The sequence below is a fragment of the Mustela nigripes genome, chromosome 2, assembly GCF_022355385.1.
Source record: "Mustela nigripes isolate SB6536 chromosome 2, MUSNIG.SB6536, whole genome shotgun sequence".
Lineage (NCBI taxonomy): Eukaryota > Metazoa > Chordata > Mammalia > Carnivora > Mustelidae > Mustela > Mustela nigripes.
Window position 1 is genome coordinate 152,816,101 of NC_081558.1, and position 246,060 is coordinate 153,062,160.

General features: G+C 39.6%; 4 protein-coding genes, 1 long non-coding RNA gene and 1 pseudogene across 7 annotated transcripts; 3 read left to right on the top strand and 3 right to left on the bottom strand.

Moving 5' to 3' along the window:
- Positions 1–10,041: 10,041 nt before the first annotated feature.
- Positions 10,042–47,077, bottom strand: GTF2E1 (general transcription factor IIE subunit 1). 2 transcript variants are annotated; one of them, XM_059391864.1, is made up of 5 exons: positions 46,942–47,077; positions 41,839–42,305; positions 24,078–24,279; positions 16,522–16,760; positions 10,042–11,829 (listed from the first exon to the last, which is right to left on the bottom strand). In XM_059391864.1, exons 2-5 carry the CDS (start codon positions 42,284–42,286, stop codon positions 11,402–11,404), a joined length of 1,317 nt encoding a protein of 438 aa, XP_059247847.1. In that variant the 5' UTR covers positions 42,287–42,305; positions 46,942–47,077; the 3' UTR covers positions 10,042–11,401. The 2 variants fall into 2 exon arrangements, with proteins under 2 accessions (XP_059247847.1, XP_059247848.1); XM_059391865.1 differs by lacking the exon at positions 46,942–47,077 and adding an exon at positions 46,771–46,924.
- Positions 47,078–47,188: 111 nt separating this feature from the next.
- On the top strand, positions 47,189–77,566 carry RABL3 (RAB, member of RAS oncogene family like 3). The gene is made up of 8 exons (XM_059391866.1): positions 47,189–47,272; positions 51,621–51,712; positions 59,812–59,941; positions 63,436–63,550; positions 66,899–67,049; positions 71,232–71,303; positions 74,726–74,764; positions 75,318–77,566. Exons 1-8 carry the CDS (start codon positions 47,227–47,229, stop codon positions 75,381–75,383), a joined length of 711 nt encoding a protein of 236 aa, XP_059247849.1. The 5' UTR covers positions 47,189–47,226; the 3' UTR covers positions 75,384–77,566.
- Positions 77,567–83,602: 6,036 nt separating this feature from the next.
- Positions 83,603–126,685, top strand: HGD (homogentisate 1,2-dioxygenase). Its single transcript, XM_059388101.1, has 14 exons — positions 83,603–83,785; positions 88,992–89,063; positions 89,874–89,962; positions 93,844–93,949; positions 106,779–106,838; positions 108,757–108,848; positions 109,966–110,000; positions 110,805–110,884; positions 111,466–111,565; positions 113,843–113,967; positions 116,610–116,714; positions 119,166–119,292; positions 123,566–123,747; positions 126,336–126,685. The coding sequence occupies exons 1-14, from the start codon at positions 83,771–83,773 to the stop codon at positions 126,498–126,500; spliced, it is 1,353 nt and encodes a 450-aa protein (XP_059244084.1). The 5' UTR covers positions 83,603–83,770; the 3' UTR covers positions 126,501–126,685.
- On the bottom strand, positions 92,196–115,626 carry LOC132010174 (uncharacterized). The gene is made up of 3 exons (XR_009402188.1): positions 115,460–115,626; positions 94,345–94,409; positions 92,196–92,618 (listed from the first exon to the last, which is right to left on the bottom strand). It is a non-coding gene; the product is annotated as an uncharacterized LOC132010174 (long non-coding RNA).
- A 13,058-nt stretch (positions 126,686–139,743) lies between the features above and the next one.
- Positions 139,744–146,561, bottom strand: NDUFB4 (NADH:ubiquinone oxidoreductase subunit B4). 2 transcript variants are annotated; one of them, XM_059388104.1, is made up of 4 exons: positions 146,264–146,561; positions 141,998–142,144; positions 140,126–140,206; positions 139,744–139,934 (listed from the first exon to the last, which is right to left on the bottom strand). In XM_059388104.1, the coding sequence occupies exons 1-3, from the start codon at positions 146,441–146,443 to the stop codon at positions 140,144–140,146; spliced, it is 390 nt and encodes a 129-aa protein (XP_059244087.1). In that variant the 5' UTR covers positions 146,444–146,561; the 3' UTR covers positions 139,744–139,934; positions 140,126–140,143. The 2 variants fall into 2 exon arrangements, with proteins under 2 accessions (XP_059244087.1, XP_059244086.1); XM_059388103.1 differs by lacking the exon at positions 140,126–140,206 and having other exon boundaries at positions 146,264–146,558.
- Positions 146,562–174,407: 27,846 nt separating this feature from the next.
- Positions 174,408–177,243, top strand: LOC132010560 (small ribosomal subunit protein uS2-like; annotated as a pseudogene).
- The last annotated feature ends 68,817 nt before the right edge of the window (positions 177,244–246,060 follow it).

A 246,060-nucleotide genomic window follows, 5' to 3' on the forward strand; every position in this document is an offset into this window, starting at 1 on the left:
CAATCACTATGACTGGAGTCAATCCCAGCTGAATCACACGGAAGGAGCATGGGGGAGTAAATGAAAACCACCCACTCCTATCATAGGAAATAGGCTAAAAGGCTTGTTCCGGAAGGGATGATTATGGAGACACAGGACAGAGGAAGGAAGAAAAACAAGGGAGAATTCAAGGCAGAGGGAAAAAAGCAAGTTTGATAACGGACTCACCAAGGGCACTTGGGGATGGGTACATAGTTTAATAAGAGCTGAGGAAAAAGAGATCTGTCCACCAAAAGGACATATTTAAGAATTCCCAAAGTGGCCCATTGCACTCTTTGAGAAAAAGTACTTGAGGAGGCGAAAGTAGGCACTGTTATAGACTTACGGTCAGCTCTTTGCTTAGTAGGTGCTTTTGTCCCTGTTAGGGGTGAGAGAGGGAGGGAGGGAGGGAAAAGATAGTGTCTGTCTTATGGGAGGTAACCTAATGCATGAGGCATGGCCATAGATGCCCATAACACTGCCATAACTTTGTAGCTCAGTAGGAGAAACAGCAAAGAAATTATCACTAAATTTACTAGAAGTTACAGCCTGTCAAAGAGATGTGAAATATGACTGACACACAAAGCACAGTAGGTCCTCTCCACCCACCCACAAAACATAAAGGCCCACCCTGTTGTGCCTTTTTTCCACCCTCCTACATACACATTACACCTGCACACAGGCACGTAACAGCAGGGAAGGATTCTCCTGAAACACTATCAGAATCACTCTTTAGATCTCCCAGGTAGATCACTACCCTGAAATGAAAAGCTGCCAGCCTCCCATTTTTGAAGCCAGTGGAAGAGGGCTGATTAAAGCTGACTTCATACTGAGCAAATATTTGTGAAAGGCAATTTAGTTCTGGATCCCTCATCGGGATCTTAACAATTGTCTCACCACCACCCCTGACTAGTACACTTCCAAGCATGTTCAACAGAAGGACCTCACTTCATGTTTAACCAAATGAAGACATTAGCCCACTTCTGACCCTGGACTTAAGGCTTAACTATGTGACAGAGAATAGGAGCAAAGAGATCACAGTTCTAAGTGATAGTACTGGGAGGCCAGGATAAGTGTCTCTTATGACTTAGAGTCTGAATACCAGAAATGGATGTAAAGAGGAACTCAGAAGCTAATTTCTCCAGGAAAGAAAATCCATGACTCCTGAATTCTTACCTCATATGTAGCCCTTCTATTACTCTGTCCTCTGTAGCTGCTGCCAGGAAAGGCTGTCTGGTTAGAAACCCTAGAATTCTGGTATTCTCTGCTAGCCCTCACATCCAAAACAGACATCTGGGTTATAAGCTTTTCTATATTCCCCAATGAGTGACATTAATTATCACACACAGTTCTGACAAATGTATCATTTTAGAAACAAATGGCACAGAAACACAGAACTATTATATGACCCAGCAATTTCACCCTAGGTATATAACCCCCAAATTGAAAACAGGTACTCAAATGCTTATACACAAATATTCACAGCAGTATTATTCACAACAGACAAAATGAGGAAACAATCTAAATGTCCATCAACAGCTGAATGGATAAACAAATTGTGATATATATATATATATATACAATGGAATATATTCAGCCATAGAAGAGCGAAGTACTGAAAACATGCATGCCACATGGATAAACCCTGAAAACACAATGCTAGAGAAGGGAAAGACTTTTGCCAGACATAAAGATCACAAACTATACAATTCCATTTATACAAAGTATCCAGAATAGGTAAATCCACAGACAGAAGATTGGCAGTTGCCAAGGACTGCGAGGAGGGGAGAATGTTGACCAACTGCTTGATGGGTATTGAGTTTTCTTCTGGGATGATGAGAATGTTTGGAAACTAGGCTGATATACTGAGAAGGAACTAAATGCCAATGAATTGTACACTTTAAAATGGTTAATTTTATGTCATGTGCATTTTACCACAATAAATACATCCCATAATAAGGAGTGAGGGATACTGATCAGTTGGTATATACCTTTATCCCCTTACTCCTTCCGTCTTTCTACCTGAAGGTGTAGGTGGATCAGCCATTAGGTGCCCATGAAGCAACAAACATTTGCCAAGAATGGGTCTTCGATATCACGAAGAAAACCACAGTAACATCAATTTTATTATGAGACAAATAATACCCCCAATTGAAGAAATAGCACGTTCTTTGTTCTTACAAACTTCCTCTTCAAAAAATGACCTTAACACAGACTAAGTGAACAAATTCACATGTAAGCCTTAGGTTAGATTTAATTGTCATATGTATTTTTGGTTGGATGGTTTCACCAGTTGCCGGGAAAATGCCCTTTGCTATGCAGATCAGCACTCACCACCTGTAAGCATTGCAAAAGGGAGACAATAAATACAAAACAGCATCACAAACATTAGGTATACAAGTAACAACAGAAACTGAAAATAACTATCTTTTATATAAAGGCCACAGTTTACCCCTGGCCTGAACAAACATAATTGTGTAGTCCTTCAATATGTATTGATGACTACTTACTATGTGCCAGGCACCGAGTCAGAGATGGGAGCCAAAACACTACCATGAGCAAGAAAGATAAATTCTCTGCCCTCACGGAGCTTACATTCTAGCAAGAAGGTGATGCAAACGATAAACACATAAGCAATTTCGCATACACTATATATTAATACAATGCATAGGAAGAAGCATAGTGGGCTTCCAAACCTGACTTAGGACCAGCTCTTAGCTCCTCCATCTCTGGCACAGCTCTGCAGGGTCCTCAGTTCCCTCAGTCCCCTAGGAGTCAGCAGCACTTTCAACACCGCAGCTTTCGTCTCAAGTAGTCAAAAACATCTCAGTTCCCCATTGCTGACATTATCCCCACATTTTATCTAACTTCAGGAAAACAAAACAAAACAAAAAACAAATAAAAAACCATGCCTCACCCCAACCAATCCCAAACCTAAAAGGTGAAAAATTAAACCCAAAGCAAAATCCATTCTTGTTCCCAAGGACAAAGATCCTACAAACAAAACAAAGCTTATCTTTCTGGTAGAGAGCCAGGGAGGAAAGGAGGGTGGACATAGCATTCAGGTAAAAAACTTGTAGATGGGGGTGCCTGGTGGCTCAGTGGGTTAAAGCCTCTGCCTTCGGCTCAGGTCATGATCCCAGGGTCCTGGGATCAAGCCCCGCATTGGACTCTCTGCTTGGCGGAGAGCCTGCTTCCTCCTCTCTCTCTCTCTGCCTGCCTCTCTGCCTACTTGTGATCTCTGTCTGTCAAATAAATAAAATAAAATCTTTAAAAAAAAAAAAAACTTGTATATGAGGAAAAATGCAACTAATAACTAAGTACGAAAGATGTAACTCTAGCACCTGAAGAAAATGCCCTTGACCAGTGCTGTCCAATAGAAATATAATGCAAGGTACAAATGAGAGTCATTTTTGCAATTTTAAATCTTCTAAAAGTAAAGAGAGGTAAATTAATTTCAATAGTATATTTCCTCTAACCCAAATATCTACAGTATTATATTTTCAACATATAATCAATATAAACATTATTAATACGGTATTTTACATTCTGTATTCATTCCCATACTGAGCCTTCAAAATTTGGTAAGTATTTTAAATTTATATAAAATTTATATATAGTACATCTCAATCTGGACTAGATACATTTCAAGTACTCAGTAGCCACATGTGGCTAGGGGCCACCTTACTGAACAGTGTAGCCCTAGAAAAAAAAAATTACCTTTTCATGAACATTAAAGCTAATGGTTCCCCAGAATTGAAGCTTTTAGCTGTCTTTTTGGCTGTTCCTAAGAAGCTACATACTGGCACCCTCCATTCTTAGTCCTGGGGACATAGTTTTGGTACTATGAATCACAAGTTAACATAATTAACTGATTAAGAGACTATACATATATTTGCAATTCAAGTGAGGAACAAAATGATCAGCCTTGGCGGGGGGGGGGGGGGGGGAAGGATGTGTTCACCTTGCCCATTCATCTGTCTATCCATCCATTCAACATTTATTGGGCCTACAATATGCCAGAATTAATTCTATATGCTAGTATCCTGCCTGCAGGGAGTTTAGCCTTTTAGAGGAAAAGTTGAGAGACATAAATAATTAAATAATAAACAAGTTCATTTCAAATAGTAATTTTTCTAGGAAGAAAATAAAACTGGAAAAATACCATCATGAATGGAAGAGGAGATTACTTTAACTAATAGGGCAGAGGCTTCTCTGAGAAGGTAGCATTTAACCAGAAAATAAATTAACAGGGACATGAGGGGAGAAGAGTGTTTTACACAAAGAAAATCAGGCAAAGACCTAAGGCAGAAAGAAGCTTGGTATATTTGCAAAACAGAGAGAACGTCAATGTGGTTATAGAGTAGTTAACAAGAAGAAATAGCAGGATGTCATAAAAGTAGCCAAAAGCCAGATCACTTAAGGCCTAAAGAAAAGGGTATGGGCTTTAGACATTATTCTAAGAAAAAATCAATGAGGGGTTCTGAGTGGGGGGAGAATCATCTGACTTACATTTAAAACAAGACTGTGTGGGGGGAATAACCAAATCCTTGCATGTTTGGGGGATGGTTTAAGAGTGAAAGTGGGGAGACCAGTTGGCAGGCTGCTGCAGGAGCCAAGGAGCGGTGACGTGGCATGGAGTAGGCTGGTAGTGGTGGTAGAAGTTGTGAGAAGTCAGATTTAGAATATCCTTTCAATTTACCAGCAGTTCCTGTCAGCTCTACCTTCAAAATTAGATTATATAGATTGTATTTTGAATCTACAGAACATGCTGATAAATTACATGGTGAGATGAAAAAAGGAAAGGCTGGCTAACTATTAGAATTTTGCCTGGAGTATATAGTTGGAATGATGATGTCACTTACGGAGATGGGGAGCTGAAACAGGAGCAAAACATGCCCCTCCTTCTGAATTTCCAATCTCAGTAAATGGAACCACCATCCAGACACCTGAGCTTCATCCAAGGTACTGCCCTATCCAGTCACCATTATCCACTAATTCTGTCTTCCCAGTTTCTCAAATCTGTCCCCTCCTTCCCATCCCTGACTTGGTTCATTAGACCAAATTACCTACCAACACTACTGAAACTGCCTTAACTTAACTGCCACAGTTTTAAATTCCCAACTTAATTTCAGGGCTACAAATTATTCCCCTGCTAACAATTCTCCAACAATCTTTATGAAGAGTAATTTGGCATTACCTATCAAAGTTTAAAATGGACAAGCCCTCTGATTGGCTCTCCTTTATGATTCCATCTTATAGAAATACTCAAAGAACAAAAATATGAGGGCACTTTAATAGTGGAAAACTAGATACTACCTTAATGCCATTCAATAAGGAAACTGTTACATAAACATCACACAACTATATTATAAAATTCTATTTAGTCCTTTATTTATGTATTTATTTAAGTAGACTCCACACTGGGTGGAGCTTGAACTCACCACCAACCCTGAGATCAAGACCTGAGCTGAGATCAAGAGTCTCAAGCCCAACTGACTGCACCATCCAGATGCCCCCTAGTCCTTATTCTTTTAATTGAAGCAGATCTAAATATATTGATATGATAAGATATCCAAGATACTTGAAAAGCAAATGGCAATGTATACATGATTGCATTTATTGGAAAAGCACCACAGTGTATCTAAAAGTTCGGTGTGTATGTTGTTTCTAAAGGCCTAGAGAAGGTCTAGGATGACACACATCAAATTATCAATAATGGTTTACCTCGGGGTAGTGAGATGGGGATGCGTTGAGGTGGGGGTTCTTTTTTTAAAACTATATATATTTATCATTGGATGGATTTTTAAATATTTATATAACAGCAACAAAACTGTACAACCATCCTGTATGCCCTAACGTGATTCAAGGTACTTTAGGACCTTGCACTAGCCTTCTCTTCAGACTAGTTTCTCAAACTTATGTACATTAGGTAGGTGAGAGTATGTTTTTGTGTGATGGGAAATGTGGGTTGATTGTTGAAACTGGTCGTGTACTAAGTCTATCTGCTTTGCACTGGAAGAAGAAAGGCATCCTCTAGCACTCAGTATGGAAAGCTCTTTCTAAAGAGAAGTTAAGGGGTGCCTGGGTGGCTCAGTGGGTTAAAGCCTCTGCCTTCAGCTCAGGTCATGATCCCAGAGGTCTTGGGAGGAAGCCCCACATCGGGGCTCTCTGCTCAGCAGGGAGCCTACTCTCCCCCTCCACCACCACCACCCCCCGCCTGCCTCTCTGCATACTTGTGATCTCTGTCAAACAAATGAATAAAATCTTTTAAAAAAATAAAATAAAGAGAAGTTAAGGTACTCATATCTCTCCTTGAGGGCACAGCAGAATCAGTTTATTCCTTTAGTTCTTCAAAGGAAGAAATAAAACTTCATGACTCTTTTCTCAACCCATTTGCCTTTACGTGGTTTAAGAGTACCTGTACTTATCTTGTTCAGTTTGCTTCTTTCATAATATAAAAGGCCAACAGAATAGACAGTAAATTGACCGTAACACCAGTTCCTTTCTAAAAATATTCATTTCCCCAAGAGAGTTTTAGGTAATTAAAGAAAAACTGATAGCATTCCAGCTAGTGATCCGCTAGAGATAACACATGTGAAATAGCTTTGGTGGAAACAAAAAAATGCTAAACAAATAGAAGGTGGAATTAGACCTATTTCTAAATTCTAAAGAGTTTCATATTTATTTTTGATTTCCACTTCTTACTTTTTTAGACTTAGGAATAAAGAGAACAAGAAAATATATATTTAAGTCTTTCTATTGTTGTCCTGGCTGGGAATCTAGCCATAGAACCAACTGGTAGAAAGAAAAGGAACTGCTCTTCCCAATCTTGTTACCATTCAGTATCCAATTCTCTCAAAACAGTACCAAAAAGAGTTATGAAATGTTCAATTATTTCTTCCTCAGTCATTCAGATAGAAATGAAGCACCTTGGCAAGATAGGAAAAGAGAAACCTAATTAGCAATTGTTTAGGTGAAGTTTGCTGCCTTACAATCCTAAACCTAAACCTATAAATAATCCTAAACCTAAACCTATAAACCTAAACCACCTACAGCAGTCCTCAAATGAAATATCCTTCACCTGGTTTAAATTGCTATTGCACATCAGAAAACTTGTCAGCTGTGTTGTTATTATTAGGCCGCATTTACCTCCATAAGACATCAGAGCAGAAAGGAATCAGTGTGATTCTAGCATAATCCTCTCCTTATTGACAGCTGAGAAACTGGCCCAGAAAGACTGCATCAGGTGTCATCCTGCAAGTGTCTACTTAACTTGGAACTGGGACCAGAACCTAGTCTTCTGAGCTGGAGGCACGCCAAACTGGATAATTTATTTTTTTAACCATCTAAACTTAACACTCCTTAAGTAGTGGAAATACTCTCTAAGTATTATTTTGGAGAAAGGGGGCAACTAAATGAGAAAAAGTCTTCCACTTCAAGGGCAGATAGAATGAAAGCAGTTTTCCACCAAATATAAGGTTATGTGGATCACCTAAAGGCCTAGACTGTTTATTCATCACCTTACTTTTGGCAAAGGATAATGAATAATATTATTTAGTGGCATGGGAAGAGAAAAAAATTCCTTTTAAAATCCGTTAACCTCTCATGCTGATCCTGTAGAGTGGGAAAATGGCTCTTTGGTTAGGGAAACATCTTGGATAGGTCACTTTGGACATAAGAGCTTTCAAGGTACTACTTGAAATAGAAATAAAATAAAGAAATGTTCTTTCCTCTAGTACATTTATAACTTTCCAAGGTCTTTGGGGAAAAAGGGTGATGAAGAGAAGGAAAAAGGAAGCTGAGGCTGAAGTTTTAGCAAGATTTGAAAGCAGGACTCTACTTGGGATGAAACGTGAGGATGATAGAATAGAAACTCTTTAAGAACAAGGATCTATATGATCTACTTTTGTATTTCTTGACTCTGCAATGCCTAGACAAGATGGCCCATCGCTGCCCACCTCCTCCCCAGTACTATAAACACTTCAGTGAATATCTGCTACATGGGTCATGGGAGTTGGAATAGGTGGTGTGGAAGAGGTAGAGAAGCCAGGGAAGCAAGTAGGCAGAGTAGGAGGAGCCCTTTCCACAACTCTCCCCACTAAAGAAAAGAGAAATGAAACTGGAAGAAGTATCCCATGATGTGAAAAGTGTTCTATTTAAATCTTACAGGGGAGTGAAAGATTGAGACACCTGGGCGGCTGATACTTGAATAATAATAACATAGCCAACTTCGGAGATGAGTTCCTGGCCATCCCTTATTACAGGCTGAAAGTAGTAACAATTCCAGCCACCCTGAGATCCACAGACACTGTGATTACATCTACTGACCAACCTCCTGTGTGAGCTTGCCCTTACTAGAGCTTCAGAGGCAGACAATTGGCAGGGTTCCCATTTTTAATCATTTTTGTCACTGACTGGCTTTTCTCAACAGATTATAGTGCCATTCAGTAGACATAAATCTGTCTGATGAAGTAATTTCAAACTCTATTGAGTTCTCAGGTATGTTGTTGAAGTCCAAAATTTTACATACTGAATTATATTTTCCTATTAATTTTGAAAATCAGAGACCTTTCTTTAAGGAAATGATGAACCCAGGGTTTTTAAAAAGTACCTAAGTCACACCTACAAGCCCTAGTATTAATATAAAAAGTTTGCTTTTGTTACCCTATTTCTTTAATGCTACTGCACATCTTCTACATGCACTTCTTCAAATATCTATTGGATCCTTTTTCTAAAATAGGAGTATCTTTTCCATTATAACACATTAAGACTGTAATTGTCATCTCTAATTATATATATCTTTAAATACAAATATCTACCTCACAGTTTTGCTTATACAGGAGTAAATGAGTCAATATATGTAAAGACACATAGTAAGTACTATCAGAAACTTTCTTCTTTACACACACACACGTGGAAAAACAATCCTTCTATACTTAACACATAATGGATATCTTTTCCCATCAATATATTCTTTTTAATAGCTACAGGACTACATGGAAACATAGTTTAATTTCCGATCAATACATATTTAATACATCCATGTATCTATATAGCATTTCAAACACTGTTGCAATAAATACTTATTCATACTTGTATCTTCACTCACGACATTCTTCTGTAGCACAAATTCCATACACATACACACACACACAAAAAGAGAACAAACCATGCCTTGAGGTATGCTCATATGTACAGCAGAGGAAGAAATAAAGCCTGAAGACTGAGAAGGAATAGCCAATGAAGTAAGGAGAACCAAGACAGCATAATGGCTAGGATACCAAATGAAAACGTTTCAAAGAGAAAGCATGGATTGATAGCATCAAAAACTGAAAAACAGCCAAAAAGACTGAGGAGTAAAGGTTTGTTACATAGGACACTTATGACTGGAGAAAGCTATTTCACTGTAGTAATCGGGAAAGACACAAACTGCAAACAGAGAGGAAAGAAATATGCAACTAGTTTATATGATTCTCTGAGAAGCTGGTAGATAACAGAAAAAGAAAAACTAGAACAGTAGCTCTAGGAAGTAGAAGATGCAAGTGTCAGACTCCAGAAAAAATATCCAGAAACATTTATTGACTAAAATAAAGAGCTTAGAGTTCTTACAACTACTTTTTTTTTCTTTTTTAGGATTACTTATTTGAGAGAGTGAGCAAGCAAGTAGGGGGAAGGGCAGAGGGAGAGAGGGAATCCTGAGCAGACTCCCCACTGAGTGCAGAGCCCAACGTAGAGCCCAACCCTGAGATCATGACCCAAGGTGAAATCAAGAGTCAGAAGCTTAACTGAACTAGCCATCCAGGTGCCCCTGAAACTATGTTTTTAAACACCTGATTCATGTTATTTAAATGAAGTTCTTTCTAGAACTATGAAAGTTTAAAAACAATGTTTAAAAGTTGAATAGGTCCATCCAAACAAGACACATACATAAAAGTCTTAAGGCAGCTTATTGCCAGAAAAAAATTACACCATGTAACAACTGCATCTGTTATTTGAAACATGACTATTAGGAGAAAGAAGTCTGAAACATTGCTTTAATGGGAAGAGTATTCATTTTAATTATGCTCCAAGATGTTACAGACCTAGAAATTAACAAATTTCAGTCAGTATAAAATAGATTTATTGTCAATATTCAGTCATGAATACAGCCTAGGTAAATGAAACAATCACTTCATACAAGGATCAGATACTCTAAAATCTATCTTCACACATGTACTATAAAATGATAAATACTTAAAAATGACAATGCAAGGAAAAAATATTATAAAAAATACAATTGCTATAGCCCCTTGCATGAAAGTTCTTTATTTTTAAAGTTCTGCTTTAGGGGATAATACCATGCTACAGATCAGAACCAAAAATAAACTGTTCCTTGAGGTTACAATGTTCAACAATGTACTGGATGCACTCTAAAACATCATGTCTGTCAAGAATCAAAAAGAGAGACAAAGAAGGACTTCAATGATGTTGAGAGAAAAGAGAGAAGTTTATCAATTGTTATATGCTGATTTCTGCTGGAATGGCCTCATTAGACAATTTATAGCATTGTAGAAGACAGGAGAAGGAAAGGGACCAGTCTTAGCTTTCAATAAAGGATTTACAAATCAGCACAAACTCAGACGATTCTAAAAGGCACTGTTCCCAATGCTCTCCACTCTTCAACCCTGTAGGAACTCCTTGTTCCTATATCCATGTTTTTTTCCTAATTTCTTCATAAGCATTTACCAAGTATACTTTCTGTTTTCTACCATCCAACATCCAAACCAAAAGGCATTAAGCAAAACAACAGACTCTGTCAAGTCAGTTCGAAAGACATAAATTTTGGTTTAGATATTAATCAAGAGATTTAGGCATACCTATCCCTCTTCCTCCCTCACATATTGACTCTGATCCTCAACCATGTGGCAATATGCAGTTTTAAGATTTTTTTTGTCTCTCATCAATAATTTGTCTGTTGCCAAGCTGCTTGGCAGCAATACTGGGACTTGTTTAGAATGCTTGGTCAGAACAGATTTTTAAAAGGATGTGATCAGTGAATTAGTGATCATAGTGGGCTTCTACAGGGAGACGGGAAGAATTTACTGCACAGATCTCACTCATTTCAGAAGGGAGAAAAATGGGTCTCAAAAAGGAAAAAGATTAGGGTAAATTTGAAATACAGTAAGATATTAATACTGTAGTAACAGCAGGGAAGGAAATGCTTATATAGCCAACCTACCTGTGGGGAAGCTTCTGGCATAAAAATCAAACCTTCTCTCCCATTACTGTTTAGCTGCTTTACTTTGAGAAGGGCAGAATGCCACTTAAACACTTTCCTTCAACAGTAAGGAATTTCTTTTTGAAATGAACATTAGAGAAAGGAAGAAAAGGTAGGGAAAGCTCACTCAAAAAGGTCCTCAAACATGCGTTGTCCCATTGCTATGTATGCTTCCTTCTCCTCTGGTGTCATCTGGGCCACCAGCTCTGGCCGCTGGCTCACTTCACTGTAGGAGAACGGACGGCCAGCCACCATAACAATGGGATCATCTGCTACTTCCTCAAACTCATCGTCCTCCTCCTCATCCTCGTCCCGATGATGCGCTGCCACAGCTGCTGGTCGAGGTGGGGAGTCATCGTCTGACTCACTGGTCTCACTTTCTGAGTCACTGCCATTGGCAGTGGTCACGGGAGCAGCTGCCCCCACTGAGCCTGCTGTGGCTGAGGGGGTCTTCTTCTCATGAATGAGTAGTGCTCGCATGACCTCTTCATTATCATCTGGCCCTGCACGGCCCTCCTCACGCTCTTGAAATGCGTCTATATCTATACCACCTGGAAAGAAAAAAACAGAATGTCAAATTCCTTAAGTAGAAAAGGCATTTCTTTATAACTTATAAGACTTCACTAGTTCCAGTTTTTGAGGAACTGTCCATAAGATATTAAAAATACTTCTCACAAACTGGAACTTAAGTAGCATGGTTTAAACACATGTGTTTTAAGAATAAAAAAGCCTGAATTTGAATCTGGGTCCTTTCAGATATAAGCTGTACTACTTTGGGCAAGTTTTTAGTCTGTGAATTTCAGTACCTTTTCCTATAAAAAGGAGTGGTAAGAACATCTACCTTACAGAGCTCTGGATAAGAACATATGTAATTATGTCTAAGAAGGACCAAGTACTGTAGCTGGTAAAACATGAACTCAAAAAATGGCTCCTCATCTTGCTTCAAGTAAAAGCCAAAAGCTTTACAATGGCTTAGAGAGTCCTATAATATTTGGGACCCCTCTTGCTCACATGCTCACCTTACTTACCTCTGCTCTTTCCCTTTGCTTATTCTTCTCTAGTGACAGTAGCCCCATGGTATTCCCTATGTATATAACATTTACTCCAACCTTAAGGCCTTTGTACTCCCTGTTTCCTCACCTGGGATATTTTTTCTCTATGTTACATAGCTAACTCCCTCACATCCTTTATGTTTTTATTCAAATGTCACCTTCTTATAATTCACCCCACCCTATATTCCCAATGCTCTATTTTTTTCCCCCATAGCACTTACTTTCTAACATAATAATTCTTGTCTACAGTCTCTGTTACCTCCTTTCCCAAGAGGTACATTCTCCACAAGCAGATATTTCTCTTTTTTTATTCAATGATATATCCCATGTACCAAAATAGTGCCTCCCACTTATTAGGCACCAAATGAATACATGAGTAAACAAATGCAATTTTATTTTCCTGAAACAAATTACACATACTTTGAACTCTTTATAAAAAGGAATCTAGTATCAGGAATGAAGGTTCTCTCACCGCACACCTCCTATCATTTTGCGTATATATCACGCCTGAAAAATTACAGATGAAATTTTAAGAAAAACACTTATATTCTGTATTCTGAGTACCAAGTATACTGCTATTTAAAACATATAAAAGGATTAAAAATGTTGTTTGGAACCTAACTCTTTGATTCAAATCCTGATTCTAACACCTATTAACTATGGTTTTGGCTACGTTACTTCATTTTTCTGCTTCAATTTTCTCAAGTACAAAAAGGTGGGAAAATGAGTACATATGTCACTGGATAATTGTGGGGATTAAGTGAATATCTGTGAAGTGTTTAGAATGAGTCTGGCACTTAGCTTAGTGTTATCTATCATCAACATCGTCACCAAGAAAAGGCTCAGAAATGACCAATTCCAGCCATGAATAAAGTGAGAGCATCTTCTCATTCACATATTAGAATGGATTAGTGTAACACTGCACAATTTAGAAAGTGCAGAACTCCTGAGATATGAGATTGGGCAGCTTAAGAGACAGAAAGGAAACAGGAATTAAGAAGTTAAATGTTCAAGTCAGAGAATATAGGCTTTTGATAACATGGATGTAAAATCAAAGTTTACTACTTTAAAACATTGCTAAAGGCTGAGGCTCCTTCCAAGAGTCCTTACTGCCAATGCAGTATTGCAACAGGGGGTAAAAAAAAAGGAATTGTCTCTAAGGCAATCATCACTCCTCTAAGAATTTTCCAATAAGCTTAATATTATCAACATAGTACTTTGATTAATGTTTAAAGTAAACAGGGGAAAAGCAATTTAGTTTTGTAAACTAAATCATATCTCAAAGATTTATGACAAAGGTCTTGAGAGGTTTGGGTAAAAAAGGAGCTGCTCTGCTACAGATGAAAACACACAACAAAAAATGAGGATAAATGAGCAAATAAAGTAAAGTAGAAACACTAGTTCTAGGAACAGTCTTATTTAAGTTATAAGTTACAAAAAAGACATACATAATGGGAAACTGTCAAGTTCACTGATTATGCTAAGCAATTCTGGATGCTTAAATAAGGCCAAGCTGATGGGGGAAAAAAAAAAACAAAAAACCACAGGAAGAGCTGAGAGTGGGCAGAAAACTGGCGGATTTATTTCTATACTGGCAAGGGTAAGAAAATCTGCCTATAGAAAAACAATCTAAAACATATTGAAAGACCTGGTCCAAGTTATCTGATACAGAGCAAGGGAGGATCTTTAAAAATCCCTGTACATGGTTCCAAAGTTGTTGGTCTTAAAATATTGCTTCTTGACCCAAAGTAACAAAGTATTAGATAAAAACCAGAAGGATATTTTAAGTAAAACTCAAATCATTTATGATGGATCCATGCATAAACATATATTGTTCTGGTTACTAGATCTAAATAAAGTAAAGTATATTATGCTTGGAGAAGGTCCAGAAAAAGACAATTTAAATAAAACCAAAAAATGTAGATGTAGGTGACTTCAAGAAAGAGGACTATTTGTAAGGAAAGTAGAATGAAAGAGAATTAGAATAGATCACTATGCTTTCAGTATAGTAATGAACACATGATTAAGATCTGTAAAATTCTGGGCGCCTGGGTGGCTCAGTGGGTTAAGCCGCTGCCTTCGGCTCAGGTCATGATCTCAGGGTCCTGGGATCGAGTCCCGCATCGGGCTCTCTGCTCAGCAGGAGCCTGCTTCCTCCTCTCTCTCTCTCTGCCTGCCTCTCTGCCTACTTGTGATCTCTCTCTGTAAAATAAATAAATAAAATCTTTAAAAAAAGAAAAAATAAAAGAAAAGATCTGTAAAATTCTAAAAATATTAAAATAACTTGAAGTCTGAGGAAAATTAAGTGTAGGACAAACAAGACTCTCTTCACACATTCACTAGAGCCTATCCTATCATAAAACTTAATACAAATTTAGACATGAGAGTATACTATCCTATTTTATACAGAAAGAAAATATTCACAAATCAGAATTAGGTAGACTTGATAACTTTTTAAGGGCCCTTATGATTCAAATTCTATCATTCTAGGAATTGTAAACATTGAATGTTAAGCTTATAAACCTAACTGCATATAACATGGGCTAACAATGGTTTCATTTAATTCAATTTTGTTTCTAAGTTCAAAGAAAAGGTTTGGTAGCTTTAAGAAAAGGCAAGAAGCCAAGTTGGGGAAAACAAGCCTACTAAATAGTTAACACTATCACTCCTATATAAAGTGAAACAATTTGAATCAAATATAACTAAACATCATAGCCAAGCTTTTCAGTGCTAAGGAGGGTGGGTAAAGTAAGATTGCCAAAGAAAATTTTTTTTCTGATTGAAATCAAAACACCAAGAAGAATCCTACTAGAAGTATTACCTGATTTTATCATCACTACCCAACTCCATACTACTACTTAATTCTTAGGATACATAGTTAAAGAAATGCTAATATAAAGGGGGAAGAGGTTAGGAGAAATACCAAAAAACAGGTAGCTTTCAGTTTCAGGGATTAAAGAACCATACTCAGGTGATGTCTTAGAAATGATACCTACCTAACTGGGTGTAGGGCCATGCAGACTCTACTGCCAACAAAACCTAACCAGAAGTACTAACTCCCTTTCATCTCTGCTTCCCAGTTTCCGAGCAATCTCTGTCCAGTCTGAGCCTCACATTTTCTACTTTTTTACTCCCATACATCACCACCCAAAAGTCTTTGAATCCAGTAACTTTACAGGTTTAAAAAGTAAATTGCTGCAGTGCTCAAACTGCTGGTTACTATGTAATTCTTAAGTCTTTGGGGATCACTGAGAGTTCTAAAATCTTCTAATATGGAGTTCTGTCAATCTTCTTGGATGATAAGAATCCTTAATCCTAGGGCGCCTCGGTGGCTCAGTGGGTTAAAGCCTCTGCTTTCGGCTCAGGTCATGATCCTAGGGTCCTGGGATCGAGCCCTGCATCGGGCTCTCTGCTCAGCGGGGAGCCTGCTTCCTCCTCCCTCTCTCTCTGCCTACTTGTGATCTCTATCTGTCAAATAAAAATAAATTAAAAAAAAAAAAAAAGAATCCTTAATCCTTTAACCAGGTGGCTCCTTTTTATATATTTCAGGTAGCACAAACACACTGGTATTTATGAGGAGACAATATAAACAAGTTTGGACTGTATATAGTTTTGGTTCCCAATTCAGAGAAATAAAAAGGAATATAAGGGTAACAGAAGAATAAAGAAGAGGTGAATTTGGCCACTTTGAACATAATAGGACTTTTCCATGAAATTAAGACAAAGAAATGGTAATTTCTTAATTCTAAAAATGGAGATTTAAAATTTACTTATTATTTCAATGAAGTTGAAGGCTAATATAAGTATATATTGGTTAGTTTTTGTTGTTTTTTAAAGATTTTATTTATTTATTTGACAGACAGAGATCACAAGTAGGCAGAGAGGCAGGCAGAGAGAGAGAGAGAGAGAGGAGGAAGCAGGCTTCCCAGTGAGCAGAGAGCCTGATGCCGGGCTCAATCCCAGGACCCTGAGACCATGACCCGAGCTGAAGGCAGAGGCTTTAACCCACTGAGCCACCCAGGCGCTCCTATATTGGTTAGTTTTAATGCTTATTAATTTCTTACTACCTGGCATAACACAACTGTTTTGTAAAACAGGTATAATGAATTACCAATAAAACTAAGAATTTCCCACTAAGTCCATTTTCCACTGAACCCAAAATAAATTCATTTTAATGACTTCTACTCTTACCTTCCTTCATCTCTTCAGAACTATATGCTCCTTGGACAGTGCTCTCTCTCAACCAAATGGGTCTCTCTTTGGCAGATTTCCCCTCCAGTGAGGCTCGATGATCTTCTTGGTCATCCATGTTAATGACAACATTCTGAGTGTATAGGTCCTCATAGGAGGGACCTTTGGTGGCCCATGCTTCCCGGTGGTGCCCACCTGGCAGGCCAGCAGCTCCTGCAGTAGTTGCTGCCCGGTCCTTGCTATAAGAAAGATGAGAAGAGGGCAAGAAGAAGAAAAAGTAAAGTCTTGGTGTTGGAAAAGAAGCACAACTGGGGAGGTGGTTACTGAAGAAATAAATGCTATCTAGCAATCATATACACACGCTTTAGCAATTCTGAGAAATCGCTTATAACACAGGGTATCATATTTGTATTTAAGTTTCTCAAACACTGGGTCCACTGGCACGTATATAAATGAATGAGGTTTCATAATTTAAGATGTCTCAATAAATCTACTTAAGAGGGGAGAATAATAAAGGTGACATAATCCACTTAAAGACACTAGCTTACAAAAATCTCTCAGTCACACCTTTCATGAGTATTCCATTTAAAAACAAAAAAACCCCAAACAAACAAAACATGTTACCTTTTTAAAAACCTCTCTCATCTCAACCAAGGATTCAGAGTGGTTCTGTGAGCTTTTTTCTCTTTGTGTGCTGAGAAGCTAAAAAAGTATTCTATAAAACCAGGCCTCAACTTAGAATTAATGTTTCTCTCCTGCTATTCACCATACAAGGTATATTGTTATGCACAATTAATCTCCTTTTTACTGAGTTGTATTGTCCCATTTCTGTACTTACACTGACCCTGGTATCTATCCCCAACCATTATTTCCACCCTGCAGTAACCATGATCTATTTTTCAGTCTATTTTGCTTTGCTTTTTATCTCTACCACCCATGATCTACTTGCCTGTTCTAGGCCTGATCATTCCTTATCTTTCCCTAGTTACTTATGTTTCCTCATCTCTGTTAGTTAAGTCAGGTTTTCAGTCTTTGGCAGTTCTGTGTCTTATCTACTTGTTTCACTTTCAATCTGTTCTTCATTCTTTTTTTTTTTTTTTTTTAAGATTTTATTATTTATTTAAGAGAGAAGACAGTGCACTAGAAAGAGAGAGAGCAAGCACAAGTGGGGGGAAGGGGCAGGCGGGAAGCAGTCTCTTGACTGAGCAGGAATCCCACCATACAGCTCCATCCCTGGACCCTGGAATCATGACCTGAGCTGAAGGCCTTGTCTTTCTCTGCCTGCTACTGATGTGTTCTCTACATGAACTTCTATGCATAGCTCTTCCTTAATCTCTATGTTTTATCCCATAAACTATCTCCATGTTTCATGAACTATCTGCTTACTTAGTGCCCGCTCTGTGTCTTTCTTGATACCTTTTGTTATATTCCTTTAAGTGTCTACTAACTCTCTTGGCCCACTTCTCCTTTACTTCCTTCCATTTTTCTCTGAATCTCTTCCATGGATCCTACACTACCTTCTGCGTGGAGACCTGTCTCATTGTGCCTAATGAATAAACACTCATTTGGCTTTATGCCCTGTCCAACTCCACTCTCTCAGAAACCATTCACTATTTTCCCTTTTCTTTGGTCCTACTTCATCTCTGCTTACTCCATTGCTCTTCACTTCTTCCTGGGACCACTGTATCTACTTGAGTTTTTGGTCTCATGCTTGGTTGAGGTTTCTCTGAGGTACATCTCTGTCCATGTATCTGACGGGCCAATTACATCTCTCCCTGAGAATACTATGTCTGGTCATCCTCTGGCGGTAATCATGGCTTATCCTATCTCTCCTGTTCTTCCTCTGGATATTTACAAGCCCCCTCCCACTTCTGCTATTTAAAAAAAAAAAAAAAAAAAAAAAAAAAGTGCTCTTTCCAGTCATCCAAACCACAATGATTTATGCCTCTAGTGGTACCTAGAGCTGCTCTATAAACCATTCTTTCCCATAGCCTTTGTATCATGTCAACTCCTGCCTCTAGCGGTACCCAGGGCTGATTTGTAAACCATTCTGTCACATAGCTTTTGTACCAGTTTATTCTCCCATTCTGAGTCTAGGCCTACTAGGCATCTCTCCATATCCCATCTATCTATTTGCACATCATATTTTAAAAGTCTTATGTTACAGATGCAAATAACTGGTTTCTCTCTACCTGTTCTTTCTTTCTACAAGTATCTAATGTTACTTTTTGCCCTATTACTGTGTCTGTCTCAATTTAATCCCTATCTGTTCCTAGTCACTTTCTATCTCTATCCTGTTCCATGTTGTCTTCTAAAAGGCTGTGTCACTGCCTTCACTAGAGTCTTGCTGTTTGCACTTTGGTATAAATTAGCTTTTTGAATTCAGATCTCCCCTGAGCATTCACTTTTCTTTCTCTTCCTTTCTCTTTCAATCTGATCTGTGTTTGTTTCTGTGCTCACTCAACATTCTAACCCTCTCCTATCTTACCCAGTTTCTCTGACTCCTTTTCATGTCTCTTCCATCCTCAGTCAGCATCCTTATCTTGCTGCATTGAGCCTGTCTGCCCCAAATATGTCTCCCTGAGCTAGCCTTATGCCTTTTCTGTCTCTCTACACCCACTCACTGTTTCTGTAGCTCTGACCTGGCCAACTACATCTGTCCTTATCTTTCTCTCCTTCATCCAGACTCTTAAATGATTTCCTCACTCTTTCTGAAGCTACTGTTTTTCTCTCTATATAACCTAGAACACACTGTTTTCACCTATGCTCCATCTTTAGCATTAAATCTGAAAACTATATTCTGAAGGTCAACAAGTATTCAGTACTTGAGTAGAGAACAAGAAGAGTAAAGAAAAAGAACAGGACATTTAAAATAAATGTTAACATGGGATTACTTTTAAAAGTTTTAGTTTTCAGTACTCCATTATGGAAACTCAAGATCAGTTTTATTCCAGTTTGAAGCAGGAGGGATTTCACCCCAAGTCAAACAAAAAAAAAAAGTTTTTTTTAAGATTTGTTTACTTATTTTAGATGGGGGAGGGCAGAAGGAGAAGGAAACAGAGAATCCCAAGCAGACTCCCCGCTGAGCAGAGAGGCAGACACAGGGCTCGATCCCATTACCCCAAGATCACCACCTGAGCTGAAATCAAGAGTTAGATGCTCAACTGACTGACCCACCCAAGTGCCCCCCTAAAAATCTTTAAATGTGGAAGAACTTTTTAAAAAGATAATCCAGATATCAACCCTCAACTCTACGGTCAAATAATCTTTGACAAAGCAGGAAAAAATATCCGGTGGGGGAAAAAAAAGTCTCTTCAATAAATGGTATTGGGAAAATTGGACAACTATGTATAGAAGAATGAAATTCAACCATTCCCTTATACCATACACAAAGATAAACTCGAAATGGATGAAAAACCTCAACGTGAGTCAGGAATCTATCAAAACCCTAGAAGAGAACATAGGCAGTAACTTCTTCGATATCGGCCCCAGCAACTTCTTTCAAGACATGTCTCCAAAGGAAAAGGAAACAAAAGCAAAAATGAACTTGTGGGACTTCATCAAGATCAAAAGCTTCTGCACAGCAAAGGAGTCAACAAAACAAAGAGGCAACCCACAGGAAGGGAGTAGATACTCACAAATGACACTACAGACAAACGGCTAATATCCAAGATCCATAAAGAACTCCTCAAACTCAACACCCAAAAAACATATAATCATGTCAAAAAATGAGCAGAAGACACAGACACTTCACCAAAGTGTATATCTTCACCAAAGAAGATATACAAATGGCTAACAACACATGAAAAAATGTTCATCATCATTAGCCACCAAGGAAAGTCAAATCAAAACCACACTGAGATACCACCTTATACAAATGGCAAAAATTAACAGGAAAGGAAACAAAGTGTTGGAGAGGTTGTGGAGAAAGGGGAACCTTCTTACACTGTTGGTGGGAATACAAGTTGGTGTAGCCCCTTTGGAAAACACTGTGGAGATTCTTCAAAAAAATAAAAATAGAGCTACCCTATGTCCCTGCAATTGCACTACTGGGTATTTACCCCAACAATACAGATGTAGTGAAAAGAAGGGCCATCTGTACCCCAATGTTCATAGCAGCAATGGCCACAATCGCCGAACTGTGGAAAGCGCCAAGGTGCTCTTCAACAGACAAATAGATAAAGAAGATATGGTCCACATATACAATGGACTATTACACAGCGATCAGAAAGGATGAATACCCAAGTTTGTATTAACATGGACAGGACTGGAGGAGATTACGCTGAGTGAAATAAGTCAAGCAGAGAAAGTCAATTATCATATGGTTTCACTTACTTGTGGAGCATAAGGAATAACATGGAGGACATTAGGAAAAGGAAAGGAAAAGTAAACCAGGGAATATTAGAGGGAGAGACAAAGCATGAGAGACTGTGGACTCTCAGAAATAAACTGAGGGATTGGGAGGGAAGTGGGGTGGGAGATGGGTGAGCCTGGTGGTGACTATGAAGGAGGACATGTTTTGCATGGAGCACTGAGTGTGGTGCATAAACAATGAATCTTGGAACTGAAAAAATAAAAAAATAAAATTAAAAATAAATAAAAGGTACTTTTAACTATGGACAGTTGAGTGTACAGATTTCATTTCTACCTTTACAACAGTTACAGACAAATCTAATAGCAAATGTGACACTAAAGATAATCAAGATGAGAGACAGGTAGGTTCACTCCTTCTGCATATTTAAATTTCTTCTATGGAAAGAATGTACACATTCTACTTAAAGATGACAAAAGTGACAATTCAGTTTTGAATTTTTTTACATCATTTAAGAAATTTTAGAACTTTTAAGACCTATAACTCACTCAGGGGTGAGGGAGGAATATTTCAAAATTAAAATTTTAAAGATCTTTAAGGTGAGTTTTAGGTAAGAGATGACAAAAAAGGAAGAGATTGCTGACAAAAAAAAAAAAAATTCCATTTAAGAGAGAGACTTTTTAAATATCACCAATGGGTTGACTTGCTGAAAGGCTGGAACTGTCCATCAGCTCTTGAGTTAAGACTACAAAGAGTTCTGCAGAGGCAGCCTCTGGTTTCTAATCTAGGGATTAGCTAGAATTTAATTGGTTACAGATCAGTAACCCAAGTAACAATGAAACCACTTGTTTCTTTTTTAATCAATTAATTACTATCATCTCTGAACTCTCATGCTATCCTATTTGATGTTTTTCTTCTTATACCAGGAGCAAGACAGCTATTATACAACTGTTATGCTCTGAAGCAGATCCTACAGTGCAGAAAGGCTAAATCAATACCATTTCCAGGATGTCATATCCAAGCAGTGGAGCTTGTCAAATGCTTGGTGAGACCATCTCAGCCAAGGTAACACCTTCTAACCCAGTTCCAATAGTCCTTCTCCTGACCACGTGAAAGCAACTGGACTTACTTCTGGCTGGCAGCTCCAGCTACTCCATTCTAGCTCTCTTGCCTGCCTCCATTTCTGCCTTTCTTCCCTAGTGACCAACCTGTCACCCTTTCCTGATCAGTCTGTTTCCTCTGTTTCCTGATTCTTCTTCATCCCTGGAGTAACCATCATTCCTAATGAGAATCCAGGTGACTAGATACAGAGCTACTGTCATGCCTCTAGCATTGCTATACCACCAAGACTTGTCTCTGGCATGGAGTGAGGGATATTTTTATAAATACAAATCCTTGAATGGGAGATGAACTGTGTAAGGAGGAGAATATTAGAGATGGGATGTTGGTGGTATGCTGAATGAATGCTATTGTAATGGGAAAGCATCTTTATAAACAGAAAAATAACTATATTTAGAGAAGGAAACACAAGAATAATTCACAGATACTATTACATTGTGTAGAAAACAATCAGAGAATGTTGAAGCATATTTCAACATGAAATAACCCAGAGGCTTGGAAAATTATGTTTTTGTAAAATCAATTTCCTCATAGGCTTCTATGTCAGGGTTATGGTATTACTTAAGCCAACAGAGATCTAAAAAACACTTCTTGATAAGAAACCAAATGACCAGTACAAAAATTAGAAGGTATCTGTGATGTGGATGATATTAGTTGCCTACCAATTGTGGTTTCTTTCTTTCTTTGCTTATTGATCTTCAAATACCAATGGCTATTTGCTCCAAAAGACTCAGGGGTCTTCTCCAGCCCTAAGAGGTAAACCCTCACTAGAGGGTTTACTGGAGGTAAACCCTCACTAGTCTAAGCAGCAATCATGTGATCTCACTTCCTTTGCCAGATGCTGGTTTAGAAATAAACATATGCAGCAATTCTGATAGACAATGGGGGATAGAATAGGATGAAGGTTGTCCTCTGGGAAAGCCTTCTTCAAACTTCAAAGAGGACAACAGGAAGAAGCAGTTCCCTTTTCTACATTTGGACTTGCAGAAAGAAAGACACAGCCATCATAGGCTAGCCCCTCTTGTGGTCCCAAGAGGAAAACCAATAGGCTGAGTTCATCAGAGCATAAACATGGAACAAATCTAGATCCTTGAGTATGTAACTGAGCTGTGAAATTACTTCTGAACTATACTAACTCAGCATTTCTGGTGATAGCAGGCAGGTTTTTCTTACTGTTTAAGCCACCTCTAGTTTGGTTTTCTGTTATCACAGATAAAGGCATCTAACTAATCCATGACATTAGGCTAGAAAATTCATAACAACTTATATAGACATAAAACTTTCCATACAATTGGATGGTTTTTAACCATCCAAAAGAAACTCAAGTTGCTCAGGACTGCCCAGAATTGGATTTTCTATAACATCAGTACCACAGCATATACAATACTGAGAGTGCTCCTGAAAACCATACAGTTACAACACTAGGTTCTATGGAAAGGTATAAACTGTAAGCCTCAATGTGGCAACTCTAAGCCTCTGCCCAGAAAATGGGCAGAGTAGAACATTCCCTAACCCAATTCACATTTATGTTTTCCAAAAAGGAATATAAACAACTTTCTATGGCACACCAAAAGCAAGGTTACTTTTGTAATTTAAACTTTAAGGCACACTAATAAAAACAGGGAACCACAGTAAAAAGTATTAACTCATATGTAATAACTACTATACTTTACTTTCAAAGAAGTTGCACTGAAAACTAAGACAAGAAATGTACAGTTAAAGCTTCAAAGTAAAGAAAAAAAAAAGAGAGAGAGAGCACACAAATGCTTTATTCCTCAAAGAACTTCGTCCTTCAGGACTTGGCTAAGAAAATTCAAATATCCCCAAGAGGCATTTCCAGTTTAGGATTAGCTAACAATTGGCTGATTTGCAGTGGGTCTAAAGTCAAACTTGACTATTTGAAGATTTTTGCCCAAGGCCCACACCATTCTGCTTTCAGTACAAACAAATTTCATCACAGGCACAAGTTAATAAGACAAATGTGGTAAAACTGAGAAACTCTGTAACACCCGCTTTTAGTGTCGGGGGTATATTATTTAACTCACTACTACTCTCAAAAGTACTGGGAGTTAAAACAAGGGTCAGTTTAAAAGTGTTCTTGGTGAGAGCACAGGTCAACACTAACCTTTGTTTCAAAGCTGGTATTTCTGTGGGTTCTGGCTCAAGTATCTCATAGGCCAAGTTCACATCTTCTGTTTCCCGAAGCAAAGCATAAATGGGTTCAATTTGTTCATTAAATCTTGCCAAAAGTGTGCGTGCATCTTTTTTGGGCATTGCTGATTCATCTTCTTCTACCTCTGTATGGCAAAAAGTACAGCGGAAAGTTCCTACAGAGGAAACAAAAGTCTCAGGTCAGGCAAGAGAAATTCTCAAGACTACTTTTTTACCAAAGAGTTGTATCTTTATCCTCCTCTAACATGTTATTATTGAAACTTCAAACGCAGAAAAGTTCAAAGAATTTTACAGTGAACATCAATGTGCCTGCCAATGAGATTCTACAATCAATACGTATCACATACCTGTCCATCTATCATTTTTAATGCATTTCAAGGTAATTTCACTTCTACCTGCAGCACAGCAAAGTTTTTCATCATATTTCTAACATACTTATATTTAAATATACTTAAAACCAAATTTTTTACAACTTACCACTGAAACCTGTACCCTTCTCCAACTGCTTTGCTTTTTGTACATTACAAATTGGGACCTGCATTATAAGGAAAGCCAAACAATACCTAAAGCCAAGTCCCTAGGCATCCTGTACATTGTCACAAGGCTGTTTTTTCAAACTTAACCATTTATACCTAAACATACTTAACCAATCCATTTCTAAAGTTAAAGTTCAAGAAGTCTTTATTGTTCTTACTTCTATATCCCTCACACTTAACTCATAACTATATTGTAGTAATTCCTTAGAAATATCTCAGATTTTTCACATATACTGTTCTTTCACTAATCCAGGCCACCATTACTTAGCCTGAAACAGCTGCCTCAATCTGATCTTTGAACCCCTAGGTTCTCCCTCTCCAATTCCAGTTTCCTATGCCACCACTTTTGTCCTCTCATCCCCCTGCTCTTAAGTCTGTCTAGCTGAATTTATTTTTTTCTTTAAGACTTTATTTATTCATTTGACAGAGAGAGAGAAAGAGAGAGAGAGCAAGAGAGCGCACACAGCAGGGTGAGTAGCAGACAGAGGGAGAGGGAGAAGTAAGCTTCCTGCTGAGCAGGGAGCTCAACATGGGGCTTGATATCAGGACCCTGGAATCACGATCTGAGCCAAAGGCAGATGCTTAACCAACTGAGCCACCCAGGCACCTCTGGTGGCTGAATTTCTTAAGTCAACAACATTAAATCTAAACTTCTCAGCCTAATACTCTATAATTTGGCCCAAAAACATCATAACCCAACCACAGTCCTTTACCTGTCAAGTAAATTCAAATACTTGAAAGATAATATCCTAGATATTATATTTATTTGTATAGTGCTTTCTGTTTATAAAATACTTCCATGTATACTTTTTGATCCTTATACCAAACCTATAAAGTGACATCACAACTGAGGCTCTAAGGAGGGTTTTTTTTTTTTAAAGATTTTATTTATTTATTTGACAGACAGAGATCACAAGTAGGCAGAGAGGCAGGCAGAGAGAGAGAGGAGGAAGCAGGCTCCCTGCGGAGCAGAGAGCCGGATGCGGGGCTCTATCCCAGGACCCTGGGATCATGACCTGAGCCGAAGGCAGAGGCTTTAACACACTGAGCCACCCAGGCACCCCTCCAAGGAGTTTTGTGACTGGTTCAAAGTCACAGAGCCAATAAAAGCAGTTATAGCAGCTATTGTATATCTTGTACTTACTAAGTTATCACTAACCCTCAGAGATTGGTATAAATACAGAGGTCCTAAGGGGATAAGTAAATTGCTTAAGATCATATAACTAATAACTGTCGGTAGGGAGGAATCAAACCCAAACTCACACTCTTAAACATTACTTAATAGTCCATACCAGTAGCCTCACTTGGATTTCCAGTTTGGTTCCTAATGCCAGAGATATGCACATTTCATTTCTAACCCAATCTACCTGAGGGATTAAAAAAGATAATCTACGTACTTAGTGCCTGGCCCACATTAAGCATGCAAACATTTAGCTTTAAAAAGCTCTATATGTAATTGATACATATGGATGAGACATGCTCTAAACCCCTCTTTTCCTGGTAAGGAGTAAACTGAGTAGGCATCTCTAACTCAAAGTAACACTAGATCCTATTGATACATTTCAAGTAGAGTAAGTTTCACTGCCACTTCTCACATAAATAGCCAATATCATGCAAATTCTTTGCCCATATACCCTGTCTAAAATACTCTTCATTCATCTTCTTGCTGCCAAAATGGTACCTGACATTTTATATCTATTCCAAATAAGTAAGAAAGAGAGAAAAGCAGCCCCTTACAGCAAGGAGGTGGCCCAGCACTCCTAGCTAGGCTGCAGTGTTTTCCTGTCAGACAGAATCTCACAGGTTACCAACATCAGCTGAAGTCTTCTGTGTACATGATGGAAGTGAGGCAAAACCAAGCCTGTCTGAGTCTGAGTCTGACAGAGTACAAACAAAAGCAAGGTCTCTGTGTAATCACATAAAAAAATCCCACCTGCCATGAGTGATTGTCACTTCTTTACCAATTACAGTCCTAGTCTCACCCTGTCCTCATCCCCTAGATAAGATTTATTAAGACACCCAAATCCTAGAATTATCCCCATTCCTGACAGTACCCAATACAAAACAAACCACCACCATTTCCCTGAATTCTCTCCAAATTACCTATCAAAACCCAAATTCTCTAAGTCTGTAAAGCATGGTCTTCCCAAGAAACTCCATGGTACTCCATGTGGCTTCCTTTGCTGCAGAAAGCATCAATAAACCCAACTTTGTTTACCTATGGGTACAAAGTACCCTATGGTCTTTAACTACTGGACATCAACATAAAAACTCTAGCTTAAACAACTAGATAAGGATATTATTTACCAAAATAGAGAAAGAACAAGTTCTTTTTGCTTTGCAGAGAAAAGATGAAAAGTTGCTTTAGATATCTGAATCCATATTGCCCACTGGCCATCAAAATGGATATGTTAGAAGCCAATTCTTTTTTTTTTTTTTTTTCAATTTATTTTCAGCATAACAGTATTCATAATTTTTTGCACCACACCCAGTGTTCCTTGCAATCCGTGCCCTAATTCCCACCACCTGGTTCCCTCAACCTCCCACCCCCCCACCACTTCAAATCCCTCAGATTGTTTTTCAGAGTCCATAGTCTCTCATGATTCACCTCCCCTTCCAATTTCCCTCAACTCCCTTCTCCTAACTCCCCATGTCCTCCATGCTATTTGTTATGCTCCACGAATAAGTGAAACCATATGATAATTGGCTCTCTCTGCTTGACTTATTTCACTCAGCATAATCTCTTCCAGTCCCATCCATGTTGCTACAAAAGTTGGGTATTCATCCTTTCTGATGGAGGCATAATACTCCATAGTGTATATGGACCACTTCTTCCTTATCCATGCGTCCGTTGAAGGGCATCTTGGTTCTTTCCACAGTTTGGCGACCGTGGTCATTGCTGCTATAAACACTGGGGTACAGATGGCCCTTCTTTTCACTACATCTGTATCTTTGGGGTAAATACCCAGGAGTACATACGGAACGTCATAGGGACGTTCTATTTTTAATTTAGAAGCTAATTCTTATAACCACTTAGAGTTCAAGAATGGGATTTACAGAAATTCTGATGGCGAATCAACAATATAGAGGTAACCAAAGCTAAAAAGTAAGTCAGAGTATCTAAAAAGGTAAGAAGAGTGAATAGCACAGGCAATCAAGATATAAACCCAAATAAGAGGAAGCCTTGAGATAAAAGGTACAACCAGAAAAATAGGATGTCTCAAGGAGGAAATGGGATGGTGTTAATTTCCAAGGCCAACAAGAACTGAAAACCAGCTTTTACATTTAGTAACAAAGGATAATTAGAAAACTTGGCTGGAGAGGTTTTAGTTGGTATGCTCTCTTATTCTCTAACTATTCCAGGCTGCCTCAGCCTCTTCTCTTCAACAAAAACATAAAGAATATAATCCACACAAAAGTGAAAAAAATAAATCATATGAAGTCTAAATCAGAGTCCAAATACCTGCTGAATTAAAAAAAAAAAAAAAAAAAGCCCACACTGATGTGGGATTAGGTTCACATTGAAAGATGGATGGGCACTTTCAGAGACCATGAATGAAAACTAAAGAATAATGCAGAAAAGTTATCTAATTCAGTAGTTTTCAAAATTATTTTTAAAGGAAAAAAATCCCCTTCCTCAAATGAAATACCTAACAGATAAACATAAAAAGCAAAAAGTAAATGTTCTCTTGAGGCACACAGAAAGACAGCTAAGACAAACGGTAACACTATAATCCTCTGAACATAACGTGTTCAAAGCATTACAGCCCAGCCTCCTCAATGTCTTGCACCACACAGAGACTTTGCTGTAGAGCCTTTGTACTGACTATTCACTCTGCTCAGAATGTTTTCCCTTCAGACAGTCAAATGGCTTGTTTCCTTACTTCAGTTCCTCACTCAAACGTCCTCAGTTAGGCTTCCTTAGCCAACAATATCTAAAATTTTAGCATTGTTGTCTTCCCTTTATCCCCCTTAACATTTGTCACCATCCAACATATTATTTCATTTATCAATTTTTCAGGTTATCTATCATTAAAATTGTCATGTTACAACCAAATTAAAAAAAAATCTTCTCATATATCCCATTTCTCTTTTGAAGACAGCATACATTCCAAACTTCAGCTAAGTAAACAAATCAACATGCTTGTCAGTGTAGTTCCTCCATATAAAATAGCAATGCTTTTATTTTGGAAAAAGAGAGAGAAAAAAGGAGATTACAGTTAACATCATCATTTGACAGAAGGAAATCTCAGAATAACAGTCCTTTAACTTGACTTGATCTGATTTTACGAAAAATAAAAGAAGGGGAAGAGAGAAGATAGTATATAGTCATAAGAATTCTAACCTAATCCCAGTAAGCTTCCAGAGACCCAGGCTTACTTTAGATTTAAGATTTAACAAGTTATTTACAGCAAGACCTATTTTGCCGTTCTGAGAAGAGTAGCTTTTATACTACTGTCAAGAACTATGGAAGATCTGAGATTTTTATCCTACTTGTAAGTTAACAAATTATCCTTGCAGTTTCATGGATGCTAGAGAAAGACATAAGACTCCTAGGTCAAAAATAAAGAACTTTATTACTCATGGCAATAGCTGTAGCCAGTGTCAGCTTTTGTGCCAGTTCTCTGAGCCCCAGTTCCCACTGAGTGATGCAAAGAGGGCTGGGTGACAACTGTACATGCAGTGGGTTACGTTACAGGGGACCCTGAAGTTAAGGAACACAACTTTCTTATAAAGAGCATAAACATGCCTATCTTTGCTCTAGAAGGTAATGTTGTCTTTACGATACTGGACACTAAGAAAACGTGCTCTGGAGGGAAACTCTATTTTTATTATACTGAACAATAAGCAAACTCGCCCTTTGCTCTAGAGAGAATATATCTTCTGAGGCTCCTCGTTAAATAAACATCCATGAAAAAGAACAGTACAGAAAAAAGGCAGTCACTACCTCTGCTTGCAAGACATTCATAACATGTGACAAATCATGAAGTACTGTCTCCCAACAATCATCACGTCTGGGTAACATTATAAAAGGAAAAGACAGCTTGACATCTTAAGTTCTATGTTTATCACAAAAACACAAATTGTAAATAAGAACCATCCTGTCAAAAGAAAGGTCTAATATCCAAGAAGAAAAATAAGAAATTCTACATTTTACAGAAAAAGACTTAAGATGACCTTAATAAACCAGAGCATTTTTTTTTTTTTTAAGTTTCAGTGAACATTAAAAAATGAAAATCAGTTTGGGGTGCCTGGGTGGCTCAGTTAGGCATCTGACTCTTGATTTTGGCTCAGGTTATGATCTCAGGCTTGTGAGATCAAGCCCAGTATTAGGCTCTGTGCTGGGTGCGGCGCCTGCTTAGGATTCTCCCTTCCTCTCTGGAAAAAAAAAAAAGGTTTAAAAAATGCAAATAACCTTTCTCAAAATAAGAGGTGGCAGTGGAGAGGGTGGGTGTGGGGGGGGGCTTAGCACACACTATGTACTAAGTTCCCTTCTACTGAGTAGGTGGTGGTAGAACACACAAAGACACAAAATACATCAGCAAGAAGCTTAAAGCTTAGTAGAGATGAAAGGTATCTAGAGACTAATGTGAGATCAGTCCAAAAATAAAGTATGTTAAGTGTTCGGGAGTTCAAAGAAGGAATAAGACTTCTAGCTGAAAGCAATTGTTGTAGAGCTCAAGGAAAGGGAGAGGAGAATAGGACATTCTAGACCATCACAAGAAAAGTAGTTGAAAATAATGCTTAACTGCAGTTTTGGTGTAGTAGGAATAGAGTTATCAAAAAGAATCATAGTTAACAGGATAAACTAGGGTGGTCACGGTGAGGCTTCAATGCCAAGCCTCATTTTGATTTTGATTTTTGAGTAAAAGAAAAGTGATTGAAGGATTCTAGGAAAGAACATGAGGCCATCAAAACTACCATTTGTAAATATTGATCTACCTTAGTGGATTGAGATAATCTTCCAACAAGCCAGTTCTTCACTGAGTGTAAACATAAAAATTACTAGTGGAATTTTTAAATAATACGCAGGCTCCCTTCCAGAGATGCTAATTCAATAGGTCTAGAGTGGGGCTCAGGAATGTAAATTTTAAAAATTCTGCAAGGAATTTTAACAAATACTTCTGGTGGAGAGCTGCTGTTAAATAATCAATATGATAAATATCCCAACTTTTCTTGTAACTAGACCACTCTGTACTATGTAGTGTGCACTGATTATACTACGTAAGTATGAGAGAACAAACAAGCTGAAACTCAGAGGTCTGTAACATCTTTCCTTTCAAGATTAAGAAGGCAAAAACCGGAAACAGTGACCAAGCCACCCAGAGGGGAATGTGCAAATTAGATGTAAGAATGTGGCAGCAGGGAGAAAATGAGTCTACAGAGACTCAGACAAAAAAGGACAAATGATGGGATTAGGAGAAAAAAAGAGTCAAAAAATAACACATCTGTTTGATTATCTACACTCAGAAACCACAAAAGAACTAAGAAAGCTATTCACAAATATTCCCATGTGTTCTTCGCAGCCAAGTCTGTACCAACTGTAATTATCCAAATCTAACATATGAGGGAATAAAACTCAGAGTTTTAAGTTTACCAGGTCATAACTTAAAAACAAAAATCAATAAGCTTGGATGCAAATATGAATCTTTCTAACTCAAAAACTAAATGCACTTCACTACCCTGAGTTACACATTCTTTTCCCAACCTATCGTCCCTGCCAGCTACAATTTAGCAAACTTCCCCCATGTATATACATAGGTTCTAATTTCTTAAAATATAAAACAGGAGAGAGGATTTGTAACAAGCATTACATGCCTATTACATGCCCAGCATTTATTCAGCTGAGTCTTTATGCATCAGAAGATCAAAATACACCCAGTTGTAGATAACTAATAGGTATTGAAAGTAGGGAGAAAAAATATCTTTTACAAAGAGATATTTCAAACTATATTTTAGGGTTTTCCTTTCAATAGTATATGAATGCCCCAACTCTATGACTTGGGACTCTTGGGACTCTTTTCTCAAAAATGAGAAAAGAAATGGAGACCTAATTGTTGGCATGAGAGTGGGGAGGAAGAAAGAAGTGGTTTATATGATTTTAACTTTCTCCCAAAATTTAAAAAAATGCAAAAACAAAAATGAAACCGAGTGCAGGGGTATGGAGTGGGGAGGGGAGAGAAGGGCTAGGAACAAAAGAATAAAAAAACAGAAAAATTCAACAAAATTCAAACATTTTTCTTTTGCTTAACACAGAAGGAGAAAATTTATTATGCTGGCCAAGGTATTCCACTTCACTCTTTCTAACATGCTATTCATTTTAGCAAACATCACACTTATTTTAATTATCTGCATATTCAGTCAAGGAAAAATAAATATAAATAAAACCAAAGTGAAAAAATGTTTATCTTCCTTACTTTGAGAAAAGGAAAATGTTTTGGAAGTTTATCAAAATTGAGGAAAAGGGCAGAAGATAGGAGTCAACTCCCTAAACAATTAGACATTATTTAAAATTATATTTTTTCCCTTTCTACTCCAGTACATGCAATGAATAGGTCATCAGCTAATGCCCAGAAATTCACTGTCAAAGATTTGCAAAGAGTATTAATTGCAACTGGATTACTCAGCCATTTTCCTACCCAAAAAATAAATAAATAAATAAAAATAGGCCCAATTGCTTTGATATGGCACAGGTGCTGTAGTACTGAAGCTAGAGCCATGTTGCAGCCCAAATCCTCAAGGCTAGCCCAGGAAACAGCGAAAGGCAAATGTCTGCTACCACAAAACCCTCACCCTAGTGTAAGGGCCTATTTAGCCAGAGTGATTTCACCTCGGTTGAACAGCCATTTTGTTGTTTATGCAGTAAAACTTAAACTGACCCTGCCCACGCCAATCCCCCCCACCCCCCGACCCCCGCCAAAGGAACTTACTTAGAAACAAGTCTGGGAAACCAGTAAAATATGGCCGACCAGCCCCTGATAAAAGAGCCCATATACCAGGACATGTCAGGTCAGGGAGAGATAACAGAGCCCAGATGCAAGGACCAGTCAGTCAGGCCAGGTAGAGACATCCAATCAGTAAAGCACCATACTATCTCCCTGACTAACAAAGGATGTGGGTCCGGCCTTTTGGGCGCCAATTCTGACCAAGGTGATAGGCTAGTTCAAATAGCTACTATGGGGTGAACTGTAATTCAATTGGCCACCCATGTGTGACCTAGTATGACTGTGCAGCTTTCTCTTTATGTTGCAATTGCATTGGCCACCTGTGTATGGCCAGGCTCAACCACATGGCCTTTGCTCTATAAAAGTTAGTCTGTGAGGCTAGGAGGGGTCCCCTCTCTGAAAGAGGCGGCCCCAGCTAATTGGTTTGGTTCTCGATGCTTGGCACGAAATAAAGCCCTGCTTTACCTTCGCTTTGTATTGGTCTCGTCCTTTTGTCCACAGACTCTTCACTAGCACAGTGCAACTGATGTCCTAAAATTTCCCACCTTCTACGTCTAACCCATCATCTTCTGAGATGTTTTTGTAGAGCTTACTTTCTAGTGGGAATTAGTCAAGACAAAAAAATAACACCAGGTGTTGATAAGTACAATAAAGAAAAAGAGGATAAAGGAGAAGAAGCACAATGGAAAGGGGTATGCTCTATGGTGCAAGAAACTTGGGGAAGGCCCCTCTGATAAAGCAAGTGAGAAGAGACTTGATGGAGTCAGATATTTGGCAAGAAGACAAGGCATGTAAAAAGTCAACTAAGTGAAGATATGCTTGGTGCGGGCAAGGCAAAAGTAAGATGGCCAGTACAATGGTTGTGGAGAGAACACGAGAGAGAGAGAGAGAGAGAGAGAGAGAGAGAGAGACTCTCTCCAAAACTGGGGGCAGATAAAAGACCTTATAGGTTCTATTAAAGACTTTAACTTTTTTGAATGATGGGAGAGGCCTCTGGAGGGTTTTGAACAGAAGAGTGAAAGAGTCTAATGTGCTTTTTAAGAAGGGTCACTGGCTACTGTGACAAACAGTCCATATGGGCAGCAAGAGTGAAAGCATGGAGGCTAGTTAAGAGAACAGTGCAAAATCTAAGCAAGAGATAATGGCTAAAATAACTTACCTGGACAATCCTGTGAAAAAACTGAACAAACTCCCCTCACTCAAAAACTTCAGGAAAAACAAAATAAAACAAAAGACAATTGATAGTTCCATGTTAAAACCAAGTAACTAGGACTAGAACTCTGAGGATTTTAATGTGATAAAGAGGAAACTATAAAATTTCAAGACATACCACTAACATATGGGATTAATTTTACCATACTATATAAATCCAACCACCAAATATACCTTAGGAAGCATATTTGGACATTGTTTCCCTTCTCACTGAATATTTCATGCATTACATATACATGGGGAAAGGGAGTGACTGGAATCTTGGGAAAATAAAACTGACAAAAAATTGTAAATATTATTCTCCATTATGCCACAAAGTGTTCCTGAAGATGGCCTAATTAAATAGAGCATAATTCCTACATAAATACTACTACAACCAAGAGTTTCAATTCCTAACCAAGGCTTTCAAATTAACCCCAAACGACTAACATCATCTTCTAAAAGCAGTGATAAAACCCTAGCCTAAAATATCTACTATTTCCCAAAACAAAGGGTGTTCTGAAATTAGAGTTGAGAGAAACCATATATGGTATAGAACAAACTGAACTTATCATTTTACACATGCTAAAAAAAGACCTAGAATGATTACAGGATTCACCAAAGGTGATAATTACTAACATAACCCAAGACTAAAAGTTAAGACTCTGGAATCCTAATACATCGTCCCTTTACTGTCACAGCTATTGCTTAAAGAAACAAAACAAAACAAAACTTCTGAAAATGACATGTGCACTGAATACAATGATTATGCAAAAGGACTCAATTGTAGTTAAGTACCCTAAAAATCCCTGACAATACTATCAGAATTAATCAAAATTTAATATTTAAAGCTGATATAGCAACAACATATTTAATGACAAATCACTTTGCTTTCTTAGACTTCAAAAGGGCTTGGGTACAGTGAGGTGGGGTTGGAGAGATAAGATAGAAGAACTGGAAGAATAACCACAAAACAATAGTTGTTAATACAATGAAAAGCGGTGAGAACCGGAACTAGGTTGAGTGGGAGAGCACAGAGTGGAAAAACTACGTTTGCCATTTGAGTCCTTAATACATCTACCTTAATACATTAGTTATGTATTTTTAGCAGAAAGAAAACAAATGTTAATTTGAATCCTCCAAAATCACTCAACTCTCTCTTAACTAATATTCAGAAGTCACATAGTCATTCTTAGTCTATTCTTTGAAAGCATCATCATGTTCTTTGTAATAACTTTTATAACTTAAAATATTCAGGGGCTTATATATTAAAATGCTAGTCTCAAAAGTCTCTTTTTATTCTAATTTCCCAACTATTTCATAAAGCAAATTTCTTCAGTTTAATTGGCAAGGGGAAACATACAGGAAAAGGAATTGTTATTATAAAATATCAACAGACATGACAAGAACATAGTAATATATTTCCATAATTATTTCACTATAATAAAGTTATTTGAAAAACTATCTTTTAACAATTCACTGTAGAACACATAAGACTGTAAAATATTCACCTGTTTGCATGCAAAAAAAAAAAAGCAGCCTTTTATGAATTTTTCAACTCAGAAGAGCTCAAATGTATTTGTGAATGACACACTCTAAAACTCAACTCAAATAAAATTGGCTTCTGTCCTCCCTTAAATGGACACATCTGTATTTGGTATAATCATACAACATTCCCAGATTCTGGATCTCACTATAAAGGGGAAGAAATGTACTATGACTGGGAAGCAAAACAACAAACTGAAATATAGTACTTATGTAAAAATTAAAGACTGCAATAAGTTCTCTAAATTAAGCCAAAATTGAACCCATTTCAACATGCACTGAGCAGGCAAAAAAAAAAAAACAAAAACAAAACAAAAAAACCCTGTGGCTTTGATATAACTATTTGAAAGACAATAATCAAAACAATACTGTATGTCAGCATCAAGCTAAAAAGCAACCTTTCACAAATTAGCTTCTATGTAATCAGCATCAAAATACAGAAAGGATTAAACACACAAAAAAATTTATTTAAAAAAAAAGTCCTCAAATCCTCAAGATTAAAGCAACAATATTTTTTAAAACATCAGACCTAAAGATTTTAGACAGGTAAAAGAGGGAAGGCACTTGTCCCTTAAAATCTTTCCCTAACTTCTTTTTATTTTCTAATTTATTCTAATAAGCACCCCCCACCCCAAAAAAACATATCCACACCTCTGAGCTTTCTAGTATGATGTTGTAATGAATCCATCCTGGGCAAGATTCCAAATTAGCAAAATGAGCAAAATAATCCTAGAAAGATTTTTGTGTGTGTGGTTGTGTTGTTAGCATTTCAGGAACTGAAAATACTGCTTATGAGACATCTCCTATACTAAGTAGAAAGAGATGAAGACATGAAAAAGGAGTGTGATATATGAATGTAAATATCATTAACAAGTCTTTAAGAGTCTCACAAACACAGGACCCTAACAGTTTAAAAATATTAGGTTAAGGAAATTGAGGAATTTTCATGATATGGGGATTAAGAAACTGACCTTATAAACCAAAAAGTTTCACCTGCAGTCACAAGGCAAGAAAGGACTCCTGTGATTTAACCCCAAATTTATATATGATATCCCAAGTAGATATGGAGTTCACACGAAATTTCCAAGTAACTCAGAACTAAGCAGTGGAAGAGTTACAATATTGTGGCTCTTTTTAAGAGTCATTTACGCAGGCACCTGGGTGGCTCAGTCGATTTGGCATCTGCCTTCAGCTTGGGTCATGATCCCAGGGTTCTGGGATCAAGCCCTACATCGGGTTGCCGGTTAAGTGGGGAGCCTGCTTCTCCCTCTCCCCCCACTCATGCTCACACTCACTCGCTCTCTCTCAAATATATAAATAATTAAATCTAAAAAAAAAAGAAGAGTTATTTATGAGACACTTATTTTCTTTTGCAGTAAGTTATTAAAGACTTCTTTTATACTAATCCTAAAATCTGTCTCTAAGTCTTTTCCATGGATCCAAACAAAACAAGCTGAATATTCTTTCTTAATATTCAATCGTAAACATCCTAGCAATCTATATAGCCCTACCTTCATTACGTTGTAGGATCCTCCAAACCCCAGAGCAAATCACAGGTATGTGTAAGTGTACCCACCCAGACATCAGTTGATGAGTTAAACTAGATAAAATAATCTCTAAATTCCTAAGATCTTATTAAATACTTAGTTAAAAGACATTTTTTTAATTATTATTTAACTAATTTAAAAGTTTATTTAAAATGGGATTCTCAGGGACGCCTGGGTGACTTTAGTTAAGCATCTGCCTTCAGTTCAGGTCATGATCCCAGGGTCCTGGGATCAAGTCCCACATTAGACTCCCTGTTCTGTGGGGATTCTGCTTCTTCCTCACCTTCTGCCTGATGCTCCCCCTGCTTATGAGCTCTCTAATAAATAAATAAAATCTTTAAATAATAATAAAAATAAAATAAAATAAAATGGGATTCTTGTGTCTCTAGGTAAATTCAGTAATGGGGCTCCCAAACTATTTCAAAATCAAACACCTAATAATTTATCTCCCCCACAGCCCTGGATGAAACTAAGTATCATATATGCCTTTAAAGAAATATAAAACTATATTCTTTCATCCACTATTCCCACTGCTGAGAATTCTTAAGGAGAAACTTAAGCAGGAATAAAATGCTATATACACAGAAGTGTTCAAAGCATCATTATCTATACCAACAAAAAATAGATAAAATCAAAGTGCCCAAAAAGGGTAGAAAGGAAAACTAAGGGGGGGAAAATACACACACACCTATTAAAACATATTTTGAACACTAGATAAAAGCAGGAGAGTTTGGTACATTAAGGAATCAAGAGATCACAAAATATCTTTGGCTATGATTTTAATTACAGGTAATATGCAAAAGGATAATGGTTCTGTGGGTAATTTTTTTCTCTTTTCAAAATTTTCTCTGGCATTATGGCTGCATAATTTTTAAATGAAACATGAAAAACATAAAGCTATTTCTATATCATCTAACCTTGACATCTAAAAAAGAATATGAACTTCCCCTTTTGGGGAAGCATGTTGCTGAATTTAACTTATAAGTGCCATTAACTAAATCACCCACAGTTAAGACTACCAAAGTAGAAGAAATACTAAGTCTACCTACATGGTCACAAAGCTTGCTAAATCTAGAACATGCACTTATGAACCACAAGATGCTATTTTGCTGATCTGAGACATTTCATGTCATGTGGTCTTTGTTTTGTTTACATAAAACTCCCATATTTCATTAAAACAGTTTTTGCAGACCACAAATATGTGGCGATTTTACCCCCTGCAATTCCCTGTGACACCAGCTGGGTGTCCTAATGTCTGACTTAGTTATGACTACTTGGAGATAGCATCAGACTCCACAAGTTGAGGGCTTGGTCCCACAAGACTGCCCCACCCCGCCCCTGCAACCAGTCACAAGCCCAGGTTATCATGGGTGCTTCTGACCAACAAACTATAGATGGGAGGTTCCAAAGACCTTCTCCTTGGATTCAGCTGATTTGCTAGAGCAGCTCACAGAACTCAGGAATATATTTACTTACATTTACCAGTTTGATAAAGGATACAGATGAATATCCAAATGGAAGAGATGTGTAGGGCCAACTATTTAGGAAGGGGTGCAGAGCTTCCATGTCCTCTCCAAGTGTACGGCCTCCCCTGAACCTCCACATGTTCCCCAACCTGGAAGCTCCCTGAATCCCATACTATTGGGATTTTTATGGAAGCTTTCTCAAATAGGCATGATCACTCAACTCCACTTTCAGCCCTTCTCCCTTCTCAAGAGAATAGAAGGTAGGCTGAAAATTCTAAGCTTGGTCTTGGCGTAGTCTTTCAGGTGACCAGCCTTCATCTAGGGGCCATCCAAGAACCCACCCAGAGTGACCTCATTAAAACAGAAGACACTCTTCTCACAAGGGTTTCAGAAGCCAGGGTCAAGGACCAAATATTAGAATAAAAGAGGTTATGAGTGCTCTTATCACTTAGGAAACTATAAGAGTTTTAGGGGCTCTGTGCAAGGAACTGGGGTGGAGACCAATATGTTTTTCTATTATCTCACACATACCAAACATAAAATATTTGGAGAGAGTTCAACCCAAGAACAGCAATGGCAAAATCTAAATGGAAAGTATAGAAAAAATCCACAATCTTTAGAGAAAAAAAAGAGATGGGGTAGGAAAAAGCTACAAACTGAAGTAGAAAAATCACTGGCTTCTGTCAATTAATGCTGTTAAAACAATTCTTGCTGAACTCAGAATTTCCTTTGCCCAGAATTTCTGGACACTCATCAGTACCCTTTGTCCAGTGGCAGAAAGCTGCCATACGCTTGAGTTAAAAACTTTTTGTCAGGTTAACAGCAAAGTCTAGAAAGCTTTAAATCTAATTCCTGAATGCCCACTAATTACTAAGATAAACCACAGTTCAACCCAGTAATTGTTGGAAATGGAAATGAAGATAGATGCCCATCAAATGCCCCCATCATTTCGTCAGAAATATCAATTTCCGATAACAACCAGGAAGTAGAATAGCTTTGTACAAGACTGGGCTTAGAATGAAAACTATAATTCTGTCGATTTAAAGACAGCATAAAGATTACAGCAGAAAAAGTTCCCTCTTTCTCCTCTGATACACATACCAAATGCGTTTTTCCCATCTTCTTTAAAATAGCAGGGGAGGGCACAGTAAGGGAACAGAGAGAAAAAGACCAAGATTTCTAAAGGGAATGTATAACCGAGGGATGGTGTCAAGGCATTAATAATGAAAACACAAAAACACCAGAAAGGACACACAGACTGGGGCCTGATATCACTGAATCAGTACATTCTCTCCTTAAGGGCAAAGTCCAAATGAAAAGCCAAATTATAATCAAAAGGCAGGTATATTCTCAGAACAAAGTTTCCCAATGACTAAGAATATTCAATCATGATACCATAGGCTTCACTGTATGGACAGAAATTACAATTAAGTTGACTTTTAGTGTTGGCTGATCAGTGATTCAAAAACCTTGATTCAAATAATCTTGACTATATTTCAGCATTAGGCCACTTCCTATACAGGCCAACTGTTGATGACAACTAGTTTCATTCAGACAATAATCCTATGTAAAACACAAAGAGCTTCATGGATCCATCTACTAAATACTGATTTATTAGTGGAAATATTTCCCTTTACAAAGTCTCATGAAATTAAGTAAGAATCAAATGAATAAATGCAGTAGAAGCACATTACTTTAGGTTACGCTCTCTGAGGGACTGACTGAATTACACTTTCCACTGTAGTCAAGAGTGAAGACAACCACTGTAATACTAACATCCCAGAGAATCAGAAAACCAAAACCCAGAGTTCCTTTAAGAAATCTGTTAGGGCGCCTGGGTGGCTCAGTGGGTTAAGCCGCTGCCTTCGGCTCAGGTCATGATCTCAGTGTCCTGGGATCAAGTCCCGCATCGGGCTCTCTGCTCAGCAGGGAGCCTGCTTCCCTCTCTCTCTCTCTTTCTCTGCCTGCCTCTCAGTGTACTTGTAATTTCTCTCTGTCAAATAAATAAATAAAATCTTTAAGAAATCTGTTAGAGTGGGGGCACCTGGGTGGCTCAGTGGGTTAAAGAAATCTGTTAGAGTGAATGGCAAAATGATGATACTTTTCTAGTCTATTCTCCAGATATATTCTACAACATTCCACTATACCAAACTCAAGCAATTCTTCTACTCAGGATGGTTAAAATTTTCTTACAACCAAGATCTCTTCCTAGTTAAGCCCTTTTAAGGTGAACAGTGAGGTTCTGACAAATTAAATATTTAATACAGACATGAATTCTTTAAATAACCTTTCATCTAAAATGACTCTTCAAAATAAATAAGAATCATAGGCTTTTCTAGCTCTTTAGGTCAGTAACTTTAATTGGTATTGGGATTATTTCCCATTAAAAAATAATTGTAAAAGTCTTTAAAATATACAATACACAACATATACAAAAATTAGAAAATTCTACATGCATAAATCATTAACTTTTTTTGCAATAAAACATTTCGTGTGTGAAAGTTTAAATTACATTTTTCAGATAGTTTTTTAAAAGGCAGATCTATGAACTAAAGTTCACTCGAATCCTGCCATAACAAGGGGCCCAATCTAACTTTATAATATTGGCTCTCTCTAAAGATTTTTGCCTCTAGAAAATATTACAAAAATGATACACTGAGTTATTAGCAAAATTGTAGTCTCTTTTACAGTTTACAAATAACAAAACAACAGCCTAGCACTTTAAAGTTTCTATTAATACTAGACATACTGCACTTTTAGAAAATGCATGTCTTACAATCCTGTGTTGATAAGAAAAAAAATCCTTAAAACTGAAGCACTGAATTAAATGAAGCAATTATAGATGATGCTGACAATTATTTTCCACTAATGAATGGCTAAGAGGCTAAATATCTACTTGTTAACTTGGAAAAGTTGTCCATCTTATTTCATGTGGCTAACTCCTATCTTTTAGCTCTCAGTCTTACTTAACTTCTTCCAGAGGCCTTCTCCAAAGGCAGATTAGATGCCCTAGTTACAGATTACCAATAACGCTTTGTACTTCCACTAACAAAGCGTTTAAATACACTGTATTGTACCTTTCTGGAAGTGACTGGCACAAGCAGGCACTCAAATAACTGTTGAACAAAGAAGTTAAAAGTAAACATGTCAGAATGACTTCAAAGTGGTAGAGAAGTCATCCCTTCAGATCAGGCTGTGGCTGCAAATAAGGGGTGGGAATGGGAGCAGAGGTAGGAGGGTCATGGGTGGGAAGGTACACTCCTTTGTGAATGAGAAAGGCTGTGAAAAAGCTTCTAAAAGTAATATGGTGGTCAAACATGACAGTAAGACTAAGAATGACCATAGGTGGACTTATACTAATCCATTCACCTTTATAATTATCTACATGATTGGTTTAAAAATTAGATGAATCAATTTAAGGAAAACAATACATATTTTATTTTTAAGTCACTTCAAAGACTCATAAATTGGTAAAAATCTCACCTGTCATGGGATCAAAGAGCTGATTAGCTTCTAAGTCTGTAAAAGTACTACTACAGACAGGACATTTGAAGGAAGCCCGGTTGGTGGAATCTCTCTCATCAGTTTCAATCCTCCGTCTCATGTGGTCCAATTTATACTTTACCACATTAACAAGAGTGCGATAATTAATAAAGTAGTAGTTATGGCGAGTGGTTTTCCCATCTGCAGCAGTCTCTACCCTCATTCTGCATTTGATGAACTTGTCTCCCTTTAAATTATTCAAAACTGATCGAAGTTGCTTCCGATCAAACTTGAGCAGCTCCAGCATATCCTCCTCTTTGACACAGGGGTTCCGGATCAAGATGTCCAAGGCCAAAGCATGCTCAATGCCATAAAATCCCCGGATCACATACTTGGCTAACCTCTTCAATGCTGCGGGAACCTCGGTGAGGACATCAGGATCTGCCATCTTTAGCAGCGAACTTCAACTTTAAATAAACCAAATTCAGAAAAAAAAGAGATTAGTTAAGCATAAGGACATAGTAATCGTTTTAAATCTAGAATAATCAACCCATTAGGTAGCTGGCAGCTACCACCTTTGAAATGCCACAAAAGGTACTCAAAGTATTGTTTTAAAAGACTCACAATGTCTAAGTGTTAAAACAGAGAATAAGACTTTTCTCTAGAGTACAAGGATTACACTTAAAAAGCTTGACGTATTTCTTAAATGTTAATTTTTATGATCTACAGTGCTTGATTCTAAAAAGTAACTTACTACCTATAGCAATGATATATTGTATCAAGCCCACTTTATTTCAGAAAGAGGAAAAAAAAAGATAAATGAGGTCTCACTACCATTAATGCTGTAGATCTTCGGGAATGCGGTAAACCCCTGAGAAACTTAGCAGATAGCATACCCTTAAAGTGTCTTTATTTCTTGAGTAAAATTTTTCTATCAAAATCTATTCAGGGTCTTTTACATAGTCATGCTCTCACAATAAAATCACAAAAAGCCAATAAACACATAAGTAATCCCTGGATGAGTGTTTGGCAAAATTACTGTTATAAATCTGAAAGAAATTAACACTTAGATCCAGATAGCTTTACCAATCTTGCAAAGTTAAACCTGATGACCAATTAAGTAAACAGTCCTTAAATTAAAAAAAAAAAAAAAGCCCAAGATACCCTTAAGTATTGGATCCCTTCGTGCAGGACAAAGCAGAGGCTAACTGCACCCAATTCTCCTGTCATGACCCAGAAGACTGTCTTCTACAAGTTCAAACTGGCATGGGCTAGATTCACGTGGCTGTTTAAAAAAAGCCTGTGCTTTGGAATTCAGTTAGCCTGCATTTTAGCAGCTATATGATCCTGAGCAAATCCCTTAAACAACTTTACATTTTACTCTGAGAAATAAGGATAATATCAATTACCTAAATGAGGCCACTGTGGTGAATAAATGAGAATATTAACCAATATGCTTATTAGAAGTACTTGTTGATATCTTCCATACTGATTTAGTATGTCTCATACTAGAAGTGACTAAGCTACCGACACACACTACAGCTAGTGAAATTTCCCTACACTATAGAGAAACTCTTAACAGAGACATCCCACTGAACTATTTCAGTGGAGAATTATATTGTTATTACCACTAGGTTCTAAGGAAACTTTTATTTATCATCAGTGGTTATCAATGAAATCAGACTTAATAGCTTTTTTAGAATATTTTTAGATCCACAGTACTATACTATCAAGATATTCCTAAACAACCAATCAGGAGATAAAGCAGCACCTAGATCCTGAGGTCCTAGACCTTCCTGTCATCCTAGCACTTAAGGATGCTGAGCAAGTACCTGGATTCAGCACCGGAATAGCATCATAGCAACAGGGTACACTTTGTTCTTCTTTCTAATTTGACCTATACATTGTACTTGATCCCAGTTTTTTGTTTGCTTGTTTTACCAAGTCAACAATTGGCAGAACACAACACATAACCTCTGAAATATCCAAAAGACCAAATATGGCACACATATGTCAAAATAAATTACTTTTTCAGTATTATTTCCTACAGTTATATTGGCCTCCCTGGCCTCCCACCCCATACATTCCATTTTCTAGACCAGTGATTTTCAACCCCGGCTGTAAAGCAGAATCATCTGGGGAGCATTTAAAAATACCCATACTGGGCCCCATTCCCAGAGATTCTGTTTCAGCTGGTCTGGGAGAGCCAGACTAGGCATCATGTTTTGTTGGGTTTTTTTTTAGATTTTATTTATTTATTTGACAGACAGAGATCACAAGTAGGCAGAGAGGCAGGCAGAGAGAGAGAGGAAGGGAAGCAGACTCCCCGGCAAGCAGAGCTCCCAATGCGGGGCTCGATCCCAGAACCCTGGGATCATGACCTGAGCCAAAGGCAGAGGCTTTAACTCACCGAGCCACCCAGGCACCCCAGCATCATGTTATTTTAAAAGCTCTTTAGGTGACTCCAATACACAGAAAAGTCTCTGACCACTGTTTCAGACAAATTTGGTGGGTCGCTATTACGTGTCCTGCCAATGCACATTATCATTTCGCCTGTTTCCTTTGCCTGAAACACCTGAGGGGGCCCTAAAGATTTGAGCAAGGGAGTGTTATGAGGCACCCTGCAGGGCAATAGTTCTGGGTTTTGAATCCCAGTTCCACCATTTCCTAGACTGTGACCCTGGAAAATCCTCAGTTTCCTCATATACAAAAGTGACTGACAGCACCTTCCTCACAGATTTGAAGTACGGATTAAATGAGATAATTCAGGTAAAGTGTTCTGCTTTCATGGCTGGAATCCTAAGAGTACCGTTAAATACTGGCATTGATAATAAGACCCTGTATTAGGAAAGTGACTCTTAAGAACAATAAGAGAAATGAACTGAAGTATTGAAGATGGAGGCACTGAAAGAAGTATTAGGAACCAAAGTAACCAAACCTAAAGTAAGGAAGATAGGGCAGGATGAATGAAATTTATTACAGAAACAAAATTAAAAGAATCTGGTAATATGTTGGAAATGGAGTAACAGAGTAGGAAAATTTTAAGTAGTAATTCGGGTTTTTTCTTTTTTTATAATATTTTTTATTTGTAAACTACAAATAATGTATAATTTATCAATTAACCATTTTTAAGTACACAGTTCAGTAGTATTAAATACAATCATAATGCTGTACAATCACCACCACCCATCTCCATAACTCTTTTCATCCTGTAAAAGTGAAACACTATACCCATTAAACAATGACATATTTAATATTATTAAATAATAACATATAGCTATTTGCTTTGAGCCAGTGTAGCTAGGAAGAGAATACTGCTACTGTGAAAAATGGGCTAACACCCGAAAAAGGAAGAGGTTTGTAAGAAATGAGGCATTCACTTTTAGATGTTTGTGTCTCTGAGGAAATAGAAAAGGCCATAAGGATGTCGGGCAGGTAGCTGAACAAAAGAAAGTGAAGCTCAAAGAAGGCAGCTGTTCAGCTTATCTCTAAATTCTAAAATCATCCTTCCTGACCATTTTGTTCTCTCCTCTACAGACCTCTACTTCCCCACTTACAATGAATCTCCTACTCAGTCTTTGGATTTGTTATGTTACTAAAGTCAGAGGTCTCAAACTAGCAGCCTCTGTCACATTGTTTGACCCAAAAAACATTTTGAAAATTTTCTGAATTAGTTGTCAACATTGGAAAACTGATAAATTTCACATAAATTTCCATTCTTAGCTTGAAAACTGGAAATATCTAAGGAAAAAAGTGAGACCACGTTCCCACACGAAACAGTAACCTGAAGCTGAAGAGAGCAGTTGAGTTTTAAACACGGAAGGAGACTGGATGGTCTCTGCAAACTTTTGGAAGTATGACCTTATAGCACCAACTTCTGCTTCTTCTTTTTAGACTCAGAGTCCATCAGTCAACTCCTAGCCTCACCCACCTCCCTACCCATCCAGACCCCCAAAGGCAAGTTGGTTTTGTTTTTGAACCATGTTTTCTCATCATACAAAAATTTAGACAGGCACAGGCACAGAATTGGAGAAACAAAGGTGAAATGAATGCTTTCTCTGCACTGTTTATCCTTGTCAGCCTCATCTCCAGGCACACTGCTATTCTCTCAATTCCATGAGCCACGCATGGTTTCTCCATCACCAGGCCTGAAAGAAACAGCACATGCTGTTCTTTATGCCCACAAAGCTAAGCTCAAACTCCCTTCTAATCAACCTTCACATATAAAATGACATTTCTCAGGGAGACCTTCCCAGATTCTCCTTAGTAGCTTAAAATGTTCCCCTTTCACACAGAACTCTTCCCCTTTCTTCCTTGAAGTGAGTAGATTTGTACTTTCTTCGTGTCTCTCTCTTGTTCACCACTTCGCAACACCCAGCCAAGCTAATCAAGCACTTTCATAAAACTTTCCCTAAGTCTCCTAAACACGTGTTCATCCAATATGCCCACTCCGCCAGCTTCCGCCCTCCCCCCACACCCAGTTCACTTCCTTCACTACTGCTTCCAGAGTAGAAAAAGACAGGCTACTGAAAACCCTCACCTTAAACTTCAAATGGCTTTAAGCAGGAGGTGACAGGCTCAAATTCGCTATTTTAAAAGATTATGCTGACTACAGGATGTGAAATAAAGGAAAAAGGAGTAGATGCGGGAGTCCAGTTAGATGATTTCAGTATACCACTATTCCAGTTCTAGAAGAACTTGGATCCTATAGGACTAACTGTGATTTTTTCAGTTACCATGTTTCATGGTATTTTTCACACCTTCACACACAAAGCAGCATATCACCACAAAACCTGTGGACCAGATGCCCTCCAAGAATTCGGTTCAGTAATGTTCTCTCCTTCCCACTGACAGACCCCGAGCCCCTAAATTCCCTCGGAATGTGCCAGGTGAGTCCTGGGGCCACACTCGGCACATCCAAGCCCGTCCTACCCGAGGTCGCACACTGGCCGCTCCGGGGTCAATGGTTCTTTGGAGGACCAAATCAAGAGACCAGCTAAGGGGAGGCGGGTAGCTAAAGAGAAAGAGGGGGAAAGACAGGAAAATCCTGAAATGCGACGGGGACTGAGGAATCGAGAACAAGGAACAGGTAACAAGGTTTACCAAAACGAATCCTCGAACACTCCCACTAGAGCTGCCCTCAGCGCCTCAACTACCGGCTTAAACGAGCCACGCCACTTGTGCGACAAAGAAAACGCCTGAATCCTGCGACCGGCTTTGGAACCCCCTCACCACTTTTTTAACCACGCCGGCCAATCAGCACAGTGAGGCCTTCAATCAAGACAGTCACGCCCTGACTAGCCAATGAAGTTGAAGGTTTTCCCTTCCATACCGAGCTCTGGTTGGCCTACCATCCCGGAACAGGCGTTAACTCCAGGCAGTAGCAAGATGGCGTCCCTGGATCGGGTGAAAGTACTGGTATTGGGAGACTCAGGTGAGCGATTTAATCCACCTTTAGGGCTCCTGATACTTTTTGAGTTATCCGATAACCCTCTTCCTTCACTATTTTTCCGCTCCCGCAACAATCTGGCTCCGGCCACTGCTGAAAGCCCTCTCAAGGTCTAAAAACTACACTTCCCAGAGGACTTCTCTGTACTTGAGGAAGGTGGCGTTGCGCGCGGGGGTTGGGGAGGGGGGGATGCGCGCGGAGGCCCGGCCTTTCTCCGCCTTCGCAGCTTTCCAAGTCGGTCTCCCTGGCGACCACAGTCTAGCTAGCTTGTATTCTCAGTTCCTTTGTTTTAAAAGATATGCGGACATTGAGTATTGTATCAGGCGCTGTGACGTTGGGGCCCTGCCTTCAAGAGATTTTGATCACTAAGGAATTCAAACGTGCACTAAGAATGATACTGTTCAAAATGCTTTACATATATCAATTCTTTTAACCTGATAGCAGCCCTATTAACCCCGTTTTACAGATGAAAAAGTGAAGAGGAGAGAGGTAAATGACAGAACCTGCCCACGCACTCAAAACACTGAGCCATATTATGAAATGAAATATTGGGTGGTAGTCCTATTTTACTCTCAACTGGGTTTCTTGATTTTTTTGTTCTCTGTAATCCTAACTGAAAACCTATTATGTGCTAGGTTGTAAGGAAGAGCAATTAAGATAAAGACATATTATGAAACAGCTGGGATTAAATGCTGAGCTCAGTTTAATCCTAGTGTTAAAACTCTTCTTTTGACACCTTGCACTTTTGAGAACTAAAATTGAAGTCTGTATTTCCTCCTCCTGCCTGTTTACCTTTTTTTTTTTTTTTTAACCATAACTTACACTTTTGTGCTCTTTAAGAACTTGGAATAAATGCTAACCTTGCATTTCATAGATGTGATTTTCTGGAGTTGACCTGTGAATGTGTTCTGTGAGCAGAGACATTGTACCAGAGGCTTGAAGGTGGAGAGAATATACCCCAAACAGCTTGAAAACTAGCCTTACAGACTGCGTACAATTGTGGAGAGGAGGAGATTAAGAACATTTCCACATTGCCTGAAGATTATTTGCATTGCAAAATATTTTATAGATAGCATTATTTAATATTCCGTTAAGAAAGTTGCATTATGAAATTCTATGAATATAATCCAATTTGTCAACTCCAGTTCTTTAGCTTGAAGTGGTGCTGAAATTGTTTTAAGGAAGTCACTTAGTTTTATATAAATGAATAAAGTAATGATGATCTAAAGGACTTGGCAAGAGTATCAGCAAGTAAAATTCGAGACTGGAATCCAGCGCTAACATGGTTCCTGATACCTGAAGTGGTGTTCTTTCTCACTTTTAATTCGCTTTTCTATTACATCTAACAAGCCCTTGATGTTACATATTATTGGAACTAGTCGACTTTTTCTTTTTCACAAAATTACTTAAGTACCTGCTACACAGCAGGCACTATAGTAAGTGCTGAGGCTGTGGAATCAATGCATTACATAACAAGGTTGAATTGGCTGCTGCATTAAATGTGGAAAAGTGATCAGGCAATTAGTAAGCTTTTCTTTTTCCTTATAGTTTAGCTGTAAAATGGAAGATAGTCATGCCCACTTGATTGATCTTGTCACACATTCATGGATGTTAGGTATGTGTGCTGTCAGTTATTACCTTTTTATCAGTTCCCTTTTAACATTAATTTACTGACAGGTAAGGATATACTTTTTACACTTCATCTGCCTTTGTATTTAAACTTCAAAGTTGGCTTTTGAATAAAGGCTTATTTCCCCTGTGAAATTTTGAGGAGTTCATAAATATATAAAAGGATGACTTGAGGGGCACCTGGGTGGCTCTGCCTTCAACTCAGGTCATGGTCTGAGGGTCCTGGGATTGAGCCCCGCATTGGGCTCTCTGCTCAGCAGGGAGCCTGCTTCCCCCTCTCTGTCTGCCTTTATGCCTACTTGTGATCTCTCTCTCTGTGTCAAATAAGTAAATAAAATCTTAAAAAAAAAAATGACTTGAAATTTAGAGACGTGTTTTGTATCCCCTAGAAATATTTGATGATTTAGTAAGGAATCCTGAAAGTCTCACTAATACACACATATTTTTTCCCCTTTTTGTTCTTTCAGAGACAGGGGATGAGCTTAGCACATTACCAACAACTATATTTGAAGCTGGTATTTATTTAATTATTTAGGACCTTTTTCCCCCATGCAAATCAAGTGCATTCTTTTGATCTAATTTGGTTGTTTGGTGAAGACAGAATTAGTACCTCCCAAAATTCTTAAAGAAATTAATAGTTAGCCAATTTTCCTGGCACTTCCATTGTTCTTACTCTTGACAGTCTATCCAGTGTCAGTCAATTCTTACCATTCACAGCAGTTAATTCGTGGAGAACCATACAGTGTTATTGCATAGATCCATTTACTGACACGGTTATGCTTAACTGAAAGTTCAAGGCTTGCATCAGACTGATAACTAAGTTCTTAGATACATGCCTCCATCATAAACACCCTATATACAAACACGGAAATCAACAGTGTGTCCTAAGGTCACAGATATTAGATGCAGTGCAGTAGATACAAAGAGCCAAATTTGAATACTCAGAAATCTTAAATGTCGGTATTGAAAAATATAAAAAGAATTAAAAGGAAACCTGGGAAAATACTGGATTCAATTACATGGGACAGCTAATATAGAAAGAAGTTATGTAAATTGATAACACCAAAAGCCATTAGATAAATGGGCAGAGAACATCAACAGATAATTCATAAGAGAAGAAATATAACTGATTAACAAAAGTAGTTGTAATGTAGATCTTTAACAGAAGGTAAAGAAATTCAGACTAAAGCAAGATGTCACTTTTTTGTCAAATTAACACAGTTGAGAAAGCAACTACATACACACTGTTGAGGTGCAACAGGACACGCAGGCTTATATGTATGGCTGGTAACAGAGTAACCAGATGAAAGTTGTTAACATATATCAAGAAGTTGAAATATTCATTTCCTTTTACATACTAATTTTGCTTCTGGTAAGGTATACTAAGGAAATAATTTGAATTTGAAATGAAAATTGAAACAGTCCTCTCAGCATAACAAAAAATGTGAAATACCCTAAATATCTAATAATGAGAGGGAATGGTTATATAAATTGTTGTCTACTCTCTGAACTACTGTGGAGACATTAAAAATGTTTATGAAGATTCTGTAATAACATGGAAAATTTTGGCTACTAAATAAATACTAATTAAGGCCCTGTTCTGAATACTGGAGATAAAAATGATGAGTAAAACCCAGTCCCAACCCTCAAAGAACTTAAAGACAGTGGATAAAACCTTAAACAAAGAAGTGTAATAATGTGTTTTCAGTGCTTTGTAGGAAAATGTACAGGGTACAGTGGAGACCCAGAGGATGGTGGATGGTGTTCTTAGTTCTATCTCTGTGGAATTCAGAAGGACTTTATAACTAGAAAGATGCTGAGTCTTGAAAGATTAATTCACCAGGCCAATGAGGAGGGGGAAGTGAAGGGGGAGGGTGGGGAGGATATTCCAGATAGATCCAGCTATTCAAGCAAAGGCATAAATTGTATTGTTTTTAAGTACACCATGTGTGTATTCATAGTAACAATGTGCTTTTGGCGAAACCCTGCTTGTGGTATTAAATAAACTTACATGTTCCTCATGGGGCTCTTCAGGCAATTTTTTCTTTTTTAAAAAAATTCTTTCCAGATTGTCTCTAAATACAACTTTTTATAATAAACATAACTTGTAGGTTCATACACAGTAATGCACACAAAGAGATTGTCTAAATTTTTGATACAACTAGTATTGCATAAAGAATCACCAACTATGCTTGTTATCATGGCACCCCAAGATGCTGTTAATTCATTGAGTGACTCTACATACAGGTATACAGAAGAACTCATTCTCTTCCGTATTCACACAGATGTCCTAATGCTATATCTGGCATTAATAACTACATTAATGGGATCTACAAGAAAATAGGGTACCACCTTAGAGGAGGGACTGGAGTGTTTCTCTTTTTCCAAACAGTTAAGTCTGAGCCCAGTTGTTGGCTGCCTTTTAAAAATCAGTATATGAGAAAACTAGAGTGTCCATAGAATTGTGAAATGGTGAATCCCTGTCACTGACTGTATTCAAGCATAATTTGAGAGAACCACTGTCTTTAATTCTCTTCCTTTTATCATTAAAGCTTATTAAATGGTTGGTACAGTGTAACCATCCTTTAAACAACCATACTTTCTTTATATATCATTTTTACTGACATATGTTCAGACTTACTTTTGTCATAGTAAATATTTCAGCATATCTCTTGTATGACTAGAGTTCTTTTATCTTTTACAGGTGTTGGGAAATCTTCACTGGTTCATCTTCTGTGTCAGAATCAAGTACTGGGAAATCCGTCATGGACTGTGGGCTGCTCAGTAGATGTCAGAGTATGTGTTTCTGATATTTCAGTTTTTCTGTAGTTGTATTAAAGATACGTCCTTCAAACTACATGATCAAATTACAGTACTGTAGTCAAAATTAATAATAATGGCTGGGCTTTATTAACTATCTTCTCTGTTCTAGATACTATGCCAGGTGCTTTACATGTCTTTTCTAACTTAATCTTTTTAAACTGTGAGGTATAGCTGCAGAAACTGAGGCATAGAGAAATAAAGTACCTCAATCAAGTTGACTCAATGCAAAAAAAGCAAAATCAAGATTTGATCTTAAGTAGTCTTAATCCAGTCCACAGCCAGTATAGACCTGGGTATACACCCTGAATGGACCTGATCTTGTCTAAATAGTGTTAATCCAGAGAGTTCAGTTTTCACTGCTGTGCTATATATCTAGAGTTCACTTAACACACTCCCTAAATAATTCTATCTAATTCTTTGGCATTAAGACAAACAACTTTTGGCTAGAAATATATGTAAAGGCAAAAGCTTCTGGAGCCTCAGGTTTAGGTCTTCTGTTCCACTTCACATTTGGGAAACTCAGGTGCAGTGTCCACCAAATTAACCATCTTTGCAGATACTGTTGGTCTTTGCTAATCCCAGCTAGTCCTTTTCCAATGTCTCTTCTGCTATCATAATCTCTCCATTGAGTTAAGAAATAAATAGGGAAGGAATGATAATTAGCTCGATTGACAATTAGTTTCTTTTAGTTCTTTGAAGCTCTTCCACAGATTGTGACTTACATTGCTGCTGATTGGAAATCTTTTGTCAGCCTAGTTATTCCTTTTGAAGGTAATTTCTTCTATTTGCTTTTAAAAGATTTTTTTGGATGTTCTGTGGTTTTACTAATATATGTCTAGATATGGGTTTGTTTTTAGTCATCCTATCAGAAGGTTGTGCCTCTCAACAACTGTCTTCATTTTTCAGAATTTTTAGCCATTATCTATTGTCTTCCCTCATTCCCTTTATCCCCTCCTTTTGCACTTCTATTAGATTTCTGTCTTTTATATCTTAATTGTACTTCCATGTTTTCTGTTATTTATCTTTTGTGTATTCTGGATCATGTGCTCATATTTGCCTTCCAGTTAATTAAGAATCTCTTCAACTATGTCTAATCTGCTTTTTAATATATGCACTAAGTTTTCATCTTTGTAATTGTAATTTTTTATTTCTAGATACTCCTTTTGGTTCTTTTTCAAATGTCAAGATTTTTTTACAATATCCTGATCTTCTAGATATTCTAACGTGCTGTGTATGCCAACCATGTTTCTTGAAAAATGTTTCTCTTTGTATGGTTTATAATTCTTTGAAGATGATCACTTCTTCAGCAGAATTTTTTTTCCCTCTTTTCTGTAGAAGTTCTGTGTGCTGTGTTGTGGAAGTATGGTACTTTTTCATTTCTTTTGGTTACAGAGCCCTAGGAATTTCAGTGGTACTTGAAATTTCAAAGCCAGGAGTTTCCATTCCATCTAGATAATGTATATTCTCCAAATACTTGATTGGAGTACTGGCCTGTGGTTTCCATTTTTTGTGGACCCTTTATCCTGTACCAACCCTAACTAGGGTCCCTGACAGAAAGTTTTTCCTGCTTTCCTGAGCCAGTGAATGGTTTTCCCTACTCTCTTTCACTGCCTGGGCCAGATTTCTTGATGGGAACTATCATCTGGTCTTTCTCACTCACCTATGTATAGTCTTGCCTTAAAAGCCAGAAAACAGATCTCTATTCCTGGATGGGCACTAAAACTCCAGGGACTGGCCCCTGAAGCTATCTCTAAATCTAGGTCAGTTCCTACTTCTCACTCTGTTTTTAAGTTCTTTTCTAGCATCTGAGTATTTTCCTTTCTTTTTCTTGAGCTTGTCCTCTTTATTTTTAAAAAACATTTTTATGGCATTTCTATGAATTTGAAGTCAGAATGTCTGTGAATGTCTTTGTCATTTCAGCCTGCCATGTCCCCAAATTCTTAGCAGTAGAAGAAAACAAATACTAGATAATAAATGCAGTTGGCAACTTGTCAATAGCAAGTTCTGGACAAAATTTCCTTATGGACTTTCCTAAATCCCTTTCTGTGAGAGAGCACAACATTGAAAAGAAGAGAGAAATGAAAAGACATTTCTCCAAAGAATATATACAAATGGCCAACAGACACTTGAAACATCACTCAGCCTCAGAGGAATCGAAATCAGCACCACTATGAGATACCACCTCACACCAGTCAGAATGGCTAAAATTAACAACTCAGGAAACAACAGATGTTGGTAAGGCCTTGCATAAAAGAGGGAACCTTCGTACAGTGTTACTGTGAATGCAAACTGGTGCAACCATTCTGGAAATCAGTATGAAGGCTCCTCAAAGAGTTAAAAATAGGGGCACCTGGGTGGCTCAGTGGTTAGGACTCTGCCTTCAGTTCAGGTCATGGTCTCAGGGTCCTGGGATCAAGTTCCACATCGGGCTCTCTGCTCAGCGGGGTGTCTGCTTCCCCCTCTCTCTCTGCCTTTCTCTCTGTCTACTTGTGATCAATCTCTCTCTCTCTCTCTCTCTCTCTCTCTGTTAAATAAATAAATAAAATATTTTTTTAAAAAAATAGAGCAACCCTACAACCCAGCAATTGCACTACTAGGTATTTATCCAAAGGATACAAACATAGTGATTTGAAGGGGCACATGCACCCCAATGTTTATCACAACGATGTTCACAATACCCAAAATATGGGTATTGTCCATCAACACATGAACAGATGAAAATGTGTTTTATATATATATACGTGTATGTGTATATGTGTGTGTATTTATGTGTATATGTATATATGTGTGTGTATATATATGTGTGTGTGTGTGTGTATACATGCACACACACACACACACACACAATGGAATATACTCAGTCATCCAAAAGAATGAAATCTTGCCATTTGCAATGACATAAAAGGAACTAGAGAGTATCTGTCATGTTAAGTGAAAAAAGTTGAAGAAAGACATATGATTTCACTCATACATGGAATTTAAGAAACAAAATAGATAAACATAGGGGAAAGGAAGGAAAAATAAAATAAGATGAAGAGAGAGGGAGGCAATCCATAAGAGACTCTTAACTTTAGAAACAAACTGAGGGTTGCTGGAAGGAAGGTGAGTGAGAAGGTGTAATTGGGTTATAGGCATTAGGGAGGGCACTTGATATTATGAACACTGGGTGTTATATGCAATTGATGAGTCACTAAATTCTACTCTGGTAATTGATAAAACAATATATGTTAACTAAATTGAATGTAAATAAAGGATTTTTAAAAAAAGAAATTCAGAGTTAAACTCCCACTTCCTGGGGCAGTTCCCATATTGCCTTTTGCTTCCTCAAGAGTGACCTTAGACTAATCAGTTTAATTCTCTGAGCCTTAGTATATCTTCTGCAAAATAGGGGTAAATTATATCTGCTTTAGCTAGCCTATAGGTTTGTAGGTGATGTTATACTGTGACTGATTTTACCAGAATGAGTATGGCACTCACAGACTCCTGTAAAGCCAGCTGGCCTGAATTGCATTATTGTCAAAGAATGGGGCATATGGAGGTGAAAGTTACCTTGCTTTTGTTAACTTTTCACTATATCTTGGGCTTGTTGGTCTCTGTCCTCTATCTTTGAAAAGAATGCATTTCTTGAATGACAACATGAATAAAAGGCATTTTTAAATGATAATCTTAAGGAAAGTTGCCATAGACATGTAAATTGTTTTAACTATTGCTATAATAAAGTGAACAGTTCTTTCCTCTAGCAAAAATGATTAAATCTGATAAAACCATTACGTAAATAGCTTGGAAGTACACTTTCTTCTGTAGCAGCTTTAAATTGCAGTTACAGCTTCTGTGTTATTGAAACCTGAGAGAAGATATCTCCAGAATCCTTGTAGATCCATGAATACACTCTCTTCAAAACTCTTAGGAACAATTGCCCCATTTAGCTCATTTCACATCTAAGAGCCAACTAAAAATAGAGCTGATAAAGGTGATAATGTAATTGTTTAATTTGAAGTACTGGGTGAACTAATGAGCTTAATGTATATACTCAGTAATTACTACCATTTTGGATTTAGTATGTAGTGGAGAGGTGTTCATACTGAATTGAAGAGGAAAAAGAAAAGTTTTATTTTGCAGTATTCCTTAACAAAATTACTCTTCTAATTTTGTTGCCCCAAGTCTAATGGGACTAATATAAATGCATGGCTACTCTTAATTATAAAAATAAGACTTACAGAAACTAATCTTTTCACAAATTATAAATAAGGAAATTGACTTGTCATTTCTAGTTCACTTTAATGGGATTTTAACTTTCTAATTTACACATTGCATACAATCAATACTTATTGACTTTCTCTTTGGGCAGCATAGTAATGTGCAAGCACTGAGGAGAAATTAAAAAAAAAAGATAAGAATGTGAAGTAAGGTCTAGTAGCTGGGATAAGGTTTATATATATGAATGATTTTAGAAATAATAATACAAATGATAGCTAATATTTCGTAGTGCTTACTTTGGCTAGACACCCATTTTACATACTAGTTTATGTAATTCCCACAACAACCTTCAAGGGAGGTACTAATATTGCCCCTATTTGATACAGTGGTGGTACGGACAGAGGCATTAAATGTCTTGCTCAAGGTCACATCGCTAGTAAGTGATGGGGTTGGGATTCAAACTCAGTCAGTCTGGTTAAAGAGCCTGTGCTCTTGGGCACTGCTCTGTACTGCCTCTTGTTCCAGAGTGGTATTAACAAAAAAGTATTCCACTGCTATTACATACAATAAGCACTAAAGTAATGTAGCAATTTAAATTTAAATTAACTGAAATGAAAAATTTAGCTCCTCCGTTGAGCTAACCACATTTGAACTGCCCAACATCACATGTTGCCAGTGGCTACTATACTGGACATTTCTATCATTACAGAAGGTCCTGAGATAGCACTGATAGAGAATATAAGTGTTACAGCAGCTCAAGAGAAAAAGTGATGTGCATATAAAGAATGGAAAATTATAGGGACACCTGGGTGGCTCAGTGGTTTAGGCTTCTGCCTTTGGCTCAGGTCATGGTATCAGGGTCCTGGGATCAAGTCCCACATCGGGCTGTCTGCTCAGCGGGGAGCCTGCTTCCTTCTCTCACTCTGCCTGCTTGCTTGTGATTTCTCTCTCTCTGTCAAATAAATATATAAAATCTTTTTTTAAAAAAAGAATGGAAAATTATATTAGGTGTTAATGACTGAATGGACTATTCCTCAAGAACAGGGATATATATATTATAGGTAAAGAAGAAGGAAATGATAATAAATTTAGTTCTGGACATGATGAAGGGAAAGATCTATGAGCTATCCAACTGAAACTGTCCAGAAGGCATTCAGAGATGAGCTAGGGAAGCTCAAGAGAGAATTATGAGTTGAATCATCTGCATGGTAATAATCCCAGACCTTGAGAGTTGATACGTTTTTCCAGAAAGCAAATTTAGAAGGAGAAGAGCTGAAGGAAAACCTTGGGGTATAATTGGAGAGTTGTAGATGGGAAGAGGGGTCAGAGAAAGATTGGTCAAAGAGGTAAGAGGTGATGAAATACCAGAAGAGCAAAGGGAGATGAGAATTTTATGAAGGAAGGATTGAGTTTTGATAATGAAATGCTATAGACATATGAGGAGTTAGAGAGAAAAAAGAATTGGTAGTAATGAAGTCATTGCTGACCTTTGAAAATGTGTTGGAATAGAAGTAGCAGAAACCAAATGATGTGAATAGGCAGTGAGGAAATAGGTTTAAATCAATTTTGCACAAAGTAGAGGTTAAATAAAGGAGTGAATGGGTACAGAATACAAGAGAAAAGTAACTTTTAAAAAAATAGGGGACATGAGTTTGGCTAAAAGCAAAATAAACTTAATGGAAAGGAAGAGGCAATCAGCAGTAACCGTTATATCATTCATTCATTCATTTAGTACATATATTGCCTACCTGCTAGGCAGCAAATTAGATGAGTTCAATTCCTACTCCTCTAGTACACTCTCCTAGTTGCTCTTTTTTATTCTTGTTTCTTTTCTACCAACTCTCTCCTAAGACCTCCTGCCTTCCTGCAGGCATACATACTAAAACTATACTGTTAGAGAGCATCTACAGCATCCAGTGTTCTTTCTGGATGTGTATCATTTTCTTTACTAAATTTCTTTCTGCTTTTTATTTACTTATTTTGGGAAGGGGTACAGTATACTTTATTGATGTCACGTGACCCTTCTTTAAGGGGTCTGGGATGGAAACTGTAAAGAGGTCAGGAGATTCTCCATGTGTTGGAGGATGAGGTAGGGCAAGGACTCCTCATCAGCTGAGGGCCTCTCTCTTCCTGTTGCTGTCACTGGGTCTGGTGGTCCAGGGAGCTCTTATTCCTTAGAGGCCATATGGACCATAAGATCCACCACCCCACTGCTATAGCCAAATTCATTGTCATACCAGGAAATGAGCTTGCCAAAGTGGTCATAGAGGGCAATGCCAGCTCCAACAGTGATACATAGTATGAAAGGTGTTAAGGATCACTCTTAAGGTGTTGGCCCTTTAAGTAATTGGAAGGATGAAGTTGCCTTTTACTAGGAGAAAAACAGGCTTAAGGGGGAAGATCCGGAAATTATTTTCAGGTATGTTAACTTTGAGATGCCTATTAGACATCCAAATTCTTGTCTGGTGGATATGGTAGCCTGAAGTTCAAGGGACTAGTCCCGTCAGGATATAAATTTGGAATTCATCAACATAATGATCACATTTAAAATCATAAGATTAGATGACATTGTCAAGAGAGTCGGTAATAAAAGAGAAGAGAAGAGATCCAAGAACTCAACCTTGGATTACAATTAGAGGTCAGAGAGGTAAAGACAACCCAGTGGAGACTGAAAAGGGTTAGGCTGTGAAATGGGAAGAAAACCAGGAGAGTGTGATAACAAGGAAGCTAAGTGAAAAAAGTACTGCAAGGCATAGGAGTGGTTAGTTGTATCAGATGGGAGAGTAAGATGAAAACTGCTCATTGATCACTAGATTTAGTAACATGGAAGCCATTGGTGACCTCCATAAGGAATGTTTCAGTGGATAATTGGGGCACAAGTGTGATAAGATTGAGTTCAAAAGAGAATGTAAGGGAAAGAATTTGAGACTGTTGAGAAGAGACAACTCTCTAGAGGGCTTTTGCTGTAAAAAGGAATAGAGAAGTACTATATTAGCTGGAAGAGGACATGAGGTCAAGAGAAGGTTATTTTAAGATGGGAAAAAATATGTTCGTATATTGGTGGAAGTCCTTCAACAGAGTAGGAAAACTTTGATGATAAAAAGGAGAATTGATAAAACTACACTTTTGATAAGAAAAAAGGTGATGGGATCTCATGCATAAGAAGAGGGTTTGGCCATGGGGACACAGTTTATCTGTAATGGCTGAAGGGAAAGCAGATTATATGGGCACAGATGCAGGGAGGTGGATAGATACATGAAGAGCAGGTTGTAGAAATTCTCTTCTGATTGCTTCTGTCTCAGAAAGCAAGGTTCTTAGTCATTCTTAAGGATGAGGAAGAGATATGGGAAATTTGAAAAAAAAGAAAATATGAAATCATTATGTAGGAGAGGACAAGAGGAAATGGACTATGAAACTGATTAAAGGGCAGTTCCAAAGGGAGACTTGAATTTAAAATGAATCTAGTTAGCTTAAATACATATTTTTCTCAGTTTCTCATCCAGCTAGCTGGTTTACAGACCTGGAATTGGGGAAAAGGTGGATATAGTCAAGGTTGGAATTTTGTCAGTTGAATACAGTGTGACAGAAGGGCAAAGGAGTGATTAAAATGATGAATCATAGCATTTATACTTAGGAAGGAAGTGAGGATTTGGAAGTGGAAGGGGAGCTGTAAATAGTGGTAGGATTAATATAGAGAGCTGGAGTATTAGAGGGAGGAAGCTTGAAAGACAGGAGACTATCAGAGTCAAAGGTAGTATGGGAATGATATGAAAGAGTCATGCAGATATGGCATGTCCAGTGCTCTAAACTAGAATGAGGGTGCTACCAGTGTTCCTAGAGGCCAAAATAATTATTTTGATGGATTGATTTGTTAGGTTCATGACTACAAAGAAGGAACCCCAGAAGAGAAGACCTACTATATAGAATTATGGGATGTTGGCGGCTCTGTGGGCAGTGCCAGCAGTGTGAAAAGCACCAGAGCAGTGTTCTACAACTCTGTAAATGGTAAAGCATTTTTTATTTCTACCACATATTAATGGCTTAGAAGTATAGTCTCATATAGAATGCTGTGGGACACTAGCCACATCTTATTTTAAGAAGGCTCTAATATACACACAACTCTTAATTTAAATCTGCATATCACATTTGAATTTGTGTTTCTAGATTCTAACCATGTTATTCAGAACATTAAATATTTTCTTTATCTAGGTGTTTGTATTGATATTATTGTCATAAACTAAATAAAACTTTGTTTTGGGTACTTGACATTTCTCCAGTCAGTGGAGTACATCCAATAGAAGGAACCATTAGGAGTCCTATCGTCTAAGCCAGATGTCACAGAGATAGAGGGATTTCTTTCATCTGCCCCTTACAAAGAATCCTATGTAATTATAAAGCGCTGCCTAAGAGTGTTATTAAGGGTGCAGATAATCAGGTACCTGGAGCAGACTTCCAGATGAAGGTGTGTAATAGAGGACATAATTGGGATTCATAGAGTTCCAGGGACTATACCACCGATACCTGTTATTTGCCTATAGAGGGTTTTTTTTTGTCTTCTGCCCCTTGTTGAGTTCATTTTTTAAATGCCTTTTTTTTTAACTGTGTAATGTAATTTCATCTTGTCTCTGATTGATGTCCAAGATTTGGCACCTCACCCTTTTTCCTTCTGGTAGATGCTTAGCTCTTAATTGCACCCCATTTACACTATGCTTAGATCACACTCAGTGTCAGATAAACATTGCAGTTACTGAGTGCCGTCTTCATTCCTTGTATTCCTCTTTCAATATCATAAGGTGTTGTGGATAATACAAAATGAAGCAGAGAAGGTACTTGGCATTGGATATATAGTATAAAATACAGTATGAGTTATATTAGTTCAGACCTGTGCCCCATTTAGCTCAGAATTCTACCTGAATGTGTCACAATCTGCTTGAAGAAACAAAACATTCATAAGTGGAACAAAACACAGTTATAAGATGGTGACACTAATATATGACATTGTCATGCAAGAAAGTACATGATAAATAGCATATATTAATAGAATGTATTTAAATGAGAAAAATAGTAAGACTGGTATAGTGTTCGGTGACTTCTTAGAGAATAGGAAAGAAAGAAATGAAGCCTGGTTTAGATCTAGAATCAAGTGATAAACTTGGATTCTATCAGTCAAATGACTTGTCAAAGCTGTTATCAATCCAATCTGACAGAGAAGTTTGTACATGTAACACTTTTGCTATTTAGATCTTTTTGAGAAAGAGTTCAGATAAAAATTATAAATAAATAATAAACTTAGCACTGAAGGTTCTTTACTCCATCTACCATCTTTAGTTTGCTAAGAAATGGAGCATAAGGATCACACCATTCAAATGTGCAGACTTTATTCTTAGCAGTAACTTTCTTCTCTTAATACCCTGCCTTCCTTCCTCCCACTGTGATGAGAAAGGCTGGCAATCCCTAAAGGAAACCTGTGAAGTGTCTCTACCTCTTTCTAAGGTCAGAACATACTCTGATCAACCATCTTTCCTTTGGGCCCCACTATGGCCCTTCTAGCCCATGGTCTACAAAGCAAAAACTCTCAGCCCAAATGAAAGTGGGAAAATAAGGGAAAAGGGTGCTCAGATGCCCTTAGAAGCTCAAAAGCCTTAAATAGAGATCCTCAAAAAATAAACTCCTCCCTATCCAGCCACTAGCTCATCTAGGCCTTTGTAATCCTTTAATCTCCCACCCAAAATTCTCACCCATAGTTTTTTTATATTTATGTTTGGGAAGTAGAGGAGAGGAGAAAACATCTACCACTCTTTGGCCTTAAAGTGACTTATTCTGCTTTCACCCAATCTTTTACTGTCAGATTACATGAATTCAAATTCTGGCTACCTCACTTACCATGTGACTTCAGGCAAGTGACTCAATCTCACTGAGCCTTAGTTTCCACATACGTAAAAATGAAGATGCTAATTCTTTCTCATAAAACTGTTCTGAAAAGCAAATTAGATAACAAATGTAAGGCATAATGTATAGCACCTAAGTGCTGAATAGATGTTAGCTGTATTCTTGAATGGTAGCTCTTTATTCCTTTTTTTAAATCTGTCCTGTATCTTGTATCCTTATTGCCTAAGAGAAGCCCTTACTGTGGAAAGTAGAGGGAGTACAGTTGACTGTAGGGCAAGTAGCAGATCTCTATTTCTCTGTCCCAGATGCCAGGGAGGATACAGATTTATCTGAGCTAGCTAGACAAGACAGCTGTAACTTGCACAAGCACCCTATTTGCACAAATGTCTCTAAAAACCAGAGGAGCCAACTCTTATGCCCTTCTTTTTTGAAATGACATATCTCACATCTTTTTTTTTTAAAGATTTTGTTTATTTATTTGACAGAAAGAGACACAGTGAGAGAGGGAACACAAGCAGGGGGCATGGGAGAGGGAGATGTGGGCTTCCCCCTGAGCAGGGAGCCTAATGCAGGCTTGATCGCAGGACTCTGGGATCATGACCTAAGCCAAAGGCAGATACTTAATGACTGAGCTACCCAGGCCTCCCACATATCTCACATCTTGAAGGTAGAAGAATCCTCAGTTTCACATCCTCTCATCACAGTAGAATCTAGATAATATAGGGAAAGTTTGGGGGTTTGAAAATCTGTAGTCTTCTGACCACAAGCTAATACTCTAAATTCTACTAGGCATTAAAGCTTTTCCTCTTTTGTCTATAATACTACAGTAGTTATCTGCTTTGTTTGTCTGCTATCTTATTTGATTCTATTAATTGTATTTCTGAGCCTCATTACATTTTGTTATTTTTCTCAATCTCTCAAAAGTCCATATATTTTCTACCATTCATACTTTTTGACTATCTTTTCCTACCCTCTTCTAGTGACATACTTCTTTTGCTTTATTGACTAAAGTATTGAGCTTTTTATAGCTAGCCATTAATTCAAAGAACTAAAAAATTTAGATTTTTTGAGTTGATTGGGCTCAGGTGATTTGTCAGCTGAACAGTAAGCAATTATATCAAATTAAATCAATATCTTTTTAATAAATTTTTATGATTTAATATTTTATTGAGTATAAGTAATAGTGTATGTGTGATATCTATGACAGTACTATGCACAGTGGAGAAACAATTAACTTTGGTAGGAATATAATTTCTTATATACTTGATTCCTTTTATCGATGAGGTAGTTCAAGTAGGACCAGGCAGAGCAGGTACTCATTAAGTGTTGAATGAAGGAAAAAAAGACAGTCTAAAATGACATTTTGTCAGCCCTTGTAGAATTAAAAAGAGTTATATAACTGACAAAGAAAACTCTGTTATTAATTATTTGTAGAAATTTGTAGAGGAAATTTTAAATTCATTGTGTGAGTTTGTTACTAATACTTAAATGCTAGATTTATTCTGCATCCTAACACTTGTATTCACTAAGCTTCCCTTTGCCAGTGTGAAGTGAAGAGGAATTGTTCAGGAATTGTTCAGTACTGATATTATTTTCTTTGATTGTTTTAGGTATTATTTTAGTACATGACTTAACAAATAAGAAGTCATCCCAAAACTTGTATCGTTGGTCATTGGAAGCTCTCAACAGGGACTTGGTGCCAACTGGAGTATTGGTAACAAATGGGTAAGCCCAGATTTCTTCAGTTGCAGTGTGAAATGGTACAGCAGTCTTGGGAATGTACCCTCCGAATAACACTTTGTAACACTTTGTAAGAATAACACTTTGTTTGATTTACAAATTTTTTCTCCCAGTCTGTAGATCATCTTTTCATTCTCTTAACCATCATCTCTCAAGCATTAGTTTTTCATCATGATGCGGTGTTACTGTGCTTTTGGTATCAACTCTGCCTATTCTCAGATCATGTAGATTTTCTCCTGTGTTTCTTTTAGAAATTTTATTGTTGAAGGTTTACTTTTAGATCTGTGATCTGTTTTGAGTTAATTATAATGTGTGAGGTTTTGGGGTTGACTCTTCTGTATGAATGTCCAGTTGTTCTAATACCATTTTTTAAAAAGATGATCCTTTCTCCATTGAATTGCTTTTACTCCTTTGCCAAAAATCAGTTCATCATATTTATATGTTTCTGTTTTGAGACTGTAATTCTGTAGAGTTGATCTGTGTGTCTGTACCTTGACTAATATGACACTGTCTTTATTATTGCAGCATTATTGTAAGTCTTGAAATGAGGCATTGTGCTTCCTTCCTTTTCAAAATTGTTTAGCAATTCTAGTTCATTTGCTTTTCCATATAAATTTGAAATCAACTTGTCTGTATTGATAAAAAGTCAGCTTGGATTTTGATTAAATTGCATTAAGTCTGTAGATCAAATTGGGGAGAATTTTTGTTGCCTCTTCTAATCCATGAACACAGTTTGTCTATCCATTTATTTTTTAAAGCAAATCCTAGACAATTGTATCATTTCATCTATATATATTTCTGTGTATTTTTATTAAAGATAATTGTATCTTTTTATCTGTGTAATATTTGTTACACATATTTTATCTGTGTAATTTAATTAAAGATAACTGTATCATTTCATTTATATATATTTCTGTGCTTAACTTTATATGATAAGGACTTTTTAATATAACCAAAATATAATTGTCACACTTAAAATTTGGTAATAATTCTTCAGTATCAAATATTATTTTAATTTCCCAAATGTCTTAGAAATGTTGGTTTGTTCAAAATAGTATATAGATGTGGTCTACTCATTGTATTTAGTTTATTAAGTTTCTTTTTAATCTTACTTTCCCCTCCTTTTTTTTTTTTTTTTCTTTTACTCTCTGGCAGTTTGTGAAAGATGGTTTGCTTATCCTACTAGTTTCTTGTATTCTGGATTTTGCTGACTGTATCCTTGTAATGAGTGTCTGCTTAACTTATTTCCCTGAATCCTAAGTTTTCCCTAAAATGGTAGTTAAGTATAAAAAGAAGGTCTAAAAAATGCAGGGTTTTGGTTTTTGTTCTTGCCAAGGCAGTATTGTACTTATAATTACAATACCTGGTTGTCTGTCTCTTTGTGATGTTATCATGTCACCAGCCTTATTATCCATGATAAAATTCACCATCAGTTTTTCACCTGTTGTTTTAAAAAAAAAAAAAGGATTTTTGAGATCAAAATTCAAATTGGATGTAAGATTAATGAAAAAGTGAATAAAAAGGAAAGCTAGAGCAAATTAAATATATATGGCAACATAGATATGATACATGTGTAATAAATATGTTGATGTGCAACATATGTATCATGTGCCATGTCTGTACATATATATACAGTATATCAGTAATATATTTATTAACGTGTGAGAGGTTATATACAGGACTATAAGTGACAGAGATAAATGTCTATCAAAGATGATGGTTGATAAAATATATATACAAAAATTTGTATGTGTGCCAGAGTTAGTGAGTATATAGGAAAAGGAAATAGTCCTAAAGGAGGACACTCTCAAAACTTTATTCTCTAATAAGGCAAATTTCAATTTTAGACAATGTCTCCTAAATTAGTGTTGATATTGGTAAACAAAATCAAAGGCCTTGAACTCACGTTGTCATTGACTTTAATGCAATAAATAGAACGATAATATTTTTAAGAAATGGGGGTTAAAAAAAAAAGAAATGGGGGTTATATAGTTCAAAACACCAGTGTTCCAAGGCTGAACAATAACTGAGGCTCTGTAAGATAATTGTGAAGGGCAAAAAGATTTGGTAATTTTGCACACACCCACTTACATACCCCAAGTTTAGATTATTCAAAGAGAAAGAAAAATAATGTCAAAGGAAGAAGAAAAGCTAGCTCAACTGGGTTTTATTGACTGTATTGTGCAGTATTGATTTACTGTCATAAGGTGTTTGCAGCCAGATTTTGCTGACTATTATAAATTGAGCTTGTAACATGCCAGAAATCCAAATGTGTTTTATTTCTCATATGTGAATAGAATTTAAATTAATTGATCAATATTGGGCTCTATATTTCTTTCAGTAATAGAAGGAACACTGCTGTGTCCTTTAGTTAAAAATAGGGAGAGAAAAAAAATAGATTGTAATAGCCAGTGACCCAAGGCCCCTAACTTTAAGTGATTTATATCGCCTGTCCTCTGTCTCCCATGGCTCTTATGTCAGGACAGACAATTATTTGGCACTTAATTCTTTCCTTTTACTATTCATTTTGCATTTCAGCCACTTCTTTTCCTTTCCATTTGTTGAATCCACCTTTCCCCAGGCTATAGCATCGTCTATGGTTGATTTTTCTGGCCTTCAGCCTCCTTGTTTCTTAATTTCCTAAAATGATCTATTTTTCTTTATTATTCATAGACCGAAATGTAGGTATAGAACTTAGGCATACCCCAGAAGCTTGCCATTTTTCCCTCTGGCAAAAGGTGTGAGTGCCATGCCAGGTTCTTGTGTTTTTGCTCTACTGAGGTTTGAATCCAGTCTTTCTATCTACTTAAAAAAATTCCTGAGCTGTTAGCCTCCAAAGACAGAGCTTTAGGAGAAGTCAAGTCAGCCTACATTCAGATACCTATTGGGCATTCATTTATTCAAATAGTCTATAGACTCAAGAAAATAAAATTTGAGTAGTTAGATGAGTAGTTGGAACTCCGTAGATGGCGAGGATGGGTTGATATATGAACAAGTAAATGGAAGAAATTGGGACAAAAGTAAGTTTATAGGTGGTGGATGAGCAAGAGTCAGTAAAATAGTGTAAGCTACCTGCATTTAAACATTATGCATCTATATCAAAGTAAATTCTATTCAGCTGTTTTGTTTTTAAAGATTTTATTTATTTATTTGTCAAGAGAAAGAGAGAGAGAGAGCGCAAGCAGAGGGAGCAGCAGGCAGAAGGAGAAGCAGGCTCCCTACTGAGCAAGGAGTCCAATGTGGGACTCAATCCCAAGATCCTGGTATCATGACGCTTAACCAACTGAGCCACCAGGCGTCCCTTAGTCACCTCTTCATTATTATTTATCACAGGGATTATGACCGGGAACAGTTTGCTGATAACCAGATCCCACTGTTGGTAATAGGGACTAAACTGGATCAGATTCATGAAACCAAGCGCCATGAAGTTTTAACCAGAACTGCTTTCCTGGCTGAGGATTTCAATGCAGAAGAAATTAATTTGGTATGTATTCTCACTAATCATTAGGTAAAGGCAAAACCGAAGACTTAAGGAGTCACAAATTCTTTTTTTTTTTTTTTTTAAGATTTTTTTTTTTTTTAATTTATTTATCTGACAGAAATCACAAGTAGGCAGAGAGACAGGCAGAGATGGGGGGTGGGGGCGGAAGCAGGCTTCCTGCTGAGCAGAGAACCTGATGTGGGGCTCCATCCCAGGACCACAGGATCATGACCTGAGCCAAAGGCAGAGGCTTTAACCCACTGAGCCACCCAGGCACTTTATACTAAAATCAGGCATTTGGGTTCTGGTCCAAAATGTAATAAAGATTAGAATCAACATAGACTGTCAGATGGGGACAGTCAGTTCAACTTCCTTGAATGCTGATCTTTTGGAAGGTTTAAACTTTGTCCTATCAATAATATAAATCTTGGGCTTTTTCTTAAAAAGATTTTTTAAGATCACACCAAAATAATTAAATTAGGGTAACAAATAAAGGTCACTGACACCTTAATTATTCTTGCTTTAGAAAAGCCTCTTAGTTTCTTAAGCTACAGAATTTAACTTAAAGGGCAAACAAATAGATAAATGAGAAAACTACAAATTGTAAAGTAGGAGTGCTTCATGAGCATAGTTTTTTCCTGAGATATGTAGCTCAGTTTGAACCAAACACTAAAAAGGCTAAGAAAAGTTCTCACATAAGCCAGATAGTGTTGCCCAGAGAAGGATCCTGGCCAACAGCCTCGGTCACCATTTAAATGGTATTGTTCACAAGTTGGATTTCTGCGACATATTCAGTGCCCTGGCAATTCCAGACATATGGTAGTAGTGGCTGTTTCATAATACTAGTGACTATCATATACTCAACACTTAATTTGTGCCACACACTGTTCTAGTGCTTTATGTACATTATCTCATACTTGTCTTCACATCAACACTATAAGGTAGATGCTGTAAGTATTTCCATTTTAAAGATGAAGATTAGAACCAGAAAGAGGTAAGTAGGCCATGGTTATACGGGTCAAACCAGGCACTCTGACTCCCAAGCCAGTGCTCTACAATTAAGCCTATTTTCCACTTAATTATTGTCCAGCTAACATTTAGAATCTCAGAGTTGAAAGAAGTCTTAGAAATCATCTAGATCACTAATTACCCAAACCTGACTGCATACTCATGTTATCAGTGTAGCTGTGAAAAAATTTGAATAAGTGCCCCACAGCTGGAGCTTTTCATTCATAAGGTCTGACAAGAGGACCAGGACTGTAATTTTAACTAATGACTCAGGTAATTTTGATGCCCTTAACCCTGTATATCAACATTTGTGAACACTGCTTGCTTTAGACCAACCTCTCCCCCATAACTGCATCAACTTCTGCCTGCCATTCCATTGTTTTTTACATTCTGCATTGCCATGGGGGGGGGGTACCTTATTTTTCTCACCTGCCACCATGGAATATTCAGTGTAAATGCCCTAGCTGGTTGCACTGGACCATAGTATTCCAGAGGACTTCTGTTAACGTAGAATATATCATAGCTTTGTTGAAGCAGTGCTGAAGTTACTTTGTTCAAACATTATTTGCAGTGGGAAATTACCATTGAATACACTTAATTTGTTCCAGAAATTACTTTCAGTGTATTTTGGAATATATCTATTTGTAGTACTCATGCGTTTCTGTGACTATCACCTGGGTATGTATTTTTCCTATTTTCCTTGCAAAGGGAGGGCCATCTTTTAATTGTTAACAAGGTATAAAGGTACTCAGGTGGTGGTACTTTGGCACACATGGTTTCCACAGAGTTCACATGCAACATACTTTTGACCTGTTATCAGTGTACAGATTCAAGAACACAGCAGAAACAACAGGAGGGTTTTGAGGATGCAGGGGAAGAAAAACTGAGGAGGAAAATTTGATACGAGTTTCAAAAAGAAATAGCAGTCAGAAAGACTCAGCAAGTAAGTATAAAGCGTCCAGTAAAAATGTAACGTGACAATATTAGTGTTAGCATCTTTGGTTACTATATGAATTTACTTAAAACTATTTAAAAAAAAAACATAAGAATCAACATAAATGTATATATCAAAGATGGAATCAAAGTTACCATCTTATGCCTAAACAAGTTGGTTTAAATTATAAATAGGGAGATGATTACTTATTTTTTAAAATCCTCTTAGGCTTATTGTGTCTAGGACAGATTTTTCTCTGTTTACTTCAAAGTGATTATATTGAAGCATCTTCCCTAGTTAATATTCCTTTCGCAAGCTTAGATAAGCTATTTAAAGCTATTAATCTTCAGTCTTTGCCCTCAGCCATGATCAGTGGCAGATGGCTCTTTAAACTCTAAAATTCTTATCCTAAGATCATAGGGTTTCTCTGGCCTGGTCAACCTGTAACTGGGAGCCCTAGAATTAAGTTTTGGGAGGTTCTGCTTGTTTGCTGTTTGATTTGGTTTTTATATTTAGCACTGTAGCTCTATTTGGAGTCATCTCTGAAGTGTTGACATTGTGATGACTAATCAATATCCATTTTGTAAAACATGTCTAACACAAGTCTACCTCAGGTTTGTCTCTTATGTGCCCCAGTTGCCGTGTAAATGTGTTCAGACATTATTTCAAGTATAGCAGTTTATACATTGATGTTTCAGTCTATTTGATCCATACATGGAATTAACTTTTATTATGTTAGGCACTTTTGTGCCTGAAAATTCAATCTGATAGCATTTTCTCAGCATGAAAAGAGAAGGGAACTAATATTTCAGTATCTGCTATGTATGTGCCAGAAGGGAACTAATATTTCAGTATCTGCTATGTATGCATTATCTTACTTGATTTTCACAAAAATCCTGTGGGATTAGTATTATGTTATCCTCATAACACAAAAGAGTAAGCCCAAATCTAAAGGCATAGTAATCTAACCAATGTCACATAATGTAGAGATACTATGACGGATATTCAGATTCAAAACTTGCTGGCTTCAAAGACCTAATTTTTCTAGTACTCTATGATTTTTGTAAAGTTTGTTGTAGTCTCTTTTTTGTGTGGTTTTGGAAAATGTATTCTAGCGTCCAGCCAAAATTAAAAATGTGAGCCTCAAAATATTGTATGTGGATATAATAGGTGATTGTTAGAAAATTTACCAGAAAAGAATTGTGTGGGTTTAAGAGATTATAAAACAGAATAAATGCAACAGCAGTGATTTCAGTAATTGCCCAAGGGACACAGACCATCTGCAACTGAAAGACAAATACCATCTTTGTAAAGGAACCTACACGGTATCTTCAGAGTTTGGTCTTAGGTGGCATTTGAAGTAAAATTCAAAGTGCTCTATCTCTTAAGGTGGCGAGTTAATTATTACAAGCAAAAGCAACTTAACAGTGAAATTCCAGGAAAGGATAATAAACCCTTTGAGATCTTTACTGATCATTGTAATTTACTAGTTATCTCATTTTAATGTTGCACATTGTTTGTTCTCTTCTGGGCCCCATTTTTTTCCCTATTTTTCAGAATCCTATTTAATAGGATATATCTATCATTCATTATTATTTATCATTATTATTATTTATCATTATTCATTAAAAATAATACTTAATGATATTTAATAATAAACTTACTTTTTATTGTTTATTACTATCAAAAAATATATCATTCATTATTATCTTTATGGCCTACCAGTTGGTGTAGTACTTTGCATTCAATCAGTGAGAAATCCCTGGCAGCTGTTTTGTGTGTTCTTTGCTCCTCTAACTCCTTATTTTCATGATTCCTGCTATTGATATGAACTGCATAGTACTTAATTAGATGATGCTAGTGGGTAACTAGTACTAAAAAATTAAGTGTTAACAGTTTTTAATGGCTCTGTTTCTGCTTTTAGGGTAAATGTAGGTGAGTCACATGAGTAGTGTCTTGGTTTTGTTATTAGTAAGATTAGCAATCCTGTCTTCCTTTATGAATTATTTGATGATGAATACATTGGTTCAGTGTCTTTTAAAATTCAATAAATAACAAAAAGTGGCCTTACCTTCCCTTAGCACTTTGCTTTGTGCGTCATAACTTGAAAATTACTTGAATATTTTATGAGAGTATTATGCCTAACATTTTTATTATAGAAATACGCAACAGGAACAGTAATGACTAACAAAGAGCTTATGTTTCTTAACTTTTAATGGCGCATCTTGTGTTTTATCTTCTAGGATTGCACGAATCCACGGTACTTAGCTGCAGGTTCTTCCAATGCTGTCAAGCTCAGTAGGTTTTTTGATAAGGTAATAGCTTCAATTAAGTTATTTTTAAACTTAATTTATATATTATGAGAGTTTAAATTCTTTGTAGAATGCTTTGTCTTTTTATTCTTTCATCCTGAACTTCATAGCCTGAATACTTGTTTTGCTCTCTCTTATCTGTTGGTATAATTGCTCAAGTCCTGCTGACGTATTTATTTTATCAGCAGTGTTCTCTAAGCAAAGGATGAAAGCTACCAGATTTAAATGAGTTATTTTAAAAGTTACCTGATTTCCCTCCTTAAAACAGATTATATTTTCCTATTTTCCAGCTCTTTTTGTACTTATTCACATCCCCTCAACCCCCACGAACCCAGGAGTTTCTGCTTAGTTGAAGCCCTGAGTTCTTTTTCCTCTCTCAGCTATTATTCTCCACATAAATGTTACCTTTATTTTTAAGGTTATGTCATCTCCTAGATTCCCTAATTTTCCTTATCAGAAAGCTTGTGTTCCAAATATTGACTCTTGCTAGCATCATCTTATGGCCTGAACTGGAATGAAAATGTTGAATGACTCAGCATACCAGTGATTTTGAGCACTGTTTGTCTTTCCTTCACAAGGCCGTGTGGCTGCACATAGTATTGACCAAGTTTAAGGTGTTTGCCTAATGTTTACATGACATAGTAAAGTGAAAGAGAACATATTTCTGTATGTAGTATTGAAAAAGATTAATTTCTGTATTACATTTCCTTTTAAGGTTATGAGAAAAACACAGCCCTTCTCATAACTCTTCTTTTTGAATCATTTTTCTTTTACCATTTAGGGATCTCATATTTCTCCTTTTGTCCATTATGTCATGATAAGATAAGCCCCACACCTCTTAGACCACTGGGAAATTTTGCTTCATTGCACAACTTCCCAACTGGAGTGTGGCAGAGACAGTACAGGTGTGCCGACATGGTCCCTCAGTTCAAGCAGCCAGAGTCCATCGGGCTGAGTGATCGGCAACCCCCTTCATTTAACCCAGTGTGCGGTACAAATATTAGTATTTTCTAAATGTGCCATGACGTGTAAAATGTTGGGAAGCACTGCAAGGGACCAGATTTTCTCTCCACATTTTTTTCAGAACTCAAACATAAGAACTTCTGTCTCATTTAGGCCCGTGTCTCCATCTGATACACTCTTCTGTGCCCTGAGAACAACAGCTTGCAGATCCTTGTCTGACTCAGAAAGATTCCACAATATATTGCTTAAATTTGTTAATAACTTGTTAATTTGGAAGTTGGTGAAGGGAATAAAAAGGTACAAACGTTTAGTTATAAAATGTATAAGTCACAGGAATGAAAAGTACAGCATAGAGAATATACTCAATAATATTATAGTAACTTTGGTAACAGATGGTAACTGCATTTACTGCATTTTGTAATGTATATAATTATCAAATTACTATGTTGTAATAACCGGAAACTAATATAATATTGTATGCCAACTATACTTCAATAAAAAAAATTCTTTAAAATATGTAGTGGTGGGGCGCCTGGATAAGGTTAAGCAACTGCCTTTGGTTCAGATCATGATCCTGGCGTCCTGGGATCGAGTCCTGCATTGGGCTGGGCTTGCTGCTCAGCGGGGAGTTTGCTTCTCCCTCTGACCCTCCCCCGCCCCATGCTCACTCTCTCTCACTCTCATTGTCTCTCAAATAAATAAATAAAATCTTTAAAAAAAAATACATAGTAAGTTAGATCCTAGAAAAACAATGGGTTATAGACTCGGGTTGTGACCCGAGTTGTTCGGCAAGACTTGATTTTAAAAAAATCAGAGGGAGCTTGGTTAGTTTTAAGTTTTAAGAAGAGAGTAAGATTTGGTAAGAGAAAGACACTGCAAGTTCAAAGTAGGGAATTATAAGCAACAACAAAAAGGTACCTTCTCTCTTCATCACCTAAATCTCAGTGAAAGTTATGTGGATTAGGAAGTTGGCCAGACCTCCAGACTAAGGTGGTTGCCTGAAACCATAGGACCCAGCAACTAAATTTTGCCCAGTTTTCTATTTTAGTATAGAGATTTATTTTCCAAGAGGGAACCTAGCTCCTCCTCCAGATTCCTGTTAGGAGTGATTCCTCCCTTCTTTAGAATGTTAGGATTTTCCTGGCGTATTTGGAGGGAAAGAAAATCAGCCTCTTCTTGGTTTTTGTGGGATCGAGCATTTTGAGATGTAGGCATCATAAACCAGCTTTTCTACCTTTGGGACAAGCGAATGCAACCTTACCCTCGGTCTCCTGGGGCTAAAAGTAACCCAGCCATAGTCTCAAAGAGAGAAAGAATCCAGATTTGGCCATCAAGCCAGTGAAAGCAAGGTAGCATAGCCCTGGAAGAAGATGCCATGCTCTTATTTAGGGGAATTCTTAGCTTCATAATTCTGGATTCCAGTGTCTTAGATTTAATCTGCGGCTAATGGCTTTTCTTAGCCACAACAATTCTGTGTAAAGAAAATCATACTGTGTCTGCAAACATGACAGTTTCTCCAGTGTTAGAACAGAATTTGTCATTTTTTAAAAGATTGATTTATTTGAGGGAGAGAGCAGGCATGTGAAGCCAGGGGGATGGGCAGAGGAAGAGGGTAAGAAGCAGACCCCCCCCCCACCCATTGAGCAAGCTCCTATCACCACCCTAAGATCATGACCTGAGCTGAGACCAAGACTTAGATGCTTAACTGACTGAGCCACCCAGGCACCCCTCATTATTTTTTTTTTTAATTATTTTCTGTCATCTGAATTTTAAACTCTAAACACATTTTAAACTCATTATATTAGGGCATATATTCTGAGAGCATTTTTTCAGTAGTAGCGATGGGTTTGTGCAGATACATCCACTGTTTTACCTCATTTCTCCTGCTGACTGAATACAGACAGTTCTGAAACTACTGAATCAACAGTGTGGATTCAGACCATGGAAAGAAGCTCATTGAATGCTTCTGATCTCCATTGAGGACCTACTGAATTTATCACTGTATTTACCCTGGGGATGTGGCAGTTCACTATATTTTACAAACTCCTTTGTAAGGAATAGCTGGACTATTGTAGTAGTAAAAGTGCTCTGTTTTTATCTTGTGGATTCTGTTTTGTGTATCTGGGCTGACTGCTGGGAAATTTGAGCCAGATTTGCTTTCATACACTGAGAACTGCATGAGTTATTATTATGTCATTCTCTGATTATTTAGTCATTTTTGTGTGTTCATTTATTTTTCGATCTATTAATACTTTGGGGAAAGAGGCAAGCTTTTATGGAAATACACCTACAATCCTGATCTTATTAGCTCTAGATGTAACTCATTGTACTAAATGTCCATTAACTATTGAAAAGACTCTTAATTTAGATAAATGCCTTTTAGTCCCATTAGTGGCAACTGCAGTGAACCACTTTTCCAGGGATGGTTGTTAAGCCCTAAAGTCTTTATTTGTTTCTCACAGGTCATAGAGAAGAGATACTTTCTGAGAGAAGGTAATCAGGTCTGTATCTGTTCTTAATAAAGTGGGTTATTAAACTCAGGGAGAGGTGATTTCCAAATTTAGTTTCAGAAGTGGTTGAAAAAGGAGGGGGGAATCTTTTGTAGGTACAAGCGGTTTCTTCTGTCCTCAGCACAAAAGAAAAAAAAAATCAGATCAAGGGAAAATAAGGTTCCAAGAAACAAAAAGAACGCTGGGATAAGGTTATATTATAATATAATAGAAGGAAATCATTTGCTTACGACTCCAGAAGTATATATGCAGAACCCATCACGATGCAGGGAATTCTGATAAAAGTGCAACTGGTGGGTGTTATGAGATTGACCTTCATCTCCCCTGATTTAGACGACAGTACCACCAATTTGTTGGCAAATGTTTTCCATTTCGGTAGAATTTATTTTACTATTTGATCAGGGTAAAACCTCAGAGAGACGGATCTTTAAGGAACAACAACAGGCCAACATAGAGACACAGAAAATAAGGGAGAAAATGGTAAAAACTATTAGCATTTGAACTCCGCATGCTGATTTAATGTGATTGTCTTTCTTGCTGACAGATTCCTGGCTTTCCTGATCGGAAAAGGTTTGGGGGAGGAACATTAAAGAGCCTTCATTACGACTGAATCGCACTCATCGTCTGGAAGAGTGAGCTAGCCGTGGCAGTCGTGCATAGCCTTCTTCTTGCCGTGTTGATGATTATTGTTGCAGCCTTTTCACAGAATCATCTTAAAAGGCCACCCTTCAGCCTCACCTTTCAATGGAAAGCTGAAAGGAAGTGACCGTGTGGGAGGTCCAAACTTTATCCCTGTCCTCTCTGTTCCTCACCTTTCTGTCCCTGTTTCTAGATTATGTAAAAGCCCTGTGGAAATAGGAGATGTTGTCAAAGTGATGCAGTAAATGAGCAGTGACAGAGTGCTGCAGAGAAAATTTACTCTTCCCAGAACTGGAAGGTTTTTCTAGGTCTGTAATTTTCCCCACACTCCTTGCTGGAGGCTTAATTAAGTACTTCAGAAATTTATCTCTGTTGTTTGACCCTCTTGAGGGGAAAGGTTATGTTAACCAGCCCTGGGTCATGCAACGCAAACAGTCTCTGTCATTTTCAAGGAAGCAAAATGGTGTTATTTAATTGTGGCCCCTCTCATCGCACACAGGGATGCCTAAGAATAGCAGCCCTAGTCTCCCTCTCCTATGCTTTGCAAGTGGTTTGGTGGCTAGAAGAGGCAGACTCAGAGCTGGAGTTAAATATAAATAGATTAATAATACATAGAGAATGGCAGTACCAGAAAAGAAGAATTCTCCGAGAGATGGACAGCTCACTCACTAAAACCTTCACTCTAGGTTCCAGATGTCTGCACTGTCTTAATTGTGTTCTATTTGGAAATAGATGAGGTGAGATCTCAGATCTGTATGAGGGCACCAAGAGAGAATTGCGGCCTCTTTGGTTTCTGTGGTTTGTTTTTTTTTTGTTTTGTTTTGTTTTGTTTTAAGGAAAGTCATCTCCTGAAATGCCTCTTAACTGTAGTCAGTAAACTAAGAATTTTATTCTCTGTGTCAACAATGTATTTATGGAGAGAAGTAAAAATAAGTTCCACAGCAACACATTTACATGAATTATGGACTAGGATTCTTAGATTTCATAATCCAACGTTTTTTGAGGGTGGTGGTGTATATGTGCGTATGCATAATTGTTCATCGTTACTTTTTTTACCCATCTTTTCTGCTTGTTTAATTCTCTCTGCCCTGGTTCTTTAATATATAGACCTCGTTTCCAAAAACTGCAATTTGCTGCCTTATTCAACACCCATTTTCCTGGTTTGGCTCTGCAGCAGGTCAAAAATCACTCCTGATTTTGTTCCATATTAACAAATAATAAGCCCACAGTTTCAACTTTGCAATTTAAAACGAGGCAAAAAACACTAAATTTACTTTCTCTTGCATTTTAATTAAATTTCAGAAGTCCTTTGAAAATCCAGGTATGCTAAAAAGAGGTACTTAAAATAAGAACATTAGGCAGTGCTTTTAGAAAAGCAGTTGTAGGAATTTGGAAAAGGATTTTTAAAGCACTTTTTGTCAGCTAGAATATTCTCCAGTCTTTCTTCGCATCCTCAGCCACAAGAATTAGCCCTGATTTTTTTCCCACAAAAGGGAGCTATGCAGATCAGGCTCTGTATGTGGAGTTTGGCACAAGCCTGTTGTGACAGAGATGTGCAGGAAGCAGGAAGTCAATGCATAGACAAAGACCTGAGCCAACTAAAGCTCTTTGTGTTCCTCTTTTAAGAAATAAATTTTTTAAAATTAGGTTATAAAAAAATAAAATACAGCAACACAAGAACAAAAATTACCATATAACCTTTTCCTCCTCTCCCTCTTTCTTCCTCTTTCTTGCCCTTCATTTAAAAAAAAAAAAAAAAAATTCTCAGTTTCTTTATTTTCTCCATTATGAAAAAATAAAAGTAACCCATCCCTGATGGCTTCAGCGTCAGCCTTGGAAACAGAATAGTATTCTTCAACTCCATTTCTTCTTGCTGTCAGGCTTGACTCCCTGGATTGTAGTTTCCTGGGAAAAAAAATGATTTTTAATCTAAGGTAAATTTGCTGCAAATATTAGTAACAGCAAAACAAGGCTGCTTGCCAAAATGAATGTTGTTATGTTATTAGCCAAAGTTCTTCAAAAAGAAACATAATTTTTCCTAAGATTTCCTGAGACTTGCTCATCAGAATTGCTTTTGGATAATCAACCAATGTAAATACTGAAATACTTCCTTTTCAGTGTTAATTAAATCTTTAATTTTCTTGATGAAACAAGTGACTGGCAATAGAGAAAGTTTTTTTTTTTCCCTGTTGTGATTTAGATGTCTAACAAATGTTACTTACGGTGGAGGCAACCAGAAGTGAAGGCATATGGTCACTCCTCTGTCCCTGAGGTGGCAGGGCCCTCTGTTGGAGTCCAACTAAAGATTGGATTGGCCTCTCCACATCCATGCTCTGAAAAGAATTGCTGCTCTCAAAGGGGTCAGTCCATATCAGCTATATCTCCGGTTCTCAGAACTCCCTAGAAATTGAGGCATCCATGGTGGATTCTGAGTGCCTTGACACTGCTGTTTATCTGTCCATTCTGAAAATGGACTGTGTGGAACTGATGTGCTGGGCCATCAGACTGAGATGAAGAGCTTCTAATTGCTGCCATGACCAGAGCTTCTGCGTGTCCATTTCAACAGTATATGCCAGAGCACCCAGCCTAGGGAGGACCTGCTATGTGTTTTTAATAAATGTTGGTTTAATTGAAATTTTTAAAGCATGAGTAGCATCTATTTTAAGAAGTTTGAAGATCTAAAAGGATGTCTGCATTGACTTAATATCTGTTAAAATTCCAAGGAGGATACTGTTTGGGGGAAGGAGGAGAAGAAAATAAAAAATTCATTCCTCTGTAGTCCCCAGACTGAGTTAAATCACTGTAATAGGAGAGGAAAGTTTCTGGGAGATCTAGCCCTGAGAGAACCCCAGCCCTTCAAATATTCCCTGGTATATTTTCCTGAGGCAAAATTTGAGCTTGAGCCTACCAGGGCTGCTCAGTAGAATACGAAAGGGGTCCAACTTTCAGTAACTATTAGCATCTCCATTAAAGGGCTCAGAGCAATGGCTTTTAAACTCAAATGTGCATTAAATTCCTCTGAAGTTTTTAAAATGCAAATCTTGGGATTTCATCTCTCTCACTTGGCAAATTCTGTGTACATAGGACAGAGCCAAGGTTTTATATTTTTCACAGACAAACCAGGTGATTCTGATGCAGATAGTCCAGGAGCCACACTTTGGGAAAGATGATAAACTCTTATCACAAAGCAGAGAATACATCAATGTAGGCTCTCTACTTAATGGCACCTTTACAGTTCATCAAAATTCACCTTGGGCTTCCTTTCCGTGATCTCACCTTAATGAACTGAGCTGCTTGTCCCTCAGGGTTATACATGCCACAGCAATCATGAAATGATGGTCACATCCTCTATTGGCAAAACAGGAAATGATTGTTTCTGATGTACTGCTACCATTTTTATTATTACCATGTTCTATGTTCCAGGAATATCTATTTCTAATAAGATGACCTGCCATCTTATCTGCAGTCTCTTTCCTGTACCACATTTGTTTTCTCAGCTGACTAATCACTAAACTTTACCAAGGTCACCAGTAAGTACTGATCAAAGACAAAACCCCTGAACTCCCACCAAATATGTAAAATCTTGCTCAGTACACCTACCAGTGCCGTCTGTTTCTTGGAGAACCTCTAACTGTAACTCCTCTAAGTCCATCCTGGAGTGATTGCTCTGCAGGCTTGTCACACTCCTTCACATTGCCCTGTAATAATCCCCAGCTCCCAGGATGTAATGTTTTCCATTATCTTGGTGTGGATCAGTGGTCATCCAACTGGGATGGGTATAAATATCCTCCCCCACCACAAGACTTTCAGTACCACCAAGAGGTACATGGGCCTAGATAAGTTTAGGGTAATCATTTTCCAAGCCATCAATCTGCACGTGTATGCTAAAGTTGATCAGCTTGTGAACACGGCTCAATGCCAGTTACTTCCCACTTGTGCGTGCTTTCACAATTGTCCTTTTCCCACAACAAAAAAGATACCTCTTACATTGGAATGTGATATATTGCCCCAGGGAGTATATGTCTTAGGATGCCAACAAAAGGACAATTCTAAATATTTTATTTAAGGACTTTATTCCACTCACACAATTACTATTAAAGAAAAGTACAGACCTCTTAAGGAAGTGTTCCTGAGAGCAAAGCAAAGAATTTTGGTAAGAAACATCCAAGGCCGGGGCGCCTGGGTGGCTCAGTGGGTTAAGCCTCTGCCTTCGGCTCAGGTCATGATCTCAGGGTCCTAGGATCAAGCCCTGCATCGGGCTCTCTGCTCAGCAGGGAGCCTGCTTCCCTCTCTCTGCCTGTCTCCCTGCCTACTTATTATCTCTCTCTCTCTCTGTGTCAAATAAATAAAATCTTAAAAAAAAAAAAAAATTTCAAGGCTGTGGCACATTCTTTCATGGCAAGGCTTCTTGCTTGATCTATCAAAATACCAAAATAACATTTTTGTGAAAAATAATTATACAGCCAAAGGAGTATAAAATTAATGTATTTTCGCAACTCTTTCTGAGTAAATGAGTTAGAAAAGACCCATCCAAGTGAAAGGGTAACATTTAGAGTCTGATTCCAATAGGTGAGTAACCAAGCCTCTTCAGAGCAAGCAGTTTTCCAATTATGTCCTTGTAACAAAATTAAAGGAGAACCTAACTCAGTTGTTGATAGGTCATTAAAAATTATGTTTAATGATACATCACTATTTGATTTTTGATATTTAATTCAGAAGGAGCAGTGATATTGTAATAAAATTCCTTGTTTATGATGAATTTTTTAACTCATCTGTAAAACCAAAAAATAAGATTAAATGATGCTGAATCCTGTCTTATTCCAGAAATAAGAATTACAAGTGAGAATTATTAATTCCATGGATATATGAACTAATGGGGGAGGCATCCACCTTATTAAAAGAAATACTTCCAGAAAAAAATTACCTTTTATTTTTATTATTTATCAAAATATATAATATGTCTGGATTACTGTCCTAGAGAAGAATCTTCCAGTTTCCTAACTGGAGGTTAAAATACTTCCTGATATTATTCTCTTGAAGTACAATGAAAGAAGGGGTCTGCAGTTTTAGTCAATCACTTCTTACACTTGGTTTGGGACCTACTCTCCACTCCCTGTTACTTGTGAGTCTGGAAGTTCTCTGACTTTTCTTCTGGAGCTTTTGTGGAGCGTAAACAATTTGTACTAGAATCTGGGAGAAACAGATATCTGGTTTCTCCGATTCCTGGTCCTTTTCAAATTCTCCACCTCACATACTCCCTGTATCAGTTCACTGACTATCCTCCTCTGCCTGGTTTTAGCATCTTTGTTCTTGTTGCTCACAACTTTGATACTCTGACTCTGTCTGTCTGGTTCAGGATTTGTTTGCCTAGTCCTACACGATGTGCTCTTTCCACTGGGTGTCTTTTGAATGCTAAAAACTACACCCTGCCCAGAAGGCAGGCCTCTTCCCCAGCTCCAGTTGTCTGCCAAAACTCTCCCCTTCCAGATCTTTCCCTCACTAGACACCTCCATTTCTGCCCTAAACACGGTTCTTTAAAGACACTGCTCTTTTCCCCTTGTTTGCACACACTCTTTTCCTCTGCTCATGCCTTATCCGATTAATTCTATGTGACTTGGCTCAGATATCATCTACTATGGGAAGCCTTCCCTGCCCTCCTATTCAGGACTATGTGCCCCTCAATCCCTCTAATGGCACCCGGGTCCTTCCCTGTCACAGCAAGTATGGTTCTGTTATAAAAGCCTGTTTATTTTAGTCTTCTCCAGCATGTGCTCTAGTGAGAATAGGACTACATTAGTCATCCTTGTATCCTCTACCTCTCAAAGGATCTGGCACATAGCAGGTCCTCAAAAATTGTAAAATAAAGCAATGAGTGTGTGATTGCATTAAGAAAGATGAAAAATCATCAGACATAAAATCAGATAATTCCTGAGTTTTATTTATTCTCATATCCCCTGTGTATATAGCACAGTGCGTGGCACATAGTAGTTACACAAAGACATGTTTTATTGCATCACAATCATAAAAAAAGTAAAAGGAAATACAGTTAAGTCAGTTGGGAGAAATCCATAAAGTTCAAGGATAGGTTGTTCAATTTTCAAATATCTTCAAGTCTCTCAAAGTAATTTTCATCCAGTCAGGGATCTGTGACCACTTTCTTACACTTTTGGAAATCTCCTGCACCTTAGGAAAGAACTTAGACACTTCTTAAATCTGGTTTCACAACTGATTCAGTGGAAAGAACATAAGAATTTATGGAAAAATAAAGCAGTAATGCTTTTCCCTTGTCTTTTATTGACTCTCATTTTTTTCCCCCTAACCATCAAAGACGAACTTCCAGGATCAATAGATTTAAGATTCAAAGAACCCATAAACTCAGATGTAAGAAATATGTTTTCTTAAATTCATTTTTGATTTTGAGTTTGCATACTGCAGTAGTAACAAAAACAGATTCAGTAAAATTGGGGCCTCTCTCAACACACACCACTTCCTCCCAGGTGTGTATATAAATTCCGGGGAAGCTTGCATAATAACAGTCATCTGTCTATGCTGACATATGCTGAGATGTCCTATAACTGCCTGGAACTTAGGCTTCAAGCCACACAGTGTGCTACCAACCTGTCATTTATTGCGTTAGTCCTGCCCCCTCCCTGCTAATGCCTCATACACAGTCAAATCATTCTGCTGCAACCGCAGTATGCTGGAGCCTGGGGACCTCTGAAGGGAACTTAGGGTTCCTGGGGCAGAGGGTCTAAACTGGCAGCCCATATTTTCAAACCTACATGCATGTTCTTTACATCATTGTATCTGTTATCTCCCGCTGTTTAACAAACCACCCCAAAACTTAATAGCAAAAAACACACCATTCTGTTTGCTTACAATTCTATGAGTCAGCAATTTGAACAAGGCTTTGCTGGTGGTTCTCCTGCTGTTCTCACCTGGGATCATTCCCATGTCTGTCATTATCTGGCAGACCAACTGCCTCATTCACATGTCCGGCAGTTAGTGCTGACTAACCTGCCCAAACCTCTCTCTTTGTGTGGTTTCTCATTCTCAAGGAGACTAACCCAGCTTCTTGGCATGGTAATTGCAAGAAGTGGACAAATCCCGAGGCACAAGCACTTTTCAAGGCCCTGTGTGTGTTGTGTTTGCTCTTAATCAAAATTTAAGATTTAAGGAGTCTCTCTCACTGGGGAGAGCAGCAAAGTCAACATTACAAAAGAGCATGCATACCAGGATGGAAGAAAATTGTGGACATTTTTGCAATCTATCACAATGGTTTTATTCATTCATTCATTCATTCATTCATTCATTTCTGGTTGCCAGTGTTTAAAAATTAGAGCTTCATAAAGAAGTCTTAACTTGACAAACCATCTAGACTACCTTTCCTGCCTGGTCTGTTGCATTAAAGTTTGTGATAATAAAACTTAGTACAAGATTGTTTTTGTGAAATTAAATGAGATAATGTCTGTGGAAAAATCTGGCACCAACAGGTACTTGATATATGGTTTCTTTCTTCCTGAATACAATTAGCCAAGAAGTGAATGTCTGACCATGGCTAAGGAGAACAGCCAAGATGAAGGATGAAGGAGTCATAGAAAAGGTAGCTGGAAAGTAATCTCTCAATCTGTTTTTAGAAGGATAAACATATTAGGAAACAAGAGTCTTAATGAATTTATAAAAAAACACTTCATGTATTTAAGAAATGAAGAGGAAGGGTAGTAAACATCTCCGTTTGCTCTAAGTGAAGCACTTCAGGCTCTGGAAAGTTCACCCAGCTCATCCCTTGGAGGCACATGCAGACACTGTCAAGCACCCATCCCTGTTTCAAGCTGTTGTGTGTAAACACCTGTGTCCAAGCACAGTTCATTCTTTCACACTCTGCAGAGAGTGAACACCCTGCCCTTTTCCTTCCGGGCCTGAGTCCGGACTGAGTGGGGAGGCCTCTGTCACATACAGCAGGTACTAACTACCAGGGTTCCCTTCCTGGAGAGCTTTACATTCTCTGACTTAAGTAAGAAACCTCCTTCTTTTCACTGGAACACGTAATTGGCTAATCTTTACCTCCGATGCAGAGAAGATAGGCCTCTGCAAACTCTTCCAGAAACAGCTGGGGGTTAACAAAAACCAAAGGCAATTGTGTAAGCAGTTTGAAAATAAGCATGCTGGACTTTCTCCCTAGTTATCAGTTAGCCAATTCTTGTCTCTCGTTTGAGCTGCCTGCTAACCAGGGAGCACAGTGAAGTGGTGGGAATAACATCCAGAGCGTGGGTTGAAGGAGGAACAGAAGCAATTTTGGCTTCATACCCTCTCTGGGCCTGCGTTTCCTGAAGTCATCCCTCTTGCAGCAGAAGGACAATGGCTGAGCTGAAGGTAAGAGACTTTCTGCCAAGTTTGCTGCAGCTTCTTCAGCCAGAACCTGTGGAAGCTTCCGAGAATTCCAGAGTACCAGGGTCAGAAAGGACTTAACAAGGTCCTGTTCCAAAACCCTGTGTTCAGAGGCTTTGCCATTGTGTTCGCAGGCATGGCTGGGGCTGAGGCTGGGGGGTTGAGGGAGAGGTGATAAAGAGAAGAGATGAAGGAGATGACGCCTTCCTTGTCTGTCTCTTGCCTTTGTTCATTTGAAATGTCCTGGAAACCTGTAGACACCATAAGTGCTCCCCTTCACCATAGGCAGACACATTTCTCAGTGTCTGCTTCCCAGCCCCAAAGCCCCAACATCTTCCCACTGCTGCAGCTTCCTGGACTGTCTCCAGCCAGCCAATTAGATTTGCTTTATCCAGTCAATTATTTTGAGGATCCACAATCGGCCCTTGGCCAGTAGAGGCCCTAGCACTTCCTCTAGGAAATAAGTACTTTTTATTATTTAATGTGCAATTGAAAAGTACATGTGGGTTATGTGCTATTAATGAATTAACTTATATTATAATCCTCAAAATAAATCCAGGATATAGGCCCTCTTGTTTCTATTTAACCTATAAGGGAAGGAAAGTTAGGAGAGATTAAGTGACTTGCCCAAGGTCACTGCTTCCAAGTGATGGAGACTGGATCATAACCTGGTTTGTCTGAATCCAGATCCCAGGCTCCGAAAGGAGTTTTAGTGGCATCTAATGAACTGAATGCCTTCAGTCCAGGTAAAGGGATTTTATCCCCCAGTGTCTAAAACCATACCTAATACAGGGCCTGACACATGCATGTGGAACTGAATAGAACTACACAGAACTTTTACTCAAGCCAAGTGGGCTGCACTGCAGGCTTCTTTCAGGATACAGAGTTTGAGCACTTCCCTAATGTCCTTCAGCTGATACTGAGCCTGAGGAATCAAACATCTCCCTAGTTGATAGGGATCCTGAAATCACTCCACACTGAAGAAAATGAGCTTATCTTCATGCCTCACCAAGAGTTAAAAAGGCTGCAAAAGAACGCTCATTCTTTCATTCAGCAAATATTATGTGTTAGTACTGGTGCCACAGATTATAATCAGAAAGGAACTGAGTCTGGACTGGGAAGGTCAAGAGAAACTTCTTGAAGGAGGCTGTTTCCGAGCTGAGTCTCAAGGGAGAGGTAGAAATTGGCTAAATGAAAAGAGGTGGGGGCTAGAGGAAACACTGAGTACAAAGGCATGGCACCTGCAGACGGCCCAGAATGTTCTGAGAGCCAAGAGAGTTGCAGCTGAAGGGACAGCCAAGTTGAGATACCCAAGATGTGGTAGGATGTATGGGTCTGGATCTCAGGGAGTGGGTTGGGTGGGGAGAATAGATATGACAGGGCATCATATCAATGGTGGTAGCTGAAGTCTCAGAAGGAGAGTGCCTAAAACACTGTTTCCTGATGAAAATCCTATGGGGGAGTTCAGCAGGGGTTGGAAACATCCTTACCATTTATAAATAAATTATATCTAAAGTCCTATCCTGCTGAAATTTTTAGCAACTTATTATGCACAGCACCAGCAGACCAATGTAAATTGCATGCTGGTCTTTGTTCTCAATTTCAAAGGCTTTCTTCCCTGCCTGCTGTCTAATCTCCACAAGCAAAGGTTAGCTCTAGAGATCAGGAATCCAAATACAGAGAGCCAGATGGCATCATTCTAATCAATAAACATTATATAAGTAAAAAAAAAATATGCTTCTCAGCTTTTATTTCATTTTAATAGATATATCAACACAAAGCCTCAAATGAAATCACACTTACATAAAAGCAGCATAACTGGGGAAGAAAATTCAAAAGACAAAATAATAAAATTAAATTTCAAAAAGATCACCCCATGTTCTTACATTGCTTCACTTTGACAAATCTTGATTTCCTCATTTCTAAAATGAAGGGCTGTTTAATATCCAAACTTTGCCCTCCACCTCCCACCCCACCAAATATTTTGATTCATTAGGTCTGGGTCTGTGTTTAACCAATTTCTGGGGGTGATTCTATTCCCCCCCAGAGGTGGGAACCCCTAATACTGTCATTTTATTTCTTTCCTCTTTCTGCTATAACAAATGACCATAAATTTAGTGGCTTAAAACAACACATGTTATTCTCTTACAATTCTTGGGATCAAAACTGTAAATCATTTTCCCGGGGCCAAAATCCAGCTTCCCCAGACTGCCCTCATTCTGTGACGGAGGCCTCTTCTCCATCTTGGATATGCACCACCCCAGCCTCTGCTCCCCTCATGGCACTGCCTTTTCCTCTCCTGTAATCAGATTTCTCTCTCCCTCCCTCTACGGAGGACACGTGATTATAATTATGGTGCACCCAGATAATCCAGGTAACTCATCTCAAGATTCTTACTTCACCCACATCTGCAAAGTCTCTTTGAGTATATGAAGTAACGCTCACAGGTCCCAGGGATTCCGACAGAGATAACATTGAGGGTCCTGACTCAGCCTACCACAATCACCTGCAAGTCCCCAACAAGCTCTGTTCTCCGTTCCCAACACAGTTCATCAGAAATACTGGACCCTTTCCACAGGAACAAGGTAGCTCAAATTGCTTCTCCACCCTGTCTTCTCTCTCTTTCCTTTATGCTTAGTGGAAGGCAGTGAAGTGCACCATCTGCCCATCCCACAGGGGTGTTACCCAGAATCAGAGTCCAGAGAGAGCACCTCATAAACTTACTCTGACACACAGAGCACATCTTGGGGACCAGATAAGGATTAAAAAGCGGTAAATTAGGCAGCTGCCAGACCACCAGCAGCACTGAAGTCACCTGGAGCCCAGTGATCTGCCCTTTCATTTAGAAAAGATTCAGATCATTCTCTCAGAAAAAAAGTGAAATCATATTTTTATGATGGGTCCAGTTATTCAAGAACCTGGACTGAAGGAAACATACAAACTCACTTGCTTAATGTTAGATTTTCTTTTCTTCTTGCATAAGGTGTATTTGTACACAGTCACTGAACCAGCTGCGGTTGAACGCTTGGATTTTCACAGCTGATATAAGCAGAGTCCCGATTCTGCCCTTGATCTCGGCGCCTTGGGAAAGCAGCTGCAGAATACTGCTTCCTCAAGTCAGGTGCCTTCAGCAGTAAGGGACATAGCATTTGAAAGCTCTAATAAACTCATCTGTAATTCTTCTCTCTGAGGATTAGAAAAGCCGACTGACTGGAGAGTGAGTCAGCATTTTCCGCCTCCTCTTCTGCCAATGCACCACAGCTTAGATGCAGAAACCGGCTCAGAACTCACACCTCTCTCGGAGCTGGGTGGCTCCCTTCCAAACTACCAGCTGTTCTTTCTCCTTTCTTTTCTATTTTTTAAAGCAGTCAGAAGCAAATGCTTCAGCACTACATATACTAAATGTCTTTTCCCTTGTTCCCAAAATATATATAACTCTGGACTCTGTTCTGAGACCAGCAGTTGGGAAGAATGGGGAAGGTATTAATAAGTAAACCCACCCATGCCTGGAGAAGGTTCTGCCGTATTCCTCAGCACTCAAACCTCCCTGCCTCTCTTGCAGAGAGAAACAATACGGCAGTTGAGCAAAGTGAAGGCGATGTAATGCTCAGTGACTTCAGTCACAAGACTGGTCTAAAATTCCATTCTACGGAATTGAAGATAATTTGGGATCATTACCATTTCTCAGCAGCTCAAATTCAATCCCACTGACGGTGAGCATGAGGTCCATTCTGAAAGAAGAAAATTGTATTCAGTGGAGAGCCGGAATGCTGCATGCTCGGCCATTTCCCCAAGAAATCAGCCCAAACTGCATGCTGCTGCTGTTAACCTATCTGTGTATAATAGAACTCGGTGTTTTTAGTGCTGATAGATTTCACATATACAAAAAAAAAATGTGTCTGGAGGCAAAAAGAATAATTTCGCTTCCATTGCTTTCTAGGTCATAACTTTTCATATTTGATATTCCTCCCCAATATAGCAGTTATCGGCCTGATCATTGCTTACACATCCGGGCATAATGCATTTAGCTCATCCTTCTCCACGCTGCTGAGAACTCTGGAGGGCTTACCCTCCACCCACTTACATCCTTCTTATATCTCTTAAAGACATGTGCTCAGATGGTGGCATTTCACTCACTGAATAAGGCTGCACTTTCATTATCCTAGGCTAAAATTAAGTACATTTATTAGGAACAACTCTGGGAAGAAAATGGCCTTTTTTTTTTTCATATATTTAAGTGAGAGGAGAGTGGGTTCTAACCCCACTTTAAGCATCACACATACACTCAGAATAGACTCTAAGGGAAAGGCTAAATCAGACAATAGATATCTGTTGAGTACCTTCTGGTAAACCAGGCACAGAGCACACACAGGTAAATAGGACTGTTCTAGTCACAGATTCCATGGGTCTTATCAACTGACAGAGAAGCCAGACAGTGAACAAGAACTCACAGGTGTGTTAAGTGTTGTAAGAGTAAATGCAGGGGCTCCCATACTTTGCTTTGTTAAGAAAGTCCCTAACTTTTTTCCCCTCTGGGTACAAAGTAAAAAGCTGGCACTCAAGTAGTTGCCATGGTACCATGGTGGACATGCTTGGTCTGACACTCCTCCTGAAAGCCTCTCATATCTTCAAATGTGTTTTCATGTATCACAAAAATAGAAATATATACACAAGTGTTCCATAGGTGAACCAGATAATAAGGGTTTGCTGTAGATTGGATCCGTATTGCCTCTTCATGGCTGCTTATTTCAGAGTGTGGAGGGGAATGGGGCTCCCTACTCAGGGAGGTTGCCATTCAGGCCCAGCAAGATCCCAAGAATCTGGAGATGACAGGATGCCTGAGTTATCTCCCTTCTCCAGAACTTCCTGCTGGAAAAAAGAAATAAGTTGTTCTTGGAGTGGGATCGTTAAGAACAAGCCCATAAATCAACTAAGTACAGCTAAGGGTGGAGAGTCTATGCAATATGCTTCAGTCTTCTCCCAATAGATTGGTGGTCTTTAAAATTCACATAGAGCTTATTTCCTTTCCTGAATGGCCTGCATGCTGAGACAAAAGAAAACATATTCTATATGAACATCATACACAAACACATGTCCATATGGAAATTCTTACTTTCATTTAGACTATCAATGTTGTGACATGCTCTTTTAATCCTGTTAATGATAGCTTTTGTGTCTTTGTCATATGTAGTACATTCCTGGATTTGGGAACGAGTGTGCCTCGGAAGACCCTCGCTGCCCAGGTGCCCTGCCAGAAGGACAGGTATGAATGAATAGAATATTAGCTCAGAGAGCTCTGAATTGTAGGAATGAATAAATAGCCCTCAGGCCAAAGCACCTCCACCCACCATTGTTCCTGAGATTGTCTAGGAGTTTCACAAATCTTTAAGACAGTTAGGATACAGAACAGTGACAATACAAAGATTAAAGCAGGGTGGTGACTACTTATGGGAAAGCACCCAATCTGAAATAGTGAGACTAACTCTAGGACTTTCAGGAGGCTCAATGTTAAGAGGACTTCCTTAAAGTCCCTTTGAACAGCCGGAGATATGACAGTGATAAGAAAATAACCAGTCCTAAAAATGTATTCACAAAGATGTTTACCCTAGTGTTGGTTACAAGAGCAAAAATATGGCAAACAAAAATTTTTTTTGAAAATTTTGAAGAATATTTTACAGCATGAAAAAATGCTCATGATATAAATATTTGCTCTAAAATAAAAAGGTGTGATCATTATAGGACTACACACATCATTCATCACAGGATCCCCATCTTGAAGGATAAGAATGGAAGGAAATATACCAGTGTGTTAACATTGGGTTATTTCTGGATGGTGAGATAACAGGTTATATTTTATAAATGTTCTACATTATGCAGGTTTCACTTTTCTAACTAAGGGGAAAGTCACCTAAACATTTGCTACAAAAAGTATGTGTATGGGTTAGGGATGGTCATGTGCAGTGCTCCAGAGCGTCCCCATCCAGGACAGAATGCCCCCACTGAATTGCTTGGTGGGAAGGTTGGGATGGTTTTCTGATTGAAGTGATGTTGTCTACCGCCTCCTTTGTTTTAGAACAATCCTCAAGTCTGCCCTTACAATCTGTATGCTGAGCAGCTCTCAGGATCTGCTTTCACTTGTCCACGGAGCACAAATAAAAGAAGGTACAGTATTAGGATAATTCTGACCTGCAGACTGTGGGATTTATGACTAGTACTTAGTGCTGGCTCCTACGCTGGGCCATAGCCTTACACAGCTGCCAAAAATTCTGCTCTTCACAGGCTGTGCTCTGGGTGAGATCAAGGGATGGGCCTCATCTCCAGCTAGTATCAAGTGACTGGTGGAAGAAAGTGAGAGACTGGTTGCATGGAGTCTGGAAAACACACACGTCCAGCTCCATTTATAAATTCTCACTTACATTCAGAAGAAAATGTCCCTAATAAACTGTCCTTCCCCTAAGAGAATGCCCTCAATAAACTGTCCGGTTGAGTTTCCAATTTTGGTTTACTTGATTTTTTTTTTTTTTTTAAATAATGGTTAACTCAGAATTATAGATGATTCAGTATACCTTCTATAGAAGATGAAGTATTATATTCTTTGCATAAAAATATTGTATAACTAAACTTGGGCAGTTGAAAGTTCAAGTATTATGGCCCCTTGTGGTTTGAATTAATAAGGTTTTACTCTTTGGAATTTGCCTTTATTGGAAACCAAGCACATTCATTAGCACAATGTGTCATTTTCTATGTTTGCTCTAATCCCACAAGCCAGGTCAATGAACTCATTCCCTTGACTGACTCCCATGGGGCAGGTTGAATGCAATAGATGTGTGGTTTAGGGAGGCAGTAAGTGCTATGGCTTAAACGAGTAGTGTCAAATTATAGGAATATCAGGCTAGGGCCTCTGTGAAGAGGGCTGCTCCTGATATTGGAGATCTGGGATGAGGGCAGTTGGTCTGGTACTGCTTAGTGGGAAGGACTGGGTATACCTCCACAGACTCCTCCTGAGAAGCAGAAGAGATAACCAGTACAACAGCACAATGGACCACAATGGACCGCAAATAAAAAAGGTGGTTCTCTTTGGTGGTTGATTATGCCCACTCTGGGGTAAGGTCCCCTGAGTTTAAATCCTGCCTCCTTCTCTTTTCAGCTGGGTGACCTTGGGCAAGTCATCTACCCTCCCAGAGCCTCTAGTTCCTCATCTGTAAAAGAGATAATGATAGTACCTATTTCATAGTTGTGGTGAAGATTAAAGGAAAGAATGCCTATAAAATACTGAGCACATTGCCTGGCACACAGTGAGTGCTCAATGAACATTAATTTTCCTGATCATCATTACTGTTGCCATAGCTGAGTTTTTCCCGCAGTACAGGGCATCTCTAGGTTGTGTCAGAGAACTCAGTGTGAACTATGGCAAGTGCTATGCTATCGTGTCCATATCAATATTGCTTCTCTCTTCATAACTATGGGCATGGAGAGAAGAGAGAGTTTCTCATACTTCCCAAAATTGGGGGTTAAGTCTATTGCCATTTAATCATCTCTCTCTTTCTCTACAATCCCAAACAGTCAAGGTAAGGTAAGCACACTGACAATTTCTGTCCGTTCTAATTTATGACAACCTAGCCTCCATGACTATGTTCTTGATTTTATGGCCCATTCGCTAATGGGACACCTGGACTCCAGATTCTGCTGCCTACCCCCATTATTCAGCGGTATCTTCAGCCAGCAGGAGCTTAGCTCTGTTCCAGGAGGCTGAAAAGGAGCTGTTGGCATTTCATTAAGAAGCTGGCACCTTTCCTTGAATCAGAATTAAATCTCTGTCCAGAGCAATGTAGTGCTGCCTGGGGAGTTTTGTAAACAGCTAAAAAATAAGGGACACTAGGCCTGGCTCACCCATCTGTTTAGAACTCTGCAAAGGTATCCACAATAATTTTGTGAAAATGCTCAAAATCCCAAGTGGAAAGAAAGAACCAGCTCCCTCCATAGGTGAGCAAGCCTGGGATTCTTAGAGTGAGTCACTACTCCTTTAAACCACAGAGTGGTGGGTTCTCACAAAACTATCAGAGATTACAACCACCAAGGGTTAATTTTTATCTGATTAGTTAGCTGAGCCCTTAGGTACTGAGAGGGGAGAGTCAATACAGATAATGTGGGAAATCTGGACCATGATAAAAACCTGGATGATTAGGGATAGGCAGACAATTCAACTTATATCTAGTAAGTGAGCACCTACTGTGTGTGAGTCATTCTAGATACAGAAGCTGAATCCTTGCAATCCTAGGAGATAAGGATAAGAAACAGGATCAGGGAATTTTTGTAACTTGCCCAGGATCACACAGTTGCTTCTAAGATATACATACATTCCCTTAACTCTAGACACTACTGGAAGCTGCAGAAACTCAGTTTATTCATAGCCTGAAGTCCAAGGTCTAAGGTCATATCATTTAAAAGTGGAGGAATCAAATGGACACTAGACAAATCTACCCCTTTTATCTCCCCAATGGTTCATTGTGGGGCCAGGCAGACTCCAGCCCTTGAAGTAGACTGACATAGGGCTTAAGGGGCCACAGCCTGTTCAAGGAGGTCTGGTCTTCCATTGTCAGAGGTAGTGCTTCTTATCATTCTGTACACTGCCAGAGTGATGGCCTCTGAAAAGACATGGGTCCTGCTTAGCGAGTTTCAGAGTCCCTCTCGACTTCTGGACAGTTCTCCTGGTGTCCTTCAAGACTTCTGCATCAGTCTTCTTCTCTTCCGGAAGCCTGAGGTCTGGGTCCTGGCAGGGGGATCTTTGTCTCAGGCCTTATGTATACAGATAATAAAACTTGAAAAGGAAGGAAGGGAGGGAGGGAGGAAGAGAGGAAAGAAAAAAGAAAACAAAATTACAAATATACTTACTATAAGAATATATGCACAGATATTACGATGTTGGAGTACAGAGTGTTAATTTCCTAAACATCTTACAAATTAATATTAAAAAAAACCAATAGAAAAACGGTAAAGGACACAAGTAACTCATAGTAAAATTACAAAGGACCAATAAACATACAGATTCTCGACCTTACTCATAATAAAGGAAATACAAAATAAAAATGAGATACTATTTGTTACCTATAAGGCCAAAATTATTTTTAATAATACCCCAGGGGCTCCTGGGTGGCTCAGTGGGTTAAAGCCTCTGCCTTCAGCTCAGGTCATGATCCCAGGGTCCTAGCATCGAGCCCCGCATCGGGCTCTCTGCTTAGCAAGGAGCCTGCTTCTCCCCGTCTCTCCGCCTGACTCTCTGCCTACTTGTCTGTCAAATAAATAAATAAAATCCTTAAAAAAAAATAATACCCCATATTTCTGAAGACTTGAGTTATCAGTCACTCTCACTCATTATTGTTTTGAGAACAAAGTGGTACAATGATTTGGCAATTTTGTTTATATATGCACTAGTGATATATGAGAATACACAGGAACATTGGTAAGCTCTGATGCTGCTGGTAATTGGATCTGAAGAAATTGAAAGAGAAATTGAAGGACCCATTTACCCTTAGGGAATTTGAATTACTTAAATTATCTCTACCAATAGCATATATTACTGTTATAATTTTTTTTAATTTCTCAAAAATAGCAAAGAAACTACCCATATACTCTCAATCTTTGTAGGATTCATTGTCCTCACTTTCCAGAGTAAGAATTAGTATCCAATGACATATACACACTGATGTTTTTCTATGGATTTTCCTGTATACTTATCCCTCAAGGTACTTTTCCCCTTCCTTTGTAATTGTCATTGGGAAAGACAATGCTTCATTTTTTGTTAGCATGGGAACCACAAGAGCCAGGAGCCTCAGTTTGAAGAGTGATGGATAGAGTGGAAAGGTGGGAAAAGGCCAGTGGCTATGAGCAGCAATGGCTATTAAGAAGTAATGCTGTGTCATTGTTTCTCACATTAAAGCCCACAAATCGTTGACTTGAGCACCTTCTGGATCGTACTTCCTGAGCCAGTTTGCCTATCCCTCATAACACCACCCTAAGGCTTATGTGTCCTTGTTTTCTCCCAGTTGGCTGTATAGGATTCTACCTTCAGTGTCTCACAAGCCCTTTGAATCCATCGACCAAGGCCATATCACTCACAACTGGGATGAAGTTGACCCCGACCCTAACCAGGTAAACTGGTCCTGTGCGTTGGCACATGCCATGTATCCAAAACCTTGATTACAAATTTTTAAGTCAAACCTGGGTCTTTGAGAAATTAGACATTGAAAAAATATCAATATTAAAGTGTATCTGTTCTTTTGCTCAGACTTGGGTGGGAATTTTGGAATTGACTATTCACGTGCACGAGTGTGTGTGTGTGTGTGTGTGTGTGTTTATTTATTTACTCTGCTTTCGGTAATGAGAGAGATTCAATACTATAGTGGACTGAGATCTGTTTTTGTTTTTTTACCTTTGAGAACTCCAGTATACCCCCTTTGTCCAGCTTAGGGACACGCCACAGATAACAGGTATATAATGCAGGAAGCAAAACAGACCCGGGTTTGCATCCCCACTCCCCCACTTACCTGCTGGGTCTTTGAACAACCGTGTTTCAACTCTACACCGAGGTGATTACATCTGCCATGCAGTGCTGTTGGGATGAAAGAACAGGTGTGAACGTGCTTCACACTGTGCTTGGCACATAAGAGGCAAGACCCAGGGCTCGGATACAGCCACGTTGATATAATCACGTAAAGGAAGCAATATAATATCGAGTATAAAACCTTGAATTTTATATTCAGGTCAATGTGTTTATTCATTTTATATTATTTTTTTATTCTGAAGTCCCTCTCTGCCAAATTGGCAGAAAACAACTTCATGTCAGTCTTGCCTAGGAATCACTGGTTTTAAACAATGCCAAAGTAGGAGTAGGGGTTGGGCCTTGCTGGTTGGTCCTCCCTCCCTGGGTAATGTTGAGATGCGCATTGTTCTGCTGTCATCAGGCAGAGGCTTGGGCATGGAGTCATCTGCCAGTCCAATTTTGGTTCTGTTGTCCCAGGTAAGACACACAACTCTTCCCTCCTACTTGGAGCTGCTGGGTACAGGTTCAAGACTCTTCTTGGTATTCAAATTCCATACAGACCCATCAGCCACCCATTCATTTCTCTCTCTCTCTCTCTCTCTCTCTCTCTCATTCTCTCCTTCCCACAGCCCACAGAAATCTGATGCCTCCTCTTTGTTTACCAAGACATTACATCTATACCTACAAATCCCTTTCCCGTAAATGCTTAACAAAAGCCAGCATAATCATAGTCACTTTTGATTTCCTGCTCTGCTCCACCTCTCCTAATTACGGAAATCTCAGAGAACTGTGTACCTGAGTGCTACCTACTTCTCTCCAGCAGGGACAGAAGGGAGGCCTTCAGAGTGAAAGCCAAATGTGAGTTAACAACTTAAAATGTTAGCCGTCTCATAGCCATTTTGAAAATAAGATATGTCGTCTAAATGACTGCCCCTTAAACTTGTGTGAAGTTTAATGCACGAAGCCAACATCCTCCCTGTTCACCACTGGCCTATTTTTGCCTCTCAGCATATGGGAAAAGGTCAGTCCCTGCACCAGCCCCCAACCCTGCAAGCACCATGCCTACCAAGTCCCCAAATCCAGCTTTCAGCTCCTGTCCGTTTCTGCTTCCTCCAGTCAGGGCTCTTGTGCAGACCACAGTTTGCACCACCAACGTGGAGACTCTTGTCTTCACCTCGTCCTTGAGTCTCACCTGGCTTCCTATTCCAGGCCAGTCTGACCACTTTCTCTCCCACCCTCAGGTTAAGAATGCCCCTGGCAGACCATCTTCATTTAACCGTCTAGTTCCCCACTCACCTTGTAAAGGGCCATAAATCATTCTATCCAAAGTCACTGCTTATTCTCTGGGAATCTCCCGGATTCCTCAATGCCTTACATCTCAAATTTGCTAATTCCTCTTTTAAAGTTATAATAGTCATGCTTGTTTGTTTTTGACCAATAGATAGACCTGATTGCTTAATAATGGAGCTCTATCTTCTATTAGAAAATATAAAGGAGGGATACTTGTACTTTGATAGGATTCCTGGTTAAACTAAATAAATTAGGCATTTAATATATATACTAATTTTGGATGATTGAGAGGGTGTATGAGTCACAAGGATTTCCCCTATTCTTTTCTTCAGGCAGCATAAGGGAAAACCCAATTAAATTTCTGCTAGCCCTCTCCTGTGGAGCCAAATCTCATACTATACAAAGGAATAGGGTGGTTGTAGAATCAGCAAGTAAGACAAAAATTAAGTACAAACAACATTATCTCTGAAAAATCCCTTGACTTACCCACAAATTATAGGATACGTGGTTTTGTGTATGCCATTCTGTATGGTAATTCTTATGTACACTGAATTGGAGAACTAACTACACAAGTTGAGCTAGACTATAAGAAGGATTGCAGGGAAAGGCCATAGGTAAATATTCAGGAATTCAAATTGTGGGGACTTTATTTTTTTTAAGAATTTATTTATTCATTTGACACAGAGAGAGAGCACAAGCAGTGGGAGAGACTGCCAGAAGGAAAGGGAGAAGAAGGCTCCCCCCTGAGCAGGGAGCCAGATGCAGGGCTCGATGAGGGGCTCAGTGAGAGGCTTGATCCCAGGACCCTGGGATCATGACCTGAGCCAAAGGCAGATGCTTAACCAACTGAGCCACCCAGACATCCCCCATGGGGCTCTTATGATAACTACCAAATAATTAGTGGTAAATAAGGCAGAGTGGGAAATTTCAGTGCCCCTGACTACTCATAACATCCACACCAGTCATCAAAGCCTCTATAACCTTAATACAACTTCATAGATTTTTTTATGATGTACAGCCAACAGTGGAGCCACACTTATGTTTGTATAATTTATTTGGGGTAGGAGTCAGGTTTTAAGTCTGACCTTTAAGGAAAATGTGAGTGTGATGTGTTTCCTGTGAGGGTGAGAAGTAACATGCTCATGTTTTTAATATATTATTATTTCTATGACTATTATAGATACATTTTATTTAACATGAATACACCCCTTTACAGTAATTATTTTGTAGTACGGGTAGGTTATCCATGGAAGCTAACCTCACCCTGATAGAATTTTTCTGGTTTTGTCTTGTTATAAAAGCAATGCATTCTTAATAAAAACTCAAATGATGTAGATTAACAAAGGAGAAAATGGAAGTCTCTCATAGGCAAGAGTCAAGTATGCCATTTTTGCATGTTCTTTTATTGTTTCGTAACTAGTTAACACACACTTTGAGAAGGAAGTTTGAGTTAACTGTGTTGAAAAGCCTGAGTTACTGCAGAGGCATCAAAAGAGCTGCACCAACAGTTTCTGCTTGCTTTCTAGTAGATACTCAATATACATTTGTTTTTTCTCCTTCCCTGTGTTTCCCATTCCAGCCTCCCTTTGCACTTCTCCTCCGACTTGTTACCTTTCTCCAGTTTTGAATTTCTTCGAACACAGTCTTTACGATGGCCACCAAGTGAATTTCTTCCCCATTATTTCCCTTCTTTCCATTTATGACCTTGTGCTCACACACCTTGGGACAGCCGTGCCCCAGAACTCAACACTGTCTCTGTGAGCAACCACTCTGCCAAGGTAATGGTTTATTATCCTCTTGTCCTGTGACTTACCTCCCCTGCTGTCCAGCTTCCTTTGCCCTGATGCACACATCCTGGCTGTTCATGCTACGTCGATTCTTTTGTCTTTTCATTTACACCTTCTTGACAAGTTAATATCTCTTTCCAATTTTATGCTTCATTAATAACCACAGCAATCTGCATTCATCACTTCACCCCTCTCATAACCTCTTCCAAATATGGACGCTAGACTCTCATCAGGAAAGTCTCAGAAAATTATATTTGGGTACCCATCTGACAGTCCTTCTCTGTTGAAGCCTGTATCATAGGTATGTCTTCACCTGTCATAAACCAAAATAAATAATTCACCAGTTTCACCAACTCCCCAAATTAGTCATCTCTGGGAATTTGAAGACTTGAAAATCACCTAATATTTCCTTCAGGAGAGCATCATGGGGTATGCTATCATCACTGTCACCTTTGATACATTGCCAGGAAGACTGAGGATGATGTTCCCAAAACCTTTATTTCCTCTTAGCATATATTTAATCAATTGTCTAAGAATTAATGAAAACTCTTTTTGAAACAAACAAACATCTTTTTGAGTGTATTTAGATTCAGCCTATGGACATAACAAGTTCAATCCATTAATATCTCACATAAGAAATACACCTAATTTTGTTCATCATGTACTTTCTTCTAACTTCTGGAATCTCAGAATCTAACAAACAAATCTACAACGAGTTTAACTGTGATTTTGCAGATTTCAATTAGCATTCCTGAATCAGCATTCCTCTCTAAAGATCAGAGTCCTTTAAAGTTTATCTTTCTTATTACTAAATCCCTAACTTTTTGACTTTCAGAAAGTCAGACTGAAGCCAGTTAAGACTCAGCTAAGGAAATTATCTCTTAGTTCTCAACCAGTATAATTTGGACCAAGTGATAAACACCTCATAGCTAATTAAAGACCAAGCCATAAAATTCCCTTTTCCTCTAGGACATGCAAATTACCAAAAATGCTTCCTAAAAATACACCCTTCCAGGGTATTTGCTGTTTAATTTGTCAAACTATTCAGTTCCACTACCCCTAAAAGCCCCCTCTCTCCAAAAATGTCCTGGATTTCCCACTTCTTTAAAGCTTTTGACCAAGCCTCTCCTATTCACACCAGATTTCTAAGAAAGAAATCTAAATCCATTTTATCACCCCCACTCATCTCTCAACCCTTCATAGTTGAGCCTGCCCAAACTACCCTATTGAAACTGTATCTTCTTTAAACAACAATAATGCACTCCCCACTATTAATATGTTTCTATTCAAAACTTAAAATAAGAATGTCAATGCCTGGGGGCTCCTGGGTGGCTCAGTAGGTTAAGTCTCTGCCTTCAGCTTAGGTCATCATCTCAGGGTCTTGGGATCGAGGAGCCCCACATCAGGCTCCCTGCTCAGCGGGAAGCCTGCTTCCCCCTCTCTCTCTGCCTGCCTCTCTGCCTACTTGTGGTTTCTCTCTGTCAAATAAATAAATAAAATTTAAAAAAAAAAGAGCGTAAATGCCCAATAATCCCATCAATGCAGAACTAACCACTTGAAATGTTTCCGTATCCTTCTTTCTAGTCTTTTTTTTTTTTTTTTAACATTGTAAATAAGATCTGGGGTCCCATGCAGCCAGAAACCAAAAGCAATTGAGAATAATTCCAATCTTCATTTGTTTCTCCTGAGAACACTAAAGAATACCCAATACATGACCTACAAGAACACTTGGTAAACTCCCCTTTCCCCAATTCCCCCGGACTCCAGCCATCTCACACCCAAGTCCTCTCTCATTTCACAGCGCATCTTCCCAAGCTCCTCAGCCCCTCATATGATTCACAGCCTGGCTCCTCCTCCTCCTCATTCTCCTCCTCCTCATCCTGCTCTTTTCTGCCCCTGGAGAATGAACTTTTGGTGTAGGTTCCGATCCCCTTTCCTAGGAGATTCACACGTGAAACATGGATCTGCATGGTGAGGCTGGAGTTCACAAGATTTGAGAGGAAGGCATGAGGATGGGCAAATTGGAGTTTTCCAAAGAAGCAGGGAAGGGCAGAGGAAGGGCTGTAAATAATCGTATATTAATGTTGTTTTAGAAATCATTTATACAAACAAATCAAAAGTAGAAACAGACCCATAAATACAGAGAACAAACTGATGGTTGCCAGAGGGGAGGGGGTGGGGTGCGGAGATGTGCAAAATGGGAAAGGGAGGGGGAGATACAGGCTCCCAGTTATGGAATTAATAGGTCATTGGGATAAAAGGCTCACCATGGGGAATACAGTCAATAATATTATAATAGCACTGCATGGTGACAGATGGTAGCTACACTTGTGGTGGGCATAGCATCATGTATAGACTTATCAAATCACTAAGTTGTACATCTGAAACTAATGTCACATTGTGTGTCAACTATACTTCAATTTAAAAAAAATCAGTTATGTATATATTTACTCTAATGAAAGTCATGCTGTAATACAGTTTTACCTCATAGGTTGTTTTTTTTTTTTAATTTAAACATCATATTTTGTGCCTTTTCCCATGTCTTTTTTAAACTTCTTGAGTACAGGGAATTTTTAACTTGGCTTTATAATCCAATATATGTTTATAAGACAATTATTCTACTGTCAGATACTTAGAGTGTTTCCGTTTTTACTATCATAAATCATCTATGGCTAAATACAATCCTTTCTCCTCAACATCCCAAAGCCTTCAAAGGTTGACTTCCCTCCTTCTTCCTGTGCAGGTGTCCAAGATAAGCAATCAAGAGCACTAATTTACCATCATATCTTTCAAACCCTCTACTCTCTTCCATGTGCCCTACCCACCAGCCATACTGGAACTTTTACCATTTCAGGGCAATACCCTAATACCTGAGGCAATACCTGCCTCAGTACATTGTGCTCTTTCACCTATCTGGCATTTTCTCTTTTTTCCTTATAAATATTCACCCATCCAAATCCCACCCATAATTTATGATTCATCTTAAAGACCACTTTCTTCCTTGAGCCCTATATGTATTTCTCAGGGTATTTAAGAATATGTCTCATCATCTTCATATGACCTGCTGTGTTCAGCACATGTCTTCTTCCAAATAGTAGAACCACAAATACTTGTTGAATTAACTCCCTGAGAGCTCAGATCCCATCATTCTATAAACAGACTAGATTGCATTTTCCTAAAGGCATTCACTGGTGTTTGCCAAAAGTATTAGAGAACAGGTTGCTCTCTGTTCAGCCCTTTTGGATAGCTTGCTGGCTCCTTTAACAGTAAATCTCCATCAACTTGAGTTTCATTCATTGGAAAGATGTTGCTATTTTCTGAAAACTAGATTATTTCATTGTGGGTATCTCTTATTTTCCATATATAAGAATGTTAATAGGCTATATGCCAAGACTTATTCCCGAGGGAACATTTCTCTTCCAAAGTCATTTCACTTACCTATTTCCTTGTTTTTCTATCAGAAAGTGCCCACACTTCCACCTTCAAGGTCTTCTGTAACAGTTTCCCTGAGGGCAGAGACTGTCAGTGTTTACTGCCAGCATGGGACATTAAACCTGGCACACAGAGAGGTCCCCAATAAATCATTTGAATGAATTAATATAAGGGGATTGAATAAGAATGTTGACACTGAAGAACCTTAGCAAGGTTCTGGTCCCAGAAATAAGACTGGGACAAGAACCTTAGCAAGGTTCTGGTCCCAGGAATCAGACTGGGCAAGGGCAACTTAGCACTGGAGGAGTAATAAATAAGGGTGAGATTGGAAGACCAATACAAGACCGTTTAAGGGAGGCAAAGCCTGCATTTAGAAGCTATGCGGATCATGAATAGTTTGGGAAGCAGAACAAGATAGGCAGGGATATAAAGGCTCAGGTTGTAGGTTACTAAGAGAAACTGGGAGCATCTTGGATTCTGTTCTTAGTAGAGAAAACTTCTCTAAACCATCAGTCCTTTCACTTCTAAAATTGAGATGATAATCCTAGGTATCTCAGAAGGTTGTCGTGAGAATTAAATGTCATCCAACAAATATTTACTGACTATTATGTTTCATGCTCTATGCTAGGATCTAAGTAATGGATGTAATGCTCTTAGTTTTATACTCAAATGGGAATCCAGGTTTCTATTTGTGAAAAAATGTCATTCAAATCCAATGAAGAGTTACCTTTTTTGTAGCTTGATGAAAGACTTTTTTCATTTAAATTTTAGTTTTTTAACGTACAGTGCAGTACTGGTTTCTGGAGTAGAGTTCTGTGATTCCCCATTTACATACTACACCCAGGGCTCATCACAACGCAAACCCTCTTGAATACCCGGCACCCTTCTACCCATCCCCCAACCACCTCCCTCCATCTACCCTCAGTCTGTTCTCTATTGTTAAGAGTCTCTTATGGTTTGTTTCCATCTCTCCTTTTCTTCCCCCTTCCAATATGTTCATCTGTTTTCTTTTCATGAAAGACTTTTGAAAGTCTGAATAAAGTATAGTGACTTGCATCCTCCTTAACTGTGTTCTTGCCTATTACTTTGAAGAACTCCAATGGGTCACTCAAAGCCTGATTTCTCTCCACAAATCATGCTGGCTTTCCTCTTAAATTACTAGATTTGCTGAAGAATGCAGTGAGCCACTGTTTTATTTTATTCACCCCCCACACATACACACAGCTTTTTGAGTCTGTACTTAAACTCACTGTAGTGGGATTACCCTGGGCCTCTCCTAGCCATAGTTACTGCTAATAATTGCTCACACATTGTGGTCACTACAAATTCTTAGTTACTTCCAAATTCTTAGGTGATATCGGCTTCTAATGATATGTCTACTTTAGTCAGCCATTATTGTTCAGAGTATCTAACTCATCTAATCTAGTTGAGTCCAAGGCCATTTGGGAGGGAGTTTCAGTAAATTAAAGAATCTTAGTGTTGAAAGTGATACTCAGATCATCCAGTCCAACTCCCGATCTTCTGACTCTGGAAATACTGAGACCAATTCTCTAATTTCTTTTTCATTACTGAGCATGCATTTTAAATCCTGATCATTAAATGTTGCCACTGATTCTGTTTTTCTCCAGTAACCTTAAAAAATTTTTTTTAAGATTTTATTTATTTATTTGATAGATAGAAATCACAAGTAGGCAGAGAGGCAGGCAGAGAGAGAGAGAGAGAGAGAGGAGGAAAAAGGCTCCCCGCTGAGCAGAGAGCCCAATGTGGGGCTTGATACCAGAACCCTGGATCATGACCTGAGCCGAAGGCAGAGGCTTTAACCCACTGAGCTGCCGAGGCACCCCACCCTAAAATTTTTTTAATTCTAACTTGGTAGTCCCTTGAAAATGCTTTCCAAATTATTTCTAACCACCTCATTTCTGGTAAGTAAAAGTTTATTTTCCAATGGAATTTGTAGGATACAGCCACAAAATGTGTGAAGCAATGATAGAAGTGAAAGAAATAGATAAATCCATAATTATAGTTAGAAACTTCAACATCTCTCAACAGTTGATAGAAAAACTACACAGAAAATCAGGATATAGAAGAAGTGAGGGTTTTTCACATACCTAAAGACTTACATTCTAGAGTTAAATTCTAGAAAAATTCTTTGGACTTTTAGAAACATTTCCCAATTTACTATTGCCAGAACGTCACTTGACCACAGATAATCCCACAAATTTTTTTTAGTCTTATTCTTTGAGATATTAGCAGGGTTCTTGGTGCCTTACATTTATTCATTCATTCAACAGAAATTTATTAATATCCTCTATTGCCAAGATACTACATTGAGTACTATAATTGATTTCATTATTTTTGAAATGTTTAATAATTAAATTCCTTGTAAAGGGTTATTTAGCAATAATATATAGTATGAATTTTAAAAACTTTTGAAAAAGTTATAGGACTAAATCAACTAACAAGCATCCTTTGTCACTCTTAGAAGCTCTTCTCTGAAGAGAATTCTGGAATTATAGTTTCCTCCAACACCCCATTGTTACATGTAAGAAAAAAATACAATCAAGAAAGACAAAATGACTTGACTTGTCTGAGATCACAGAATAAATGGAAACAGAGGCAGTAGCAGGACCCACATCTCATTCCTGGCTCAGCCCAATGCACAGCCCTGCTTGGGCTGGCTGTGGATCAGAGGTTACTGCTCCACAGCATGCAATTAAACTGAACATCTGGCTTTAGCAGGAGATGTTTCTCCTCTCTGCTTCATGGGTTCTTCCTGGTTTTCATCTCCCCTCACATTTCATCTCCCTCCTCACATTCCACAACATATCACACCAAAGTTCCTGACAAAAATCTCTTGCCCAAAGATCAAAAGCTGGCTTCTTGTGAGTCAAGGATTTATCAGAACCAGCTTGGGTTTTTACTACCCTTCATAATGCACTGAATATAGAACTTGTATAATCTGCTGCTGTCAGACCCAGCTGATAACTTACTTCTTTCTCTATACCATCTCCATCATTTGAAGGGTATCATTTTTGCATTAGAGAAGATTATTCAAGACCACTGCCTCATCTAGTGTGTGGGTCCTGTTGAAGGCATGCTCTCTACATCATCATGTAGGGCCTGTCCATCCGACAACCCTGGCTCTTTCCTCATGACTTGAAGGTTGATGTGCTATAGAAAACTAAAAAACTAACCAGCAAAAACCAGCCAAACCAACCTCTCAGCCTCTCTGACTTAGTTTTTCCCACTCACAGAAGACAAATCTCTTCTTTGGGATTTAGGACTTTTTTCCACCCTCAACAGATATTTCAATTTCAGGAAGATATACAAAGGCGTATACAACAAATCAGGCAGTGCTTCTCCTATTACTAGAATTTCTTCTCTTTCTTTCTTTCTTTCTTTCTTTTCTTTCTCTCTCTTTTTTAAAAAGATTTATTTGAGAAAGAGAGTGTGTGTGCATGATAGGGGGAAAGGCAAAGGAAAGGGAGAGGGGAAGTAGACACCCTGCTGAGCACGGAGCCCTATAGAGGGCTGGACTCAAAGATCATGACCTGAGGGAAACCCGAAGTCAGACACTTAACTAAGCCACCCAGGCTCCCCTTCTCTTTTCTTGTTCTCCTTTTTTCCTTAGGTTTGTAAATCTTTATGCTGGTGCTATTTAAATATCCTTGCTACTTAGTAGCTAGCATGTCGCTGCCATATCCGGCCAAAGATACCACAATTTAGTTGACTGATTAATTTTTTGATTGGTTGACGGGGAGGACTTTTCTGTATATGATGCTTAGTTTAGCAATAAAAGAATCACAGAATCTCTGGCTGGGTCTGCTGGTTCTTAAAATGTAGCTGTCCCGGGGCGCCTGGGTGGCTCAGTGGGTTGGGCCGCTGCCTTCAGCTCAGGTCATGATCAGGGTCCTGGGATCGAGCCCCGCATTGGGCTCCTTGCTCAACGGGGAGCCTGCTTCTCTCTCTGCCTCTTCCTGCCTCTCTGCCTGCTTGTGATCTCTGTCTCTCTCTCTCTGTCCAATAAATAAATAAAACCTTTAAAAAAATTAAAAAAAAATGTAGCTGTCCCATTAGTAGACCGTTTATAAAATAAAGCTCTTATAAAATACAGAACAGATTCTGATTTAATTTAGTCTTGGGTCTCAAAGTCCTTCTGGGTAATTCTCATGAGTAACCAGCTTCAGAACCTCTGGAAAGGTCTAAGATGTTGCTCAGGCAACCGTTGATCTGATGCTTAAATCCCTTCCATTGGGAAACTAGACCAATGACTCTTCTTGGGACCAAGACTTTAGGTAGTCTAGTCTTCCAGACAATCTTCCTGGCTGTACAAACTGCACACTGCTAACATAGAGGGAAGCAGTATGTGGTGATTAGTACGAGACTAGAACTTCCTCTCAAAAAAGCTGGCAGTGCTTAGCTGTGGCCCTTCCTGATGTCAGGGGATCACCCTCCTAAGTCAGTGGTTTTCAACCAGGGAAAAACTGTCCCTCAGATGACATGTGACAATGTCTGGAGACATTTTTGGTTCTTACAGCTTGGGGTAGTGCTAGTGGCATCTAGTGCGTAGTGGTCAGGGCATGCTGCTAGATATCCTACAATACAGGACAGCCCCACAACAAGGAGTTATGCAGTGCAAATGTCAAAAGTGCCAAGGCAGAGAAACCCTTTCCCAGATCCTTGCTCTCAGGGTCCCCTCCCTCCCAGGAAATATCACCTTTAATGGAATTAACCCTAAACCTTTTCCTTTTTTTTTTTTTTTTTCCCTTGGGGCTTGAACTCATGACCCTGAGATCAAAACCTAAGCTGAGATCAAGACTCGGATGCTTAACCAACTGAGCCATCCAGATGCCTCTAAACCTTTTCCTTCTTTCTGAGGCACGATTTCAACAACGTTTTTTCAAGCCGACATTTTATGTCCTTTTTAAGTAGTCCCAGGATGAGATCATCCTGTTTGGCTTTTAAAAAATGAAGACCGCCACCTGACTATGTATGTCAGAGAGGCAGAATAATCCCAGTGCCACTTTTCCCACTTGCCGCTTCCTCTCCCACTCAGCTGCCTTTCTGGGATATAAAATGAGCCAAGCCCCATGACCTAGGGAAGGCCTGACTTGCCTGCACTGACTGGGTGCCACGGCCAGTGGAGTCGGCCATGGGGGCACAGGCCAGGGCATGAGATGTCCTGGGGTTTATCTGCTGCGAGGCTGGCTGGGGCGTGCCAGCTGCCAGGTTGATTAATAAGTCCTGGGCTGACATACTTCTGGCAGGTCCTCGACTGCTGATTTTTCTCCCTACTTCCTTAGATCATTTCGTTATTAAATTAAAGATTGTTGTGATTTAAACTGAACTGCCAGGCAGCCTGGGGACAAATGTGGGGTTTGCTGAAGAAATGGAACCCGGTACAGCATTTACTAAATCCAACCTCAGTTGGGTGCTTTTTCTTTCTCTTAAAGAAATAATTCAAAACTCCCAAGGCTGGAAGTAGAAGTAGAACCTTCCCCTGCAGTGTCAGGAGCCCACACAGAGAGGCGGGCAATGCCAGGAAAGGGAGCCGATTATAAATAGCATAAAAAGCAGCATCAGTCAAAACTCACCGATGTGCCTGAGCAAAATGTTAAAGAAAACAAACAGCTTCTGAAATAAGAAGCAATGATCTTTTTTTTTTTTAAATTTAAAGTGCTAAAGAATGAAAAATACACACACACACACACACACACACACGGATTAAAAACACACACATACACACATCCAGAGACCCTTTAGGAAATAATGAGTAATTATTAATTTCAGAACAACAAAATTACAAGCAATCGGAGTCACACAGGATGACTTGCCATCCTTTCTCTGTGTAACTGATGTTATTTATTTAGAAGGCCTATGTCTTCCCTTTCTAAAATAATTTACTTGTTACGTGTGTTTTTTTCCCCAGCTTCGATGGAAACCGTTTGAGATTCCAAAAGCATCCCAGAAGAAGGTGGATTTCGTGAGCGTAAGTCAATACCATCCATGCCTTCCCTCTGCTCTCCTTTCTTCCCTGGTGAGTGATCCAGCCATTGGCCGGCTGAATGCCAAGCGGCAGCCAACTCAGAGGTAGGCAGCAGAGACAGCACCACCTGCCCCTGCTTCCAGGGCTGGCCAGGGATGTCTTATTTACAGGCACCAAATGGCTGAGGACACCAAGGGCACTGGTGAGCGATTTACAACCTCTGAATGGCCAATGGAAATTGAGCATTTACCTGTCTCTGGTTTCTTTGTTTTGGGCTACAACAGGGATTCTGAGCCTTCCTCCCCCCCCCCCTTTTTTTTTAAATTTTGTTAGTTACCATACAATGCACTATTGGTTTCTGGAGTAGAGTTCAACGATTCATTCCTTACATACAACACCCAGTGCTCATCACAACAAATGCCCTGCTTAATCCCCAACACCCATCCAGTCCATCTTCTACCCACCTCCCTCTGTCAACCCTCTGTTCTTTCTCTGTAGTGAGCAGTCACTTAGGGCTTATTTCCCTTTCCATGGACTCCTTTAATAGCCTGGTAAAGCTTGTATTTTTAAATGAATAAAATAAATTATATAAAATTACAAAGAAGTTGATCCTATTGAAATACAATGATAAAAATACTAAAAAACAAATTTGGTTTTATAGTAAGTAACATATATGCTTCCTTATCAATGCACTGAGTCATAAAATCTATGGAAAGATCTAAAAGCTATAGTTGTTAGAAGTGTGAACATAAACAATATTCTGGAATAGCTTGTAACAACTATAATGTGATCTAAAAATATCCGTGATTTCTATCAGTGACCAGGTTACAGAAACTTCTAATATTTCTGTGGTTTGTTGCTTACATTCATATTAATTGAAGGAAATGATACATTTCAGAGATTAGTGAAAATAAATATATAATTTTGTTCCCATCCAAGTTCATGAACTTTCTGAAATGGACCTAGAATAGCAACGACTCAGGATGACAACTCTAGTTAATGCAATGCTGATCAGAAGTTCTACTTGGTAGTTACAGGTGTTGGGAGTATTAGAACACTTATGCTCAGATCAAACCATATGTAGGGGAAAGGGAAGGGAGCTACAAGGCAGAGGGGCTCAAAGAAGCCAGTAGAAGCTTTTGCAGACCAACCTTATCCCATGGCTCACTTAGGGAGAGTCCAGGTGCCCAGCCATGGGTCAATTTGTTTGGCTCATGCAGAATTCCTTATGTAGATTAAGTGCTCCAAACTCTATGTAGATTGATCGAAATAGACCCCAAACGGGCAAACTGAATTAAAATATGGAAAGAAGTCCCCCATTCTGGGTGAACTATGGATATCTGCAGGAGCAGAGCTCCCACCTTTCCATCTGCAGGTCTGGGACTGAGAATTTTGAGAAGACCCATGTCTTAAGGTTTCTTGGACTGTAGATGATGAGCAGAGAGGATACAGTTGGTCAGAATGCTTCCAATTCTCTATTATGGAAAAATTAGGGCTGATCCTATGTATAAGCATGGGATTGCCTAGCTAGTGAGGTGTATTTGAGGGGCATTAATTGGTTCCTAACGTGACAAGCTTCCTCCCTAAGCATCCTAGGTGCTTGGTTTTACCTCTGAAAGAAACTCTCCTCCAAGCTGATCTTAAGCACCAAACAGATAAAATGCCAGGTAAGGTCATCTTAACCACTGACACAATTCAGATCTAGGGCCATGGCTGGCAACTAGGGTGAGCCACCACCTTCCAAACATAAAACCCATAAATTTTGAGCTCCTCAGAGGCAGGCTAGACCCCAAATGTCCCCCTTGTCACACAGAGCAGACCTAGTAGAACCTTGTCTCCAGGCTCTCAGGGACCAGGAGGAGGGATAGCCTCTTGGACAAGACTTGCATTACACCCTTCCTTCTCCCGTGGTTCCTTCTAGGGCCTGCATACCTTGTGTGGAGCTGGAGACATGAAGTCTAACAATGGACTTGCCATCCATATTTTCCTCTGTAACACCTCCATGGAGAACAAGTAAGTGTCTCAATGCTTGGGCAGAACATTCCTATTCCCCAAGAGCTGTTGGCCAGAGAGTGAAAGCCAGGTTGTTGTTTTATTGTTATCGACTCCCACCCCCCCGCCAGAGCAACATTGATATACATTCATTAATAAATGAGCATTTCAGTTTTGACTGATTCTTGTAACATGAACAAGAATTTCACATAACAATGCAAATAGAAAACCGACAGTGGGCATTGGGAAGCTAGACGGAATTTTGACTTTAACCAGGTTTGGGTCAGAATATCTCTAATTTCTTAAAGTTCCCCAGGGCTGTTCCAAAGTCATACTGCATGAGCAGCCATTAAGGGCCACATGTTGGTGTCTGGTCAAGATGACAGACTTTGGCTTCAGTTATTAAATGTGTAAGTTTAACATTCCTTAGTAGAGGAGCTTACATTTTGGATTTTTTTTTTTTTTGAATCAGAAAAAAATATGTAAATGACATTCTGCCTCTTCTTGGAGAAGCAGAATCTCATAGCAGCTTTGCACACACCTCTGGAACCAGACTGTTACATCCAAAGCCTCACTCCTCCTGGCTGAATAATCTTAAATAAATCATTTAACTTCTCTGAGCCATGACAAGGCACTGAAGATGTCTCTTTGGATCCAACATCATATCATACTACCTCCTCTCATTTCACCTGAGCCACACTAACCTTCACTCAGTTCTTTCAACCTACCTCAGGGCATTTGCATGTGCTATTCTTTCTGCCAGAAATGTTCTCCCGAGTCCCCAAACTCTTGCCTAGATAATTCCTTCAGATCTCAGGTCAAATGTCCCTTCTTCAGGGAAGCCTTTGCTAACCTCTCACATTAAATCAGGTTCGTTATTCCTTCATCCCCCTGAACTTGACTTTCATAGTGTCGTTACAGTCTACAATGATACAGTTCTGTGATTATTTGATTTCTATCTGACTTCCTACTAGACTCTAAGCTGCATGATGGCAGAGACTGGGTCACTTTGCTCACCAGTTTATATCCAGCACTGAGCCTGGCACATGGTGGGTGGTAAACAATAATATGTGGAGTGAATTAATTTGTCTGGACAGTGTTAAAATCGAAATAACAGGAATTATTTCTTATGTTTCAGATGTTTTTACAATTCAGATGGGGACTTCTTGATTGGTAAGTTCTGAAGATTTCACTGTGAAGTGATCCCCAGTCACAAGCTACTTTTCAATTAATACATATTACTTTCCTTTATCCTTCAGTCTGTCTTACGTAGTGCAATCTACAGACTGAGGTCGAGAGGCCATTGGTGGTCTGGAAAAGATTTCTGCTGTACCTCAAAGACCCTGGTTTATTTCCTGGTCTCTCTGTCTTTGCCCATCTCTGCAAGGCCTTTCTAATATGGGAGATCTGGGAAGCTTCCCAGAAATAAATAAATAAAGAGTAATACCAATATTTGATTAAATTATTAAGATAACTCTACTTGTCTTCAAACCCGCCCAAGAAAAGACCATCTGTCATTGATCTCTGCCATTTAGATAAAAATTTTCATGATGCCATCTAAAACAGAATGCCTACTAGATATTTCTCTGGTCTACCCATTCTTTTTGATGGTTTCAGTATTGATATTTTGCAGTGACCATTTTGGTGTAGACATTAAATATGCAAATGCCAGACTCACTGGAATTATCAGAAATGAATGGTTTTCCATCCAATTTCTGCTGCCCTTTTTGGTCAATCCACAGAACTGGGCATATACAAGCTCCTTACCTGACAACCAAAAGTAAGCAGAACGATTTTTTCATTCACTTTCTTCCAGTTAGTAAAATTGCTAACCTAGGTTGTCAGAATATACATTTCCCCCCCATGAGACTCAATAAAACTTTTCTTTTGGAGTGAAAAATCAGATGCAGCCCTTGAGCCTTTTACTCTTCATGAAGTGGTAAGAATTGTTCACTGCTGCCCTGTCTCTTTTGTTAGTTCCCCAGAAAGGGAAACTTCACATTTACACCGAGTTTGGCAAGATGCTTGTGCAGCCCAATGAGATCTGCGTCATTCAGGTTGGTGATGTGTCCCCTTCTCCCCTGCCTCTCCCTAATTTGGGAACAATCAGATATTGCAGCTGCTGTCATTTCCAACTCTAAAATTTCTTGGTGGATCGTGTCTGAGCAAAGGGAGGGAGTTTTAGTCATGCAGGAGGCTCCTTGTGCAGAAAGGGAAGCAAGCTTGGATGCCTGATTTGTTTTAAAATAGGACATAATCACAAAGCAAAGAACATTGTCAATGGTCATGTGTATGTCAATACTCATACACACTTTGGATAAGGCTCTGTTCCCATGGACTGGTGTGGAATGTGGGGTGGGGTGCAGTGAAGATTAATTTCTTAAAAATTTGGCTGTATCAGAGCACTGGTTTCTCTGAACCCAATGGGAGATTAGAGTAGAATTGGTTTGGGTCACAGATGTGATTACGGGTTAAATATTTCATTTTAACTCATCTTTGAGCTGGTCAACTCCCAAATATAGCTCAGCAGACTATAGCTTTAGTTTTGCATCTGGGGCTAGCTGTGGCTCTGGGTCAGCTTCTTCATAGTCATACGTATAATTTGGGAGTGCACACAACTGTCTGCTTCCCATTCCAGAGAGGAATGCGGTTCAGCATTGATGTCTTCGAAGAGACCAGGGGCTATATCCTGGAGGTCTACGGTGTCCACTTTGAGTTGCCTGACCTGGGACCAATTGGTAAATCTTCATTACAAACTTTTAAGTTCCCTTGAGATACAGGACAGATAATCACATGGGAGTTAAACATCCTTCTCCCCTCATGATCTCACTCAAATTTCAACTTTCTTCTCTAGACAACTTCTCTAGATCAAGTGTAGTTGGGAATTTCAAAAACCTATTAGAACTCTCTAAGCAACCCTAGACATTTTTTTTCAGACCTCTAAGTTTAGGGGTTCTGTGCATTGGTTGACCTAGTTGATGAAATGAAATCATCAATTAGCTTATTAGTAGATCAGTCCATCAGCTAGTCTTGGCCCTATGTTGTGCTGAGAGTAATGATGGGAATCTCATCAAGGGTAACACAAGCCTCTTCCCATAAAATACGTACATAAAAGTAAACAACCAAAGCCAACCCATTATAAATCTCTCACTAGAGTAGTATATAGACCTTTGGAGAGCAAACAGTATGTAATAGATTTCTGGTTATACAGTGTACACCCTAAAGGATTTAGCAGTTGGGGTTACTGGGGGCCAAGTCACCAGGAATAGCGTTATAGAAGAGATGAGATTTGACTAATTCTTTTTTTTTTTTTTAAAGATTTTATTTTTATTTATTTGACAGACAGAGATCACAAGTAGGCAGAGAGGCAGGCAGAAAGAGAGGGGGAAGTACGCTCCCTGCTGAGCAGAGAGCCTGATGCGGGGCTTGATCCCAGAACCTTGGGATCATGACCTGAGCAGACGGCAGAGGCTTTAACCCGCTGAGCCACCCAGGTGCCCGAGATTTGACTAATTCTTGATGAAAAGGGGAGGACAAATAAAAAGGAAAGGGAACAGCTTAAGCAAAACCATACATGTAGGAATGACCTTTGTGAATTAGAGGGAGATCATTTTCTTAAGTCAATAAGTTGTGTGTAGACAATAAAGTGGGCGAAAGCCGTAAAAACGGCAAGGGCTGTACTCCTATGGAAAGGGGACGTGGGCTGAGAGATGCATAGTTTACAAACTTCACATTCCAAATCAGCACATTCCACAAAATTTACACAGATAACTCTGGGCCATGAAGGAACTAGAAACCTCTTCCATGAGGCAGCCTCCATGAGGCAAGATGAAAACTTTCAAAAGTGAATCAAGGTCCCCCCACCCCCGATTCTTCTGGCAAACTGGAGGCAGGAGAAGAGGAGAGAAGTGAAGGTGGTAGGAGGAGTTGCTCTCAAAACATCTCTTGGAGTAAAAGAAGTGGCTGGGAAAATTGGCCCTTGGTTTCATCTTTGACATGCTTGCTAAAGGTGGTGGCCACACCTCCCAGTTCTTCCTTTCTTTGTCAACAGCTTTTTTAGAGCAAAACAGGACAGGCCATCATGTGCCTTCTGGTCACTCCCCTGGGGAGATCCAAATAGTCAGAGGAAGGTGGGAGGCAGGAGAAAGGCAGCTGGAGCCATGGTGGGCCGTCTGTCATCCTGTTCGCCACCCGCTCTTCCCACTTCAGTCTGGCTTCCTGCTGCTCTACAGTCAGCATAGCCTCCAGGTTCTGTGGAACACGTACCCTCTGGAAAATATATATAATTTACTAACCAGCTGGGGGCTTATATTTTTTAACCCCAGGAGCTGGAAATGATAAAACACTCCCCAGGTCTCTCCTCTCAGAGTTAAATTATGTTTTTGCACTTATACTTTTTATTTTTGGTCTTTTGATTTATTTTCTTTCTCTGGAGGGAACACTCGCTCCTAAACAAAGGTAAGGAGGCAAGTCCTGAGTACTCTTTTCCTGAGTGGCAGACAGATTTGTCAGGCTGGAGAGCAGTTTTGCAGACTTGGATTCTGACTTCTGTCTGAGGAGCAGAGGCGTTCCTGGGGCAACAGTATGTAACCCTTCCTTTCTGAGATCGGGGACTATAGATGAGTTCTAGAATCATCACGGTTTTCTTGGGGAAAAGTTCTAGGATTCTACCAGACCTTCCCTGAGCCTCTTTTCTAGTCTCATCCTCTCCCCTCATCTGCAGTGAGGCAATGATGCACGTAACATGGTCAATAAACCGCATTTACTCTACAACTTTAGAAGGTGATACTGGTGAGGATGATGATGATTTTCATGATTCTTTTTCCTAATCAAATTCCTTGAGTCTTCCTAAAACGGTACCAGATTGGGATTCCAATGAGCCTTTGGACAATGAAAACAAATAGTGCAATGGCTCCTGACATGGCCCTTTCTCTTTGTGCAACTGTGGTTTCAGAATGTGATTTCCAATGTGATTTCAGAAGTGTCTAAAAGACTTTTGGGTCGCTGTGTTCTAGGAGCCAATGGCTTGGCCAATCCTCGTGATTTTTTGATACCTGTTGCCTGGTATGAAGATCGCCAAGTGCCAGGTGGCTATACTGTGATTAATAAATACCAGGGCAAGCTATTTGCTGCCAAACAGGTAAAGTAAGAGGGTCGGGGGACAAGAAGGGAATAAATAGTTATTAAGCACCTACTGATTGCTAAGGCCAGTGTTAAGTACTTTACATATATTATATCCTTTCATCTTTACTATACCACTGAGATATTACAAATAAGGTACTATTTGCCTCATTTGTAGTCACAAAAATGTAGTGACAAATAATTTACCAAATGTCATAGTAAATGGAAGACCTAGCATCAGAACCTATACCTGTTTGACTCCAAAGGTCGTGCTCTATCCCGCTCACTAAGCAATAAAAATCCTGGCAAATGTAGGTTTCTAAAAGTGGTGTATAAAATATACTATACAGGCAGGGTAATATGTTATGAAAAGGGAAATGAGTAAACAAGCAGATCATCTAAGATTTATATTATCAATGGCCACCATATTTCAAATACAAACTATGACTTATACAAAAGAAGTAGAAATCAGTTAATTAGCTTGGCTTAGTTTATACCACCAGCCTTGTAAACTCAGAAGATAAGCAAAGGCATAGATATTAATATGATGATAAATAATAACATAATATGTAATCTATACTATCTTAGCATATATTATTATTCAATGTACTGAATATATATTAGCAGAAAGTAATTATATAACCAAAATAATCCAAAGATTTCTTCTGTTTACCATTATTTATTACCATTATTTCTGCCCATTTGACATACATCTTATATTTTTCAAGGCATTTTATTTTCCTTGGACAGCATCCAAAGTAGATGGTATGTTAACCAGCAGAGGCCAGCTAGTTTGGCACTTAAAATTAACCCCTGAGAGATAATTGTCAGCCTCATTGACACATTGTCACTTTCATATTGTCTGGGTCAGGATTTCTCAAAATGTGGTTTAGAGGCCATAAGCATCAGAAATCCCAAAGGAGGGCGCCTGGGTGGCTCAGTGCGTTAAGCCGCTGCCTTCGGCTCAGGTCATGATCTCAGGGTCCTGGGATCGAGTCCCGCATCGGGCTCTCTGCTCAGCAGGGAGCCTGCTTCCCTCTCTCTCTCTCTCTGCCTGCCTCTCCATCTACTTGTGCTTTCTCTCTGTCAAATAAATAAATAAAATCTTTAAAAAAAAAAAAAAAAAAATTAAAAAAAAAAAAAAAAAAAAAAAAAAAAAAGAAATCCCAAAGGAGGCTTGTTTGAAATAAATGCAAATCCTTCAATGTTACTCCAGCCTAGCAAAAATAATAATTTCTGGGCATGGAGTGTGGAAACCTACATTCATTTTAAGCATGCTTCCCATATTATTTTTGACATACAGTTGATAGAGAACCACCATTCTAAAGGTAACCAGCAGCTCCATGGGTTTCCACTTTCTAAGTGGATTCTGTGCTCGTTATTCCCTGTGTGACCTCCCACACTGATCCATTATCCCTTCTTGGCCATGATCTGTGCCCTGGCAGCTTAACCTATCTGGGCTCCCCAGCCAGCCGGTTTGGGTTTGGATTCAACTAGTGGGAGGTACTCACAGGAAGTTGCAGGGCAGGAGGAAACACAAGTTGAGGGGTTTCTTCTCCTGTTTCTCCCCTATTTGGGACTGTGTCCCTACATGATCTCAGTTCCTGTTGGGTGGCCCCAGTAGCATGCTGGAGCCAGGCATGAGAGAGCTGACAGACTCTTTCTTCCCAGCTTTCTGTTCAGCAGCATTTTATTAGTAGCCCAAAGGTGATTGGGGCGGAATATTTATTACCCCCGCCAAATTAGCAAACGCTATAAAACAGAGAATTTTTTTCCTCCAGAGAGCTAGCTGCTAGTTGTTAAATATTTACCAGCATACCACTGAGCGGCCCCTTCTTCATGGTTCTAGCTCTTGTCGGAATCCTATAACAACATCTTCCTCCCATATCCTACAGGCAAAGGGATGGCAATGTCTTCCCACTGTTGTAGGCTCAGAAACCTCAGCATCTAGTCAGTTCACCTAACCCTAATCACAGCTCTGTGAGCAGTCCCTTCAGTAAAGTCTCTAGAATATTTTTGAGTTAGATGCTGTTTCCAGAACAGATGCATAGCTGCCGTGGGGACTCCTGTCACAGAGCACCGATCCTCTCCTAACCCAGAGCAGGCCCAAGGAGCATCACCTCGGGAGGGCTCTAAAAACTCAAGTCCTTAGGACTGGAATTTTAGATACTGTCTCACCGTCCTGCACTCAGCAGCCCAGGCACTGTGTGTACCAGAAGCTCCTCTGGGCAGTAATTACCTGGAAAGCAGTCCCAGCAAGTGCCTGCCCTCTGCACCAAGAAACCCAGACAGTGGCTCAGATTGGCTAGGAATTGCTGACCTCCACAGATGCTCACAACTCTGTTGAAAATTGTTGAAAGGGCACTACTTGGAGAATGTGCTGTGCTTCTGCTGCACATGTGATCGGAGGCAGCTGCTGCTTATGAACTGGAAAAATAGGGTTACTGGCTGAGCAAGGGACAGTTTGAAGGCACGTGAAGCAACCACAAAATGATTCAGGGTCGTAATTCTCCCAAAGGATGCCATGACTACATTATGAGAACAAAATCAAACCAAAAAGAGAAACAATGATGCCACGTACAAACTGTGGCAACTACGGAAGCATTAAGCACTAAGATTATCTTTTCCTGCTTTTTTTTGTGTATCTGTATGTGTGATCAGGATGTCTCCCCATTCAATGTTGTGGCCTGGCACGGGAACTACACCCCATACAAGTACAACTTGGAGAACTTCATGGTCATTAACTCGGTGGCCTTTGACCACGCAGTAAGTCTGCACCATGGAGGGGATCTGGGGATATGACAGCCCTTAGGTGGGAGGGTCCAGAGTAGGTCCCCGATATTCAGATTTAACTTTTCCAAAATACCCTTGGAAGCCCAAGATATTGTCATTCCTCATTGTGCGGACAGGAATTTGAATCACTTGTGGCCAGGTTTTGGGGAAGGAGTAAATAACCAGCTACTGGGAGAGCTAAGCCTGACATGCCACACTCACCCTTGAACTCGGCTTAGTTCTTACACGAAGTTTCACAGTAACTCCCATAGATGGCTAAAAACTTAGTTTCTTCTTGGCAAATGTATCCCCAAAAGAAACCAACTGCTAATGTCAGTGATAAAGTCATGAGAAAGAAACAGCTCTGGATTTGGAAAGTTCTTGATCCTGCTTACAAGTGCTGAGTCTGCTCTGTCCGGCTGCCTACTCCAGTGCCTCCACTCCGGGCTGTTTTTAGCAGTGAGGGAGCAGACAGCCCTCTTCTAAAGTTCCTCAGGATATTCAGTGCCTGAATTTAAAAACAGAGAAGGTCTAAAGCGTGAACTCAGGGATATTTTTCACTCAATTAGAGGGCCACAAATAGGTCCCTGGTCTATAGGGCAAGCCCCTGAGGCCCCACATTCGTGATAAAGTGCTAGTTCTGCGATCCTGGGGGAAAGTTTATTTTGCAGCCTAGTTCATAATAGATTAACTTTAAAAAGCTGGAGGGATAATTAGAGCAGAAGCCAGAGAACCAGAGACAGAAAGATTACTCTGAGCCAGCTCAGCTCATCTCTAGGGGAACAAAACTACCTTTCTGAAGAGCAACAACTCTTAACAAAACCAAAAGGGAAAAGAAAATGAGGCATCAAGCCCAAAGCAGCATTAAAAAAAGATCCAGAGACATGCATAGAGCTTTATTTGCGTCTCACTACCCTTTCTTTAACAGTTTCAGATAATTTCTTAAGGCAGATGAAGAAGTGTAAAGTCTCACAGCAATAGGGTTGGGATTTTGACTTGCACAGGTCCAATCTTTGTACTGCTGCTACCATTATTCTCCCAAAATCCAGGTCTGATCATTCTACCGCTGCATTAGAAAACCTTTGCAGCCTCCCCATGCGTTTAGGATTGTCTGAGCTCTCAAGCATACTATCTGATGCTCTCTACCATCTGGCCCTAGACTAGTTTTTTCACTACCAACTCTTAGCCCTTGTGCCTTCTGCCAATGCATTCTGGGCTTTAGCTTTCTTGCCTCTTAAAAAAATCTCTGTGCATTTTGATGTCCTTCCTGTTTTCTATGCTTAAAATGCCTTTTCCTTTCCCTTCCTTCCTTCCTTCCTTCCTTCTTTTTCTTTCCTCCCTCCCTCCTTTTTTTTTCTCCTTTATTTTCCAAGACCTTCCTCAAATATCACCACCTCTTTGAAGCCTTCCCTGATGCTCTTAGGTAGGTAGGCACTCTCTGTAATCCCTTGGAGTTCTACTTATAAAGTGAGATCACCCTTGGCACCTTGCTGTGGTCAGTTGTCCACACACCTGCAACCCACCACCACAACTAACAATGCTAAAGGCGCAAGGAATAGGTCTCTTTGAATCTCAGACCCTAACATGGCATGTGAGAGCAAACATGATCATTGATTTCAATGAAATTGAATCTCAATCTTTCCAATTTTAGAAAGCTTCTAGAGTTCTTTTAAAATTTCAATATTGTCCCCCCAGCCTATGCCCTCTACATTACCACCACCTAAGCTAATGATGTAAGTGATATATTTTAGATATGAGAGTCAAACAGGGGTAAGGAAAGCAATGAGGATACCATCTGGAATCTCTGTGATGCCCTAAAGAGAAGTATATCCTACCTACATCTGTACCAAAAGTTTGATTCTATTTTCACCTCACTCTGAGCATCTATTCTGCAGAGAACTCCCTGCAGCACATCCTAGCTCTGGTCATTCTGACCTGAGGTTTGGAGGCAGGCATGAACAGGGTCTCAGAACCACAGGGTGATACTTGCATGAAATAGGGGCTCAGCAGGGTGAGAAAGCTGCCCCAAATCCTCTTAGTTGGTGTTAATTCATTTTGCTTCAAGCACAGCAAGAGCTGAATGTCAGATGAGTGATTTCTTCACCTCAGCGATAAGCTCAGTCTTCTTAGCTTGGCTTGTGTGGCTTCATCAGAAATTACAGTATCAGGGTGCCTGGGTGGCTCAGTTGGTTAAGCTTGAGACTCTTGATCTCAACTTCGGTCTTGATCTTGCCGTTGTGAAGTTAAGCCCCAGGCTGGGCTCCAGGTTGCGCTCCACGATAGGCTCTGCGATATGCCCCACAATGGGTATGGAGCCTACTCAAAAAATCAAAAACAAAAACCTAGAGTCAGTTTGGAAATCCCTTCCAGTGTGAGTGACATGTGTACCATTGTCCAGTCACCTCCCTTCCATCATGGGCTCAGCATCTCCTTGTGCTTTCACAGGACCCATCCATCTTCACAGTATTGACCGCCAAGTCTCTCCGCCCAGGAGTGGCTATTGCTGATTTTGTCATCTTCCCACCTCGATGGGGGGTTGCTGACAAGACCTTCAGGCCTCCTTATTACCACAGTAAGTCTCTATTTTACCAAACCACATTGGAAACCAAAGAGACCACAAAGCATGGAACATTAGCCTTTGAGAATACCACTTAGGGGTCTCTGGACACCATACTGTGCTGGCTTTCAGGATCCTGTCTCTGGAGGCCCTAATGCTGCTCCTTAGATATGTAGTTGCTGAAACCCCATGACTTCCATGGAGATGGTAGTGATGTGTTAACTCTGAGAAGGAAGTAATGCCTACAGCCCAGTTCCTCTGGCCCTAAAGAGAGAAGATAGGCCAATAAAGTTTGAAGCAAGATGTTTCTTTACATTTCAGATGCTTCTTTGTGGGGAGAGGGAATTGTGGGATATTGTTGGTTAGTTTGTTGTTTTTGGAAATTTCTTTTCCTAAGTCTGGTTCAAGAGCCAGTAAAATGGCCTTCTCCAATTATTTTGGTGGGATAAAAGAAACTGCAGTCTGCACTAGGGAATGGACCCCATTCTGAAAGCAGTTTCTGTGGAGCATGTGTTGCCTAGAAGACAGATTTAGATCTTACTAAATCTATTATTAGATTTTATTTATTTTTATTTTATTTATTATAAATCTATTATTTTATTTTATTTATTATTACTAGCTGCTAATAATTACTGACCATTTTCTATGGTTCTGTTATAAGGTCTATAAAACTATTAAACCACTTAATCTTCAAAGCAGTTATAAGAGGGAGGTAGTATCATTATCCCCTTTTTTTCAGAAAGTAAAACAGGCATGAAGGATTAAGTAATTTGGAAAGATGGAGTAACTTGCTCAAGGCCTCACAACTAGTTAAATGGTGGAGTCAGGATTTAATTGAAGGCAATCTGATGCCAGAGCACACACACACACTCATGACCACTAACTGATGTGCCTAGCACAGTGCCTGATACACAATATGCATCTAATAAATATTTATTTTATTAGTAAATGAATCACCACAAACGAAAAAGGTATTTCATGGCTGCAGTTAATGAAGTTGGCATTTTTAATAGTCCAATAGCTAGCCATAAATCCAACCTAAAGGTTAGTGTACAATTCCACTTCCTGAAGATTTCATTTTTGTACATAGAGTTCTGGAAAGACTCTGAGGTGAATTTCAGCAGGAATATTCATAAAAACAAATCCCTTTCCTTAGTCAAACTCAGGGCCTTCTGTCCCTATACAGCTCCCCTTTATCTGTACCAGCTCCCAAATACCCCAGCTTAACAAGATACAACAGTGCACAGAATAGGCAATTTAGGCATTTATAGGAGGTACAGAAGTAGGGCCCTGAGGATGGAAGAAAACCACTGCATGGTAAAATTCCAGCACCACATTTTTCCAGTGACATTGTTATAGTGGAGGAAAGGATACATTTACCACTACAAAAACACCGGAGACTTTGTAAATAGAATCAAAACAAACTACCATCTTCTCTGAGGAGTGTTCTCTTGGAAGTTAGTCCCCTAGAAGACGCGATATCCAGGAGAGAGATTTGCTTTAGCTTTAACTTAGCCTGTACCTCACATGCTAGTTCTTGATAATTCATTATCTCACCTAGTGAAGTTCTTGTGGTAGAGGTTTTCAAATATTCTTGTGTCACTATCACAGGCGGGCTTGTTAAAACACAGGTTCTTGGGCTCCACCCCCTGAATTTCTGCTCCAGTAGGTCTAGGATGGGGCCTGAGAATCTGCCTTCATAACAAGCTCCCATAGGCTGCTGATGTTGCTGTTCCAGGAACCACACTTTGAGAACATTAGTAATATAAAAATCACTTAGAATGCCTACTAAAAAAATTTTTTTCCCAGCGCCCACTCTCAGAGAGTATAATTAGTTGGTTCTGAGGTGGAACCTCAGAATCTGCATTTTGAATTAGCAAGTCAGAGAAGTCTACAGGCCACACATGGAGAGATGCTGCCCTGCAGCTTGTCTCCCTGCCTAGGGAGCAGCCTACTAGAGCTATCTGAGACAAGTTTGTATTGTGCTACAGCTCTCAAGCCACTTTGGTTTTTATGTAGTTCAGTCTCCTAAAACAAATGACCTTGTGAAATGGCTCATAATATTTTTTTAAAAGACTCTCAAGTACATTTGGCCCAGGATAGATAGATATCAGAAAGGTATGGTTGCCTGAGTTAGTTGGAAAAACCACAGAACCCCAAGCTAAAATTATTTTTTCCAGAGATATTAAAATTATTGCTTTAGCAATAATCAAAATCTTTGCTACCTTGATGTGACTTTGTAGGAGAAGTGCAGAATTATTTCTGTAGAAACATTGCCTCCAGTCATCTTAATGTAGTTGAGCCAACTGGATTCAGCATTAATCAGAGAGGCAAGGCCTACCCTCCCCTGTCCTTTGAAATATAGAAAATGATATAGAAATGTCATCATCAAAGTCCTTGCTACCTAAATTCATATTCAGATCAAAGTTGAATTCTGGTATTGCTCTCTTCTTAAAATTAAGCTATGAAGGTGACCCTGGGGACCCATCCTAGGTTGAGGAGGATGACAACATATTTCAGTCATGAGCAGAACTGCTTTGAAAATATAGACATCTTACAGTTGCTTCTTTTCCTCTATTTCTGTTTCATGGAAAAATGAGTAGAGCTATGATCTGGGTCTTACTTTCTCTACAAGGGCCTGCAGTAGCATTTTGTTTCCTAGGCAGGATGACTATGGCTGCCTGGTCAATGACAGAAATATTCTGACACTTGGTTATACTTCACATGTAAGGAAAAGGGTTGGGGCATCTATCGTGCCAAATGTCCAGCTTTTCAGGGGTTGCCAATGCCGTAGCTTTCTGCTCTGTTTGTGGTCTGTGTTCTCAGCCCTTTCATGGGACAGACTATGAGAATAACTTTAGATGAGCTATTTCTTACTCACAGCATTTAGCACAGTATCCAATGACACATGTGGGTGGATAGATAGGCAGATGGATGGGGTGGGGAATGGACAGATGGGTAGATGGGTGAATGAATGGAAAGGTACCTCAATTTTCTCAGGTATTGTATTTCTTTAATTCTTGCCCTAAGTATGTGGCTTTTCTAATAAAGAGCTTTCTTTCAAAAGAAACATATGATAGAAAGAGTGCAGACGTTGTGATTTTTGTCAAATTTTGCTGACTTCAGAAAGCACAACTAGGACCAATGGACTTCACTTATATATATATTTTTTTTAAGATTTTATTTATTTAATTTGACAGACAGAGATCACAAGTAGGCAGACAGGCAGGCAGAGATAGAGAGAGGAGGAAGCAGGCTCCCTGCTGAGCAGAGAGCCTGATGTGGGACTCCATCCCAGGACCCTGAGATCATGACCTGAGCTGAAGGCAGTGGCTTAACCCACTGAGCCACCTAGGCACCCTGGACTTCACTTATATTAAAGCAAATTTCCATTTAATATGAAAGACCTTTCTAAAACCCAGAGCTTTCTAAGAGTATGGTAAGTTGCTTTGTTGAGTAGAGAGCTCCATTCATAGCAAGCATGTAGGCAAACCCCAGGAAGTAATCTGTCAGGAATAATATAGAAATTCTTCTATATTAAGTAGAAGTAGTGATCCTTTCCAATTTTAAAATTTTAGGATTATATGAAGAGAATATCAATGGAAATAGAAAGAAAAGAATGAATCTAAGAGTCATTTTGGAGGGTGGAAAATAAGATGACAGATTCAGATACAGAAGAAAATGTTTGTTATGCTCTATAGCATTTATGGAATGGTTTTTATAGCCCTAAAATCCTTTCACACAGATTATTGTTTGATAATAGTCTCCAAGTCTGGGGTTCTTTCCATTACATGACTCTTCCATCAAGACTTTCCCATACATAAATTCCATCTTGGTTTCCTGGATTGGGAACCAGAAATATGGTGATACCATGTACTATTGTGGGGCTATCAGATCTGGAAAAGAAGATGATTTTAATATAGGATGTATAAGCCTAGATGATAGGGCACATCTATTCTTTATTATAACTTTCATTTTAATTATAATTAAAATTCTTGTCTGAGCAATGATTTTCTTTAGATCCAACATTATTTCTTTCAGGCAGTGGAGCTTAAGACCTCTAATAATCCACATGGCCATCAAGTAGAGTTTTGCCTACCTAGAGTTTCACACTAATGAATGTTTGGGGGGAGTGGGTTCGCATCTATCAGTATTTGTTGGGAATCCTTAAAAATTTATCAGATTCTCCTACCTTCTTGGCATTCCACAGAAATAATGCTTGAGAGGTCTTGGTACTTTACAGGTCTTGCCTTGAATAATAAAAATAATACTCTTTCAACCTTCCCAGGGAACTGCATGAGTGAATTCATGGGACTTATCAAAGGTCATTATGAGGCAAAGCAAGGTGGGTTCCTGCCAGGGGGAGGCAGCCTGCACAGCTCAATGACCCCCCATGGGCCTGATGCTGACTGCTTTGAGAAGGCCAGCAAAGCCAAGCTGGCACCCGAGAGGATTGCTGATGGTACCATGGTAAGCCAATCTAATGCCAGGCTCTGGCAGCTTCTGGGCTTCCCAACCTTCTCGAGAGGAGTGGCTTTTATTTATTTATTTATTTATTTATTTTAATTTCTCCAAAGACACAGACATGGAGTCAGGAGAGGAGAGTGTGTCTGTGTGTGTGTTTATTCCCATGTGTGTATGCACACACCCCTATATGTATACTAGACACCTGATGTGGTTGGGTAGAAAGAGCTTTGGACTTGAGTCAGACCTGAGATCAACTCCTAGCTCTTAGTTCCTGCATGACCTTGACCAAGTCACTTAACTTTGTGCTTTCATTTTCCCCATCTGTATAATGGGTGTGGTAGCCATCCTAGCAGGTGGCTATATTCAACCTTATACACTGTCCAGCACTGTTCAAATACAAGGGAATATTATTAATATTATCTGTATCCAGTCCAGAGTACATATGCAGTTGAGGTAATCCTCTAGGGCTACAGTCCCCAGGGATGCAGGATGTCACCTTCTGTGGAGTTCAAAGCCAAGGAGGATCAGGAAGCCAGGGCTTGTGAGCAGCAGTTCTCAGCTGTTTTCTCATTTTCTTTTGCTCTACTTTGGCATGGGATGAAATTGATGGGACTGAAAACTTGTTTTGTATTCTTCCTGTATCAGGCTATAAACAGTAAGCCTGAACACAATCACAGTTGGTGGCGGTACTTGATTTTTATTTTATTTTTGCATTCTTGGAGGTGGAGTTTATGGACCACAAGGAGTAATTTTATGCTCAATCATATGCAAATTTGCTTTACATTTTTAAACAAATGTCTTCAATGCTACCTGACTTTAAAATCAATAGCACAGACCTGCTTGACTGCATGCCCAGATTGCAAACAGAAAACATTATCTGTCCCTCTATCCAATGCAGTTTGTTTTCAGTCCCAACTCTAGGACCAGAGTTGATGGAGCTGATCTGCACCAGGAGGGTGCAGAGTCCCATCTGCTTGGCCTTGGCTCTCTTTCTCTTTCCAAGGGCCTTTGCAGAATTATATCTCTGTGAGATGTGATTTGACAGTCTCAATCAAGCTATTGTATCCAAAGGCTCTTTGAGGTCTATGGGCTACCCAGACTTGTCACTCAGTAATCTTTGGTGTCCAACTTGGCTTTGGACAGTCAGTGTTATCAGGAAGCAGTGTTCTGCATCAGAGAGGCAATGACAAGACTGTTTATATGAGGAACAAGACTTTGGGAAATGCCTGGGGCACTAGGCAGAAAGAGCTCTCCTGTGGAAGGGATTAAAGGCAGGGGAGACTCTGGGTAGCCAGAGAGCCCAGACTACTTGGCAGGGGAGGTCCTGGCACACTACCTAGACCTAACTTTGGGTCTCCATCACCATTTCCCATTATATAATTTGGACCCAGGCCCATCGATACACCTTACCCTTATTCCAGTTTGGAATAAACAAACTTTATACAATACTTTCTTCACAGCTCAGCTGGAATGGGGTTTTGTCACTCCAGTTAGACAGCAAGGCTCTTAAGAAGCAGTCCTCAAAGAGACAACAACAAGAATAGCCATAATAATAACACATATCTGAATAGAGCATTATAATGTACACAGTACTTCCATATGTTCTCATCTAGACCTCATATCAAGCCTGTCATGGGAAGTCAGGCAAGGACAATCATCTCCATTGTTCTCTACATGAAGAAGCCAATGTATATTAGATACCAAACATTAATGTGGGTTCTCAGAGTTGTGACACAGTAGAACTTTAACTTCCTTTTGTCCATCCATATTTTTAAAATTTCTAATAATGTGAACATGTAAGAACTGTAGGGTTTTATTCCGTTTTTGGTTTTATTTTATTTTTATAAGCCACACTGGGTAGGGAAATCAGCAGTTGGTGAAGCTGGAATGTTTAAGCTGCACCAAGTACTTGCATATTCTTTCTGTCAGAGAGAAAATCCTCCTGAACACAGTGGGACATCCACCACGCAAAATCTTCTAGGATAGGGTTTTTTAAAAGTGCTACAGCCCTTCCTGCTTCCTCCTTCCTACTTCCTCCTCCTCCTTATGCTGTTTTCCTCCCTCTCTTTTCCCCAGCCCATCTCTTGATCAGAGTTCTAAAAAAGAAAGCTCAAATCCTAGCTCTTCCACTTCTTAGTGCCATTACCAGCCACTTCCCAGCTTTGAGCCAGAGTTTCCTCCACTACAAAATGGGGAGCATGGCCTCCCCACAAGGACATAGCCATAGTGAGTGATGGCCCCTAAGAAGATGAATATTCCTAGGATGTTTTTGCTTCTACCTTTGGATGTAGTAAATTTAGGTTCATAATGCTATAGGACAATGTGAGGCTTACATGCCCAATTCCATTTTAATTGAATTAAATGAAACATGGAAATCAGAGAAGTTAAGAGTCCTGCACAGAGTCTCACTGGCTTCTAAGTGGTGGCACCAGAGCCAGAACCCCAGGTGTGAGCCTGCTATCCTCACTATGTTAGCACACAACTTATTATTCAAAGATTCTGCCTACCTACATCTTTATTCTTGACATCAAATTGAATATGTTTTGTTATCCAACTCACTTATTTCTTGCCCCCCTCTTCATTTCCTACAGGCATTTATGTTTGAGTCTTCTCTAAGTATGGCTGTCACAAAGTGGGGGCTCAAGACCTCTAATTGTTTGGATGAGAACTACTATAAGTGCTGGGAACCTCTCAAGAGCCACTTCACCCCCAATTCCAGGAAACCAGCAGGACTTAACGGAGCATTGCTGCCATAACTGAAAATGGATTTATGTGGTTTTTGTTTAGAATCATGCCCTCTGGCAGTATGGAGGAGGGGATGGGTTAAAATGGGAACTCATTTTTTTCACAGGCAAGTAACTCAGGCATTTGGAGAAATGTATTTGGAAAGTTCTATGTCAGCTTAATTACTCAATAAATACTTGGCTGGTGTTCTGTGGAAGTAGCAATTGGTCATAATCAAGTCTTGATGAGGCATACCTATATTGGCCAGGACTGGGGGTCCATGAGATTGACTCAAGATCAAGAGCCCTTCACATGAGTTTAGCCTGCATGCCTTTATTCCAGGAGTGCAAATCCATGGTGTCTATCACAGACCACAAGACCAAGCCACAAGGAAGGACCATGATCAAGGGTCCATAAGGAAGGACCAAGGCCAAGGTCCCAGGCATAGGAAAGCATAGGTGTTCAGCAGAGCTCTATACATCCAGCACCATCCTAAAACAGATGGACAGCCAGGCCAGCAGGCTGTCTGATCGTGTAGTCATGTAGCAGCCAATATGGATGATTATGGACAAGAGGCCCAGCCACTAAGAGTGAGCATCATTCACTCAGGGGACCAACTGCCCTGATTTCCCCATTGAAAGCCCCATATCTCAAGATACGCTAAGCCTGATCAAACCAGAGTACTTGGGCCCCCTATTATTCACTCATATATCAGTCCATTTGGCAACCTTTCATTGAGTCCTTCCTATGTGTCATCTACAGCATGAGACACTGGGGGTGAATGATTGAGAAGAAAGAAGTCATCTCTTCCCTCTCTTAGTGAGCTCACAGTCTGCGGAGATCAGGGCCAAAGAAGATTAAGGCCCCAGCACAGCAGAAAGCCAAGCAAAACTGAGGCAGCACATGGTGTATAAACGCTGTTCCTAACAGATTCCCTCCTGTGGCTGGCATCCCTTCCAGGGGACTGGGCTGCCCAAGATTTTGGGGGTGAGCTGATTTGGTTCTCTTGGAGAGAATAGACAGGGAAATCAGAACAGAAAAGAATGGCAAGTGTGTTTTTTACTCTTCTAGTTCTATAGATTTAGCATATCACTTTGTTACCCTAGTAATAATTTTGATATGCTGCTATCAAGTTTTTATTTAACAACATGTAGTGAGAGTCAGCTATATATCAGGGCCTAGAAATTAGGGTTGCTAAATAAAACACAAAATGCCCAGGTAAATTTGAATTTCAGATAAACCCTGAATAATTTTTGGTACAAGTTCAGACATATAAACCTGTATTTTTATTTGCTAAATCCAGCATCCCTATGTGGGATATGGCGCTCCAGGAGATAGATATGGTTCTCACCCTTATGGAGGTTACATTCTGAAGAGGGAGACTGATGAAGTAAACAAAATAATTACAAATTGTGAAGCACACCAAAACAAAACAAACAGGAACTGAGATGTGAATAGCATATGGGAAGGGGAAATCATTCTTTATAGAAGATCTTCAATGAAGAAGTGCCTACAAGATAAGAAGAAGCAAGTCATTGGAAGGGTAAGGTTGGGCTGGGGGTATAGCACAGAGGAGGAGTCTTCTAAAACAAAACAAACAAAACAAAAAGCCTTGTAGTTTCAAGGAACTAAAAGAAAAGCAATTGTGCAGAGCCCAGGAAGCAGGAGAAGGCCATGGCGATAGTCTTGGCAAGACACAGCATTGTCCTAGACTAATGAGGTGACAGCAGAGACAGAAGTGGGTAAATCCTGAGAGCCCTTGTTCATGATCTGTATGCAAGGGATGAAGGGAGGAGCAGTTGAGGACAGAGCCAAGATGACTGGTAGGCTTCTGGCAGTGGTATTTCATGGTCGCCAACAGTAAGGTGGCAACAGAGGCTGGTGTGCCTTCCTAATGTTCCTTAATATAAAGAACTCTTCATTAAAAATGGAACATTGTTAACTAGTAAACCAGTCAATACCTTTAAATAAGCATTGAAACTGGCCACTGTAGCAGAAGTTGCTAGTAGTCTGCCCATCTCCCACCAGCAAGCACCAACCGGTGCTGACCAGCCAAATCCACTTGCCTGCGCCACACTCGCAACTCTGCCCAAGGCCCAAACCAGAAGCCACCAGAAGTGCTGGAATTGAATGGCCCTGGGCACAGCCCTCAACCCATGACAAATGGGAATTTGTGGATAAACACTCTAGCCCTCTTGCCCCACACTTCTGAGGCTTGTGTTTGGCCCGGCCGGCCCCTTGAACTTCCAGAGCCGGATGAAGCTCTGCTGCCCACGGAGGTCATGTCCAACAATGCACTTGGGATTAGCTTCCCTGGCCTCCCTTCCCCACACTCCTGGGTGCTTCCTAGGCTCTCCTCTCAGATGACCCAAACTAAGAGGACCACTCAAATAGTTTATTCCCAAACTCCAACTTTTCCAGAATAACCTCCTCTAAATCTGCTCATACCCACGTACCTAGACTCTCATCCATTTCTGTTCACTCCATCATCACTTTGGTGGCCGAGCCTTCCCAGAGCTGAGGAAACATTCAGCGTTTACAACCATGCGGTCCCAGCCCTTGTGCTTTATCTCCTCTACTTTATCTTATTGGCAGCAACTCCTCAGCAAGAGACAATATTTCACCCACCCAGGCTGTTCACGCTAATTAAAAAAAGATTTAGTTTCCTTCTGTTGTGCTTCAGATCAGCAAGAAAGATCTGTGCCCTTTCCTTAATGCCCTATTCTCGAAGATACCTTCCTCTATCAAGCTCCTGAAGAGATATACTATCTCTTTCCTGAGAAATAAAAATTCTTAAAAAATTAAGTTTCCTCCTGATTAAGTTTTCTCCAATGACAAGAGAGTTTTCTGACAGAACCCCTTGGCATCATTACATATTTTCCTATCTGAGATGCAATAGAAGCCACTCTTCCTCTTTTTCTCTTTGAGACACTTCTCTCACAGCTTGGACAGTAGCAATGGCTCTAGAGCAATGGTTCTCCATAGGGCCAATTTTGTGCGCCTCCCAAGACATCTGACGAAGTCTAGGACATTTTTAGTTGTCGCAACTGAGGAAGTTGCTACTGGCATCTAGCAGATAAAAGTCATGGACCCTGGTAAACAGTCTAAAGCGCACAGGATAGTCTCCTACAGCAAAGAATTAGGCAGTACTGAATGCCAATGGTGCCAAGGTTGAGAAATGCTGCAGCCACCACAGTGGTTCTTAACGTCAGCTGGACCTTCCATCTCCTGGCAGCTTCTAAAACTGCCTGAGGTATGTCTCAGATCAATTAAATTAGAAATGCTGGGGATAGAGCCCAAATGAATTTATTTTAAGTTCTTTTAAGTTTTTAATTTTAATTCCAGTATAGTTAACATATAGTATTGTCTTCATTTCAGGCGTACAATAAGGTGATTCAACAATTCTATGCCTTACTCAGGTGCTCATCATGACAAGTGTCCTCCTTCATCCCCATCACCTGTTTCACCCATCCCCCCACCCACCTTCCCTCTGATAACCATGAGTTTGTTCTCTATAGTTAAGAGTCTATGTTTCGGTTTGTGCCTTTTTTTACTTGTTCATTCATTCTGTTCCTTATATTCCACTAAGGTGTGAAATCATAATGGTGTTTGTCTCTCTCTGACTTGTTTCACTTAGCATTATACTCTGTAGCTCTGTCCACATTGTCACAAATGGCAAGACTGCATTCTTTTTTATGGCTGAATAATATTCCATTTTATTTATAAACTGCATCTTCTTTATCCTTTCATCTATCAATGGGCACTTGTGCTGCTTCCATATCATGGCTATTGTAAATAATGCTGCTATAGGGGTACATGTATCCTTTCAAATTAATGTTTTCATAATCTTTGGATAAATACCTGTAGTGCAATTACTAGATCATAGGGTAGTTCCATTTTTTTTTTTTAAAGATTTTGTTTATTTGACAGAGAGAGAAAGAGAGATCACAAGTAGGCAGAGAGGCAGGCAGAGAGAGGGGGAAGCAGGCTCACTGCTGAGCAGAGAGCCCGATGCTGGGCTTGATCCCAGGACCCTGAGATCATGACCTGAGCCGAAGGCTGAGGCTTAACCCACTGAGCCACCCAGGCGCCCCGGATAGTTCTATTTTTAACTTTTTGAGGAAAAACCATACTCTTTTCTACAGTTGTTGCAACGATTTGCGGTTTTGCAGTTTGCATTCCCACCAACTGTGCATGAGGGTGTTTTTTTTTTTTTTAAATGCTCAGGTTCTCAACTTTATTAAATAAAACAACATCAGTGAGAAAATTGTCAATGCATTTTTTTTTAAAAAAAAGATTTTATTTATGTATTTGACAGAGAGAGAGAGATCACAAGTAAGGCAGAGAGGCAGGCAGAGGGGGAGGGGGGAAGAAGGCTCCCTGCTGAGCCCGATGGAGGTGGGCGGCTCTATCCCAGGACCCTGGGATCATGACCTGAGTCGAAGGCAGAGGCTTAATCCACTGAGCCACCTAGGCACCCGTGTCACTTCATCTTTGATACAAATATAAGTTTGTATCCATATTTGTGAAGTAGCCATGCAGATACAGATTTCTAACATATTACCCTGAAAGCAGATAGACCGTTGGGTTCCTTTTTCCCTACATCCTAACTAACACTTGTTTCTTGTGTTTTTGATTTTGTGCATCCTGACAGGTGTGAGGTGATACCTCGTTATAGTTTTGATTTGCATTTCCCTGATGATGAATGATGTTCAGCACCTTTTCATGTGTGTGTTAGCCATCTGGATATCTTTGGAAAAATGTCTATTTCATGTCTTCTGCCCATTTCTTAACTGGATTATTTAATTTTTAGGTGTTGAGTTTGGTAAGTTCTTTATAGATTTTGGAAACTAACCCTTTATCTGATGTGTTATTTACAAATATCTTCTCCCATTCTGTAGGTTGCTTTTAGTTTTGTTGATTGTTTCCTTTGCTGTGCAGAAGCTTTTTATCTTGATGAAATCCCAACAGTTCATTTTTGTTTTCATTTCTCTTGCCTCTAGAGACGTGTCTAGCAAGAAGTTATTACGGTTGAGGTCAAAGAGGTCGCTGCCTGTGTTCTCTCCTAGGATTTTGATGATTTCCTATCTCACATTTAGGTCCTTCATCCCTTCTGAATTTATTTTTGGTATATGGTGTAAGAAAGTGGTCCGGTTTCATTCTTCTGCATGTAGCTGTCCAATTTTCCCATCACCATTTGTTGAAGTGACTTTTTTTTCTAATTGCATATTCTTGCCCTAAGTGAGAGGGTTTTGTTTTTGTTTTTGTTTTTGTTTTTTTGAAATTCCTCTAGTTAATCCAATGCACAGGCAAGGCTGAGAGCCACTGTTTTGGAAAACTACCTTAGAAGCAGTAGAGCGAGCTTTGGTGCCCAGGTGGGGCATCCGGAGAATGTGGGAAAGAGGAGAGGAGTTAGAAAAGCTAAGGCCTAGGTGTAAATTCTTTATAAGTTAGAAGTTAGTGTGCAGTTTCTGTGTTATGATTTTCCAGAGTGATGAAAAAATTCATCACTATGGATTTGAAGTAAGTTCTGTCTCAAAGTTATCTTACTACTAAAATTAAAAAAAAAAAAAAAGCTTGAGAGTTGACATTTAAACTTCATTACATTTAGTGATCAACTAACCTTCATTTTCATATTATCAACTTTATATATAACTGCATCACAAATCTGAGGTATGCCCAAAGTTTATCCTTTTGTGAGTTAGTATAGTACATAGTTAAGAGAACAGATGCTAGAGCCAGACTGCCTGGGTTAAAATCCAGGTTCTACCACTTATTAGCTGTGTGACCCTGAGAAAGTTACTAAACTTCCCTCAGCCTCTGTTTCCTCAGCTGTAAAATGCAGGTACTTAATTACCAAATCCAAGACTCTGGAATTGAGACTGTGCTTTCAAAGCTGAATAAGTTTGTGCAAGTGGCTTAACGTCTCTGAGGCTCACCTTCCACATGTGAAAGAGGGAAATTATTTGTTTCACAGAGATTTGGTGGGGGTGAAATAAAACCAGGCATTGAAAGCTGGGTTTGGCACATAGTGAGCATAGGGAAATATTAGCCATTACTTTTGTTACTGTTTATTGCTGTTGTTGTAACTCGGTGAATATGTATTCATTCCTCCCTCAGTGAGGCTACTGTGCCACTTACTGTAGGTGACACCGGAATGAATAAATCAAGATCCTTGTTGCTAAATAAACAAGCATTCATGGGACACCTAGGTGGCTCAGTCGGTTAAGCATCTGCCTTCAGCTCAGGTCATGATCCCAGGTTCCTGGGATTGAGTTCCGAATGGGGATCCCTGCTAAGCAGGGAGCCTGCTTCTTCTCTCTCTGCCTGCTGCTCCCCCTGCTTGTGCGTGCTGTCTCTGTCTGACAAATAAATAAAATCTTAAGAAAACAAACAAACAAGCATTTAGATGATGATTCTCATGCAATAAGTAACAGAAGCCCAAAGTGTACAAAATTTAGAAGGATTTCTTTCATCATCTTTTAGGTCTTAAAGCAAGAAAATGATATTAAAGCTCAATTTAAGATATCAAGAGTGCGTATTAATAGCTCAGTTAATGTGAAAATTAAGACAGATTCTACACTTTGATGTAAGTAGTTTGCATATGACTAGCTACAGAACTTTTCCTGGAGGAATCTTGCCTCATCATGTGTGCCTTTGGGACTCTAATTAGCCTACTTTTGGTTTTTTTAAATCTAAAATTATGGGGTGCCTGGGTGGCTCGGTTGGAAAAGCATGTGACTCTTGATCTCCCGTAGGGAGATGGAGCCCTGGAGTCCAGGGTAAGGCTCTGTGCTCAGCAGGGAGTCTGCATCTCTCTCTCTTCCTCTGTTTCTGCTCCTCCCCCTGTTCACACACCCCCCAAAATAAATAAACAATCGCCTAAAATAAATAAATAAATAAATCTGATATTACATCAGAAGCTTCCACATAACTCACCACAGCACTATCAGCAGCACATACCTTGTAAAAACCAAGTGTATGCAATGCTATACGTTACCTGGAAGAGAAATTTAACAAATAGAGCAGTTTTGCTTACCTGTGAGCATTTATTGCCTTTATTTTGGATCCTATGAATAAAATTAAAATCTAAAAGACAGGTATATTTTATGACATGATTTCTCTGAATAAAAAGACATGGTATTTATGCATGCATTCAACTGTAAAAAATTGTAAAACTGAAAATCTAGCATTAGCTTAAGAACTAGGACTTTATCTCATAAAAAGGAGTCTGAGGTTGGCAGGTTGGGCACCGAGTGATCCTGGACTCAAGTTCATTCTGGTTTTCCACTACGCAATTTTTGGCAAGTTGTTTTATCTTCATTTCATTTCTAGGCTTTATATCCACACTCTTAGAAGAAGAGAAAGAAAAAGCAGGAAGGGAAAGGAAGGATTTCTCCTTGGGAATTGTCCTTTTTTTTTTTTTTCAGGAAAGGAAGCCCTTCCCACCAGACTTTCCTGATGTCTTATGCTCAGGCTGGATTCCATGCCCATTCCTGCCCAATCCCAGATTCATTCCCTGGGGCTAGGGTCGTGTCTACCCTGCCTTGGATAAAAGGACTTCCACCAACCTCCTGAAGAAATCAGGGGTTCTATCAGAAGGAAAGGAGGGGTAGTGGGTGCTGCTGGGCAAGCTGGTGCCCACCAGGGATACGTTCCTGTGGGAATCCAGCAAGAACAACATGGGAAGTGTTGGGTTTGAATCTAACATCTTCACTCTCACAGCCCCAAGAGACAAATCTGTGAATACTTGTTTTACACAGGAAATGCTCCAAACATCTGCCTGATTTCTCCAAATACATCTTCATTAAAATGGCTTTTTGAGTTTCCTGTATATATGAGATAAGGAGGTTGGTAAGCAATTGTCTCAATTATCCCAAGTCTCATTTTCAATCTCAAACAGTGACATGGACAATCAGAGCCATTATTCTTAACTGAAACCTAGACTCCTAATCCTCAAATTAGCAAGGTTTCTTGAAGAGTAAGACAAGTTATTTCTCCTCCCTAAACCTTTCCTATAGAATTGGGCCGTGAGACTGGCAGATCTTCAAAGATTTTTCTGACTCTAATGCCCTGTATACCTGTGAATGTGCTAGAAAATCTGAAAGTACAAGTGGCAGGCCCTAAGCCCTCCAGAGGCCCCATTCTTTCTCAGTACCCAATTCCACAGAGCATCAGTCTTCATCCCATTGAAAGAATGGTTAAAGATCTGCCCTCTGGAGTCAGCCTGCCCAGATTTAAGTTCTGACTCAGCTGTTATTAGCTGAGGACTCAAGCAAATTATTTAACCTCTCTAAATCTCTTTTGCATAATGGGGATTTTTAAGGTATGTTGTGAGCTGTGTAAAGCCCTTTCTTTAGTTTAGTGCCTAGAATACAAGTAAAAGTTTAATTAAGTGCTAGCTGCTATGTTTTTCTCCAATGTACTTTCCTCCAAGAAGGAGCTCTATCTTCTTCATAGAAGTATCCTCAGTGCCTAGTACATGACCAGGGCTCAGTAAGTGTTTGATCAATGCAGGAGATCTGACAGCCAGTGTCCTAGAAGTCAATAGGACACAGGCTCCTCCACCCAAAAGGCTCCAGGAAACAGAGCATTTCCAGTACCAGCAGACTAACAGCAGCTCACTCCCCTTGCAGCTTGCATTGGTGCTTCCTCCCAAATACCCTGATAGGACCAAACACTTCTGTGCCACCCCTTCTGCAGAGCATGATTTTGGAGGAGAAGCTGACTCCTCCTAGATAGAAGTCTATCCAGACTCTAATAGATGGCTTCAGGGTAATTGACCTCCCTTATTTCCATCTACCCTCACCCAAGCCACTTCATATAAAAAGTAGTAACTCTTTGACGCTGTCTCCATCCTATATGAAGCATAAATAAAACACTCTCTAGCAAATTTCATGTTTTCGATTATGAAACATAATGTAAGTAAAAAAAAATGCTTAATCATGCAAATGCAGTTTCAAGAGTTTACACCTTCTCCTCCTACTCACAACAATTTCATATTGCAACCACTGAGTCCTTCCTATATTGATTTCTGGAGCAGCATCAGTCAATTGCCTCCTTTCCCTACTCCCACCCCCAATATTTTTAGAAACTAATTATTAAATAAGAGAGGAATGATTTCAATGCAATTGGTGATAGAAGTAAAGAATTAACTCAAAACTGATCAGGTGATATTCCTTGTGATTACGGAGGAAAATAACTTGAATTCTTCTTTTTTTTTTTTTAAAGATTTTATTTATTTATTTGACAGAGACAGAGACAGCAAGAGAGGGAATATAAACAGGGAGAGAGGGAGAGGGAGAGGGAGAAGAAGGCTTCCCGCCAAGCAGGGGGCCCAGTGCGGGGCTTGATCCCAGGACCCTGGGATCATGACCTGAGCCGAAGGCAGACGCATAATGACTGAGCCACCCAAGGGCCCCAGAACTTGAATTCTAAGGGTAAGTTTGCTGCAGAAATCTGCAGAGATCAGATGTCAGACTTTCAGCTTGACTTTAATCTTTCAAATCCTGAAGCTTGGCAATGAGACCAATGCACACTGAACTTTCTTGAGATGTTGAAGGGTATACAGGTGGATGACTTAGTTCAATGTCGCTCCAGGTCACAGTATCAACAGAAAGGGTCTCTATCTCTGCTAGGGAAATGGTAGTAAACAAGGAGGCCAGCAGGGAAATAAGTGCAAGCATTATAATCAGAGGTACACACAGATCCTCTACTAGAAAAACGATAAAATTCTATGTGAACACCATGTGTCCTATGTGTTTCTGCTGCTAGAAAGTAGCAGCAGAAACTTTGAAATTTAGTCTTTGAATATATTTAGAGCTAATTTTAAGGTGTTGTCCATATTTTTAAATCATGCATATTTGATCAAGATAGTTTCACATACAGATCTCTAATCTTTTCAAATACTCCATTAATGATCCTGAAGAATGGAGAAATAACCAGAACTCTGTATCTTCCCCAAAGTTATGAGACTGTGTCAAGTGCTACCAAGAATGAGGAAAAAATAAAATGGAAAGTAAGTCAGGGAATGAACCCAATGGAATTTTGTCTGAGCATGAATGTAATCTTTTCCTCTAGGCAGGATCTATAACAAAGGGTAAAAAGACATAGTATTTAACAAACCAGCCTGTTACGAAGTGATATTGTCCTGGAGAGGGGAAGGGATGTCATATACAGATAAAGGAATATTAAGAAGACTGGCTCCTTGTGCATGTGCATAAAGGGGAACTAATAGAGATAATATATTTAGACTTTCATAAAGCTTTCGACAAGTTCACATCCAAATGAGTCATCCTGGGATTAGCAGGGACTGCTTTGTTCTTCACTCAGGGCTGTCTCAAAATTGAAAATCATTCTTAGCCTTGTCTTACAACAGCCTGATTACTGGTCATCCTCTAGCCTTTCTTGCCCTGAGATCCTTGTCCAGATTTAGAATGATCTTCCAGGAATGCAAATCTTATCAGGTTATTCCTGCTTAATACCTTCAGTGACTCCCATTGCCATCAGGATGAAGCCTAAGGGTCTTAATTGTGGTAAGAGCCTTATGATGTGGCTCTAGTTCCTTGTCATTTTTGGATGCTCAGCATTTAAACCACTTTGTTTGGGAATTCCTTATCTGCCTCATACTTTAGAGCTGAACATGCCATGCCCTTGCTTTTTCAGCCTTCCCTGCTGATAGAAGTCAGGCACAGCCAATCACATTCTCCCAAATTCAGGAGCAAGTGATGGGAAGATATGGGAACCTTGAGGATCTCTCTCTGGTGGTTTGGTGTTTTTTTTGTTTTTGTTTTTGTTTTTGTTTTTTGACAGAGAGATCACAAGTAGGCAGAGAGGCAGGCAGAGAGAGAAAGAGGAGGAAGCAGGCTCCCAGCCAAGCAGAGAGCCCGATGCAGGGCTCAATCCCAGGACCTTGAGATCACGACCTGAGCAGAAGGCAGAGGCCCAACCCACTGAGCCACCCAGGCGTCCTTGGTGGTTTGGTTTTAATAAGCTTGAGCTTTTGGGCCCACAGAGGAGGCAATACCAGTGTAGGCCCCTGTGCCCAGTGCTCAGGGCCAGCAATAATGATCAGACGCATGATAACATTAAGCACTCAGAGGAGGTGGTTATTGGTATTCTCACCAGACCACTTCTGGGTGCGATTTGGGGCATTGTTTGTGGTAATAAAAAATCTTTAGGAATTGATTAAACTCCTAGGAACATATTGCTCAGTAAATTCTTGATGTTAACAAAAATGTTTTACAATCAATAAAACTAAAAGGCAAGCTATGGAATGGGAGAAGGTATTTATAAATCCAATGATGGTGTTGGTGAGAATGTAGAGAAAAAGGAACTCTTGTGCACTGTTGGTAGGAAAACAAACTGGTAAACCACTTGTGGAGAACAGCATGAAGGTTCCTCAAAATTTAAGAATAGAACTATCCTAAATATCCTAAACAGTTCCAACCTCTCATCACTGTTGGTTCCCTTGGCAACCAGACCCAGGCTTAAGTGTGGTCAAAACTTAGCACAGTAACCTAACAAGACACCTCTATTTTATCATTAGAAAATCCTGAGGGTTTTAGGAACTCTGGGCCAGAAACAAGGACAAAGACTAAATATATATTTATTATAAATCACAGTATCAGAGGATTTTACTTTAATCTGAAGCTGTGATTACCTCCTGGTCATTTTGGACTCCTTGTGCCTGGGAAATAGACAAAAAAAAAAAAAAATTTCCATATTAGCAGCACTAAATGACCTTCATAAGGAGCTAGGGTTGCTACTACAGAATGGGGGCCCAGGGGATATATCTGGAATCCAGGGGAGTCACTGGTGTTTCTCAGTACTTCCACGTCCAGTGATGAATGTGAACAGGTAATTGCTGCAGCAAAGGCCTGATGATACAAGAGCAACCAAGGTTCTGGCCTTGCAGATAAAGGTTCTCTGGCTCCCAACAGGCAAGCATTCTAGACCTTCTAAAGTGATGGCCAAGGAACGAAAATCTAGAGTGTTGTGGGGGGAAATGATGAATCTGTTACAGCTTCAGACCAGTTTCAACAGTGTGGGACTGAATCTTGTTCCACTAAACCTCCTATATGGAGATGGTACCTAGCCACCTCCCTGAACGGCACTGCAGATGAATGTGCACAGATCTAAGCAGAACATGGAGTGGATACGGAAATAGTCTACCTTTTGTGCCTATCTCACTTCCTCTTGGCCCATCATTTTACTCCAGTTGCTGCTGCTGCTCTGAGCTCCTGTAGATGTGACCTGACAATATGCCACCTCAGCAGTATAGCACATCTCTTTCTGCCCCACACTTCCTTCCGCCTCCACGTAAGAAACCTGTAAGAACCTTCAGCTATTCTGAGGCTCACCCATACCTAGAAGTGAAAGACAATTAACTGCATGAGACAACCTGTGACCAACTAGGGGAGTAGCTAGTGGATAATTGTTTTCTCCTTGTCAGCAGGGAACATTCTATGTACATTCCACAGGGCTCTTCAGAAGGTCCCTAGTGGGAATGAGCCCACCACTCTGAGGCAACAGGCCAATAGCACGTAACTTGACGGGCTGTCCCTCTAGCTATTTTACTCTTACCAGTCTGACACTTGTTCTTCAATGACTCCCTAATATAAACTACCTGCACAAAAGCTTGTCTCTCAAGCTCTGCGTTTCAGAGTATCTCAGACTCATAAAAGAACCTGATGAAAATACTTGTATGCTCTGAAAGTTAAAACCAACGTACTAATGTAAATCAGCCCCAAAGAGCATGTTCTCCCTCTAACACTTTATTCCACCTTCAAAGGTGAAACCGTTACCCTATTGTTTCAAGACTGAACTATAAAGCATGTAGCTTTACTTTATTGAGCAGTACTATTATCTCATTTTTATTTTTATGACCTTATGAGAAAGTAGGCATTACTATCTCCATGCCAGAGACAGGGAAACAGGAGGCCTTGTATTCCAACTGTTAAGCCCAAGATGGGATTCTGACCCCAATTTAACCTCCAAAGTCATGTGTTAAACCATTTTATTTCCATTTAATGTGGTCTCCTCTTGTCTTATCACCCGACAGTGGCCCTCAACTTGCCATCCTCAACACATCTTGCCTTTTCATGCTTCTGTTTTGCCCTTTCAGTCTTGTGACAGTTGTCAATAGTCTTTAAGGACAGAGCCTCAGTCTGTTTTATTGACAGCTGTATTCTGGGCACACAGCACAGTATCTGGCTCACAGCAGATGCTCTTTTGCTGAATAACTAAATGAATGAACATGAATCTGTTTCTCTATGCAACTGTGAACTCTTTTATTGTATATCCAGCAAATGTTTGTTGACTCAAGGAAATAATAAGAAAATTTTTAATGATTAATAGAAGATTTATTTAAACAATAATACAGAGAGTCATCACTACCAGACTTAGTATGAAATATTCCATGTTCGATCCAATTTTCCTTCCTGGATAAGTTTTTCTTTCCTATCCTGCAGAGACAGAAAAAACAAAACAAAACAAAAGCTTCATTAGAAATAACACATTCTGACCCGTGTTCATTGCAACATTATTTACAATAACCAAGATACAGAAATAACCTAAGTGTCCATCAATGGATATGTATATGTATACATGGAACACTATTCAGCCAATTAAAAAAAAAAAAGGAATGAAATCTTACCATTTCATAGGTACAAGCTTATAGATACAGAGAACATACTGGTGGCTGACAGAGGCAGAGGGTGGGTGGTGGGCAAAATGGCTGAAAGGGGTCAAAAGGTACAAAGTTCCAATTATACAATAAGTCATGGGGATGTCATGTACAATAATAGTGACTATAGTTAATAATACTGTATGGAATATATGAAAGTCGCTAAGAGAATTAATCTTAAGTCCTCATCATAAGAAAAAAGATTGTCTTTTGTAACTATGCATGGTAACAGATGTTGCCTAACATTTACTGTGGTGACCATTTTGCAAAATATACAAACAAAAAAGGTACTGGAAAATACAGAAATGTTTACAAAGAACCAGTGTAATCTGGCATAACCCATGGTACAACTCTAAAAAACCAGACTAAAATACTCCAAACCTAATTCCAATCCCCCACTGTCTAAAGCCTATAGGGTATGTGTAAGGAAGCAGCAGTCTGAAGAAATAAAGGAACAATGAGAAAACACTCCTATTGAAAAACAATTTATGCACATACTGGAAGAATTATATTACCCCACTAAAAAGTGTATGTCAAAAGCAAAATGCAAACACCTTCGGATAAGTGGGGCCTATCTTTTTGTTAAGTGGGTACTTTATCAGACAATTAAAATATAGAAGCTCTTACAGGAGAATGGACTGGCCAGTTTAAGACAAACCTAAATGAATGGGCTCCATTCTAGATGGCGACACAAAGCCTTCTGGGGGCTAGTACCAAGATGGCCTGGTGTCAAAGATAAAATTGGCTTTCTCTGCAATCATATGGCCTCTAATGGCAGATTCCCACCACAGGTTGCTTTTGCTTTCCCACTGTTAGCATATTACAAAGTTTTAACATTAATCAACAAAATGTGACCAACACTGATTAGAATTCATACAAACTGGTAACACATTAAATAATTTATGTATTCTGTTAATACTTAACCCAAATAACCATCTTTTTAAAATAATGGACTAAGAAAACTCAAGATAAAGGTTTGCAAAGATAATATCTAAAGTTAAGTCAAAATAGGAAAGTTTAACTTCTGTATTAACTTGTATTTAATTTTTTTTTTTTTTTTAAAGATTTTATTTATTTATTTGACAGACAGAGATCACAAGCAGGCAGAGAGGCAGGCAGAGAGAGAGGAGGAAGCAGGCTCCCTGCTGAGCAGAGAGCCCGATGTGGGACTCGATCCCAGGACCCCGAGATCATGACCTGAGCCGAAGGCAGCGGCTTAACCCACTGAGCCACCCAGGCGCCCCAACTTGTATTTAATTTTTGAGACAGAGAGAATGCACATGCAAGCGGGGGTAGGGCAGAAGAAGAGGGAGAGAGACAACCTTAAGCAGGCTCCATGCCCTTTACAATCCTGACTTCAAGCCCAGAGCCGACATCCAGAGTCCGACACCTAACCTACTGAGCCACCCAGGAGCCCTTAGTGTTAACTTTCTAAAGTTACTTCTGTATTCTCTTAATAGTCATAGCACAATTCCTTTACATCACCTAAAACACACCAGGAAAATGCTTTCATTTCAGTCTAAGTTCAAGCCTTAGAAATTTAAACTGACCAACTTATTATTTTAAGTTGAAATTAAATTTGAAAGACTCAAAGACTATTGTGATTTTTAGCAAAGTATTATTTCAATATGAGTTGAAATGATAAAGCAATGCAATCAAACACATACTTGAAACTTCCTGTTTTAACCCCTGCTGGAAACAAATAAAGATAAGAGAGAAACTGAAGGGAGAGGAAAGGACTGAGGTGGGAGGAGCACTGGTGGCAAATGCCTAGAGAAAGAGCTGCAGCCAGCACAGGGGAACCTGTCACACAGAAACTAAACGTCAGGTCCCAATACTTACTCTGTCAGTTTTGAATACATAAAACCAGAACAAAAGGGGCCCCATTCCAAACAGAGCTCCTAAGAGCGAGGTCTTGGGAGTGGGTCTGAAATTGGGATAGATGTTTGCCGATCTTGCATAGGTCCAACGAAGCAATGCAGGATCTTCCTAAAATTCAGGAAAACAAAAAGTTACAGAACTAAGTAGGGCCACACTGAAACAATCTCATCAAAACTTCTGTGTGTGGGAGGGCAGAGGGCACCTTTTGTGCCCCACCACAGTTAAGGGTATATCCTGAATATTCCTGAATAGCTTCAGGGAAGATCTTTCATTTCTAGTATTTGTTGACTAACTTTCTGATGATCCTATCCCATTCAAGTCCTTCAGAACTTAAAAAGTTCTTCTATCAACCTTCAGCTTTCTATTTACTTAAGATTTAAGAAACCTAATCTTTTTAATCCATCAGAGAAACCACTTTTTCTCTTTGATAATTTTTTTTTCCTGGGTTGTTTTGTAGCTTCATTGTCTTTCTTGAAGTGACCAACTGAATCACAGTATTCCCAATGAGGACAGATTTCATATGATTTCTATCATACTTTGTGCTTTGTTTCTTTTTTTTTTTTTTTTAAGATTTTTTTATTTATTTATTTGACAGAGAGAGATCACAAGCAGGCAGAGAGGCAAGCAGAGAGAGAGAGAGGAGGAAGCAGGCTCCCCGCTGAGCAGAGAGCCCGATGCAGGGCTCGATCCCAGGACTCTGAGATCATGACCTGAGCCGAAGGCAGCGGCTTAACCCACTGAGCCACCCAGGCGCCCCTGTGCTTTGTTTCTAGGACCCTTTCTAATGCTATCCCCTATACTGCACTGTCTTTCCAGGCTTCAAATAAGTTGCAGGAAGGTGAAGACTGTGGTAGGCCAACTCTGAACTTTAAGATTTTTAAGCTGACTTGTTTGATACTTTATAAGCAAAATTATTACATCTTATGCTATTAAAATAATTTGTAGTGAGGACAAGATTGTTGTTAATGAAAAATAATCAGACTGCCTTGGTTAAGGAAAAAAATTGTCCATTTTAATGTACTTATACTAGAACAACTATGTAAGACAGCAAATCTGCTCCAAACACATAATTAAATTTAATTAGCTATATCCCCAAATACTTTATAGAATTATTTGCTCCAATTAACTGATAGGCAGATTAAAAATAACCAGATGAAATCAGCTTTAAAAGTTTAATACCAAAGGAGAACATTCAAGGTCCTATACACCACCAAGAAGTCATGATTGGTAGGATTGAAATAATTAAACTGAATCTTCCATAGATACATTTTAAACCAAACTGTTTGCAAAAAACAGTAAAGGTGAAGACCCAGGTTATAGACAGGTTCAAGGGAATATTTGAGTTTAATACATCTATTCTTTATTTATCCCTTCTATTAAGGTATTTGAATGATTCTCACATGACAGAGCTCTCAATCCACCAGTCACCTCTCTACGTATTTATCTGCCAAACTGGTCTTCCAGAATCAGACATTTCATTTCATAACAATATCAATAGCCTCATGACCATAGTTCACTGAACCTGTACTGTTGTTAAGAGGCGTTCTGAAATATACTCCATGGGAAACAGTTCTCCTTTTTGGACACCATTCCATGTCCCAAGAACTATCAGTAGCATGTGACATGGTGAAAACTCCTTGAAACTGTTTCTTTTGCTTTTCAGGGCACACACCAGCCTGGTTTTCCTCCTAACTCTATGGCCATTTCCTCTTGGTCTCTTTTGCTCTCTTCTTCCTTATCTCTCCCATCTCTTAATATTGGATCTTAGACCTTGTTGGTCTTCTCTATCTACATTCATTCTCTTGATATCTACCTCCTCCAGTCACATGGTTTTAAATATCTGACTATAGGCCAATGTCTCCCAAAATTATACCTTCCCAGACCTCTACCCCAAACTCCAGACATAAATCCAACTGCCTGCTCAACAATGCCATGTTGTCTAACAAGCATGTCAAATGTGATGTATCTCCAACTGATTTACCAATATTCCACTCCATCTCCATCCCTGCTCCTCTCACATTCTTTTCCATATTGGTAAAAAGCAACTTCATTCTTTTGATCACTTAGGTCAAAAAAACCTTCGAATCATCACTGACCCTTTTCACTCTTACACCTCATATCAATCTGCTAGCAAATCCGGTTGGCTTTACTTTCAATACGTACTCAGAACTCAATACTTTCCACCTCCACTGCCAAAACCCTAATTACCTCAAAAGCCTCCTAGTCTCCTTGTAGTCCTCTGTAACCTATTTTCAACTAAGCAACCAGAGAGATGTTAAAAATGTAAGGGCAGATTACCTACACAGTAAAATGCCTTACAACAATCTGCAAAGCTTGGTGTGATCTAGTTCCACTTTGCTCTCACCTTTCTCCACTTTAGTCACAATGGTCTCTTCAGTACTTTTGGAACTAACCAGGCACACTTCTGTCTAAGGACCCCTACACCTGTTATTCCCTCTACCTAAAATGCTACTTTCCCAGAGAGTTGTGTGTGGCTAGCTCCCTCATCTCACTTCCTTCTTGTCACCTTCTAAGGATGGCTTTCCTTAGGGGTATCTAAAATTTCAGCAGCTATCCCTTCCTACGACACAACACACATTCCTAATCCCTTCCTTGCTTTATTTTTCTTATCACTTACCACTAACACGCTAAACAATTTAGTTTTTTAACTTGTTTGTTACTTGTCTGATTCACTGGAGAAAGCAAGCTCCTCAAGGACAGGAATCTACACTGAGACCTCAGCATCTAAAACAGGGCCTGGCCTATATCAGCAATTACTTAATCACTGAATCAATCACTGGTAAAGATTAGGCAAGGAATTTCCATGTATTGATCATTAAATGATTAAGTGCCAAGCACTCATTTAACAGAACCACCAAAGAGGCAGGTATTACTGTCTCTTATATAACAAAACTGAAACTGTCCTAGGGCACAGAACTAGGGAAGAGAAAATCTGGGGTTTAAGCTTTGGCTATCTGGCACATCAAACCTGTGTGAGTATGTCAATAACAAATGTCTCCCTCCACACCTTCTCAAGTAAACATGGTTCTGACTGGAGATGGTACAACCAACTGGTTAAGCAAATGTTTTGGGTTACACAGTTCAAAGTTTAAATTCTGCTCTATCACTTGCTAAGGGAATATCACTCTATAACCTATCTGTCCTTCCCATGTTGTCTTCTCATCCGTAAAATGGGGATAATTACAGGGCCTAACTCTTTGAATACTTTGACATTTGAATAATATTCAGAAAGGGTTTAGAGAGTGCCTGCACGATGTAAATTTCCTTCAATTCTAGCAACTTCCAAAAAGTCCTACAGAACACCAATGCAACTTTTGAGGGAAGTTCTGGTTGTTTTTTTGTTTCTTTAATATCATATTTGACATCGTAATTAAATAGCTCCTGTACAGAAAATTACTGAAAAGCCTACTCACTAAATATAACAGCTATCAGTTTACTGGTAACATATAAAGTGCCTGCAGTGTTATACAAATATCTCATTTACCTTACAATGATTCCATAAAGAATGTACTATTCTATTCTTCCCCACATAAGAAGATCAGAAAACTAACCTTTGGAGGGGTTTGGCAAACTAAAGTCATCTAGTTTGCCACTATGTTCTGCTTTGGCATCTAATTCCAAAAACCTGAGTTTCAACTAGCTGCATAGTTTTGGGGCCTTCAAAAGATATAAACTGAAAAAAAATTACTATATTCCCATCAGGAGAGAGCAGTATTGCTAGGAACTGTGAACTGAAAGGTGGAAAACCGTTTTTTAAAAAAATTACACACACATTTTCTGAACAACTCATTACAGCTCAGGCACTGTGTTGGCTAGTCATATGCCTTATCTCATTTAGTCCTAACAGCCTCCTAACTGTAAGTACTGTATTATCCCCCTTTTTCAGACAGGAAAACCGAGGCTGAAGAGCAGAGGTGAGTCTCTTAAGATTACCCAGGCAGGAAGTGATCAAGTCAGGGCTCAAATCCAACCGGGTGTGAATCTAGAATCGTCCTCTTGACCACCAAATTCTCCGCCCAAGGTCAAAGGGCTAGAAGGTGGCCCTGCTCTCTCCGCCTGGAAGTGGGCCAAAGTCTAAGATACTGCTCGGGAACGGTGGCCGCCCCGCTGTGTGGCCTCCCTTGGCGGGTTTGGGCTGCCCGGTCGGGGAAGGGGGACCGCCCGGACTCTGGCCCTCGATTCCCGCCCGGCTGGCCCACGACTCACGATGAGCCCTTGGCGTTTGGGGTCGTTGTACTGAAGCAGATACTCCCGTTTAAGTCGGGATCTTATGGCCAACCGCTCGGCTTGCGCCTTCCGGGCTTCCGGAGATACGTTGTATTCGGCCGGGTCGAGGGTAGAGGGTAGGGTAGCCAGAGGCGACGGCTCGTACTTGGGGAACGACATCTTGGCACTCCGGCACACAACTGCGCCTGCGCGAGTCCGAGACCCTCCCCCTTTAGTCTGACAGTCGTCCTGAGGGAATGCGCCTGCGCATTAGCGGAAGGTAGGCTGTAAGTTTCCTCCCGAGCTCAGCTGCTTTCGTTAACCTTCCTCAAGGTCCTGTACCCAGAATAGCGATCTGCGCATGCGCAATACGCTTTCCTTGCCCTTTCTTCTCCCCACCCCCGCTTCCTCCTTTTACCTACAACAATCTGTTGCTTGTTGCTTCTTTCTAGCAGCTTTACATATCTCTAGGGACAGAGCCGAGCTTTATTTTGTGAAGTTGAGCTGTGTGAGACTGGCAGACAGAAAATGGGACTGGATGTAGCTAGAATCCTGTTCAGTGTGGGTCCCTCTAAGGTGTGTGACTTTGGACAAGTCACTCAACGTCTCCGAGTTTCCTCTTGCTCATTCTGGATAATGACCCCTATTCTATCCACCTAGCAAACCTTTTGTGAAGATTAAATAAGATAATAAATACGTGCCAAAGTGCTTTGCAAAACACAGTGTTCTAACCAAGAAAAAGAATACGCTTTTCTGTACGTTACCACGTTAGATCGGTACAGCACAAGTAGCGGTGTGTTTTTCATAGGCACGAAATAATGTTTAATAGGAGAATGATGTAAGAGAGATGTTGCCTGCCTGACCACAGTACGTCATTAACAAATGGAAGTACTGAATAAAGCTCGTTAAGAAACAGTATTTAGTTAAAATACTAAAACCTCTTACCTAAAATCTTTAGCACTCTTAGGGTGCTAAGAAGAAAAATCATCTTTAGATGATGCCTTTATGCATAAAGGCATTATATCTTAATGTGAAAGATGACTTGGGGAGAAAAAAAAAAGTGGGTAACTGGAAAGGAAACCTTCATTGCTACTGTCTTCCTCCCACTATTACCAGGGGAAAAAAGCAACTTCAAGTTGCACAGCAGGGTCTGTGGGTACGAGTCAGACATTCCACAGGGGAAAACATGTGAACAATATTCCCATAACTCAGGGAAGGAAAGCTGGATCAAAAGAGAGCTTCAGCTTGGATGAAATGTCTGGGGACTATAGGTATGTTGGGAAATGGTTGCTAGGCAGAGAAGGGACCTAGAAAGTGTTGGCATTTGAAGCCATGAGGAGAAGCACTGCTGTCAAATTTATTCAAGATTTTAATACTGTTTTAAAATATTTACTAAGCACCCACTAGGTGAAGCATTCTGCACACTAGTCAATCTTAGTCAATCTTCTAGGCTCAGTGGGGGAAATGCAGAAGAAATGAAGGACGTGGTGTTTGTCTTCCGGGAGCTGACAGTACAGGCAGTACAGAAAGAACAGACAGGGTATGATAATATTTGCAAAGCAGTTTAATGTCCAAATGAGCAAAATGGACTCATGAGAATACAGGCTGAGGGAATGTAGAAAAAAGAAATTTGAAGCAAATCACAGACACTCAATTTTAAAGGAATGAGAAAAAAAAAAGGAGTCTTTTTTTTCAAAGGTGTTTTAAAATACCATAAAACAAAATGAAATGCAGGAGCAGTTTGTAAATTCTAAAGATAATCTTGATAAAGTTTCAGAAACCTTTGATTTATAGATTAGACACTGATCTGGGAAGAAGGGCATGCAAAAAGGATAAAAGAGAGAAGAAAGGAGTACAATGACTACAGATGACAAAGTTTTAAAGACTTTGTAAAGTTCAGAGAGAGGGAAAGAAAGAGAATGACAGAGAGAATAAATTACATCATGTCCCTTTGGAATAGTTGAGGTGTTTATTCCTACATCTGCTTGATTATCATAAGGATCCCTTAAGATGATTGTCCAAAAAATGGAGTCCCAAGTTCTGTTCTGCTCTTGAAGATTCAGCAGTGATCTGGCAGGGGAACCCAGGAGCCTATAATTTTTACAGTTTCCTGAGAAGATTCTTCTACAATTGTGTTTGGGAAACATGGAGATGAGTACAAAAGGTCTTCCTTTCCCTCTTCCTTTTTCCAGGAAAGTTCCTCCCTTTGATTGAGACTTTATCTTGAAATAATGTAATCAAAAAATTATGAAAATGAATTTATCTTATAATAAACATTTAAGACTACAATGGTGTGCTAATTCTGATAAATCAAGCATTAATTTGTGGGTGTGGTTATTTTTATATAGATCATTATCCTTCACTTTGCATTTGATTTTTGCAGCAGGGTCATAATTGCAGAATATTGGAGAGTTTTATTCAGTTTTTCCAAGGTCCTCTCCTAATCCTTTGAAACTAAACTATTTCCTTTTGAAGCTTTGATTGTCATCATCATTCTTATTGATTGTCTTTATTTTCCTTTGTTATCTGGTCCAACTCTGAGATCCTCCTTTATTAGTCACCTTGCATGTAGATCCAGCAGTTCACCAACATCACTTTAATTAATTTTATGGAAGTCCACATCTTTTGCAAGATTTGCAATAAATTTCTACTCTTTTTAAGGACTAGATATTTCTAAATGGATGACTAAGACTTTGGTAGGAGTGGTTGTAGGCGCTAAGGTTAACAGATGGAACAATTCAAGCGGGAAACAATTTCACACGTGGTCATTTCACCAAAGAATGTTTCATGTTTTGAAGACTTTTACTTCTCCTAATAGGATTTATCAGAATTTATTGGGACATGGATTACAAGGGCTAAGTATATGTACCTATGTTTGATGGGAAGAGGGAGGATGAAGTGGTAAAATGGAGAAGGAGAGAAAAGCAAATATGTGGGGGTGGTCAGTTTACAAGACTGGAACAGGATTTCAGGGAACAGAGGATAGATAGGTGAATACAAAAACTGTAAGAGGCAGAGAAGTTCCTGTTTATGAAAAGCACTCTTTCTCTTATTGGGTAGGATCATAGGTAAATTTGTGAACAAACCCAATGCCCAGAGATTTAACTTATCAGTGATTAACAGCAGCTGATGTATAGTGAGCATTTTCCTTTATTCTTGTTTTAAAAAATCTTGTCCTAACATTGAATATCAGCAACGGATATACTGCCAAACTAATGCAGGGCCCCTCCTTACATGAACCCTCTCCAGAAATGTGCTCACATGGCCATTCTGTTCTTGTAAAATTAGAAAAAGTAAGATATTTAAATCACGATTGCCTAATAAGACTGTTGTGTTTCTCCTCTCTGACTTCCTTACCTTCTATCACATTTTCTCTCCTGTTGGGTGGATCACAGTGGCCTGAGGCATTTGGGCGATCTGGGAAAAGAGATTTGAATTTAGTGGGATATATTTATTTGATTCACATCAATTTCAAGTGGAATTAAATTACTGCTAGCCATCCAGGTGCAGGAATGTCTTCCAGGGGTATTGTTGACTCCCAGTGTGCCATGAAGTTACAGGATGGGAATTTGTGTTATGATGTGAACGTGTCCTGTGAATCCTGGCCCTGGAAATACATGGGTAGAGAAGGAGAAATAAGGTTAAAAATATACAGAACCAGAAGCTAATCTGTGGGAAATTCTTCTAGTCATCATTGGCATTTTTCCTTAAAGAAGCACCTCCATCCCACCCCCATCTCCACCCTGCCCCATGCCCCAAATTATGTAAGTTTCAAGTCCCATCAAAGCCTGATCTTCCCATTTATCAGTCTTGTTAAGACTGCAAGGAAGAGACAGAAAGTGCTATGTGACTTAATTTAATTGCAAGGAGACTCAACTAAACCACTTTCTCTTTGTTTATCTAGCATTAACTCTTCCTCCAAAAGAGGATATTATTGAGTCAGTTTGACAGTATTCAATCTAGATTGCCTTAAAGTACCACATGGGAGGGTGGCTTTCTCTGTATCCAACTTACCTGTGGCTTTGCTGATTTGGACAGTGTCCAAATCAGTCATGAAGAAGGTTACACGACTGTTTTTACCCAGTAGATACACTTAAGTCACAGAAACTTACCGTATTTGGAGAAGACTCACATGGAACTACTTGCTTCAGAAATGGTATATTGGGCAGGCACGTTAAGACTACACAGCCTATTACAAATATACATCACTTTCTATCTGTTTCTACTATAGCTTTATAATAACTCTTGGTATTTCAAGGGGATAAATCTCTCCATTTTCTTTTTCAGATTAATTTAGTAGTAAGTGGTTAAGTTCCATGAGAAGAAAAATCTATTGGAATTTTGATTGGAACTGCACTAAATATATAGCTTGATTTGAGGTGAACAAATATTTTTATATTTCATCTTCCCATCTGTGATCTATTAGTCAGGTCCTTTATGGCCTTCGATCATGTTTTATAAATTTCTCCATAAAGAATTCTCACCTCCTATATTAAATTATTCTGCTACATTATAGATTCCATTGTTATGGTTAATTATTTCTTTTCCTGTTACATTTTCTAAATGGTTATTGCTGTTGTATAGTAATATTACTGATTTTTATACACTGAACTTGGAACCAGTACCCTTGTTGAACTTTTCATTAGTTCTGTTGGCTTTTCCATTCATTCTTTTGGATTGATCTATGGAGTTGGTCAGAGCTTGTGAAAATAGCAATTTTGCCTTTTCTTTTCCAAATCTCATACTTGTTTATTTCTCTTATGCTTAGCTAGGACCTACAGTACAATGTTTTATAATAGTAGAAATAGAGAGTCTCCTATCTTGTTCCTAGCTTTAACAGGAATTTTGTTCACCTTTGAATATTTGCTGTAGGATTTGATAGAAGCCCTTTATCAGGTTAAGAAAATTCTCTTATATTCCTTGCCAAAAGTGGTTTTTTAATCATGGATGAGCGATAATTGATCAAATACTAATTCTACATTTTTGTTATATAGTCATATGGTTGTTTTGTTAATCTGTTAAAAACATAGAGAGCCTTAGTAGGTTGTTCTGAAGTGGAATATTTTGCATTCTGAAACTGACTCTATTTCATGGCATGGTATGCTTTTTAATATACTGATCAAATAATTAAGTTGAATTACATTTATTAGCATTTTATTTAGAATTTTACCATTTAAGTTCATAGATGAATTGGCTCTATAATTGTCTTTTTAAATTTTGTTCTTGTGTAGTTTTGGTAGTATATTTACATGAAATGAATTGGATACATTTCTTTTCTTTCTTTTTTTTTTTTTTTAATTCTCCAAAATGGTTTATTCAAGACAGGAGCTATATTCCCTGAAGACTCCGTAAATTATCTTTTAAAACTGTCTGGGTCTTTCTTTTTATTTTCAGAGGAGACTTTTGACTATCAATTCAATTTCTGTAATGCTTTGGGTTTTGTCAGGTTTTCTTCTCTGGAATGAATTTTGGTTATTTAAATTTTCTTAAATATCTTGTTTGAAGCTTACTGCTATAAACTTTCTAATTTTATCTTATGATTTTTCTTTCACTCTCCACTGTCTTTGTAATTATGATCCTCTTTTTGTTTCTAATATTGTTTTCATGCCCTCCTTAATCCCCATCCCCTATTTTTCCTATCCCTCACCCATGTCTCTTTTGGTAACCATCAGTTTGTTCCCTAGAGTGAAGAATCTGCTTCTTGGTTTGTCTCTCTCTCTCTTTCATTTTTTTCCTTTGCTCGTTTTGTTTCTTAAATTCCACATATGAGTGAGAGCACATGAAATTTGTCTTCCTCTGGCTGACTTACTTCACTCAGCATAATACTCTTTAGCTCTGTTCCTGTTGTTGCAAATGGCAAGATTTCATTCTTTCTTATGACTGAGTAATTTCCATCTTTTTTATCCATTCATCTATCAATGCATACTTGGGCTGCTTCCATGGTTTGGCTACTGTAGATAATGTAGATAATGTTACCATAAACATAGGGGTACATATAGCCCATTGAATTAGATTTTTTGTATTTTGGGGGTAAATCCCAGTACTGCTCTTCCTGGATTATAGGTAATTGTATTTTTAATATTTTGAGGAAACCCTGTACAGTTTTCTACAATGGCTGCACCAGTTGTTTATTTATTGCATCTTTTTTTCTTCATCCATCCTGCTAGAGGATGGGTGTCTACCTTGTCTTTTCAGAGAGCCCACTTTTTATTTTGTTTATCATCTCTAATCAATTTTCCTCTTATACTTATTTCTTTTATTTTTCTTGAGAGTACTCTAATGTTCTTTTTCCAGTTTCTTAAGCAGAATGTTTACCTCATTCATTTTCATTTTTATGTTTTATAATTTTTTATGCATATAATTCTGTACATGTCATTCTAGCAGTATCCCCATCAGTTTTTATTAATATTTTCTTTTTTTCATTTTTTAAAAGATTTTATTTATTTATTACAGAAAGAGAGAGTGTGAGAGGGGTAGGCTCAGGGGAAGAAGCAGACTCCCTGCTGAGCAAGAAGCCTGATGTGAGACTTTAATCCCAGACCCTAGGATCATGACCTTAGCCAAAGGCAGTCTCTTAACCACTTAACTGACTCTGCCACCCAGGTGCCCTTTAGTAGTATTTTCATTGTCATGTAGTTCTTAATATTTCATAATTTCTGTTGTGTTTTTTCCTTAACATAAGTTATTTAGAAATGCATTTTCCACTTTCCAAAGATTGTTTTGTTTTGTCTATTTTTTTTTGTTAATTTCTAATATAATTGCATTATTGTGTAGTATTAACCCCTTGAAATTTGCTGAGAATTTTTCTTAAGATTTTATTTATTTATTTGACAGAGAGAAAGAGCACAAGCAGGGGTAGCAGTAGGCAGAGGGGGAGGGAAAAGCAGGCTCCCCTTCCTGCTGAGCAAGGAGCCCAATGCAGGGCTTGATCCCTGGGATCATGACCTGAGCCAAAGGCAGACCTGAAGCTTATCTGACTGAGCCCCTCAGGTACCCCTGGCTGCGACTTTCTTTGGGACTTCATTTATGGGCAGTTTTTGTTTGTTTGTTTTTGTTTTTTAACAAACCACTTTTTTTAAATTTAACATACATATAGAAAGAAAAATGCACAAATCATATCTATGCTCTTCAGTGAGTTATTACAAAGTGAACAAAGCCTTGTAATCATACATGGTCATTTTTACAATAGTTCCATGTGAGCTTAAAAAAAATTGGATACTCTGTAGTTGTTGAATGCAAGGTTTAGATCAAGTTTGTTAATTATGTGGTTTAGGTCTCTTATATCTTTATTCACCCATGTGCCCTTGATTCTATTTCCAATATAGAAGTGCATATAATTTTCCCGTGCCATTGTGGTTTGTTCATTTCTCCTTCTGCAAAATTAGAATACAGAGGGTGACTTGAAGGTGATATGTAAACAACTTAATGTGCATGCATCTGTGAATTGTTTTTACCAAAAGACAAAGCAACTCATACATAATGGTTTGCTCATTCCATCCATTTAGTGTGCTGTATACAAACCAACCAGGAAAAAAAGATTCCTGCTTAAAATATACAGTACACTTAGAAACACATCTGTCATGTAGACATATCCAAAAGCTTATGAATATTACATTTTGCATTTCTCTCCTTCAGAGACAGTCTTTTCTTCCTAGTCTTAGCATATATCTGTTCTTATTACTAAAGTCACTTACATAAGGACATATTTGTACTTGAAAGGAACAATAAGTTTCCTACAGAGTGTAAGGTGACATTTTCTTGCAGGGTGTCAATTTAACATAAAAGAGGGTTGATCCTCTTAGCTGAGGTTATGTCATGCTTTTTTCTGTGGTATAAAGTGCTGCCTTATCATCATCTTTTGCTTGGGGAGAGTGATATCCTCCTGGCTGATTTTCTTACCTACGTCCACTCTTACCATACTCCCATTTCTTTACCATACAGCACTTTTTATTATTTTTTAAGACTTATTTATTTATTTTAGAGAAAGAGTGAGAGCATGTGCACATGTACAGGAGTAGGGGGAAGAGCAGAGGAAGAGAATCTTAATGCAGACTCCCCACTGAGCCCTGAGTCCTGACATGGGCCTCTGGACAGAACTTTATCTCATGACTCATGAAATCACAACCTGAGCTGAAACCAAGAGTCCAACCCTTAACCAACTGAGCCAACCAGGAGTTCCTCGAATGACCTTTTAAAATATACCTATCCTACCACCCCCTTTTAAACCCTTACATGACTTCAAGACCCACTAAGGTCCACTTCCTGTCTTTTCAGCTGAGTTTGATTCCATGCTCCCCATCACTGTTCATTCTCCAGCCACACTGGCCTCTTTTCACTTCCTTCCTTCCACAGGGCCTTTGCATTTACTCTTTCTTCTGCCTTAAATAGTACACACTATACTCCTATTCATCCTTCAGAACTAACACAATTCTGTAGGCCCTTAACTAATCCATAAGGTCAAATCCCTCTACAAGCTTTTGTAGCATTGTAGACCTCTACTTTATCACACTAATTACAATCCTTTATGTAGTTAATCTCTGTCCCACCTCCACCCCAACTAGACAGTGGTCTCTTTGAAGGCCAGGCCACAGCAAGCTGGACTCACCCTGCATCCCAACACTGGCACAGTGCCTGGTGAAACACTCACTGATCAGTTGCCTTTCTTCACTTTAAAGTAAGTATGTTAACCAAATATACCTGCATCCTTCTTGCGGCCCCTACTTTCATCCCCTGCTCACTTTCAGCCATTCTCCACACTCACTACTTTTTCACTCCCCTTCACCTGTGAATTAAAAGCTCAAGTCCAATGTAGCTCTTTACTGAAGATTTTGTGTGGTTAAAGAGGAGAGGGTACATTACGAAGTAAAAAGCCCTAACAGTGCCCTCTTAACATCAATGCTTTCCCCCCAGGCTTGTCGCTACAGCAGCTGGACTGTCTTACAGCTCTTCTTTTGCTCCCCTGGTGAGTGTGCTCGGGAAACCCCTCTAGGCAAGCAACCTCCTCCTCCACCTGCTTCCAAGTCTGTACTCAGCAAAACAAAGTGCAGCCATAGGCCTAGCCATGACCCCGGGCTCCTTAGTTCACAGGGCCACTTCCATTTACAAAAATTTGGAACAGAAGTGTTGACTTTTTATTCATCTTTGTGTTTGCTTGCTGATAGTTTTCCTTTCATCAATGCCATCCATGCCCTCTCTCCGTGCTGTCTGTGGCTGCCTAAAATCTTATGTCTATCAAGGTCCATTCGAAACACCCTAACTTCTGGAATCCTTCCCATAAGACCCTTAAATCGAGGTGATTTTTCTCTTCCCTAAATATGCATACTACTTCTTTTATTCTTCTTGATATTACAGGCAATTTTAGGATTATTTTTTTTCTCCCTCTCCTTTAAGAGCAAGTTCTATTTCTTACTCTGCATGTCTCCTGAAGAGTCTGGCTCAGGACTCACATTGTAGGCTCCAGCGCTGGTTGAATTATAAACAAAACATTTTGTATTTCTTTTCTTAGGTTCTGGTAAAAGCCTCTTTGAGAGAGCTACTGATACCCAATATTTCAATTTCAGAGTCAGTGAGTAGAAACTATTCTCACTGCCCCCCTCCATGAAGAAACTCTGTACAAATTTTAAGTGGGAGTAGTATAACTTTCAATTTAACAGGTTTGAAGAAGAGGTCTCTATTCAAATAAAAGATACTATTGACATTTTTGGATGCGTTGACTCTGATTTCTAAAATGCAGCAACATTCTGGCCCCTGAAAGATTATCAGGGCCCCTGAGAGAGAGAGTCTAACTCATATGACTTTTTAAAAATGCCGAGGAGATGACTAAGTGAAAATGTTGGCATATGGGGTGCCTGGGTGGCTCAGTCGGTTAAGCATCTGCCTTTGGCTCAGGTCGTGATCTCAGGGTCATGGGATCCAGTCCTATATGGGCCTCCCGGCTCAGCGGGGAGCCTGCTTCTCCCTTGACCTGCCACTCTCCCTGCTTGTGTTCTCTTTCTGTCTCTCAAATAAATAAATAAAATCTTTTGTTTAAAGGTTGGCATATGAATTTAAGCTCCTGAGGTCTAGAGAGACCTGGCTAACAGTCTGTGCTCTCTTACCATCAGTGTGATCTTCAGGTGAGCAGATCTCTCAGTGATTCACGGTCATCTTGATCAAACAGAGGGTGGAGGCCCAGTGAGAAGGTTGGCGCACTTGCAGATGGCTGACTGAGGGCAGCAAAGATGCAAGTCACGATCACTTGCTCAGATTTTCTACCAAATTCTATTTCTCTTCTCAACAGGAAGCCATAAATATCACTCAGTTCTTTCATTTGTATAAGCATCTTCATTACCCTGGATTAAACAGGATAAAAAGAAAAATGTATTTCTTTGATTTACTTCTTAACCATTTTTTTTACATTCCCAAAATAATACATTTCATTATAAGAAAATAAAACATATAAATTATAGAATGAAAATTAAAATACAAAAATTCCATATTTCTACAATGAAATCCTCAAGTTTTTTCAATTTTTTTCTTCCAATATTTCCATCCACATCAAGGATGTTTTCAGAAAATTGTAATCATGCTATAGATATATTGTATTTTGCTTTTCACTTAAGTTTTTAAATAAGCATTTTTCTGTAGTCTTTATTATGGATAATAATTTCTGTACTATTATGGAGACATAATACACCAAAAAGAAGAAATTATTATAATTGAATTATCTCTTTTGGTGCACCTGGGTGGCTCAGTTGTTAAGCGTTTGCCTTCGGCTCAGGTCATGACCACAGGGTCCTGGGATCGCCCTGCATCGACGTGGGGATGTGGGGAGCCCACATCTCCCACTCCCCCTGCTGTGTTCCCTCTCTTGCTCTCTCTCTCTCTCTGTCAAACAAATAAAATATTTTTAAAAATTATCTTTTACTTAACCTTAAAGTTGGTTTAAAAAAAAAGTATAAATAACTGCTTAAACACTGATTTTTCTGAACATTTTACATTTACTTGTGGAGTCATTTGCTGTGTTATAGTTCAGTTTATCTTTGCTTCTTGCCCCTATTGGCTCTTCTGGCTTTTCTGGCAACCCATGCTTCCTTGACACTCCTTACTTCATCTGTGAGCTTTTATCACCCTGTTGTCTCTGCCCAGGAGGACATGCTCTTAATTTCTCTTGGTTTCAGCTCCATCTAAACAGAAGCAGGCCAAGCCCAGAAAATCAGTTCAGTGGGAGTCAGTTTGTGAGTGACCACGTCTCTGAATTGTGAGTGGACCTAGGACCGACCACAGTGGGTCTGAAGACTGTGGAACAACAGCAAACTTTGAACCCAGATGCAATGGAGCTTCAGACCCAGGACCCTCTCCCAGTGCCCCTGAGATTAATTATCTTACGGGTCTTTAGGCCGAAGAGTTAATCTCTTTAGCCTCAGTTTCTTAAAATGAGATCATTCATTCCAAGTACCTGACGATAGAACCATTATGGCAGGGCATGAGAGGAAATTGTTAGATACCTTCTTCTTCTCAAGAGAGTGGTAGTAAAGACCCGTTGGCAAAATGATATTCTACATCCAAGTCCTAGTTTCTTTTCTCTTTAAACTCCTGCCCCTAACAAGTCTATTTCTTAAAAGGACCAGCCTCCTTTTATTCTAAATATTCCAAAAATATAAAATCCAACCAAAGTTTTAATACACACTTTTGTGGTTGTTTTTCACAAGTGATAAAAGCAGTTGGATGTGATATCTTCCCACTTTTGAGATATTGAGGTAATATCTTTCTTTTATCATGGAAATTTTTAAATGTACACAAAAGTACAGGAAATGATACAATGAACCCCTTATACTCACCCTGAGCCTTTTACAGTTTTGAATATTTTACCAATGTCATTTTATCTATCCTCCTGTATATACATTTCACTTTTGTTTTTGCTGGATTATTTTAAAGCAATCCCTGACTGTTTCATTCAACCCATAAATACTTCAGCCTGTATTTCTAACAGTTGAGGAGGTTTTTTTCCTACATAACCACAATGCTATTATCACACGTAACAAAATTATCAATAATCTCAGGAGCATTTTAAAAATAGGATTCTGGAAAAAGCAAGCCAAAGGAATGAGTAATTTAGAATTTCAAGCACTATGGTAAGCAGTTTGGGAAGATGCTTTTAGCAAAGGGGGTACTTTCACTCTTGCAAATGACATCACAGAGCCAGATGCCACTTTTCTCCTACATATCCGTAATTGGATTTACTTTCTTACCCCCAAATATATTCCTTAGTTCAGTTCAAGGCATCAGCAACCACCCAGAAGCTCAAGCCCCAGATCCACAGTCCTTGTAGCTTCATCCCTCTTCTCCCTTCTTCGGCACTCCATTTAACCAGTTTAGCAATCCTAAACCTCAGGATGAATATTGCTCATCTCCATCTCCTTCTCTTACACCCCCACTTCTGCTCCTTTTGTCTGGGGACCTGTTTTCTATCTCTACACTGAGGTTATTGAGACATTTTTATTTGGGCTCCCCCCCAGAAACAGAGCCTGAGACAAGGATTTGAGTATAAATTGTTTATTCAAGATAGATCCCAGGAAACCTGGAAGCTGAGCTGGGGAACGAGACAGAAGTGAAAGAAGCCAATACAGGATGTGTTATCAAGCACTGGACACTGGAGCTCCATCCCACTGGAAAAGTCTGGGAGACAGTACAGAATATGCCTCAGCCTTATCCCAACCAACAAGCAAGGGAGTTGGGCTACTATGTACTATCAGTTCTCCACCTATCATTGCTTTATGGCTGCTCCCAGGGGCAAGAAGTCCCTAGCACTTCTGGCCTGCACTGTGCATGGGCTGAGCATGCTGCCAGCCAGGACCCAGAAGGTCATGGGCCTTCACTGTATAATGGTGAATGCCCAGGGAAAGGCAGGGCACCAACAACATTGTATTACCTACCATTTTGCTCCCTCCCACCCAGAGATGAGGGACAGCTTTCTAAAGTGCATATCTGCTTCTGATACTTCTTTATTCAATCAAAAGGCTATGTGGATTATGCTAAAGACCACTCTTGCTTATTTCCCCTACGGGAGTGACTGCCTTGAGTGGTACTGAGCTCTACAGTCCTGGGTACCTTTGGTGCCCAAAGTTTGGGTTGGACTCCCGAGTTCAATGGATATGTAGCTTTATAGCTTTATTCATAGGTTTATAATTAAAACCTTGTCTATTTACAGAACACGTTAAATGATTGCCTCTGGTTTGGATTCCACTGGTGCAGACCTTTACCTCCCAATACTTTTGTATAACCTTTCCCAGACAGCAGTGTGCCTTTGTCCCCACTGGTGCACCGAAGCTGTCGTGGCAATACTTTTTTCTCCTTTATGCACTCGCATTATCTGGGAATCTCAATGTGATTTACAAGCTTACATAACTTCCCAAATGAGTCAGCATGCTCATCAAGAAGGCAGCATGGTGCAGTGGAAAGAACATGGTATTTGGTGCCAGAGAGAAAGTTCAGTGCCTGCATCTGTCACTTCCTAACTGTGTGCTAGACAAGTCATTCTACCTCCCCAAGCCTCAGTTTCTTCCTATGACAAACGGGGATCGGAATACCTACCTCGGAGGGTTATGACAAGGATTAAATGAGGTGAAGAACACCGTGTGATACGGAACAGGCCCTGAGTCACTCCCTGTTCGCCTTCCCCACCCCATATCCTGATTTTACTCCACTGGCAGCAAGTTGTTCAACCTTTCTGACCTGCCGTGAGCAGAAAATGCTGATTTATCTTTATCTCCTCTTAGCACTAGTGGATTTTCGATGAAAACCCAAATCAGTTCTTTGTAAAGGAAAAGTGCTCTTGCTCCATTCTGGGCAGAGCAGCCACCTCGTGTGTGAACTAAATCCGCACCAGAGAGAGCTTAGGGTGCTCGAGGAAGGGCTGGGCGGGCACAGCCTGGCTCACACCCACTGCGATGGCAGCTGGAGACCACTGGCGTGCAGAGGGGACTCAGGGAGCCCACAGCGAGACAGACAGCCCCCAAAACGAAACGTGCCAGAGAGGATGTGAGAGCCCATCTGCATAGCCACTCAGCACCGTGGGGAGCAGTGAGGAATGGCGATGCAGAATGTCCTTCGGGAGACAAAGCCACAGCATACAAATGAGGGTGCTGCTGTGCCGGCCAGGGCTGGGGACGATTCTGGAACTGTTTTTCCAAGGTGGATGGAACAAATGCCTGCAAGTTAAAATAATAATAATAAATAAAATCCCCGGTCAGCAAATGAACATTGCTGCAAATGTTCTTCCCTGCCGGTTGAAACGCTATTAAGGCAGAATTACCAGGCAAGCTGATTTCCAGGATCTTTACGCCTGGCATAATGCATAGTTAGCAGTCAGCTAGGGGCAGCAGAGGAAGTGTTTATAATTAAAGGGTGATTGGTGAGTGTGTCCATAGCAGCAAAGAAACCTCTAAAAAGAAAAAAATTGGGAGCAAATCTTTGAGCTTAGAAACTAGAGAATGTTAGAACAAGAAAGATTCTTTCAGAGCATTGAGCTGTGCTGGTGACTTTTAAATGCTAAAGAAATAGCAGAACCTTTCCTTCAAATAAAATCTCATGTAGACTCTCCCCCTGGAAGGCAAACAAAACAGATGCTGCTCTGAGTAGGGGATGGGAGAAAACAGTATGGCTGGGGGCCCCAGCCTCCCACACCCCCAGCCTCCACATTAGATCGGCCAGTGAGGCCCAGAACATGTCCTGCAAATCCTTGGGCCCCACTGACCACAGTGTGAAAACCCCCAGGCCAGTCCACCCCATGCATTGTACGAACATGGAGTTTAGGCTCAAAGAGGGCAAGTGATTAAGCTAAGGTCACCCAGCAGAACTGGGACTAGAGTCCAAATCTCTTTTGAGTTTAAGTTCCTTGCTCTCCTAAAAACCTTCTCCCCTTAAAAAAGAAAAGAAACTATCTTTAAAAATAAAGTTACCTATGAAATAGCTTGTTAAAGTAGATGAGAAAGCAAGAGGCATCCAAGTGTAAACACTGGCTTTGGAAGGAATCCAATTTTATCCTCTTGACTGCTGGACCCAAGTGCAGCTTCTTATTACGTTTATTTTTAGGACTTTTAGCATGGCAGTCACAAAATCCAAGTACATTTGCTAAATGAAGGGTCTCTTAAAGCAGGATAAGTCTAATCAGTTTGTGCCTTCTAGAAAGCACCAACCTAAAACAACTACAATAGCTTAGTACCTGAAAAAAAAAATTTTCTTTTAAAGATTTTATTTATTTGGGAGACAGAGAGAGGGACAGTGAGCACAGTGGGGCAAGGAGTAGAGGAAGAGGGAGAAGCAGGGAGGGAGCCTGATGTGGGGCTCCATCCCAGGACTCTGGGACCATGACCTGAGCCAAAGGCAGAGGCTCAACTGACTGAGCCCTGAACAAAATTATTTTTACTGTATTGGCACAGTAAGAAAGGACTTTGAAATGCATGACAGATGGAGATGGCCAGACCCAAGCTCTCAGGAGGGCACAAGCAGCTTCAGATTCCCAACTCTACGTAGATGCTGGGACCCTGCGCAAGTCACGACCTCTCCCCGCCTCAATCTTCTTTCAGAAATCCATGAAATGACTAAATCATTTGAGTCATTAAAAGTCCATATTTAGCAAAACCCTGAACTCAGCCAGCACAGTGCCTGTTTTGCGCACGGGAGAGGCCTCCGTGTCTAAGTCAGGGGGCCCTGCGCACAGTTAGTGGCGAGGAGTGAGAAGGAACAGCAGGGAGGGTGGAGACTGACGCACAGTGAAAGGAACGAGGGAGGAGAGAAGCCGAGGCAGAGAAAAGCAAAGGTTCTCCTTTTATGGGTCAGAAGACCGAGACCCGAGGACTGGATTTGGATCAGCGTCTGTCCTGTACTGTGACACCTATTACCCTGAAGTCCTCGGAATGTTTCCTAATGGCCTCGCTCTGGCGTTTCCATTCAAGGCCTTGACTCACCTTAAACTAGGAATGTTCAGTGAAAGACGCTAGCATGTGGTAGTAACTGATGAAATGATACCAAGTGTTTATAAGGGGAAGAAAAGCAGCCGTTTTTAAAAATGCAATATCCTATCCGGTGCATTTTATTTATGTGATTCAGTTTAATTCTTACTATAAGTTTCAAATTAGGTATGATTTCTCCCCCTGCATTTACAGCTCTAGATGCAGAAAGGTTTAGCAACTGCTTTAAGAAAACAGGTGTTTTAGGAAGCTGTGGGGACTGTGAGCTCCCTCAGGACGGAGACTGTCTCGTTCTTGATGCTATCTTCAGTGCTGAACACGGTGCCTGAAACACAGAAGGTGATCGATGTACATTTACTAGAGGGATAGCTGAAGGAAAAGGCCAAGCTTTAAATCCAGATCTGCTCAACTCCCGAATCTAATTCTTACTACCACTGAACTCATATAATTTATTAAAAATAATTGGCATCGGGCCAGTCGTTCTTAACCCCTATTTACCATGTAGTTGGAGTGTTGTGAGCTCTGGTTTCTATGCCTGTTGGAAGCTCTAGCTACATAATTAGTTACTGAGTTCCCATCACTTGGCTGAATCTGTAATTAAGCAGATTTTTAAAGACATAGTTAGACATGGTCCCAGGTTCCCTAAAATGCGTAGTATTCACCCAGAGGACCAGACTTGAAGAAAAACACGGGACTGGAAAATATTTTATCATACTCCAGGATCCCTGCTTTCCCTGGTCACCTTAAGCAATTACAGAACCAAAAGTTGCTATTTCTTTTTTTAATCAGTAAACACATTTTAAAACACGCACTTTCATAGTATTTCCTCACAGTGTATCTTAGAGATGAAGCAAATTCTGACTCCCTAGTACACAAGAATATTAATGAATAACAGTTTGTGTCCAGGAACTGGGTGAAAGTAAGAAAGGAAAGACTTGTCAAGCATGTTGTACTAGAAGGACGCGCTCAGGTGTGCCTGGGATCTTGCTCTGCTTCACGTCTCAGGACTCAACAAGACAGGCCCAGTGACATGTGAGTGGGTGGTTCTGATAGAAAGAATGAGCAAAGTCATGTCTCTTTGTCCTTCCCTCTAAGGGACACTTCCTTTGTGGTGTGTTGGCCAAGGCTATACATCGCATGGCTCCAGTCATCCCAGGGTACTTCACTAAGCCTTTTAGGTTGTATCCTCTCTATTTCTTCCTTCTTCCACTTTTCCCAAGTATTTACTAAGGGCTCGCATGGGCTCAGCCTCTGCAAGGTGCTGTGGGAGCTACAGAAAGAACAGGGAATTAGCTTCTAGATTCTCATGGGCATTACACATTGTACACATGGAACTCAGGTGTGACCACACCTTCCTTCTTCATCAGCCCCTGAGATCTCGGAAAATCTGTGTTGTTATTGTAGCCTGAGGAGTGTGACTCTCCCTTCTTTCCCTCTGCCTGGGGGGGCACCATGACATCAGCGCAGAGGTGACCCTCTCGCCTTGAGGGGAATAGTACCCATATTGCCATGCCTGTACCCTCACAGAGGTGTCAGCCCTTCACAAGTCAGTCAGTTGGAGAAGATACAGGATCAGTTCAGCTTTGTGGAAAATTCTCCTTGCCTTCTATACTGGCTTTGGCTACCTCTATTTCCAGCCTGCACTAAGCTACCAAATATATATATAAATATAAAAACTAATACACACACACACACACACACACACACACACACATACACACTTATCTTTGCTTGGTGATAGGACTGGGTTTGGATCTCTCAGAAGCCAAATATTCTCTTTATATTCTCCTTATTTCCTGCTCTGAGTTTCCCTCTAGAACACCTGAACTAGTCAAAATCTTTTTTTTTTTTTTAATTACAGTTTTGTAGTGTATAATTCAGTGCTTTTTAGTATATTTGCATAGTTGTATATCACCACTATCTAATTTCAGAACATCTTCCATACTCATTAACTGTCACTTCCCATCTCCCCCTTCCCCCAGCAACCACTAATCTATTTCTTGTTTCTATGAATTTGTCTCTTCTGGACATTTCATATAAATGGAATCATAACAATATGTGGTGTGCTGTGATTGGCTTCTCCCAGTTAGCATGCAGGGTTCAAGGTTAATCCATGTTGTAACATGTATTAGTACTTCATCCCTTTTTATGACTAAATAATATTCAATTGTATTTATCCATTCATCAGTCTGAGGACATCTGGGTTTCCATTTTTGGGCTATGATCAATAACGCTGTTATGAACACCCATATACCGGTTTTTGTGTGGACGTATGTTTTCACTTTTCTTGGGTACTTACCTAGAAATGGAATTGCTAGGCAAAAATCTTCAGGAAGCATTTCTAATGGTCTTCATTCCTATCTGTTTCCCAGAGAATACAGTTTCTCTATATCCAGCAAAGAAAGGGGAATGACCAACAGCAGGAACTTCTTCACCATGTCTGGGATACAGCACCTGATTTTCCAAGTCAGTTACAAAGCCCAGATGTCTCCACTCTAAACAATATGCAGCTCTGAGTGACCATGGCAGGCCTGGGACACGGGGACAAGTCATTGCAGCAACTCACACTGAAGAGGAGCTTGCCGCACCCGGAGGGTATGCAGAACCAGCCTGACTCTTGTAAACAAAGGGACATTTACAGTCATGTCAGTCCCTGCTTAGAACTGATTCCTTGAAACCTAGTTTCTCCTATCCTGTCCATAATCTTGGATTCTGATCTCCAGGGTTATGCAGAGCATAGAATAAGCAATTTGCAACCTTGGAATCCTAAATTGCCCTTTCCCCACCGTCTGCTCTGCATGTTTCTGTTTCTAACTGAAGTCTGCCCTCTGCTGGTCATAGGCAGCCCAGACCCGCAACGTGGAGCGGCTAAGCAGGTTTCTTCTCAAATCATTTCTTCTCCAGGAGCGGTTAGGAAATTGCTGCAATTTATTCAGCTTATAGAAATACGGAGAAATGATATCTTCTGCAGAGCATTCCTCTTTTATTTTTTACTTTTTTGGTGTTTGTGAATTTTTTCCCTTTTATTCAACAGAAGCAGACAGAACTGGGCCAGTTTCAGTTACTTATGAGCCGCTTTCATTTGTGATAAATAACCATAATTGTATTTATGCACTGCCTGCCAAGGCCTTGACTCATGAGTCACTACCATACTCTTTTATGGTGATAGTGGGCAAAGGCTATTCGAGAAGGGGGACGGTATGAGTGGTCAATTGTCTGTCTAGTAGTTTTTCAGAGGTGGTTGGTAGACTGCCTTGAGTAAAGGAAGGCCCAGAGGCTGATTCTCCTTGAGTTCTGTGGGGGTATCTGCTTGCCCTGTTGGAAAGCTGCACAACACCAGACATTTGAGAATCCCAAACAGACATGGCAACTCTTTCTCTCCTTTCCTTCCAAATGGGCACTATGGTCAGGGACGCAGATCTGGGAGGGACATGAAAGGTGACTGGGGAAGGAACTCAGAGCCTGGGGAGACCAGGAGACAGTGTGAGCAAAAGGCTGAACTAGTGGCAGGAGGAAAGGAGGGAGCTGGAGGAGGGGAGGTGCATCCACAAGGACAGAACAGGGGACTAAAGGAGTAACTGCTTCCCTGAGGGCCATTACTGCTTTCTGCAATGCAGTTAACTGTAAAAATCTCTTTCGTTTTTAGTTAACAAAGGAAAGAAAGTCATTTCTGATATTTTCAATCAGAGTCCTTGAGAATAACCCCCTGACCGTTTTAGGAGCATTTACACCTTCTGCCCTGAAAGAAATGCAGGACTTCCATGAAAGAAAATGTAATTTTTGCAGAGATTGCTTGGGTTTTTAACCTCTGAGTAGCTGGGAGGCAGAAGACTCACAAGGATTCCTTACGGTGAGTATACATCCCAGCCAGAGGTCTAGAAATCTGTCCCCCTTTCCCAAAGTACAGCCAAACTGGGGCATTCCGTTGCCTAGATTCTCACGGGGTTCCTCTGCTCACCCCAGGGCCTACCCCCACAGTCCCACTATCCCTGTCAATCTCCTGGGGACTGCAGAAGCCTGGGCTCAGGGTGTAGCAGAGATTTCTGTGTCCTATTCTTTCTCGTCCTCTCCATTTCCCTCTTGCCTCCTTCTTCATCTCCTTTCTTTGTCCTCGGGGATTCAATTTTATCCTCCCACATTGCCCCTCTCCAGCCTCTGTGACTCCAAACGAAATCATTTTGGGCAAGACAGGGCTTACTGCGTTCCCATGGCTGAGCACTGCCCCTTTAAAATCAGCCTTCAGTTGGAGGGGGAGTTGAAGGGAAGAAGAGAGAACCAGGTCTTCTGCCTTTCCTCCCAGAGATAAAAGCTATTCTTAGCAGTAAAATCGGCTTGGCATTTGGGGAGACTTGTGTTTCTCTCCTTTCCGCCCCAGGGGTTTTGCCATTGCGATTCTTCTTCTTCATGCAGAGAAGATGAAGGGAGAAAGAAAAGGGGGGGATAAAAGGGGGTCACCATCACTCCTACCCTGATAGGCTTCCTTATTTTGAAAGACTGGTCCAGTTAGAATGCCCTCACCCCAACCCCAGAAGACCAGTTTAATTCTTGCAGTCATTTTTCAGGCGAGAAGACTAAAAGCCAGATGAGCTCCCCCCTTCAGGGCCTTCACAGCACTTTGTATGTGGCGTGTGTTCATTAAATATACTTGCTCAGCCAGCCTCCTGCCTGCACCCCCATTAGGGTAGGTCTCTCAGGACTGCCCTCACTGGGCATATAGGGCCCTGGTAATCAGTCAGGGCATTTAAGACCCAGTGTTAGAGAGCAGCCTTCGGAGAAACCAGGAACTTGTTACATTAAAAATAGAGAAGAAGAAGAAGAAGAAGAAAGCAACCAAGGGAAAAAGTGGGTGGGCAAAGCTCAAGAAGACTTACGTAATCTGATTCCACTTTGGACACAGATGATGAAATTCTGCAAACAGGCCAGCAGGGGGAGCTCAGGCAGTGTGTCAGAACGCCAGCGCCCAGGTTGACGGGAGCCAAAACTGCGGACAAACAAAACAATGAACCTTTGTGGTTTCTCTTGGGTTTTTAAACCAGGGGGTTCAAGGCAGGACGGCCTGATCCTCATTCTGGGGGACTCAGCATCTCACAGAACCACGACTTAATAGGTCTCGTTGTCTCCCTCCCCCTCTCTCCCTCAAATTGTTTTCTCCGTGTCAGAGTCTCCCGCTAATCTCTTTTCTCAAGCTCTCTGGGTACCTCTTTGTATCTTTTTTTATAATCCGGTTTTCTCTGAATCTGTGTTTCTGTCTGAGCTTCTTTCTTGCTATTTCTCTGTATCATCCTAGGCCGGCTTCATCTAAATGAAAAATAACTGGAAATGAACCCATCCATAGGCTGAGCTCAGAAAGCTTTCAATACTTTGCCAAAACCAATACTTTCAACAAAATGTATGCTGTGCAGCAGAAGTGGCTAACTCTGCCACCACTTAGCTGTGCAGTCATGTCTTTCATGTCTATTCTCTTGTCTCTGTCCTCCAGGCCTGCTGCCCATGCCCCCCTACAGTCTCTCCACTGCCATCTGGTTGCTGCCAAGCCATTGTCCTCCTCCCCCAAACCACTGACCTCCAGTAGTTGTCTCTCTACCTGTCCAGCAGGACAAGGTCTTCCAGGTCTTTTAGAGAAGAAGCCCACACCTCTCGTGACATAGTATTTTGTTTTTTAAGTAAGGCCCAGTCCCCTCATTTCCAGAAGACACTGCAACTCTTGTGGGATCAGGGGTTGAGGGGCTCCAGGGGAGAAATGGAGGGACTCAGCTTTGCATTCCACCTGGAACCTCTTCTTATCCAATGTTCAGGTGCCTGGCTGGATCTGGCCCACTTGCCCAGAGTATCTTCCTTCCTGGTGACTTTCTCTCAGGGATCTTCCTCATGTCCTTCCTTCCCAGACTGACCCTTGGAGACCTCTAGTTTATTACACCATCTGTATATGTCTGACCCTATGGGGGAACAGAAATTAAATTCTCTTTTCTGGGCCTTTGAGCCCTGGAAAATTTAGAAATGTAACTGAGGATGTTTTAAGGTTCCAGAATATCCCATGACAGTCAAGAAGCACCCACAGTGTTTGATGGAAGGCAGCCCACAGAGGGCCGAATGAGGACCCTGAGCAGGTACAGCATACAGATGGCTCCTGGGCAGTGACGCTCAGCAGAAGCTGGTTCAGTTCCAGCCCCAAACACTGTGACTATGGTGATGGTCATGATGGATCCCTCTGACTCCTATGTTGTTTTCTGTTTGTTTGTTTGTTTTTTTTTTTAAAGATTTTCATTCATTTATTTGACAGACAGAGATCACCAGTAGGCAGAGAGGCAAGCGGGGTGGGGGGAGTGCGGGTGCGGGAAACAGGCTCCCTGCTGAGCAGAGAGCCAGATGCAGGGCTCGATCCCAGGACCCTGGGACCACGACCCAAGCTGAAGGCAAAGGCTTCAACCCACTGAGCCACCCAGGCGCCCCTGATTCCTACGTTTTATGGTCCCTCCCTCCAAATCTGTTCTATCCAGATTCTCATTATTTTTCAGATGCTAATCATATGTGTCCCTTGGAGGCGGGTTCCAATATCGGATCTGCTAGGACATGATACTCCAGTCTCAGCACTGTAACTTTTTTTAAGTCTCCTGGATTCAAGGAAGGTAGCATTACTATGATCTGATCACAGTCGTCCCTGCTCTGTTCAATACTCAGTAACCATCATCCTTTCCTAGTTCCAGAACCTGTTTGGACCAAGCTGAAGATCAAAGTAAGGAGTAAGGGGGCAGATAGGCAATGCAACGCAATCTATCATTTAAAGACATTGGCCACTTGCTCGGCTTTGCTTCGCCCTGGCCATACAGAATGTCTGAATGAGACACAGGGTCTGTCCTCAGGGAGTAAATGCTTCTATTGGAGGGACCCGCTGTGTCTCTGAACCAGAATGAAAATGGAGCTGCTGCAGAAAAGCCCAGCACTGCAAAGTGCTAACATCATCAGGCAGGTTGCCTCTGCAGTGCAATCTATGATCTCTGAGACTCTCAGAACCAAAAGAATTGCTATATGACTTTCTAAATTAAGCTTTGCATTACTTTGGAAATTAACAAAGCATTCCTTCCCACAGACACTGTTCCCAAATTAAACATTTTGTGCTTGTACAGCTGTTCAAACGTCAGTGAATTGAAGATGAAAAGGTTCTTAGGAAGGGAAGAGAGGTGGGTGCCTAAAAGGAGAGAGGAGCACTGCGGGGGAGTTCTTAGAGGGCAAGCTGGAGGTCAGGGAGCAGAGATTATAGAACAGTGGAGAAGTTTATGATCCAGTTAGTGAGTACATAAAATGTTTTTTAAATTATTAGGTTTAGATAACTGTAGGTTAAGGGGGCCCGTTATGATCAAGTATTTAAAGGCATACTCTAAGTGGAAACCTTGGGGAGTGGCTATTTCCCACCTCTAATCAGTAGGAGCCAGAGGAAACAGAGGAAATAAACATAAACGGCCAAGATGGTATTTTAAGGTCCCTGTGAGGCCCACTTTTCAAGATCTGACAACAGTCAAACACTAGAATGGTCACAGAGGATGGCTGGGCACTCTCCTCTGGGGCTATTTATTGAAAGAACAGAGGTTTGGGTTTTGCAATGTTGCAAATGACATTCAGTGTAGAGACAGAGGCAAGTCCTGGATGAGATAGCTACCCCGGTTCTCTTCTAGATTGTGAGAGGAGAGAACTCCTCTAGGATTAGACGCCTTTTGCAGCAGCTAGAGAGAAATGGACTGATGGGAAGGCCCACAGTCCCCACTGGTCCACCTCCCTGCACCGTACCAGAGCCCCTTCCATTAAGCTGCCTTTGTGTCCTTTGTTTCATGAACTTGTCCTTAGATCTTCGCTTGCAAAGACGTGAGCCATCTTGGCAAATGGTTTTTGTAAAGCCCTTGCTCACAAAAATTCTGTCTGCAATATTTGAATTGGCCCGCAATATTTGGATTGGCTACTGGGCCTCTCATTTTCCACACAAGTTGCTCCTAACTTATCTCTGGGTCTCTTCCAGAGGGGCAGGAATTATTTGCCAGTGGTGTAACTTGAAACCCAGATTCTTCTTGGAAACCATTTTCATAAAGGTTTTGAAATGGGGACTGGAGCAGAAGAGAGTGAAGAGGTAAAAAATATATATATAAATAAATAAATAAAATGCAGGTTTAGTCAGATAAGATTTTTCCATGCAGCTAAGGGAGCAAGAGGCCCTGACTTCAGCAAACAAAGCCCAAGGGCTTACAGAGGCAGAGAGCTGTGCTGGGCACTGGCAGCCAGTTCCCCTGCGGCTCCAGGAAAGAGCCCTGGCAAGGCGTCCTCTCATCTTGGCTGTACCTTAGACCAGACACTTATCCTGTCTGGCTCCCAATCTCATTGACTGCAAGAGGAGAATATCCATATAAACATCTTCCAAGTTTCCATAAATTCTATATTCTGACATTTTGTATGGCCTTTGGGGTTGGTTTTAAAGATTAATGACACTTTTCACCTGTACAGTGCTTTGTGGTTTAGAAAGCACTTTCACACTCTCATCTTATTTGATCTTCACAATTATACTCTGAGGGAGGTAGGACAGAAAATATTTCCCCCAGTTTAGAGATGAGGAAATGGAGGATCAGGGCAGTTAGGCAGTGTGTAGACAACAGGCAGATATCCAGGACTCCAGTTTAGGTCTTTTAACTTGAACTCAGTTATAGATCCTTGTAAGGTGTGCCTTTAAAATCAGATAACTATGGATCATCTCTCCAGAGAGATGAACTTAGGATTTTTAGATGTTTAAGCTCAACATAGATATCAGGTAAAAGTCCCCTACTTCAGGCTTTTATGAATTCTTGCAAATGTATGAATGTCTTGCTTCTCTGGCCAGATTGCAGGCCCCTTGGAGGTTCATGTCATATGTTTTGTCTTCCTTCCCACTCCCTCCAGCAACCGTCAGAGAGCTAAGCACCTAGCCAGGGTTGTCACACTGCTAAGAAGAGGTAATGCAAAATAAGTAAGTGGGACAGATATCCATTTCCACATCTAACTACTTTCCCTACAAGAACATGTATCCTTATACATGTTCTGCCCTAGATAGCCTTCTGCCTGCCACGCTATTCCCCCAAACCTAGAACACAGCATAGTTTCCCATGGTGGCATCAGTAATATCCTCCTCTTTGACATGATGTTCCAGGCACAAGATGGGCTCAGAAGCATGAAGAGCCATGACCTCAGGGATCTCAAACGCTAGGAGCCTAATGTAAGTAAAGAAGGCAGACTGGCTTCCTTAGCTGAGGAAGCAGAAGTGACTCCATGGAAGGGACTATCATGAGCTTAAGCTAAGAGGGAGGACTGGTACTGAAGCAGGAACAGCCAGGAGCATCTGAGGAAAGCTACTGAGGACATCTGTGTGACTGGAAGGAGAGAGTGCCTTCTGCAGTGGGAGGGGTGGGTGGGCCTGGGAAATGCATCAATAAGCCAGTGTAGGTTCTCTGACCGCTTGTGCACACTTGGCCTCAGTGCAGTCTTGCTTCATCTCCCTAGACCTTTACACTCATCGGCAACCGTGACTCCACTCATTTCACCAGAACTATAAGGAGGAAACAGTGATAAAGCAAAGGCAAGGACAACTGACCTGATAACAGAAATGGCTCTAATTTAAGACTTTTGCCCCATTATTATCCTGCCATCTCTTTGTTTTCTGTATCTCAAGTCCCTATTTTCCCAGATTTGGTGGAGAAGGAAAAGGATTCCAAGACTGTTGTAAGCAGGGCCACTCCCAATAAATGAGACCATCCCATGCCCTAGGGACTGACTCAGTTGAGCATCACTGGTCAGAAGACTCTGAATTTCTGACAAAAAAGGTCTCTGTCGATAATAAGAACTTGTAGATAATAATGGCTCTACTATGAGAAGAATTCTAGGGTGATAGATTTTTAGAAAGAACTGGGACTTTAGGGCTTACATATTGATTCAACACTTTCATTGACAGATGAGGGGACTTAAGAGTGTGGCAATGACATCAGTGTTCAGGCCATCCAAGGAGCTAGTGGAAAAAATCTGTACTAGATCCCAGAAGTCTTCTAATACCACACTAGCCCTTCTCCTATCTTACCTACCCTGGACCTTTTAAATGCCAAAGGTTTTCACCCAGGGGCAACTCTGAGCAACAAAGGAAAGAAGGTCTGAATTGGTGAAACTTCTTTGTGGGAACTACTGTTCTTTAGGAGAACGTTTGGTGTAGCCAGCCCTGGAGACTCTGTCCCTGCCTCCCTCCATCCTGCAGGGAGAGAAAGAACAGATATTTCTGTTCTAAAAGCCCTTCTGGCTGCCAAGCCTGCCCGTTCTGGCCAAACACAGTATCTGATCTCATCCTAGTGGATTTCCTCCCATCAGACAGTCCTCACACCACCTCCGGGAGCAGAGGGGGTGATGCCCTGTCAGGTCAAGGTACACATGGAGCATCTTGCACAGACGCTTCATAAATGTTCTACAAGTGAAAAACTTGTTCCAGCTCTTCTATCCTGCCTCCAGTTCCCCAATTCCAAAAGCGTCCAACAAACTTGCCTTCAACCTGTGGATCAAATCAAGTCAAACCAACAGACATTAATTGAGGTATTATTGGAAAAGCAATGTGCAGGTGCTGAGTTCTATACAAAGACACGTCCGAGTCCACACCTTCAAAGGACTCACAGGCCAACTGGGGTAGACCAGGTGATATTACATTTTAAGTTAATATCACAGGGCAACAATACAAGAAGTGCCATGAAGCAATGAATGACCATTTGCCAAATTGCTGGAGTAGATAGTCTGCGCATCGGTACACAGAAAAAAGATCACTGGGAACTGAAGAGTCCAAGGAAGTTTGTGGAAAAGGAAAGATTTTGTCAGGACTTTGAAGGATGGGTAGAATCTAGAGGAGGGAGAGAAGAAAAGAGCATTCTAGAAAAGAGCATCCAAGAAAAGATACAAAAAATAGAAAATGCAAGTGTGCTGAGGGCAGTGAATAATGCTAATTGCAATAGTGGGTGCTGCTTATCATGTATCAGACACTATTCTCAGCAGCTAACATTTAATAATTCTCTTGATTCCCATATAATTCAAATTATTACTATTATTATCACAGTTTTACAGGCCAGGAGACTGAGGCTTAGAGAGGTTTTAAGTTACTTACCCAAGGGCACAGCTGATAAGGGATTGAGCAGGTACTTGAGCCTAGAGACTACACATTCAGCCACTGCTTCTCTCACTGTGGCTAGAAGAGTTGATTTTTTAGAGCGGTGTATTGGGGGCAGAGCACAGAGGATCTGGAATACTATAGTACAAACTTGGACTTGGTTTTGTGGGCATGGGAAATCATTAAACGTCTTTGAGCAGGGAAGTGGATCTGCATTTAGGGTTTTAAACTGAGACACATACAGGAATGAAATCCTAAGGACGCCTTAATATTTTTAAAAAAATACATAGAAGTGTATTAGCATGTAGATAAAGATATCCTTCCTTTTTATAGAGAGCCTTGTCCAGAGTTACTTCCAGTGGCCTCTTAACATCTTAAACTACTTGGGGATCAAATCCTTGATTGGTGGTACTAAGGAAGCAAACAAAATGTAAACAGCCCCAAAGCTACCCAGGTACATGCTCACCAGCTAGGGGCCGAGACAGGCTTGAAGGATAGTGTTTGCAGGGAGCTAGGACATCAGATTAGGAGAGAGAGGGAAAGAGTGGAGGGAAGAAGATGTCAGACAGCAAAAAAATGAGTTGGGACCTTGGGTGAGCAATTCAGCAATATCTTAAGCATGGTAGAATCGAAGCTTCTGGAAGAGGAAAAAAAATATTGTGAGCTATCTCCTTGATTATTTTGTAATAGCAGATAATTTCTTTAGTCCCTTTCCTCTTTACAGGTTAAAATGGAAAATCTTTTCCATTTCCATGCACAGAATGCTTTTGTTTCTCTCTCTTTCTTTCAGGACTCAATTTTGCTAATTCATTCTATCCAGAACTATAATGTTCTCATGACTATCCACTCTAATGAACGTGGGACAGATCGAGTAATAAGAACTTTGAAAGGGTGAAGATTGAAATAAAAGCATCTTTTTATATTCTCCAGGAACTCTGTATACAAAGAAGCCTGCTCAAACCAATAGAGCAAAAACATTAGATAATTTGATTTCTGAGCACAGATTAGATAATTGTCTTGGATGGGATTTTGGGAATGGTCATAGGGGATGAGGCATCATCCTGTTGAGGGGGTCTTCAGGGAATATTGGGTTTATGTGAGTGTCGGTTAGCCCCTGAGTCACAAAGCATGGGTTGTAGGGCTGGCCTTAGTCCAGGCTCCAGGCAAAATTACATACTTATCCTTATGAATTGTGGTATTCAGTGTAACCATCGCCTTGATTTATGGCCACACCTTCATGACCCCACTTTTGGAAATGGTTTCCAAATCTGAGTCCCTGGCAGCTGTTTTATGTCCACCCACAGGAAGCCAAAAGATAAATGATGTGGGGGTGGGTGAAATGGTTTCTGAATGCCCAAATCTTGTTCTCTTGAACAGGTATTTTTGTTTGAAGAATGAACTGATTAGTTTGTGTTTAAGTGAGGCAAAAATCACTCCAATATAAGAAAATCAAATGCTGTATAGACATTTCCTCTCTAGTCAATGTGTGGTGTTGATAAACTGTGACTGCTGGTCTTCCCTTCCTTGGCTATCTTCTCAGCTGCCACTATTTGAGAAGACTTAAGCCCGACGCTGAGTCACTTCTGGTTGGTACTATGTGTAAAAGGTTTGGAAATAAATCACATTCCCAGATCCAAGTCCTAGGAACCAAGTTACTACTTCCAGGTTCCTGTGTTGACCTGAAATCCTTCCCTTCCAGCCAGGTCTGGGATAACTGTTCCCCAGAACTAACCTGGGTTCCTGTGTGGCCCCAGAGCCAAAGTTCTTTCTCTGTTGGTCCCTCCCTATATGTTGGCCCAAATGCCAGAGATGAACTATTACCCTGGTTTCCTCTTCTAAATTCTTAATTCTTGCCTTGCCTAGAATTCTGCTTCTCCTTCTAGAATTAGATACTCTACCCACATCCATCCTTGTCCCTTCTGGGGTTTTCTGTGATACCAGGTCATGGAATGGTTGTGCTTTGGGACAGGGTACATTTGTCTCATTGGACCCTCATGATTGATTTCTTTTGACTTAAATCAATGTCTCTCAACATGAGTGGAACCACCATTAGAAACTCAGGGGGGCATGTATTAGAAACTCAGGAGGGCATTTTTTTGATTGCCACAGATTTGGGGAGGGGCATTAGTGGCATTTAGTGAGAGGGAAGTCAGGATACCATTCTTCAGTCATGTGCACCACAGGCCCCTTAACCAAGAAATGTTGTGTTTCCTGGATAACCTTCAAAACTCACACTGAATGTTTATGTGGGAAGACCTGTTTATAATTACCTGGGTGTGGAACTCAATCCCATTTTACTTGGAAATACAATTACTTTTGCATAGTTTTAATATACATGGAATTTTCCATAAATGTCCTCTAAGCATTTTTTTAAGATGTTATTTATTTATTTATTGGACAGATGGAGATCACAAGTAGGCAGAGAGGCAGGCAGAGAGAGAGAGGGGGAAGCAGGCTCCCCACGGAGCAGAGAGCCCGATGTGGTGCTCTATCCCAGGACCCTGAGATCATGACCTGAGCCGAAAGCAGAGGCTTTAACCCACTGAGCCACCCAGGCGTCCCTTCTCTAAGCATTTTTAAAGGAAGTAATTATTGTACTGTGTTTGGTTCAGAACTTTACCAGCAGTAGTCACAATCTCATAAAAGCACCTCAGTGTCAGTGTTATCGTTCTTGCTATTAGAGTTGCCAGCACACCTGTCTGTATCTACATATGTCTCTGTCACAGTCACTCTGATCTCAAAGCAATGGACTATTGCATTCTGTCTTCTAGTTAGTCATCCCCAAACATTCATATACTCTAATACATATTATTTTATTATAAATTATTCCTCTTCCACCCATATTTTTCTTTATTTTTATAGTTAAGACATCATAATAAAATATGTATATAGGTGGTTTTTTATCTATGAATTTCTTTTCAGAACAGTAAATGGAACTTAACAAAACATTCATTTAAAATTAGGCTTTCCATGCTACCCAGGGAGGGGTCCATACAACATTGTTCTGTGTTCCCGTGGCAACTTAAAGGGAAAATTGCACAATATCTGCAGAACTGATGTCCTGCAAATGAAAGAGGAGGATGTCATTAAATTCCTTGCAGCAGGAACCAACTTATATGGCACCAGCTTTGACATCCAAATGGAACAGTACATCTACAAGAGGGTGGCATCTACATCATAAATCTGAAGAGGACCTCAAAGAAGCTTCTGCTGGCAGCTCTTGCCATTGTTGCTATGGAACACTGAGCTGATGTCAATGTCATATCATGCGGGAATACTGACCAGGGAGCTGTGCTGAAGTTTGCTGCTGTTATAGGAGCCACTCCTATTGCTGGCTGCTTCACTTCTGGAAGCTTTGCTAACCAGATCCAGGCAGTCTTCCGGGAGACTTCTGGTGGTTACTGACCACCAGCTTCTCACAGGTGTTCTTATGTTAACTTGCCTGCCATCACTCTGTGTAACACAGACTCTCTACCACACTATATGCACATTGCCATCCCGTGCAACAACAAGGGAGCTCACTAGTGGGTCTGATGTGAATGTGGACCCAGGAAGTTCACACGAGTGACACCATTTTCCTGTGAACACCCAGGGAAGTCATGTCTGATCTCTACTTCTCCAGAGACCTTGAAGAGATTGAAAAGGAAGAACAGCTATTGCTGAAAAGGTTGTGATCAAGGAGGAATTTCAGTTTGAATGGGCTGCTCCAGCTCCTGAGTTCACTACTCCTCAACCTGAGGTTGCAGACTGGTCTGAAGGCATTCAGGTGCCCTATATGCCTGTTCAGCAGTTCCCTACAGAAAACTGGAGTGCTCAGCCTGCCACTGAAGACTCCCACTACTCAGACCACTGAATGGGTAAGAACAACTACTGAGTGGTCTTAAGCTGCTCTTCCAGAAAGGCAAGCAAAATGGAAATAAAACTGAAGGAAAATAAACAGTTTCTTTAAAAAAAAAATCAGGTATTGAGTCTAATCAGATTAAGAATCCTTGACATACTATAGTATCTATCTGTTGAAGGCAAGAAAGGATTGAAGATGAGGTCAGGGCTTTCCTAGGAGAAGGCTGTGGCTGCCTATCAAGAGGTCTCATGGGTCATATCCTTTTGAGAAACTTGTCACTTTCCAAATTTTATTGTTTATCCTCATCAGGAACTCAGCAGTTTTCAGGATTCAAGATCACTTGAATCAGGTGAATCTGTAAGGTTACTCATAGTCAACTTACAAATTCACATTGGGAGATATTTCTTCTCAGGGACTAAAAAGCTTATGTCCACCATGTAGGGCTACGAGTCCTAGGAACAAAATGAGCACAAATGCTGAGCAAAGAGCATACAGGGTACAGAAGAGAGATCAGAAGAGGCACTCCAATCCCACAGCTGAGCATACTTCTCCAGCAGCCACGAAGGGCAGGGTCTCTCTTCTGCACAGTGCTTGGGTTTTCACTTTCTGTAGCCCAGCTTATTACTTCCCCTTCTGTCCACGCCTCCACCCATCTTCACAGTCTTCCTCCAGGCAGTGTATAATACAATTGATTAAATATCTTCTACTAAATGACATTCACATTCTAGACCTGGTTTCCTTTGATTACACTAAATCGCCCACCTTGATTGGAGTTTTTTGAGGTCTATGCATTTCAGTCTGTTTTATTCCCACAGATGACTAATCATTCCATTGTCTGTGAATTTCACTAGTTCCACTCAGAAGGTGACCTTATGTCCATGATCTCCAAATGCATGGAGAGGCAGACTTTCTACTGTTGCATCCATATCCTAATGTCAGAAATGAAGGCTAAGTTCCTGTCAGACTCTTCTCCTGCTCTGCACTAGTCCCTATAGCTGGGACAGTTTTCTGATTCTTATTTCAACTTGATAAAGAATAGTCCCACCTCCCTTCAGCCCCTTTCTGGCCCTTTCTGCCCCCAGCCAACCTGGGTGGAAAACTTCTAGCATAGATTAAGCTGGAGGCCATCCAAATTATGACAGTAACTTATTATGGATCAGGAGAAATAACTCAAGTATTTGTTTTGGGGGAAGAGGTTGTTTTTCAGTTTGTTGCTTATGAATAGAGTGATTTCTACCTATGCAAACTGGTCAGATGAACTGAGGAGCTGATTAAATGAACAGTTTAGTTAATTAAGAGATAGTATATATAAAATAGATGCATAATGATTTTCATAGAATTATTAATGAGATAGAGTTAATTTAAAACCTACATGAACTATAGTTTAGTTATCTTCTTATGGTTCAGAAAAGAAGAGTTCAGGGGAGTGTTCTCATCCTGCTGCACCATATTATATTATGGGCTGAAATAATGTTTCCTCAAGTTTTTCATTTCAATCACCCAGACCTTCTCTGTCCTAATTAGTGTTTTCTGTGCTCTTTGACTTTGCTGAGCTGAAATTTTCACTATTAAATGTGCATCAGTAAGAACCTTACTTTAACTTTAAAAGGTTTCATCCCATTCTTTGATTAGGTTTGTTGAATATGAAGAAGCTTCCTTCACCAAATCAAAAATTTATGTTAGTATATTTCTGTAAGGCTTTAATTTAATGCCTTCCATCCTTCTCCATTAGAAGAAGATGACAGTAAATATGGCACAAGTTCATCATTTTCTCTAAGAGTTTTTAAATATTGAATGAACATTAGCTGGAATTTAAGTGTAAGAAATATCTGAAATTGTACTGCATTTATTCATTCATTTAATTATTCATTACATGAACATTTATTAAGCATCTATCACGTGGCAGATACTGTAGTAGGCATTGGAGATAGTAAAATAGTAAGTCATAGTTCCAATTCTCAAGGCGCTCACAGTTTAAGAAAGGAGAGAGAGATAATGTAAAAATAAAATTTCCATTCGGTATAATGGGTACAACTAAGGAAATTTGATGGAAGTTCAGTGGTAGCACAGAAAAACTAAATGATCAACTCTACCTAAGGAGGTAGGTAAAGCTATGGAAAGTTCACAGAGGAAGATGCTTATACTGAGTTTTGAAGGAGAGGTAGAAATTTTCCCACTAGACACAGGAAAGAGGGATATTTCAGGAATATGGAAGAGCATGTACTAATGTAACAGGCAAGTAGCAATAATGCAGCTTCTGGGAACTGGAAGCAGTTTGATGGGTCTGGTGCCTAAGATAAGACCTCATTAAGATAAGGCTGGAAGAGCTAGATCTTAAATGGCCTTGAGTGCCCTGACAAAGGGTTTGTATGTCATTCATTTGGCAGCGGGCAGTAACTGATGAGTGCTAAAACGGAAGTGACACAATTATATCTGTATAAGGTCGGATCACAATTGATTCCATGGGGATGGATATATGGTAAGACCAGAAGTAAGAAGTATAAATAGCTGAAATAGCTGGCTGTCTACTGAAGATACATGATCGCCTTGTACAGCACAGATTGGATGTTGGGAAACATTTCCTTCACAAGGGTCAACATTTCCCAATTCTTTCCAAGTGGAACTATGTGACTAGATTTGGTTAAGGGAATATGAGTTAGGTTGTGTAGGATATTCTGAGCCAAAGGGGTTAAGGGAATCTATCCTATGCAGTTTTCACTTCTACAGCAAACCTGTTTTTGAAATAGTTGTCTCACAAGATGGAAAAAACCTGGATCCCTGAATTAGAAAAGAGGTGTCCAGGAGAGCCACTCAGCCAATTACACTTATGTTGAACTTCGTGTGAGTAAACAAATTTTTTGTGTACTAAGCCTCAGAGATCTAAATATTATTTTTAAAAAACTGTTGGATTGTTCTAATACAGAAGGAGTGTTAGGAAATGTCTGCAATGCTTGAAATAAAAATAGAGACTTCCCATGTTATATGCTGAAGTATAGGAGCCCTTAAAGAATATAAGTGAAGGGCCACCCACAGAGCCTGGGTGGCTCAGTGGGTTGAGCCTCTGCCTTCGGCTCAGGTCATGATCTCAGGGTCCTGGGATCAAGTCCCACATTGGGCTCTCTGCTCAGTGGGGAGCCTGCTTCCCCTCTCTCTCTGCCTGCCTCTCTGCCTACTTGTGATCTCTCTCTCTCTGACAAATAAATAAAATCTATTAAAAACAAAAACAAAACAAAACAAAAAGAAGATAAGTGGAAAATGGAAGAAAGAGGGATAATAATTTATAGATAATATTAAGAATATAGAAGAAGATGGGATCCGGAGCTAGGAAGCAAAAGCTCCTTCAGTAGGAGAAGGGAAGGAGTGAGGTCTCTTTATTTAAAACAGGAGAAAAAACAGCTGTAGGTAAGCAGTAATAAGCTGCCTGGTAGCTACATTTTCTCTGAGAAATAACAGGTAAATACATCTGCTGAGAAAGTGAGAGTAAAGGTTTTGAGGACAAGAAAAATTTTAATAGTAATTTCTGTGAAGAACAGGAGAGAGCGGTACAGAGATATTTGACAAGTGAAAGACCACCAGCCCACACAATTGAATGAATTTTCTCCACCTCAGTTCATCATTCTGACTGGAAGGGTCAGAAAGGTGGGTTTTAAGATTAATCCAAGATTGAAAGATTCCAGAATAGGTGCAGGTACAAAACAAAGGAATGGCAGAAATGATCTGATAAGTTAGGGTATATTTCAAGCTGTAATGAAGAACCCAACAATAATTCAGTGGTTCAAACAAGATAGAATCTTCACATTCTGGGTACAATGGTAGTAAACATATTCCACATTGGATGTAAGTAAAAACCTGGACAGAAGACATATAGCAGCTTTTCAAGGACTCTGAAAATTAAATAATAGCTGGTGATTGGGGGAAAGGACTAGAATTTGAAGTACCATCAAACAGATGGTGCATTTATCATCTTTTTCCTTCCATATACCAGGTTCAACTGGAAGCAACACAAAACCTGAATGTGGGCATCTGCACAGACAGAGGGAGCTCCAGGAGAGGTTGTCTAGTTCTGGCTCAAAGAGCAGTGAAGAGTCTCCTAATGCTCAGAGTGGGGTGGGGAACTCCCCCGGCCCCCCACCTTGTCTTTTCTTCATTCTTTAATACTCCAGCCTCTAAGAAATCTCATGATGGCAGTGGCAGTGACAGCAAATGTGGTGACAGCTGGCCTACAGGATTCTGAGAGAGGGGAAACTTCCTCCCTGATCAGAGGAGCTATGATTCTCAGAGGGTGAGACAAACCCTCGTTGCTTTTTGTCTTCTCTGTGTCCTCCTACTGGTTAGCCCTGGACATCATTGTAGTGGTAAAAAGTGTGCAACAGGGTGGATAAATATTGCCCCAATTCTGGCTGGAGAACTCCAGGTAACCAGAAAGTACTAAATAGATTACTATAGGGAAGAGATTGGGTAAGCAGCCCCATAAAGTTGGTTATGAAATCCTGGGCTCATTTCCAAGTGTACAGTCATGGATTTGACCCTAAACAGCATACCATAAACTATAAGAACTGATATAAAGAATAGAATACTGCCAGGGTCACAAACTAGCCACTGGGTGGTTCACATACAAGACAGATTTGAATAGCACTGAGAAAGCTTCACAATTAGACATTACACAGAGACCACAGAAACCTGGCTGGAACTCGTAACTGAACCAAGCTGGGCTGGTTGTCTGTTAAAACAAAACAAATACTCAGGATTCCATAACATAATATTCTAAATGTCCAAGATACAATTCAAAAGTAATCAACATATAAGGAACCAGGAAAATCTCAACCCTGTGTGGTGAAAGGCAATCAATATATGCCAATGCCAAGATGGCACACATGCAGGAATTATCTGATAAAAACTTCTAAGCAACAATTATAAAAATACTCCAGAAAGTAAAGACAAACACTCTTAAATGTAAGAAGCTAAAGTCTCAGCAAAGAAATTAAAGATATAAAGAAGAAACAAAGAACAATTTTAGAACTAAAAAAATACAAAACTGAAAAGAAAAAAACCTTACTAAAGGAACCCAACAAGCAGAATAAAGATGGAAGAGAAAAGTGTAAATGAACTTGAAGACTAATCAATGGGATTTACTCAAAGTACATAAGAGAGTTTTTTGTTTTTTGTTTTTTAAGAATAGAGCTTCAGACACCTGTAGAATATCAAAAGATCTAGCATTGATGTCATCATAGTACCTTAGGAAAGGATAAAAATAGTGTAGAAAAAGTATCTGAGGAAATGATGGTTGGAAATTTCACAAATTTTGTCAAAGACATAAATCTACAGACTCAAGGAGCTCAGCAAACTTCAACAGAATAAATCCAAAGAAATCTGTGCCAGACACATTGTTAGCAAACTTATAAACTAATCACAAAGAAAAGCACTTGAAGGTGACCGGAAGAAATAGACATATTATTTGTAGGCAAACAACAATTCAAATGACTGTGGAATTCTTAAAAGAAACTATGGAGTACAGAAGGAAGTGGAACAATATTCATAAAGTGCTAAGAGAAAAAAAAAAACACTGTGCAAATCAGAATTCTAAATCCAGTAAAATATCCTTTAGGAAGGAAGGTGAAATAAAGACATTCATACTGAAGGAAAACTAAGAGCCAGTAGACCTGCCCCAAAATAACTGATGAAATTCTTTCAGATAGAAGGAAAATGTTACCAGAGGAAACTTGGGATATCAGAAACAAAGAGATCCACAAAAACAGCAAATATATAGGTAAAGATAAGATAGTATCCTCCTCTTGAGTTCTTTAAAATACTTTGCTAAAGCAAAAATTAGAAAATACCTAAAACTGAACAAAAATGAAAATATAACATATCATAATATGGGGGTGCAATTAAAGCGTGGCCTAGAGAGATATTTATAGCATTAAATGTTTATACTGGCAAAGATGAAGGTTCTCAAATCAATATTCTAAACTCCACCTAGAGAAACTTAAAAAAGATGAGTAAAACAAAACTGAAATAAGCAGGATGGAAAAAATAAATATAAGAGCAGTTAAAAAAAAAAATCAATGAAATTAAAAACAAAGCCAGTAGAAAAAAATCAATGTGATCAAAAGCTCGGTAAAACTGATAAATCTTAAGCAAGAGAGAGAAATTGTCACTATCATAGCTATTAAGGAGATTGAATCCATAGTTTAAATCTTTAAAAAAAGAAAGCTCCACACCCAGACGGTTTCACTGATAAATTTGCAAAATGTTTAAAGAAATAATATTATTTCTGCATAATTTCTTCCAGAAAACAGAAGAAGAATGAACACTTCCCAACTTACTTTATAAGATCAGCATTATCCTGATACAAAAAACAAAGATAGTACAGAGAAAACTAGAGATGAACATATTCTATAACCGAAAACACAAAAATCCTGAAGATACTAACAAATTGAATCCAGTAATATGTAGAAAGAATAATATACCACAATCAAGGGAATGTATCCTGGTAATGTGATATTGGTTTAATATCTCAAAGTCATTCAATGTAATCCATCATATTAATATCAAAGAAGATGAAAAGGCAAATCACAGACTGAAAGTATTTGCAAAACAAAACATGTATCTGACAAAGGACTTATATTCAAAATATTAAAAAATACCCAAAACTCTCAAACCATGACAGGGACAAAAATTAGATAAAAGATTTAAGGAAATATTTTACCAAAAAACATATATTGATGGCCACAAGCTCATAAAAGATGTCCCAAATCATTGAGCACTAGGGAACTGTAAATTAAAACTAGAGTTTACTCAGAAGGGTGACTGAAATGAAAAATATTGACATTATTAAGTCTTGGTGACTATAGAGCAACTGGGGTCCTCATTCATTATAAGCAGGAATGCAAAATGGTAGAGCCACTTTGAAAATCAGTTTAACAGTTTTTTATAAAAGTTAAACACATATACCTACCATATGACTTAGCAATTTCACTCCTGGGTATTTAATCAAGAAAAATGAAAACATATCCTCACACAACTTGTATATGAATATTTACAACATGAGCATTCATAATAGCCACAAATGTAACAATACAAATGTCCAAGATCTAGTGAATGGATAATCAAATTATAGCATATCCATGCAATGGGCTATTACCCAGTAATTTAGAGGAATGAACTACTGATACACATAATATTTTGAATATAAGTCCTTTGTCAGATACATGTTTTGTTTTGCAAATACTTTCAGTCTGTGATTTGCCTTTTCATCTTCTTTGATATTAATATGATGGATTACATTGAATGACTTTGAGATATTAAACCAATATCACATTACCAGGATACATGGATGAAACTCAAAAACACCACACTAAATGGAAGAAACCAGTCGCAAAAAGCAACATACTATATGGTTCCATTTTTATGATATTCTAGAAAAGGCAGAACTACCATGACCTGAAGTAGACCAGTGGTTCCCTAGGGGCAAGGACCAACTGCAAAATGGCAATAGGGAAAGTAGAGAACCTTTTGTGGATGATAGAAGTTTTCTAAAACTGGATTGGGGGGGGGCGGGGAGGCAGATGCATGACTGTATACACGCATACATGTGATTTACCAAAGTTCACCAAACTTTACACCTAAATTGGGTAAATTTTATTATACATAAATCATGCCACAATGCAAATGGACAATAAAAATGAAGGTTAAGTAAAGAAGTTTTCACGAATAAAACCTAAGAGAATTCAGTGCCAGCAACTGTGAACCAGAAGAAACAATAGAAAGTTCTTCAGACTGAAGGAAAATGATCTCAGATGGTAGCATGGAAGGGCACTGGGAAAGGTGAATGCATGGTTAAATATAAAAGAATATCAACTGTTGACATCAAAACCATAATAAATGCATCCATAGAAGTAAGAGATGACAACAATAAGCACACAGTGGAGGGCACTCATGCAGTTAAACTGTTGCTAAGGTCCTTGCCTTGTTTAGGAAGTGGTAAAAATCAAAAGCACTGAATTAAAGTAGACTGTATTACATCAAGGATGCCTATTGCAGTCTCTCGTGTAACAACTGAAAGAACTATGGAAGACATAACTAAAAAATGAAGAAAGAGAAATAGAATAATAAAAAACTTTCCTCATGCAAGAGAAGGCAGGAAATGAGAAATAAAGGAACAAAATACAAGAGGACAAAGAACAAGATGTTAGGCTCAAACTCTATCATTAATAATTAATTATTTTAAATGTCAATGGCCTGTAATCCAATTAAAAGGCAGCTTGTCAGACCAAATTTTTTAAAAGGCAAAACCAAGCTCTACGCTATTTATTTACTGGAGTCCCACATTAAGTAAAAAGATAGAGAAAATGTGAAAATAAAAGGATGAAAAAAGGTATCCTACACAAACACTAACCAAAGTAAACCTGATGTAGTTAAATTAATATCAGCAAAGCAGACATTGAGGTAAGAAGTATTGCTAGAGACTAAAAGGGATATTTCATAATTATCGGAAGATACTTTAAAATACTGTATCTATCTTCCTTGTGTTAAGTGCCATAATTATCTAATAATAGAATAACTAACTACCTTCAGGTAAGATGATGATTTCCAAAATGCCTTGTCATTTCAAGCACAAAAGTATGATGAAACCGATTTTTAAAAAAGTATTGCCCATCCATGCAGGACATTAGACTTTTAAGAGTGACACCTTTGAAAATGTTAGGACTATTACATTTGCTGATCACCAAGGGTTTTATTTGTGCCTATGGCATTAACATTTGTAAAAATATTCCCTGTGTCTGTCATGTTTAATAGTCTATTTCTATTTCCTCTTTATTCTTCTGAAGTCATGAGTAATAAATTCACTCAGAAAACAGGAGTTAGTTAGCACTGCCAACACAGACCAGTTTCATTAGCTTAATGAAAATAGTTTGGGGCAAGACCTTCAACAGCTGTTATATGTCTTGATCAGAGTTCAGTCATTACCTATTTTTAAAAAAATTACTGTAACTTCATGTTCAGCTCTTTTTTATTCTGGGTCCACATGTAGCTTCTACTATACCCTTAAATAGAAAGTAATGAATGCAAAAGCTATAGAACTTTGTATAAATGTCAGGTTCTGTTTCTGTTTTTCACCAAACTCTGAATGTCATCATTCAGAAACTACATATGGCTCAGTGAGGTGCCTTTGTTCATAAAAACCCTTTCATTTTTCTCAGTGAGCTGTAGCCAGAGGTAGAGACATTCTCTAAATGTTGAACTGGGAGCTATTCAGATAGAACGCTGTGTAGGATAAGAGAACGTGTCCATCATTCAACAAACGACTTCATTTGAATGAGGACAAACAACAGAAAAACAAACAAACAAACAAACAAAAAATGAAGGGGCAGTCATTTCTCAGCCTTGATGTATTATAAGCTGGTCAAACTAAAATTAACTGCATGGCACACTGAGACTGGGAAGCCTGGGAAGCTGTGGCCTGGGTGCAGGGTCCTCCGGAGCGGGGGAGGAGCTTGGAGTGAGAGGGAGCTGGGGATGGGAGCATAAAAACCTTGGCCTTACTCTCCTCCCTCTTTTCACCTCTGGCCAACACCTCCCAATGGTGAAACACAGCTGGAAACCAGAAGGCACATTGGGACAGCCTCTCCAAGTGCAGAGTAAGATGGAGAAGAGTGGAGAGGGCATAGGGAAGCTATCTAACACAGGAAGCTGCTGCAACTGTCTAGATAAAAACCACCTGCTGAATTTTAATCTTGGTTCTGCCATAAACTATGTGCCATGGGATTTTGTGGACGCCACTTAACTGCTCTGAGCCATTTTGTCCTATTCCGTTCAGATGAGGGGACTATTCCTCCATCTCAGAGTTATTGTGAGGATCAGGTTAAGACTTGTAACATTTAGTGCCGTGCCCCACACACAGTACAAGCTAGACAAATGATGTCATCTTCCCTTCTCCATTAAATATATTCTCTGCTTGCCTAGAGATCTACTTTCCTTTCAATATTAGCATGCTTAGAAAAATCCTCTTATTCCTAAAGACCCTAGGGAAGTGTCAGGATCATTCCTATGTCAAATACGTTATAGTAGTTATAGTAATAATTGCCTTGGTCAGGGCAATTTAGGCAGAGAAACATTTTTTATTCTTGAGAAAAGTGGTGTATACTACAAAGGACTAATTTGGCCCTTAGCAAATAACTCAATATAGATTCCCACTTATTTACCAGAAGCAGCAGTTTATTTCCTAGGACTGCCAGACACTGACATCAGCTGTCCCCTATTTGTTTGTGTCAGGTAATGAGAAGCTCTGCATGCAGAACACTTTCATTGGGGAGGCTCAGAAGATTTGCTGTAAGCCAATTGTTCATTCCAAGGATTAGAAGAGCATTTCTGTTGTTGTTGTAAATTGCATACCAATTTGCAGTGCCATTTCCAAGTTCTGATGGAAAGTCTATAATATATTTCTATAATCATCTGATGTTTTTATCTATGATCTCTCAAGCTGTCATATTTTCTGCTATCCCATCCACTCAGATTAATTCCCAAACAATGATGCTTGTCCTGCTGGCAAGGCCTCCAGAGGAGTCTGGACCACGACCAGGGTGCAGGCTTCTTTTGTGGGGTGCTCCAATGACAAGGGAAAAACGGAGAGTATTGAGTGCAATATTGAGAAAGGCTTACAAAATGATAAGTCTTACTTACATCTATACCCACTTTCCAGTTTACCGAGCAACTTCTCATGTTGATTGATGTTTACCTCCTTGTTTTTTATAGATGAGAAAACTGACACTCTGAGACATTAAGTAGCTTGCCCAAGACGTTCCACAATTTGGGATGGCGTGAGAATTAGAATGTAGGCCTTCTGATTCTAATGTACTTGTCCAGAATGAAAAGGTAACCTTACCTTCTAGAGTAACATGCTGACTGCCTGCTGTCTGTAAAGGACTAAGACAAGACCACCCGAGTTTCACCCAAGAAAAAGAAAGCAGACTTTAAGATTTCTTTATTTACCTGACAAGAAGACACTCGTCAGTAAAAAGAAATTCATTGACTAGATTGCTGAGGGGGAACAGTCAAAATTTTGTAAGTGCTTTAGAAAAGTAGAAGAGATTCGAGGTATTTATGCTAATCAAGCATTGAAAATGAATGTTCTAGATAGAATGGAGCCAGTCCAAAGGTCTTACATGATTGGTTAAAACATCATTGGTCTGGAGAGCCTTCAGCTGGGCCCAGTAAGGGTCTGGATGGGAGGTGGGGTCACTAGAAGCTGATATTTCTTTTTCACTCCAGCTGATTATAATAGTTAAGCATAGCATTAAGGTTGACATCTCAAACTTCCAAACCTCTCAGGCATTCATCAGAATCACACCAACGGCTTGCTGAAACAGATTGCTGGACCCAACCACAGTTTCTGATTCAGTAGGTTTAGCATACAGTCTTAGAATCTGCATTTCTAACAAGCTCCCAAATGAAGCTTTGCAGCTGGTCCAGGGTCCATGTTTTGAGAATGACTATCCTACATACATAATGCTGAAAGGGGGCAGTTTTAATTTTAAACTTCCTTGACAGCAACCTCCTCTTTAAGATCTGACTACCAGATGACTCCCTCACACCCAAGACAGACAGAGGTCTTTCCTGATCATAACCTTCATATTCTACTTATGGAAAAGTTCTCAGAGGAAGGAACTATTTTTCTGGGGCAGGAGGAATAAAGAAATTGCTCATGGAATCCCAAGTCAACACAACTTACACCACAGCCTCATACCCATATCTTTTCATTTCCCTTCCTTGGGAGGAATCAATACTGAATTATTTGACTTGCCTTTTTAAAAAACAGCATTACATGCATTGATTGAGTCTCATGATATTTACGGTTTGCTTTTTATTACCTTACCCTTCCTGATCAATAATCACTTTTCCCATGCTCATAACTTTATCCTATCTAATTTTTGGAAAGTGTACAGTCTGATTTATTTCTACTGTGACTCAGCCAGACAGTTTTCCAAAATTACAGTTCTCCTTGTAAAAATGCAACATTCTCCAGTTATACCTTCTTTGTTCCTTTGTTGGGCACATATTCCACCCCTGCCCCATGGTAGTTATTTGTGTATTGGTTTATGTCTTCCAGTGGATTGGTGTCTATGGAGAGAAGGATCTCATCATAAAGATTTGTTTTCCTTATACCACCAGCCCAGGCCCTGCTCATAATAGATGCTCGATAAATATAGATTTGGATCCATTGGCAGTTTTAAATAAGATGCTCCTTAGCTGATTCTTTTTTAATCATATGAGTGAAATTCATACTTTTTGGCATATTTCTGAATCATAGATGCATGCAACCACTACCACAATTAAAATACAGAAAAGTTCTATTACCCTAAGTAAACTTCTTTGTATTGCTGCCCCTTTATAGTAAAAAATTCCCCTTCCCCTTAGTCCCTGGAAACCACCGGTCAGTTCTTTGTCCCTGTAGCTTTGGTCTTTCCTGAATGTCGTGTAAAGGTGATCATATGTAGCCTTCAGATTTGTCTTGTTCCTCTTAGAAAAATGCATATGAAAGTCACCCATTTTGGTGCATGTATCAGTAGTTTATTCTTTATTGCTGAGAAATATTCCATTTAATGGCTGTCCAACTGTTTTTTTTATTCATTCACCAGTTGAAAGATATTTAGGTTGTTTCCAATCTTTGGCAATTATGAACAAAGCTGTTGTAAATATTTGCAGATGGGGTTTTATGTGAATATAAATTTTCATTTCTTTTAAATACCTAAGAGTGGGATTGTTGCATGTTATGATAAATGTATATATAATTTTATAAGAAACTTAAATTTTCTTATAGAGGAGCTATACCCTTTCATAGTATTCTTATCAGCAATAAGTTTGAGTTTCAGTTAATGAGTTTCAGTTACTCTGCATTCCTCATCAGCTCTTAGAATTGTCAGTTTATTTTGTTTTAGACATTCTGGTAGGAATTTAATGTTACTTCATCACAGCATTAATTGGCATCTCCCTAATAAATAATGATATACTGATTATCTTTTCATGTATTTATTTGCCATCTATGTATTATCTTCTTTGACAAAATATGTGTTCAAATCTTTTACCTACTCTTTAAAATTTTTTAAAGATTTTATCTGGTTATTTATTCAAGAATGAGAGAGAGCAGGCAGGGGGAGAAGCAGAGGGAGAGGGATGAGCCAACCATGAGCATGGAGCATGGAGCCCATCGCAGGGCTTGATGTCATGACCCCAGACTGAGTTGTTTCCTTACTGTTGAGTTATGAGAGTTTTATAGGTTTTGGATAATAGTCCTTTGTCAGCTATGTGATGTGCAAATGTCTTACTCCAGTCTGTAACTTATCTTTCGTTCTCTTAACAATGTCTGTAAAAAGGAAAATTTTAAATTTTGGTCAAGTCCCATTTCTTAATTTTTCTTTAGGGATCATGCTAACACTATTTAAAGAACCCCGCCTAACTCAAGCTCACAAAGATTTCCACCTATTGTTTCTTCTAAAAGTTTTATAGTTTTACATTTTATAGTCAGTTCTATGATCCATCTTAAGCTAATTTTTGTGTAAGGTTGGGAGTATAGTTTGAGGTTCACTTTTATGTTTACTGGCATCCAATTGTTCCCATAGATTTGTTGAACTGCACTTGCACTTTTGTTAAAACCCAGTTGACTCTATTTGTGTGAGTCTGGGTTCTCTATTCTGTTCAACCAATCTATGTTATCTATCTTTTCACAATACCATACAGGTTTGATTATCATACTTTTTAGTAAGCCTTGAAGCCAAGTAGTATGACTCTTCCAAACTTGTTCTTTTCCAGAACTGTTTTGACCATTCTAATTCCTTTGCCTTTCCAGGTAAATTTTAGAATCAGATTGTGAATATCCACAAAAAGTTCTACCCTCGGTTGATTCTTAACCTAAACTGTTTACTTGGGCTGACCTGTAGTTCTCAAACTTCAATGTGCTTCAGAATTATAAAAATGCATGTGCTAGGGCCTGACTTTGAATATTCTCATTCGGTATTTCTGCCAAGGGCCTGGGCATTTGCATTTTTGACACTGTCCCGAGATGATCCAATATACATGGTCATGGAAGATGATTTGAGAAACATGGTTCTGGATTCCCAGAACCTAGGAAATTGTCCACAGGCTTTGAAGAATTCTTAAAAATATTACATCCACAAGTTTGGTGAAAGGATATGGCATTGGGTTTACAGTTAAATCTAACACCTGATAATATACATCATACAATATTATGGCTGATTGGTATTGTCAAGCCTGTGTCGAAACACAAACCAGAACCTCAAAGGTGTCTTATTGTCATTTAGGTGATGAGAAAAATGATGTGATTTTCCATGTCCCATAAGTAGCTCTTCTGTGATATTTATCCCATGGAGTAATTCCATGAACATTTTCTTAAATTCTTAAACCATTTTCGAACAAGGAGAAACTAGATTGGAGAGATGTACAAGCTAAGGAAGAGAGTTACAAGGAAAAACATCAATCAAATGAATAGACTCTTGAGAAAATTAGATTAATGACCATAAATATTAACTTTGTTTTACATTGAAATATGGATTGACCAGCTTGCTCTGGGAATTGGACATTCTTGTTAATTTAATTTTCTATGTAATAAGAGATGGAAGGTTAACTGGAAAAACCTTCCAGTAGAAAATCTTTCTAAAATGAATTAGTGTATGTTCCATGTTAATTTATTATTAAGCATTCATTGCCTTGCTTGTTTCCTAAGGGTAGGAAATAACAACATAGAGAAGACCAAAGTGAATTTGAGAGGCTTCCCACAGGCCTTTAGACCAAGAGGCTCCCTGAATGAATGGTCCTGGCAAACAGATGGGAACAAATTAATAAATTATTCTAGAATGCCACCAGGGAAATAAGCTCCTTTACAGATGTTAATTGTCTTGCCAATAGGCCATGGCTACATATAATGGGGAGTGGAGAGTAACAATTTAGAGGGAGACCAACCTTCAGACTGAAAAGAGCTGTTTCCACAGTACTAGAATCAGCAGTCTTCATGAAGTAGGCTGGCATATGGAAATATTGCCCTCGATTGGGAGAAACAAGAGAGTGATTTCCCCTGGCAAAGGACCCTTCTTTGGCTAAAATTTTATCAAGTAGCCACCTATTCTTGAAACTTCCTGTAGGATTTCTTGAGGCACCACAGGGAGACTTGTTGAATGTTTTGATGGGCAATGTTGTCTAGGAGTTCCTAGGTGGACTCAGAGCCTGTCTCCACTGCCTGCTCACAATATGACCTTGGAAAAGTCACTGCACTTCTCTATTCCTCAGCTTCACTATCTGCAAAATGGGGGGAACAACAGTAAATGGATTGAACTCACTAATCAAAAGTCAGAAAGCAGCTGGATGTATAAAAAAGAAGACCCAACTGTATGCTGCCTGTAGGAGATTCATTTCAGATCTAGAGACACATAGAACCTTAAAGTAAAAGGATAGAAGATGACATTCCAAGTAAACAGAAACAAAAAGAAGGTAGCTATAGCCATACTTGTATCGGACAAAATAGACTGCAAGCCAGAAGGGGTAACAAAAGACAAAGAAGGTGATTATAGAGTGATGAACAGGTCCATACATCAAAAAGATAAAACAGTTGTAATTAGATACACCCCTAACACCTGAGCACTGAAATATATTAAACAATTAATAACAGATATCAAGAAAGCAATAGACAACAGTGCAAAATCATAGGAGACCTCAGGATTCCACTATCAGCAATAGATAGGTCATCCAGGCAGGAAATCAACAAAGAATTGATAGAGAATTGAATCAGACTTTAGAGTAAATGGACTTAATAGACATATACAGAACCTTGCATCTAAATTTGCATATAAATTTCTGTGTGTGTGTGTGTGTGTGTGTGTGTATATGTATATATGTATGTATATATATATACCACATCTTTATCCATTCTTCTGATTCTTCTGTTGATGGACATCTAGGCTCTTTCCATAGTTTGGCTATTGTGGACATTGTTGCTATAAACATATATACAATGGAATATTATGCAGCCATCAAAACCCCCAAACTCTTGCCATTTGCAATGATGTGAATGGAACTAGAGGGTATTATGCTAATAGTAAGTCAAGCAAAGAAAGACAATTATCATATGATCTCACTGATATGAGGATCATCCAACCAGAGAGGGAGATAAACCATAAGAAACTCTTAATCTCAGGAAACAAACTGAGGGTAGCTGGGGGGGAAGGGTAGGAGGCATGAGGTGCCTTGGTGATGGACATTGGAGAGGGTATGTGTGATGGTAAGTACTGTGAATTGTGTAAGACTGATGAATTACACACCTGTACCCCTGAAACAAATAATACTTTATATGTTAATTTTAAAAAGAGAGAAAACAAAACAAAAACTATAAAACATTTCAAAAACAAATTAATAAAGAATTAAAAGTGGTGATTAAAAAGAATACACATTCTTTTCAAATGCACATGAAACATGCTCCAGAATAGATCATATGATGGGCCACAAAATAAATCTTAGCAAATTTAAGATTGCAATCTTAAGATTAAGATGAAGATTGCAACCATCTTTTCTGACCAAAATGGTATGAAACAAGAAATCAACAACAAGAGTCGTTGAGGAAAGTGAGCTCTACAAATACATGAAAACTAAACAACGTACTTTTAAACAACCATTGGGCCAAAACAAAAATCAAAAAGGAAATAACTATCTCAAAACAAATGAAAATGAAAACACAACCTATAAAATATTATGGGATGCAGCAAAAGCAGTTCTGAGAGGAAATTTTATAGAGATAAATGCATATGTTAGGAAACCAGAAAGATCTTAGATAAACACCTAACTTTGCACCTTAAGGAACTTGAAAAAAAAAAAAAGGAAAGAACAAAATAAGTCCAAAGCTAGCAGAAGGAAGAAAATAATAGGATCAGAGTAGTAATAATTTAATAGAGATCAGAAAAATAATAGAAAGTGTCAACAGAACTAAGAGTTAGATCTTTGAAAAGATAAATGAAATTGACAAACCTTTAGCTAGACTTAACTAAGAAAAAAAAAAGAGGAGACTCAAATAAGCAAAATTAGAAATGAAAGAGGAGAGCTTACAACTGATACTACAGAAATATATAGAATCGTAAGAGAATACTATAAACAACTATAGGCCAAAAAATTACATAACCTAGATGAAATGGATACAATTCTAGAAACACAACTTACCAAGACTAAATCAGGAGTAGAAAATCTGAACAGATTGATAACAAGTAGAGAGATTGACTCAGTAATCAAAAAACTCCCAACACAGAAAACTCCAGGACCAGATGGCTTCACTGGAGAATTCTATCAACATTTAAAAATTAACATCACTCCTCCTCAAACTCTTCTAAAATATCAAGGAGAGGGGAATATGTTCAAACTCATTCTACGAGGCCAGCATTACTTTGCAACTAAAACCAGGTAAGAATACCACAAGAAAGGGGCGCCTGGGTGGCTCAGTGGATTAAAAAGCCTCTGTCTTTGGCTCAGGTCATGATCCCAGGTCCTGGGATGGACCCCACATGGGGCTCTCTGCTCAACAAGGAGCCTGCTTCCCTTCTTCTCCCTCTGCCTGCCTCTCTGCCTACTTGTGATCTCTGCCTGTCAAATAAACAAATAGAATTTTTTTAAAAAAAGGATACCACAAGAAAAAATTACACAGACCAACATCCCTGATAAATACAGATGCAGAAATTCTCAAAAAAATTAGTAAACCGAATACAAGAATATCTTAAAAGGATTATATACTATCACAACCAAGAGGGATTAATCCATGGGCTGTAAGGATGATCTGACATATGCAAATCAATAAATGTAATGCATTATGCCAATAAAATGAAAGATAAAAATCACATGATTATCTCAATATATGTAGAAAAATTATTAACAAAACAGTATCTTTTCATGATAAAAACCTTAATGGACATATATAGAAAGAACATACCTCAACATAACAAAGACCATATAAGACAAACCCACTGCTAACATAGGCAGTGGAGAGAAATTGAAAACATTTCCCCTAAGATCAGGAACAAGGCAAGGAAGCCCACCCTCACTGCTCCTATTCATTATAGTCCTGGAAGCCCTAGCTAGGGCAATTAGGAGAGACAGGGAAATAAAAGGCATCCAAATTGGAAAGGATGAAGTAAAACTGCCATTATTTCCTAATGGTAAGATCCCGTATGTAAAGAATCCCAAAGAACCAGTTGAAGGGCGCCTGGGTGGCTCAGTGGGTTAAGCCGCTGCCTTCAGCTCAGGTCATGATCTCAGGTTCCTGGGATCAGTCCCGCATTGGGCTCTCTGCTCAGCAGGGAGCCTGCTTTCTCCTCTCTCTCTCTCTGACTGCCTCTCTGCCTACTTGTGATCTCTCTCTGTCAAATAAATAAATAAAATCTTTAAAAAAAAAAAAAAGAACCAGTTGAAAAACTGTTAGAAATAATCAATGACTTCAGTAAAAAGGCAGGATACAAAATCAACATACAGAAATCAATTGCATTCCTTTATATTAGTAATGAAACATCAGAAAAAGAAATAAAACCATCCCATTCACAATAGCATCAAAACAATAAAATATTTAGGAATAAACTTAACTGGGGATGTGGAACATCTATACAGTGAAAACTGTATAGCAAAACTTTGCTGACTGAAGAAGAAGGGTCATTGAAGAAATTGAAGAGGGGACAAATAGAAAGACATCCTGTGTTCATAGATCAGTAGAATTAATGTTGTAAAATGGCCATACTACCCAAAGCCATCTATAGATTTAGCACAATCCCCATTGAAATACCAAAGGCACTCTTTATAGTAACTAAGTCATAGAGATCTAATGCACAGTACTGTGAATATAGACAGTAATATTGTACTATAATTATGTAACATGATAAATATTGCTACATTAGCAATCATATTACAATATATAAATGTATCAGAAGTAACAGGCCATACACCTTAAACTTATATAATGTTAAATGTCTAACTTATCAATTTTTTAGAGATTATTTATTTATTTATTTGAGAGAGAGAATGAGCAGGGGGAGAGGCAGAGGGAGAGAGAGAGAGAGGCAGACTTAGTGCTGAGTGCAGAGCCCAACTTGGAGCTCTGTCCCAGGACCCTGGGATTATGACCCGAGCTTTTATGCTCAGATTTATGCTTAATCCACTGAGCCACCCAGGTGCCCCTCAACTTTTTTAAAAGAAAAGAAAAAAAAAAAGCAGCAGCAGTACAACCTCCCCCACTGAATACTGAGTGGCACATGTTCTCTTCACATCCTAGAAAGATAGCTTCTTTATAAGATTAAATGCTTTATTTTATAGACAAGAATTTCCTCCCTCCACCTCAAACTAGATTTTTAGGCCCTCTGATGATACATTACCTTGTAAAGCCATGGTCAAGCCAGGATGTGTGACTGTGCCATCAGAAGGGGTGAGAGCTGGGTCCCTAATGCCACGGAGCCGGAGTTAGCACGCTCCAGCTATGTGGGGGGGGCATAGAGACCTTCTGATCAGATTCTTCCTTCCACAAAGAACTGACCACTGCCTGCAGCTGCAGTGCCATGGCCATGTTTGTGCCAGGCAGCCCCAGTCAAGGGCTGAGGCCAGGGTCTGTCACTCCGACCGTGCAGTCCATGCAGGACTCCTCCAACAGACCGTCTTTGATGCAGAGCTCCCGAAGGCTGGCTGAGACAGTCAGACCCACATATAGTCCGATGCTCTTGCTTCCTAATTCTACTTCCTACCCTCTTTCATTTCACAGATGTCAGATCTGCATCATGGTCTAAGGGCTTCCTTAGACCTTTCCTTTCTCAGGCATTGTCCCCTCACTCCTATCAATGCCTTGCACTTCCAGTCCTGTCTCAGTAGCTGCTTCCTGCAGGACCCAACTGTCCTAGGCAACGTAGACAATGGTTCAAGAAAGCAGATGAAAAGATGAGGTGCTGTGCCTGGATCCTCACTGTCTCTCCAGAAATGAAAACCCCATTCTGAATGGTATTGTGTGCACATGGAGACTGTGGCTCTTCCACTGACCTACCTCTTCTACATTTGCCCTCAGGCAGAGAGGGGCGCTAGAATCCTGGAGGGACTGCTCCCTGAACAGGTATAGAGAATGAGACCCTAATGATTCAGAGAAAACTATGGCAGCCATGTGGGTGCCCCACTTGGATCTCTCTTCAAGAAAGAAGGTGCCACTCAGCTGCAAGGAGTGTGGTCCCTGAGGGTCTCCAGCTGCCACACCTTCGGCATGTGCCTCAAGTTGGAAGCTGGGGCCCTATGCTTCACCAGCAGCCCTCAGTCAATGGTGGAGCATCCCAAGCGCTTCTGCCCATCGCAAGCTAACCCTAATAATAAGCAGGCTTTGCTCCAAATCTCCCCCAGTAGACAGACTGAGACTCTGCTAGATCTACAGCACAGCCTGAAACTCTGCCTGCTCACATGTGCAGACCACTTCACCACCTGGAACTTTCCCCACACCCTAGCCGCTTCCTCCCTCTTTAGCTTGACTCCAGACCCTGCCCCACCCTTCTCCTCAGGGGACCCAAACTGACACACAGAGTGCATTGGCGCCCAAGAACTCCGCCAAGGATGTGAACACAGTGGGCCCTCCCTTGAGAGGCAGTGCCTCACGCTAAGTCCTCTCGGTGGAAGACCCGTGGACAGAGGCTTCGGAGCTGCTGGTGAGTGGGCAGGCTGGGGGCGCTGACAGGCAGAGGAACGGACTGTACAACACCATCCTGGCTTTTCTGGCTGAAAGCTCTGCCTTTGGACAGTTAAGAAGATTACTGGAAGTAAAAAGGTGTTTCAGAAGATGGTGTCAATATTTTTCTTCTCAGCTCTGATTCATAATACCATAATAATAGACTCTTGGCAAAGCAAGAAATGCATGTTAAGAAGATTAGAAAAAAAGTGTTTTAGGGACAAAGGTTCCTAGTCAAAGGGATTCATGTAAAGTTTGAAGGGAAGAGAGAAAAAGGCTCGGAAAAAACTGCTAAATCACGTAAATGGAAGTTAATCTGAATGGCGCAGAAAGAAGATTCACAGTGAAAGAAAGAGAAGGCCAGTAATTCTAAGGAGATAACGGAGAAGCAGACCAGGAATAATATTTAAGGCTCAATTATTCATGTTTCAACATACAAGATAATACAATGTAACTGAGATCTTAAAACAAGCGGATTGTCCCAGGTTGGATTTCTCAGGAAGCCAATCCTGAGATGGAGATTAGCTTACAGGAAGTTTATCTGCGAGCACTCTTGGTATGAACACCTGTGATGGGAAGGGAGAAGTGGAACCAAACAGAGGGAGAAGTGGCATTCTGAGGGCTGGTGAGGTGCTCTGAGGATGTGATAACCCTTCAGAGCCAGCCTAAACTGGGACAAGAGGGCCCAACCTTTTATACCCACGTCAATCAGTCACTGGATGCAGGCCACCCTGGAAGGGACATGACCTTGGGAGATAAGACAGTGCTCTTCAGCTGAGACAGTCCTGGCAGAGATAGACAGGCAAAGACCAGCTTTGGTGGTGCTCCCAGGAGCTGGAGTAAAAGTTCCTTTATTATTTTTATATAAACACTTTTATTTTAGAATAGTTAGAGATTTACAGAAAAAGTTGCAAAGTTAATACCAAGTTCCTGTATATCCCACATCCAGTTGCCTCCCGGTCAACATCTATAACAGTATCTCACCTTGGTCACAACAAATGAAGCAATAGAATGCATTATTACTAAGCGCCACACCTTATTTGTATTTCATTAGTTTCCTTTTTGCTGTTCTAGGACCCTATCTAAGATATCACATTAAGTCCCAGTCATATGTCCTTAAGACCCGTCTGGCTGTGACAATTTCTCAGATTTTCCTTGTTTTTGATGACCTTGACCTTTTTGAGGACTACGTGGGCATACTATAGAATGTCTCTCAATTTGAGTTTGGTTGACTGGGAGATAATTCCTTTATTTCTGAAGGGAAATGGGCAACACATCATGTGTGGGTGCACCACAATTATAACTATGATTTCCTAGATGTCCCTGAAACTTGGGGAAATAGAATCAGTTTAAGCAATGAAATGGTATATGATTTCAATATAAACAGATCTGATAAAAATGGATATATAGTACCACCATGTGTCAAAACTACAAATATATGGAATCCACAAGTACAGCATACAGCATATGGAGAAGACTAAACATGAGTGAGAGATTACTGCTATTTGTGGGAGCGTGCTAGGAATGCCAGGCTAAATGGAAGAGCTTGAGGAGCTTTCCTAAATCAAATGATAAAAATGTCACAGAGGCAAGTTGTAATATTGATGTGCTCTTTCAAGTACTTAGACATCTGTTCAAAATCTCTACAATAGTCTCAGAATTTAATACATTCTTGACTTGCCTTTCTGATAATTTTATCTTTCAAAAAGTGCAAGGAAGGAGGAAGTGCTACATTAGCCTCAGTTCTGACCAGAGAGGAAGGATTTGGTGGTGATGTTCATATGATAAAAATATTTCAGTGAACATATGAAGTAAAATGCTGTCTGTGCCATCCTGAAGATGAAAGAAAGCACTCACGCCATCCTAGATTCTGTAGTAGAAAAGAAATGAAGAACCTTTGGTTATAGTAGACATGTAATTGAGGCTTTAGAAAAATGAACTTCCAAAAGCTCATGGAAATAAAAATAAAATCCCAAAACCAGAGGTAATAAAAAACAATACAATGGGTTTTTTTTTTAAATAATGAAACTCTGAAAAATTAAACTGTGTTGTAATCATTAACTGCAGAAACCAATATGACCCAATTTGAAGTTTTCAAATGAGTCTATATTTTGAAATGACATAAACAAAAGACGAAAGAAAAGGCATCAGGTGAATAAGAAAGATAAATAAGAAAATTATACAGACCTGTAAGAAGGTGACAGAAGGTCATGCAGAATGCTAGATGATAGGAGCCACAGAGAGGGCTTTGAAAACACACACACAGTGTAAAGCAAGAAGATGAAGGCAAGTATAAGCTAACTGCTTAGAGAAGATCCTGTTAAATGATAACAGGGAAAAGGCAGAGCTACTCAATTGTTTCTTTCTTCTCCAACAAGGAACACGATCTTCAAACTGAGAAGGGTATAACAGATGCCACAGAGAATAAATTGGGGCCCAACCTAAATGAGGAGAGGCAGAGAGAACCCAGGATACAGGCTTTGCAAAATAAATAAAGATTATAAGTCTCAAAAACACTGTTCCTTGTCTCAGGGAAATAGAAAATAGGACAGATGCCAGAAATCTAAGCCAGACAAAAATACAGATTTTCTCAAAGGAGAAAAAAATGGATTATGGAGTCTACAGAGTGAACAAGTTTAGCATTATGTTCTGCAATACTCTGGAATGGTTATTACATAAACATTAGTGAGCTAACAATGAGGACAGGTTAAATTAACTTCATATTCTTATAAAAGATGAAGTACAAGAGTACCAGGCACAATCTTTCTCTCAACACAGTGTTTTGCAAAGATGCTCATAATATTTATTTGAGCAAGATGGAAGGGTGTTGCCCAGTTTGCAAGCTGGTTAGAGGGGTCCACTGCCTGCCAGACAATTGCATTCAAATATCTGTTAGTGGATCAATGTTCAATCATAGAGAAAGTCCTCTAAGGCTCTTTATAGCTCTGGACATGTCCTTATCTTACTCAATACTCTTTTTTTTTTTTTTTGAGGTGTACATGAAGACAGTATAAGGGATAGTTGAGAGATAATAATATTATCATAATGATAACATTCATAATAATGAAAAGAATAAGATTAAATAATTCATAGAAAAAAATATAAGATGCTCAATTCAGTAATTAGAGCAAATTCAGACTAGTATAACCTAAAGGAATTAGTACCAATCAATATTACTGAAATGTGAGGAAATACTACCCTTGTACACATTGGCAGGAATACACATGGTAGACCTTTTTGGAAAACAAGTTTGGCATTTGCTATCAAGATTTTACATGCATATCCTTTCAAGCAGCAATTCCACTTTTAGGTATCTAGCCTAGAAAAGTTCCTACACATTTACCCTAAGAATCGTGTCCAAGATATTTTATACAATAAAATAATCTTTTTTTTTTTTTTTAAAGATTTTATTTATTTATTTGACAGAGAGAGATCACAAGTAGGCAGAGAGGCAGGCAGAGAGAGAGAGGAGGAAGCAGGCTCCCTGCTGAGCAGAGAGCCCGATGTGGGACTCGATCCCAGGACCCTGAGATCATGACCTGAGCCGAAGGCAGCGGCTTAACCCACTGAGCCACCCAGGCGCCCTACAATAAAATAATCTTAATGTCTATCAACAAAGGGAAAGTTAAATAAGTTGTACACATCTCTACAGTGGAGCACGGTGTATCAGGTAAAGAGGTGAGAATATTTGTAAATGCTGACACGGAAAGGGCTGTAAAATGTGTTATGAAGTGGAAAGGACAAATTTCAAAAAACAAGTATAATATGCTGCCCCCCCAAAATGAACTATTTCCAAGAGTGAAGAAGTGCATGGGAAACTTCCTGAAGAATACATTCCAAGCTGAGTTGGCTTACTCTGTAGGAACAAGGGGTTGCAGGAAGGACCAAGGGGGTGTTCACTTAATCTATTGTGTTCAGTTTTATGCAATGTTAATGTACAAACATATTACCTGTAATATTGGGAATAAATGAAAGACCTCTTTTTAAAAATATATTTTAAAGAAAGAAAGGGCACCCAGGCACTAGTCTGAGGACATGTATCCTTGTCTCAGCTCTGCACTTGCTGCTTCAGAGCATCCACACCTATAAGAAAGAGAGTAAGTACTGCCTGGAGACATTGATGATAAAATGAGATAAAGTAAACAACAAGGTTTTCAAGCTCCATAGTACATTAAAATTCCTTAGATATAAGATACATCTAATATGAAACTTCATGTGACCAGTGTTTGGAGAGGAAATTTTTTACAACCTGAATGATCAGAACAAGATCCAAATTAATCTAATGAATTGGAACAATGGCCTCAAAGAACTAGCATAATGGAATAGGGATGAGCATGAAGTTTTATTTACAGCTTCAGAAAATTGGCTGCATAAATATAAGATTTAAGAAACCTAGTGTTAGAATCATCATTGTAGAACTTTTTAGAAGCAGTCATCTGATGTGAATGTGAAAAATGGAACACAATTTCAAGCCATACAAAGAGATCGCTTGGGAAGAGTGATGTTGTCACTGTTATTAACTGGGTCATCTCCTACCCACTTAAGCCCCCATGTTGCATCACCATTTCCTCTTATCAGGGAGACCATATGATAGTTGTCTTTCTCTGCTTGACTTATTTCGCTAAGCATGATACGCTCTAGTTCCATCCATGTTGTCGCAAATGGCAAGATTTCATTTCTTTTGATGGCTGCATAGTATTCCATGAAACAAGATGAGATTGGGAGGGAGACAAACCATAAGTGACTCTTAATCTCACAAAACAAACTGAGGGTTGCTGGGGGGAGGGGGGTTGGGAGAAGAGGGGTGGAGTTATGGACATGGACATTGGGGAGGGTATGTGCTTTGGTGAGTGCTGTGAAGTGTGTAAACCTGGTGATTCACAGACCTGTACCCCTGGGGATAAAAATATATGTTTGTAAAAAATAAAAAATTAAAAAAATATATCTGGGTCATCAACCAAGATTGACTGGTCTAAGCTGGTTGACCAATCAGGAACAATGAAATATGTTATGCCAGAAACATACCAGACTTCTCTGAACTTCTCTCCATTGAACGGCACATAATTAAGCATTTAATATGGTTTCAATAATTTTCACTGTCGTTCCCATTACATTGAACGCTCTTGTGAGTGTCACATATTGTATTTCTTCATCGCTTATAAAATTTGGAGAAGAGCTAGGATTATAAAAGGCACCCAGTAAATATTAAATATCATCAAACAATGTTTTGAGATGAGAGACAATGGAGTTCCTTCATCCATCATTCTGAAGATCTATGATCACATACATAACTCTACGAGTAGAAGGGGAAGGGGTTAAACCTATAGTAACAGTTGATTTTTTTTTATTTGTCATCTTTATATGACCTTCTTTTCTTGAATTTTTTTAAAGCAAAGTAGAGTAATTTTTTAATTGATTCATTACTGTATCAAATTAGTAAAGGTTTTATGGGCAGAGGATTTCATGTTACAGGTGTCAGAAATAGCTAAGACATCTGTTAGATAGACCGTGAGAGGAAATTATACATCAATCAGAAGCTATTTCAGCAAGGAAGTCCTTTGTAGAGCTTATGAGAATTCAGACACATAAATTTTTCTCTCTGTAAAAGAAAATCCACTCAGGGTATTCATATTAGCCTCCTCATAGTTGTGATACTTGTGAAGGAAGTAATATGTCCATGGGGATCTGTGGAAAGGTAAGAGCAGTATTTATCATTTTGTATTGTTTCTGTGAATCCTTCCTTAGCATCTATTTGTTTGCCTCAGCACCAGCTAATATGCTTTTTTAAAAAGATATGTATGACTCAGTCTCCCTCGTGGTCTGAAATGGAGTCCCAAATTCATGACTTTGGGTGTGGAGGGGCACTTTTTATGATGCATGGCCAAGCTATAGATCTAGAAAATATATTTTGAAAACTTTATGATAGATTTCTCCTGCTGTCATATTTCAAAATATTGTTTTCATGGAACTCAATTAATCTGTGATTTGGGTTTGAGATGGAAACAAAAGAAAATATATTCCAGCACTTTGATCAGCAAGATGAGAAAATAAGGTCCCATCATATGTCATGGTGGGGATGTAGGTATTATTCAGGATCCTGGTGGGGAAATAGAACAAGCTAATGGGATAATCGAGGAGAGTTTATTTATTTTTTATTTTGTATTCTTTTTAAATCAAGGAGAGTTTAAATGAAGCTATCTATAAGGTGTGGAAAGGGGTAAGGGAAGACAGAGTGTTAGGTAAGCCCCCAGGGCTAGCAGTAGTGGAAGCTGATGGGGCAGGAAAAAGGAGTGGTAGCCAGAATCCCAGCTGTAAAAGAAGGTCACCTAACAGAGACCTTTCAGGAGAGAAACAACCGGGGCACCTGGGTGGCTCAGTGGGTTAAAGCCTCTGCCTTCAGCTCAGGTCGTGATCCCAGAGTCCTGGGATCGAGCCCTGTGTCAGGCTCTCTGCTCTGCAGGGAGCCTGCTTCCACCTCTCTCTCTCAGCCTGCCTCTCTGCTTACTTGTAATCTCTGTCTGTGAAATAAATAAATTAAATCTAAAATAATGTTTACAGGAGAGAAACAACCTGCAGTCCAACCAGGAGGGAATTGGTGCACTAAATACCCAAATCTCACCCTTCTGCTACTTTCCCATCTCCTGCCAGCCCCTCCCACCATCCCAACCCAACAGGAAGCAGAGGGCAAGGAAGCTGGTTGATGCAGTCTATGAAAATCAGCCTCCAGGGAGCACAGCGCAGGGTGGAGAAGGATGGAGAGTGGATTCAGAGGAGTAAATGGAAAATATTTAGCACAATGGATGTTCTTGCCCCTTATGCAACCTCATGGGCACTTCAACTGCTTTATTTTTTGGAAACTGTGTTTTATTAAATGTAGTAAGTGTTGGCAAATTTCTGGTTGCCTTGTACCTGAACATTATTGCTAAATTTGGAGAAATGTCCCTATTCAGAGCCCTGGCTCTGTGAGACAGCAGAAAGGAACCTTGTTCAAGTTTGGTCATTTACAGCTAGCTTATTAGCATATGAGCTAGAGTACATCAATTAGACATATCCAAGCACAGCAGATTCCTGCATTGCTGTTCTTCCCCTAAACATATGGCAAAGATAAACCATAAAAAAGGACACAAAAATGACATTGCAGAGTTAAAGGGGGAAAAGACTGCTATATCCATCATGCTCATCTCCATCGATGAGTAAAAGCAACAGAATGCCAAAGAGTGAACTGGGCTGAAGCCATCGACCTGCTAGTCTCCAGGCCCAGAATTAGGTAGTGGTGGCCACATAGCAGGGAACCTATGCCACTTGCAACAAGGGCCCTAAATTGGGATGACCAACTTAGGCTGCCTGAGCTATGAGTTAGAAGAGTCTGTGTACCTGGAGAGATAAAAAGAGATCCAGCCCTGAAACCAGGAAAAGAACCAAGCCATGTGATTGGCCAGTGACTGGACCCAAGTTATCTCTGACATCACCTTGACCAAGAGCCTTGAACTGCCTTTATAGCATCTGGTTCTGAAATGGAATTCCAAGGGGCCAAGTAAAGAGACAACCACAAAACCAGTGGATTTAGACAAATAGGAGAGAGAGAGAGAGAAGATTAAAAACAAACAATAAAAAACATTCCAATTCAAAATAAGCTTGCAAATCAAAATTCTAAAATCCATGAAATCCTGTCCTTAAAAAATACACATAAGGGGCGCCTGGGTTGCTCAGTGGGTTGGGCCTCTGCCTTCGGCTCAGGTCATGATCCCGGGGTGCTGGGATCGAGCCCCGCGTCGGGCTCTCTGCTCAGTGGGGAACCTGCTTCCTCCTCTCTCTCTGCCTGCCTCTCTGCCTCCTTGTGATCTCTCTCTGTCCAATAACAAATAAAATCTTAAAAATATATATATACATAAAACACCAAATCAAAACATGAATTCATTGCAGAAAAAAATTAATTTTAATGAGTAGTATAATAAATCGGTTAAAACAAGGAAGCCCGAAAGGATAAGGGAATAATGGTGATAAATAGAACTAGCCATATAGAACAAAATCAGGCATAAATGAAGCAAGAATAGATGGATGTGCAAAATAACCAAGAGAACTCTTGGAAATAAAAAGGTACTCCTCAGAATTTAAAACAACAACAACAAAAAAACTTAATAGTTGGAATGAGCTTTGGACTCACTAAAGGAAGTGCTGGTGTCTGGTAAGATCAAACCAAGATCCTCACCCCAAATTCAACACAGAGACAAAGCACTTAAAGCACTTAAATACATAAAAGAATGATTATGTGCATATAACATGAGACCCCAAAAAAGAGAATGAAAACAACAACGGAGAAACAGTATAAGTTGCTTAACATAAAAGTAATGGCTAAGAATTCCCCAGCGCAAAAGAAAACCATAGGTCATCAGATTGAAAGTTGGCTCTAGGTGACGAAAGGATAAATAAAAATAAATTCCCACCTTGGAACATTGTAATGACATTTAGAACATAAAGAATAAAATGAAATCTTTAATATGTCAGAATGAAAATACAGATTATCACACAACAAACAGAATACTACCAGACTTCTCAGCGCAAGGATGAAAAAGCAATGTATAAGGTAAACAAAACTCGATGACAAAACTCTCAACTTAGACTGCTATATCCAGCTAAAGTATAATTGAGAGATGGAGAAAAGTAAAGATATTTTCAAACACACAAAGTTAAACTATAATCCACAGACTCCCTTTGAAAGAACCTCTGTTTAACAAACCATGCCTCCCTCCTTCCCCCCTCCCCTCCCACACCCTCCACACCCCTAACCCCGCCAAAGGCATGCGTGGTGCCCTGACCTTGCCCACGTTATTCACCCCTTCTCTCCTGTCTCCCTCTGCTCTTCCTCAATTTACTCTTCCTCTCCTCCAAACTGGGTTTCCTTAACCCCATGGTACAGGCACCAGACAAGTACACTGGCACCATCCCACTACACTGAGCCAGCCTGCCCGGCCTCTGAGGTCTGGAGTTTCTGCTCTCTCCTCCCCTAGAGCACACAGCCATCCTAGGCTAGAAGCATAGAGAAATGCTGCTCCGTCATCCTTCATGCAGCGACTTTGTACAATGGGTGGAGTGGAGGTAAGAAACATGAGTGCCAGGGGAAAAGGAGGACCTCCAAGTCATGGGTAGAGAGCTGTGGTGGAACACTGAGAACTCCAACCATTGCTCTAATGAGTCATGATCTTAGGATGTCTGTCTTTGTGCTGCTTTGGGAGAAGGCAGGTATTTTGTAGTTTTGTAAAAATACGTGCCTCAAATCAAGAGCTACTAAGACAATGACACTGTAGTTTCCTGACAATCTTGGATAATAGAGTTGCATAGAATTTCCTATCTAGCCAAGAGTTATTCTCATATGTGCAGTGAAATTGTAGCAGACAGGGATTCTCCCACATAGGAGTGTTTTGACCTAAGTCCTGATCTTTCCCCAGCTCACGGTCTTACTGGCAGAAGCCTCAGTCTTCCATCTTCAGATAAGTAGTTTGATCTGTGTTCTGCATGCTGGGGCACCCGGGCTTAGGGTGTGTCTTCTTTTCAAATTCTGGGGTTTCCATGTAGCTTTGAGGGGGGAGTTTATCCGTGGAGGTTTTTGCAGTGATAAAGAACCACTTTATTTCAGTGCTGGTGGCCTCTCGACCAATTTAACAAGCTATTAACACCACCAAACAACTTTTAAACAGCCTTCACAGAAACAAAATTAAAGGTTTTCTGATTACTTTGACACAATCAAATTTAATTTCCCCAAAGCATTACATAAATGGAGAGCAGAAAACTCCCAAATATGATAGGAAGTGACAGATATTTTTAAAAATTGATGAGAAATATAAAAAGTAGATGAATCTCTAAAAAGCCAAGTAATTTGGGAGTTCTGGTTTAAAAATAAGAGATTAAAATATGTACCATCTCTCAGCAAATTTTGCAAACAAATTATCTTTTTGTGGCACTTATTTCTCTGTTCTTTGAATACAAAAGTCTTATAGAAAAGGACAGAGAAAAAAATTCAGTTTTTTTGGTATTGTCTGAGAGATAGCTACAATTAACTTTTGGAGTCTATTATTTTTTAGCCTGCCTTTTTTCTCTTAACATATATAAAAATTAGTTTAATAAGCTGAGGTTTTCTTATGAATTTTAATATTACTACAACATAACATTATTTTATGATTTTGTTATATTCCATTGTGTAAATGTACCATAATTTGCTTAACCAATCCTCTTTCTGGCTATTTGGCTGTTCCCAATATCTCACTATGACAAATAATGTTGCAATGAACACTGTCCTACAAAAATGGTTTCTGCCATCTTGGATTATCTTTTAAGGTGATTTCTGAAACTTTTCTTCCTCCAGAAAGTTGGAGTAACTGACTTGGGAGAGAACTTTCAGTATATGTGCTGCCAAAGCAAGCACGAGAGAGAGAACTTTTAAGTGACAATTTTTTCTAGCTCAGGCTCTCCCAGGAGTTTTGACCTTCTGGTTCATGGTGTTATCAAATACTGGAAGGCTTGATGTTACTGGCTAGGATGGCTGCATCATTCCTAATAAGTGTGCTCATGAACAGTAAACTCTTCATTTCCATCTTGAAACCCTAGAATTATTTTGCAATTCTATTCAAACCAATTAAAAAAAAAATCCTGGACTGACTCACATGCCAACTTTTTGATGGAGCTGAAATTAATTTTAATGTTTTTAATATGAGGTTGAGAACTGTTCTCTGAGAACTGTTTATTTTTAGAGTTCTAGTTGCTGTTCCTGTGCCTTCTCAATGCCTATTTATTGTTAAGTTTATCAGATCTATAATGTACGTTCTAATTAACTCCACAGTTGGGCCAAGTAGAAGTCTGCCATACTTACTGAAATTTTGGAGAAACTTGGTAGCATCTTAACACACAGTTCAGTTTTACTTAACATGAGTCAGAAAAAAAAAAGACATCTTTGGCTCACAAATCTGCCGCCCTTACATTAGCAGTCTCTCTGAAATCCCAGCAGCCGGAAAATGAAGTCACTTTGGACCAAAGCCCAAGAATACAATGACTTCAGAACACAAATCTTCACTTAGGGAAGAGTTCATAATAGTCATCCTAACAAGGAGAATTTAAACTCCCCTGAACATTAATAAAACTGTTTATGTTCAAATAGCCAAAAAGGGGTGTGGGGAGGAAGAGGGGGATAGAGTTTTCTCCTGTTTCATTCCATTGTTTCTCTTTTGTTGGTGTCTTTTGATAGCACAATATCTAAATGCATAATCATGGGATACAATAGTTCTCATAATTTCATCACCACTATAAAAAGAGGGGGGAAAATGCAGGTTTATCCCAGCTGACCTAATTACTGGCAAAGTAAATCTGATTGATTAAAAAAAATTTTTTTTCTGAAAATAAATAACAACGGTCTAAGTGTCTTGGGTTTCTGAGGTGCTGCGGCTGAAAATTAAGTTTACGGTCTATGGCAAAGGCAAGCAACATATCTTAAGATATGTCAGATTTTCTGGCTGTGAACAAATAACTGGGGGAAATGGGCATAATGAAAGCAGAGAATTTCCAAGTCAATTTTTAGCAGTCCTTACCCCAGAAGAATTATAATCGGTTTCTAATAAGGGCCAATTCTGAAGCAGCCGTATGAGAACTTGATGTGCACGGCAACTTTCACAACTCTGGCTTGTTTTCTTACAAACTTCTATCATACAGTTTATAAAAATCAGATAATGCTGTCTGGCTCATTAATAGTTTACATTAGTTCAAACTGAAAGGGTGCCAGAGAAAGAAAGAGAAGCCTTCAGAAGGGCTGGGGGAGGGGACTCAGAGGAGAAACAGAGGCTGTGCTGAGAGCTGGGGGTGCCTCGGGGCCTGATTCCAACCACATCCACCACTCCAACACCCGAGCCGGCACGAGTGGGGAGCAGAGAGGGATTGCAATAATAAATGCTCCCTTGTGTTCTCTCTTCATAATCAAACAGAAGAAAACTATGTGCTCACCCATCATCCATGTGTAATTCAAGGTGAATCCAGGTTGGGAAATGAGGTAAGTGCCTGGGGTCAATGTGCATGGGCTTTGCTGAGACTATGAGAAGGAAAAGCACAATCAGGACCTAATGAGTCTGGGCCTCCTGCCAAGGCTGGCCCGGCTGCAAGGATCAGATTGGGCTTCTCCGCAGGGAATTTGAGCATATAAGTTACAGCTGACAGGGTCCTGCTTCCTGACTCAGCATACAGCATATAGAAACCACGGGGGGGCAGGGCCACAGGGTTTTCTAGGGCAACAACAATAATACACAAAGAACTTTCATCTTCTTTTGTTTTCATTTTTATTCCATGGATTCCTCACATTTCTAACTGTGCGTAAACTCTTAAGAGAAATGATGCCTGAAATAGAGTTTAATTTCTAAGTTGCAAGGGCAAGGCTTAGTAAGGGGTTCTACATATAATCACGTGAGACCCAGGTTCTGAGGAGGTAGTTAGCACACACTGCTGCAGACTTGCTGCACTGGTGGCCTCACTCAGTAGGCTCAGTTCAGTTCTGCTCCCTTGGCGGTGTTCAGAGAACTAGAATGTTCCACCATTTATGGAGAAGAGCACATGCAGGCTAATCCTACCTAGAATATGGTAAAGAGCCACCAAATGGAACTTGGAAAACTTTGATGTCTCAAGCCCTTATTCCTCTCCCAGGTGGACATGTAACATTTCCAGAAGAAAATACTATTCATTCATTTTCCAATCTAGTAATGCTGACATTCCCAAGTAGGTGAGTCAATGACCAAGACTAAACTCTCTCCCACGGCATGGTTAATCCCTAGGAAAGAAGTTTCCACATTGGTACAGTCCCACTCATGAAGATTTACAAGCAGACTACAAACTACAATATCTAGTCTTGCCTTCAATATCATAGCTCTGTGTGTGGCTAACACAATCTACAACTATGAGAGGCATGAACTCCTGGAGAACTATCTCATCCAAAGCCAACAGCTCTTTAATGTTACTACCTGCAGCAAGGCTCTAGCGTTTGTCAGAGCCAGCTTTTTTCTTTGCCCCTTTATGAAACCCTGTGACCCTAAACTGTCCTGGACCATGGATGCAGCAGCACCAGCTATGGGTCCAGCAATCTGGGCTATTTCAAATGTTAATCCACTTGTAGAGACTAGAGTGGTCTTTAGCTTCAGGGGATGGGGAAGGCATTCAATGGAGGTGCCCCACATCTTTCTCTAAGCTCAAGCTTAAGTCCACATTCAGTCTCACGGCCCTGAGGGTAAGTGAGGAAGTTCCTGGGTCTGTGGGAGATGGGCCAGGAGTTACCCAGGATTTGGGGTTAAGCCCTCACTCTGGTCCTCAGTGTCTGATACACACTATTTTCATCCCACCTTTTGACTAAACCTCTTAACAAAAATGTTTGCATTAACATGTTGGTGTCCTTATTTACATTTCATAGACGGAGACATGAAGGTGGGGACTGAAGTGTCCTTGTTCAAGAACACACAGTGAAACAGTCAGAGATCTTCCCAGCCCTTCATTTTTCCTTTGGCCTTTGAGGAGTAAAATGCCTATTGATAAAGCCTTATCCATTTTATGTTCTTTGAAATCTCTCTCTTAGTGTGTTCCCAGGTTCAACTTGCCATTGCTTTTCTGTACCCTTCTTAATCAGAAACCATCATATTATTGTTTTTTCAGAATTATACTGAAACATCAGAACAACGAAAACAATTACAGAACCTGAAAGATAAAAGCAACTTTTGCAATCATTGAGCTCAATCGCCTCATTTTCTAGATTAGGAGCCTGAGTGCAGCCCAGTGAGGTGAAGAGGTTTGCCAAAGTCACGGGCTATGCAAGGAAAGCTAGGACTGAAGTCTAGATATCTTGATTCCTAGGAAGCTGTCTGCCCAAGAGTCTTAACAGACATAAATTTGTTTCCTTTTTTATACTCAATCCAAAGTATTTAGCATTCCAAGAGCATTCCAAATGGGTGAACAATAGCAGAGAACTCAGTGTGATCCAAAGCAAGAATCTTCAAGAGTGTTTTTGGCTTTTAATCTGTTAACCATAAGGAATATTGAATTTAGCAAAGTACATCGACGTTTTCTAGGCAACACGTTAAGAACAGCTGAAACCAATTAAATGCTAATCAGTTTTACCCTGTCTGATGCAGAGTGGAAAAAATGTTCCAGAGGTCTCTCCACCCTGAGATGTTCTTGGCAATGGGTCTCTGTGCTGTGGGCCCCCTCCCATCTCCCTTAGTCATATACACACAGGAAGAGAAGACCTGGCCAACTCACTCAAATCTGAGAGGAGAGTAGAACCAGCCCAAACTTTCCCCTTGAAATAAAAGTGCATCCTGGGAAAAAAAGGCTGGAGACTCTAAGACAATGCACAGCTCAGTCGTGAGAATATAAGAGACTGAAAAATGCAGTGAAGTCTAGCTACATCAATAGATCCTCTCTGGCCACCTCATGAACTGATCAACCATCACTACTACCCAACATGGCTCTCCCCAAAACCCCACCTTCTTTCATGGGAGATAAGGAGCAAAGCATATTTTCAAATCCAACAAATTCGTATTCGAATTTGGGCTTTGCAGTTATTAGATGTGGTCTTAAGAAAGTTATTTAACTTCTTTAAGTCTCAGTTTACTTATTTGTTAAAAGGGAGTAATAATATCAACCTTTAGGAATTAAATGAGATAGTACTTACAGAGTATCCAATTCATAGTATAAGACCAACAAGTGTTGGTGTTATTCCACACCATGCTTCCTAATTAATTGTTCACATACTCTTTTCTTATATTAAAACCATTTTAGTCACTTTTCTATTAGTCTAGTTCAAGTGTGTCACAGGAAGTATGTGTGTCTGTCTGACTATACTGCTGTGTCTGTCCTGGAAGACAGTTGGGTAAGAATATGTGAATTAGGAAACCAAAAGCCAAGGTGCCCTGATCTACTGTCTGTGTGCAGAATAGGGAACATATTACTCTTGATTCCCCCCAGAGTTTTTGGTCCAGTTTAACTATCAGCTTCTATCCCTAAGGCCTGACAGGCTCTAGAAGATACCCAGGGTTCACCAGTTTGCAGCATCAATGTGCATACATTTTTTAATCTGTTAACTTTCATATAACTACATGCATAAAAATATTTACATAGGTAGATAGACATATGTCTTAATTTATATCTTTATTTTACTTACTTTTTTCTTTAAGTCACCTTTTGGTTAAATAAAATATTTATATTATTAATTAATTAAAGATATACTACTAATTTGGTGTTTTTATTCTTTTGTATTTGTGTCAAGGGTAGGAGTAGGGAGGGAGGAAATGATATATCCAAGTCAAATCACCAAGTGTTTATTAACATTAAAAAGATATTCTGTGACTTTTGTTTCCAGGAAGACTGAGGAGATAGATGTACTTTTCCCATTGTTCCCAGTAAGCACATTGTTCCCAGTAAGTAAGAAAGGACTTTGAGATCTAAGGAATGGCATGGTGGTGAACTCCCTGGGTTTTCTTTTTGCCTCATACAACTCAGACATGGAGTTAAAGAAGCATGCAACTCAGAAATGCCAAAGAGTTGCAGACAAAGCAAACAAATAAACCCTTAACAAAAGCCTGCTCTCTTAGCCAAAGGGCCAGAAAATGGGCATTGTAGCAAGACAGTTTTTAGGCAAAATACCCTCTGCTCTGAGGAAACACCAAAGGAAAAATAATGCCTCAAACTCTCTCATACCAGCAAAGTCTTGGTGGGGATCTTAAACTTATACCCTTAGGAAGCTGTAATGAGTCATCCCAACCCCCTTGCTGAGGTAGTACAACAGTCAGTGGAGACCATGTGGGGAGTCTGCTTTCCATTTCCATTCAGCAGCAATGAGACATCTCTCAACCTCCCTGCTTGGGTGATAATCATAGAAGGCCTAGTGTGAATCAGGCCTGTCACCATCACCCTTCCTATGGTAACCAAGACACCTCTACCACAGTGATGGTGGAAACACGTGGAGAATCAGAGCTCCCGACTTTGTCCCATAGTAGCAAGAAGGTCAACTACCTTGGGTATCCATGGAAACTGAGTGAGGAACCTGGATGTCTACCTCCACCTGGTAGTAACAAGGTGGCAGTCCCCTTCTCTTACCAGAGCAGTGTCCTAAAAAGCCAGACATAATAGGTTTGAGTAAGATCAAGAGACTCATAACATAATATGAAAAGGTCCAGATATCAATAAAAAAGCCACTCGTCATACCAAGAACCTGAAATATCTTAATCTGAATGAAAAAAAGACAATAAATGCCAACACTGGGATAACGGAAATGTTAGAATTATCGGACAAAGACCTCTAAGTAACCATGATAAAAATGCTTCAGTGAGCAACTAGAAATACACTTGAAACAAATGAAAACTAGAAAATTTCAGGCAAACAATAGAAAGTCTCAGCAAAGAAACAGATGACATTAAGAAGAACCAAATGGAAACTTTTGAACTGAAAATACAAAAACCAAAATAGAAATCTTGTTGATGGTCTTAACAGCACAATGGGAGGTGGGGGAGGGGTATAAAGGAGAGAAGCAATAACATAAAAGATAGAAAAATAGAAATTACCCAACCTTTACAACAGAGGGAAAAAAATAGACTGGAAAAATTGAACAGAATCTTAGACTTCTGGAATCAGAAGAAAAGATGTAACATTTGTATCATCAGAGTCTCAGAAGAGAAGAAAAAGGATGGAGCTGAAAAATTATTCCAAGACATAAGAATCAGAAACATCCCAAATTTGGCAAGATACATATACCTCCAGATTCAAGAAGTTTAGGAAGCTCCAAATAGAATGAACCCAAAGGAAGCCATGCCAAAACATATCACAATTAACCTTTGCAAAACTAAAGGCAAAGAAAAATTCTTGGAAGCAGCCAGAGAAAAAATGACATGACATGATACCTAGAGTAGAAAAACAATTTGTATAGCAGCAGATTTCTCATCAGAAATCATAAAGGCCAAAAGAGGTGCAACAGTATTTTTAAGGGCTGAAAGAAAAGAATTTTCAATTCCAGAGCCCTATACGCAACAAAAATATCTTTCAGGAATTAAGGGGAGATCAAGACATTCTTACGTGAAGGTGAAGGGAAACTAAGAGAATTTGTCACCAGAAGAACCATACTAAAAGAATGGCTAAACAGAGTTTTCCAACCAGAAAGGAAACAATAAAAGAAGAAAGCTTGGGACATCAGCAAAGAGGAAAAATGGGTAAATACAACAGAGTTTTCTTGACTTTTCAAAATAATGTTTGACAAGTGCAGCAAAAGTTGTAACACTGATATAGTTCCGGAAGTAAAATATTTAAGGTGTTCCTGGGTGGCTCAGTCAGTTAAATGTTGGCCTTCAGCTTAGGTCATGATCTCAGGGTCCTGGGATAGAGCCCTGCATCGGGCTCCCTGCTTGAGAGAGCCTGCTTGTCCCTTTCTCTCTACCACACACCCTGCTCATGTTCTCTCTCCCCTCTCTCTTGTAAATAAACAAAATCTTTTCAAAAATGTAAAATATTTAAGACAATTATAAATGGGGAAGCTTAAAGGGATATCAAGGGAGATACGACTTCTCTAACATTTCTCAAACTGGCAAATTGATGACACCAACAGACTGACATGTAGATATCTATAATGTAATAGAGCAACTACAAAAAAAGCTATACAAAGAGATATCTCAAAATTATTAAATTTTGAGTATAGAATAGTATATCTAGATTTCTAAAAAATATTAAAGTGGTCCATATGGAGGCAAGAAAAAAAAAACCAGAGAAATGAAAATCAGAGAGAGAAAACAATATAGGAAACAAAATGGTAACAATAAAAAGTGTTCAGGGCTTGGTAGGTGCACACATGATCATACAAGCCAGCACACAAATGCCAGGGCCACTAAGCTGCCACTTCTGTCTGCCCGCTGGCCCAGCCTCACCGCTGCTACACACATAGGTCAACCCTCAGCTTCACCTAGGTGCTATCTGCCACTAGTGGGGGAGGGGAGGCATGTCACATAAACTAAATTTGACTGCACAAATGACCACAACCACCTTCATCAAGGCTAAAAGATCCACATAACTTTTACCTTCATGGCAGTGTCCTTATGGTACTGGTGGCTATTGAGTGACTATAGGCCACCCTCCCTAGGCTACACCCAGGAAACTGGCAATAGCCACGTGCCTTAAAGCAAATATGTGGAGCTGCTGGCCATCATTGAAGAGTTGGGGAAAGTAATCAGAAAGCACCTCTGCTGAGGCATTTTTCAGGCTAAAGGGCTCCTTTTCGCCTGGGCATTTCCAGAGATTGCTATCACTTCCTGTTGAGGGGCACTTAACTCAAGCATCTCTAGTCGAAGTGGTCACTGATGACTCTTTCATAGACCCTCAGAAGCCAGCATTTCCCCTAGTTCTTCTTGCTGGAGTTCCTCCTGGCCATTCAATCAGAAATGCCCAAGATGATCTGACTATACTCCAGCTGTCTTTCTCCCAAGTGGCCTACATCTGGTCCACAAGAAACGGTCACACCTTCCTTGTCCCCTAAACTCTACCAGTACAGCCCAATCCTAATTTTCTAACACAGCCACTTCCACCCTTTCTTAAGTAGAGTCAGTTGTTTTTACTCTATGTCCCCTAACTGCAGGAAACACCTTCTGTAGCTCTCTGTGTGGTCCTTAGAAGTTTGCCATGTTAGCCTGGAAGAGAAGGCCATCCTCCCCTTGGGTCTCCGGCACCAGATGCCTCTTAGGAAATCCTTCACAGATCTTTCTCTCTCTCTCCTCTCCCACTCATTTTAAATATCATAGATCTGACTGAAGGAAGCAAAAACCAAGGAATCAGTTCTCCACATTTTCCTTGATAAACTTTCATGGGAGGAGCCCACCTATACTAACTCTGGTAATGTAACTATTATACATTGTGTATTGCACTGGGGCTTCAGTCAAAACAGTGATGGGAAGCCACATTCTAACATCCTGCGACATTTGTTTGTATGATTACCTTCTTTAAGGAAAGTAATATGAGTTTCTCATTAATACTGGAGAGCTTATGCTTTTAATTAATGTATTTAATTATACAGTGAGCTGATTTTTTTCAAAATATTAAGCAATGATATATAGGCAATACATAGATAAGACTAAAATAGAGATTGTGTGTGAGTAATAGTCATTGCAGATTATAAATCAAAGGCATTTCATAGAGATTGATTAGGAAAAAGTAAGAATACATGGGAGGAAGGAGAAACTGTAGTTTTACCATGAATCCTGAGAATATACACAAATACATAATCATGAAGAAGACTTAGTAGATGGTACAGGAAGCATTTACAAATAGAATGCCCTCCAAGAATTTACGTATGACACAGACTGCAGGGGACAATTATGCCCTTTGTTTGCCATGTTCTCCAACTTTTAACCTATCGCTCCCTAAAGGGCACAAAATAAAAGCAGTATATTCAAAGGAGTCTCCTTCCCTAGCCACAGTAGATTGTTTCAGGGTAGAAAATTGACTTTTTAAAAAAAAAACTAACCCCTTAGGAATTTGGAATTAGGACCAAGCTATTACAACTCAGTTGGCCCCTTCAGGGACAGATTTACTATTAGTATACTGGCAAATGATATTATTTCTGAGCTTATAAACTAGGCAGTTTGCATCTCAGAGACTGATACATGGTACCCAAACTCATAGGAATTAGTCAGCAGAAAATAAAACAACAACAGAATTCTGATTTTTACATTTATAATAAGAAACACAATGATCCCACAAACTATATACTTTGGCGTAGAGATCAGCCCATTCTGTCACTTTTGGTTAATCTACATAAGCAGACAAATTTTTAGAAAGTTCCTTGAAATCAGAACAAACGATGCTAGCTGAGGGTTTGTGACGGCTGGTGCCTGGACCAGGATCTAATATGAGACATCCATCTCCTCCAGGGGCCTATGCCAACCTGGGGGGTCAGATCCTGTGTTCTTTGGGTCTGGGTGTCTTTATATGACCTGGTGCTTTCATTGACTCTACCTTTCTTTACCATTCCACTATAAGCTATCACCCTTTTAAACTGGCATTTTGTTTTTTAAATATCTCAAATGTGGTAGGTTGAATAATGTCCCCCTGTAAGATATCCACCTCGTCATTTGTAGAATCTGTGAATGGTACCTTATATGGCAAAAGAGGTCTTTGCTGTTGAAATTACATTAAATACCTTGAGATGAAGGATTGTTCTGGATTATCTTGCTATACCTTAAATGCAATCACAAGTGTCCTTATAAGAGTGGGAGGATTCAATGCACAGACAGAAGACAAAAGGGAGAGACCACGAGTCAAGGAATGGTTACAACCACTAGAGGCTGAAGAGACAAGAAATCAATTACCTCCTAGAGCCTCTGGAAGGGGCGTGGTCCTGGAGTAAGCATTATGATTTCAGCCCCGTGATACTGATTTTGGACCTTTGGCTCCAGAACTGTGAGATAATACATTTTTCTAGTTTTAAGCCACAAAGACTCTGGTCATTTTTTATAGCAGCCACAAGAAACTAACACCAATACATAATTTCAGCTGGAAAGTCGGATTTTCTCTTTCAGGTGACTTTACGTGCCTGAATCCTGACTCATTCTATATGTGACGTAACAACCATACATGTAACAGAAACTGTCTTTAGTTACCATAAGGGAAAAGGGAATTTGTCATTAGGGTTCAAGGGACCTCAAGGAGCTCAAAGGCCGGAAAGCAGCTGGACATCAAAGCCAGGAACCAGGCAGACTGAGCATCATCTTTCGCCATCTCTCATCTCTGCTCCTTTCTGAGCATCTCTCTGCTTCATGGGCTCTCTTGCTGCAGGCCGGCTTTCTCTGTCACTCTGCCCGCCTAGCAGGTAATGGTTACCTCCAATAGCTCTCAGCTCTCAACTATAAATTGTGTCTCCTCAGCTGTTAAATGAAGAAGCTGGATACCTTGCTTTGCAAACTCCCTCTGGCTCTGAATTCTTTTTATTGAGGCATAACTGACATACAGTATCCTATTGGTTCCAGGTGTACATCCTAGTGATTCGATATTTTTATACATTACAAAATGATCCCCATGATAAGTGTCTCTACCATCTGTCACCATACGAAATTATTACAATATTATAGATTATTCTCTATGCTCTGCATTACATCTCCATGACTTTATAAAATAAGTATTCCTCTTAAATTGAATGGAATTCGAATAGGAGTCCCATGTGGCGGGTGTGGGGAGGGATCCTAAAGAGAGGAAGTGCTATAGGCAAGGCTGCTGCAGGGGCGCGGCTCAGAGTACTGAGTTGGGATCTCTTAAGGGGTCGGGTGAGATCATGGACCTGGCCCAACTGGAGAGGAAATTTTGACAGGTGGCATGGAGGAGGGCTCACCCTTACATTCCACTTGTAAGCTGGCACTATCCCCTTATCCCTGATGACTGACAGAAACTCCTGCTAAATTGTCACTTACCTCTAGTTAGCATCCGTAATTTATGAATTTCTTCCTCTTTTGAAATGTATCATGTTGCTCCGTTCTTTCTACATATGAGTTCCTTCAGAGCACTTCCTACCAGCCCTGGAGCAAAGTTCAGCCTGGCTCTTGAACTGCAGTGTGACTGGATGCATCTGTGCCCATGCAGAGCCCAAAAAAGCCAACTCTACCACCTACCAAGACCAAAACCCTATTCTGGAGGCCTGCTAGCTCCTTGCTGAGCCTGATCTCTAGGTTGACATCAGCACGAAGCCCAAGGGGCTTTCTTGCTATGGCCATATTTGCTCCATTGCTGGAGACCTATATCTCTAAACCTGCCTTCCAGCTGTTCCTGCTCCTAACCAAAGAGTTTCTTACATAGATTCTTCCAGTCACACCTCTCTGACCTCTTCTGCTAACATCTCGCACCCACACACTTGACACTATCTACTCCAACCAGACTAAATTGCTCCCAGTCCGTAGTCTCTTTCCTCCCTGGGCCTCTGAATTGCCTTTGGCTTGGAATCCTCACTCCCTGCCCATCCCACCAACCATACCATTCACCTAGATAGCTCCCACCTGCATACATGATAACTCCTCTGGGACTCTTTCCCTGACTCCATCTCATCTAGAGTACCTCTCATGTGTACACATAGCCCCCCTTACTCATCATTAGGACTATTATACTGGCTGGCAGTCAGCTATTTGCCAACCTGTTCCAAGCTATATCTTTTCCACCTGCATCTCCCGTGCCTAGCACAAGCATTGACCATATTAGAAGCCCCATAAATATTGAATGATAAGAGGGTCAAGTGCCCTGTTTACCCATCCTCATTATACTATTCTTTTGACAGAGACCACTGGCTCCTTCTATGTTTCTTACTTTCAAACTGTGATTCCTTTCATGTTATAATGAATATTTCATCAGGAGGCATAGTAAAAATGAGATGCTTAGTACCATAAACAGCAGAGAGGCAGTGTTTTCTTTGATAAGCTTGATTTTTTGGGGGGTCCAAAAATACCAAAATGAGGTATTTCCAAACATGGCAAATGTTCTGGAAGGTACAGGAAGGGCTACAGGGAGGAAAGCCAGCCCCTTCCTGTTCTGCTCCCAATAGACTCTAAAGAGAAGGTTTCTAAACATCCTACCAATTTTGCTGTAGAATAAAATACATCCACCCTCTCTGAGTTGTCATGTGACTTTATTTCTCATTGTCCTATCATTTGAGAAGCAGAGTGAATTCATTTTGAGACTTGAACTTACACGCAGTATTCCAGTGATTAAATCCGTCTTGGGAAACATCACTCCCTCGTCTCACTGAGGCTATTGTGTGTGTAGCTCAGCATATATTTCCAAGCATGAAAGGAAAGGGTTGATGTAGGGAGACTCTGAAGAAATATCTTATTTGGCACCTGCTCCACCTCCTTTCTCAGAACCACTCCTGTCCCAGGTAGACCTACATTCTTTCAGAAGTCTCAGCTCCTATCCAGAGACCCAAGGGTTCAAAGGCGCTGTGAAACACCTGGGGAAGGGAATCCCACTCAGCGAGGAGGCATGCTTCTTTCATGAAATGAGGCTAAGGAAGAGAGCCCCAGTTTTACAGGACTGAAAGCATGACTTTCTCTCTTTTTTTAATACTATGCAGCATAGTCATAATTTCTGCTTCTGCTGATGTCACATTGCTACTTCCTATTATCAAAGTGAGTGTCTGGGTTGGAGTAAGGGGCTGGAAGCAGAGATGAGATCATGAGGCAAAGAGGAAGAGCCTCTCATCTGACTTTCCACAGCCAGGTGTTTGGGGTAGTGCATACAAATAAGTGAGGCCCTTCCAATGTTTTTGTCTCCCTGGGCCAGGAGCAGTTTTGCCCTCTAAGCAGCATCTGACAAAATCTGGGGAAATTTTTGGTTGTCGCAAGTTGGGAGGTGCTACTGGCATCTAGTAAGTAGAGTTTAGCCAAGCTGCTAAACATCCTACAGGGCATAGGACAGCCTCCCATAATAAAGAATTACCCAGCCTAAAATGTCAATAATGCCCTGTTCTAGGCATTTTGATTTAGTGACCTCATTCCTGTTCATTGATTAACCATCTTCCCTAACTCCAGCTCAGAACAACCTCCTGAGCTTCTGCCTTACACAACCTACTGCTTAGCAGGTGTCTTTACCTTGAGGTTGAGTCTCAAAGGCTCCTCAAACTCAACAGGCCAAAAACTCATTTTCATTCTCAATCATTCAATAAACATGAATAAGCACTTACTGTATGGTAGGCTATACTCTTTATGAAAATATAGGGGTAAAGAAGATAGAGTTCTCAGTCACCTTAAAAATTCTAGTTTGGTGGAAGGTTTAAGCCATTAAACAGACAAGTATAACATTGAGTAAAAAGTGGTCACTGGTCCAACAGAAGACAGTTTTAGAATAGCTAAGAACTAACAATCAAATACATTATATGCAAATTTTACTTGGCTGTTGCAGGCTTAAAGGCTAGAACTGTTGGAAAAGGATACTTGCTATCAACTGGAGATGCTCGGGAGGAACAAATTCTAGGATGTCATCTAGACATTCCTGACACACACTCTCTGGTGGTGGTAATGGCAAGCCTGGGGTGGGAGTTGGGAAGTGAGGTCCTATCAGCATAAAGAAAGGCCCTTGAGCACATTACCCTGAAACTTCAGCTTAATTACCTACACTGGTTGTAATTCCCTTTTTCCTTTTCTTTAACATCAAGGTTCAAGATATTCTTTCTTACTCTGCCATAAATGGCACGTTTTTGCATTAACTACAGGCTATAAAATAATAAAGAGACTCTATACAGGAGACCTAGCATTGCTTTTACATAAACCACTTTTAGCCTGGGGGCATGCAGAATCATTTAACCATCATACCACAGGACAAAGGATTAAACATGGCAAGCTTGTAAGTGCTTTAAAAGAGAAGCTCTAACTGGGGCTTGGAGGTTGAGGGAGGATTCTGGAAGTATCTCCCCAAGATATGCCCTGAATACCAGGGAAAGTTACACCCATGAAGGCTCTGGTAGTTCACGGGTTCCTGGAAACTTTCCCTTGTTTTATGGATATTGACCTTAAGTCCAGCACAAGTATAAATTCACCCAATTTCTCTGGATGCCAGAGACATTTTTAAATGTCACAACTGGTCCACAGTGAGGGAGTATGCTACTGACATCTGACAGAGGCCAGGGATGCTACTGAATACCTTACAATGCACAGGATAGTTCCCTAATTGTCTGATCCAAAATATCAATAACACCATGGTTGAGAAACACTTTATTAGACCAGTCCTATTCAAAATGTAGTTGGTGGACCAGCAGCCCTGAAGTTACCTAGAAGCTTTTAGAAATGCAGAATCTCAGGCTCCAGACTCAGAACCTGCATTTTCACAAGATTGCCAGGTGATTCCTATACATATAGAAGTTTTGAGGAACCCTGAATGAAAGTACCGATTCTCAACCCTGGTTGCAGCCCTGGTTGCACCTCGGATGCTTTTAAAAAAGACACTGCTGCTTGAGCCCAAACATAGACCAGTTAAAACAGTTAAACTTCTTGGGGTTGGGAACCAGGCATGAATATTTGTTCAAAACACTCCAGATAATTCCAATGCGCAGCCAAGTTGAGAATCTCTGCTCTATGATCCGTTAAGCTTTGGTATTCAGTGTGGTCAGTGAACAAAAGGTATCAGCATCATCTTGGAACTTTTTAGAGGTGCAGAATCTTAGTCCCCACCCCAGATGTCCTGAATCAGAATATGCATTTTTAACAAAATGCCATGTGATTTGTATTCACATTGGAGTTTGAGAAACACTGCTAAATTCTTCCCAGCCTGAAACAGTGTTCTCCAGAAAAACAGACTCAGTAGGATATATATATATATAGAGAGAGAGAGAGAGAGAGAGATTGATTGATTGATTTTAGTAAATGTGCTGCCGAAGCGAGCAAGACAGATTGATTGATTTAATATCGAGCTTGGTTCATATGGTTATGGAGACTGACAAGTCCCAAGATCTGCAGAGTGAGTAAGCAAACTAGAGATCCAGGAGAACCAAAGGTGTTGTTCTCGTAGGAGTCTGAAGGCCTGAGAATCAGGAAAGCCAATGGTACAGTTCCAGTCTGAGGGTCAGCAGTCTCAAGACCCAGAAAGAACTGATGTTTCATTTTGAGTCCAAAGTCAGGAAAAAGTTGCTATCCCAGTTCAAAGGCAGTTCCAGACAGTTGGAATTCTCTTACTTGAAAATGTCAGCATTTTTGTTCTATGCAGACCTTCAAATAATTGGGTGAGGCCCACCCACATTAAGAAGGGCCATCTACTTTACCCAATATACTGATTTAAATGTTAATCTCATCCAAAAACACCCTCACAGAAACAACCGGAATAATGCTTGACCAAATATCTAGGTACCCTACAGCCCTGTCAGGTTGATACATACCACTCTAAAAATCCCATTTCTTTTCAAAATGTTATATAATACAAACTTCACAGAGACCTTTCACTGTATCCCCACATGGCAGAAAACTGTGCAAAATCTTGTTTAAACAATGTTCTTCTGTTTCAAAATATTGCATTTTGATGACTATATTTAGCTGGGCTGTTCATAGGTAATGGTTATATTTTAAGAAACTCACAGCTTGTCAGTTTCCAGGAACAAGGATTTTTAAACAAAGTAGTGTGTGGAAAAGCACTCTCCCCTGAGAGGTGGGGTATGGTTAGCAGCAAGATACTTGGCCAAGATTTGTTTGGGAGAATAGGGTCTCTAACAGGGACAGACCCAGATCAACTGAAAGGGAACAGAGAAATGAGTTATGGAGCAAAAGGGGGCCAGGAGGGAAACCTTGTGGTACCCTCTGAGTTAGAATAAGAGTTGCAGAGAGCTGTTAGTGGAGGTGTGGCTTTTCAGGACTGAGTACAGCCCTCCCTCTATCTTTTCTTCTCAATAGGGTAAGAATAATAGAGTGAGCAGGGCAAGATGAAGGAGCAACATGTTTATCTTCTCCGAGAAAAATACAAAAAGAAAAAAAAAAGAAAGAAAGAAAGAAGAGAGAGAAAGAAAGAGAAGGAGGGAGAGGAGAATTTGAGATTTTTAAAAATATCTCATTTAATTTTTGATGTAGGAATTACTATATCCATTTCATAAAGGATAAAAATTGAGGTCTTGAGAGATTTAAACTACTTGCTCATGGACCTGGAGCTAGAAGTGGGCTAGCCAAAAGCTAAACACACAGTGTTTTCTAACTGCTATTCTTTATGCCGAAGGCCACTGCTCCAGAGTGAATTGTGTCTTCCTGACACATTCTGCAGTATCTGTATGGTGGAGTCCTCACCCCCAGTACCTCTAACTTTATTTATTTGGCGATAGGATCTTTACAGAAGTAATCAAGTTAAAGGGAGGTCATTAGAGTGAGCTCTCATCTGATATGATCGGTGTCTATAGAAAGGGGAAATTTGAAGACAAACACAGAGCAACGTATGAAGATAGCCATTTAAAACCTTCCCCCCCAGGCCTCAGAAGGAGCCAACCCTGCCAAGACCTTGATCTCAGACTTCTAGTCTCCAGAACTGTGAGACAATAAGGTTCTGTTGCTTAAGCTACCCAATTTGGAGTAATTTTTTACAGCATCCCTGGCAAACTAATGCAGTGATTTTGTACTAAGGATTTAATCAAGAAAACAAAAAAGAGAAAGAAATTATCTGAAGAAACTGGTTACGCAGGTGTTGGGGACTGGAAGCCAAAGGGAGAATACTAAGGGAACACAGAATTGCAGGAAGCAGCTACTATCCCTAGGGCTAAGAGTGAAAGGGAAAAGGTCCAGATTATCAAAGACTAGAAACTTAAAGGACAGGTCTGCTGAGCTGGAGACGAGACCTGGGGGTTGCCTATCAGTGTTCGTGTCTCTTGAGCTCAGAGGAGGGACTCTCTAAGCTGCAACTCACCTCTCTGTGAGGAAGCCAGCTGGTTAGGGCTGGTATCTCCAAAGGGATGTTATGAGGTTGGCTTGGAAGTGTAAGAAAAAAATGGAAACTAGAAGCAATTATCATCAACAGGGTGAAGATTGTTCCCTGGGGTGACGCTGAGAGGAACAGAAAGTATAACAGTCCCAAGAATCTCTTCCAGCCTTCCAGTCTCCCTTTAGCATCCCTGATAATCAGTGTCCCAGGGAGCCTGCAGGCCAAGGAGAAATGACATCTCCCTCTTTATAAAGGTCTAGATGGACTTCCTTTAAAAGGACCCCGCTTACCATCCCTTCTTTGGTTCCATTACCAGTCACCCCCAAATTTGGCAAAGCTTACCAGCAACATCTGGTATACCAGCACTTTAAATGTTTCCAAAAATACATTTATATCACATTCCTCTCCTCAAAAACCGTTAGTGACTCACAGCTGTCTCTACAACCCTATTTTCTCTCAACCTTGATCTCAGTCCTGACTAGCAATGGTTTCACTCACCCTATCAATCATCCTTTCTCATTCTCTGTGTTGATAACTCCATACCCTCTCTATAAGCCCTTTATCCAGTCCGATTCCCTCAATCTCAGCAGTTGAGATCATGTGTCACAAAGAAAATGAGCTATCAGACAGGAACCCTGCAATTCTTCCTCCTTCCGCCTCTAACCTTCCTATTATATCCTCCCTATTAATGTTCCTCCTCCCTGCCTGTCCCAGAAGAAGAGCTTGCAGCCCTCCTGCGCTAGGCTAGTCTCCTCACTTCTGTGGGTCTCAAACCCAATTCCTCCTGCCTCCCCCAGTCCTTGCTCTCTTGTCTTTAGTTTTATCATTACCCTCTCTAGGAGCTCCTTCCTTCCACCCATAAATACATCCCAGTCTGCTTCTACAGACAGCACTCCCCCCAGTCTAGCTCTCTTCCCACACTCAACCATGTGTGTCCGTCTCGCTTCTCTGTCACTCCTTCCCCCTCTGCACTCTGGCATCAGCCACTCACTGTCACTCAGTTCAAATCTCAGCAATGACCAGTCTACCAAATTCATCATAGACTCTCTTACCTAGCATCTTGATATATTTTTTTCTTGGTTTAAGCCATTATAGACATTTTGGAAAATACCAGCAAGAATAAAATATAGTAAAAAAAAAAGAGAGAGAGAGAGAGAGAGAGAATAAAAAAGGATATTCTCCTTAAAAAGGAGAATAGAGTTTGAAAACAGTTCAGAGGACACAAAATATTTATACCAAAATCTCAACTCCTGACAGCCTTTGGAGAACGGTTCAGGATAATCCAGGATTCTGAACACCTAATGCTCATCCCTTTAGCCACCCAGATATTTGAACCTTAATACTTAAGGCTAAAAATCTATTTTAAAAATGACATGTTTCCCCTGCCCTTTCTCAACAGAGAATACCAAGGTCATGACGAGGTCATGATAAGGTGATTAGAAATAGTAATAGACTCATATTTGATTTCTGCCTATTATGTGCCAGACCTGTGGTGGGAATTTTACATATGCAGCCTAAACATGACCTCATATAATTTTTACAACTCATCTGTGTTTTATTAATAATCAAACTGAGGCATAGAAAAGTAAAGGAGAATTTAAACTCTAACCCATCTTCTAAGTGCAAAGGCCTAGCTTTGAACCTAAAGGCTTATGTTCTTTCTGTTTTCCTAAGCCACATGCACAGAGAGAACACTGAGGTCAGTTCTGTGTCTTCCTGGAGACCTTGGAAAATCTTCTGGACTGCTCTTTGACTAAATTATATAGCCTCGGGTGGGCTTCCGCCCCACCCCAGTAGAATGCAAGTAATAAAGAAGTTGATTCTTGATTTGGGTTTCAAAATAGTCTTTGTATGAGTCTGCCAGGGCTTCCATAAAGGATACCACAGGCTGGACAGCTTCAGCGGCAAGCAGAAAATTATTTCCTCATCCTTTCTCGAGGCTGGAAGTCCAAGATCAAGGTATCAGCAGGTTTGGTTTCTTCTGAGGCCTCGCTCTTTGGCACCCAGATGGCTCTCTTCTCATTGTGGTTTCACATGGTCTTTTCTCAGTGTGTGCACATCCCTAGTTTTCCCTGTGTGTCCTAATCTCTTATCACAAGAACACTAGACAGATTGGATTTGAGCCCATCTTAATAGCCTCATTTTAACTTAATCACCTCTCCACAGACTCTATCCTCAAATGCAATTACATTCTGAGGTACAGGAGATTAGGTCTTTAACATGAGTTTTAGGGAGATGTAATTCACCTCATAACAGACTTTGAAAAAAAAAAAAAGTTTGAGATCGAAAAGCTTGACTTTTAGTTTTGTAAAGTTAATGCTCCCAAAAGGCATAAAATCATGTCACACTATTATAATTAAGTCACATTATTAAATTATGAACCCCATATTTCACACTTGGATTAGATTCCTCTGAATTCCCACTGAGCATTATGACACTTATCAATCACAGTCCTGGTTAAAGGAAGAAATGAGAAATTTCAGACATGTTATCTTTACACTAAAGTCCCAAGATGGCATTGATGTTTGAAGTGTCTGTGCCTGATTTTTACCATACTGTGACTCCTCCGTTGCTATCATGCTATGGCAGTTTTTCCCCCTGCTGTTTGCAACTAACTGTCACTTACTGTTTGCACCTCACTGTCACTTACTAACTCCAACCCAGCCTATAAACTTGGTAACAGAGTGTTTGAATATGTAAGTAAAAATGAATAGGCTTTATTTGAGGGCTGCAAGCCCTTAGGCTTGCCTATGAATGAACTCTTTGGTGTGCGGCTTCTGTGAAATCTGTTCTGGTAACTTAGACGTTTTGCTTGCTGTCTCCTCTCTCCAGTGGTGTTTAGATTGTGTAGGTCACCCCATCCAACCCAAGTTTCAAGTAGATGAGATGTTACCATATAGTAAAATCTCTGCAAGGGAAAATCTTTTACCTTTCCATAGAGGAAAACCTTGACATTGGCGAAGGAAACTCTGGGATCTACTTAAATCCCCCAACTCATGAATACCACTTTGGTATATAAAGTAGATAATATAACCTGATTGTTCACCTCTTATCCACTCCCCACACTTTTATTTCCCTTGACCAGTTTCCATTTCACCCAGACCTGAAGTTGTCATTGCCTCAGACTAGGTTTGTTCAACAAAATGCAAGTAACACTGTTAGTTCTTAGCTTTTGTGTTTCAAAATAGACTTTGCAACATAAAAGCATTTTGAGATCCAAAAGCTTGGTCATTAGATATTGAAAGCTAATACCCCAAAAGATTCAGGGCAAAAAATCATACCATATTATAAATTATAAATTGTAAATTTCATGTTTCTAAAAGAGCAATAAATAAAGTCTGTTAGTTCTGGTTATTTTGTAATTAAAGAAAATAGAATATAGGAAAACCAAAACACTAAGTTTTAAAAGGAGAGTTGCCATACACAGTAGGTTGAGAACAATTCCAGGGCTCTGTGATCCAGTCTGAGATCCCATGGTTGCAGGACTCTAATACCCCATCTGCAGTCTTAATCACTATTCTGTATGTAAGAGCATAACTTTGCCCTGAATGCTTAAGGAAGCTATTCATGTTCTCCTCCCCCTTTAAAGAAGGGAAACTTCAGCCCATTCTTAACAACAAAGGCTTGAAATTGTCCCAATACTAAAAATGGATAGTCTCAGACAATGCTTATCACTTTTACTACAGGAAGCTCACTAGGGAACAATCTTTCCAGAGTAAGTATTCTCATGCCACTTGGTACTATTTCTGAACAACCCCAAATACTTCAAGTACAACTGAAAGGTCACATGCCAGATAAAGAAAGGTTATCCTTTCCTCAAGAAGGAGATGGTGCTGGAATGAAACCATCATTTCTAATCACAGTTCCTGCCTCAGCCAAGGGCATGTAAATGGGAGTCTCTGAATTGTTTAGCCAGATGGCAGGTGATGTGTTCCCCAACACCACCTGTGTGTTCTGAAGGGCCTGCTACAAGAACATCCGGACTAAATAATGTCCATGGAATACACTTCTGATCACCTTCATCTTTGCAGAGTCGCAAAATGTTGACTCAGAATATATTTAATCTACAGAAAAGTTGATAAATACACTCTACTCCTGCCCCGAGGCCTGACTTGGATACAGGGGTTGAGTATTGCCTCCCACTGAACCCATCAGGATGCTTTGGCTCACCTGTCAAGTCTGGGTTTGGGGCTTCCACGGCTCACGTTTTCAGGGGCTATTCTCAACTTCGCAGCCTCTGTTCGCAGTCTTGTCAGGAGGAACCCTTGCTCCAGACCAGACCATCCTGGGTTCATCTTGCCCGGCATTTTATGTGCCAAGGACATGAGAGTTATGCCATCAAAGATCATTGCTCTCTTGACATCCATCTTGTGGGAAAGGAAATAGTCCCAATATATCTACCTTTCCCAATGACTCCTTGTGACCCAACCACACAGATAATTTTTAAAGTGTTTCTTAAGCCTACTTATGTTTTCTATTTTTAGAGAGTGGGGTGTGTTCTGAAACTTCCTTTTTGCAGTGTAAGATGCTACTTCTTGTTGTTGACCTAAACTATACTCTTCCAAGTGTCCCTGGATGCCCCCTAAGCACAACTATTGTCATTTTAGTTGCCAAATCCTTTTGTAGAGGGAATATTTACCCTGGTGTTAGCTAGTTTCATTCAGACTGCTTAGAAAAGACACACTCCTATTCGTGAAGGAAATGTGTTCATTTCAAGGATATGGTAGAATCATCCATCTTGACGGTGTACCATCACCTGTCTTGTGCATAGACTTCCAAGACTGAGGAGCACAGTAGGCTTCACAGAGACCTGGAGCAGTAACCCAACATTTGTTCTCACTCAGTCAGACTATTAGTCACTCACCTTCCCTTTCTCTATCTAGCATTTATTATTCTAAAAACAGTGGCTTGGATCATTTTTGTCACCCCACATTATGGAGCTCCCCTACTGGTCAGACTCTGTGAACTTGGTCTCCATTATGTCCAACTATACCTCTTAGCTTTTGACTCAAGGAGAAATCCCTTATTCTATTATTTATGGCCAGGGCAGCAGGATAGACACATGGCATGTAAGTACCATTTGAAAGAAAGCTAGACACATGAAAGACATTTGAGTCTGCATGGTCTGTAATTTATATTCATAAGTTCTGCTCTATAACTTCACTTTCTTTTAATGTGGAAAATGCTATGGCCATTGGTAAACCATGCAGATTAAAGAGTTTGCATAACAAGCCTAAGACTTCTATCCTTAGAAATTCCTGACTGTAAGGATGGTCCATGGCTGGCATCAGAACAGTTGGATTTCAGGAGGGATCTCACCATCCCTAGAAATAATGAGCCTGGTTCATTGTACCTAAACTGTGCAAAGACTATGGCTTATGCCAAACACTTGCTTTCCTTCTAGGAGTCTGGATTTCTGTATGTACAAGGCAGAAAGTGCCTACATGATCACCCGAATAAAAACCATAGGTCCCAAGTGTCTAGTGACCTTCCCTGGTAGACAACATTTCACACATATTGTCTCAGGTAGTAACTGGAGGAATTAAGGGCATCCTGTGTGACTCCTCTGGGTGACTGGAGTGGACTCTTGGAAGCTCCTGCCTGATTTCCTCTGGTCTCTGCCCCACATGTCCTTTTCTTTTTACTGTTGTTGCTTTGAATTATCTCCCTGTAACAAATCATAGTCATGAACTCATGTATGTGCCCGCCCAGTCCTCTGAGACCTTCTAGCAAATCCTGAAATCTGGGAGTGGTCTTGGGGATCCCCAACGTGCAATCATGTCCAGAGATTTTCATTCACATTGAAGCGGCACCATTTCCTCACATAAGGGAAAAAAAAAGAAACATTAAGTCTCTTCGTTGCAAAGATATTACTTCCTCTTCCTCATACATCCATTACAGCTATTTAAGTCCATAAGTTGAAAGAGTCAGCTTTCTTTGAAAGTAGCCGTAAGTGAATAAAAATTTAACGAGGGCAGAGAGGAGACATTGAGGGGGCACACCCAGCTGGAGGGGGTGTCCAAGCAACATCTCTGGTAGGCTCAATCTGAGTGGTATTTGGCAAGTTAATGGCAGCATTTCTATTTACCATGAAAAGCCAGTAAAAATAAGCATTTTCTGCCACATTCACACATTTTTAATGAGCCAAATTATTCTACTGCATGACCTTCATGTGCAGGTCAGTTCCTTTAAACAGCTGCATTTATTCACTTCCATTTTTAGCTTTTGCTGGTACATTAAAAGTAATACCTAAGGGTCTGAAAGAAGCCCAGTCATTGCTCAAAGTGCTTGATTTACTCCCAAGGATTAGCCCAGGCCCTGGGAGAATCTCAGTCAGTGAGATTTTATGATAAATGTCAGTGATTATGCTGATAATAGAGTGTTCCACCAAAACTAGTCAGGAGAAGGCATTTTCTTTTCAAAGGCTAAAAAAAAAAAAAATTAAAAAGCACAAATTGCTTTCTGCAAAGCCCATGGCTGATGCATAAGCCTGCTGCTTCTTTTCCCAAGGGTGGGAGATGAGCGGGAAGAGAAGAAGAGAAGAAGAAGCAGGGGAGAGAATTAGAGACAGGGAGAAAAGAAAGGAGAAAGAGAGGGACATGAAGTGGCCAGACAATGAGGAACGACTCTCCAGACTCTCCAGACTTTCTGGCCATGAAAACCCCTTTCCCCAGGGATCATCTCAGGAGAGCCCCCAAACACTCCATAACCTGATGTTGCCAGTTAATTTCATGGTGCCTCATGAGGCTACAGAGACCAGCCTCTTCTCCAGCCTAGACTAGTACCACTCTGACTAGAACCTATAGAGGATGGGCCCATCACTTTGATCAAACATGCAGCTTTTCCAGTCTCCACATAAATTCCAAAGGCAGGTGTTTTCTTCTATGTCTGGATTAGAGGAGGGAATATCCAATGTTCCACAGCTCAGGAACAAGTCTGTTGTTCTTTTGTTCAAGACCTTACATGTCCTCATGGTGTCCCAGGCTGGGAAAGAGCCCAGGAATCTGGCTGACTGCTTTGCTGTGGATATTTGTTGTTTTAGCCTGCCCAGTGTCCCTTTGGAAAAACCTCCTCCCTCGTGCCATGCAGCTTGTGGAGCTATCAATAAGTGTATGCTGCTTGTTAGAGGGATGGTAAAACGACCCACACTCAGCCAACCACAGGACCTCCCCTTCATCCATATGCTTTGTCCAAGGAGGGTGGGGAGCATAGGTCATAAAAGAGGACCAATCAGAATCCATCCCTGGCTTGTATGTATGGACCTTGGGAAAGTAAATGCTCTCTTCTTGCCAAGGTTCCAAAGCTAGGAGGATGCAATTTTGGGACTTGCACTAGCCATCTCTTCAGCCATATGGAGAAACGGAACCTGCAGAATAAGCTGAGAGTCTAATGAGACAGAGACAGAGACAGAGAGAACTTATAGCATTGAGTCCCTTATTCATTTCCTGGGGCTGCCAAGAAATAGTACCACAACCCAGTGGCTTACAACACCAGAAATTTCTTCGCTTCCAGTTCTGGAGGCCAGGAGATTCAAATTAAGGTGTCGGTAGGGCAGCGCTCCCTCTGCAGACTCTGAGGCAGAATCTGCTTCTTGCACTTTCTTGCTTCCGGTGGCTGCCAGCATTCTCAGGAGTTCCTTGGCTCGTGGCTACACCACTCAGGTCTCTGCCTCAATCTTCATGTTGCCTTCTCTGTGCATGTCTCCTCCCTTGTTCTGTCTGTGACTAATACACTTCTGCCTGTCTCCTATAAGGATGCATGCAATTGCATTTAGGGCCCTTCTGGATAATCCAGGAGAAGTTTCTCCTGTCAAGTTCCTTACAAGATGTGCCATATAATATTCTCTTTTTTGCATGTAAGGTAACATTTGTAGGTTGCAGAGATTAGGAAGTGAATATCTTGGCAAGGATGCTGGGATCCCTTTTTTATCCTACCATCAGTCCCATTCTCTCAGACCTTAGTTCCTGCAGCTCTTCCTATAACCCCATGTATCTTCACCAGCCAATAAGTTCCCACTTGGCTTAGGCAGTATGAGTTTAGTAACTTGCATTAAGGATGTCTGAAATAATACACATGCTCCTATTTGTAGCAGGCTGGGGAATGGAGGAGGCAGCCTCATACAGTGGATAGAATGTCTGCTATTCTGCAAGCATTTGAGTAAATCATTTCCTTTTTCTAGCTTTGATGTTTGATAACTCTTATAAATACTAGACTTAAAGGACTGTCATTCATGTTAATTATTTTATTGTTTTAAACATTCTGTAATTATATTATTGGCTCAATGATCAGTTGGGAATTTTTTCAATTGGGACCCAAAACAAACAAACAAACAAACGAAAAACAGCTTAAGAGACTTGAGCAAAAACAAGCCGACAACAAAGTGCAAGAATCTGATACCAGTCAAAAAATAGTTCGGTTTGAGACCTTGATGATATTATTGCGCCCCATCTCTAGGTTCTGCCTCTTTAGGGTTGGCAGTATCTCTGGCCCCAGGAGGGGACCTCCTGCAACTTCAGACTCACATTGCCTTGTATTTGAGCCAGTGGAACAGTGGATTGTTTTGCCCGTTGGATAGAAAAAAATCTTGGAATTGGAACTCATTGGCCTGTAGGTCAATAAACACATAAATATTTTATAAAAACTTTACTCCCCCAGGTTGGTAAGGAAAGCATCTTGTCACAGGTACTCTTGATGATTAGACAAAAATGTCACAATGAATTCAATTAATGTCACAATGAATGTGATAACAATAATAAATACTGTACTCGATTCTAGAAGAGCTCTTTTGGTGTGTGAGATTTGGCCTGACTTCTGAACTGAGACCAAAGGAATGAAAGGCACTGATTGGCTTACTCTAGATCACTGCTTTAGCTCTGGAGTGGAGGAGAACACACAGATAGAGAGTGGAAGAGGAATGGGATTTTAGAGGAAATCTATTACCTGAAGTGAAGTGAAAACATGCTGACTGCGAAAGGAATAGATACGTGCTGTGTATCATGAGGATTTCATCATATAAAATTTTCATACTTATCCAAATTAATAGGCCTGTCAAGCTCATGATGAGTAGATTGATTATCATACATCATAGTTTTGTGAATAAAACATGAAATTTTTTACTATCAATTATGGAATTTCCAGAAATTAACTGGAAGGAGATTGTGTGGATCTAGCACCTTTAGACAGAGCGGAATAGGCATACATTTAAATTACACATCATTCTGCATATGTCAATAAACACATAAATATTTGATAAATACTTTATTTCCCTAAGTTACTGATGAAAGCACCTTGTCACGGGTGTTCTCGATGATTAAACAAAATGTCACAGTGAATTTGATTGTCACGATAAATATGATTAAAAGTAACTAATACTGTACTCAATTCTAGAAATGTTCTTTTGGCCTATGTGTGAAATTTGGTTTTCTGTGGCAATGGTATTCAAACTTGAAGGTCACATACCTCCACCAGTAACAATGAGCAAATATAGTATCCATACCATAAAACATACGCAAAATATAAAATAACAAAATTAGTTAAAGATAAAATAATCAACATTTTAAAAGCACTTCATTTTGCTTATTAATGATTAAGAAACTTTTTTTGTCTCACCGGGAAGAATAATATATTTAGTGAGTGTGCTGTTTTTATTTCATGTGGAAACATTTACTTAACATTTTGTGACAGAGAGAATCGAAGGTTTAAGTCCAGGTTATTTCGATATTTGGTTTTACAACTGTCAGAGGTAAAAAAGTTAACTCACTGTGATGGATTGAATTGCTTTTCCTCAAAATTTTTATGTCAAAGCCTTAACCCTCAATGTGGCTGCATTTGAAAACAGGGCCTTAAAGAAGACAGTTATGGCTAAATGAGTTTGGAAAGGTAGAGTCCTAATCCCACAGGACTGGTGTCCCTACGGAAAGAAAAAGCACTACCAGAGAAGCATGCACACAGAGTAAAGGTCATGTGAGGACACAGCCAGGAGGAGGCCATCTGCAAGCCTAGGAAAGGGAGCTTACCCGAAATCAACCTGGCCAGCGCCTTGATCTTAGATTTCCAGCCTCCAGAACTGTCTGAAAAATAAATTGCTGTTATGTAGCCAACCAGTTTGTGGTATTCTCTTATGGCAGTCCTAGCAGACCAAATACATGCCAAATACACATAGAAATTTTGTCAAAATTTATATTAAATGTCTAAGACTTTCTTTTAAGTTTCTGACCTAATGGCAAAAGACATACCTTTAGGGGAAAAAATTGTCTTCCTGTTCTACCCAGGAATAGTAGAAATAGTGCAGGGAAACTGATATGCTGACAAGCTCAAGTGTACCCCTTGGGCAACCTATACCATTGGAATTAGTAAAAAATTCAATAAACTCTCTCTCTCTCTCTCTCTCTCTCTCTATATATATATATATATATATATATATATATAATCTCCATATATCTATATATATGAAGATGAGCAGGGAAAACAAGTATTTGAGCAAATTCATGCAGATTTGCCATATAGTAAGTGAAAACACACATGTTTCAAATATATCTCATCATCCATTCTGTTTCAACAATGAAATAAAGCAATGGGCACCTGGGTGGCTCAGTGGGTCAAGCTGCTACCTTCGGCTCAGGTCATGATCCCAGGGTCCTGGGATCGAGTCCCACATCGGGCTCTCTGCTCAGCAGGGAGCCTGCTTCCCTCTTTCTCTCTCTGCCTGCCTCTCCATCTACTTGTGATCTCTCTCTGTCAAATAAATAAATAAAATCTTTTTAAAAAATAATGAAATAAAGCAAGAACTAACCTTTTTTTATGAGCAACTATACAAACCTCAACTAGGAAAGATACATTCTAAATAATAAATGACTTCTGTAGCGAAAGCAGTATTTTCTGCAAGAACCATGTAAGTGAAGCTATAGAGGAATGATTTCTTTGAATGGAAGATACAGGGTAAGTTCCAGGGCTATGCTCACACATGGCATGCTTTTTTTCCCCCCCTTTTTTAGACTTAGTATTTTTTATTAATTATTTATATTAACATATAATGTATTATTTGCCCCAGGGGTACAGGTCTGTGAATCATCAGGCTTACACATTTCACAACAATCACCGTATCACATACCCTCTCCAGTGTCCATAACCCCACTCCATAGCCCCCTCCCCCCAACAACCCTCAGTTTGTTTTGTGAGATTAAGAGTCTCTTATGGTTTGTATCCCTCCCATTCCCATCTTGTTTCATTTTTTCCTTCCCTACCCCCCAAACCCCCCACTCTGCCTCTCAAATTCCTCATATCAGGGAGATCATATGATAATTATCTTTCTCTGATTGACTTATTTTGCTCAGCATAATACCCTCTAGTTCCATCCATGTCATTGCAAATGGCAAGACTTCATTTCTTTTGATGGCTGCATTATATATATATATATATATATGCCACATCTTCTTTATCTATTCATCTGTTGATGGACATCTAGGTTCTTTCCACAGCTTGGCTATTGTAGACATTGCTGCTATAAACATTCAGGTGCATGTCCCCTTTCAGATCACTAAATTTGTATCTTTAGGACAAATACCCAGTAGTGTGATTGCTGGGTCATAGGGTAGCTCTGTTTTCAACTTTTTGAGGAACCTCCATGCTGTTTTCCAGCTTGCAATGGAAATGCAATGCTGGAATGCTGCACCAGCTTGCATTTCCACCAACAGTATAGGAGGGTTCCTCTTTCTCCACATCCTTTTCAACATCTGTCATTTCCTGACTTGTCAATTTTATTCATTCCAACAGGTATGGGGTGGTATCTCATTGTGGTTTTGATTTGTATTTTCCTGGTGCCCAGTGATGCTGAACATTTTTTCATGTGTCTGTTGGCCATCTGGATGTCTTCTTTGCAGAAATGTCTGTTCATGTCCTCTGCCCATTTCTTGATTAGATTCTTTGTTCTTTGGGTGTTAAGTTTGATAAGTTTTTATAGATTTTGGATGCTAATCCTTTATCTGATATGTCATTTGCAAATATCTTCTCCCAATCTGTCAGTTGTCTTTTGGTTTTGTTGACTGTTTCCTTTGCTGTGCAAAAGCTTTTGGTCTTGATGAAGTCCCAATAGTTCATTTTTGCCATTGCTTCCCTTGCCTTTGGCAATATTTCTAGGAAAAAGTTGTGTGGCTGAGGTCAAAGAGATTGCTGCCTCTGTTCTCCTCAAGGATTTTGACAGATTCCTGACTCACATGGAGGTTTTTCATCCATTTTTAGTCTATTTTTGTTTGTGGTGTAAGGAAATGGTCCAGTTTCATTTTTGTACATGTGGCTGTCCAATTTTCCCAACGCCTTTTGTTGAAGAGATTTATCTTTTTTCCATTGGACATTCTTTCCTGCTTTGTCAAAGATTAGTTGACCATAGAGTTGAGGGTCAATTCCTGGGTTCTCTATTCTGTTCCATTGATCTATGTGTCTGTTTTTGTGCCAGTACCATACAGCTTTGTAATAGAGCTTGAAGTCTGGAATTGTGATGCCACCAACTTTGGCTTTCTTTTTCAATATTCCTCTGGCTATTCAAGGTCTTTTCTGGTTCAATATAAATTTTAGGATTATTTGTTTCATTTCTTTGAAAAAAATAGGTGGGATTTTGATAGGGATTGCATTAAGTGTGTAGATTGCTTTAGGTAGCATAGACATTTTCACAACATTTGTTCTTCCAATCCATGAGCATGGAACATTTTTCCATTTCTTTGTGTCTTCCTCAATTTCTTTCATGAGTACTTTATAGTTTTCTGAGTATAGATTCTTTGCCTCTTTGGTTACATTTATTCCTAGATATCTTACGGTTCTAGGTGCAATTGTAAGTGGGATCAACTCCTTAACTTCTCTTTCTTCTGTCTTGTTGTTTATGTATAGAAATACAACTGATTTCTGTGCACTGATTTTATATCCTGACACTTTACTGAATTCCTGTACAAGTTCTAGCAGTTTTGGAGTAGAGTCTTTTGGGTTTTCCACATAAAGTATCATATCATCTGCAAAGAGTAAGAGTTGGATTTCTTTGCCAGTTTGGATGCCTTTAATTTCTTTTTGTTGTCTGATTGCTGAGGCTAGGACTTCTAATTCTATATTGAATAGCAGTGGTGATAGTGGACATCCCTGCCGTGTTCCTGATCTTAGCAGAAAAGCTCTGTTTTTCCCCCACTGAGAATGATATTCACTGTGGGTTTTTCATAGATGGCTTTGGTGATATTGAGGAATGTACCCCCATCCCTACACTTTGAAGAGCTTTGATCAAGAAAGGATACTGTGCTTTGTCAAATGTTTTTTCAGCATCTATTGAGAGTATCATATGGTTCTTGTTCTTTCTTTTATTAATGTATTGTATCACATTGAGTGATTTGTGGATGTTGAACCAAACTTGCAGCCCAGGAATAAATCCCACTTGGTCTTGGTGATAATCCTTTTAATGTAGTTGGATCCTATTGGCTAGTATTTTGGTGAGAATTTTCACATCTCTGTTCATCCAGGATATTTGTCTGTAATTTTCTTTTTTGATGGGGGCTTTGTCTGGTTTTGGGATCAAGATAATGCTGGCTTCATAAAATGAGTTTGGCTGTTTTTCTTCCATTTCTATTTTTTGGAACAGTGTCAGGAGAATAGATATTATTTCTTCTTTAAATGTTTGTTAGAATTCCCCTGGGAAAGCATCTTGTTTATTGGGAGATTTTTGATGACTGTTTCAATCTCCTTACTGGTTATGGGTCTGTTTTTCTATTTCTTCCTGGTTCAGTTTTGGTAGCTTATATGGCTCTAGGAATGCATCCATTTCTTCCAGATTGTCAAATTTGCTGGCGTATAGTTGTCATAATATGCTCTTATAATTGTTTATATTTCAGTGGTGTTGGTTGGGATCTCTCCTCTATCATTCATGATTTTATTTATTTGGGTCCTTTCTATTTTCTTTCTGATAAGTCTGGCCACAGGGTTATCAATCTTATTAATTCTTTCAAAGAACCAGCTCCTAGTTTTGTTGATTTGTTCTACTGTTCTTTTGGTTTCTATTTTATTGACTTCTGATCTGGTCTTTATTATTTCTCTTCTCCTGCTGGGTTTAGGCTTTCTTTGCTGTTATTTCTCCAGCTCCTTTAGGTTTTGGGTTAGGTTGTGAACTTGAGACCTTTCTTGTTTTTTGAGAAAGGCTTGTATGGCTATATACTTTCCTCTCAGGATCACCTTGGCTGTGTCCCACAGATTTTGAAAAGTTGTGCTTTCATTATCATTTGTTTCCCTGAATTTTTCAATTCTTCTTTAATTTCTTGATTGACCCATTCATTCTTTAGTAGGATGCTCTTTAGCCTCCATGTATTTGCGTTCTTTCCAACTTTCCTCTTGTGATTGAGTTCTAGCTTCAGTGCATTGTACTAAGTTTTACTAGTAGATGACAGGGTGTGGGCCCATTTTTATTGATTTTGAGGGGGGTTCTCTGTACCTCCTGGATTTTGATGCTTGCTCCTTTCGCCGTATTAGGGAAATTCTCTATTATAATTTGCTCCGATATACCTTCTGCCCCTCTCTCTGTTTAACTTCTTCTGGAATCCCAATTATTCTAACGTTGTTTCATCTTAAGGTATCACTTATCTCTCTAATTCTCCCCTCATAGTACAATAGTTATTTGTCTCTCTTTTGTTCAGCTTCTTTGTTCCCCATCATTTGGTCATCTATATCACTAATTCTCTCTTCTGCCTCATTTATCCTAGGAGTAAGAGCCTCCATTCTTGATTGCACCTCCTTAATACCATTTTTATTTCAATTTGGTTAGATTTTAGTTCTTTTCTCTCTCCAGAAAGGGATTTTATTTCTCCAGACAGGGTTTCTGTAATATCCTCCATGCCTTTCTTTTGAGCCCAGCTAGGACCTTGAGGATTGTCATTCTGAACTCTAGATCTGACATCTTAACCATGTCTGTATTGACTAGGTCCCTAGCCATTGGTACTGCCTCTTGTTTTTGTTGTTGTTGTTGTCTGTTTGTTTGTTATTGTTGTTATTGTTTTGTGGTGAGTTTTTCTGCCTTGTCATTTTTATCTAGATCAGAATATATGAACACGGGCACCTGGGTAGCTCAATTGGTTGAGCTACTGCTTTGGCTCAGGTCATGATCCCAGAGTACCATTGGGCTCCCAGCAACATGGGGAGGCTGCTTCTCCCTCTGATCTTTTCCTCTCTCAAACTCTCTCTCACTGTCTCTCTCTTATATAAATAAATAAAAATCTTAAAAAAAAAAGAATATATGAATGAGAGCATAAAATATTAAAAGGGTGGTACCAACCCCAGAAAAATGTACACTAACCAAATCAGAAGACACCCCAAACCAGGGGGAGAAGAAAGGAGGCAAAAAGAAATTAAATATATATACATATAATATATATGTATATTAGACTGGTGCATAAAACCACCCACTTGATTTTGGGTATATTTTGGTCTCAGAAGAAACTACCTTATCTTAAATTTTAAAGAAAGAAAAACTTATATATATACAAAAATAAGGGTAAACACGATGAAGGGATGGAATATGATTGTAAAGATGAAAATTTTTAAAAATTTCTAAAAAAGGAATTGATAAGTTGGTTAGAAAAAGAAAGAAGAAAGAAAGAAAAAAAAAGATTGGGGAGAGAATGAGCTTAGGCTGGAGACTAGACCAAAGCCCCATCCTAGCTTTAGGGTATATTTGGATCTATTAGAAGAAATTATATCCCAAAGTATTTTAGGGAAAAAAAAAACCCTATATGTGTACAAAAAATAAGGGTAAATACAATGGAAGGGTAAATTATGACTATAATAATGAAAGTTTAAAAAGATTTTTTTAAGAAAGGTATTGTTAAGATAAACTAGTTAAAAAACTTTAAAAGAGGAAAGAGAAAAAGTTAAAAAGTTAGAATACGAAAAAAAAGAAAATTAAAAAAATTTAATTTAACTTTGCAAGACTAAGGGATCTTAGGGAGAAAGCCATGAATTCCATGCATTACTTTCCCCTAGCTCTGGAGTTCCGCTGTTCTCCTTGATCAGTGAGCTTGGCCTTGGCTGGATGTTCTTGCTGATTTTCTGGGGGAGGGGCCTGTTGTTGTGATTCTCAAATGTCTTTGCCTAAGGTGGAATTGCACTGCCCTTGCAAGGGGCCAGGCTAAGAAATCTGCTCGAGTTCACTCTTGGGAGTTTCTGTTCCCTGAACGCTTTCCATAGAGTTCTAGAGGATGGGAATGAAAATGTCAGCCTCCCAATCTCCAGCCCAGAGGAACTGAATGCTCAGGGCCCCGTTCCTCAGTGCGCTTTCAGAGAAAAGGGGTCAATCACTCCCATCTCCCTGGTCTCTAGCCACACTTTGGACTCACCCAGACTGTGACCAAGTGTTTCTGTCTCTGGCACACAGTCCCATTTGGAATCTCCAAACCCAGCAGATTCCTGCCTCCAGAGGAGGAAGGTGAAACTCCCTGGATCTGCCACTTGTGGGATCCCTGCTCAAAGAGCAGTGGCCTGACTGTGCCATGGATCACAGTTTAAGGTAACCCCGATCTGAGAGCTCACTCCTCAGCTCTCTCTCTGTAGTCAGTCTCCCTGCTCTGATACCTGGAAGATCTGCCACACTCAGACACCCCTGATCTTTCAGTTACCCTGCAGGATCTGTGACCACACTGTTCGTGTGAGGGTTCCATCCCTGCTTAGCCTCTGGAGCAATATCCCTCAGTGGAGCAGACTTCTAAAAATTCAGATTTTGTGCTCCACAGCTCCACGGCTTGCTGGGAGCCAGCCCCTCTCTCCAACCCCCCCAACCCCAGTCTATCCTCCCATCACCTCAGATTCACTCCTCTGCACATCTTACCTTTCAGAAAGTGGTTGATTTTCTGTTCCTAGAATTGCTGCTCTTCTTCTCTTCAATCTCCTTTTGAGTTTGTAGGTGTTTGGAGTGGTTTGATAACTATCTAGCTGAACTCCTGAAACCTGATGTCGTTTCAGTCCACTATTCCTCTGCCATCGTGCCTCTCCTCTCCACCTGGCATGTTTTGCTGCACCATTCATAACTGAGCGACTACAGCAAGGACACCTGGGCCAGAGCTGCAGAGCATCCTACAGGAAGACAATGATGTGGTTAATTTTATAAATTAACATATAACAAATATTTTTATACTTAAAGATCATATGGGTAATAAGGAGCACCTGGGTGGCTCAGTCGGTTAAGCATCTGAGTCTTTATTGTGGCTCAGGTTCATGATCTCAAGGTAATGATCTCTGGGTTCTGGGGTCAAGCCCCATGTAGGCTCTGTGTTCAGCTGGAAGTCTGCTTGAGGTTCTCTCCCTCTATCCCCTCCACCCCCACCTGCATGCACGCCCTCCCCCTCAAATAAATAAATAAATAAATAAATAAATAAATAAATAAATCTTTTAAAAATTATATATGGAAAAAACAATATGGAAAGTGAAATGCTATGGGATACGAAAATATTTTTTACCACACTGAGGCTCACCGATTATCTTGGGGCAGAGGCTGTAAATATTATTGAGGTTGAAGACAAATCTTTGACATAAAACAGTGCTTCCAAATTTGTTGTCTTTTTGTGTGATAAGTAGAATGCTACCTATCAATTTTTTTTAACCTATCAGATTTTTTTAACAATCTACCACTTAAAGGAAAACTTGTTATGCTAATAATGAGTGACAAGGTAATTGCTTTTTAAAATAAACTTGTGCTGTGGAGAAAACATTCTCAAATTGCATATTTGGAAATATTTCATCAGGTGATTTTGTTGTCTAAAACAATAAAGATGTGGCATCCATAAAAACTCTCATACATGCACATTTTTAAAACTTCAACAGAAATTTTTAGTCTGTTCAAAAATCTTCCAACAAAGAGTTCCAGTGGTTTATTTACTTATTTGTGAAAAATAGAGAGAAATTTTCTAAAGAATTTAACTGTGTGTTGCATATCTTCAGACATCACCAAGAAAAAAATAAGCAGCTATTTGTTTTTATATTCTGGATAGTTTCTAAAGTTCTTGTCCATCCTAAGTATTTTTAACTGATATATTAAAGCATACTTAGGGTGAAGTTATTACTAGTAACAATGAATGTGAACCAATATTTCAAACAGTCTTATTGTTACTTCTGAGGTTTTTGACTGACTTACTCTCAGATATGGTCAAGTTATTACTTTTACCTTGTTTATGTGAAAGACAGTTCTTCCCAGAAGTAGTACACATGTCAGTTCTGCCCTTTTCTTATTAATAGGAAAAAGCTTTAGCCTCAAATTATGGTTTCAAAGCTGAAATGTTTTTAATCTAATCTAATTAAAACTAAATAGTATAATATGTAAAACCATTTAAGTGGGCATACTGCAGTATATTACAATATGTTAAAAGGAGCTAACTGCTGTCAGTCCCTTTGTGTGGGAGAACGCCCACTCTCCTCATGGTACTTGGCAATGGAGTATAACTCATGACTGTCTGACATATGGATTAAATATGAGCCCCAGAGTCTATCTACTTATTTGTAAAGTCAAATCTATTTGACTATTGAATAGAAACTCTAGTTTCTGTTTTTGGACTGGAAATAAGTAAAAATAGAAGTTCTAATATTCTTTTCTCATGCCCTCTGGGGAACCTACACCTAACTTCGGAGTCTACTGGTTTCATAGTGTAGGTTGGTGGTTTGTTGCTGCAGTAAGACATTGTTTGGCTAGTCCCTGCATTCAGTTCCTTCTTTTCCTGGCGTAAGACTGATTTTCTTTTGCATCATCCTTATTGGCTTAAGCCTATCAAGCCCAGCCCAGCCCCCCAGTCACAGTCATCAGTGTGAGGATGTAAAAAAACTGGATTTAGGCTTTAAAAAACACAAATCCGGGGCATCTGGGTGGCTCAGTGGGTGAAGCCTCTGCCCTTGGCTCAGGTCATGATCTCAGGTTGTTGGGATTGAGCCCCACATCGGGCTTTCTGCTCAGCGGGGAGCCTGCTTCCCCTTCTCTTTCTGTCTTCTGCTCTGCCTACTTGTGATCTCTCTCTCTCTCTGTCAAATAGATAAATAAAATCTTTAAACACACACGCACACACACACACACATATCCTAAGACTTTTGTAGCAGCTCCCAGAAGAGGCTCTCTCCTTCACCCAGATGGTGTGGTCCAAAAGCATGAGGAGGCCAGGACTATACCAGTTTCCACCCTCAGAGAATAGACTGGAACTCCCAGGAGCCACTGCGTGAAACCCAGGGATAAAATAAGATCGCTTAAGGTAAAGGTGAGAGGTGGCAAGAAACTGGATCCTTGGCGACCTTATTTGAGCTCCTGGATAAAGTTGTTCCTGAAGGGAAAACTAACCCCTGGAATTTTTAGCTAGATGGCCAATAAATTCCATTTATTTAAGTCCACTTCTCTATTACCTGTAACCAAAAAAATTCCTGTTATAACTGTCAACTCTTTCATGAAGTTTGTTTTGTTGTTATTGTTTGTTCTGCTCTTTGTTTGTTGTAGAGAGTTACACTAACCATTCTGTAGCACAGAATTATCAGTACCTGCAAGGACCTTCTATTGAATTGCTCCCTTAGTAGCACACAATGATTATTTATGAGACACTATTAAAGTAACATATATTTACACATTTAATCTGTACAATAACCCTACTCTATGGAATCAGTACTATTGCTATCCCCACTTCACAAGTGAAAAAAGGCAGATGCAGAGAGGGTACATAGCTTGCCCAAGGTTACATAGTAAGTAGGTAAGCCAAGATTTACTACCAAGGCAATCTGGCTTCTAAATCCATGCTCTTAATCAACAATACACCAGAAAGACTCTACTACTCACACACTAACATTTAGCATTGTCCAACTGTCTAATTTTTGCCTCTGTGATGATTATAAAATAATATTTACCACTTAATATATAACCTTGGACAAATTACATAAAACCTCTGTGTCTCAATTTCCTTACCTACAAAATGGAGGTAATAAAATAATATTGATTTCATAGGATCATTGGCAGTTTAAATAATATCATTGATTTTTTTGCATCTTTTCTCTAATTGTTGATCATTTGGGATTCCTTTTCTTGGGAACTGCCTATTCATACCCTCTGTCCATTTTTCTCTTGGGGTTCCAGTCTTTTTCTTACTGATTTGCAGGAGTTACATTTATATTGTACTTAGAAGTTCCATGTCAGTTTTAGATATTGAGTAATTCCTTCTAATTTATCATTTTTATAGTGCCCTTGATTAAACAGGAATCTGTAATTTTGATAAAATCAGATCCATTGTTTGTGCCTCAAGTGTAGAGAGAATAAAGATAAAACAAACAAACAAACAAAAAACTTGTTTATGCCCTAAGCATCTTAAAATCTAGCTGGAGAATCAAGAACAACAATTATGTGAACAAGTATTAAACATTGCATAACAGTATACTATAAAATGCCAAGTTGTAAGACTATATAATCAACTGTTAACCTTGGAAAAGTATACAAATTTTTCTAAGTTTCAGTTTCCTTATTTGGGAAATGGAAGCAATGAAAAAAATGCATTTTCTGTTTGTTGTGATGATTAAATAAAATAAGATGCGTTGAATGGCTCTGTAGTACCTAGTACACAGTACCAGCTGCAACTCAGATGCAAAACAGGGTCAATGAAATAATGGCTACCATTTATAGAGGTCTACAACTTGCCAGACACTTTCTAGAACCTACCACATTTACATTTCACAATCCTCTGCAAGACATTATCATTG

What these genes read in the sequence shown, in the direction of transcription:
- RABL3 (XM_059391866.1), top strand. Translation starts at nt 47,227, where the DNA reads ATGGCGTCCCTGGATCGGGTGAAAGTACTGGTATTGGGAGACTCAG. An exon ending in GTTCTACAACTCTGTAAATG is followed by an intron (nt 59,942 to 63,435) that starts GTAAAGCATTTT and finishes TGATTGTTTTAG; the next exon opens with GTATTATTTTAGTACATGAC. An exon ending in GGAGTATTGGTAACAAATGG is followed by an intron (nt 63,551 to 66,898) that starts GTAAGCCCAGAT and finishes TATTTATCACAG; the next exon opens with GGATTATGACCGGGAACAGT.
- GTF2E1 (XM_059391864.1), bottom strand. Translation starts at nt 42,286, where the DNA reads ATGGCAGATCCTGATGTCCTCACCGAGGTTCCCGCAGCATTGAAGAGG. An exon ending in GCTCTTTGATCCCATGACAG is followed by an intron (nt 24,280 to 41,838) that starts GTGAGATTTTTA and finishes TTTCCTCTGTAG; the next exon opens with GAACTTTCCGCTGTACTTTT. An exon ending in TTCTGAAGAGATGAAGGAAG is followed by an intron (nt 11,830 to 16,521) that starts GTAAGAGTAGAA and finishes TTTTCTTTCCAG; the next exon opens with GTGGTATAGATATAGACGCA.
- HGD (XM_059388101.1), top strand. An exon ending in TTGACCCCGACCCTAACCAG is followed by an intron (nt 93,950 to 106,778) that starts GTAAACTGGTCC and finishes TTTTTTCCCCAG; the next exon opens with CTTCGATGGAAACCGTTTGA. An exon ending in AGCTATTTGCTGCCAAACAG is followed by an intron (nt 113,968 to 116,609) that starts GTAAAGTAAGAG and finishes ATGTGTGATCAG; the next exon opens with GATGTCTCCCCATTCAATGT.
- NDUFB4 (XM_059388104.1), bottom strand. Translation starts at nt 146,443, where the DNA reads ATGTCGTTCCCCAAGTACGAGCCGTCGCCTCTGGCTACCCTACCCTCT. An exon ending in CCAAACGCCAAGGGCTCATC is followed by an intron (nt 142,145 to 146,263) that starts GTGAGTCGTGGG and finishes CCTGAATTTTAG; the next exon opens with GAAGATCCTGCATTGCTTCG. An exon ending in ATGTATTCAAAACTGACAGA is followed by an intron (nt 140,207 to 141,997) that starts GTAAGTATTGGG and finishes GACCCCTTTCAG; the next exon opens with CCATTTTGCCCACCACCCAC.